General features: G+C 38.9%; 2 protein-coding genes and 1 long non-coding RNA gene across 14 annotated transcripts; 1 reads left to right on the forward strand and 2 right to left on the reverse strand.

The window, feature by feature from the left end:
• Nucleotides 1–32216: 32216 nt before the first annotated feature.
• LOC129146648 (uncharacterized) lies at nucleotides 32217–42033 on the reverse strand. The gene is made up of 3 exons (XR_008553615.1): nucleotides 41978–42033; nucleotides 33049–33252; nucleotides 32217–32400 (listed from the first exon to the last, which is right to left on the reverse strand). It is a non-coding gene; the product is annotated as an uncharacterized LOC129146648 (long non-coding RNA).
• Nucleotides 42034–83861: 41828 nt separating this feature from the next.
• On the forward strand, nucleotides 83862–215959 carry NABP1 (nucleic acid binding protein 1). 12 transcript variants are annotated; one of them, XR_008553616.1, is made up of 15 exons: nucleotides 83862–84196; nucleotides 84497–84635; nucleotides 87006–87077; nucleotides 88690–88765; nucleotides 89172–89238; nucleotides 90059–90190; nucleotides 92425–94934; nucleotides 100147–100220; nucleotides 103443–103640; nucleotides 104472–104575; nucleotides 176142–176237; nucleotides 189285–190409; nucleotides 190514–190616; nucleotides 203311–203423; nucleotides 215880–215959. XR_008553616.1 is itself a non-coding variant. In XM_054699952.1 (7 exons), exons 1-7 carry the CDS (start codon nucleotides 84106–84108, stop codon nucleotides 92514–92516), a joined length of 669 nt encoding a protein of 222 aa, XP_054555927.1. In that variant the 5' UTR covers nucleotides 83862–84105; the 3' UTR covers nucleotides 92517–98684. The 12 variants fall into 12 exon arrangements, 2 of the variants coding, with proteins under 2 accessions (XP_054555927.1, XP_037379629.1); XR_008553623.1 differs by lacking the exon at nucleotides 90059–90190 and adding an exon at nucleotides 179203–179331 and having other exon boundaries at nucleotides 89172–89220; XR_005127615.2 differs by lacking the exons at nucleotides 189285–190409; nucleotides 190514–190616 and adding an exon at nucleotides 179203–179331.
• Nucleotides 215960–233687: 17728 nt separating this feature from the next.
• Nucleotides 233688–247627, reverse strand: CAVIN2 (caveolae associated protein 2). The gene is made up of 2 exons (XM_037523734.2): nucleotides 247030–247627; nucleotides 233688–236713 (listed from the first exon to the last, which is right to left on the reverse strand). The coding sequence occupies exons 1-2, from the start codon at nucleotides 247510–247512 to the stop codon at nucleotides 235934–235936; spliced, it is 1263 nt and encodes a 420-aa protein (XP_037379631.1). The 5' UTR covers nucleotides 247513–247627; the 3' UTR covers nucleotides 233688–235933.
• Nucleotides 247628–288358: the final 40731 nt, after the last annotated feature.

Consider the following 288358-nt stretch of genomic DNA (forward strand, 5'->3'; position numbering starts at 1 on the left):
CACATGGCTGCTCAGGGCCTTTCTTGGGGTGGGAATATTCTAAATCTGGATTGTGGTGATGGTTGCAAAACTCTTTTCATTTACTAAGAAGTCATTAAATTGTATACTTAAAAGAAAAAAAAATGCTAGTAAACACGGAGGAAAATATGTGCTTTAACATGCAGTAAGAATGAAACTTGTAGACATCCAGTAATTTCTATCAAAACCTCAAATGTTTATAATCTCTTATGAGCAAGTGTACTCCTAGGAATTTATTCCAAGACATGATTGGAAACATCCTGCAAGACTGTTTCTCAAGAAGTTGTTTAAGATATTGAGTAATTGAAATAACTTAGTGTCTATCTACGGAGATTGGTCAAATACATAAGAATATAGTCAAAGATTCAAATGGTCTACACATGTGGTTTTACCATGGAAATATTAATGTTTTTTGTGAAAAAAATATACAACAAAGATACAACTAAGTGTAGTGTTTATGGTATGTACCCGTTTATGTTTATAAAAACATGGGGGTAGAAGGGTAGAGGCCAGTTTACCTTTCCAGCAGTGTGTAAATTCTTTTCAGTTACCGTATAGTATCAGGAAAATAGCAACAAAGACATGTGCCTTTTGAAAGTAAACTTCTCTTACAATAAAATGAAAAGCAGATCCTTTGTTTGATGTTTGCATGTGTACATTCACTTGACCAAATGCAGAGATTCCCCATTCCAGCTTGAAAATAGTTAAATTTATATTCATGTTCTAACTCATTTGATGTTAAATGACCCATTTGACATACCTTTCATATTTTAATTCCTTTGACATTGATCAAGTAAATCTTCTAATTCACCTTCATGTATTTTTCCTATGAACTGATTTTAATTAATAAGTAGTATCATAAATAAAATCTGATCTGTATTCTTGAGATTTAACTCTGTGATATGGAGCACAGAATCACAGGATCTTTTAACAAAATGCACTGAAATGGTTAGATGTGGTTTAGTGTGAGGTGGTTCAGCCTTTCAGGCCTTATCCTTCAGGACCACGTAGAGAAAACTGAAAAGGGAATGTTTAGAGTCTGGATTCCTACCAGAGTAAAATAAGAAAGAGTTTGTAAATGTCCTTTATATAAGAAAGTAAATATTTAAGGAAATTTTACATCAAATGCCTGGGAGAAATAAATGCAATTTCACATTATGTTACAAACATATTTGCTTAAGGAATTTATGATATTTGTTGCTAAGTGATAGAATCCAAAATAAAGTATCTTTCTGTATATTTATCAATCAAATCTAGAATAAAAATGAGTAAATATATCAAACCACGTATCAGAGTTTCTGAGTAGATCAGAGCTGCTATTGCGGACAGGAACAGAAAAAAAAAAATCATTCCTTTTAAAGGCAATTAATTAATTTATTAAAGGCAATTATTCAGAGCTCCTCTGACATTAAGCAACAGAGGACAGCTGTGTGTAAGAGAGTAACACTGTCTTGCAGTTTATCTCAAAATGAAACAAACAATATATTGGTTGGCATTCTAAAATTCAGACAATTGATAGAAAACTATGAATTTAAGACAATAAAATCTGAATTGAGAGGTAACTGACAAATGAGCAGTTAGACATTATTTGGAACCAATGAATATTCGCAACAATAAAAATATTGTGTATATATGCAAGGAAGAGAGAAATATTTTGCTTAGCAGAGGACTTTAACTGCCTGAAAAACAGAAAACGTTGCAGCTATTTAAACTGAACTTTAATATAATAAAAATAACTACCATTCCTTTGAGTCTTTCTGTAAAGAGTAAATTAAGAGCTAGTCTTACAATTTAATATAAAACTATTATAAAATTTTAAATAGAGAGGCAGTGTTTGGAATTGTATTATTATTTTCAACAGGTTACCATTCCCCCCTAGCTTAAATATCGACTAGAAATGCCATATCTTTTGTCTGGGCAATATGTTGTGGCCTCATATTCCTTTTGATCAGATGCTGTTTTCAACAGTCTCCAGCAGGAGAAGCATGTGCTCCTCGGAGGAGAAGCATGAGGCCCAGGGGCAGCACCAGTCCGTTGGGCATCCTACGGTCGCTATTACTTTCCGCTTTCCCTAACGTTTACTTATTCCCCTAGTTCACGCTTATTTTAGCTTCCGGTAGTGTTCTGGAGATTGGAATCACCAGTGGAGCTTAAACCTAGTAATGCAGGACCGCCTGGCCCGGAAGCATAAGTTAATCTGCCTGGGGTGTGAGTTTGGCATCAGGACTTGAACAAGTGCCAGGTGATGGCGATGGAGTTGCAAGCCATTGTTTCAGTCAGTGATTTGCAGAGGGTGCTCCCCAGAAGAGCAGCACAGGGAACACATCAGGAATGCCAATTCTTGGGATCGACCGAGCCTCCTGTGTCTGTTTAACCAAGCCCAGTGAGGGAATCATGCTCAGCCATGCCTGAGAACCGCCTCTTCAGGAAGCAAGTAAATAGTGAGTAAGAGGAGGTGCTGATTGTTCTTCTATCTTTTTATCTTGGTCGATAAGGGGATTTTGAAGACTTTCCCCCAGAGTTGTGTTCCTTGGCAGGTTTCACTGAATAGCTGGTGACATCACGTGAAGTATGCCCATTAGGACTGCTTTTCTGGATTCTTCCTCTGAGTTAAGTGTTTTCAGGCTGACCACCTATCTAGTGGTGACCGTGGTGGCATTAGCTGTGCTCAGTAGGTGGCCTTCCACATCATCTGATGATGTTGTGAAGACTGAATCCAAAAGGGAGTATCTTACTGTCAAACAATTGAGCTTCCTCCCCACCTACGTTTCTGTAATTTTTTAACCAGATCATTGTAACTATAGATCTAATTAAGACCTCTATCCAAATAAATTGTTTAATATCAGTCTTACAGAAACACCAAAAATGCCATCTCTTATGTCATAGACTCTCCAAACGAGTTTAAGTTTCTTTAGTAACAGCACAGTTTGCCCTTTGTTATTTTCTTTTCTCTATCTTTCACATATTGCATTAGTGTCATATTGCTATTATAATAAGTGACCACAAATTTGAGTCAGAAACCAAAATGGGTTTATGTTGGGCTGAAACCAAGGTATTCTCAAAACTGCATTCCATCAAGAGTCTGGAGCAGAGGTGTAAGGCCAGGCAATGGCCACTGAGCAGGTTTTCTGATCCAGCAGACCGGGTAAAGGAGGAGTCAGAGTCCTCAGTGGCTTTTGCAGGTCTTTTATTGGGGTTCACCAGGCATATGGCAGGCAGGGGTGCTGGGGGGCCGGAAGGCTGGCAGCCCCCAGCAAATCCGCACTCTCTCTGGGCTCTCTGGCGTTCTCTGCTTCTTTGCTTCTCTTTGGCTTCTTTCTTAGCTTCTGCTGCTGCTGCTGGCGTCCCCATGACGCCGCCCTTAAAAGCCCAGTCTCAGCCCAGGTGAATCCCATCTACCTATCCCCACACCCTATTCCAGGTGCCCGCCATCAGGCATGCATTCAGGACCTCAAGGATCCATCATCTATCCTGATGGCAGGAGGGCAGAAAAGCCTGACATTTTTCCTTACCCTACAAGAGGGAAGGTAGATAATCTATTTCTTGCTTTTTGCAGATACTACTTGTATTCTTTGGCTTGCAGCCCCTTCCTCCATCTTCAAAATCAGCAGTACAGCATCTTTTAAGCTCTCCTTGATTACTGTCTATCCTTTCCATCGTAACATCTCTTTTCTGATCCATGAGCCTCCTTCTTAAAAGGGTTTCTGTAATTACGTGGAGTTCACGCAGATAATCCAGGGTAATCACGCATCTCAGTGTCCTTAACTTAATCATACCTATCATATCTGTAAAATCCTTTTTGCCACATAAAATTTAACAGATTTTGCGGTTAAGATGCGGCCCACACTGTATCAAGAAACCAACACAAGTTAGGGAACACTTTCCAATGGGAGACTGTAGGGGCAGGATGGCCATAGAGCAGGTTTTCTATGATCTGGCAGACAGGTAAAGGAGAATCTTAGAGCCCTCAGTGGCTTTCTCAGGCTTTTATTGAGCTGTTACATGTAGTGTGGCAAACAGGTACATAGCAGGCAGGGGTGCAGGGGTGGGGACAGGAGACCAGGAAGCCTCCGAGCTCCCGGCAAGTCTTCATTCTGGGCTTCTCCAGCTTCTTTCCCCACTTCTCTCTCCTGCTGCTTCTGCTTCTCTCCCTGACTATGTCAGTTATCTCCCCATGGCCCTCAGAAGTAAACAAGACAGTTTACAACAATGTAATAACTGCAGGTGCCCCATCAGGCAGGACAATCCTAATGGTGGGAGGGCATAAAAAAAAAAGCTTGAAAAACCATTTACCCTACAGAGACCCTTGTGAGACTAACTCCTGGTGGAGAGTTGAAAGTAGCACCTTGGGGACATCCACAAGGCAGAACAATCCAAATTGTTGTGTTTAAAAATCACCTGAGGATTTGTAACAAATGCACATCACATACCTTCTCCCCAAAGATCCTGACTGATGGTTCATTGTGGGATCTGTGTTTTTACCTGTGAGCATGTTCACTCGAACTCCTCGCTTGGGGTTTCCCAGCAGTCTCAAGGCAGGTATCCTACAGACTGCGCTGGAGAGCTGACAGGGGAGAGGAGTGAAACACACAGAACCTGAGACGGTTCCAGGTTAACATTAGAATTACTTGTGTATCTTTTTAAAATACAATTTTCCTGAACCCCACTCCAGGAGTTTCTGATTCCAGTTTTGGGGTGTACCAAGTCCTATGGTTTTCAAAATAACCCCAGGTGATTCTGACTGAGCAACCTGATCCTGCTGTGGCAGGAGAGTCTCATTGTCTTTCCTACAACATTCGACTCTACTAGCCAGTGCTCTTTTTTCTTTGTAACTGATTAAACTGTGGGTCACGTTCATACTTTTTGTATTCCCAATGCTGGCTTTATAGCTTTGCACACAATAGGTGCCCAGAAAATGGTTCTGGAATGAATTAGTAGTTCTCAGACTACTCAGCAGTTAGAAGCACTAGGAGGGCTTGTTAAATGCAAATGCCTGGGCCCCACCCCCAGAATTTCCTACTCAGTTAGGCCTGGGTGGGGCCCAAGAATATGCAATTCTAATCAGCTTTCAGATACTGCTGGTCCAGGGACTACACTTTAAGATCACTCGAATAAATAAAGTCTGAATTGTTAAAGCTCTAATTCTTTTACAACAAAATGAAAATTTTTATATGTGGTTGAGGGATTTGAAGCTTTTCCCAGTTGTTGGATTGTCTTTACTTTTTTCATCATTTCTATTTTTTTACCCTTTAAAAACTTTATCCTTTAGAAATTGAAAAAGAAAATCATATTTCTTTAGTAATAGCTGTCCTATAATGCTTTACTGTTGATTTCTTCTCTGTATGTGAATTCTCTAGAGATGATCCAATTGATGATATTTGGGAACTTTCTGTTGATAAAGAATATTTCAAAACTGTATTTTTAGCATTGTGGATGATAACAGTAAATTATCTTTTAACCTAAAGCTTTAGTTTGATTTGCATTTTTGGCTGTTTGGTTAGTTTAATTTTTTTGATTGTAATCCTCAAAGTGGAAGAACGTGTAAAGAAGTAAAGGAAGAGAGTCATGTACATTCAGAGGCCAGTCACCACTAGAAACACAAGCAGGATTACAAAAGATGAGTACTATTGAGCGATTTGTCCAATTTGCCTGAGACTTGGCAATGCACACTTTTTATTATAGAAATAAATATAAAATTCATCCACTCTATATTTTCTGGAAATTTTATTTCTTTGGAAAAATAGCTGACTTTCCTCCTCTGTCTGTGTTGAGCTACAGATTACACACTGGGGATTGATAGCCCTTACTTGTACTTTTCAACCTAAGAAATCCTTCTTAGGATTTATGGATGGCTTTCCTTATTCACACAAAATTATAACAGTATGCCTTCCTCCCAAATTACTCCCTAAAGGTTGATCAGCCTTGCCAACAGTCTTATGCCTTTAAATTGGGGTGTAGTAACAGTTACTGGTGGTGAAGTAATAAAAGGTATTGATTTTATTTATTGTACTCCCATGAAAAGGCTGTATAACTGGATTGATGGGATGGAGGATTACTAAAAATATTTTTATAGGGTTGAGAAATTTTAATCTTGTATACAGTATTGAATTTGACTATATGGCTGGGCTGACAGGACGCATCTTGTAAACAAACTCTTGCAATGGACTCCTGCATGGCTATCAGTCCTCAAGACGTTTTTATGAAGTGTTGTTTTCAGCATTGTGTTAGATCATTTCTAACTTCCTTTTTTTTGGCCTTTTGTATACTTTAAAAGATATAAATAACTAAAGAAATAGGGCCTCCCCGGTGGCGCAGCGGTTGAGCGCTGGGTTGCGAAGCTGCCCGCGGCCTCTGCGGCGCCGGTTCGATCCCCGGCTGCTCCCCGGCCACCGGAGGAGGATCCCACATGGTGCGCAGACCTCTCCTGCCGCCCGCTGCTCCCCTCAGCAGTGTACTTCGGTCCCTCTGCCTGCTCTGCTCCCCGCTCTGGCTCTGGTGAATTCTCTCACCCTCCCGCGCTTCTGACTGTACCCAGTGCATGTATAAACAAAACAAACAAATATAATAAATGAATAAATAAAAAACATGCCTCTATAAAAAAAAAAAAATAAAAAAAATAAAAAAAAAAATAAAGAAATAATAAATTGGTAAAAAAAATTCTATCAGTGTGCAAAATAGGCATATTCAATAAATGCACAATTAGACTTTGATACAATCTTGTCAATCAAGACTCATTTTCATTACCATGAACTCCTTTAAATCCCTTCCCAATTATTCTCTCTCCTACTTGGATGCACATTGATCTAATTTCTATCACAAGAACTCTTTTTGTCAGGCTTCTTTCATTCACTACAGTGCCTTTGAAATTCATCCCTATTGTATGAATCTATTGTTCCTTTCTGTTGCTGAGTAAGTAGTAGTCCACTGGGCTGACCCCCTGCTGAGACTAGAGGTAGCACACAGAATCTGTGTGCTATGTTTTAGCTATTTTTACCCCACCTTGTATCATTAAGCCTTTTTTCCTTCTAGTGCAAATCTTGAACTTTCCTCATTAGTATCACTAGTGCCCCATTGTTAGAGCTGATCTTTTCAGATCAGAATTTAAATAAGGGTGTGGAGGACCTGGAATTTCTAGCAAGCTCTCTATGTGATCCTTATGAACATTAACAACTGACACTATTGCTTTAAGCAAATATTTAGCACGTTAAAGAAACAAAATGGCAAAATTGTCTCCAGTAATTCATGTTGATGAGTTGAACTAAGCAGTTTTCCAGATGATAACAGGTGGCTGACTATGAAAAGATGGGGGATGGGGGCCAAGTTAATTAATTCCACAGAGATCTGGACCTGAGGTAACTTTACACCTCTGGATTTCAAAAGAGGCAGGGAAGAGGGGACAAAATTGAAGAGGAAGAGATGAGAAGGAAAAAAGCAAGACTGTGAGTTTGTGGTGTCTCCAAGGGAAAGAAAACAGATTTTAGTTTACCTAAAGAATCAAAGCTTTCCAGATCTCTCTCCTCCCACCTGCTGCCTCCCCTAGGGCTGCCTACCTCACCTGTTTGTTCCTTATTGCCTTCCAGCGGAAATGTGAGTATAGCTCAAAATTAAAAGAGCAATCATATCAGTGCTCCTGAGTCAGTGGTTGAAAAACACAGCCCAAAGAAAGATCTTTTTCTCTCCCGTATGATGATAAGGTGCTTAAATGTCAACATGATAAGAACAAGATAAAATAATAACAACAAGCAGACTGATGCACCCAAAAATGTCAGGCTGACAAGCGTGCTATCTAGTGAAATGTGTTAGCACATCTAGAGGCTGGGAGGGGCTTATAGAGTTTTCATTATACAATTTATTCTTTTAAAGTGCCAGACAGCCATGAAACATTTATCGCTGGTGGAGAACAGACTGGCTATCTGGAGCTTGCAGTCGCTGCACAGACACTGTGCACAGATAAACACGTCTCATATTTCATCTACCTTTGTTCAGTGCTGCTTGGGGCATATCTTCTCCCCTGCCGCCCTCCTTGACAGCCGTGGAGGGCGGGACTCAGGCTGCTGGGCAGAGTTGTCTCTTCTGACTGATGCATCCCCGCCCACTATTCACCTTGGAAATTGCCCTCCTTTTTCAGGGCTCAGAGTAGACGAGGTAACTGAAGCCATTTGGACCATTTTCCTACCCAGACCTTTCCTCCTCAAAGGAAAAACTTATGCTTAAGTCCATCCGGTATTGTTAATGAAATATAGTCATCTTGACAAAAATGCAAAGAAATGTTCACCTTTGTGCAGTGGGCCTAATTTTACTACTAATAATGACATATTTGATTATACCATGTTAAATGGCAATTATTTTGAAAGTATTCCATATAGTGTACTTATAAATAAGTAATTACATTAATGATACTGTTAAAACCATAGTTTTCCCTGCAAGAGAAAGGAGATACAAATCTAAAATTGTTTTTAAAAATTTGTAGGTTACTTCTAATTCAGTTTGAACTTGAACTATTTGAATTTGATATGTCAAATATTCAGATATATGAGCTATGAATATGAATTCATGTTTTAAAATGCTTAAAAATTTAAACAGGTTTAAAAATTCAAAATGTTAAAGTATCCCAGTTCTAGCCAGTTATGATCCAGTAATACTGAGAATATCAGGACCCAAACTATGACCTCTGAGTGCTATTTTCTGGAGAGGTCATTGGTTCCAGTTACGGTGTGGTAACTGACAAATCAAGGTTATATCATCTTACTATGTTGGAAATCAAGAAAGCTGTCCACTGGCCAAAAGTGGGCAAATTGACCTTCAAAAAGAAAAATGTCAACTGAAAGAAACACATGAGTTACATAAATACCCTTGAATTTCTAATGATACTCAAAAGAAAAAGCTAGAACAGTAAACTCATTTGTCACCATTGGAGTCTGTCTATCAAGGCCTTACCCTGAACATTAGCAACCGAAGGGAAAGAATTAAATCTTGATCTGCCTTTCCTATAAAAGCTTTATTTGCAAGTTATAGAATAGCCCTAGTTGGTGAGAGAAAGCTTTTCTGACAATATTCTTGCTAATAAATGGAGATGCAATGATAATAGCATTAGAAAAATCATCTAATGAATAAAGTATTTAGACAATAAACATTGATAGATGTTAAAACTAAGAAGCAAAATGTAAAGGTCACCCTACAACTTCACAAGGAGGAATCAGATATGTACCAATCGATCTGCATTGTTAATAGCAGGGCAAATAGATATGATGTACTTCCTGGTGTGATGTAATATGAAGTGCATAGGACTACCTGTATGTATGTCAGAATGTTAGCCTTGAATGTAATCAAGGCTTTCCATCTAACTTATAGGTTACAGAAATACAGGGAATGGGAAACAGGTAGGAAGAAATCAGCAAAATTGAATGTTATGGGACAGCTGATCCAGGCCCTTAAAAAAGTCACTACTTGAAAAAAGGGAGATGAAGGAGATGAACATGCCAGACAGAGATGTATCAACCTCAACAACAGCAGCAACAAAATTCCTGTATGTTAGTTAATTCTTTATTTTGAATTTGCATATGTATTTCAGCAAAGGACCGTGGTTGGTTTGTTCACTAATATAGTGCTTCTGCTAACTGTGTGTGAAGAATGTAGCTGGTTGATGATTCCTGCAGCATTTTCCAAATTCTCTGCCCTCCTCTTCCTACATCCACTGAAATCCAGAGGGGACAAGTTCATGAATCTAATGGCAAATAGAGTCATAAACAGACAAAAATAGTTCTTATTCCAAATGGACTGTCTGAGGCAGTCATGGGTTCTTGGCAGTCTCAGAGTTGGATGCTATAATAAAAAAATCAGATAATTTTGTGACCAATAATAACAGTTACATGTGCTGAGATAAAAGTAAGCAAACCCCATGCTCTGTTTCCGAAGGAAATCATTGCTGCATTGTGCAGGACTGTGCTGCGGGGGACTGAAAAGAAATTTCACCCAAACTGTGTGTAGAATATTAATAGTTGATTAGAGCTCCTTCTCCCTAAATATCGAATTTAGATAGCTCTAATGGGAACAGTGGCCCAAAATACAAACACCATTTAATCAGGACCCTCTGTTTAAAATTCAGAACACATTCCTATACATGTACATGAGTGTGTGTATCCAGTTTTGTTTAACTTAGAGTCATACTGTCAACATTTTTCTAGCTTAAAAAAATTTTAATTGGATGGGTTTCTTAATGAATAATAGCTAGATACTGAACAATTCCAAGTTAGTGGCAGAGATTAAATATCCTTAAAAGGGATATTAGAGATAATATAAACATAAGCGTGTAATAGGCTGTAATCTACCTAGATCAGTGCTTATTTCTACTACTATTTGTTTGTTGTTCACAGATTCCTTTGAGAATCTTACAAATATTCAGGATTCTCTTGAGTGAAAGATGTAAGCATGTGAAAAATTAGCCCATAATTTCAGAGGGTCCTGTCAACTTGCCTCCTGGAAAATGCATATTTTATTTTTCAAAGAAATCACAATATAGCTTCCATCCCTCATGGTCTTCTGGAATATGACTTGTTCTCCCATCAAGAGGTGAAGTCTAATTTTCCTCCTCTTGCATCTAGGAAGGCTTGAGTGCCTAATGGAAACAAAGCAATGAAGTAGAAGAAATATTCTGGGCTTTTAAAATTAGATCATAAGAAACCTTGCATTTTCCACCTGGGACTCACTCTTGGGTCAGGAGCCCTCCAAGCATAGCCACTATGTTGGGAGAATAGCAAAGTGCAAGTAGAGACCACATGGGGCCGTTCAGAAGGGCTCTTTGGGCTAAGTGCATAGTCAACAGGTAGCACCAGTTGCCAGCTGTGCAAAGGAGCCCTCTTGTTCACTCTGTGCAATGGAGCTCCAGCTGACTCAGCCCCAGCCAACATCTGGTGGCAGCTGCATGTTAGACTGCACACCTGAGCCCAGCTAACCCACAGAACCAAGAGTGACAATAACAAATTGTTGTTTTAAAACACTAAGTTTGGGGACAATTTGATATGCAGCAATAGATTACTGTAACATCCACTTACCTTTGCTGAAACACTGGTCTTAACCATTAAGAAAAGAAAATGAAGGGCCTCCCCTCTGGCGCAGCAGGTTGAGTGCGGTGCTGTGAAACTGTCTGTAGCCTCTGCAGTGAGGGTTCAATTCCTGTTCAGCCAGGGAGATTCCCACGTAGCGTGGAAGACCTCTCCTGTTTCGCCCACTGCTCCCCTCAGCAGCATATTTTGGTCGTCTACCTATTCTGCTCCCTGCTTTGTCTCTGGTAAATTCTCTCACCCTCCCGTGCTGGCCTGTACCCCAGCTCTTGTATAAAAATAAATAAATCGTTTTTTAAAAAAAAGAAGGATAAGGAAATGAAACTAATGAATTGTATTTAAAAATTCTTAGGCCAAACATCTTACATATATGTGTGTGTGTGTGTGTGTGTGTGTGTGTGTGTGTGTGTGTGTGAGTGTGTGTGTATGTATCTTATATACAGATATCTTCCTTCCCAAGGTTTTTTTTTTTTAATCATTTGGACATGTTTTACATCAGAACATTGAGGGTATTTTGGTTTTTTACTTCCCTTACTAATCATTTTGAGTATAACTGGCTGTCAGAAAGGGTTTGACTGCCACAATCAGGTTTGCATATGTATTTTAGATTTTAAACATTTTTTTTTTATTGAGGTCACATTAGTTTATAACATACATAAGTTTTGGGGTACAACTTGTAATTTGTCATCTGTACACATTACATTATGGTTATCACCAGAAGTCTAGTATCCATTCACTGCCATGCAGCTGGCCCCCTTAACACATTTAACCCTCTCCCTATCTCTGTCCCTTCTGGTAACCACCATTCTGTTTTCAGAACCTAAGAGTCTGTTTTTACATTGTGCAATTCTTGTTTAATGTCGGTTATTCTACAGTGCATTTAGATGATTCTCACACTGAATGTTGCAGAATGCAGCAAGATAGCTCTTCCCCTCATCCTCCTCCCTTCCTCTTTTCCCCTCCTGACCCTGTTCATATACATATAAAACCCACATATATTTCTAACTTGTCATGTTATATGTGGTTGATATCTCAAATTCTAATATCCCCAACTAACTGCCTAACTTTCCCTGACTTGATTTTAATGCAGGTAACATGGAGGGAAAAAAAAAAAAAAAACTTTTGAAAGAAATTGCTTTGATACTTTGACCCAGAAATTTCACCTTTAGGCATTTTTTACTCAAAAATCTACATGAGTGAGGGGCTTAATAAACTATGGTATTCCCATGCTGCAGAATACTATGCAACAGTGAAAATGAAAGAGAACTGCTCATATTAACATGGAAAGGCATTCAGGATATACTGCTAACTAAAAAAAAGCAAATTGGCAAATGAAACATTTCAATAAAAAATTGTAAAACATATATATGTGAGTTTACAAAAAAACTATAGTATTATCTACTATGCTGTTAAGTCAGAAGAAGAAGATTTTGTGACCCATGAAAGTCATGTGAAATTCAAATGTCAGTATCCATACACAAAGTTTCATTGGAACAGGACAGTTCATTTATTTACATATGGTCTATGACTGCTTTCAAGCTACAACAGCAGAGTCGTGACACTGTTTCCCACAAAACACAAAATACTGGTTAGCTAGTTCTTTATTGAAAAAGTTTGCTAGCCCTGGAGTTAACATGTACAAGTATCATCAGAAAAAATTCTTTAAAAAGCCTATGCTATTGTAAAGTGCCTTTATTAGTATCGTAGATTGCTTTATTGTTCTCAATTCTCTGCTGCTTTTGTGATGGGATTATACATCCATATCCTTGTGGGTGTGAAATTGCAGTATCTCTGAATAAAATAGACACATATGTACACTGCTGCCCCTGTGTCCTTAGGCTTGGTCTTTATATGCTTTGGCAAAGGAGTGTTAACAGATGTGATGTGAGTGAGGTTTTTAAATGCACTTGCAGAGTTCTTGAGTGTCTAGAGCCTGTGACGAGGTAGCAGCCATCTGTCTAGGTAACCAGTGGCCCTGAGTGAGAGACATGGCAGAACAGACCTGAATTTGAAGCAGTCAGTGCAGCCAGTGCACAAATCCATGAGTGAGAAATGAATGTTTGCTGTTGAGAGTCACTGAGGTTTATGGGTTGTTTGTTATGCAAAAATATGACTAATACTGTAGGATCCATCATTCTTTAGTTACGGCCATGTTTGCATAGCCTCCTATGCTAATACATAGAAACTGGAAAATTCATTTGATTTAGGAAGAACAGATATGGATTACCCCAGGTTACCAGTCAATGTAATAAATTTATATTACTTTATGAGTACCATTATACATTATAGAAAATTTATCTTTTTTCACAGAATTATTCTAATGCCTTGAGATCACCTCTTCAGTGGACTTATTATCCAATATTAGGAGTGCCTCTTGGTTGCTGTTAAAATGAACGAAGTAAACTCCTATGACTCTCCATCCTGCCACTGCTCTAGTCTGACATGTGGTGTGATGTGCTTGGTGATTGTTTATATGCATTTCTGAAAGTGATTTCCAAGTTTTGAAATGGAAGTATATTTATATGTTACCTAACATTTACATAATCATTTGCTGTACTGAGTATTCTAAACTTATACAAATTTGGTGCTGTTTCCCCTAGATTTTTTGAAAACTGGTTATATTAGGGCCTCCCTGGTGGCACAGCAAGTTGAGCACAGCGCTGTGAAGCTGTCCACAGCCTCTGCAGCACAGTTTCGATTCCCAGCCGGCCAGGGAGATTCCCACATGGCGCGGCAGACCTCTCCTGTTGCGCCCGCTGCTCCTCTTAGCAGTGTATTTCGGTCTGTCTGCCTTTTCTGTTCCCCACTCTGTCTCTGGTGAATCCTCTCACCCTCCTGCGCCTCTGGCCTGTACCCCAGCTCTTGTGCAAAAATAAAAAAAAATCTTTAAAAAAAAAAACCAAACTGCTTATATTAGTGAAGGTGTATAATGCTCTTGAAGCAAGCTTTCTTAACAGTGCCACTATTGACATTTGGAATTAGATAATTCCTTGTCATGACAACTGTCCTCTGCATTTTACTATTTTTAGCTGTATCCCTGATCTCTCTACACACTAGGTGCCAATGGAACAGCCCCAGAGCCCACTGCCCTCAACCTGCAGAGTTATTGACAATCAAAAATGTCTTTACACATTTTCGTATGTCTTCTGGGAGGCAGAATCACCCAGTTGAGATCCACTGCCTTAATATATGAATTCTAAAGCAGTGGGTTTTCATACCTGGTTACATATTCTGATAATCTAAGCATTTTTAACCTCTTATTTTGAAATACTTTCAAGACTAATGAAAAGTTAAATAATAGCACAAAGAACCCTCAGGTATACTATTTGTTAATATTTTCCAGATGTACTTTTTCATTTTTTCCACATATTTGCATAGATACTTTCCCCCCCGAGTCATTTGGGAACAGGTTGCAGAGGGGATCCCCTCACCCCTCAGTACTCACTGTGATGTTCCTGGACACAAGGTCATGCTTTTCACGTAATAACAAAATTAGGAAATTTAAGATTAATACAATACTACTGTTCAGTCCATATTCAAGTTTTGTCAATTATCCCCAAAAAAGACTTTTTTCCCACAGTCCAGGCTTCCATGAAAGACACATACTGTATTTTGATGTCATTTTTCTTTAGTCTCCTTTCATCTAGAGCTGTACTCAGCCTTCTCGATTTGGATGTGTCCCATGTTTCCTAATGGTTACATTAGGTTATGCAATTTGGGCAGGAATATCACAGGAACAATACTGTGAGTTTCCCATCAGGAACCACATCATTTAGGTCAGTCCCTTTCTTGGTGACGTTAACACCAAACATTTGGTTAAGGTCATGTGTGAGTTTTCTAAGTCTACCATAACAAATTATTACACATTGGGTGGCTTAAAACAAAGGAAAATTTTCCTCTCAGGATCTGGAAGCCAGGAGTCTGGCATCAAGGTGCCATCTGCATCGTACTCCTGGGGGGTTCAAGGGAAATTCTTTTTTGTACCCTGTGGCATCTGGTGACTGTCGATATTCCTTGTGTCTCACTCCAGTCTTTATCTTCTGTCTTTCTTCACATGGCTTCTCCTCTTTCTTTGTCTTCTTTCTTTGATCTCTTCTGGGCACTTTTCATTGGAATTAGGGAAGGACTAATGCAGGATGATTTCACTTTGAGGTCCTTAATTTAATTATTTGCAAAGACCCCCTTTGCAAATAAGGTCACATTCACAGATGCCAAGGATTAGACATGTATATATCCTTTGGGAACCACCATCCAAGCCAATACAGGTGACACCTGCCAGACTTTTGCAATGTAAAGTTTCTATTTTCCCTTTGTCTTTAAAAAGAATTTATGGGGGGCCTCCCCTGGTGGCGCAGCAGTTGAGCGCTGGGTTGCGAGGCTCCCCACAGCCTCTGCAGCGCCAGTTCGATCCCTGGCCACCGGCGAGGATCACACCAAAAAAAAAAAAAAAAAAAAAAAAAGGAATTTATGGGGAGGTACATTGAGATTATATAAATATTGATTTTTTTATTAGACTTGCACCCATTGGTCTTAGCATATACTGATGATTCTTTCCCAACTAGTGATTTTCTAATCCCATCATTTGGTCTATATTTATTACTTGGTATTCTATTGTAAGAAATTTCCTGCCTGCCTTTCTCCAATTTTCCCTCCCTCCTAATCAATATAGACTTATTTTTCTTTTTGTTCAACAGGTTATAGTTTATTATGGTTATTATTTTACTTGCATGTTCAAATTTTCCCAGTTGTGGCCAGCAAGAACCCTATGAAACAGGCTTTGTGTTCTTTGCACAATTCCCATCATTTCTGAAAAATTTTCTACTTTCTGGGACAATAAAATAGTCTAATCTCGGGCCTCCCCGTTGGCGCAGCGGTTGAGCGCTGGGTTGCGAAGCTGCCCGCGGCCTCTGCGGCGCCTGTTCGATCCCCGGCTGCTTCCCGGCCACTGGAGGAGGGTCCCACATGGCGCGCAGACCTCTCCTGCCGCCCGCTGCTCCCCTCAGCAGTGTACTTCGGTCTTTCTGCCTGTTCTGCTCCCTGCTCTGGCTCTGGTGAATTCTCTCACCCTCCCGTGCTTCTGACTGTACCCAGTGCATGGATAAACAAAACAAACAAACAAACAAATAAAAGAAAGAAAGAAAACATGCCTCTATTAAAAAATAAATAAATATAAATAAATAAATAAATAAATAAATAAAATAAAATAGTCTAATCTCATTCTTATATTTTCCTTACCCCAGTCCTTAGAATCAGCAATTTCACCAAGGATCCCTCATTTTTTTTTAGTAGGGAATAATATTTAGGAACCAATATCTGAGTGTCTGCAAATTTTTTAAGTAAAAAACTTTGACCCCCATTTTATTTTTCTATTTATGCATATAAGAACTGGGGTACAGGCCAGAGGTGTGGGGGCAGGGGTATGTGAGAGGATTCACTAGAGACAGAGTGAGGAGCAGAACAGGCAGATCCACTAAAATACACTGCTAAGGGGGGCAGTGAGCAAGACAGGAGAGATCTGCTGCACCATGTGGGTCAGCTCCCTGGCCATGAATTGAACTCATGCTGCAGTGGCTGGTGACAGCCTGATAGCACTGAGACTTAACCCCCGCACCACCAGGGAGTTCCTGATCCCCATTTTAATAGAAAACTTTGAAGAAAAACTTTTTAAATAAAAAAAAAGAGCCCCATTTTCAGATATTATAACTATCAAGGCCTGGGGTAGATCCCAGAAACGTGTGTGTGCATGTGTATGTATATAAAATTTCAGGTAGTTCTATTGCAGAGATGTGGGGGAACTACTGCTCCAATGCATTTAAACCATGATTTAGTTTACATTATGTTTTTCAGAGCATATTATTTTTTATCTAAAGGGACTAACAATTGCCTCCTATCTTAATAACTGAATACCACAAAACTAAGCAAGATAAAACATACAATATCTGAAAGAGTATACTAGGTTTTCAGACATCAGTAATAGGTGCCTAAGATAGGAAATGTGCTCCATAAATAAAATAATTTTTGATTATAAGATCAAGTCAGCTTGCATTCAAGTCTAGATATAATTACTCTCAATTTAAAAAGAAAGTGGAATTTTCACTTTTAAATTGCATTCCTCTGAATATAATCTCTCTCATTCTCTCTCTCTCTCTCTCTCTCTCTCTCTCTCTCTCTCTCTCTCTCTCTCTCTCTCTATCATATGCAGACACAAAAAAGAATACACCATTTTATGAGAAGGGGTGCAGGGAACACAGGAGTTTTCATAATGGAATAAAAAAAACCATCTATTTCAATATCCTGCTTGACTATTTTCAATAATAGATAACTTGGAGAAGGAACAAAATTACTTCAGTGAAGCCAATTGTACTATTGGATAACTATATCACATTTTGGCATTGAATGTGAAAAAGCATTTTTCTCGTATGAAATTTTGGGTTCATCTTTTTTTTATTTCTTAAAAAAATAGGACTGTTCTGGGAAACTAACATTTATATCTGCAGAAGAATTTCTTGTTCTCTCTGTAGATCATCATTATATGTGTAGCTACTGATACACACACACACAAACACACACACACAAACACACACATACTGAAATTTCAGGTCTATAACTTTACCTTAGTAAAAAGAAATACAATATATACCTCCTCTCTCAGATGGTAGCACTTTCACTCTCCCTGAAAATCACTAAGATAAATTAGAAGAAAATCTTCCACAAGAGTAAGAACTATAATCCTTGTTACTAACAAATAATAACTGTCATTTTGAGTATGTACTGGTAATTTTGCATATCCTCTCTATTTTATAAATAAAGCAAGTAAATTCAGAGAAATAACATAACTTGTCCAAGGTCAAATAGCTAGTAAATGACTAGGTAGGGATTCAATCCCAGTCAGCATAGGCTAGTGTATGTTTAGTAACAAATGACCTACAAATCTCAGTAGCTTATTGTAGCAAATGTGTGGCCCACACTCCCTGTGCACTGGGGGCTGACTGTGGCTCTACTCAGTTTCCTCTTCCTTTTTGATCCTTTGCTGACAGTGAAGTCTTTAGAATAACGTCATGACTTGTAGTGGAGGGCAAAGCAAGTTTGGTGAACCACACACTGATCCCAAACATTTCTACCCAAGAGGAAGGAAAAAATGGCATCAGTGCAGTCATCTTTCTGTTGAGTAGCTCTACCACATGGTGGTATTAGACATTAGTATTTTGCATTTCAATAGCCAGAGAAAGTTATACACAAGCGCTTCTGTGAGGTGGAGAAACATCATCCACCCTCAGGGAGGGCAGCAAATGTCTGTGAACAGTAACCAACCTACCACAGACTGGCATGCAGATGGCATAATTTAACCTTAGGTCAGTGTATTGGTCCCCTGGTCTCTGTGATGGGTCTACATTGGTTCATCCAGAATGAAGAAAGACTGTCTTCTATGATTGAGGGGAAGACTGACCTTGATCTTTGTTACCGTGCAGGTGCCTCTGCCCTATTTTATCACAAAGGAGAAAGAGTGACTTAAAGGTTGATTCATACAACAAAGTCAAGAGACTCTAGGCTCCTAATATTAGGGACTCTATAATCTCTGTAACAGTGTACTCTGAGGGTGCTCCAACTTCTGAACTTTCTGATGAAATATCCAAATAAATGTCCCCATGTTAAGCCAGTTGAGTAAGACCTTTTATTACTTCAGCTTCTAATTGATCATATTAAAGCACAAGACATAGTGAAGTCCTAAAATGTCTTGAAGAGTTATGCATGTGTGTATATGTGTATCACATGTATTATGCTTCAATTTGAAAAAGAAAGGAGGAAATAACCTATAATCATACTACCCTAAAATATCAACGATTAACTGGGCTTGCATATATCCTTCCAGTATCGCCTCCATGTGCACTTACTGTTACAAAAATTATATCAGGGCCTCCCCAGAAGCGCAGCGGATAGAGCGCAGCGCAGTGAGGCTGTCCGCAGCCTCTGTAGCACAGGTTCAATTCCCCGCCGGCCAGGGAGATTCCCACATGATACAGCAGACCTCTCCTGTCACACCCACTGCTCCCCTCAGCAGCGTATTTCAGTCCGTTTGCCTGTTCTGCTCCCCACTCTGTCTCTGGTGACTCCTCTTACCTTCCTGCACCTCTGGCCTATACCCCAGCTATTGTATAAATTTTTTAAAAAGTTTAAAAAATAAATAAATAAAAGCTTGAAATCCGATGTGGAATTAGTTTTTAAAAAAATGTTTTATCAATAAATTTTGCATCCTGAATTTTCACTTAAATGTATATTTAAATTCTTTCTATACATTGCTAGATACTATTTATAAGGATTATTGGAATAGCTGCAGAATATTCCAGTAAATGGCTGTAGTACAGTGTAGGTGAACATTTCCCTAAGTTTAAACTCCCAGTTTTTTACTTTATAGGTAAGTATAAATATATGTGCATGGAGAAAATGGACAAGGCATACACAAAATCTGATATTAATGGAAGCTTTTGTTTAGGCCTTTGTGCTCCTTTCAACCAGAAAGTGATGAAGCTTATAGGGCGTGGATTCTGCCTACTGTGGGCCACTGTTGTAGATACCCGTGAATATAAATCTGGTATTATTTATTGTTCTAAGTTAAAAACATAGCATAAATATCTTAAAATTTTGGCTAGAGTAAGGAATCAAGATTTACAATAATATTTGGAAAATTGATTAAAATTCAGAAGAGCAACTTCTGTATGGAAGCTAATAAAATAAGAAAACTTATAAGCCCCATAATAAGTCAGAAAGAAATGCTGTTGAAGTATAAATAAAATTTATAACTCAAACTAACTTTTTGTATTGGGGTCCTCTCCTGCTTGTACAAATCTGCCTGGTCACTGTCCTCTGAGGAGGTTATGCTGACAGGAGGCAGCTCTATACTCCACTGTGAGTCTGTTAGTGCTCTGCATGGTCAGAGGGCTCAGCTGACCTGACCTACTCCCTGGACTCTGATGGGTCTCAGGTTCTGGTCCAACATCCTCCAGTAACTCCACAGCTTTAGCACTTTCCATCAAATTTAAAAACATATTTCCCTTGCTAGCTTAAGCTTCATTTAGACTTGTATATCTATTATAAATAATGAAAAGAGGCTGATGTGGTTATTCAAGAGTAGTGTCCAGGCAATTCTCCAAATCTATTTAACTTTCCTAATCTTGTTTAGGAACTGGAAGACTGGTGGACCCTCAATTTGGATGTGAAATTTTGTGGCCCTGCTAAACTTGGTCTTGAGGTATAGGGCTACAGCTGTAGATCTTGACACCTGTTTTTCAGTTCTAGTTCCAAACACAATTTCTTGACAGCTATATTAGGAAAAGCATTTAAGCTGTGTCCACAGGAGCAATAAAGGCAAATCTGATTGTTTAGTGGGTCTGATTACCTAAATCAGGGAATCCGCCTTTAGTGTGGTGCAGGCTGGCTCAGGACAACACTGCTATCTGTTGTGGAATCGCAAGGGTGTGTATCAGTAACTTCTGAGCAGAGACCAGAAAAATGGAATTAGCCTAGATCTGGAAAAAAAAAAAACCAGTAAGTAAGCATCTCCTAAAATTGAAGTTGATCAAACAGAGGCCCGTAGGTGGAGGCTATGGTATCTCCTCAGAGATGATGTGAGTTTAGGCAAGTCTAGAAGTAAGAAGGTCTGTTGCTACCTCAAAGTGAGGGAAAGAATCAAGTATAACCAATCAAAATTAGGCCATGTACTATGGTCAGATTAAGTGCAGTCCTTTGCAGCCCTAAGGAATCACTACATGAGTGAGCAATTGGGACAATAACATTAGCTGAGATGACTAATTGCTTGACATATATACTTGGCTACATTCCATTCAAAGAATATGGAGAAAGACCTGCTTCTCTCTTTATTACGAATTTGTTAATGTTCTAATTTTTCAGCTGGTGGTTTAGTATTATTTCAAACAATGCCTTAGCTTTTCTTATATACTTTTCTTCCCCCAAACTCCAGTTTAATGTCAAGAACATTTATCCCCCATAATTCAAATTTGGGGTTCTGCCAAAGTCTCTTACAAGATTCCACTGTGATACTTGATCCTGAATTTCTAATGTGGACCAATATATCCTATTCTTTTCCAACAAATGCCAGACCTTCAAAACAGCATGACCCAAGTGACTTGTTGATAAAGGTTTTAGAGTTCAGACTCACTCAGGCCTAAAAATGTAAACTTCTTGAGGGCAGGCTCTGCCTGTACTACCCTTTGCTTCTCCTCATGCTTAGTAAGCACTGTGCTGGCCCAATGAATAATAAATGATAATGGGTTTATCTCTGTCCATATAGCTATATGTAATGGAAAAAAGAGAGCTTGAGAGAGTAAGAAAGGTTAAGTGAAAATAGAATAATAAATAAATGTTACAGGGTGAGAGAACTTGAATGAAGTTCCTGCTTAGTGAATATGTGCTTAGGACATAAATGAGGTGTGTAGCTGTTTAAAAAAGAGAAGAAGTAGAACAATCTTCAGCATGCTCTGTCCTCAACATTCCCCAAGTACGGTGTATTTTTTCAGATTTTCTTAAGGGTTTTTCTCTGCTCTCTCCAATTACCCTTTGAGGATCATCACTGAAGGATGGATCTGACACTTCTGCTTTCTGAAATAGCCCTGGTACCTCATGGAGATGCAATTCTCCAGCTTTCAGTTCCCATTTGGTAATAGCCCCATGCACATCAAGTCTGACAGGACATTTACTGCTTTTGGCAGCAGAGTGAGGTCTGTGCATAAGAATGACTGATGAGGAAAATTCCACAGAAGGAGTCAGGAATGAGAGCAGCCTGGCCTGGTGGGGAAGGGCAGCTCTCTGAGCCAGAGCCCAGGATGCTTGCTAAGGAGGATGGCTAAGGAGAGAGCTGTTGTTAAGCCAGGAGGCAGCCCACTGGCAGGTCCCCCTTCCCCATTTTCTGAAGGAACCATTGTCTTCCCTGTGCATACTTTATACTTCAACCCCATTGCTTGTCCAACGAACATTCTGTAAAAATGAAATCTTCAAGAATAACTTGGTACATGGAGAAAAGCAGTCATATTACAGAATAATTATTCAGGTAGCAGAGAGTTTCAGTTTTATTTCTTGAGAGAAAAAATACTTTAAGGTAAACATGCACTTGACTCCTTTACTTTAATCAATTCCTTGTAAAATGGGCATACTTGCATTAGTTTATGCCATACAAATGCTATTCAGGGTTAATTAATACCTTATAAATGTGAACTTCAAATAAAAACAATTTCAGGTAAAACCGACAAGTTTTAAAATAACAGGCACATCTACCTGTATGTGTTAAGCACTAAGAAATTTCCTTTATTTAAATCACTGCTGAACTTAAAAACCCTAAGCAGCAGGATGTTTTCAACCCTAATACGTAACTCGTTATTGGCTGTTGAAACAATGCTCGTATAAAATACTGTACAACTTAGTAATTCTGTGCAGAATCTGATTCATTAGGGAAAAGTTCTCTTGGGTTATTTTAGGCACTTAGGTACATATTCATTGAGCCAGTCTACTGTCATAGCAACTGATTTACCACAAAAAAGCAAGGAAGTGCCCTAAATCAGAAGTGTTCTTCCTTCCTTCCCCTTCATTTGGAATCTTTTTTTGACTGTTAGAATTTTCATGACTCAGGCATTATCATGGAAATTTTCACTTAATAAATTATAATTCTGGGGCTGTTTTAAATTTCTGAAGTGCCAGTTTAAATGGTTGTTCAGATGCTATGGTGTAGCACCTAACGTTGGAGAGCATGCTAGAAGCCTGGAAAATTATATGACATATGAATGGGAAAATGAACTCCATGAATCTGTGTAACTATCCCCAGAAAATTCAGACTGAGAAACACCAGATCAGTCAACAATTTAAGGTGTGTCTGAATTATCTTAATTTTAATCACATTATAGTCAGTCTGATCCCACATGGTATTATAAACTGCTTTACACATTCCAAAAATTTAACCAAATAGCCGAACAATGGCCTGATAGAGCAGTCTCCTGCATACAGATACTCCCAAGGTGGGGATGAAAGTGAATCCTTTGGGAGAATATGTTTTAGTCACTCATAGTCAATGAGCAATGAAACAAATTGCTGGGGGTGAGGAGACTCTGTAATGACTTCTCTGTGAAAATCGCGTTTTAAAAGATCTCACTAACATTTGGGTTTTCTAAAGTCATAAAGTGTTTGTATAACATCACCACAGACATTCACCAAATCAAAGAATAAGGCTTGGAAAGCAAGTATTAATTCTTTTTTTTTTTTTTAAATGAGGGGGGCATCTCAGCACTATGAAGCTGTCGGCAGCCACTGCAGCATGAGTTTGATCCCCAGCCAGAGAGCTAACCCACATGGCGCAACAGACCTCTCCTGTCATACCTGCTGCTCCTCTCAGCAGTGTATTTCAGTCAATCTGCCTGTTATGCTCCTCATTTTGTATCTGGTAAATCCTCTTATCCCCTACACCTCTTGCCTACACCCCAGCTTTTGTATGCATAAATAAATAAATTAAATCTTTTTAAAAATGAGGGGGGTAAAAGAAAGGAAATACATGTCTAGAATCACTTATCTGAAATGCTCAGAGTCCAGAAGTGTTTTGTAATTTAGAACTTTTCCCATCTTGGACAGATAAGGAGATAAATATACCCTATCACACATAAAACCTCCAGTGAGGTCTGGATAATACCCTGTAAAAAACAAATTATGTATGTTTCATTATGGCCTTTTATTTTAAAAAGTAGGTCATGTGAAAATGGAATAAAGTCCTCTATTTTTCAAAAAAAAAAAAAGAGAAAGAAACAAATGGATATTTCTTTGGTGAAATGTATGAACATTCACACTGGTTGTGATCAATGGAGATTAAAAACTGCCTCAAGTCAGGTCAGGGCAAGTTTTGTTGCCAAATGAGTTCAGGTCTGGTCAGGCACTGGTGCCAAATGAGTGATGAAAAGGCTTTCATTCATCAAACCACTTTGGACTTCAAAATTGGTAGAGAAGGGATGGTGAACCTGTACTGCTTTATGCAGTGACTAATTTATGGCCCCCTTTCCACACACATAAAGCTGTTTGTGTTTACTGTTCAAAAAGAAAACAGGCGAATTAAGTAAGATGTGATAGAACTAACATCAATATAGGGCAATAGTACAATTGGGGGACACCTGCCTCCCAGCAGAATATTCTTTATGTTTCTAATAAAAATAGGAAGCTGAGTAAATAGTAGAACTTATGACCTTGTATCACAAGCGGTGTGATGGTGATTCCTGTGTTATGATGGTTCAGATATAGTCAGTTAGGATATACCTTCATACAACAGTGGGGCAAGAGAGTGAATAAAGAATAGTGGGATGCCTGGCAATAATAGGTATGATTATGTGACAGGCATATTTGTGCAGAGGCAAAGAGGCCGTTGTACCTTAACAAAAGCAAGAGGCTATTTTGTAAAAATAACTTGCTCACAATAAGACAAGAGAAAGACATACAAGGAATCCAAATAGGAAAAGAAGAAGTCGAACTATCACTATTTGTAGATGACAGGATCATATACATAGAGAACCCCAAAAACTCCACAGAAAAACTAATTCAACTAATCAATCAGTTCAGTAAAGTGGCAGGATACAAAATCAACATGCAAAAATCAGTAGCCTTCCTATACACAAACAATAAATCTGAAGAAGAAATAAAAAAAAAAAAACCATCCCTTTTATTATCGAAACAAAAATAATCAAATACTTGGGAATAAATCTAACAAAAGAGGTAAAGGACCTATACAAAGAAAACTATAAAACACTGTTAAAAGAAATAGAAGAAGACACAAAGAAATGGAAAGACATCCCCTGCTCATGGATTGGAAGAATAAACATTATTAAAATGGCCATCCTACCAAAAGCAATATAGAGATTCAATGCTATGCCAATAAAAATTTCAATGTCATTCTTCAAAGAAATAGAACAATTATTGATGAAATTCATATGTAATCACCAAAAACCCTGAATAGCCAAAGCTCTCCTGAAAAAAAAAGAAGGGAATGGAGGTATCACACTCCCAGACTTCAAACTATACTACAAAGCCATAATCATCAAAACTGCATGGTATTGGAACAAGAACAGACACACAGACCAATGGAATCGAATAGAAAACCCAGAAATAAACCCACAGATTTATGGTCAACTAATTTTTGACAAAGGAGCAAAGAATATGCATTGGAGCAAAGAAAGTTTGTTCAATAAATGGTGCTGGGAAAACTGTGTCGCTACATGCAAAAGAATGAAGCTTGACTACTACCTTACACCATGCACAAAAACCAACTCAAAATGGATTAAAGAACTAGACAAAAGACCTGAAAGCATAAAATACATAGAAGGAAATATAGGGGAAACACTACATGATATTCACATCAAAGACATCTTTACAGACACATCATCCAAAGCAGTGATAGTGAAGGCAAAGATAAACAGCTGGGACTACATCAAATTAAAGAGCTTCTGCACAGCAAAAGGGACAATAACAAAAACAAAGAGAAACCCCACCAACTGGGAGAACATTTTTGCACACAACACTAATGATAAAGGACTGATGACAAAAATCTACAAAGAGCTGATGAGACTCAACAAAAACAAAGAAAATAATCCTGTCAAAAAATGGGCAGAAGAGCTAAAAAGAAACTTCTCTGAAGAAGAAATAAACAGGCATATGAAAAAATGTTCAACATCACTTGTAATCAGGGAAATGCAAATCAAAACTACCATGAGATACCATCTTATACCAGTGAGAATGGCACATATTAAAAAAACTAGCAACAACAAATGTTGGCGAGGTTGTGGAGAAAAAGGAACTCTCCTGCACTGTTGGTGGGAGTGCAAACTGGTCCAACCACAATGGAGATCTGTGTGGAGATTTCTTGACCTACTAAACATAGAACTTCCATATGATCCAGCAATTCCACTCTTAGGTATTTACCAAGACACAGAAACATCAATTCCAAAGAGCACCTGCACCCCTATGTTTATAGCAGCACTATTTACAATAGCTAAGCTCTGGAAACAACCCAAATGCCCAAAAATAGATGACTGGATCAAGAAGATGTGGTACATATACACCATGGAATATTACTCAGCATTCAAAAAAGATAAACACATGCAATTTGCAGCAACATGGATGGCGCTGGAAAGGATCATGCTCAGTGAAATAAGCCAGAAAGAAAAAGAAAAATACCGGATGGTCTCACTCATAGCAGGAATCTAGAAAACTTAAATAAGGGACCAGGAAAAAGAATAACTGTAAGAAAGGAAAAATCAAAATCAACAAATAACTATGAACCAGAGACACTCTATGGGGGTGGGGGGGTGGGGAAAGGAGGGATTGGGGTCAAAATAAGTGGGTTGCAATTGCATGGAGAATATAAAAATAAAATTAATTAAAATAAAAAATGAAAAAAAAAAAACTTGCTCACTGTGGTCCCCCACACTTCCACTTTGCTTTATATGATAGTAGGTTTTAAAACAACCAATGTACACATTGTACAATGTACAACTTCTGTTACATCTGGGTTCAGAAAACTATTTTCTTCTATAGTTTCCTGAATTAGTCTTATTTCTTGACTGTCATATCTCATAACTCACAACCTTCTATGACTGAATTTTGGCCTTTCTTTTTCCTGTTACCCGTACTTGAAAGATAGCTAGTCCTTTTCCCGTGCTCCCCCCAATTTTCATTGCAACACTAAGCAAAAAGACTTCGTTGAATTATTTTTTATCCAAAATATAGGGATGTGTGTATATATAAAGCAAACAACTGAAAAGGGAAAATCTATTGTGAACATTCATATTTCAATGAATATGAATCTCTTCAATTTCACTCTTCAGAGATATTAGCCATTAGGGCTGTGTCTCAAACAGCTTCGAACACAAACACGTATTTATGTATGTGTGTATATACACATATTGTGCATGTATATATGTTTACATGTGATATCTATACGCATTCATAGTCTATATGTTATGGAGGAATTTGTTGTTGACTTAACAAAAATAACATCATCTGTAAATACTGTTATGTAGCTTGTTTATTTTTGCCTCTTTAAGAATGTACCATGGACATCTTCCCATATTTTTATAGATGTATTGTTTATGATTCTTTTTTGGTAAGTTGCATTCTTTAAGTATAATTGTGTATAGTTATTAATTTATTCCTGCATTCACTCAAGTAATATTTATTGATCATTAAAATGAAGAAAATATGTACAGGTTGCCATGGAAATTGAAATTGCAAGATTGTAAGAGATAATTTTTCTCCTCTGGATGCTTATTATAATGTGGAAATAGAAATAAGACAGGGACACATATAAACACAATATTAAGTAGTACAGAATATGTAAACTTAGATTTTAACACTGCCATAGATCATAAGTAAATTAACTTTTAGAAGGACAGATCGGGAAAGTTTTTTTTAGGAGATTTTGTATTTAAATTGAATCTAGAAAGATTGATGGGATTTCAAATGATATAAAGAAGGGAGAAATAAATACCTTTAGCCAGATCTCTGAAAAAGGATGTTTAGGACATGTTCACAGAAGGTCCATAATTCAAACCATAGATTGTAAAACTGGTCTTGATTTCAGAGGTATTAAAAAGTGGGGGGACATGTACAAATTAAAATATATTATTTGGTTAATTTGACTGAAATGTCAGATTGGCAGATTTCCAGAAGTTAGAATTAATAACTTTCCAGAAGTTAGAACTCAGTCATTCTATTGAATGTTTACATTGTTTACACAATGCCATATCCATACATATGCAGATCATCATAAAGAGAAGTTAGTAGAAGCCAGGTCATGGAAATCTTGAATGCCAAGGAAAACCTGAAATTCACCTATTTTAATTCTTGCAGAGAATTCCATATCTTTCTTCTCTTATCACAAGCTGTTAGAATTTAGAAAGAGACTAGATAAACTAGTTTTGAAAGAATATATTCTGGAGTCCTTCCTCAAATAACATCTTTAAAGTCATTGGTCCATTTTGCCACGCCCTGCCATTAGGAACTAGTTTTTTCCATAAAGAGAGAAACACTTCATGTGAGTTTACTCACTTGCTCAGGACTGTGCTAAACCCCAAGATGTCAGTGGTGAACAAGACACAGTCTCAGTCTCACATGCTCATGACTTGATTAATAGCATTCCTAGTGCCTCTCCCTCCTTCCTAGACATCACCAGTGTCAAATTTTGCTGGCCTATCAACCATTAAAAATATCCATCACCTCAGCATCACCTTCTGCTGCCTTGGCCTTGTTTCTCATTTGTGGTTATGATTTCCTGCTTGTTCTGCTGAACTCTGATTTCTTGAATTCCCCACACCCTTTCTTAACGCTAAGGTGACTTTGCACCACTTTACTTTTACTTAAAGCAGAATGACCTACAAAAAAATTTTAGTTTTTATAATCTCCATAATTATCTCTCCAAATAAAAAATATTGTTTTTTGGATTCCATTGAAGTTGAGGAGAACAACTGTCATGAAGATGAAACAAGTCCTACAGGAGCTTATTTTCAGTTTTGGGAAAACCATTGTTTCATGTGTTTTGGAATTTTCTATAGTTGTTTCAAAGGCAGGAGGTTAAAGTCAGGCCCTGTTACCCCATCTTGGAAAGAACGTATTCATTTTTGTGGTCATGTTTGCCTACATATACTTACTGCTGTGTGTTGGTTTCCACTTCTAACAGAAACTGTTTAGTTGTATTGAATGTTTACATTGTTTACGCAGTGCTGTATCTATACATATGCAGATCATCATAAAGAACGTTAATAAAAGGTGTATGTCACTGGCCACAGACTTACCACATTTCTAGTTGAGGCAAATCTTTTTTTTTTTTTTTTTTAAATTTTTTTTTAATTTTTTTTTTTTTATATAGAGGCATGTTTTCTTTCTTTCTTTCTTTATTTGTTTGTTTTTGTTTATACATGAACGGGGTACAGTCAGAAGCTCGGGAGGGTGAGAGAATTCACCAGAGCCAGAGCGGAGAGCAGAGCAGGCAGAAGGACCGAAGTACACTGCTGAGGGGAGCAGCAGGCGGCAGGAGAGGTCTGCGCGCCGTGTGGGACCCTCCTCCGGAGGCCAGGGAGCAGCCGGGGATCGAACCGGCGCCGCAGAGGCTGCGGGCAGCTTCGCAACCCAGCGCTCAACCGCTGCGCCACCGGGGAGGCCCTAGTTGAGGCAAATCTTAAGTGATCTCTAACCCTTTATAGAATTGCCCTCTTTAATATCCTTAGAAATAAAAATGTACTTTTGAGGGACATACTGTGCTTTTTAAGATATCCTGTTTCATGTTGGAAAACAAATACTTGTCAGAAAATATGCTTTACAATGGTCTAAAATGTCATTCTGTATCCATCGACTTTTTAGTTCTTACTGAATTGTGTCTAATCTAAATCTAGAGAAGCTTTTCTTTCCTACTCCTTTTAACCCTCATTGTGCATTACTGACTCAGTCCACAAATGCATGCTGTGTTAGGCTCCGAGCTTAGCTGGGGGCTGCAGAGGCGAGGAAAAGAAGGTGATGTCTGTGTTTCAGTTTAGTGGTTGGAAGGGGTGTGGCGTTAGAAAGCAATCAAATAAGTAAGCCTACAAATATGAGTCAAATGACAGTACGTGTGCCACAAAGAAGCGAGGATTGATGACGCATGGAGAGGATGATTCGATCTGGTCAGGGAATTTAGGGAGGACATTCTTGAGGGTGTATGGAGTTGAGATCAGAAAGAAGAGTAGAAGATAATCAGATAGAAGGGGTGAGAGCCTCCAGGGAGAGGGAACAGCCCAGGTAAAGGCAGAGCAAAATGAGCAATTGGTGTCAATATCACAGTACTATCAAAAACATATTTCTGACGTGTTGGATGTTTTTGTAAGAAACAAACTTTATTTCAGTGTAAAGAAAGTAATTGAGATTGCCCTTAGGAGAGGTAACATCCCTACCTCAGGATTTTGTGGGGCCTGGAGTATGTACATCCTAGGGGTATTTTTTCAGATGATAGAAAATTAAGACCCTTGTTAGGGTAAGGCCCAGACACGTATACTTTCTTCAACTCAGGGTAAATAAATTTGCCGCCTGCCTTGAGGGTTGAAAGGGTGCATGATGATTTATTGGTCATGTTATCAAAGGAGTTCATATTGTATAGAACTCAGACTTGATTAGCCTCTAAGCTTCCTCTAAATACTAAGATTTAAGTTTACTTGGCTTATGTTTGAGAATTAAATAGGTCAAAGTTTGATTGCCTGTAATCTTTAACCCCAAGCTGATATATGGAATGGATTGCCTGATAGTGGAACAATGATGTTGTGTTAGGGACTGAGTGGGTTGGCAAAGGTGTGTCTGTGTGTCTTTCAGGTTCTAGATTAAAAGAATCAGAAAGCTTAGTTCTAACTTCAACCCCTAACCAATTATTTTGTTCTAGTACTCAAATCTCAAGCCATAGAATCTAAGCTGAAATGTCTTTTGAATCAAAATCTGGATTTGATTTCCATGTGTGTATTTGGAGAACAGGTCAGGGATGACCTAGAGATAACATCTCCCACCTTCCAATCTTACTAGGGTTCCCCGACCAAAGGAAGCAGGAGGAGAAGAGATGGATATTTTAGTGTGTGTTCATCATACCTGCTGTATACAGGGTCTGCGCCACTGTCAGGGGGAAGTAGAGGGCACTTCACAAATAATGAGTACCACTCCCATCCCCTAAAATGCATAGACACAAAAACAGAACCCTCAGAGTCCATTATACTCTGAATCATTGTATAAACCTGAAATAACACTAACAACAACAAAACAATAACAGCAGCACTATGACGGGTGCTTTTGCATTCCCAGAGTAGTTGTCAGGACAGATCATAAAGCTCTTAGCAAACTTTAATTAGAGCTCAGAGGTAGGTGAGTTACGTGGCTAAATTCCTGCCATTCTGGTCACCAGACAAGGAAAATCAAGGGAGGTTAAATGGTCAGCTTGTGGACACCTGGTCATGCTTGTCTGAGATTGCTTTTCCAGTCTGTCAGGTTTTTGGGAATCTGACTGCTGAGCAGCTCTGGCAGGCCCTATGCCCTTGCCTGCAGGTGCTCAGGTTTGGAGCTAAAGTGTTAATGAAGTCAGCCGGTTGCCCCAGGGCTCAGCTACCCCAAGTCTGGACCTGTTCACTTTTTTTTTTTGGACTAAGTCTACAAGACACAGGGATAACAGTCCTGGAGTCAGACAGATTCTATCTGAGCACTTGCCAGGCACGATGTGGAAACGAGGACAGTGCTTTTCAACTGGAGATAATTGCAAATAGTATTTATTTGCAAATCTGCAAATAACTCCAAGTTGATTTAAGTTTTTTCCACTTTAATATCTAGGAATAGTTTTAAAATAAGCATGTTTTTGCTATCTATATATTTTTAGAAAGTGCCACCACTTCTATGTATGCAGGGAAATTTCTGAGTTAATACGGGAATGAAAAATAAAATCCCTCTGAAGATATGTAAAGATGTAGAATTTCCCGGTCCTTTGTGCCCACTACCCCATTCAGACTTCTGGGGTGTATTTGTTTTGTTCCCCAAGAGGACAGAGCAGTTCTATCTTGGGCAAGGACTCTGGCCTCTATTACCCAACCACCCATACGTAGATACAGATCTGCTTGTTATCTGTATACTTGCTGTGTGTGTAAGTATGTGTGTGCGCACCAACAATTGAGAGACAGGCAAATATTGTCTTTTATTTAATAGGCAAAGAGTGATTGCCTTTTATTTATTCTGAAATGACATAATGGCTTTCATTATGTCTGATTCTTTTTGGGTTGAGAGACTAGTCCCTGCCCTCCCAGATTCTTATTCATAATTTCACACACTGTCACTCCATTCCTTCTCACACCTTTTCCCCTGGTTCTATCTGTTCTCATTTCTACATTTCTGCTTTCTCCTAATTTTCGTTCTTTCTCTTTTTTTTCTTTTCATGTCTTTCTTAAATTATTAATACCAGAATTTCGCCTACTCACCTATCTTTACTGTGGTTTTAGTTCAAGGATATATTAATGATTTACTTCTATGCTTTAAAAAAATGTTTTATGTATAAAAATTCCTTGTTTATGATTTTTGTTTGTTTCAATAACAAACTGAACTAACCCAGCTAATTAATGTATTTATTTAGGAAAGAGTTGACAATGCCTCCTGGTACTTTTCTTCCTTTTAACTGACAGGAACTCTCTTCCTGTAGGTGAGACATTCCTCATTATTCTTGCATATAAGGGAGCTCATTTCTCTTTCTGCTTGCAGTAGCCAGCCATCTCTTCCTTCTGCTCAGTGAAGCCACACTGCACTACATGGAAAGTTTCAATGTTAGCAAAGCTTTACCAACCATTTAAACAAAGAGTTTCCTGAGTCATGGACCCCCACTGTTGTCCTGCAGCACCATAGGCTGAGGGGCTAAAATTTATATCCTAACAATTCTGGGAGCTGCAAGTCCAAGGGCAGGGTGTCAGTAAAGTTGCTTTCTTTTGAGGCCTCCCTCCTCTCCCTGGGTCTTCACATGGTCTTCCCTCTGTGGGAGTCTGTGACCTAATCTCTTATTATAAACATGGTAGTCATGTTGCATTGGGGCCCAATCTAATGACTTCTTTTAATTTAATGATTCTTTAAAGACCCTAAGTCTTTAAAGGTACTGGGGGTTAGGACTTCAATATATAAATTCAGGGTGTGTGTGTGAGGTAGGGGTAGGGGTTGAGGACACATTTCAGTCCCTTACAACATGTTAACGATTCCTCATATAGACACCAGATTTCCAGCAACAACATAACTAGAAAACATTAAGTCAAACCTTTGGAGTCTGTGCAAATGGAGGTTATGGAGTCATGTTAGGGTCAGATGTCAAAGGCCCCTCTCTCACTTCACAGCTGTTCATAACCAATGTAAATAAGCTGCTGAACTGTTTTCCCCAACAACAGACCAGTGCAGAGTAACCACCTACCAGAAAAGAGCCATCCTTGAAGGCACAGATGTGCCAACCGCAGAAGGAAGTGACTGAAGCTCTGAGGGCAGCAGAAAAACCTTAAAAGGACAAAACTGTGTTGTCAAGTGCCATGCAGTGCAGTGAGAGCAGATAGCAACACTCCTGCCTTGTTCAGAGTTGGTGACTTAAAGATCTATAAAAACTCTCTGGCTGGGGAAGCATCTGCATTAAAGAGAGAGAGAGTTGTTTAGGCATTTGAAGGAAATGAGCTTCAGGTATTAGAGTCATTCACCTTTGCAAAATTAAAATTCCCCAGTTCTGCTGGGTAAATGCCTCTTTATGGATGACAGTTAAGGAAGTTCCTGCTTGGAATTCATGAAGATTTTGCTTTCATCCCAAACACAAGCATGTAAAAAAAAGAGCTCTGGAGTCAGCACTTTGTGTAAACCATGGGCCCAGGTTTAGACTTAACCTTCAAATGAGTCTTAACAAGCAGTCACTGAGATTCACCAACAGTCTTCAAAGATGTTCATCAGACAATTTTTAATTTCCACTATCTCCCCTGTAGTGTGCAGTGAATTGATTTATTTTTAACTTCTATAATGGTTTTATGAATAGAGCAATTGTATGGCATTGTATTCTGTGTGCACAAATTGTACTTAGAGGAAGCATTTAAATTATACCACTATTTTCACAACCCTATTTTGACATTTCTTCATGTTTTTAGTACATCAGGAACAGCAAAAATGGGAGGGACCCAGGCATGTCCCTGCGCTGGCCCATGCTGTGTGCTCAGCCTCGCCTTCCTTGAATCGTCTCCACCAGCTGTACGTGTCTCTGACCACCTCTGTCTCCTATCGGTTATCTATAAATTTGTTTTATCTGTCTTACAAGATTATGAGCTTAGTTCTCAATGCTGTCCTCCTCCCCCCAGCATGGTAAATGTACCTAGTTTTTGTTTTCTGCTTGTTAAACCTTTTGTTCAAGCCTTTTGTAGTATTTGTTGCAGTAGATGACTTCCAAGGTAACCCTCAGAACTCTGCCTTATGCCCAAAGGAACACCCATAAGAGTGCTTTGCTGGAGAATTTGCACAGCTGACCTCGGTGGTGTGCTGGTAGATGTTTAACAACCAAGTCTGAGGTGGACGGTGAGGAAAAGATCTGGTTCCTTGTATTTGCTGGTTTTGGACATCACTGATTGTTGGGTCTCATGGTACACACACAATTGACTTCTGCTGGCCCAATCTTTAGAAGGTTCTAGCACATTTCTGGCTCACACATGAGGGCTTTGATAAATGCTGTTCTGTAAGGAACAGAGAAGCCCTTCTTCATCTGCATAAGGCAAACCTCTACTACGTATTCACAACCCTGTTTCACTTTCCACATCTGCCTCCTCGAAACTTTCCCCAAATAAATTCAGAAGATCATGACAAATCCTAAAATAGCCTAAAAGTCATGGGCAAGGAGTCCTAAAATGGAACTACTCAGAAGTTCCTGAAAGGGTTACTAATATAGGGCAGTTATAATTCAGCATTAGTGTATGCAGGCTGATTAGCCTCCAAATTATTTTTTTCAAACATTTGCTCAGCTTTCTACCCCTCTACATGGACACACACTCACTACATAGACACTTGGTGTCTTCAACTCAGCAATTTTTACCAAGAGAAACAATAACACTGTCCTCTCCTGTTCTTCCTCCTTCCCCCACTTCCACAGATCAGAGCAAGCAGATCTCTAGGATTTTCTCATCTTGCATGACTGAATTTTTATGTACCATTGAATAGCAGCACCCCATGTCCCCACTGTCAAGACCCTGGCAACCATCATTCTACTTTTGATTTCTCTGGATCTGACTGCTTTAAATAATTCAAATAAGTGGAGTCATGTATTATTTGTCCTTCTGTGACTGACTTATTTCATTACCATTATGTCTTCCGGGTTCATCCATTCTATAGGATATAACAGGATTTCCTTCTTTTTTAAGGCTGAACAATATTGCACTCTGTGTGTGTGTGTATATGTATCATATTTTTTAAAATCCACTCATCTGTTAAAAGACATTGAGGTTGTTTTCATTCTTGGTTACTGGGAATAATACTGCAGTGAACATGGAGTGCAGATATCTCTTTTAGATTCTCATTCCAATTCTTTTGGATATATGCCCAGACATGGGACTGCTGGATCATATAGTTATTCTATTTATAATCTTTTGAGCAACATCTACATTGTTTTCCAAAGCAGCTGCATCACTTTATATCCCACCAACAGGGTTCAAGGGTTCCCTTTTCTCCATATCTCACCAACAGTTTGCCTTTGTTTTCTTGGTAATTGCCATTCTAACAGGTGAGAGGTGATAGCTCATTGTGGTTTTGATTTGCATTTCCCTGAGGATTTGCATTTATCCTTCTATTGCTAGTGCCTGGCAATGGCTAGAACATAGCAGATGTTTAATAAATGTTTGTTGAATGAGTGAATTAAGTTTTAACTCATACCATCCTCTGTACAAGTTCAAATGAAGATTCAATGTGAGCTATGGGAGAAGGGTGTAGGGGGGGAGTGGTGTTTATTACACAAGAGCTAAAGGGGACTGGTGGGATTCCCTCTGGTCTTGTACTAGAAGGGAGTCAAGCATGAATGGAACCTGGGGACTTGGAGAGGCCTATCATGGTGGAAAGAGAGAATTTTTAGAAAGAGCAGAATTTAAGTATTTTATGCAATCTTAAAATAATTATCTTGGACCTCCCCTGGTGGCACAGCTGTTGAGCGCTGGGTTGTGAGGCTGCCCGCAGCCTCAGCAGCACCAGTTCCTGGCCACCGGCGAGGGTCCCACAAAAAAAATATATAGATATTTTAAATATTTGCATTTTCTGAATATTTGTTCTTGGCAGCTAAGCCCAGGAAATTTTTTCTCCAGTCCTTCCCAGTCTTCTTCTTAAGTATCTGCCTCTACAGTATCTACCTCTACAGAGATTTTTCCAAAATCTCTCATTTTTTCTAGCACAATTCTTGTTCAACAAATATTTGTGGTTCCCTTTTCCTTTGAATTCCCAAAGCTCTCTGCACTCTCCAACACAACGCACCCTACTTCACTTTCATCTTTTACATCAGCTCTTCTGCCCTCATCTAATCCTCCCCTCTGGATGGCAAATTCTGTGACAGCAGTCCCTCTTGTGTCCCCAACAGAAATTAACACTTTGGTAGGCACTAAACATCTGTATAATTGGATGGGATAATCAATTCATTTGAGCAGAATCAGATTACTTTCTTAGGCAAAGGAGACAACTATGAAGAAAAGACCTGTAGATCTCAAGTACTATTTTATTTTATTTTTAAACATTTATTTATTTATGCATACAAGAACTAGGGTACAGGCCAGAGGTGTGTGTGGGGAGGTGGTTGTGAGAGAATTCACCAGAGACAGAATGGGGACCAGAATAGGTAGATTGACTGAAATACACTGCTGAGAGGAGCAGGGGGTGAGACAGGAGAAGTCTGCTGTGCCATGTGGGTTGCTTCCTGGCCAGGGATCAAACTCTTGCTGCAGTGGCTGTGGATAGCCTCATAGGTTGCATTTTAACACCCTGAGCCACCAAGGAGTCCCTCAAGTACTATTTTAAAATAGTTCCTCTTCTAGAATCTGATGTCTCTACATAGGGATTGTAATTCAGTTCAAAAATAGACAAATCAGACAATTTTTCCCTTAAAAAACCTTTGTCAACTTGATAAAAAACATTTTCAGTTGACCATGTTTATCCAAATAATGCCTAATTTCAGGAAGGGAGGCAGAATAGTGAAATTCCTTCTCTTTATTGATTGTTGCTGTGAAAATATGTAATCAATATTCCACACTAGCAAATGTTACTGATAAAATGTTCTGTCCTGTGTGGATATGCTCTTAATTGGTATTATTTTCATGGACAAGGCAAGGTTTAAAAAAAAAAGGCATTTGGTCTTTCTTTTGTTAGTTTCATAGTATTTATAAATAGTTTCATTGTAAACAATTCTGGATATTTTCCCTAAACTCCTATTAGAATGGACATTTCTGGAAAGATCTCAGTTTCCTTCCTGTCTCCTTGTGGCATGATGGAAGCAACCACATCACTTGAGTGATAATTATCTGAGCTGAATTCTAGCCTTGATTGTGGCAATAAGCAGATGAGTGATCTGGAGCAAGTCAGTTGGGACCTCAACTTCCTTATTAAATTCTGAATTACGAGGGAAGTGGACATCATGACTTGCCATCAACAACTTATAGGATTTCCTGTCCTTGTTTCACTTGCCAAGAACTGAGGCTCTTTATTTGGTTTTACTTCTTCCCTTTCCTCATCTCCACGACCCTGACTGCAGTAGCACCCAACCACTCTCAAAAGAACCAGGATCAATGGTCTGGAGGCTGAGTGATTGTCATTGTCAGTCCAGGACAGGAAGGTTGTGTTGCCATGCTTAGGTGTGGGCATGAGGCGAGGAGCATGCAGCGAAGTGATTTAAGCATGGGCAGAGCCAAAGACTGGAGAGGAAGTTGCAATAAGAATGGCCCCTGCAGGCACTAGCTGAAGGGAAGACAGGGCTGAAAACAGAGGGCACTAGGTGGGCGCAGATGAGCGGGGCTCCTAAGTGCTAAGGTTGTCACTAGGAAGCTTGGGTCCTTACTCCTTCTTTCCCAATCCCTATAAATTTTACAGTGACCTTGAACAGACTCATTAAGGGCCAATTCTGGTTTAAAACATGTGTCTCACTATAAAGTGAGTAAATAATCCCAAGTGAGGAGTAGATCTCTGGGCAAAGGGACATGAGAACATTTTATTCTAAAGCGGGAACAGCTCCCTCTTCATCCTTTATTCACCAGGGAAGGTCCTTGAATAAAGGAAGCTGTGGGTCTTCCCTCTTTCCCAGTGGGAGTTCATGAAGGCCCTCCTGTTACACTGTATTCTGCTCCCTTGAGGATTTCCTTCTGCTCCAGGGCTCCACACTCCAGGGTTCCCCATTCTTTAGGATTGTATCCTGAAACCTACCTGTCAAGCTGGACCTCAGAAATGCTGGGCTAAACGCTTTCAGTCCTTGGGCCTCCTTGGTGGCGCAAGGGGTTAAACACAGCACTGTGAAGCTATCCACAGCTGTTGTGTTACAGGGCAACCCTGATATAAAACAGGTTAACACAAAAGGTTAACAAAGGTTTATTTACAAGAGAAAGGGAAATGAGGAAATATACAACTCAGGGAGAAAAGAGGGAGATAAATTCTTAAATACGTTGTACCCGTTTCGCAGACCTGGAATCCCAAATGACCCTCCGAGACCAAACCTGCCTGGCCTAGAGCTTGAGCCAAGTGCCCCAGACCCCACTAACATGGATGGTTTTATTTACAGAGAAAATGACTGCTTAACTCCGCCCTCAGGTCCTCACAACTTCCCTTTGGGGATCATGGGATTTGTAGTTCCCAGTGTCTTGATATGGAGTGGGGGTGGAGTCCACAAAGCCTGTATGGAGTTTGCTCAAGACATCGTTTCCCCCTGACAGTTGCAGCACGAGTTCAATCCTGAGGCCAGCTAGGGAGATACACACATGGCACATCAGACCTCTCCTGTCCAGCCCAGTGCTCCCCTCAGCAGTGTATTTCAGTAGATCTGCCTGTTATGTTCCCCATTCTGTCTCTGTTGAATCCTCTCACACCACCCCCTCTGTACCTTTGGTGTACACCCCAGCTCTTATATGCATAAATAAACAAATCTTTAAAATAAATTAATAAATGCTTTTAGTGCTTTCCTTCAGCTCAGTTGCAACATTTTGTCTTAAATTGGGGGAGGAGGAAGTAAATAGAAGGCACAATTTATGCTACTTTCTGATTTTGCTTGGGACAGGTTGGGCCCCCACTCTGCTTTATAACACTAGAGCAGCCAACATACAAACAGGGTGGGCAGCATCAGATGGCAGGGAGAACACCACCTACTTTAAGAGAACACTGCCTGCTTCTCTAGTTCTTAAAACTCATCTGTTTCATCCGTGGTGGATAGCTGCGCAGTGGTGACCTGTGTATCACCTCTGCTTTCTTGTCTGGTATTTAATTCATTTTTAAACCTTCTTGCCAAAGAAGGTGTGCTCATATTTCCTGAAGCTTTCATTACTTCTCCACAACTAGGCTAGTTTTTCTTTAAAGAGAAAATTGTTTAAAGTGTATTTCTAACACTTCAGATGAAAGAAATCTGCTTTTCCCTCCCTGCCTATCAATCCAAACCTGCAGGACAAATGCTGCTACAAGACATTAATTTGTTTAGAATTAGGGTGTTGTTGAGGATGTTAATCCCTACATTACTTTATTCTCACTTAGGAAAAACATACAGAAAAATTTCTTAGGTCTAAGTGCAGGAAACTTTTTGTTTCTCCTTTTTGCTATGTTTTGTACAGATGGTAATGTAATTCTTATAACAATCATGTTTATTTTTGGCACATTAGTTGTATCAAACCATACAACATATCTCCCAAGTACTCATTTTTATATTGGTCTCATTGCTACTGCTGTGTGTGTGTGTGCACGTGTGCGCTTTGATTTCTCTTAATTTGGGAGAAAGATTTCTCTCCAATCTATTTTTATTTCAGGATATTTTAAAAACTCTTAAAAGATAATTTTAGGCTTATGGAAATGTTGGAAACAGAACAGAGAGTTCTTGGTCTCCTTCACCCAGATCCCTTTATTTTTAATTCTCCTCTATTGAATATACTTGTGAAGTCACCAAAAATTCTTTGTGGATCAAGACCCACAGGTGTGTCCCTGATTTGGTCACCCAGAAGTGACAGGCCTCAGAACCAGTGGGTTAGAAATGACCAATGCAGACATCTCTGACAGCTCAACCATGGAAGAATGTGTAGCTTCAAATTGAACTGTCCTGTCTAATAATTTGCTCAAAAGTGATTTGCCCACAAGAAAATTAGAACTAAAGAATATAATCTAAATTAAAATGCCCAATTGGACAACCTAGTTAAAATTCTGAATTTTAAAAATATTAGTAATTAATGGTAGTCATGGGGTGATTCCACAACCCTTTATATGTCTTCAAGCATTTGTATTCACATATCATATTTTCTGTCTATTTGTACTTATTATAATTTCTAGCTTGATTTTGATCAATAGAGTATGAGTAAAATATCTAAATCTCTAATAGTTTGTGACCTGCTAATATGTGCAAGTTATAGTGCAGGTTTTGAAGCATTTTTGTGGCTTGATCTTGTTTGTAGGTGGTATGGGGGGGTGCAACTGTGGGTGCAGGCATGTGTAGGAAAAATAATCTGAAAGAAAGTAACTGAAGGTTTCAAAGTTCCAACTGGAAAAATGAATGCATAAGAGTTTATAATGTCCCCTTTTGCATGTCTATATTTTCTAATTTTTTTATATTGAGTAATACTTTTATACCAGGGTATAATTTACCAAAGATTTTAAATAATAAAATTCAGTATGGCGAAAAGTAAATGAAGATTGTATTTTAGTGAATTACTCTATTAATGAATATTTAGGTTGTTTTAACCAATCTCCTCCTGTTGGTTGCTTAGGTTTATTCCACTGTTGTATTTTTTCAAAATTTTAATGTTGAAAGAAGCAAAGAATAAGTAATCAGGAGAAAAACAGGAACCAAGTAGTAAATTTAAGATGCTGGGAGAGCTAGGAGCCCACTCATTCTGTACATACCAAAAGACCAGCCCTGAGCACAGCTGTGATTGTGCTTAGTCATGTACATGCATTATTGTACCAATTTTCCTATGACTAAATTACTCTTCAACTCAATACCTATAGACACTTTGTATTTGGTTGATTATATTTTGCAACATCTTATTTAACTAAATTATTTTTGGTCCAATTATCTACTGCAGTTTGTGAAATTTGAAACATCCTGGCATTTCTGGTCCTGACCTTATGTACTGTGAGCATAGAGGGTGCTTTCATGAGTTCTGGAGTCAGTTTGGTCTACCTTCTGAATTGTACCCACCATCAAGCAAATGGGTAACTCTAATTTTTCAGGGACAAGCAAGAGTTCAATAGTGCATGAGAAATAAATATTATGGCAGGTTTTGAGGCTGGTAGAATTTTGGCCAAATGGAAACTAGAGCAAGAATAAGCCTCTTTCACTTTCATTAGTTTAGGTCACTGGTTAGTCCATAATGAGACTTAGGACTGCTCTGAGGAAAACTTTCTACCTGGTCTAGCCCAACAACGAACTGTGCTATGATCTTACCAGAGTCTGCGGTAATAATACTAGAACTTTGTAATTAAAAAAAAAATTCAGACTTCTAGATGCTGAATTTCTGGAGAAGTCACAATACTAAAATGAATGATGGAAGCTTCTAGTGGAAATTTTACTTGTGTTCACAGCATCTTGCCTTTTGTACATAATCTGCCTGAGGATGCATGAGGCACATGCTTAGGGTCCAGTCTCCTAAATGGTTGGTAACCAAAGATACTTGGAGAAGAAACTTGAGTCTGTGTTTCTCATATACGTTTTTGAGCCACATTATCAATTTCTAAGGACTTACTCATCTTGATACTGTGATGTCAGGGTATTTTTGCCACCAGTGTCCCTAGGCTCAACCTGTCCTAGTATGGTTTTAGAGTATTTTTTTAAAAAAATCAAAATCCCACATAAAAAGTTCATTTGCATAGACCTAGATTTGTGAACTGGAAAGTAGGCCTGGGTTCTAGGGTTCTAGAGTCTGGGGTTCTATTCTAACTGTGCATTTTACTTTTTGAGAGAGCTGGACTAACTCATTCATTGTTTTGCTCCTTTGCTTCCCCAATATTAAGCATCAGGACCCTGTAGATACAAAACTATGTAGAACCTTGATCCTTTATGAATATTTAGGGGAAAAGACAAACAAAAATCACAAATCATATTCCAGGGTGCTAAGTATGCTGGAAGTGTGTGCAGAGCCTTAAGGGAGCCGTGTGAGGGAATATCAAATTACCTTGGGAGGAGGGAGGAGAGTCAGGGCCACATGAAAGAGAGGTCTTGTCTTCTTGGAAGCTTGAACTATATAGAATGAGAGGCATCCATTAGTTGATCTGGAATAGTCCAACAATATATTCTAATAATAATGGAAAAATTCTCACTTGCCCTTTCCAAATAGGGACTTCTCCAGAACTGCAAGAAAGAAGCAAAACAAATCTGCCTAATTTATCCCTGACTGCTTATACCCTAAAAAGTGGTCTACCTCTGAAATCCTCTTTCTTAAATTTTCCAAGAAAAAAATATTGACCTTTAGATTATTCCTGTCACTTAATGCATTTACCTGTAATCATTTGGTCTTCATGAAAAGCCAAGCAACTTGTACCACTCTTTGCTGTCAACAACTGTTCCAGCATTTCTTGCAGTGACTACATTGTCTTACTCTAGATGGAATCATTCAAGTGCTGTAGTATCTACAGCGAAGTAACCACCAAACTTTGTCTCTATGTTGATATGTCACCCCATAGTAAGCTTTTCACTCACTTTCTCTGGTTACCATTTGATTTTGTTTTAAAACACCTCACTTTTCTAAAAGTGATCTGCTCCGAATGTGAACTAATAATCAATACAGTTGCAAATCTACAAAAATTGTTAAAAATCCATAAGCATATGATTCCAGTTTCTAGCATACACTGTTGATTCCCTTCCCAATGCCTACTTTTTCTCTAGATTTTTACCTATAAGAATTCTAATTTGGTCTAGGGTGGATGCCAGCTATCCAAGTGAATCACACGACTCCTATTCCTTTAGCCAGTAGCTGGTTTAGGGAAAAGCAAGAGTGGGGGAGCCCCTGGAAAAGGATTTCTTCTAAAAGAGACTCAGAAGGGGACATCCTTTCTCTGTCCTTGGCACACTACTGGGTTGGGATGTGCCCCTGGCACCAATGAGGCCGTTTTGCCACCAGCAGGGGAGAGGAAAGCCAAGTGTGGAAGAAGGCATAGCTGGAGCACAATTACTGAGGAGTAAAACTGGGCCTGGATTATCTTGCCTGGACTCCGTCCTCCTTGGTATCTCTTTATTCTATGAGACAATATATTTCCTTGTTGTTTAAGCCATGTTGCATTAAGGTTTTCAATTATTTGCATCTCAAAGCATCTGAAGTATAGTCAAGTATGCCCTGAAATTTATGCACTTCGTTTGTAGAATGTTAGGTCAGGCTCTTCATTCTAAGAAAAAGGCTTATCTGATTTCCCAGTTCTAGGAAACAGGCTTATCTGATTTCCCAATTGATGGCAGATTAGAAATGGCAAATTAGAAGTGGAGCAAGCATGGAGGCAGGGAAGGAAGAGACTGGAAGGCAGAAACAGGAACTCGAGGTCTATGGGTGTGCGATTACTAATTAATGTTGGGACAAATAAGTTCTCCCACCTCTGCAGCCCTTGTGGGTATCAGACTCCATCTCGGTGACTAATCCATAATGACGCCCCTGTGTCATCCAGGGAAGTTTGCTTTCTGTTTAGTGTGTTCTGTTTTAGAAGGGGCATGATACTGATGAATATTTAAAAATATTTATTAACAAACAAGGAAAGGTTAAATGATTAAGGCTTATCTGAAAAGACACACAGAGAACATACTCACTCCCTAGCTGTGTTCAATAACTGAATGTTGTATTTAAATGTAAACAGGATCTGCTAGGAGTTTGCTTCACCGGGAGAAGAGGGAGGGGGGACGTAAGGCAATATTTTGATTGCTAGTGGAGCAGTTCATTTCAGTTTTGGTCCCTGAGAGAAGCCTCGCAAAGGAGAAGCAAAGCTGGCGAATAAGGACGTGATGCTTCTCTTGTGCGAGTTACTTTATTTTGGTTCAATGGCTCAGCCAGCCTAGCTAAGCTGTTTCCTCAGAAGCCTGCCAGTAGGAAGTAAATAAGCTGCTTGACTCTCCTCCTAGAGGGGATTGAGCGCTCGTAATTAAAATGTAAATAATTCTCTTGGCCAACAGCTTGTAGACAAAAAAGACTGGAAAGTTCGTAGACACTAAAACTGCTCCACGCAAAACAGGTTCTAAATCTTTGTCTACACAAATTTGGTTTAGTCACCTTGAGGAGAAGTCACTCAAGCCAAGTCTTTCGCAATCATGCACAGGAAATTAGCTGGTTGCTTTCTTCTGGGATGCCAAGGACTAAAATTAAGGGTTGCTTTATCTTGACTTTACTCTTTTCCTGCCATACTCACCTGGCCCCTTCTGCCCCTTTCCTATGGGTCCTCACCAGAAGTGTCTTAGACTTGTGGCAAAATTTTGGGCTTCAGTTGCCCTGTTTTGGGCCAACCCTGTTTGGCTGGGCATTTGCCCATGAGGGGATGGGTAACTTTGGGTACATGATTTGGAAACTGGGTTCTTTCTTTTTCTCTTCTCTCTATTGCACACTGATTATTGCACGCTAATATTAAAGTTCTTTTAATTGAAGATCTTAAAAAAGTCAATAAAAATAAATAAAATTGAGGGTGTCTTGTGGACCAAGGCCCCGGGGCATGGACAAGTCAGAATACAAGTATCAAAGGGAATTTGGACTTTTGTCAGAATCTGTCAGTGGGTGGATCTGTGTCCCCACGTGCTTCCCAGCCCTTGGATTGGGAGAGCTGCTCCCATCTGCAGATCTGTGGGCTCAGGGCAGTTCCCCAGAAGTCAGCCCGTGTCCCACCCAGGCTCAGAGGCACAAGATGTCTATGGGCATTGGGCTTTGTAACTTTGCTTTTGAAATCACCCATCATTTGAAAACTGCCCTGAAACTTAAGTAATATGCAAACAAATGCTAAATAAAGTGGGGGAATATCTAATACCTTTTTAATTTAATTCCCATCGAATATGCATGTAACTACTCAATTTTTAAAATGAATAATAAATGATCGATTGACTGTGTTACTATATGAAGGAACTATCTAAAGAATTAAAGAATTTTTTTGAGAATGAAACTTATTTAGATCAGTGGCTTTCAAAGGCATTTCCCCTTCCATATGGACATTGTTACTGCTAAGGTATTATCTTTATTATCATTAACCTCTATTTTGGCATTGTGCTGGACACTCTACATTTATTATTTCATTTTATTATCAGAATAATGTGTGTATAATTATTAAACTCATTTTGCAGATGTAAACAATCAGGCTTAGAGATACAATTCAGTGGGGGGCATGCACTTAGGAAGTGGCTGGCTTGCCAGTCAAACACAGGTTCCTTCCCATACCAATGCTTTAGCCATTACATGGTTATGAGCAATAGGAACATTGAAATTTTCCAATATTTTCTAGAATTTTCCAAGATAATTTTTTTTTAGAGGTTACTTACCCATCTCTCATTGGCATTCTAATATATTGTTTTGAGGGAGAGAAGGGAATCATTGCTAATATGCAGGAAATGTAAAGAAATGATGTATGCTAATGAAGTGCCTCATGTTTGTCTTAGCAGAGAAAAGACTGAGACCTGATCTTAGAGTTATTCAGGCAAACTGTGTTTATTGAAACTTACTTAGTCGAACTCTACAGTGCTCTCCAATTTAAGGTTCTAACTTTTAATTTTATTTTTAAGATTTATTTATGTATGCATACAAGAACTAGGTTATAGGATAGAGGTGCGGAATGGGGTGAGAGGATTCACCAGAGACAGAGTGGGGAGCAGAACAGGTGGATTGACTGAAATACACTGCTCAGGGGAGCAGCGGCGAGGCAGGAGAGGTCTACTGTGCCATGTGGGTTAGCTCCCTGGTCAGTGATTGAACTCGTTCTGCAGTGTCTGCAGATAGCTTCATTGTGCTGAGACTTAACCCCTTGCGCCACCAGGGAGGCCCTCTAACTTTTATAATAGTGTCTTGATTTTCCTAATAGGCTTACTTAAGTTTCACTAAAAAACACAGATTTAGGGGTCTCCCTCGTGGTGGAAGGGGTTAAGCACCACAATATGAAGCAATCTGCAGCATGAATTCGATCCCTGGCCGGCCTGGGAGCAACCCACATGGCGAGGCAGACCTCTCCTGTCTCACCTGCTGCTCCCCTCAGCAGTGTATTTCAGTCAGTCTGCCTGTTCTGTTCCCCACTCTGTCTCTGGTGAGTCCTCTCACCCCCCACATCTCTGGACTGTACCTCAGATCTTGTATGCATAAATAAATATATATCTTTAAAAAATAAATAAAAAATAAAAAAATAAAAAAACCCACAGATTTAAAGTCTTTACACACTATTTATTCCTATTTTGGATTCATTCATCATTTTGGTACCTTTTATTACTGTATAATGTCTGAATGATATCAATTCTGCAGCAGAAAGTTATGGCACCTGCAGCTTGTTTTCCTGGGGTTTCATTTTGGTGATCTCCAGGTGGATCCTATCTGTACTGCCTTTGGAATGCATAAGCCAGTTGATATATTCATATTTTATAGCACTGTTTCTTACTATTTGTATGCATTATGGAATATATATAATTATATTAATATAGTTAGATAATAGATATAATTCAAATACATATGTGATGCTTTTGTGACATATTTTTTTTGTAAAGATTTATTTTTATTCACTTATGGATACAAGAACTGGGATGCAGGCCAGAGGCACAGAGAGTCAGAGGATCCTCCAGAGACAGAATGGGGAGCAGACAGCTGAGGGGAGTAGCGGGTGAGACAGGAGAGGTCTAGCTCCCTTGCCCCATGTAGGTTATGAATCTTTACATAGCCCTGGCAGAGGATGGACCTCACGCTGCAGCAGCTGGGAACAGCTTGATAGTGCTGAGACTTCAACCCCTGCGACACCAGGGAGGCCCTGTGACATATTTTCTATATCATTGTTCCAATAATACATGCTCACTGGAAAAAAGTATTAGTAGCAAGAAATATATAAAGTCAAACTGAAAAACTTCAAAAAATTTTACTGTGAAAGATAAGTATTTTTAAAGTTTCGTGTTTTACTCTCCGTATTTTGGGGGTGTCTTTTGTGAGATTTCCCAGTTCTCTTTCTTTCCCCCACTGTGATGGGGCCTTCTCTTTCCTTCATTTTTGATTGACCTTATACTACTCAGTTTCATCCGCTTCCAAGAGTTGCTCCTTTGAATCCCCAGGCTTCCTTTTTTTTTTTTTTTTTTCCCGACCCTGGGAGAGATGTGCGGCTCTCAAATCCAGTATCTTGTGGTTCTTATTTCACATTCTTCAGACACCCAGCCAGTCCTGTCTCCTCTGCACCCATCTGTACATACTCTATCTGTGGTTTGCCATCACCTGCTTTTACATCATGTTCGGTGCACATATTTGGTTGCACCCAATTTGGTCGCCCACATTGTTCACAGATTTTTGTTTCTCTATTTAGTTGTTTTGTCTGTTTTTACATAGAGCTATGTAAAGATTCATCAGTTATATCACTGTTACTTCTGACTTCCAGAAGTCTCCCTCTATCCCCAGGCTTCCTATTTTTTCCTTTGAAAATTTATTTTATTTATTTATGCATACAAAAGCTGGGGTAAAGGGTAGAGGTGCAAGGAGGGGGGTGAGGGTAAGAGGATTCACCAGAGACAGAGTGGGTAGCAGAACAGGTGGACTGACTGAAATATACTGCTCAGGAAAGCATCGGGTGGGACAGGAGAGGTCTGCTGTGTCATATGGGTAGCTCCCTGGCGAGGGATCAAACTCGTGCTGCAATGGCTGCCAATAGCTTCATAATGCTGAGACTTAACCCCCTGTGCCACCAGAGAGGCCCCAAGCTTCCTATTTTGAATAACAACTTAAAGCTAGCTACTAACAAGATCAATGTCATCCTTAATTGGCCTCAGAATAAAAAATCCTGTTTTACATGCAGTATGTTTGTCAACCTTGACTGCACATCTGTAGCTCCAAAAAATGCTGATGCCAAGGTCCATCTCCCAAGAGACTGATTTAATTACTCTGGGGTGGTGTACTCACCAGTTGGTTCCAACATATAGCCAAGGTTGACAATCAGTTTTAACAAGAAAAACCATTTTAAAAAACATTTGAAAGTCCTGTACAATCTGCTGAAACTAAGCCAGTTACCGTTTGTTCTCTCTACACATGAGTATAAGTCCTCCTCTCATTCTTATCCCAGATGTTTCAGATGAGGCCAGCCCATCCCAGCAGCTGGAATAGCCAAGTCACCCAGGAGAGGCCCAATAGGGTGCTCCATTTCTGTTCAGTAACAGACACATGACCCAATCCCAACCAATGAAAAAATTTCCCATGACACTTGCTAGAGTATCATGTGAGAGTTATTCTCTTTTCACAAAAATTATAAACTGCAACAGCAATGTGATCCTTGACTTTACTTTTGCTCCAAAATTTACTTTACTCCAAAATTAGGAAAATCTATCTGAAAATGAAGCACACAGAAGACAGCATTATTAAGGCATAGAAGAGTGAGAAAGTATTCTGGTAACACCAGTGAAGGAGTTTTTAGGGCTCCCTCTGCCTAAATTCAGAAAAAATTGAGAGAGAGAAGCAAAGGTTAGGTAAATGGTGATTAAAATATTTTATTACTGAGAAGATGATTGAGCTCATGGCTTTGGATTGCTGCCTAAAAGGACTTTCTAACACCCTAGTCCTTAGTTAATCTGATTTACAAGTCTGGACGCTTTAGACTTTGCCTTCCATTGTAGACCTCTTAACACAAGGCAGAAGGGAAAACTGGAAGACAGACGATCTTTTCAGACAAAATGAGGAACACCCTGAGCTATGTCCATATGCCAGAGCCTTTACTCAACTCCTGTGCTGCATAACTCTCTCCCAGGCCATAGCTCATGGTTTGGTGGCCTGAGGTTCTCCTAGATTTTAGCTTCCACTCACCCTTGCACGCCATTGGAGAATTGAATGAAGTCTGAGATACCTCAGGTTATTTTCATGCTTGCTCATCCTCAGAGACTTGCAATTGTTTGAGCCTCTGAATCCAGCTACTTACAAAGGGACCCACACTCCTGAATTTCCCAAATGTGATCAAATAAATTATCTTTCTTTGTTTTAGCCAATATGATTTTTGTCATTTACCATGCAGAGTTAGCTAATTTTCTTATAATTATGAAGTTAATTTCAAAAAGCGTAGATTGAGCTGGCTATTGGAAAACACTGTATTTTCTTGTGCTTTAAATGGGCATCCTTTGAGTGCACCTTAAGCTTGTTGAGCCTTTGGTTATGATTGTCCGGTTGGCATCATAACATGGCCTATCTATGGGCTTTTTAAAGTTCCTATCACTGCTCCTTCATCCTCCCCATGGAATCTGGGGTGTTAAAGTTGATTCTTGTTGGACCTAGCATTCTGCACCATCCGCCCACATCTTTTATAAACAGCCCCTTGGTGCACCCCCTTGAGTGAGTTATTCTGTGTGTTCTGCTTAGACTGTCGTAGCACCTTTCCCCATTGGCCTCCTGACTGATAACAGATCAATCATGTTACATTGACACAGGCATACTTTCCTGGACTAAAATATTCTCAAGAGAGCGGACACAGTCATGTTTAAATATATCTACTATCCAAAGGGCAAAATCTTTGAATCTTTTGCCCAAGATGTACATTTTTATCACCACTACTACCATCCTATTCTGTCTATTTCAGAGCAATCAATTTTCAAAAGAAATACCCCCCAGTCCTCCCTTGATTTAATGAACAAGAACAATAAAACATAAAAACATTTATTTAGGAAGAAGTGTTTATTCATCTCAGAATTCTCCAAGTAATGGAGAATTTTTAAAACATTAAATAATGTACTCACTTAAACATTACTTTATTACACTAAACAACATTAAAAATGAGCTGGCAAATAAAGCCTGTGTGGGGGAGAGTTGGGTAATGTGTTGTGGCATTTTATGTACTATTCTTTGACCAGAATAGTCTTTCTTTCTATTTCCCCCCTTTCTTTCAATTTCTTTCTCTTTGACCAAGAGAGAAAAAAATCTGAAATATTATTTCTAATGTCCATCTTTTTTCTCATTAATTATCTGTTAGCTTCATTTGATATTAAAATTGCTTTTTGATATTAAAATTGATATTAAATATTTGATATTAAAATTGCTTTTTGGAGAGGTATTTTAAATGAGGTACTGCTGAGGTTCTTTTAGCCACGTAGCATACACAAGTCAATCGGTTTCATTATATTCTTAAAGAACCAATGAGAAAACATAATGGGAAAAAGAGACATTTGTGCACAATGGTATATGAAAGGACATAAAATATTTATGAGTAGTCTTAACAAGAAATGTGCATGACCTATCTGAAGACAATTATATAACTCTATTGAGAGTGTAAACAAGATGAATAATAATAATAAATGTTAGCATTTCTGTGTCCTTTGCTTTTGATGCTTTGCTCCATGCTTCCCATGTCCCCTCCTTATCTAAGAAGCAGAGAAGTGCAACAGAAGCCAGCACACAGCACTGGAGTCTGACTCAGTTTACTTCATTCTCTGTGTTTTGGTTTCTCCATCTGTGAGGCCAAGAGAGGGATACTAAGGTACACTAAAGTACAGGGTTGATGTAAAATATAAACTAGTCACTACAAATAATGTCCCTAGAACAGTACCTGGCAAATAGCAATTTCTTGCTATATGTTTAGTTATTTCACCACCACCTCCTACAGCAGCCTCATGGTACAAGCACCATTGTTAGAATCATGTTATAGAAGAAACTGATATCAGAGAGGCTAATGGTTTGTCTAATTTCATCCAACTGAAAAGTAACAGGCGTTCCGATGCTGCTGTATCCATCCAAGAGTTAAGACTCTAAGTCTGTCATGTGCTTGGGTTTCTAGATGAGACAGCGATAGCATTTGTTTCAGGATAATTCTAGAGCTCATCTGGACAAACTAACAATTGAAGTATTTTATAAATAGAGGAATGAGAGATAAGTCATATATGATTGCATCAAAAGTTTAAACATTGCCGTGTTAAAATGGAAGGCAATTAGTGTGATGTAATTGTTCTCTCTCTTGATTGTGGTGGTAATTACATGACTATACACTAGCCAAAATTCTTAAAACTTTACACTTAAAAAGGGTGACTTTTATGTGTGAAAATTGTACTGCAATAAAATGTGGGGGGAAAAAGATAACTATAATTAAAAAGGCAAGCCATCCACTAGAGGGAAATTTACTCAAATATGACCAAGAGTTAATTTGTTTGCTCTAGCACCAAATAGAGCTAGTCAATCATATAACCTATTACCCAGCAATTCCAGTCCTGGGTACACACCCAGGAATGAGTGCTTATATTTCCAAAAGACATGCAAAGAACGTTCAGCCTTATTCATAATAAATTTAAAACACAAATAACCTGAATTTTCATTAACAAATGAATGAGTAGGTAAATGAGTGATTATCTATACACTGGAAAGCAGCACAGCAATGAACAAGAACAAATGATACATTCACCACGTATGATCCTCCCAAATAGAATGTTGCATGAAAGAAGACTGACACAAAAGAATGACACAATGGGTGTTTCCATTTATAAGGCAAAACAGGCTAAACTTATATGATCTATGACAGTAGAAACTAGAATTGTGGCTACTTGGGAGTGGTGACCGTTGACTGGGAGATTTGGGAAAACTCTGAGTGCTGGAAATATTTTATGTTGTAAACAAAATGTAAAATTTTCTGGGGACTCTGCCCCTGGTCTGGCAAGTAAAACTAACAAGCTATCTTCCTAGGCTCCATGTTGTATGTAAAAATCTACCAGCTTAAGGTATAACACAGTCTTTTCAGGTAAAAAAAAAAAGATTTAATAATGGACACCAGCCTTTGTACCTCTGAAGGCTATTTATTCTTTTGAGGAGAGGAGATTGGATCCTGCATTGCCTTTGCTAGCATCAGCATGTTTTTAGATTGGGAAAATTTAGAGCTGGAAACCCTTCCAATCAAGTATAACTACAGTCTTAATGTCAGTGACTCATCGTTTCTAGCTATATAAACTAAATTCGAACTTATGTTTACTAGGAACAGTTCTTGCAGAGTAAGTTCTGTTTGGGCTGCTTCTCTGGTTTGAATCCACACTTTGATTATCTAATAAACTCTTCATCTGACTATTCTTGAGACTTTATTTTTCAGTTCACAATGTCTTAATCTAGGTGGTGGTTACATGGGTGTGTACATGTATAAAAATTCATTGAACTGTCTGCCTAAGATTTGTTCATTTTCCTGTATGTAAATTACACATCAAAAAAAGAAAAAAACTAACCTAATCTGACTTAATAAAATGGGCCAAAGACTTGAAATCATAAGAGAAAAAAAAATCAACTAATTTGCTTATATGGACACAGATCCACACTTCATCCCAGTAATCAGACAAGTGCAAAAGATGTTTTTAAGTTATGATACCTATGAGTAGCAAGAATTAGAAGTTATGAGGAAGACCCTGAGTGAAGATTTGTAGGCAAACGATTATCAAGAAAGTTCTTCTGTCTTCCCAATAACCTTCCCGTACTTTTAAAATACTTTTAAATTAAAATTAAAAAAACTTTGTTTTCAAGTTTAGCAGAAAGGAATGCAGGAGATTTATAGACAAAGAGTTGAGGACTTGGTTTGTTCAGAAAACATTTAGATCCTTATATGGGAGAATTTGATGAGTCATGTCTGTGCCACAGAGAAGCACTTGGGTTATGAAGTTGTGTTTGTTATTTCTGGCAGGTCTACTTGGTTGCCTTCCATGCTTGTCTTACCTTTCATAGTCATATACAGCCACTTCTTTAGAGTTTGCAGCTTGCTTACACGTTATTCAGTTTCATCTTAATGATTTCTTGGGAGATGGGAGTCAGTTGTTTTCCAGATGAGAAAAATGAAGACAGGTTGGATTCTCAGCCTTAGTAGCACATGATCTCAACTTGTGTGTGTGTGTGGGGGGAGGAGTTATAAACCACTGTTGGGAGCTCATGTGATAGGGAACAATCCCTGATTTTAATAAGCCCCCAAGTTTATCCTGACATATAGTCAGATTTGGGGAATGCAGTAATTGACCTTCCCAGGTTGCTGAGGAAAATAAGAAAACATATCCAGACTAGTCATTTATTTTTTCTTTCATGCACCCACTTATTTATTGAGCATTTATTGCATGACGAAGATTCTGCTAAATACTGGGAATACAACAAAGAAAAGACAGTCACAATCCCCTTGGCGTCATAAAATATTATGAAATCTTTATAATTTCCTGGGAAAGGATTGGGGTATGAAATGGGAGGAGCAGGATATTGCATTGTGCTTCGTCCCCAGGGCCTCCTTCAAGGTGGTTGGGTTGGGAAAGCCTGCAGTGAAATTGGGAATAAGACAGGCATTGTTCTAATAATTCCAAATGTAACAAACTTTATAAAACTAGAGCTTCTGTGTGTTTGGGAAATGATAATGTCAGTCATCTCCACATATAGGTGAGTTGCCTGTCACTTTGGGTCATTGGCACTACCTGTGAAGACAGTCGAAACTGTTAACTGATTATATATATCAAGTGCTCTCTTTGATTAAAACCTTACAGGGGGCCTCCCTGGTGGCGCAAGGGGTTAAGCACCACAGCACTGCACTGTGAAGCAATGCACAGCCTCTGCAGCACAAGTTTGAACCCCAGCCGGTCATGGAGCAACCCACATGGTGCAGCAGACCTCTCCTGTCTCGCCCGCTGCTCCCCTCAGCAGTGTATTTCAGTCAGTCTGCCTGTTCTGTTCCCTACTCTGTCTCTGGTGAGTCCTCTTACCCCCTGCCCCCGCATCTTTGGCCTGTACCCCAGCTCTTGTATGCATAAATAAATAAAGCTTTAAAAAAATTACTAAAACCTCACAGAAGCCTGTGGATAGGTTACTGCACAGAAGGAGCTCTTGATTTTTTTTTTTTTAAGATTTATTTATCGGACTTCTCCTGGTGGCGCAGTGGTTGAGCGCTGGGCCGCGAAGCTGCCCGCAGCTCTGCAGCGCCGGTTCAATCCCCGGCTGCCGGCGAGGGTCCCACATGGCACGCAGACCTCTCCTGCTGCTCCCTGCTCCCCTCAGCAGTGTACTTCGGTCCTTCTGCCTGTTCTGCTCCCTGCTCTGGCTCTGGTGAATTCTCTCACCCTCCGGCGCTTCTGACTGTACCCAGTGCTTGTATAAATAAATAAATCTTAAAAAAAAAAAATCACCTTTATAAAAAAAAAATCACCTTTATAAAAAAAAAAGATTTATTTATCTCTGCATACAAGAGCTGGGGTACAGGCCAGAGATGCGGTGTGGGGGGTGAGAGGATTAACCAGAGACAGAATGGGTAACAGAACAGGCAGACTGACTGAAGTGCACTGCTGAGGGGAGCAGCGGGCGAGTCAGGAGAGGTCTGCTGTACCATGTGGGTTGCTCCCTGACTGGCTGGGGATTGAACTTGTGATGCAGAGGCCTCGGATTGCTTTATAGTGTAGTGCTTAACCCCCTGCGCCACCAGGGAGGCCCAGCTCTTGATTTTTTTATCACAAATTCCATAAACCACATTAAACTCCCTGAGATGGGAATTAAAATAGTTATTGAAATCAGTGAGAATCCTACAGAGAATTTGCCTAGAGTCAACCCACATATACAATTCATCCTGTATTTTCCATCTTCTAATGATTCAGCAGAAGACTGGGGGAAGTTGTATTTTCATTTTAGATAAGGCAGGCCAACATATGGCATTTGGTGAAGTTAAATATTTATGGTTTTAAAGCCCTTAGACCAGTATTCTCCAAAAGCAGGTGTGATCCAATTGTCTGGGCCCTGCTCTCTGACACATGGTGAGGATAATGGAACTTTCCTCATGTAAGCATTGGGAGTAATGGCTATCCTAGAAAAAGGCAGCACCAGGGAGAGTCTAGGGAAGAGCTGCAGGGACCCCAATTCCTATGTGCTTTCTTCCATACAGCAGCTACCAACAAATATACTTTGTGCTCCATAAAGCTGGGCTCTCTTTGTGTTTAAAAATATAATGGATTCTTCAAAATATCCTTAGTATATTTTTAGCAAGCTTCCAGATAATTCTAAGGAATAATTTTGTCTACTTAACACAATTCTTAAAGACTTGCATTCTAGTTTATTGAGTCATATTGTCTTCTCTTTATATCATATTTATTTAATTTATTTCTTTGAGTTCTTTAAAATCCTCATGACAATCATCAATTTCCTTTAATTCCTCTTCTTTATCTTCCTTTTTAGCATCATTTATGATCTCATACTTTTTTGGGGGATGGATGGCGAGTGGTATTACAGCAGTTGGTTAAGTTTTAGATTTCAAAGTGTTTCCCTGAAGACATGGTAATGTCAACAATGCAAGTAATTAAACTGAGCCGGTGCTGACGGTGGATGAGCTTATGCCAAGTTGTTAACACAGCAAGTCATTAAGCAAAGTAACTACTAAACTCAATAAAGTAAGATTTGCCCTGGATAAGCTACCCTGGGATAATACAAAGTTGACTACATTAGGCAAACTTTCAACCAGAGAAAAGGCTGGAGACAAAAGATAACTCTGCACTAAACAACCTTTCAGAGTTGGAGGGCTGGAGAGGCCCTCAGAAGATCATTGGGACTGAACCCTGCTTTTGGAGATGTGATTAACCAACCCTTCTGGGCTATATGCTTGTTCATTCTACTGTTCAAAGTTAATCAGAACAAACATGCAACTTAATTTTTAAAGCAGTTTATTCTAGTGTTTAAAGCTTCTAAATTGTTTTGTTTGTTTTTTTGGTTCAAATGAAGTTTCTCCCACAATTAATTCCAGTTTTCCTTGGTCAAAGTTCTGACTTTCTTGTAAAGAATTGCTCATCACCTTTTTCATAAAAGGGACAAAACAAACACACAGTTTCTGGAACCAGATTGTCTGAGGTATAGTGATTCAGCCTCTTAGACTCACAGCTTCTTAATCTCTTTCATGACTTTCCTGAGTTTCCTCATTGGTAAAATGGAAACACTACCAGTTGGCTACCAGAGGGAAATATCACCAGAGGGTTAATGTGAGGAGTAAGTGAGAAAATCCATTTAAACTTCTTGCTTACCATTGGTACATGATACGTATTCAATAATGATGGCATAGAATATGCCTCCTATAATTGATGATAGTAATTAAATGAGTCTTTTAGCCCTCTGATAATCATTAAAGAATTCAAATTCTCTTTTGAAAACTTCAAAATGGTCTCACCTTTTTCCAGGACAAAGCTGTCTGAGGCTATTTAGGACAGTGTTTGATAATTCTATATCCTGGAAAAAGTAAGACATTTACTGTGTTATACCGTGTTTTGTTTTGTTTTTAAGAATGATGATCTTCAATTTAAAGGAAAGATTGCATAATTTTTAGTACCCTGAAATACTTCTGAATTTGAGGAAGATACATGTTACGTTTTCTTAAGATTTCTTAAAACAAGATACATGTTACTTTCAGTCATTAAAGGAATAATCAACAATTTGCCAAGTCCTGAGAAAATAGAGATGAAAAGTAAAAGACATGTCTTTTGCCCTCATGGTGCTTACAGTCTTATGGAGAAGGTGGGTAGTAATCAAATAGCCTTTTAAAACGAGGGCCTAATTAGAAAGATAAGTGCTATAAAGAAATGAGGCATGTTTTTGTGTGAGTATGTTAAAAAAGAATCCTGATATCACCAGGTTTCCCTGAGGAAGTGATGCTGGAACCATGACCTGAAGAATAAGTAATGAAGTGAAAAGGGAAGTTAGGCTACTGGCAGCAGCTGTAGAGATCAGCTGCTCTTCCTGAGGGGTGTATGAGGACAAAAATCATCAGGCAAAAGAGGATCAGAAAGTAAGGCAGAATGGCTGGGGAGCTTACAGCTAGGGGAGGAGGGCCACCAGGTGAGGCCAAAGAAGGGGACAAGCCCTTACAGGCCTTTGTAAGGGTTGTTGTCCTTACTCCAAGAGTAGTGGGGATTCATTGGGGATTTTCAGCAGACTGTGTAGAATAAAATCTGACTTGGATTTTGCAAAGATAACAATGAGTGCAGCATAGGAAATGACAAATAGGAGTTAGAATGGTTGCAGGGAGGTAATTAGGAGAGACAATTGTAGAATTCTCAGTAAGATATGTTGGTAACTTGTATGAGGGTGTTGATCATAGAGATGGAAAGACATCGACTTGTGTCACAAATATTTATAGGCAGGACTTGACTGAAGAAGAAGGTGTTGGAATGATGCTGACACAAGTGACTGAAGGGATGAGGTAACATTTACTCAGAGAGTAAACATTGTATGAGAACCTAATTTGGGTGTTTTCACCTCGAACATGTAGAGCTTTACATAATTAGTAGATTTCTGGTGAGCATGGAATCAAAACAAAAAGCGGCAGAGCACCGGGATAGAATGGACGGTTTATCCAACTTTGTTAATCGTGTTTCTTTAGTGACTGTAGCTTTATTTGCTACATTTAGCTTGTCTTTCCTTTTTTTTTTTTTTTTTTAAGATTTATTTATTTATTTATACAAGCACTGGGTACAGTCAGAAGCACAGGAGGGTGAGAGAATTCACCAGAGCCAGAGCAGGGAACAGAACAGGCAGACTGATAAAACACACTGCCGAGGGGAGCAGCGGGCACAGCAGGAGAGGTCCGTGCGCCATGTGTGACCCTTGTCGGCGGCCGGGGATCGAACCGGTGCTGCAGAGGCTGTGGGCAGCTTCGCAACCCAGTGCTCAACCGCTGCACCACCAGGGTGGCCCTAGCTTGTCTTTCTTGAACAGAACAAATATTGCAGACTCCTCTTTAACACTGATAATAGCTTAGATCTGGGTACTCTAGTTAAAGATTGAAAATAAATATTCAACTGCCTTCCCTCCTTCATCTAGCTAAGAGAACAGTATAATGGGTCTAACAAAACTAAAAATACACAAGAGAAGTGGAATGAGATAGGAGACAAAGCAATAAAATTTTAAAAACTAGGAAGCAGATAGGTAAGTACTAACTGAATTAAGCCACTCAAGAAATTGAATCTTAAACTGGAAGATAACCAATCTAACTTATTATATAGAATCCTAAAAGATTGGAGTTATAGTTCTTTAGGAAGTGGGAATAAGATTGGAGATTAAAGAGGGATTTTTTGTGGGAAGTCTTTGTAAGAAGATTTATTTCTCGCTCCTATTTCTTACTCCTATTTCTTTCAGGTGGGAGACTGATGCTCTCTCATTCGGTATGAAACTGAAAGCTTACTCTCATGACAAGAACAGGAAGACTCTGGTTCAGGGCTACTGGGAAAGAATGTGGGCAATGTTATTGAAGACTGGGGATTAAGTTTATAAATGGTGTGTTGAGATCTCGTCAATGTTCTTTCTCCACTTGGCTCCTAGTACACTGTTAATCAGGTCTATGTGTTCTTGGCAGGCAGACAGCTGGAAAAAGTTCTCTGGGTGATATACTCAGCCTAAGAGAAAAGATTCTGACATGGACCCAGTATGTTGGCCTATGTCACATCATACTGTAGCAAACTCAGTAGAGTCCCCTAAAGGCAGATCATATACTTTTCAATACCCTATTCTTAATATAAAATTAGGCAGCTAGCTGCCACAGAGTATTTGAAGAAAGCCTGTTAATTAAGGGTAGAAGCCAAAGCAAATAGAAGAAAGCAACTTGAAGGACACAAACTCTGCTGCTAGAAAACTTAAAAAACAAACTATCTTGTCCTCGGAGAGGTAAAAGAAGATATGAAACAATAACAGGATTATCTATGAAAGGAACATTCAGCAAACTCAAAGGAAACTTAGAGATAAAAGTATGACATTAGAAATGAGAAATTCAATATAAGGGCTAAAAGATAAAGGTAAGGCAATTTCCCAGAAAGTAGAGTAAAAAGACAGCATGCAGAGTGGGAGAGAAAAGATATGAAAATTAGAAGATCAGTCTAGGAGGTCCAACGTGGAATAATAGGATCACTAAAATGAAAGAACAGGGCCTCCCTGGTGGTGCAAGGGATTAAGCTACAACCTATGGGGCCACCCCGGTGGCTCAGGCAGTTGAGCGCAGCGCTGTGAAGCTGTCTGAAGCCTCTGCAGCGCCGGTTCGATCCCGGCCGGCCAGCGAGGGTCCCACATGGTGCGGCAGACCTCTCCTATTGTGCCCACTGTTCCGCTCAGCAGTGTATTTCGTCAGTCTGCCTGTTCTGTTTCCCACTCTGTTGCTGGTGAATCCTCTCCCACTCCTGCGCACCTGGTCTGTACTCCAGTTCTTGTATAAATAAATAAATAAATCTTTAAGGGGGAAAAAAAAAAGATGAAACCTATGAAGCTATCCTCAGACACTGCAGCACAAGTTCGATCCCCAGCCAGGGAGATACCCACAGACCTCTCCTGGCTCATCCGCGGCTCCCCTCAGCAGTGTATTTTGGTTGATCTGCCTTTTCTGTTCCACACTCTGTCTCTGATTAATCCTCTCACCCCTGACACCTCTGTCCTGTACCCCAGTTCTTGTATACATAAATAAATAAATCTTAAAAAAATATAATGAAAGAACAGAGGATAGGAAATTATCAAAGAAAAGAATTAATGAAAATATCCTAATATCTCAGTTTATAGAGTGAAGGACCCACCAACTTCCCAGAGCAATGGGTAAAAATAGAGGCCCACCTGAGAAAATCACAATAAAACTTTCATTGCTATATCACCTATAATAGCACTTGGCATAGAGTATACACTCAATACATTTGTATTAAAGAATAAACAAAAAGTCTAAGCAAGAAAGACAAAAAGATATGGCTCGGGAGAGAAAATGTTTTAATATAACATTCCAAGAATCAGAATATCATCTGTGTTCTTAATAGCAACACCTGAATCTAGAAGATGGGAGAAAGTTCTTTCAAAATTCAAAGGAAAATTAGATCTCTATGCCATCTCAAAGAATTTAGTGTGGAATGAAGATATTTTCAGATATACAAGTTCTCTAAAGGCCCTACCTTCAAATTTCATCATGCTGAATATTAGGTTTTAACATATAAAGGGGGTGGGGGAGAACAAGGGACACAATCATTCAGACCTTAGTAGACTTTATTGAAAGGATGGGCAGAGGGGAATATAGCTCATGATGGGAGTGGGAAGTGAAGAAGACAGGGGGTTAAATCCTCACCTTCTAGAGTGAGATGACAATAGAGAACACCTAAAATAGAAAACCCATAACGTAAAGTTCAAGCACATTATCTAGCAATCTGGAGTTAAATACCTTAAGAATCACCTGGAAATAGAAGCTAAGCTAAGAATCATTATTTTCAAAGCAAACCTTGTAGAACTATTTGATCCTGTATGTGTTGTGTACATTCAGAGAGGGCAAAAAACAAAACAAAACAATAAGACAAAACAAAAAAACTAGGAAAAAATCAGGATCTGGAAATATGTACTGCTTGGGTATAGATCCAATAACTAACACTTATGAATTGTATGATGTGGGTAATTTCTTTGAACTCACTTTCTGCATCTGAAAAATTGTAATGGTGCCTATTGTGCAGTGTAGTTGAGGTGATTAAATTAAATATTACCTGTAATGTCTTAGTACTATGCCTAGTCTACATTCTGGCTGTTTGGGAGGGTTGCTTCTTGCCAACCATGTTCACTTTATTTACTCGTTCTTTCCCCATATTATCAAATCACCATCATTTCACATCAGATCTGTTTCTCAGATCATACTCAAAACATTTGCTTGGAATTCTGAATGCTCTTAAACACATTGAAAGATTGTAGCAATATCTTAAGTGTGAAAAGTAGAGAGGACGCAATCCTATCCACACGTGTGTGGTGAATTCTTCCAGAACATATGTAGAAATACTTTCACCAGGAGCTATGAGTAATCCTCATTTTCCTTACTTTTTGGATTTTTTTAAGATACTAAACATGTAATACTCTATTAAAAAAAAAAGGAAAATAGAATTCTTTTAAAATAACTCTTCAGTAATGAATTTACAGTTTCATGAGTTATCTCTAAAGGCAACTCTCATTAACTATGTGTGAATTTTATTAGTTTGATTCTGTAAGAGCCAATGTATTTCCAAGTTGTGGTACCTCACTCTTCCCACCCAACCAAGCAACCCTCACAGTCTGTTTGGAGCATAAAGAACTACAACTCACCAAAGTAGACAGTGAGACTCACTAACTTGTCTTATAGTTACAACCAGAAAGGGGCAAGGTTAAGGCTCAAGTTAAAGTTTTCTCATTCGAAGTCTAGAGTTCTTTCTACCATCTGAACTAAGTGTTTATTAATAAGTGACCTAATCTCCCTGATCTCATATCCATGATTTGAAGACATGAAGTAGATGATCCTTAAAATATTCCTACGTGTACTAACACGTGTGAATTAGTGAGTTATATGCCAAGAGTCGGCCTGTATTATTAGTAATATTATTTCTTCCATATAGGAACTAACTGCCCCAAAGTCCACATGATTACAAAGTCCAGGTTACCTATACAAGTTTTACTTCCCATCTTATTCTTAATTGTCAAGATACAAAACAGCATTGGGTTTTATTTTCACTTTTGTAATCACTTGGGAATCTTATCAAGGCTGTGCAAGAGGTTTGGAAATTCATACTGTATTTCCCAAGAAGTTGCAGAGGTTGTGAAATTCACTGGGCTCTAACCTTCCTGAGAGAAGGGAGCTGACAGGACAAGACAGCTCATTTCCAGTAATGTTCATGGGTAATTCTCTGGAAATAATGGAGAGGCCATGGTAATTACAGCCCAGTTGCATGCTTCTAGTTAGGGTTTATATCCAGCGGGACAACAACAGGCTTCTCTTCTGCTTCTGCTCCAGACATTCACTCAGGAAGCTGCCATCAGCAGCCAGGAAAGCCATAAATGTTATAGCTCAGCCCCATTCTTTGTGGGAGCTCAGAAGATACAAAACCCAGGTACAGAATTTTAAACTGGATACAGATCAAAGAGATAGCATGAGGTTGCTTTTTTGCTTAATTCTTGGCTAAACTGTGTGTAATTAACTGTATGACCCACTTTTTCAGGCATTCCATTTCACTTGTCAACCCCTCACTACCATTAACAGAGGTCTTCTAGTATGACTGAGTTTAGGCCTGCATATATTTTGCTTCTGTTGAGAGATAACCTTTAGTTTAAGCATAAAGACCCAAGATCATTTATTGAGAAAATTCTTTGAAAAACAAATCAGAATAAAATTTTTCTTAGAACTGATTATATTTCTGAAAAGACAGAATCCCAAAAACCCTCATAAGTACCTATAAGCAACTCCTGTCTAAGGCGTTCATTAGGAATGACTGATCCTTGGGCAGTCTGATACTTTATGAGCCACTAAATAGATTAATTTTATAATATACTCAGAGTCAAAAAATCCATTCTGGATTTATTTTGCCACACATTCATAAGAGGATTTAAAATTGGGAGAGGGGTGATGGAGATGACTGTATTCCAGTGACTTCTCTAAGGTATGAACTAAGCTATTGCTGGGTATCAACCTTGCCTTTCAGTGCCTCCTTCTTGGAGGAACTGTCCTCACTGTGTAACATATCTGCAGAGTTCCTTCTCCCTCTCCCCTTGAAAATGTTACCTCATAAAAAAAAAAAAATCCTAAAATCAGTCAAAATGGTGCATAAAAATTGGTTCTGTTTACAGTGTTCCACTTTGCAGGGACATTTTCATTTCAGTAGCTCTGACTACAAATAAGTGTCTGTGGTCAGGGTTTACTTTGAAGAAGGGAGTAGAAAGCCAAAGGAAGAAGCTTCCTGTAGACCCCAGCTTAAATCTGCAATTGACTGAAATCTAAAACAAGAACACATGTGATGCTCCTAGCATAATTGTTAGCACATAGCGAATGCTCGATAAATACTAGCTAGCATCTAATGCTCGATAAATACTAGCCAGTATCTTTATTGTAATTTTATCATTATGGATTCTATCTCTTAACTCCTGGGGGTATTGACAGAACATTCACTGAAAAGACCCGGGAGGTGGTTTAATTTGATTTTCAGAAACTTGCTCAGAATGTTGGCTTCTGCTCTGCCCTGGTAACTAGAAAACAATACATTTAATTTTCCTGACTCAGTTGAAATAATGTAGGGATACAATTTTAACAACTCTGACAGGAAATGTTTACCAAGCTTTGGACATATACAAACTTCCTCAGAAGAGCCACAAACCTGTTGATTTTGCTGAAATGTCAAGTTGAATTGAAAGGGTTTTAAGGCCAGTGAGTAAATTGCTATGCTAATGAAGAAGGCCAGAAAGCCGCCTGACTTGTGCCTTTCAACTTCCTGGTATTGTTCCATAGACAGTCCACTGTATCAGTGTTTTTGTGTGTGTCTCTGGCAATACAAGTGAAAATCTAAAAAATGACTCATACATGCTTTTTGCCAGGGTACGGACTTTAAGTGTAAACTAGTGGGTTGAGTATATAATTTGGAAGTGACTTAAATCTGACACAAATTTGTTTTATATCAAACAAAAGATTAAAGTGTTTTCGTGAAAGGTGGAGCCAAGTTAGTGGGGGATGAAGGAGCCTAAGGGAATGTGGTGGAGGATTGTTGGGGCACTGGTGATGGGGAGGGTGGGAAAGCAGACACGTGTAGAGGTTTGAACCTGTAACCCCTAGAAAAAGATGTAAAGAAAAAAGATGTAAACCTCAATAAACCTACTTTGAGAAAAAAGTGTTTTTGTGAGTATTCCCACCCAGTGCAAAAATTGTTCATCAAGTGAAAATGAAATCTTGGTGAAAGATGAGAAGGCAGTAATTTATTTTACAGATCTCCTCCCAAAAGTGTGAAATGACATATGTCTTGGTTTATATATTGCAGCATTGTTCGTAATATCAAAAGACTGAAAATAACTCAAATATCCATCAACAGGGAATTAACCATATAAATTACAGTCCATCTATCAATGTAATATTATGACAACCTACAAAAGAATGAACAAGTTCTCTGTGTATCACTATGGAAAGGTTACTAAGATTTATTAAAAAGGGGGAAAAAACAAAGTGCAGAATGTTGTAAAAAGAGGTGAAGAATATATATGCTCAATAAATACTAGCTAGTATTTTTATTGTAATTTTATCATTATGGATCCCATCTCTTAACTGAGGGTATTGACAGAACATGCATTTGCTTACAAAGGTGATGGAGCAAAGGAGATACAAGGTCAAGAACCTAACTCATACAAGGAGGTAAGGGTAGAAGGGATTAGCATAATCCATTAACCCAGTTATAGAAACCAAGACCCTTAGGCATCAACGCCCAGATCAGGAAGCACAACATCCAGAAACTATCAGACTGCTATAGGGAGGGTCAGGGGCACAAACCATCCACCCACAAAGATAAGCCCTTCCCTGAGGATGATAAAACCTAATGCTGCCCCCACAATAGGGCAGCACCCCATCTGCTCACCTGTCACTATGCAGATGCTTCTTTTCACCAGCTCTCTCCTCTGCAGGGCAGCAGCTTCCTGCCTGCCTGTGACCTGTACCTGCCGGGGCTATTCTTCACTGACCTCCCTCAGCGGAGGCAGCTCCCCTCAAGGCTGCCTGCCTGCAACCATGCAGGCCTCTCTCCACAAACCTGTCCCTTTCAGGGCAGCTCTTTCCACCCTCTTGTGTCTATGCAAGTGTCCTTTATTTTTCTGTCCCTTTCCCTAATAAACCTGCCCTTTAAATATAGCTAACATCTGCCTCGTGGAGAAACTCGCCATGTGTTGCTGAGACGGGAGCTCTGGTGAAACCTTTCCCAGAGTAACCCAAGGACCCCGCACTCCAAATCCACTGACTCCAAAAACCCCATCAAAGGCACAGACTGTCTATAGGATAGTACACAATAAAGTGGTAATTTTGGTGGTAGAAGAAAACGGGGAGCTGGTTGACAGGGGAAAAGAGATAGAAAGGGACATCACACTATACACAGTTGGGTAACTTGAATTTTTAATCATGTGAATGTATTTACTTCTTAAAAATAAATTTTTCACTTAGAAAAGGGAAATAAAGAAAAGGCAGTCATTTGAAGGGTGTAAGTTTGTGCACAGGAAATGACATATCTATCAATGGAATGGGGAGAAAACCAGGACTATTATTTTTCTGTTTTTCTCAATTTAAAAAATTTGTAGGGCCTCCCCTGGTGGCACAGCGGTTGAGCGCTGGGCTGCGAAGCTGCCCGCAGCCTCTGCAGTGCCGGTTCGATCCCCGCCCCCGGAGAGGGTCCCACATGGTGCGACAGACATCTCCTGCCACGCCTACGGCTTCCCCTTGGCAGTGTATTTCGTCAGTCTGCCTGTTCTGCTCCCTCCTCTGGCACTGGTGAGTTCTCTCACCCTCCCGTGCTTCTGACTGTACCCAGTGCTTGAATAAATAAATAAATAAATCTTAAAAAAATAAAAAATAAAAATTTGTGAAGTTTTTAGAAATACCCATTGGAAATGCCAATCAATTAATGTGTGATCAACATTTTTGGCCATATGTGATCAGTTGAATCTGTGAGTACCAAATAGGATAATAAGGACAAACTGTATTGTTGAGTTAGGAATGTATATTTTCATGCTATGTCTTAGTAGACCCTTCCTCATCAGAAAATCATGTTCATTGCATGGGATACATCCCATGTGATGGACTTGTCAACATCCATTGAACTTCAGTTTTAAGATTAGTTGTTGTATTATTGGGTTGACCCAGATTAGTGTAAACCAACCCCATTCTCCTTGCCGATGTTTAACTAGTCTTGGGATCGGCAGCCTAAGTCAACCTAGAATAGTTTGACTGTGTATATTAATTTTCTATTTCTAGTCTACTAATTTGTAGTCAGGCTATGTTTTCATAGCAACAAAGTTGTTTATGTTGTTCTTCCTGCATGTTTTCAGTTATTGCTATACTTAAAGAAGGGTATTGAGATTTCTTTTTTTTTTTTTAATAAATTTATTTTTGCATGCATGCAAGAAGAACTGGGGTTTAAGCCAGAGGTGCTGTGGGTGAGAGGATTCACCAGAGAGAGAATGGGGAGCAGCAGTTGAGTCAGGAGAGGTCTGCTGTGCCATGTGGGTAGCTCCCTGGCCAGGTATTGAACTCGTGCTGCGGTGGCTGGCAATAGCTTGATAGCACTGTCTTTAACCCGTGTGCCACCAAGGAGGCCCTGTATTGAGATTTCTTGATGGACAATCAGCCAGGACCAGGGGAACTGACTCATTTTGTAGAATAGTTCTTCCAGGCTGGCAAAATCAGCAGATGCTCCAATGCTGTCACAGCAGTACACCTCTTTAGGGTCCACCAGACATTGAACCTCTTTCCTTGGCACAACACTGGATATTGATCAACAAAGGATATTGATTAACAGAAGTCTGCAGACCTTTTCTGTAAAGGGTTAGATAGTAAATATTTTGAGCTCTTTGTACCATGTGGTCTGTCACAACTACTCAACTCTGCTCTTGTAGTTTAAAAGTAGTCATGGGCAACATGGCAAACATGTGGGTATGGCACTGGGTCTCTCAATTTTACTTACAAAAACCAGATTTGGGATCATAGTTTGTTAACCTCTGTTCTATTTTTTTTTTTTTAATTCATTCTCCAAGCAGATCACTCCATTTGGGGAATGATAACTGGTATAAGTTATATTTAATTGGAGCTATTTATGCCTTTTGATGTGATAACCTGGCCTCTTATTTCAGGTGGTAAAGACATAAATGTTGGTGTCTGAGAAACTTGCTGAGAACTTCAGTTCTGCTCTGCAGTAGCTGTGTACCTGGTAGCCTGCCTCTCCTAGCTTTATTTTCTCCTCTGTGGAATGTGGGTGAGAGTTCTTTAGAACTCTCTTTTAAAAGAGAATGCTAAAAAAATGTTAGTTTCCTTCTCCAAGCTTTCAACAATATCGTCTTCTCTATACACACATTTTAGATGTGCTATTTTTTAAAAAAATCTGTACATATTGTCTGGAAATCCTTTTTGTTTAGTCTTGCAACCTCTTACATGTTAACTCAACCAACCACAACATGTCATAAAGCATTTAACCAAAGGCCTTGATTCTATTAACTGTGGGGAAGTAAAGGAGGCTATGAAATATATTATCAGATTTTAAGGGCCGCTGTGCAGAAGAGGGCTGTGGAGAAAGTAGCAAATTTAGGTTCTATCTGATGTTTGCTATGATCAAGATGTGACTTTTTAGAATTGGTTTTATTATAAAGTTGCTTACAGAATTCACTTTCAGTACATGAGTAACAGATTGTGAAACCAATGCCACTTGAATTGATTCCCTTTTGAAAGTTTAAATAAAAAATATGCACACAAATAAGAGGCACTAGTGATAGGAAGTACTTTCACAGCAGTAGAGTGATATTGTGTGTTTACTTACTTTACTTACTTGTATAAACATACTTAGATGCCATAAATTGAGTATTCCTAGAACATACTTTTTGGTTAAGGAAGATTTAAGGCCTCCTATAATTAAAAAATAAAAATAAAAAAGAATTTGCTTTCCTTGCTAGGAAATTATTAGAATCAGTGCTAACATGGCTAAATAAATTTGTAAAGTAATAGTATCTTCAAGGAAATAATGTAGTATAAAATTAATTCAATTTTGGAAAATTGTAAGATACAGATGAGGGATATTGTCTCGAGAGCTGAGAATTGGATGTCATGGTCATGTGTTCTTAACTCCTTGGACCAGATCTCTTCAGAATATGATTCATTGTGTCTGTTTCTTGTGCCATATGTGGGTTATCTCCCTGGCCAGGGATCGAACTCAGGCCCTCACGGTCATAGTGCTGAGACTACTTAACTTGCAGGCCACCAGGGAGGCCCAAGTCTATGTTTTGAATGTTCAGGTATATTAGTAAGGTAATTTCAAGTACCTCAAAAAATATGGACATGCCTCTAATCTTGGGTGATTGGATTTTTTATAAAGATAGAAGAGGAAACTAGGAGGCAAGCAGAGGAAGCCATTTTAATGGGATAATAAGATTTCATGAAGAACTGGAACATTGGTCATTGGTTGCCAGGATCATGTGGTAGTTCCCATGTCCCCAAAGCATTGCTGGGGTTCTCACATGCAAGGACATTTGTTCTTTCATGTACAAAAAACCCTTCCATTCATTTAAGTTGGCTTCTCTCTTCCCTGATTTCTTTCTTCTGCTGTTTTTATTGTCCTCTGGATACTTTTTGGTTTATTTACTTCACGAATTCCATTTACTCATTTCTTCTAACTCATGGAGTCTGCTTAGTCTCTACAGATTTCTTTCTGTGTGCTTTTGTGTAGAAAAGAGTTAACAACAGATCCAAGACTGCTATTTTTGAAAGGCCTGCTTGTAAAGTTGACCCCTGACTGGCAATTGAGTTTTAGGAGAGTTCTGACTATTTGCTAAATGATAAGTGTTGGTCACTGTGCTAAACTCTACAGTGTAGCTAATGCTGAACACCTGTTTTCCTCTTGCACTCAGGAACTTGGTATGTGTCAGGAAAATGGTACCATTGTGATTAGTCTTCAATAAAAATCTTGGGCTCTGAGTCTGTAGTGACAGCATTTCATAGCTATTGTCACAACTTGTTTCAGGAGGAGTCAAGTGCCTTGGACATCACCCCACTGGGAGAGGACCTTTGGAAGCTTGTACCTGGCTTCCTCCATATTTTGCTTTATACACCTTTTCCTTTGCTGACTTTGTTATGTATCCTGTTGCTGTCAAACCCATAATTATGTTTCTGTGTACAGTCCTGTGAGTCCTCCGAGCAAATCATTGAACTTAGGGGTGATCTTGAGGGTCCCAGAAGAAAGAGTATCTTTATTCATCTGCTATGTGGTCCCTATTACAACCTGACCTCTGACTTTCTCTTCATTCTATCTCCTATCACTCCCCACCCACGGGTTCTAGTTCTGCCAGATTCCTTGCTATTCTTCAAACATTCCAAGCATACTCCTGCTTCAAGGCTTTTGTACTTACTGTCCCCTCTACCTATATCTTTTCTTCCAGATGTCTGCATGACTCTTCCTCACCTCATGTCCCTGCTCACATGTCACTTATCTAAAATAGCTTTATCCCCTCCCTCCCATATGCATTAACTGTCTCCCTTTATCTAGATGAATTATTCACAGCATTTATCAATATTTTACATCATATTTTTATTGCCTGTCTTTCCCAAATTGAGTGTAACTAAATGAAGGCAAGGACTTTGTTTTGTTCACTCTCCTATTTTTGGTAGCTAGAACAGTGCTTGGCACATAGAAGGAATTCACTGTACACCATGTTTGCAGAAGGAATGGATTAGGAAAAAATACACCCCAGTTGGGCCTACTTCTCATACAAGGACATTGTATGTCTATAGGCAGCATAGCGATGTCTGCCGTTAGGTCAAGTACTGTGGCAGAGACTAGTTACTGCCCATCATTATCTACTCTCTCCCTCTCTAATACTAAAGCCTGTCAGTTTTGACTGAGCACAAAACCACCAAAAATAAAGAGTACATCTCCCAAACCCCTGCGCTAATAAGTATATAAAACTAAGTACAGGTCAATGGACTGTAAGTGAGAATTGGCTATGCAACATCTAGGAAATTTCCTTCATATTTGTTCTCCCTGCAAGGTAAATGGCTGTAACTCTTGGAGCTCTGAAAGCCATGTTAGATCATGAGGCAACTTGGGAATGAAAGTCAATAGAGCAACAACATAGAAGGAACCAGATAATGTGGAGGCCTCTACCACCCTGAAGAAAATACTTTTGGACCTTGCTAAGAGTAACCAGAAATAAACTTCTGTTTTGTCTCACTTTATCCTAATCCTAAATATTCCAGCCCTAATCTCCAGTCTGGTTCTTTGAAGCCAGTATAAAGCATGATATCATGGGAACTACTCACTTTTTTTGCAGGAATACGTGGGCTTATTGGGAAGGCTGGCAAGCAGAATGTTATTCTTGGGAAATGTCAACTATGGAAAAAGATTACAGTGATGCCACCCAATAAATCACACCCTCCTGTGTCCTCATGCTTCTTTGTGATGTGCTGTTGTCACTCCTTCCATAAAGAGACAGAAGCTGTCTCTCCATCCTCTTGAATCTGGTGTGGGTAGTCAGACAGACAATATATGTCCATCCTCTTTTTAGAGCTAGATGTGATTATGTGACTCTCAGTTTTGTTTGATTGTATGTAAGCTGAAGTGATGTATTAATTGAAGGTATATGTAATTTAAAAAAATACTTATTTATGCATACAAGAACTGGGGTACAGGCCAGAGGTGGGTGTGTGTGTGAGAGGATTCACCAGAGACAGAGTGGGGAACAGAGCAGGCAAATTGACTGAAATACACTGCTGAGGGGAGCAGCGGGTGAGTCAAGAGAAGTCTGCTGTGCCATGGGATTGAACTCGTGCTGCAGTGGTTGCAGACAGCTTCATAGGTTGCATCTTAACCTCTTGGACCACCAGGGAGGCCCCAAAGGTATATGTAATTTCTGTGTCATCTCTACCTTAAATGTTAAGCCATTTGCCTTGGAGAGTCTCTCTTTCCTCTTTCCACAGCTTGGAACAGTAAATGTGCCCACAACTTAACTCTGACTACAAAGATGAAAATATCACCTTAGGGAATGGTGAAGCTATAAATGGAAGGTGTCTGGGTTCTTAAGGGACTTTGTGAAGTAGAAACGCCCTGCCAACCTGGACTGCTCACTTTGAGATTGTAATATGAGAAAGAAATGAATTTCCATGTCATTTAAGCTCTTGCATATAGACATATACCTTTTGGCATTTCCTTTGGGGGACAGCTCTACCTTAAAGCAATTCCAGCTTTCCCTTGCTTTTACCAGTGATATTTGCCTTCCAAATCCCTTTCGGAATTTCCACGCTACTGCTATGTATCCACAGTATACATGACTATACATATATGAATATTTAAGGTACATACATATTCATCATGTATGTACATACATATGTACTCTTTATTAAGATACATACATGAATATGTATCTTTCTCAGCAGAGAAAGACATTTACATAATATTCTCCTACTTAAGTGTGGAATTTCCCTAATAGAGAAGGCCAATTAACTTTCTTGCTTCTCTGTCATAGTTCCTCCCACGACTTTGCCCTGTTCCCTTTGACCTACTTAGACCACAGTGAAGGGAACCTTTTCCCATAGTGGTTTGGCTGCTCAACCGATGGACAGTTGCCCACAGGACTTTCTACCCCGCCTGTGTCACTTCTCTTTTCCACCTTCTCATCACTGCCCTTTTTACTTCCCAGAGAACATAAATAATGCAAATTCCCTTTTGAACTACACAGACATCTTCAACAAATAATTATTGAATTGCTGCGTTGCTTAAGGCATTAGATAAAGTGATAAAATAGGAAAAGTACCTTACTTTTCAGTATGCTTGGGAAAAAATAAGCAAAAATAGGCATTTATCAATGAAAGTGAAAAGTTCTGTAGTTGGAATAAGTACAGTAAGTTGTGGGAATACTTAGAAGGTGCACCTAACCCAGTATTTGTATAGGAAAGAGTGTGGTCAATAGTGTCAAGTGGAATAAAGTTATGGAGAAAGGTGAAATTAATGTATTCCTTGGCTGGGCCTCCCCCGGTGGCACAGTGGTTGAGCGCTGGGTTGCGAGGCTGCCTGTAGCCTCTGCAGTGCCAGTTCGATTCCCGGCCACCGGCAAAGGTCCCACAAAAAAAAAAGTATTCCTTGGCTGTATAAAAACTGTATACCTACTAATTAGTAATGACATGTTTTTAAAACTTCAAATAACTTAGAGTATATAAACAAAAGTGAAAGTTCGTCCTCCCACACACATTAATCTTAATATCCATGGTTATTTGTTAATATTCTTCCATATAAAAATATATATATACACACATACACTCTCTCTCTCTCTCTATATATATATACATATATATATATATATATGAAAATATGCTGATATAGGGGCCTCCATGGTGGCATAAGGGGTTATGTCTCAGCACCATGAAGCTATAGGCAGCCACTGCAGCACGAGTTCGATCCCCGGCCAGGGAGCTTACCTACACGGCACAGCAGACCTCTCCTGTCTCGCCCACAGCTCCCCTCAGCAGTGAATTTCAGTTAATCCGCCTGTTCTGCTCCCAGCTCTGTCTCTGGTGAATCCTCTTACTATCCCCCCCACAAAACCTCTGGCCTACACCCCAGCTCTTGTATGCATAACTAAATAATTCTTTTTAAAAAGAAAATATAGCAATATGTATCTATGTAGTTTAAAAAAAAAGAAATCAGGGCATACATATTTCACGGCTTCTTCTTTTCACATGGCTTATTTCTTTATCACCGCATGTACATTTATTCCATTTAAAAGTAGTTTATAGACTTCCCTACTAAAGATACACCTACTTATTTAATGAATGTCTTTTTTGACATTTAGATTGTTCCCCCTTCTATTGTAGTAATTCAAGGAACATTCTACCCTTTGGAATTTGCAATATGTGTGAAGAAAAATTATTACAATCTAAAGACCTGACCAAAATATCATATGTATATGAGGGAAAATTTAGAAATTTTGGATATGTGAAGAATCAGAAAGTTACCTTCTGCTTTTATTTCTGGGGAATTTACTTGTGTAATCACGAGCAAAATCGAAAGCAAAAAATATATATATATCTCAGGGGGATTTAAAGCGGATAGAAAATCATGAATGAGTCATAAATTCAGCAATATTTAAAAGACTAGAATAGAGTATCACAGCATGATTCCTAAATGGAGAACTTTAATATTATAAAGAAATTGATGGTTCCTGAAGTAATGTTAGGACTCTTTCAATTCTAAACAAACCCTGAGAAGGGTCTATTTTGGAGTCATGATAAAAATTTCTAGAAAAATAAGTAATCCAGAATGATTAAGGAATATTTATTTTAAAAAAGGACTGGAAGTTGATATTTGCTTTATCAGATGCTGAAGAATTATAAATAAATATAATGAAGTGTGTTAAGTACTGAGAATAGAGCCAAAAGTGATAACATGGGGGGCCTCCCCGGTGGCGCAGCGGTTGAGCGCTGGGTTGCGAAGCTGCCCGCAGCCTCTGCAGTGCTGGTTCGATTCCCGGCTGCTCCCCGGCCACTGGAGGAGGGTCCCACATGGCGTGCAGACCTCTCCTGCCGCCTGCTGCTCCCCTCAGCAGTGTACCTCAGTCTGCCTGTTCTGCTCCCCGCTCTGGCTCTGGTGAGCTCTCTCACCCTCCCGCGCTTCTGACTGTACCCAGTTCTTGTATAAATAAATAAATACATCTAAAAAAATTAAAAAAAAAAATAAAAATAAAAGTGATAACATGGAACTAGAGCTTATAAGATAAAAAATAAAATAATATATTTTAATTAACAAATTTAATGGTAGGGAATTGCTTCTTTAATGATTAATGTAGGGAAAAAGGAATGTATTCATGAATATTTTATTAAAGCTTAGCATCACAGAATACATAAAGGTAGACTAAAAAGTCAAAAAATTCAACCATAAAATATTGGAGAAAGAAGAAAGTTTGTCATCCTGTTACAGGAGAGGGAGAGGGGCACCCCAAAACCCCCAAACCACTTGCCCACTCTAAATTGGTTCTGCCATCCACCACATCAAGACAAAACATTCTAGTGCATGAGACCTTCAATGGAAAGGCACTTTAATACAATTCAGTGTGCAATACACAAAAGGGGAAGAATAGTTTCCAAATCAAGCATCTGAAGTTACCCATCCCCTTGTGGGGAAATGTCCAGCCAAATAGGGTTGGCCCAAAGCAAGGCCTCTGAGGCCCGAGAGCCTGTTATAAGTCTAAAGAACCTTCTGGTGGGTAACCATAGAAAAGGGTCAGAAACAGCCAGACAAGTCTGGGAGGAAAACAGCAAAATCAAATCAACATCAGTGGTGCTGTTGTTAACCTTCCCACGGGTCTCTCACCCACATCTGTTTCACCTAGACCAGGACCAAAAAGCAAGCACATGTCTCTCTGCTCCATGTGCCTCCTCCAGGTCTCCTTCTTGCTCTCCATCCTACTTCCCTCCTTTTTCCAGTCTCCTCTCCAGCTTCTTCTACTCCCAGCTCAGCTCCATCCTCCCTTGGCTTGGGCAGGGAACCTGGGACCTCCCCATTTCCTGGGGACCACCCTGCTACAATTCCTTTATGAGGAAGACCCCCTCATGCAAAAAGGCATGGAAAAAAACATAGAAAAAGACAATAGATTTGGCTATATAAAATTATAAATTTCCCCCCAAAATACAGATAAAACAAAAAAGCAAAAGAAAAATTTCTTCAGCATACATTGCAAAAAACAGGGTTGCTGTTACTAGTCAAAACTCTCATTACTGGTTGTATCTATCTCTCAGTCTAGTCTATGCCTAATACGTCACAGCTGAACATGCCCAAGAAAAATACAAAACCATGTTTGTTCTTCTAACTTTAAATTTACTGTTAATTGTTTTCAAGGGACATTTTAGTCCCATCCTAAAATTGTAATACTTTTCCCTCGTTCACTCACTCTCTCACATTCCCTAACAGCTATTTTATACCCTCTTCTCATACTTCCAAACTTCACTATCTCCTCCCCATCCTCCCTCTAAACTGATGATCTTGCTTACTTCACTCAGAAAATAGTAGCAATCAGAAGAGGATTTCCATATACTCACACCACCATATCATCTGATCCATGATCATCTCCCCTCCTGTTCCAGAAGAACCTTCTATGCGCCCGTTAACACTTTCACAGGAATAACAAGGCAGGAAGTCATTTGTTCCCAGTGAGCCAGTCACTAGGAAAGAGTTACTAGATTTCTCTCTCACCTGAAAGACAAGGATATGTTTCTAGAAATTCCTATTACTCCCTCTCTCTAGTCAACCCATTCCTATTAGCCTATAGCATATTATTTTTTGACATACTAAAAAATCTTGTTTTTCTCAGGGCCTCACTGGTGGTGCAGCAGGTTGAGCACAGCACCGTGAAGCTGTCCGTAGCCTCTGCAGCGCGGATTAGAGTCCCAGCCAGCCAAGGATATTCCCACGTGGCGTGGCAGACCTCTCCTGTCACGCCCGCTGCTCCCCTCAGCAATGTATTTCAGTCGTCTGCCTGTTCTACTCCCTGTTCTGGTAATTCCTCTCACCCTCCCACATCTCTGGCCTGTACCCCAGCTCTTGTATAAAAATAAATAAATCTTTAAAAAAAAATCTTGTTTGTCTCATCTTCCTCTCAAATTATTGCTCTATTTCTCTGTGATTCTTTATTGTAATCCCCCTTGAAGGAGCTCTATATGTGTGTCTTTATGTATGTATGTATGTGTATATGTGTGTGTGTGCGTGTGTATGCTTAGACATTTTCAGTTCCTTGACATCTTTCTTCAACTCAATCTATTCTGGCTTTAACCCCTATCATCTTCATCAACTGCTGCTGTCAAAATAATCAATAACATTCATTTATGCTAAATCCAGTGACCAACTGTTACTTTTACCCCAACAAGAAGTGCTAGAGAGGATGCAGGGAATTATTCTATTACACTGTTGGTGGGAATGTTAACTGGTGGAGCCATTATGGAAAGCAATCTGGATATATCTTTAAAAAACTAAAATTGTAAATACCATATAACCCAGAAATCCTACTCTTGGGCATCTATCCAAAGAATATGAAAACATCAATGCAAAAAAACCTATATGCTCCGCAATGTATATTGTAGCACTATTGATAATAGCTAGGATATGGAAGTGGTCTAAATGCCCATCAATAGACGATTAGATCAGGATGTAATATTTTGGGCCTCCCTGGTGGCACAAGGGCTTAAGACACAACCTATGAAGCTGTCCGCAGCCACTGCAGCACGAGTTTGATCCCTGGCCAGGGAGCTGCCCACATGGTGCAGCAGACCTCTCCTGACTCGCCTGCTGCTCCCCTCGGCAGTGTATTTCAGTCAATCTGCCGTTTCTGTCTCTGGTGTATCCTTTCACCATCACCTCCACTTCTGGCCTGTACCCCAGTTCTTGTGTGCATAAATAAATCTTAAAAAGATGTGGTATAGCTACACTATGAAATACTATCAGCCATAAGGAAAGATGAAATATAACCAATTATAGCAAAATGGAGGGAGCTCAAGGGAATTATGTGTAGTAAAATAAGTCGGAATGACAAAAACAAATACTGGATATTTACATAATGGGTAATTTGACAAAGTAAAATATTAACAAAAACTCGGGTATATTAATACATGCAGTGAGAGCTCTGAGGTTAAGAGAGGGGGAGGGAGAAAGTGACAAGGGAAGACAGAGTGATGGTGGTGGAAAAAAATAACATAACTCTTAGTTTTATCTTGCCTGATCTATCAGCAGCATTTGACAGAATATTCGTCCCCTCTTCCCAGAAACATTAGATTCACCTGATATCCAGCATACCACTCCTCTTCCTCTTAATAGGTTCTTCCTGCTTCACTGTTTTTCACATTTAAAAATGGTTCTCTGGATCTTTTCATACCTCCCCAAACTGTTTCACTGGTAGTCTGTCCCATTTCAGTGAATGACAACTCCGTCTTTTCACTCATCTTATTTTCTCATATTCTACTTCCAAGCAGGGAGCCTATAGACTCTATCTTCATTCAGAATGGATCTGTATGCTGGTCACCTTTTAGCATCATCACTACCCTCCACCCCCACCACACCTCTCCAGGAGATGAATACAATCACCTCCTAAGTGGCTTTACGGCCACCACCCTTGCTGGGTGTTCTCCACCCAGCGGCAATCAGAGTGATCTTGTTAAATCAGATTAGCATGTTGGGTCTTTTTCAAAACATTCCAATGGACTCCTGTCTCAGAATAAAAGCCACAGTCCTTATATCTGATTTTATGCTTTCCTTGTCTTCATCTTCTATACTCTCTCCTTGCTCATTCTGTTTCAGTTCCAGCAACCTTTCCTGGAAAAAGGTACACTGGGCCTCTTCAATGGCTCCCTCCCTTCCTTTGTACCTTTACACAAATATCACCTTCCCAGTCCACTTTTTTAAAAATTTATTTTTATTTATTTATGCATACAAGAACTGGGGAGTAGGCCAGAGGATGCAGGGGATGAGAGGATTCACCAGAGACAGAATGGGGAGCAGAACAGGCGGATCTACTGAAATACACTGCTCAGGGGAGCAGCAGGCAAAACAGGAGAGGTCTGCTGTGCTATGTGGGTTAGGTTCCTGGCCAGGGATCTAAGTCCTGCTGCAGTGGCTGGCAATAGCTTGATAGCGCTAACTTTAACCCCTGCGCCACCAGAGAAGCCCCAGCCCAGCCTAATTTCTGCAGCTAACCATTCCCTTGCTTCATTTTCCTCCTTAGCACTCACCCTCTAATATACTTTATGATTTTACTTATTGTTTTCCCTTTTTTTTCTATCCACTTGATTAAAAAGTAAGCTCCACAGAGTCTGGGATTTTTGTTTGTAAATCCTTTACTGATGCAGTGTCATTACTGACACATAGTAGTTACTCAGTAGACACTGCAAAATTAATAAATCATATTTGATATACAAAGGGCAAAGAAGAGTATAAATCTCCTCAGAATTCCTAAAATGTAATTTCATTATACATATCTGCAGTCTTAATTATATACTCAGTAATTTAACTTCTAGAAATTTGTCTCAATGCAGGATTTCCCAAGTTATAAAGGAAATACTATTCCAGAGTATTAATAGGTATGTGGAAAACAAATTATTTTGAAAAAAAAAATCTCTTCTAACATCTGTGTTTCTTAGTCTTGGTTATACGTTGTAATTACCTGGGAAGATTTAAAATATATTGATGCTTGAGTCTCATCTTCCAAGATTTTGATTTCACTGGATTAGGTTGATTGTCCCTCTTGGAGTGAAATTAGCAGTCTTTGATGACTATTCCTGAGATCCATTAATTTAATAGGGTGTGTAAGTGGTTATCTTGATCACATTTCTGGGCCTGTATTTTTTCATGCACAAAATGAAGGGGTTGGAGTGTATTACCTATAGGCATTCCTTCAACAGGGATACTACATTCATACGGGGAATGCTTCAAGTTAGGGTTTTATGGTAAGTATATGATGCTTCCTCTTAGTGATTTATTGATGTGTGTTGTGTGTGTGTGCATGTGTGTAAAGGGAGATGGTGTGTGAACTTTACAAGGCTTTGAGATAAGAAAAGGTAATTTATTGTGGAGAAACCAAGAAAAAAAAAAAACACACAAAAATTCCATAAAGAGTCATCAAGTCCTTCCATGTGGCAGGCATGTTAGGAAAAACTATAATATTCTTCTCATGAGCAAACAACAGAAAGTTAAGGAATAAAACACTAAAACCTTGAGTTGATTTTAATTGTTAATGTATTTATCATTTATTTTTTACATATGTCTTAGTCCATCTAGGCTGCTATAACAGAATAAATTGGTGGCTTATAAAAATAAGCTCTGGTGGCTAGGAAGGCCAAGGTCAAGTTGCAGGCAAATTTGGTGTCTGGTAAGAAAAACCTTCCTAGTTCATAGACTTCCCTCTTTTTGTTGTGCCTTCACAGGGTGGAAGGGGCAAGGACACTCCCTGTGGTTTCTTTAGAAGGACACTAAACCCTTTTGTAAAAACTCCACCTTCATGACTAATCACCTCTCAAAGGTCCCACTTCCCAATACAGTCACACTGGGGATTAGATTTCAACAAAGAGTTTTGAGGAGGGTTCAGATAGTCTATTCTAACACAGGGCACTGGGAGACATCAGCAAACCAGGAGTAACTCATTTAGAAGCATCTAGACACACTGTATGAAAAGGACTTTAGGATTTTTCAAGGTCTTTTTGTATGTATGATTTGCAACATTTTTTTTTTTTTTACGATATCCCTTTACAGTCTGAGGGTTATGACATAAACTCCAATTACTTAAATCTCCTCTCAATAAAGAAATAATTTCCCCCCAATGTTGAGTTAGTTCAGTTGCCAATATTTTTTTAAGCTGAATATAAACAATCAATTCAGGCAACTATTTACATGTCTGGCCTACCTGATAGAAACCTTTTAGAACACAGATGCTGAAGTTGTTCATGCTATCATTAAAAAGATAAAATAGCTGAGCTGAATTAACCCATTTAGGAATGTATGTCTTCCCAAGGGGAACTACAAAGTTAATGCTCATAAGCCGACCTCTCTGCCCCCATATAATTAGACTGGGGTTCAGATAACATGTTATTGCATTTATCAGTGAACTACATGGCATTAAAAAATCCAATTGCCCACTAGATAGCCAAAGAATGAGCTTTTTAGGGCAAATAACCTGTTTTGTAGTAAAAATTCTTGCACGTAAAAGACAGTGGTTTTAAATCCCAGCTCTATAGTTTACTATAAAATCAAAAATTCATTTCACACACACATACACACAAAATAAGTAATATATTAATAAGTATAAAGTGTTTCTACATATAAAATGCTTGGCACATAGCAAATGTTCCAAGTGTGTTAGCATTTGTCATTATAGGGATGTTTGTGTGACTATTGTTGCAAATGTTTCTTAAACATTACTTATGAGTCTTTTGGTTAAATCTTTTTAAAAAGAATAAGAGACCTTTCTTTGATCTCACCAATTATGCTACAAAGTGGGTCATCACCTCCTGTGAAAACACTGTAGTTTTTGTAAATTTTTTTTTTGTTAGTTTTCTTGGGGAAACAGAAGGTCCTGAATGACTCCTGCCTTGGGGTTACCCTGTAACAGTTCCACCTCACAAGATGTCTAGTATCAAATAGTATTTTTGTCAACTGTTTAATTGATGTTGTAATAGTTTTAAACAGATAGTGCAAGGAAAGTGAAAATGAACTTGGTGATCCCCAAAGGGAGAACTTGGGAGTGAAAGTGGGTGGTGGGTGGCAGGTGGTGGGTGGTTGGTAAAATTTGGGGAAAGTCTGTTATCTATGACAACACAGATAACCAGAAACTTGTGTACAGGATTTTAATGGATGCCCTTTTGTATTGTACTGGATCTCACTAAGCAATGTCATCTTTATATGATGAATCATAGAGATTCATCAATGGTACCAAATGTACCACTCTGGAAGGGGGTAGTGATAACTGGGGAGGCTACGCATATGTTATGGGGTATATGGGAAATCTCTGAACACTTCTTAGTTTTGCTGTGAACTTAAAACTGCTCTAAAAGTCTTTAAAAAAAAAAAAGAAAACAAGCATAAAGAGAGGCAAAATGGAAGAGGTAAGGAAAAATAAGAATTTTGCCAAGGAGTTATCCTTTTGTTTATCTGTATAGTATTATGGAGTGAAAATAGCCAAGGCCAGAACAGGTGACTTGTCAAGTCCTGCCTACTTTCAGCAGACTACTTCACCTTTCTGGATCTCAAATTTACAAAGAATAGTAGTGTTGAGGTTTTGGGCATAAACTTCTCATCATTTCAGAGTAAGTTGAGGTCTGGGATATGAGAATGAAGAAGGCCTGAAGAAAAATAGTCTTAGAAAGAAAAAGATCATGAGGTGATGTTGTGAATACAGCAGAGGATCAACAATATAATCACCCAGGCATAACTGAGTAGTTTAAATAATGGATCGTGTTCATTTATTTTACTGAATGATAATACTGGGGAAGATGATGTGAATGATTTTGATTTGTTCTTTTGACTTGTTCTTGGGGTCCCTCTTCTCCTTCTATTGATATTAACCACCATCCTCCAGGAGTGATTTGGGGGTAGTTGAAACTAACTGGCCTGTGTTGAGGAGTTACTGTACTACTCACATCATCTTGTTGCCCAACACTGTTTTTAATTTTGGTGAATGAGAAAATACTTGGTTGCCATTTCCTTTCTGAGAACTGCTGAGTTAGTAGGGAAGGAAGTAGAAGCTGCTCAGCTGAGTTTAGGCCTGTGGGGGCAGCAGGCCTGTACTGCTCTGAGCACTAGCTTCTGTTTTTGTGGGGATTGGTTTCCTAAGTATCTGGTTCTTCTTTATAAAGATTAAAAAATAGAGCCTCCCTGGTGGTGCAAGGGTTAAGATGGGGCTGTCCACAGTCACTGTAGCACAAGTTCGATCCCTGGCCAGGGAGCTACCCACATTGCACAGCAGACCTCTCCTGACTCTCCCGCTGCTCCCCTCAGCAGTGTATTTCAGTGGATCTGCCTGTTCTGTTTCCCATTCTGTCTCTGGTGAGTCTTCTCACCCTCCACACCTCTGGCCTGTACCCCAGTTCTTGTGTGCATAAATAAATAAATCTTTAAAAACAAAATGAAAACATTCCTTTAGAAAAAAATAAAAAATATTAGTCTGTGCAGCCATTTCTTAGCCCCTTCCTGGGAAAAATGACCAAGGTGGCAGGTAGTGGTTTATTTTGTCTAAATTCTTGGTCACAACTCTGCTAAGTGTTGTTAGTGGATTTCCTGTCCATAGTTCATCTTTTAAAGATCTTGCCAAACCTGGGCCTCCCCGGTGGCACAGTGGTTGAGTGCTGGGTTGCTAAGCTGCCTGCAGCCTCTGCAGTGCCGGTTTGATCCCCGGCCACCGGGTGAGGGTCCCACGTGGTGTGCAGACCTCTCCTGCCGCCTGCTGCTCCCTTCAGCTGTGTACATCCTCAGTCTGCCTGTTCTGTTCTCCACTCTGGCTCTGATGAATTCTCTCACCCTCCCGCGCTTCTGACCGTACCCAGTGCTTGTATAAACAAACAAACAAATAAATAAATCTTAAAAAAAAAAAAAAAGAAAGCAAGCTTGACTCTCTTGCTGGGATCATTTTGAAACTGTTTTCTCGGTTTGTATTATATCTCTGCTGCTTATTTGCAGATGTTGGGAAGTGGTGCTTGATCTAAAAATATTCAGAAAGAATTGAGGAAAAATTAGGGCTTCTGCCATGCAAATTCTCAGACTCTCTTCTCAGCATTTCTATTATCATCACAAAGAGTTAATTACATGATTCTTTAAAGCCCTACCCATATATTTTGCTAATACTTTATTTACATCTTTAGTTTGTTTTTGACTCATAATTCCACCACTGAATTTGAGTCTAAAAATTACCTTTAGGCTGAAGGACTCAGGGGTAAAGATTGCCAAGATTCAAAATCCAGTTTGGTCATTTTTTAGCTATGTGGCCTCTGCTGTTTCTTTATTTGTAAAATGGGTTTAGAATTAACAGTCACACATAAGATGGATTAAAGAAGCAAGTAATCACTGCTTAAGTTGTTATTTGTTATACTTTTCTTTAATAATAGGAAATAGGCAAGGGGAAATATTTATTGAGAATCTACTATTTACGAGGCACAAAATGGACTACCAGCAATCCCATGTAATCTTCTGTGAGGCAGACATCCTCATTTTTCAGATGATTCAGTTTTTTTGTTTTTTTTTTTCAGATGATTCAGTTTTGACTGGAAAGAATAACCAACTGTCCTAAAGGTCACACAGCTGGTAAATAATAGTCCAAGTCCAAGTTTGTTTCTAAAGCACATACCCTTTCACTACACAATGTAAAAAACACTTTTTTCCCCCAGATTATAATGTCTCACGGTTTCCTACTGTTAAACTATTTTTTTTGGGGGGGAGGGGGATGTATAAAAATAAGTGTATGCCTTGATAACTCAGGAAAAGACACGGTGGAAACTTAAATATATATACTTTGATGTGATAGAAGCCAATCTGAAAAGGCTCCATGCCAACCATTTGACATTCTGGAAAGGTCAAAACTATGGGAACAGTTAAAAGAAAGAGCAGTGGTCGGGGCTTAAGGGGGAGGGAATGATGAATAGGTGGAACGTAGATTTTAAGGGCAGCAAAGTACTCTGTATGATACTGTAATGTTGAACATAGTTGTCCAAACCCAGAAAACACACAACACCGAGAGAATCCTAAGGTAAACTAATGTGTTAATATAGATTCATGGACGCTATCACTGCCGCACTACCCTCTGGAAGGGGGTAGTGATAACTGGGGAGCTACGCATATGTAAGGGGTATATGGGAAATGTCTGTACACTCTTCTTAGTTTTGCTGTGAACCTAAACCTGCTCTACAAGTCTTTTAAAAAAAGAAAACAAGCACAGAGAAAAAGCAAAATGGGAGAAAGGTAAGGAAAAATAAAATTTTGCAAAGGAGCCACCCTCTTGTTTCTCTGCATAGTATTATGGAGTGAAAACAGCCAAGGCCAGATCAGGTGACTTGTCAAGTCCTGCCTGCGCACAAGTTGCTGGGTGACCTTCAGCAGACCACCTCACTTTTTTGCACCTCAAATTTAAATATGCTTAAAAAGAGGCGATTGAATTGTTCTTCCAGCTCCTTCTGGTATTAACATTCCAGCCTTGCAGCTAAGACCCCACCCCTGCGTCTCACCCGACCAGTCACCATCACTTGACCCCTCTTCTTACTCAACTCAACACTTTTTAAAGTACCCACCAGAGTCCAAATACAGAATCGCTCCTCGTGATCACGGGACTAGAGTAGGGGTGGACGACTGACCTCTGAGGGCGAAAAAAAAAGGGCAAGATAACCCTGAAGCTCAAAAGTAAGCGGCAGAAGCCAGCCAAAGCAGACCCACGCGGGGCAAAGCGGACGCAGCGAAAAGCTACGAAGGCGGAAGAGGGCGGAGGGCGGAAGAGGGCGGAGGACGGGGCGGGGCCGAGAGCCGATTGGACGGCTGGGGGGCGGGGCCGCGCTGACAGCTGTGGAGATGCGACGGAGGCTGCGCGGGCGTCGCGGTCCGGTTCCGGCTCCTTGGCTTCCCCTCCCCAGCGCCTGGGGGCGGGGCGGCGGGCGTGCCGACGCTACGTGATGTCACAAGGGGCGGGGCGAGCGAGACGTCCAACCGGCGCGCGGGCGCCTTCGGCAGTCGCTGTTTGGGACGCAGGGTGCGTGGTCGCTCGGTCTCCGCTCCCGGTTCGCTGTCACCGCCTGTCTCTTCCCGGAGCCCGGGACGGGCTGGGCGCGCGCCCATGTGTGTGTGAGCGGGGCGGAGGCGTCCCCTCGCTTGCATTTTTTCTTTCTTTTACCCAAAGAAGGGAGCAGTTCGCACGCTTGTCGCCCCGTCGGGAGCGGGGTTGGTGTGCGGAGTGGTTTGTCTTTTTTTTTTTTTTTTTTCCCCTTTTAAACTTGTGGGCGCTGTTTTTTGACCCCCCACCCCCTCTTTTTAGGCTCAGTGCCGTCGGGGCTGGTTTTCTCGGTCCCTGACTAGCCGCGTTCTGCCCCTTCTCTCGCCACCCCCGTCCAAGGTCGCGCCCCCGCCCTCGCCCCTAGCCCGGGGGTGGGAAGCCTTGTCCCGCTCCCTGCCCACCCGCGTCTCCGCGGCCGGAGCCGCACCTGCCTCACAATGAATGGGGTCAACGACCCACCTCTTTTTATAAAAGATATTAAGCCCGGACTGAAAAACTTAAATGTCGTCTTTATTGTCTTGGAGATAGGTAAGTGGGGTCCGCAGCCCACCCCGCCGCGCCCGGGCGTCCGGGGGCCAGGGGAGCAGGGCGCCGCCGCGAGCCGGGGGCCGCCCTCTCCCTCCGCCCCCCTTCCTCTCCCCCTCCCTTCCACGTGGCCGTGGTGGCCCCCGCCAGAGCTCCGGTCCTGGCAGCGGTGAGAATCTGGGGCGACCACTTTCCACCTCGAACTCGATGTAGGATCCCTGAGGAAGAGTTGGCAAACCTTTCTGGAGGGCCTCATTAGCTAATGTACTCCCTTCCCCCTTTTGATTTTTTAAATCCCCACAGGACGCGTGACCAAAACCAAAGACGGCCATGAAGTGAGATCATGCAAAGTAGCAGATAAAACGGGCAGCATCACTATTTCCGTGTGGGATGAAATCGGAGGTCTTATACAGCCAGGGGATATTATTCGGTTGACCAGAGGGTAGGTGTGCATACAAGCGGGGTGGGGTGGGGGGAGAAGGGGGGAGGGAAATGCTTCCTAAGGAGCAGTTTGTTGGTTCGGAATGGGCCCACTTGGGATCTTGGTGACTTGGGAAGTTTCGTGTCTTTTCTGTGGGCCTTTGCAAGGAAGTTTGAGCCCTTAGGTACAGACTTTGGATAGTGGGCCGCCTTGTGATGTAACACCCTTGGCTTTAAAAGTAGTCACTGCCATTCAGGAGTATTAACACCATCCCATTACCTCCACTTTACAAATTTAGTTATGTTTTAAAATAAGGTCCTGGGATTAAAGTGAATGGATAGGATTAATAGAGTCAATCCTTTATCTTTTGAATAAGTCATTTAATTTAATATAGTTGTCACTTAGTTCTTTTCCAGCCCTCCTCTCCTTAATACTGGAAATCCTACCCAGTGTGTTATTTGTATTTATTTTATTTACAGAAGATTTAGTTGGAGAACTTGGCAGTTTCTGTGGTATGTCAAATTTATACTGGGATGTTAAAAGAGGGGAAAGTTAAAATATTTTGGAAGGCACATTCTTGAAAGTGATTTCTTGTGCCTACTGCTCCAAGGTCAGCCTTGTACAAAAACCAGAATGATATGCAGAAAATGTTTGGCAGAAAGACATCTGTGATAGCTCCCTGTGAAGAGTCAGTTGGCAGATTGACTTAAAAATAATTCAGCACAACCTTCTTTTGGTTGTTAATTAGACTGCCTGGAAAAATTGCCAAATCTATATCTTAGGAAGATAAAAGGCCAGAGAAGGGTCTTGAAAATATTTTGGAAGCCTTTTTGTTATCAGAATTGTAAACTTAATGGTCATAACTACAGGAAAAGTGGGTGGAGATTGGTGTTAGCATAGTAAATAGAATTTTAGAGAATTGTTGGATGACCCTGCATATCGGAGCTCAAAGCCCATTGGTAGTATCTTATAGGCCTTACAACATCTTCAGGAAGTGAGGCAGAGAGTATCATCAAAGAAGGAAGTGAGAGTCAGCAGGACTTAGACCTTTTTTTCTCTTAACTGACTCACTGTGACATTGTGTCTTTTAAATATATCTTGAATTTCTACAAAAGAGCATTTCTGCTGGGAAGGTGTGAAGATTAGGGTAAGGTTTTGGGCTGTCAAACGTTTTATTCAGTGAGTAAAAGTATTTTGACATTGTAAGCAGTAGCTCATTTCAGATACTTCTATCTTGTAGTCATAGAAAATTCATATATATGTCCATCAAATTGTGAAAATTCAATTCAAAAACCATGTAATGCCTAGGGGATCTTAAGGAATACAGTTACCAAAGGGGACAATTTAAGGGAATATTTAAAAAAGCAAAAGCTCTTTCCTAATTTCAATGAGTTATTACACTTTAATTCTGTAAAATGGGAATGATTATACATTTTTTACACATCCATTGGCATCCAGCCATTGTAAGCCCCTTAAATTCTGGTTGACTCTAAAAAAAGTAACTTTAGGAGAAAGGCATATAATCTGAATAATGGTAATCTGAATATTGACATGTTTTATCAGAAAAAAACAAATCTCATTTCTGAAACAAGTGAAAGGTACATCTTTTATTGTAATTGTTATATCATTAATAGTTACTGTAGTAAAATGAAATATTCATGCAGTGTCTTCTAAGTCACTTTTTGTATAACAGGAGTTTTTAATAAATAACTCTTACTAAATGAAGAGAAATGCGTAATGTGAAACTGGCAAGTTTTTGTTGACCTACATTAAGTGAACTACAAGTATACTTGTTCTACATTGTTTTTTGTAATGGTGTTATCTGCATTCAAAACTATTCAGAGTAAACAGTTTTTCAACTAACTTGGTGCTTAAAAATTGCAAATTTGAAAAGACAGATAGGTGAAATTTTTTTTTAAATCCGTTAATTGAATTTTACCAAATTTAGCTTGGGAACCCTATGCTTTTTATGGCTATAGAGGAAAAATTAACATCAGTTTCTGACTAGAGTAAGTGAGTCCAAAAGTAAGTAGTAGGGTATTGATTTTATATATCTTATGATTGAAAAATAATTTGTACTTGAATCTCTGTAGTTGAAATTTTTTCCTTTGTTAATTGACAAGCCATAGATTCTTTGGAGTATAGCAATGCTGGCTAGCTTTGTAAAAAGACTTTTTCTGTTTTGTAGGGCTATAATTAAGATAATTGTCAAGATTTGGAAGATTTTGTTTTTCTTGAGTAAAAAGTTAAATTTATTGTATTTGATATACTATGATAGACAGTGGATTTGATTCCCACCTGTGCCCCAATGCAAAAAATGAAAAGATTTACTTGATTGAAGTAGGAAAAAAGGTATATATTTCTATAGGACTCATGTTTCTTTTTTCCTAGGTATGCATCTATGTGGAAAGGATGTCTGACACTTTATACTGGAAGAGGTGGTGAACTTCAGAAAATTGGGGAGTAAGTATTAAAATGTATTTAATATAATTGAATAAGTCACAAGTGCTATCTGAGAATGCAGGTAGGTATAAACTGAATGTCTTGGTTTTATTTTTTTGTGCTGGTAAACTGAAAGTCTTCAACAGCTTAACTGTAAAAATAACTTTGTATGTTTGTGTTATTTACAGCTCTCAAAACTGTTTCCTTTGGTTGAGAATGTTATTTTTTCCCTGGCAAAAAACATTAAGGCTGCTGTTGAGATAAGCCCCAGTGGGACCATTTCTGTAGGCTTTGGGAATGTGGCATCTTTCAGGTGTCACAAGTGCCCTTTGAAGTAGGTTCTGCCTTCCAGTGAATTGCCAAATTAGAAGCTAGGTTCCATTTCAGGTCATATGTGGATATATACTCATGGTAAAAGGACTTAAAGCAGTGAAAATTGAAGTCCTGTACTTACCCACAGTCTAGGTACTAAACTGGCACCTGCAGTGCGCGTTTCCATATACTACCACCCTGGTAATCTCTACCTTGACTTGGAGAAATCATCCTTTAGGGGTGTAAAGGTAACTCAACCTCTATGCTAGCCTAAACACTTGAGATGTATTCATAAAGTGTGGTTTAGGCAATGAACCAAGCAGTTTGTCCATTCTCTTTTGTTAGTGCTTAAACATCTATTTTAATGCCCATCAAACTGGAAGATATTTAAAGAGAGAGGTCTAGGGGTGAGTGTGGTACTGGGTATATTTGTATTTTTCCTTATATAATACTGTGGAAAAAATAAGCACTCTTGCTACCTTTTAAAGATAACTGGTAGCACTTTGCCTTCACTAGGAGAACAGCTGGGATGTTTGTATTTAGAATAGTATCAATGAGCAACATGTGATGAAAGATTCTTAGCATCAATAATCATCAGGTTACGATCCTGATAATTCTAATAATTCTGATACTTAAAAAGAAGTGTTAATAAAAATGGTGGCCAGTTACATGAAGAACCACAGAAGGTTATCTAGTTCTCCATGAGTTAATTTTGTCAGGGTCAGTCTAGGATTTACCAAAATTGGTTCTCATTTCTTACTTGTGAGGTAAGGGCTTTAAGAAAATGTTTAAGTGTAATGTAATATACACCAGTCAACTTAAAGAAGCAGTGGGATGAATTGTATTGATCGCCAGTTGTCTTGCAGAATTACTCAACTTTAAATGATTATCTTTGCAGATTCACAATGATTGGTCAAAAGAGGGACTGGATGAAAATGTGGGAATGGGTCAGTGCAAATCCATCACCACTGCTGGAAAAACCACTGTGGAACCCTAAACATGGTTCAGTGGCATCAACCTATATGGGAAAATAGGACAAAAATGTGTTTCTATGTCCTTGATCTTTGAAATGGTTTCTTTTTGCAGGACACCAGAATTAAAATACAAAGTAGAATATCTTATACATTATAGGCCATCAGATATTTGATTTTTTTTGTGGACTATAATCATTTAGGAAGTTACAGTAAATAAATAGCATGTTACTTTTTAAGTTCATTCGACATCTAAATTCTTCATTTCTGTAAGTTATGAATGTTGTATTTAAAAAGTGGGAGTCGATTGGTTTGTTTCAAAAGTCATTTAACTTGTTCTTTACTTTCAGGTTTTGTATGGTTTATTCAGAAGTGCCAAATTTTAGTGAACCCAATCCAGATTATCGAGGACAACAGAACAAAGGGGTAATTAATCCAAATGTATAGCCTATTTTTATGATTAGTGTAATTTTGACTGTATTATAATTTTATGGCTAAATTGCCAACCCTGTGATACCCAGAAAATATGAAAACAATTTAAAAGTCTTTCAGAAGTCACTGTCACTTTATTTCTTAAGAATCTACATATCTCTTAATATCATATATTACATATATGTACCATTTAGCACTTCCAAGGAATTGGAAATAATATCAAGAAATAGATATAATGAGCCTTGAAAAGCTTGGGAAACATTCCTGAATATTTTAATGTTGAAAGGACTTGGATAAATCTTTATAAAGTTGTATTAAAAATGGCTACAAAATGTTAATATAATATAAATGTGTTTTTTTTTTAAAAAATCTTTGATTACATTAAAAAAATTTTTTTTAGGCACACAGTGAACAGAAGAATAATTCCATGAATAGCAATATGGGTACAGGTACATTTGGACCAGTGGGTAAGATTTTTTTCCCATATTTGTGATCAGGTATAAGATAAGGGAATATATCCTAATGGAAGACTTTGAGGAAAATTTTTGTGTTTAGGTATAAAATTATTACTAAATGGTATTGCATTTCTGTAATGTAGTGTTTATAATAGATGCAGATTTATTACTTATTTAATGCACTAAAGCCGTTTAGTTTTAGATCTTTAGTTTTTTAGATGTTTAGTTCACCTTAATTTCCACATGCTAATAACTGCGTTTTAAAAGGATAGCCTTTACTCCTTAAAAATCCTCAAATAGTATGTTAATGGTCTTTGCCACCATGTTAGTCTTTTGTGATGGAAGTTTATTAGGGTAGCTGAAGCTTTATTTGCCTGAGGCTACATGTTTTGGCTTGATCTGATGATCATTATATTTGGGGATACTTTGCTATCTTTTCCGTAAAGTTAGAATTACATTATCTTGAAACATTCAACATATATGAGCCAAATGTCAGTGCTCATACATTATTTCCACTCCCCACCCTTCTTCCTTTAAAATGTAGACAGTGTGTCACCTATGCTTTGTTTCTACTCTACTACTTTCTAAGTTGTTGCCCAAGTTGTTCCCTTTTACCTACCGAGACAGCATCAAGTTAATACATTCATACTCTCACACATTTGGTAAAACCTAGAACCCACACAGTTTTTCTAGTAGTTTAAAAATAAAGGCAAGGCATTTGTTTTCTCTGACATTACTTGAAAGCATTAGTAGCATTGTTACAACTTTAAGTGGGTGTACTTTCATAGATCAGTGTCTGAAAATAGTGATAAATTTTTATATTCTTTTTTAGGAAATGGGGTGCAGACTGGCCCAGAATCAAGGGGATGCCAATATTCATATGCTGGTAGAAGCAGTGGCCGGGGATCTGTAAATCCACAGTTACCAGGAACAGCTAATAATCAGACAGTCATGACCACAATAAGTAATGGCAGGGACCCTCGGAGAGCCTTTAAAAGATGACCTATGCCAAATACTCACATGTAGTTTTTAAACTACGTGACTTACTTGAACACTTATCGCACTTTTATTTATTGTTAACTGTGAAAACTATGTCCATTATTGATTTTCTTTTATGTTTTTGGTTTGTTAAGAGGAGTGGTTTGTTTTTATAGCAAAATTGTAAAGCTGCTCAAGTCTTCTATTGAAGAATGGGAACACTCTGAAAAGTGGGGGCATTTATTTTTAGAGGAAAGAGCTCTTTGGATATCCTCTAAAATACCTGTACCCGTTTCATGGGTCAGTTACTTAAGACATCAACATTTTAGCCTCTGTGAGTCTATCTTCTGTATAAATTTTGTAATACTTAAAATAAGGCTTAGTGGGAGATGTTCTTTTCTTGAGATATTGCCGACAAAAGCAATAACCACCAAGGGGGGTGGGGGGGAACACCCCAATCTTGCTCAGTGCTAACAGCAATTTTTTTTGAGTGTTTGTGACTCTGGGAATGATTGTCATCTTTGTTGAGTAACTGCCATTAGGAATTTTCAAGGACTGAATAAATCATTCTAAACTTACTACCAAAAAACAAATACCAGAAGAATTATGGAATAGAATGTGATCTTTATTGTAACATAATTTTAGGGGAAAACTACATTTATTTTAAGGTAGTGCTCTTAACATTTGTTGTCAATTTGTGCATTACATTTAAATGAAGCGAAGAAAAATTTGAAACTGAGGCCTTGAATATTTAGTTTTTGAAACTACCATGTCAAAAATAAAGTATCAGTATCTTAAGGGTGGCATAAAGTCTTAATAAAAATGATTTAATTATTTAAAGAAATTATAGTAGATAAACACAGTAAAGAAATTATGTAGTTAATATACAGTCTTAAGTTATAGGGTCTTAGGTACTTATAGATACTCAGCCTGGAGTATGACAATCCTAGGTACTTCATTTTGTAGTGTGTGATGTCAGAGTTTCTGAACACAATTCACGAAGCCTTATCAGCAAAACTTAAGAAATGGCTCTCTCAAAGAAGTGAATACAGCTTTATTCAGATAGGTAAAGGTAGTTTATGTGTTGTAAATAATCCCCAGTTCCGCTTTTTACTGTAAGGTGGATAACTGGTAAATTATTTTCTTTGTTAAAAATTCAATACTTCAATATTATCTCTTGAATAAAACTTGGCATTGTTACAGATCTACCTAATTTTGCGCCTTTTATGGCTTACTCAGGAGAGCCAGTTTATTTTGCTATAGTTATGATGATGACTTCAACCTGGCAACTATCTAGCTCTGTATTTGTCACTTTCTTTATCCCCCACCTTAAATCACAAAGTAATTTAAGTAGACTTTGTTTTCTGAAAATTCAGAGAATTTGTATGTAAAGACTTGTGCTGGATTATTTGTTTGCTCTAAATCAGTGTATCAATAGAACAGTTCAACTATAAATTAGGCACTTGTAGAGAGTGTTAAGGGGTAGATGGAATAATGATTGACTGACATCAGGGAGCTTGCTTACAGTCTACAGTACCTTCATCGCTGGGGTTTGTATATTACAGAACAATATTTTCTTTATTAGTTTATTGAATACAGTTAATTTGACTTTGTAATGAATATTTTCTTAAGGTTTTCACAAGATTACAGCTTTTGGAGTAAAAAAAATTAGTGTGTGTACATATTACACACTTAATTGTATATGTGTGTGTATATATATATACACACTTAAATCTTAAGTTGAGGTCGCAGCTACAACATTAAGTTATTTGGGAGAATATAGTGTTGAAGATTTTCAAGAAAACAATTTTGGAGTTTTGGAAACTTAAAATATTGTCAAGTATGTATTTCTGATCTTTGAATCTTGGCCTCATTATGTCCTCACCTGGAATGTTGGGCAAGTTACTACAGTTGAAACTTTTCTAAGCCTTAGGTTTCACAATTATAAGACAAGTAAGTAATATAACCTCTTTGTAGAGTTACTTAAGATCTTCCATGTAAGTGATCAGATTTCTGGCATGTTATAAACAGACAAATGTTTATTGTCTAATTATACAAGAAAAGAAAATGGCAGTGTTAGTATTGGAAATATTGTTACCCTTTAACAGTGAGAAAGTAGAGAAAGACATTTTACTTATGTAATTGATTACTTGCCTAAATAATTTAACTTTGTTGTTCTGTGTTCTTTGTCATTTATTAACAGATTTCTTTTTTCTTAAGGGAAGTCTCCAAAACCAAAGCAAAATGAGTTACAATCCATAGTGAATATTTGCCTTTCCAGTCTGCTTGGACAGTACTCATCAAGAAGTTAAGAGGAAGAAAGTTTCCTACCTTCCTCCTTCCTGGTGCTTTCAGCTGTCAACTTTGAAATAAGTTTATAAACACCTACAGCAAACAAAAGCCATTTAGTATAGAAATACACATACTACGATCGGGCCCCATTTCATTTCTACAAAGCGGTTTTGAAGTGAATTAAAGTTTAATCAATGAGCTTGCCCTCCTGTATGGGCGGGTTCTTGGGGAGTTGCTGCTGTACCAAAATGGAGAGATGAAATCCATAAGGCCAGATGATGATATGTTACAGTGAAGACTGCAGTATGTTTCCCATAAGCATTTAAACAGGTTTTCCTATAGTATACTGACTCTTTTTTTGCTTTCTTCCTGTAGTTTCAGTAATTAAATTTGAGGGCAGTTTATTTGGAATACCCTGAGTATAATACTGGGTATCTGTCATGTATTTTTATCATTCAACATTTTTTTTTTTTTAAGATTTATGCATACAAGAGCTGGGGTGCAGGCCAAGGCACAGGAGTGAGAGGATTCACCAGAGACAGAGTGGGAAACAGAGCAGGCAGATTGACCAAAGTACACTGCTGAGGGGTGCAGCGGGCAAGTCTGGAGAGGTCTGCGTCATGTGGGTTGCTCCCTAGCTGGCCAGGAATCCAACTCTTGGGTTGCAGTGTCTGCGGACAGCTTCATAGGTTGCATCTTAAACCTTGTGCCACCGGGGAGGCCCCTATCATTTAACATTTTGAAAGAATTTAATTTGCTGGGCTGAATGCTAAGTGAATGATGCTAAAAACGTGAAATTAGTGAAAAATTAGGGTTATAGTTTATGATATGAGAATGTTCAATGTATAGGAAGGTGGTTAACTGGCCCTTTTTTCAGAAGGTATAAATTGTGAGTATTCATGTCAGTCTGATGACACAGTGGCAGTTAATAATTTTTAATAGGTCTGACATTCCAGGTTAGTTACTGAAATAATGTTCTTTTCCAGATTACAGTAAGGTCGGTTTGCTCCAAGCAGTGTTAGGCTGCTTAAGAACATTTTCTCAAGTATTTTTGGAATGGTTCTGGAGGTAAAAAACTTGGCAACTGAGAATAGTACCAGTGTGGAACTATCCCAAGCTAAGTCTCTTCTCTCTAGTTTTATTTCTGGGGTTATCTGTCCTAAGGTGGCTTTTAAAAAAAAAAATCTGTTCTTTTGATTTATTCCCTATCTGATGAGAGAGTCTCAACATTTCTAGTAGAGAAGAAGGTCACAGTTCTCTAATGCGAGTTACATGACGGGTAAAAGGCACATTATCCTTTGCCCTGGTGAAAATAGAGGTTCCAGGCAATGATTCAGGTGATTGGTCCTACATTTCACAAAGTACATGCAATGATTAACAGTTAAGGTATGTGTCTGAAGAAATCTCACTGTGATGTTTGGAAAACAACACTGTCATACGTGGTGTGTTAGACCCTTTGAGGGAGAAGCCAGAAAAACTACTTTTGCAAGTATATTCAGATTTTCTCCACATTTCTTGACAGTTTCTTTAGTAGGCTTGCATCAGTTTGTGTTGAAATACTGTAACCAAATTACAACAGGGTTCTGAGCAAAAGGGTATAATAATGTTTGTTAAAACAAACACAGGTTAAGGTGAGAGGAAAAATCAAGTCCATGAAAAAGCCATTTAGCATTTTCCCTTGTTAAGAACATTGGCCCAAAGATCTTACTAAGCTGTTTGTGCTATGATATTGTAACCTGTGTGCTGTAAGGAAAATGAACATTTTAATTAGTTTGCCTAGTAGACATTTCACTTAAGCCCTTTGAAAGGCATTGATAGGTAAACCCATAATTGTGGTTCCCCAAGTTTTGAGGTTCGGTTAGTAGCTGTTGAATAGCACCAAGGTGATATTCCCATTTCTATATATACACCCTTAATACCACATATGTGCGCTACATATACACACATGCATTTTAACTTATGTGAGGCTAGAATATACTAAGGTTTTAGACTGTAAAACAGGGTAATTGTGTCTGGAAGCATCTGCGACCAGAGGGCAGAACAGATGGGTAGAGTAGACCAGTCCCAAGTAGAAAAAGTTTTGAGTGTGGCCTTTGTATGTGAGCACTGAATTTGATTTGGTTCAAGTAAAATCATGTATATGTTAAGATGAGATATAATGGGATCGGCTGGCTTCACCTCTGCCTATGTAGATTGACGTACAAATAATTCACCATAGTTTTCTGTTAAAAATCTTATATAGGTTTGGTTTTCCTCTTAGCAAGTTTTTATTTGCAGCATCTTATACCTTACTCCTATCCCCAGAATTAATCAGACAAAAATTCCTTAACTGAGAAGAGTAGTGGAAGACTAGATAAATTGCAAACTAATGGGTCCAAGGCATGATGAACATTTCTGAGACTATCTGTAGAACCTACTAGCTACAACAATTTTGACAGGTAACACGCAAAGCATAGTTTGACTTCCTTGTGGGTCTAGTCTTCGGTTTTAAATATTTACAACCCTAGTAGGAGACCAAGACCTCTGAAATGGGTTACTGGTCTATAAATAGATGGGTTGAGAGCACAACTAGTGCCATCTACTGGGAGATTACAGTCCTGTACTTGGGAGTCTGGCTGAATGTGTGGGACAGTGCTCCATTATTGCATTGGAGTATTTTTACCTGATGGGCTTAAGCATGATAGGGAATTTAGCTGTAGGAATAAGCAGCACTGTGACATCAAAAGTAACGACCCCAAAGCTACAGAAAATGGGTAAAAGCCTGCCAATTTTGTATTTAGCAATGGCGGAATGGGTAATCAAACTTTGGTGGTGGCTTTACGGTAATAATAGTTGGAAGAAAAACATGACCGCAGCCCTTACAGCTTTTACTCCCTTATTGGTGGTACTTGGTAAAGTCCTAGCCAAATGCTGTTTTTGTAGTTACGTGAGGTTTGCTGAATGTAACCTAAATGTCAGGGACAGTATGCTCTGGTGAAAAGATTTGAAGCTGAAGTGATCTTGGTTTGAGTTCCAGATCCAGTGTTTATTGGCCTATGACAATGAGCCCTGTTTTAAAATAAGGATAATGTACTCAAAAAACTACGAGGACTAAATGAGCCAATGTATGCAAAGTATGTCCCTACTGCGCTCAACAAATGTTAAATCTCGTGAGGAGCAACGGAAATGCAAGGCAAATACGGTCTTTTTTCCATGCCATTATTAGAAACCAGTCATATCATCTATAATTTTAAAAATGTATTATGCAACATACAAGTTAGGTGTTTTTTTGTTTGTTTGTTTGTTTTTTAAGCCATCATGCTTTTATAGTCTCGGTGCAGAAAAATAGAATGCCCATTTATGGTGACAGCCTGTAGGGTTGAGACCTTATCACAAAAATCTGCCTGGAAGACGAGTATCCTGATATTTTTCCATTCACCTTTGACCAGAGGGTGAGGGAGTAGTTAAGAAAGTGCAGAGAGATAGGGAGAACATGGTGAGCCAGAGTTTGTGCCAGAGAGGTTAGTGGCCAAGGGGAAGGCCTAGGCTACACTGGAGGGAATGCTGCACCCCCAGTGGCAGCCTTTGGGATTGCTGTGTGCCCAGATGCAGAGAAGTTGCTGATAAAGCACTGGGTAACATTTCTCAGTGTTTTAATTAGGAAGGAATTCAAGCATACAACGATGTTGAATTTTAGTGTAAATACCTGTGTACTCAGTACCTGGATTTTTACCTTTAACATCTGACTGTAATTGTTTTATCACATCATTCCATTCATTAATGGAATTAAATCCATTTCAAGTAAACTGCAGCCATAAGCACTAAGTACATAGCTGTTTCAGCATGCCTATTCACATGCAAAATTTACAAAGAAAGGAATATTAATGCTCAGTCTCAAACACCTGTTAAGATATGAAACAATGTCATTACTCCAGAAATACCCCTCAGTCTCCCTCACCATGACCCCAGTGGCAGTAACTCTTCTCATATTTTAAAAACCTTTTTTAGCTTAACTGAAAGGAAAAGTATATACGCCAAGGTCATCTCTATATCTCACTGAGTTATGTCACGCCAAAGCCATGCTAGAGCACGCCCCCAGTGGAGCCTCGTTACACAAATTACAAATGTAATTTTAAGGCCTTGGTTTTTATTCTGACTACTTGTTTTAGTTTATCATCAGCTCTACATTAAATTTTTTCCCCCTCAAGATTTATACCTGGTAGGCTAGCCCCCTAGGGCAGAAACTGCTAGAGTGAAGACCGGCTGAGTAAGAACAATTGCTTTTCTAGGACTGTGGCTGGAGGAGTTGGCAATGGGCTTGTACCACTGCTTCAGCTTCTTTAGGTGAAGAGCGGGGGAGCTTCTGGCAGGAAGTCCTCTGAGCTGGGAGTACAAGAAGTAGAAGGGATACACTGGAACTTGAGAGTTTTCAGGACTGCTGTTCAGCTATTCAAGTTTTGATTCTGAAACTGATTATTTAAAAAGATTTATGCATACAAGAACTGGGGTGTAACCTAGAGATGTGAGGGGTGAGAGGATTCACCAGAGAGATTGGGGAGCAGAACAGGCAGATGTACTGAAATACACTGGTGAGGGGAGTAGCAGGCAAGGCAGGAGAAGTCTGCTGTGCCATGTGGGTTGCTCCCTGGCCACCCTGGATCGAACTTGTGCTGCAGTGGCTGGCAATAGCTTGATAGCGCTGCCTTTAACCCCTGTGCCACCAGGGAGGCCCTAAAACTGATTTTCTTAAGGTACAAACTAACTTTCAGTGTCATTTACTCTTCAGGGTTTTGTCTTTTCCTATAGGTAGGGATTTGGAATTGGCATGCTCAGTGTATAAGTTCCTTCCAGGCAAAGAGACCCTACCACTCATTTTACAGGAAAACGTCCCTAAATGAAACAGACTAAAGAAAATACAATTGTGTGGGGCCTCCCTGGTGGCTCAGCAGGTTGAGCACAGCACTGTGAAGCTGTCCGCAGCTTCTGCAGTGCAGGTTTGATTCACGGCCAGCCAGGGAGATACCCACATGGCGTGGCAGACCTCTCCTGTTTCTCCTGCTGCTCCCCTCAGCAGTGCTTTCTGTCTATCTGCCTGTTCTGCTCCCTGCTCTGTCTCTGGTGAATCTTCTCACCCTACCGTGCCTCTGGGCTGTACCCCAGCTATTGTATAAATAAAATCTTTTTAAAAAAAAAGAAAATACAATTGTGTGTTCTTAGCCAGTGCATGCACACGTATACACAGTCATTGCCAACAAAGCCATTTCTGCATTAAGTTCCACATTAACCTTTTTGATTTTTTCCTCCTTTCCTTCCAATTTGGTGCTTATATGACCTCTGCGCCACTATAATAAGCTACCCATAATTTAATGAGCACTTACTAGGTGCCAATACTATGCTACATTATCTCATTCTAAACCCTGCTAGGGAGATTTTGTCATTTTATAGAATAATATCTAGGATTGAGTAATTTGAGATCACCCAACCAGGAGATGACAACCTTTCTCACACCAAAGCTTGCACTATTGAGGAGTTTGGACACCCAGGTTCCTGCCAACTCATGAGCCAGTGCTAGTTGAGTTACCTTTAAGACAGTAGGTTCAGCTAGGCAGAGAGGAAGATGGAGAACAGAAATAAAGAAATGGACATTCATTTTTTTTTACCTGGGATTAGTTATACTCTAGATGTGATAAAAGCCAATAGTTAAATTTACACTACAATAAAAATGGTATGTTGATGGAGAAAATGGATAATTGGATACCCTCCCCATATGCACATATTAGACATGAGTAAATTCCCCCATCACTTAGAAATGAAAACTTTTCTAACAATGGCTAAAAAACAAGAAACATTAAATGATTGACAAATTTGACCACACTTTTGTGGTTAAATTATAAAAATCTGGAAAAAATATTTGTAATTTATATCACTGTCAGAGGGCTAATATTCCTAATATATTAGCATGGAGCTTGTAAAAATAGAGAAGACCAATCAAAAATGTCAAGATATACAAGCAATTCATAGGAAAAAAAACAACCTCAAATGTCTCTTAAGCATATGAAATAAGCATCCCTCATAATGAGAGATGCAAATTAGAATGCCATCAAAATACCATTAATCATTTTAGATTGACAAAAATAAAGTTTGAAAATGTTCTCTATTGGTGACACTGAAAAGAGAGGAACTTTCATAGTTGGAGGGAATGCAAATTGTCTAATGGAGTGGGAGGGGTAGATTTGACAATTTCACATTTGGATTTTCCCCATGACCCAACAATCCTGCCTCTAGGGATGATCTGTGGCAGTTTGCAAACAGCTGCTAGACTCCCCCTGTCTGTGAACATGTCTTTGGGTAGTCCTGCATCCAGTGACTGGGCTGTTTCTGCTGCCTAAGTGCAAGCAGAAGACTGAAAAGCACTTGCATGGGGGCTAGCACACCCTTGATGTGCTTAGAACCCTCATTGTGCAAGGAGAACACGTTGAGTGATAGCCAGTGCGCTGGAGGGTGAATGGCCACTTGAGGCACCTTGGCTGACAACCTGCCAACCTCCTCACACGTGAGTGAGAGTATCTTGGACTATTCAGCTCCAGCTGAGTTGCTAGATGACTTTAGTCATGTGAGTGAGAACAGCAGAAGGAAGGACAGTGCTGAGCTCTGCCAAAATTGCTGATCTACAGAATCCTGAGCTTATAAATAGTGCTGCTTTATGCCACACAGCTTTGAGACAGTGCGCTATATATACAGAAAGAGCTAACTGATACAATACTAAAGACACCCTGGCAACAATATGAGTAGACATGTTCACTGAGGCATTGCCTATAATAGCAAAAGACTGGAAACAACTCAGATGTCCACCAATTCAGGAATGGTTGAATACACTACAGGGCAACCACTCAGTGGAATACCAAGCAGCTGCAAGGAATCTATAGGTTTATGAAGTGATTTTTAGGATCTATTGTTAAGTGACAAAAGTGAGGTAAAGGATAATATGCATAGTAAACTGCCTTTTATTTAAGAAGGTGGGATAATATATAGTTTATGCTTTATTTTTAAGATAGAATTCAAAAACTGACTTCTAGAAAAAGGAAGGGGATGTGGTAGAAGCTAGACTTCCCTGAATATACCTTTCTTTTGTAGCTATAATTTTAAAATTGTGGAAATGTTTTACATATAAGCATATGCTTATAAAGTTAAGATTAAAATATTTCTTTTTTTTTTTTTAAGATTTATTTATTTATTTACACAAGCACTGGGTACAGTCAGAAGCGCAGGAGGGTGAGAGAATTCACCGGAGTCAGAGTGGAGAGCAGAGTAGGCAGAGTGATGAAGTACACTGCTGAGGGGAGCAGCGAGCAGCAGGAGAGGTCTGCGCGCCATGTGGGATCCTCACCCCGTGGCTGGGGATTGAACTGGTGCTGCAGAGGCTGCGGGCAGCTTTGCAACCCAGCGCCCAACTGCTGTGCCACCGGGGAGGCCCAAAATTAAAATATTTCTATATCCAAAGCAAAAGCAAGATGATATAAATAAAAATTCTGTTGGTGGCTTACCCCACAGAGAATTATTTCAAGTATTTAAAAAACACATTTGTACGTTTAATATACCCTGTGGTAAAGTGAGTTAGGAAGAAATATTAATGTTGTTTTTCGGGATCTATTTTATATATTTGTATTTCAGGGCAAACAAAGTACACCATTTTGTGAAGAGCATTAAGAAGCAAGAGAAGATACACAAATGTAAAATCAAAGATGGTAAGTAAAATTATGAATTATAATTATAATTACAAATTTAAAATAGAAATATGGAAAAACACTATAAGTCACAATGTATTTCCTTTATAAAAAGTGCCATCTTCTAAAATCATTTTATAGGAATTGGTGAGAAACTTCTAAATAGCTCTAGTTAACAATTCAGGAGCCCACTCCCCACCTCATCAGTCACAAAAATATAGGCAACCAGACATTATGCACATCCTGCTAAGAAGATTAAAAAGTACTAAAAGTAGCCTGAGTCCACTAGGGTCTCTAGATGTAACTACTAGTTTATGAGGTGCAGTGTAGAAAGGACCAAGATACATATCACCATGGGAAATGCGAGCCCCATCAACCCCAATTCTTCCACAAATTCTATATAAGGAAAAGGAAAGAGAAGGTGGGTGTGGAAGAGACTTAAGAGAAACATCAATCAAATTCAATCTGTAGACTATATTTAAATTTTGATTGAAAAAGAAACTGTATAAAAGCAATTATTAGACATTTGAGGAAATAAGCACAGTGAGTAGACACTGATGACATGGACTTGTTTTTTTTTTTAGGCGATATGACTTTGTGGTCATGTTAAAGAGTCCTTATTTTTTTATTTTTTTTTTTAAAGATTTTATTTATTTATACAAGCACTGGGTACAGTCAGAAGCGCGGGAAGGTGAGAGAATTCACCAGAGCCAGAGCGGGGAACAGAACAGGCAAACTGACGAAGTACACTGCTGAGAGGAGCAGCAGGCAGCAGGAGAGGTCTGTGCACCATGTGGGACCCTCGCTGGCAGCCAGGGATCAAATGGGCGCTGCAGAGGCTCAAACGCTGTGCCACTGGGGAGGACCGAATCCTTATATTTTTGAGTTACACTCTACTTTAAAGAAAGTCGAATATAAAGAATTGTTAATTAATCATAGGAGATGAACTTCAAAGGGGTAAAGCAAACATTGCAGAACAGAGCCAAGAGCAGATACAAGGAGTAACTACTCCTTCCCAGGCTGAGACAGAACCCCCAAGAAGGAACAGGTCTAAGGTAGCCCTCACCAACCTTTCCTAGTGATGTGACCCAGATCTTAGAGAAGTTGACTGTGTGGCCTGCTGGATGGCAGAGGGTTTCAATGAGGTGGCCCCAATGGGGGATGGTGCTGAGTCCATGGGAACATAATGACTGGGTACCTGGGAGACTTATTGGGAGGCTGACTGAGGTGCCAGCAGAAATCACTGCTTATCACCAACTTGGGTGCTGCCGGGACCTGCTTGAAGGAGAGCACTGTTGGGCCTCATGAGCTGGAGGCTCTCAAATGCAAGAAGCAGCTGGTCACAGTGGGCCTTGGAAAAGATACCCCTTCCTCTTCCAAGTGTCCCTCTGGTGCCCTCTACTGACCGTGTTTAGCATCGTGGGGACTGGCAAAAGAAATATTTATAGGGACCAACTCCAGTATCACACACTAGAGCAAAGAAGGGTAGATTTGCAGCTGAGCATTAAATTGATAACTAGAATAAATATTGAAGTACTTATAGATGATAATAGGATGTCTGTGATTTGTTTCAGAATAATCCTGTGGGCAAGGGTATAGATGAAACAAGGTTATTCGAAAGTTGGTAATAGTTGACTATGGAACTGGTATATAAGGCACTATTCTATTTTTTAATTTACGCTTATATGCATTTATCTCATAGATATTGCTCATACACATAAGATAAACATATAATGCACCTTATGTATGTATAAATGTTGCCTACTCATTGTCATTATAAAAATGCTTTAAAAAATGTGAATTTACACATTATCCCTAGGAAACTGAAACTTTATATTTTAATCTAGGATTCTAGAACTTACCAGAATTTGGGTAAAACCAGGAGTTAACCTTAAACAATTTTTTTATAATAAATTTTATTTTTATATTCCCATACAATTGCAACCCCCTTATTTTGACCCCAATCCCTCCCCTCCCGCCTTCTACCCCCCAAAGAGTGTCTCTGGTTCATAGTTTTTTGTTGATTTTAATTTTCACTTTCTTATAGTTATTCATTTTCCTAGTCCCTTATTTAAGTTTTCTAGATTCCTGCTATGAGTGAGACCATCCGGTATTTTTCTGTTTCTTTCTGGCTTATTTCGCTGAGCAGGATCCCTTCCAGCGCCATCCATGTTGCTGCAAATTGCATGTGTTTATCTTTTTTGAATGCTGAGTAATATTCCATGGTATATATGTACCACATCTTCTTGATCCAGTCATCTATTTTTGGGCATTTGGGCTGTTTCCAAAGCTTAGCTATTGTAAATAGTGCTGCTATAAACATAGGGGTGCGGGTGCTCTTTGGAATTGATGTTTCTGTGTCCTTGGGGTAAATACCTAGGAGTGGAATTGCTGGATCATATGGAAGCTCTATGTTTAGTAGGTGCAGAAATCTCCACACAGCTCTCCATAGCGGTTGGACCAGTTTGCACTCCCACCAACAGTGCAGAAGAGTTCCTTTTTCTCCACACCCTCACCAACATTTTTTGTTGCTAGTTTTTTTTAATATGTGCCATTCTCACTGGTGTGAGATGGTATCTCATGGTAGTTTTGATTTGCATTTCCCTGATTACAAGTGATGTTGAACATTTTTTCATATGCCTGTTGTCCATTTTCATTTCTTCTTCAGAGAAGTTTCTTTTTAGCTCTTCTGCCCATTTTTTGACTGGATTATTTTCTTTGTTGTTGTTGAGTCTCATCAGCTCTTTGCAGATTTTTGTGATCAGTCCTTTATCATTAGTGTTGTGTGCAAAAATGTTCTCCCAGTTTAACCTTAAACAATTTGAATATGCCCTCACCCTGAATTAAAAACTGTCACTCTGATTATGGCAGAGAAAGGGATTTTCCTTCTGTTGAAAAGTTAGGCGCTAGGGGTAGGAGGCTAACATGGATACAAATATGTTCTTAATATTGAAATGGCCAAAAAAATTGCATTAAGTGAGTTAATGCAGGCCAAGCACTTTAAATAGTGCCTAGGATATTCTAAGCTCTGTGTGGGTTTTTTTTGGTTATTATTTTATGTTAATAATTTCCCCATCATCAATCAACATGAAATAGGCCAGACTGCTGACAAGGCCCACTCCTACCCTCTGTAGTAGTCATTGAGACTTCATATTACTCAGGAATTCAGACCTTGGACCCTTGAAGGAGTGAGCTGAATAGTAGCTGAGAATGTCCTCTGTTTCCCTGTTTCTTGTCTTCTAGGGGAGAGACTGTGGAAGATTTAGCTGCCTTAGCAATGCAACAGTAATAGAGACACTGTCAGCAGCACCAGGGCCAGAAAAATGACAACTGCAAAGGTGCTGGCATTAACCAACATGGCCAGAAGAGTCTGCAAGCATCAAGAGTCCGGTCAGTGGGACTCGGAGGAGCTCAGGGCCCACCAGGCACTTTGGCTCCCATGTAAGTGCCTGCAGGGGCACCAGGAAGTAGATGAAAGGTGGGGTTGGGGGGTGGAGATGCCAAGGAGTTTAACAAGTAGTGGAAGGAAGTGGAAGTTCTGAAGGGAAATATTTTGTTTACTGCCCTTCGGTGGTGGCAATGTGTTTGTGTGTGCACACGGCTGTAGGACACGAACATTCATAAGTGATAGAAGTAAAAGAAAGACAAAAATGTTCATTTTAACAGTGCAGCTGGCATGACATCCACAACTGGTGCCCCCTGGGTTGTCTCAGTTCTTGTATAATTCTCAGAGTCGAGCATATTGCAGCTCTGTGGGATTCCTTAAAGACATGTTGTTGTTGTTTTTGTTTCTTAACTAGAACATGCACTCTAAATGCAAACCATTCTCATTCAGAACTCAATGAAGAATACTAACTTATGTGGAATCTAGAGGAAACAAAGGGTTAGGAAAAGAAAGCAAAACTCACAAGCTGACTGCAGACCTGAGGCATGCCGCAGGGCATGGGGTGGGGGCTCAGACAGGGGAGGGAAGAGCACAAGGGACCATGGTGATGGGTCAGGGATGCTGTGGTGGGAGAATCACAGGATGGGCACCTGAGGGTGCTATGCAAAAATTAACAAAGATGTAAGAAAATAAGTACATTAATAATTTAGAAAATTATATTTTTCGTATCCCTGTTATGTTATGTGGAGTCATTTTTAAGATATACATTACTGTATGGAATTGTATGGAATATTACTGTATGGAACAAAACTGCGTTCTAAATTAATTTAGGGGAATTTTAAATAAATTTAGCTGATACATATTTTTATATTATATGATAACTTCAGGCTCCTCTTCTGCATAAAACATGACTCTTCTGCATGATTTTTATTACACATTGAATCGAAACAAGCCTCTTATTTGAATGTGTTGGATCAGTGTTGCACAGAGGGTGAGTCAACATGAATGTTTAGTTTTGCTTCCTACAAAACCAATAATAGCGCTTAGGAGCAGGGTGGGGTGAACATGGAAAAGATGAAGCTCAGATGTAGCATCTGCAGAAGGAAGGGCCAAAGGCTGCTGCAAACCAGTCCCTCTCATTTTTCAAAGGGTCTGGACAGTAACAGCAATGTGATAAAGCTGCTACAAGGACATGAACTTGGCTACATAAATTGCCAAATTGTAAGTCTGGTTCTTAACAATCTCTCAGAAAACAATGTGATTACTATAAATTGCTCATCACTTTTGAGTCATCTGTGCTCACCATCCCCCACCTCCCTGCACCCCTCATTTTAGCCACTGGCAGGTAATTGCGTGAAGTTCACGTTGATCTAAAGCAATGTCGTGTCCATTGCTCATTGCTGAAACTGCTCTTGGATTCTGTTTTTTCTTTTTCTGGAGTCTTGTTGGAATTATCAGTACTTCTAGAGTTGCAATTTGCCTGGGTTTTTTTTGTTTGTTGTCATTGTTGTTGTTGATTGGAAGCAGAAGAGCCTCTTGGGAAGTGAACTCAAGCTGGCCCAAGGCTGGGGCTCGGAAGCAGCGGAGGCTGAGACTGACAGCAGCTTGTGTTTTGAGGAAGGTGGTGGGAAGAGAGTGAGAAAAATCCTGTGAGGAGCCATCTGAGCAAGTGTAACTTGACCAGGAACAAAACCTTAGTCATCAGGGCAGGAGGAAGCTTTGAATATACGATGTAGCATCTGTTGTTCCCAGAATGTGCCCTTGGTCCTCTCTTGCCGGCTGGGGGTGGTGAGGGGTTGGGGGGGGGGCAGGAGGAGAGCTGGCAGGGATGCAGGAATATGCTGATGCCAGGGAACCAGGCACTACTTTAGAACCAGCACACGGCTTGAGACTCCTGCAGCGAAGGGTCAGAGGACAGGGAGACTTATTCACCCACCCGCAGGATTCAACCACAAATCCAGAGGGTTGCAGGGTGTTCACTATGGGACTCGGGGACTGCTGCACAGGCAGCAGGGATGGGGGGTGGCCTCTGGGTGATGGGTAACTCCTGACCTCTTGGGTGAGGGAACATTTCTCAGGGAGCAGGAGCGCCTGCATTGGCTCTCCAGTGTGGATTCACTATTAATTTTTTTTAAATTTTAAGTTCAAATTATCTCCTTACACATAATGTAAAATTATGTGACTTTGTAAGACATGATTTCAAATGTATTCATGTGAAATAAATTTATTATATTCTATTCTAAAACTCCATCTTATGTGTGGATGATTTAAGCCTGTTGTGGGGCAATAGTGTTTCTTGGCTTCTTATAGTATTTTCCGGAATGTTGACAAGGCAACTGATTTTTAAAAATAAGAAAATACATTGGAAGCTTCCCCAACACTTTTAAAGAACACGTTGGGAAGAAAATTAGTTCTAAGTTTGTTTTATATGATTTCCACACAAACCTCCTAAAGCAAAATCAATATGCAATAAAATCCTGAGTGCTGTTGCTGTCAGTTTCTCGCTAATAAGTATATCAGATAGAACCCCCTGTCCTACTCATGTACTTCCCTTACATTTTTGTCCAGGCACAGTCCAAGAAAGCCAAAGTAAAAATGTCTTGCTGGGTGGTAATTTCTACCTGGTGCCCACCTTAGCTCCTGGACTTTTTTTTTCATGTTTCCAGTAGAAGTTTTGCAAAGCTACATGGCGTTGTTTTCCTTTTAAGGTTATGGGAAGGAATAAGAGAACAGCTGACAAGAGTAATTGGCTGTGTTTTCTGATGATAGAAGGCAGAGTAAAAGAAGTCAGTAAACAGGGCTCTCTTCGCCATCATTTGATTCTTGCCTACCCCCTCCCTCTTTCCCTGCCTGGGATCTGGGCTAACCTCAGTTCCAGAAGAGGTTGACCAGGCCATCAGCACACAGCTTAGGGGTCTGGTGCATCTTCACACCAAGTGGACAATTCTGAATCCTGTCCTGCAAACACTGTCCGTTAGTCACTGGCAGGTCATGTCTTCCTGGCTTCCCTTTTTTTAATTCTTCCACAATCATACACAGAGCCTTGCTTCGGCTTCCAGAAATTAATAAAGGAAGAGACAAACATTAGACTACCAAGATTCTAATTAACTTTGATGTGGATTTATGTGTAAAGTTGGATGAGTCACTGATTTTTAATAAACGGGAGAGAAAATCTTAAAGATTAATGTAATAGCTGAGAACACAGGAGCCAGAACTTTGATGCTTGCTTAATTCTCTCTCCCAACCCACATCATTTGGAGAAAAAAATATCAAAGACCTTTACAAAGGGGGGGAAAGGAAGGAGGATTATGTAAATTAAAAGTTCACAGGACTAAATCATTACTCTTGTGCAAATGAGATTCTCCTTCGTGAACTTTTCAGGAGTGTTTTAGGGCTATATTTGCTGGGGACACATTCCTGAGGATAATGAGAAATGGAGGCATGATAAAAAAGATACCGATTACAAACTCATTGATCTTTCTATGTTTTACAAGAAGTTTAAAAAAAAAACAAACAAGATTTGAGGTCCAGAAAACTTGACCCTTTTACATCAATTTCCATATTTTTCAAAAAGTCACAATAATAAATTACGATATATACAGTTTGGGTTCCCCTCCTGTGCAGCCCTGGCAGCCTGTTGCTGTCCTGTCCCTACTACTGACCCTTCTCTACCTTTGCCCTGATTTGGAGATTAGGGTAGAGCAATGGCTTCTGACAGCTAATGGAAACTTCTCAGTCTTGGCCATAGTGGGTTCCTGGGCCACTCACTTGCCCATCTGTGCAATGTTCCAGGGTTGAGTGTCATCAAAGTCAAATCATTTAGCCTATAGTTATCTTTGATCTGCTATTACACAGATACTAGATACAAAGATATCTATAATTTGAGGGTTATACAGATTAAATATTCATTTTTTTCCTGAGCGATGAACTGATAATGCTGATAGATAAGACAAAATGCACAAGGCCTCATGGTGTTTGATTAACCTTGACTGTGAATGTTTTTGTTGCCTAGGCAGCTGATTTCAACAAACTTTTAATTTCACAGCCTTACCAAAAAAGCCATTATAATTTTTTATCGTTTCATTAAGTAGGAACTTAGTACACACTTGCTGATATTGAAGGGACTTCCATACTTTACCAATACTCTGTTTTACACTTGAGTTATGTGGACAAATACTTGTATGTTACATCCTGGCATCTACATCTTTTCTCCCGTCATAATTTTTCTTTTTTTTTAAAGATTTATTTATTTATACAAGAGCTGGGGTACAAGCCAGAGGAACGGGAGGGTGAGAGGATTCACTAGAGAGAGAGTGGGGAGCAGAACAGGTGGATCAACTGAAATTCACTGCTGAGGGGAGCCATGGGTGAGACAGGAGAGGTCTGCTGCGCCATGTGGGAATCTCCCTGGCTGGCTGGGAATCGAACCTGTGTTGCAGAGGCTGTGGGCAGCTTCATAGCACTGCGCTCAACCTGCTGCTCCACTGGGGAGACCCGTCATAATTTTCCTTAGAGTAAACTCATGAGACTATCTGCCAAGAGACTTCAGGGTGAAGTAACTGATCCTGGGTAAAACTTTGAAGGTGGAATCCTGGCTTTGCCTTTTATGAGATGTGCAACCTTGTTGAAATTACTCAGCCTCTCCAAGCTCGATTTCTCAAGTTCAAAAAGGGATATAATATCATGTCATCTCAGAGTCATTCTGCACTAAATACAGTAACAATATATGTAGTGTGCTTAGGACAGTATCAGGCATATAGTGAAGCACTTAAGAGCATAACTATTATTCCTAGAAATAGAATTGCTAGATTTAGGGTCTGTATATTAAAAATATTGACATATATATTGCCAAAGTTCAGCCTAAATTTTGATGACTTATTAATGAGCATATTATAGTAAAAGGTGATAGGCATATATATGAATTAAGAATCTGCCCCTAGTTTTCACCAGTATGTTTGATATCTACTCTCCTTTCATCTGATAACAGCACCTTGATTTTTCTTTGGAGAATAATATCTCCTCTGTTCTCAGTCCATGTCCTTTGAGAGGGGCTGGCCTCATCCTCTGGCTTCAGAAGGGAGCCAGGAGAATATGACATTGCAATCAAGATATTGCACACATCCTCCTGCCACAGGGATTGGCTCAGTAATGGGCCTATGACTTGAGTCAGGCCGATGAGAACCTATCCTGGGGTATTCATTTATATTATTGGCAAAATGATGTCATCCTTCTGTGGGGATTGCTAAACCTGGAGTTGCTGGTCTCCATCTCTGTTCCTGGGTGGAAAGATTCCACCGGGGAATGAAACATGGAGAAATGCAGAGCTGAGATATGGAGATGTGTCATGAGCATATCTGAATGCTTGGATGAGCCATGTCTGGACCTTAGAGTGGCATGAGTCAATATATTCCTCTTATTGTTCAAACCTCTTATTGTTTGTGTTAAGTTCTTATTGAAAGGTAACCAAATATGATAGATGACACTTTCTCAAGGTCATGTCCTGCATGAGGAATAGGTAGATTCTGTCACATTGAATGTCAGAGACATTTATGCTTCAGGATATTTCTGAGTGATGGTAGTTCACTAGTCAATGTGAATGACATGATGTCTGTCTGGTGGTGGTGTCTTTTTTTCATTTATTGAGGTAATACTGGTTTAAAGCACTATATGGTTAGGAGGGATATGTTCACACCTCTCTGATGTATACCACCACCACCCCTGCCCCCAATGTTGTTTTTGGATTAAAACTTATATTGGGTGGGTTTGGATTTCCTTCAAAATCATGATGGAAAGCATGAATACCTGTTGATCACCTAGTTACCAGCCATAGTTATAAATGCATGTGAACTAAACACATGGGATGAAAATGAAAAAGTCGAATGAGATGTTAAAATTAAAATCTGCATATTGTATCTGTTGTTGATTTTTAAGACTGTTTCCCAGTTGGTCTGCACTATTCAACATAAACATTGACTATATTTGACCTTTTCATTTGTCCGTAGAGAATACACAGCATCTGAACTAGAAAGTCCCTGCCGATGGGTCACAGAGAATGAAAAGAAAACAGACCATAAAGGCCAAATTTGGGAGGGTTTTTAGCACTGGTCCAAGGCATGTGCCCTTCATTGTTAATGAGGAGCTCTTAGATGCTTTATATGAGAAAATTTCTAGAGTAAGATGCAAATGATAGTATGAGGGAAGAGACGGCAGGCAAGGAGAGGAGTTATTGGACTATTGCAATAATTCAAGTTGAGATTAAAAAATAGTGGTGCCATGGGAGTGGAAAAAGAATTCTGAGAGAGATGCTGGGAAGAAGGAATAAACAAAATGTGATCACCCCAGGAATAAAGGGTTAGAGGGAGAAAAGAGTCACAGATAAGCATAATATTGATTTTTTTTTTTTTTTAAAAAAAGCTAAGTTAGTTTGGGGAAAGAATTAAGCTTTGTGGAGGAATTAGGTTTTGTGGGGAAGATAATGAGTATGTTTTGTACTTATCTGAACACTTTTCTAGTTGGATTTCAGCTTTCTTAGATGTTGAATATAGTATTTTGAGTGGGAAGTAACCACGAGTGGCCCTAGAACTTGAAAACTGCTCTCCTGGAGCTATACTTACAAAGGAAAGTAAAAAATAAATAAATAAAATAAAATAAACTTAAGAGCAGTAAACATTATCCATAGCTTATGATTGTATTAAATTACCTAAGGCAGGAACAATTCATTATAAAGGGAGTTGTTCGGTAATGAAGTAAATAAAATGGTGAGTCATGGAGGCAGGGTTTGGCAGTGTCCAAAAAACACCACTTGCAGCGACCTGCGGCCTTGGCCAGTCTGTTGTAATTGGCAGATAGGACCCAGCATGCTGATGAGGAGATGTACCCAGCTATTTTAACCTTCCACTACTTCGTAGTTTGTTCTAATTTTATACTTACCAAATCAACCTTCTAATTATAATTTGGCTCCCCATATGGTTTAAGAAAAGCTGTAAGAAAAGTTCTTTATAAGTAGCAGATCCTTTTTCATGGTCTGTCAATAAATTAGTATTCTGGGTAAGAAGCACACAAGTCACTTAAGCATTTCCCTGGGGCTGAGTCATCATGCTCAGGATTTGTCCAACCCTGGGGCACTGGCAGCACTGGACTTCCCCATCCATAAGGCCGAGGGCCTGCTGCTGCCTGGTGGTAACTTAGCAGGTCAAGGCCTTGTGGCTGGTAGTCAGCTGACCTTCCCCCTGGTAGGTTGACTTTTCCTCAGGCATGTACACCTCTGACTCAGAACATACCAGGCATCAAAAACTCAAAAATAAGGCCTTGGATCTGCTAGAAGCGATGTCATAGACTGCAAGAATGAATAATACCCTAGACATTTTTCTACTTGTGGAGTGCTAAGACACGACCTAAATTCTATTTACTTTATTCAGGGATGTGTGTTTGTGTGTGTGTGTGTGCTTGAAAGAAAGAGAGATCATGAAAGTTACTTTTAATCATTATAGACGAAAAAGGAGAAAACAAAAATAAATCAATAAAAACAAGTTAATGCCCCTACCCAGAGACAACTACAGTTTGCGTTTTGATATATTTCCTCCTAGGCAATTTCATTTTTACGTTTAATTTATATGCAATTTAAAAAGCTTCATTATCTGGTTCCTAATTCCACTATACATTAGAAGTAGCAATTTAAAGAAAGGGAAGAGGAAGAAAAGTCATAAAAAGTAGCTGCAATTTGTTATAATGCAGGGCACTCTGGAGTTATTTAATGAGCTATAGTCACATACAGCTCAGTAACTCCTGGGGTCAGTCACTGTGCTGTAATTGGTACAATAATATATTTACATCATGATGACCTCAAATCATCATTAAGTGGTAAATTATGTTCAGTATAGTTCTGTTAAAAGTCAGAGATATAAAGAATACACTTTTGAACTATCTTTCTAAAATGTGAATATATAATAGGAGTGACCACTCAGCTGTCTGGGAAAATTGACTATACAGAATTCTTTCTTTTTTTTCTGGGTTCCAAATAGACAAGATATAGTTAATGTTGGTTGCCTGCCTAGCATCCATTCCATCCTTCTACCGTGTAGCAGCCATGGTGAAATTAACCCCCGTTCTTGCTCCAAGAGAAAGGATCTGCTTGGCTTAAGCTAAGGATGAAAATCACAACCTTTTGCCTGAGTAGCTAATTCAAGAATGAATCTGCAGCCGGAGCCTAAACCTGCAGCTCACTTCATTTCCCTGGCCATGGTGGCCCTAAGAGGTAGGCGCTGCCCCCAATCTATCAATCAGACCTTCACTGTCCAATGGCTGTAGAAGAGAGGCTCTCTTGTATATCTGAACTGTGCACTTGAGTATTGGAACCTCTGTGACCCTTGTGTTATCATGAGAAAGCCCACCTGAGGGATGTTTTTTTAAGATGGCAGAAGACATCATTTATTGTACCTGTGAGTACAGGTACATTTCCACCCAACCGAGAACGCAATTAGTCTAGGTCTACACAAAAGAGCAAAGGGAACTGTTTCAATATGAGCAAGGTGTGTCTCTCAGAGGCGGCTTTAGGTCCACTGAGGCAAACTCTAGACAGAAGCATGCAATCCAACACCTTGTACCAGAAGACCCAATCCAGCATTCCATATTGCTTAGACTTCTGCCTCATCTGTTTTCTTTTCTTTTTTGTTTTCTTACATTGTTGTTCATTTTTGTACAATAACTGATTTCTCCCCTCATTTGTAGTCCCTATAAATCTCCCACCCCAATATCATTCTGCCTCGTCTGTTTCCTTTGGTGCTTCAATCTGCATTCACTTCTTTTTCCAGGTGGCCTTCATAATGAGGAGGTTTCTAAAAACCTGCCTGGCTATTAACACAACCCATGGGAGAGGGCAGAGCTGAAAGAGAGAGGGGAAAGAAGTCAGAATCCCAAAATCCACTTTGTATCTAAGCTTGAGTCAGTATTTTCCAACTATGTTTAGCTTACTTTGATTTGTGATTCCTGTTGCTTGCAATTGAAAGTATACATGTTTTACTCTGCTTTGTTGAAGCCATCAACACATAAATGTCCACAAGTTCTATTATGGGTGTGGATCTAAACTTCAGGATATCAGTCAGTCTTGAGTCATATATGGGGGAAATGGTAGCAGACCAGTTAAGAGCAGCTCAATAAATATTGCTTGAGTGTGGTGAGGGTCAGAACTTGCAAGAGAGCAAAGAGGTCTGAAGATTGAGAAACCAGTTCAAATGAAGATTGGAACTAGTGAAAGAGCCATGGAGAAATAGGAAAAGAAAGGGCATCTTGTCACATCTTTGTGCCTAATGAGAAGATAGTGTTCACAAAGGATTGGTGATCTACAATTTCAAATGTTTTAGAGACACCAAGATAATAAATGAGTAAGATGAACTTTGTAATTCTGAGGTAATTGGTTACTTAATGAGATGTGAACAATCAAATAGTGACTTTGGCTTTTATTATTTGGGATAAATATGGTGTAAACAAGTTTCTCAGAGACATTGACCCAACAAAGTACAGAGTCATAGTGACTGACATACAAAATGGATTTTGTCTGTAGAAAAATCCATCCGGACTGCATGATGCCTGACTAATTCATGAATGGTGTAATAAAAATAATTAGATCTCCAAATTTGGGGACTTTGTTTGTTCACAGTTTGGCAACAGTAGTGGGATCTGAAGTGGACTTCCAATGGCCATTGTAGACAACAAGAAACACAGTTTTGGTGCCTGTGAACCTTGCTAAATTCTGTCTTTCTCACCATTTCTGAATTAAATTTTCCTAAAACTTCAAAATTTTGAATAATGATGAAGCCAAATGTTTTTCAGTTAACATAAATATTGATAAAGGAAAGTTAGTATGTTGGTTTGATAAATGGGCATGTTTTCAAAATTGAAAGACATGCAGCTTTACCTAGGGTTATTAATCAAATGAATTCATGTTATTTATACTATCACAAAATCTGTCAGCAAGAAAAATAGTTGAAGATTTTAATAGATGTAAATGGGACAAAATTGTTTAAGTCAACTCTTTACCAGTAATTATGCTTATTTTCTTGAAAATAGTCTTCAAAAAATTTTTTTTGGTAATTTGTACCATGATATTATAGACCCTCTAAAATATGTGGTTCAAGAGCTCCTCTAGGAGGAATTCACCAGAGAGTTTGGGATGAACCAGGCAAAGCTTTGTTAGAGACTCATCCTTGAGGGAACAATTGTCTGAAAGGAGAATTTTAGCTTGGCTCCTCGAGTTAGTTGTTCTGGGAAATTCTCAGATCTGTTCTCTTCTTACAGAGATTGTGAAATAATTAGGTTCATTTGATATGTTAAATTATGTAGGGAGCATTGTCCAATAAACAATGTTAAGTCTTCTTTATGTTGTGTTTGAACAGGTTTTAATGGATGTGTTCTAGAAATTATATAAAATTCCTTGAAGACTAACATCACCTTGACCATTCTTTCTTTTCAAAATTAATTAACCAGAGACAGTGGGGAGCAGAACAGGCAGATCTACTGAAATACACTGCTGAGGGGAGCAGTGGGCGAGACAGGAGAGGTCTGTTGCACCATGTGGGTAGCTCCCTGGCCAGGGATTGAACTCATGCTGGCAATAGCTTGATAGTGCTGAAACTTTAACCCCTGCACCACCAGCAAGACCCACCTTCATCATTCTTTAACCTTTTGTTTGCAGTTATTGTTTTGAAAATGTGTTCACTTTTAAGGAGATTTATGGAAAGGCCTTTGACAAGTACTCTAGAATACAGGTTTCCGATAAATTTAACATCACAAAACTCATTTAAGAAGACCTTGTCTCTTAACTATGGTATCAATTCGGTAAAGTATACTTGGTTTTAATTTTGTTATGTACCTGTAAACTGGACTGGATTTTGAATTCCTGTAGTTTTCCTCAAATATTTGACTATGTCTCTCCAAATTAATGTTTCTAATTTTCTCCCATGCTCCTGATTGGAATGAGGGATAAGATGCCTTTGACTCTCCTTAAAAGGGATTATAATGTGTCCCCCTCACGAATTTCAGAGAGTCCAAAGTTTGGGTACATATCTCCCAGCTAAAGAAGACTCTTGATGTCTTGACCTCTACAGATACTGAAGATGAGTAAACTAGCAAGGAAGAGAAGTCATTAATATCAGTGTAGATAGCTTCTACCCAAGACACTGGATAAAGACTTTATACCTTTACTCCCTCATCTGCCTCTTTCTTTCCTTTTCTTAGGTATTGTCCTGGCATGATAGTGCCCTCATCTGTGTTCCTCAAACCATTGTTAAGGGGCGGGGGTCAGGGGGGTGAGAGGTGGAATAACTTCTCAGAGTGTTGGATTTTCCACTGTGTTGATTCTGCAATGTTGCCAAGCACAATTCTTCTGATTTTCAATGTCATTTTCTCTGAAAAAACTCAGCTTTCTCTTTTGTGTCACCCCTAAGCCTGGTGTAGGGTAAGGAAAAATGTCAGGCTTTTCTGCCCTCCCGCCATCAGGATAGATGATGGATCCTTGCATTCCTGAATGCATGCCTGATGGCGGGCACCTGGAATAGGGTGTGGGCATAGGTAGATGGTGGATTCACCTGGGCTAAGACTGGGCTTTTAAGGGTGGCGTCACGGCTTCTCTTAAGAAGCCAAAGAGAAGCCAAGAGAGAAGCAAAGAAGTAGAAGTGTTGTAGAGCAACCCTGATACAAAACAAATATTATACTGCTAGTCCTGCAGAACTAGTGCGCTTATGGTGACCAACGCAAGGAATGTTACTTTGGGCTGATCAACCGCGGGTGTAACTTGGAAACCACGCTGGGCACCAAACTGTTGTAGAGCAACCCCGATACAAAACGGGGTGCCTGACTGTGGGTCCTCACCCGCGCGCTTAAAAGGACTTATCCATGCTCTACTGCAGGCACACGTGAAAGGTTAATAAAAGGTTTATTTACAAGGGAAGGGGAAATGAGGAAATGTACAGCTCTAGGAGAAAAGTGGGAGACAAAGTTTTAAATGAGTCCTACCCGATCCGCCGATCAGGAATCCCAAAATGGCGCTCTCAGAGCTGGCCGCCAGCCAGGAGCGGTGAAGCCAGGAGGCGAGCGATCGCGAGCCAGAGAGCCCAAGGTCCACGTGTTTGGTTTTTTATATCCAACCTGGCTGCCCAACTCCACCCTCAGGTCCCAGCCACCCTCCCTTGGTGGTGATGGGATTTGTCTTTCCCAGAGTCTTGATGGCTTTAGTCTGGAGTGGGGGTGGGGTCCACAAAGCCTGTATGGGATTAACTCAGGACATCATTTCCCCCTAACAGAAGCAGAGGTCACCGGAGAGCCCAGAGAGAGTGAGGATTTGCTGGGGGCTGGGAGGACTGCCAGCCTCCTGGGCCCCCAGCACCCCTGCCTGCCATATGCCCGGTGAACCCCAATAAAAGACCTGCAAAAACCACTGAGGACTCTGACTCCTCCTTTACCCGGTCTGCATGGGATCCTAGAAAACCTGCACTGTGTGTCATTCCTGCCACTACACCTGGGGATCCATTTCCCTGGTTTTGATTAATAATCCTAAATCCAGAGAAATGTGCATCCCAGTGCTTTACAAGGAAAGGGGCAAAGGTAAGGGAAAAGGAGTAAAACCACCTGATAAATGACAGGCCCTTAAATTTTGTAGGCCAATGTAACCACGTTCTAACTGGAAGATATTGTAGATTATGTTGCTAAAGCAATAGCTGCCCAAGAAATTCCTTAGACTCTCTGGCCAAATTTGTTAGAGAGCTTGTCTTTTTTTTTTTTTTTGGTGGGACCCTCGCCAGTGGCTGGGGATTGAACTGGTGCCCCAGAAGCTGCGGGCAGCCTCGCAGCCCAGTGCTCAACCACTGCGCCACCAGGGGAGGCCCGAGAGCTTGTCTTTAACCAAGGAAGGAGGTGTCTGTTCTGTACCTGGATTAATATTTTTGTAGAAATTGAACTCTGTTACTCACTGAGTAAGTCATTTGGCTTAAAAGGGTGACCTCCTTAAAAGGAGTATTTCTTTGATTGGTTTGGATCCTGGGGATCCTGATTCTGAAGCTACTCCAAGCATTGGGTGTTGCATTGGGCAACACCACACTGATAAAGAAACGGGAGTCATGGAGCAGGCTACATAATTCAGGATGCTGCTGAAGAGCAAGATCCTGACCATTATTTAATCAATTGAGAGGAAGGAGGACAAAGAGAAAAGGGAGGGGTGAGACTAGAAAAAGTGCTCTGTCATCTATAGTATCAGGGGTTGTGAGTCTGCCCTCCAGGCACTTCTCATCTGTTTGATGACTTGGTATTGTAATTGAGATCAAGCTCTAGTTCCCCAGCTCTGGTTTCAATCTTATCAACAAGGCATTCCTCTGATCAGCTTCTGGGGTCCCTTGTTATACATCGGTCCTCCACCTGGGTGTTCCCGGTCATACCTCATGATGTATAAGTCGGGAGTATGTTTTAAGCATCGTCATCATTCCCCTGGCTTTCCTGGTCATACCTCGTGATGCATAGCCTTCCCAGCATGATCCAGCTTTGTGCTCTTGTTTGATTTGAAAGGCACCTTGCAGGGTTGGGTTCCTGTACCTAACTGAATGGGTCATTTTGACCTTGCTTAGGATTTAGAACTGTAGGTAACAAAATGGTGGCTGAACAGACTGCTTAGGAGTAGCAGACCCACAATTGGGAATTATTCTGTTTATAGTTTTAATACCCTGACTCTCCACCTCTTCCTTCCCCCACCTCCTTCTCTCTTCCACACCCCCATTGTATTCGCTAAACAACTGCAAATGACATTTGCAGTCATTGACCCTCAAAGCAGATCTCAAAGAGACCCAAACCTCCCAGAAGGAGTGAGGACTAACTGAAAGGATGTAAATCAGGAGAAATCGTCATTTAAATAACCTGTGACTATCAGAAGATCAGAGAAAACTGAGAAGCTGTAGGTAGGAGCAGTGCTGACAAATTAAATTTTTGATCAAAATTCTCAGACTGAGATTCTGATCAAGAGAGGGGATTGTTAAAATAGGCCCCAGTTGATGTTCTTCATTTGGGCCCCCACCCAGATGTAATATCTAGTTGTAGTTTCAACCTCTCCCAAAAGTATAATTTAGACTCAATCAATTTGGAGTTTCCTAATCATGCACTAATCTGCTTGATAAGACCCCTCTGCCTTTCCCTGAGCGAGGCTTTGCCTGAAATAATTTCTTCTTTAGTGAATAAACTTGTCCCACTCGCTGTCTATAAATACCCTCCATTTTCTGTGAGACCTTGTAGTCTCTATTAGATGGAGTGCTGCCCACTTCATGAATGATTTGATAAAGCCAATTAGATCTCTAAATTTGTGAACTTTGTTTTTTTTTTTTTTTAACAAACTAAAATGTGCCTTTAGAGTAAGTTCTTTATCAAGAAATTCTTTTTTTTCCCCTCCTGCTGCAAATAACTTCCAGATGTATGAAGACATCCTAAATCTCTCAGTAAGTAAGCTTTGTGGTCAAGTTGATGTATCTGTAACAGATTAATTTAATACTATCACCAAAATACATACATACATATGTATAGAGACTTAATCCAAGATCTGGCAAAGGATCTTGCACAATAAGACAGAAGGACTAGAAAGAGAGAATGAAAAAGGAAGGAATGGAAAAAGGATGAATTTTTATTCAAAATTTGAGATTGAGTGCATAATAAACCCTTAATAATTTAAGATGGGGAAATTAATGGAAGTAAGTGATGATTTACAGCTTGCTAGAGATTCTGACAGCTTTTTTAGAAAGTATATGTTACATAATCTAAATGGATGCCGAGAAGCAAGGTTATGATTGCCAATAGATATATAACATACTATTTAAAGCAAAACCCTCAAATACATTTACAAATTTACTTTATCTTTCCAGGGATAGAAGTGTCATTTCTTCAGAAATTGCAAATGACTAGCGTGTGCCAAATTCATATTAACCATTTGTGAAATTCATGTGAGAAAAAAACAGTATGGAAATTGCTTATCCTGAATGAAACAAGGCTACAGCTTCAGCTGGAGAGTCAGTCTGTGACAGGCTCTTCACATCACTGGGAGGCAGAGCCCATGCTGAGAAAGGCTGAGGCCCCTGCTGGGAAATGCTGTCTGCACATTTGCTGGCTTTCTTGTATTGCTGGGCTCTTTGTGTTTTGTGGTACAAGCCATAAGCCTCTGAAAATGTGAAATGAGGACAGGTATATTAAAGCTATCTTGTAGCTTTTAGTTGCGCATACTTAAACCGTTTAGAAACAGTAGCTGCAGGTTCATACCTTCTGTCCTTTATGTGTTTAATCAGTTACAAAGCACATCTCCACTTTGCAAAGCAATAACTAGGAGGAGGATCTTTTTCAGAAAAAAAGGACATATCAGACTTAGTGTTATCGGGCGTTGTAAGCATATAAAATGTCTAGTGGCTAGAAAGGACCACATCCGGCTCTTTCTTCCTGAGCTGAATTTTTTACTCTAAGTTTAATTAATTACACGCCTCTAACAAAGACCTGTTTGTCCCTCTCTAGAGGCTAAAGCATTTGCAGAGAAAGTGATGTGTGTAGACTGCTCATTTGAGTTCTTTCTAAAGAGAAAAGAGGCTCAGACATCTTCCACTAAGCCCTTCCTCCAAAAGAGTGACCGATTTAATGGCAATGCAACTATATTCTTTGAGGAATTCTAAGCATTACATTAGTCATGTTGCCTCTTTCAGTTGCAAGCAATAAAAATTCAACTTGAACTGTTTTAAAGAGTAATCCTGGGCCTCCCCGGTGGCGCAGCGGTTGAGCGCTGGGTTGTGAAGCTGCCCGCGGCCTTTGCAGCGCCTGTTCGATCCCCGGCTGCTCCCCGGCCACCAGAGGAGGGTCCCACATGGCGCCCAGACCTCTCCTGCCTCCCGCTGCTCCTCTCAGCAGTGTCCTTCAGTCCTTCTGCCTGCTCTGCTCCCCGCTCTGGCTCTGGTGAATTCTGTCACCCTCCCGCGCTTCTGACTGTACCCAGTGCTTGTATAAATAAATAAAAAAAATAAAAATCTTTTAAAAAAAAAGAGTAAACCTGATGACTCCAGGATATGGGATCAGGCAAGACTTGCTCTTCAAGTGCAAGGGTTTTTGTCAGGCACCATGCAAAGCCAGTGGTGTCTGTTTCCGTATGGATCCAAAACCAGTTCTCAAGTAGGTGCTCGTTGGCCCGGATTGGCCGATAAGTCTATTCCTGAACTCAACATTTTCTCTGATTAATAAACTCAGTCATTTTGTTGGGGGGAACGGAGATCCTGAATGAACTCCAAACACAGGTTTTATGGACTCCATCCCCACCCCAGACCAAAGAGATCCAAGTTATCGAGAACTACAAATCCCATAATGCCATCAACACTAAAGGGAGGATTGCTGGGAATTGAGGGCACAGTTAAGTAGCCAGGCTTGGTATATAACCAGACATATGGGCCTTGGGGCTGTTGTTTTCACAGGCCTTCAGCATGCTATTGGGGTTCCAGCTCAGCGGATCTGGTAGGATGCATTCACCAATTTATCTCTCTTTTTCGCTCTTCCTCCCTGGGTTATTCCTGTCTTAATTTACCTTTTTGTAAATAAGCCCTTTATTAACCTTTTGTGTGTGTCTGCAGTTGAGCCTCATCATAAGTCCCTTTTAAGTAGGTGAGTGAAGACCCACATTCAGTCAACCCATTTCACATTGGGATTGCCCTGTAACAAGGTGGCCACACTTCCCCCCTCAATTAGTTAACCTCAACCCCAGCCACACCAATGATCTGAAAATAAGAGAATGGCTTTGTGAATTAGAAGAAAGAAAAAAAAACCCAAAACTTAAATAAGTGAAGACATTCTTTGTTCTTGCATAGAATGCCTTAACGTCATAGAAATGTGAATTTTCTCAAAAAACAATGAATTCTTTCCCCTACAGCTAGACAAATTGAATCCAAAGATAATTTGAAAATTAAATAAGCAAGAACATCCAGGCAAACCTTAAAATGAAAAACAATGAGAAAAACCACATTTTTCCCCTCTATTAAAGCCTCCAATATTACCTACTAAAAACAACAGAGCAGAGAGTATTCTTTACATGTACTCTTGTGTGTGTGTATCTATCAATGCATGATTTTTGCCTATAGTGACTCCTTATAAGTGGAATTATGGGTAAGATGTATGCATCTATTATGCATTTTTTTAAATCTCAAGTTTAAAAAACTAAACTACAGTCTGATTTATAGATATTTCTGTGCATATTTTCCAGTATAATTTATATAGTTATCAAAAATACTGAGAGTAATAGAACCCACTCCACAGGATGAGAGTTAATTGAGACTATAACTTAGCAATGAATGTAGTAATTACGCTGAGAGAAGCTAAAACTAATAGTCATAGTGATGGTGTTAACTAAATCTCAATCTGTTTTCAGCTGGGAAGTCATATAACTCTTAGTTGGCCTATGTCTTCTTTGATCACCTTAAATTCTTTGTGGCCCATGATTTTCATCCTGGTCCTCTTTCCATCTTTTTTTGAATTGATCAGTGCCTTGTATCAATTTCTTTAATACTTAAAAGAGTTTTCAGACTCTTTGAGCTTTCTTAAAATTCACACTTGACTGAGTTTTCTGTTTCAAGAATCTAGCATAGTGCTTGGCAAATAGAAGACCTTCTGTTCAACTCAAGTCTTCGTCAATTATAGTTTATAACTTTAACTATCCCTGACCTTATTTGCATAACTCCATGTAAAGTTCCATACTGGAACTTCCAATGCATGCTTGGAAATAGGATTGCCAGATGGTTCTAACAAAAAATACTAAGATAACTTGAGAAAAAAAAATGACCACATACCAAAATTATACATGCCATGAGGTGCAATTTGTTGCTGAAATCTATATTTCATTTTGTGTTTTACATTAGATAGTTTTTAATAAAGTATTTATTTTTCAAGAACATATTCTGTTATCAAACAAATGGATAATCTATTTCAAGAAAACAAATTGTCTTTTAGCTAATACTTAATCTACTGTGTTAATTGGTCCATATATTAATGATGGGCAGCACTGATTTTGTAACACTTCTTTGAAGCTCATTCCAGAAAATTTTTCTGAGAATTATGCAAACCCAACTAACATTTTATAGCTGAATTTATATTTGTCAGTGAATTTTAGCATTTACATATTTTTATATGTCTATTAGCTATTCATTACTGGGTAACAAATTATCCCCAATCTTACTGGCTTTAAGTAACATTTATTATCTCTCCCAGCATTAATTACCTTGCAGTGTCAGATATTCAGAAGTGTCTTGGCAGGGTGGTTCTGGCTCAGGGTTTCTCACGAGGGTGTGTCAGTTGTTGATGGGGGTAACAGCACTGGGAAGACTCTCCCTCTTCCAAAGTGGCTCCCTCACAAGGTGGCTGATTGTTGGTTTCTTGCCATATGGGCCTCTTCAAGAGATTGTTGGCTAATGGTCTATAGGAGTGTGATCCTGAGACAGGCATACCAGAGTCTCTGGAATTTTCAAATCATCATCCTTGTCATGAGATTCTCATAGTCTATTTTTGTAATGATAAAGATGGTGTGGGGAAAATGTTAAGAGTTGCACTGCATATTATAGGAAGAATTACATCTGTATTACAATTTTCTGAAATCAAACTCAGTGGATTTGTTTGCTATCTTTTGGGTCTTATCTCAATGTCATATTCACAACAGTCTAATAGTTATTTATGTCTCCAATTTACAGATCAGAAAACAGAGAAAAATCTGGCTCAGGTAGTTACTTTCTGGAGCTAAAATTTGAATGTAGGTAGTTGATTTTGAAGTCTGGATTCTTAAAAATAAAGCAAACACTGCCTTTTCTTTGGGCCTTATTTATTTCAAATTAAAAAAATCCATTTTACTATAAGAATTTTAATGTACAGAAAAGAAGACAGAGTTACTCTATGAACTAACATGTACTTAATATCCAGTCCACCACCAACACATGACTATCCCCAACCCATTTATATCTTCTCTCTCTTGTTTATTTTGTAAACTTTTTTTTTAATAGAGGCATGTTTTATTTATTTATTTGTTTGTTTGTTTGTTTTGTTTTGTTTATACATGCCCTGGGTACAGTCAGAAGCGCGGGAGGGTGAGAGAATTCACCAGAGCCAGAGCAGGGAGCAGAGCAGGCAGAAGGACCGAAGTACACTGCTGAGGGGAGCAGCGGGCGGCAGGAGAGGCCTGCGCGCCATGTGGGACCCTCCTCCGGTGGCCGGGGAGCAGCCAGGGATCGAACCGGCGCCACAGAGGCTGCGGTCAGCTTCACAACCCAGCGCTCAACCTCTGCGCCACCGGGGAGGCCCTCTCTCTTGTTTATTTTGAAGGCAATCTCAGCTTATAATTAACTGATGATATTTTAATATGACTCTCTAAAAAAGAAAGTGGGTCTGTTTTGTTTTGGGTAAAAGAAATCTGGAGGTGGCTCCAACAGGTCCCCTATATTTTGCTCCTCCACCCTCATGCTTGGCTTCCATCCTCAAGTTCACCTGACAGTTCACAATGCCATTGAAGTATCTGACATCGCATCCTAACTTAAGGCAGGAGGAAGGAAAAGGAAAAAAAAAATGCAAACAAAACAAACAAAAGATAAAGACTTCAAAAAACATAAACATTATCATGCCAATAATTCCTTGTATGAAATGTTAAATGTTCAAGTTTCTAATTGCTTTGTAAGTATCGTTCCTTTCTAAAAAATTGTTTATTTGAGCTGTGGTTTAGATAATGTATATACATTGGATTGATGGATATATATTTTAATTTCATTCTAATCTATATCTTCTCTTCCTCCCTCTCTCGCTCTTTTTTTTAGGGGGGGTTATTGACCAACATGTACAATATTTTCAAGACTTGATTATTATAAACAAAGTTGCAACAAATCTATTTGTATTTATTTTTATGGGAACCAATCTTTCATCTCCATCCATTTTTTAAAATATTTATTTTTATACAAGAATTGGGGTACAGGCCAGAGATGCGGGGGGTGAGAGGATTCACCGGAGACAGATTGGGGAACAGAATAGGCAGACGGATGGATCGCAGTACACTGCTGAGGGGAGCAGTGGGTGAGACAGGAGAGGTCTGTCCCGCCACGTGGGTTTCTCCTTGGCTGGCCAGGAATCAAACTCGTGCTGCAGTGGCTGAGGATTGCTTCATAGGTTGCGTCTTAACCCCTGTGCCACCAGGGAGGCCCTCCATCCATTTTTTTACTGGAGCATAATTTTTTAAATTGATTTTTAAGAGTTCTTTAAATGTTAAATTACCTAATTTTCTGATAAATATGTCAAAATTTTTCCTAATTTATTGTTTATATTTTGACTTCTTTGTGTTATGTTTTTCTCTACGAAAGTTTAATATTTTTGTGTTGGTAAATTTATCAATATTTTCCATTATGGAGTTTGGGTTTGGCATCTTGCCTAGAAAGGCCCTTTCTATGCCAACACATGAGAAAAAACAAATCACTTATGTATATTTCTAGTACATGCATTTGAAAAATATTTAAATATTTTACTTCCTTGATTCTATTTTAAAATCTAGTTTTGATTTTTCAAATGCCTGCCTTTAATTTTAATGTATGTTGAACGATCCATCTTTTCCATAAAAATTGGATATGCCACATTTGTCACTAAAAATTCTTTCTCCTTCCTTTTTAAAAATTTTTATTTGTTAAAGAAACTGAGTTTTAGAGTTTCCCCAAATTCGAATTTGTTTATTACATGTGATAGTAATGGTGTCCTTCACCATGCCCTACTGTTCTCTCTCTTTCCTCCAAATTGATGATTGGATCTTTAAAGCTCATTGGGTTCACGATCTGATTTTGATTTTCTTGGCAAGATTGCTTCAGCTATAGTGTTGGGTCCCTGTCAGCAGTAAGATAGTCTTTGGATTTCTCCCTCTTTCACTTTTGTGATGGCAGCAGCTGCTGATAATGATGTCTTGATTTTATACTTCATTAGATATTATACAATGCCAGTATTTTATTACTGTCTCATCTCTATTAACTAGCTGATACATTAGTATAAAGAAAATTAGCTCTGGGCCTCCCTGTGGTGTAGGGGTTAAAGTCTTAGTGCTATCAAGCTATTGCCAGCCACTGTGGCATGAGTTTGATCCCTGGCCAGGGAGGTGACCCACATGGCACAGCAGACCTCTCCTGTCTTGCGTGCTGTTCCCCTCAGCTGTGTATTTCAGTGGATCTGCCTGTTCTGCTCCCTGCTCTGTCTCTGGTGAATCCTCTCACCTCCCCCGCCGCCAGAAACCTCTTGCCTGTACCCCAGTTCTTGTATGCATAAATAAAAAAATTAATAAATCTAAAAAAAAAAAAAAAGAAAATTAGCCCTCATCCACCCTTTGCTTATGCAGTGCTCCAGTTCACATGAGAAAGTCCATATGAGAAGGGAAGATAAATACTTGCTTTTTTTTACTTGTCAGTTTTCAAAATAATGACTTCATGTATCTATAAAATGTCCAATTATATTATTCAAGCATCATTATTAACACTTGAATTTAAACTTATGACTGTGTTTCAGACCATTGCAACTATTTTTCTGATCATGTTTAAAGTGTCTCATCTTTGGCCAGTGAGCAGCTTTTTTAATTTAGTTCCAGCATCCTTAGTTTTATTTATTTTTATTTAACTTCTTTCTTTTTCATTTTCTTTTTTTATATATATTTTTAAATTTTTACATCATTGTTCATTTTTAAACAATATTTGCTTCCCCCCACCCCCTCAGGTGTAGTCCCCATAGAGTTTCCTTCACCAATGCACCCGTGCACCATCACCTCAGTCCCCTGTGCTCCTCCCTCCCTTCCTCTGAGCATCCTTAGTTTTAAAGAGCTTTATTCCTCCCCCCTTTGAATTTGGGAAAATGTTCTAGGCTTCTCTTGTGTATCTTTTGTACCTTATGTTATCTATTTATTTTTTTTTAAAGATTTATTTTTGTATACAAGAACTGGGGTACAGGCCAGAGGTGTGGGGGGGTGAGAGGATTCACCAGAGACAGAGTGGGGAACAGAACAGGCAGATTGACCAAAGTTCACTGCTGAGGGGAGCAGCGGGCAAGTCAAGAGAGGTCTGCTATGCCATGTGGGTTGCTCCCTGGCTGGCTGGGGAATTGAACTCGTGCTGCAGTGGCTGCTGACAGCTTCATAGGTTGTGTCTTAACCCCTTGTGCAACCAGGGAGGCCCTGTACCTTATGTTATATGTAGCTTATCATCTTACTATATTCTGCTCTGACTTGGACTCAGACATTTTTCTAGTGATGTTGTGCAGAAATGCAGTGAGATTAATTTTTGAGTGAAAACCAAAATTCAACATCTGTTGAACTGGGCATCAACTACTGACACGAGGTGGTTTCCGTTTTCAACACTAGGTAGCACTGTAATATTTTCAATGATGGCACATAATTGCATGCTAGGTTTTTGGCAATTGCTGGGATAAAAAGCAAGTAACTCTGGAAATCAATGTGAGCAGGAAATAGCATGTTCAATCTGATTCCAAGGTTTAGGAGACTGTAGGCCCAGACAGGTGTCGATATCCTATTAATAAGTGCTATTGTTAAAGAATGAAATAAAAAAATAACTTTTTAGTGTGCACTGTTTTTTTCTTCCCTTTTTAAAAATAATGTTTATATTTTTCAAAGATTTATTTATTTATGCATACAAGAGCTGGGGTGTAGGCCAGAGGTGCAGGGGGTGAGCGGATTCACCAGAGAGAGTGGGGAGCAGAACAGGCAGATCTACTGAAATACACTGCTGAGGGGAGCAGTGGGCGAGACAGGAGAGGTCTGCTGCGCCATGGGGTCACCTCCCTGGCTGGTGCTGCAGTGGCTGCTGATAGCTTCATAGTGCTAAGACTTAACCCTTTGCACCATCAGGGAGGCCCCTGTGCACTATTTTTTTTTCAAATAAGTTGTTAGGAAATAAATGCTTAAGTGCTTTGTACCTAACTACTTAATAAGAAAAACTATTGAATATTAAAAATCATTTTAATTAAAAAAAATACTGAGACATCGAGACTTGTGAACTGAGACACTGGGAACCTCTGTATTAAAACTCTCTTTGCTTTGCTTTTATATATATGCGGCTAAGAGTTGTTTTATAGGAAGAAAACTGATGCCACTTTCTAATTTACTTTTGCTTATTTTATTAGTATCATTTTCCTCCCATGTTTGCTTTATAGCAACTCCTTTAAGTCACTTGCCAAACATTTGAAAGTTAATTTAGCTAAAACAAGACAATAAAATGGAGAGAAAGAGGTCTCAGTGCCGGTGCTGTAAAACATTAGAGTTTATCTATTTATTGAGACTTTAACTTGCTTTCTCTAATGATTGGTATGTGGTGCTACATTAATCCCTGGGTTGACTTCTTTATTGAAAAATCACATCAACAAATTTAATTTTAGGTGAATCTGGCTGCTCTATCAGGCACAGGTTAGCTGTAATATAACATACTGAAGGTGTATGAGCAAGGGTGAGTTCCACCATTGATTCATGAAACTCCCACTCTTCAAGACATTTTAGGAATTTAATGTGCACATACACTCTAGGGCAGGATGCCAGGTCAAATAGTATAAGTTAGCTACTTTGTTATTTTTTCTTTAGGTAAAATAGAAAAATAGTTGTAATTTGTTCTAGGACTTCTGGACCATATGCCTCTTCTTTGGAGATCCTTATGCCAGAGCACTTAGCATGGTTACAGTTTCCTTGCACCATCTCTTTCTGAGCTAAACCAATAAAGCCATTCATTCACCAGCTATCATGACCTTAGGTGAGTCAGCTGTGGCCAGGTTTGCACTATTTCCAGATACAAAGCTTAGTACAAGGAACAAAGCTTGCCTGGCTCTTTTGTTCAGAAGAAAGTTAGGTGGCATACATTTCTGAGTGTTCATTAATATTGGCCTAGAATACTCTAGGTGGCAGAACAAATTTGGAAAGTATTAGGTGGGGTTTGTTCCCTTAGGTTTGCTCCACTTTCCAACTATGCGTTCCCCCACTGGGCCAATACCCTCCATGGTCTCAGGAGGTATTCATTTGCTCCTGATGGCCAGACACAAAAGAGTTAAGAAAGAAGAAGCAGTTATTTGCAATTCTAAATTCATTGAAAAATCCATAGTAGAACCAAGTCTTGAAAGCCTCAGTGCTTTTGATTTGTAAGAGCTTTTTGAAAGAGAAAAGAGGTGTTTTTTTGAATCCCATTAGCTTTACTTTGAATATTGAGAACGAAAGGTCTTAGCAAATCTTCATATGTAAAGTTTATCCATTAGCTATAAATGTGAGAGAATACTGCCACCTGCTTCTACTCTCACCACTCCTCTATATGCAAACACATACAACATAGAAGATATATCTATATAGAGAAATATGGATATATAGATAATTGCTTTTTCCACACTGACAGGAGGAAAAGTATTTTCCTCTAACCTTCAAAATGTGGAGGGTGGTCATAATCCCACATAAAGTTTGGAGGGTTCTCCAGAGAAGATCTTTGACTCATTTTATTGTTCCAGCAGACTATTAGCCTCTCTGAATCCTCCGACTTGTTTGGTGCTGGCATGGTGGATCAGCCATGAAAAAAGTATAAGGAAATGCACTGGCTTGCAAGCAGCTTCACTTGTCTTAGCACAGCATTCTGGATCTGTGAGAAGGTGTCAGGAGTAGAGACTGAAGGTGAGAGGAACTGAAAGGGCATCACAGCAAAGATTAGGAGGATCCAGAGTCCACAGACCAGTCTCTTGGTCATCATAGTGGCCATACAGGTGTATTTTGTTATTTACTTCTGCTTGCCTTTTTGTCATCATCTTTGACAACCATGGGCCTGGTGCCTCACCCTCTGTTGCCATGACTACACATGTCCAAGCTGAACTGAGATACAGTTTCCAGTGAAAAGTGAGGAAGTCTTTCCAGAGTCTTGAAATAACTGAATTAAGAGCCTGAAAGGGAGATACTGAAAAAAGGATCAATAAAAAGATGATTTCATTCAGCTTGCATTTTGAGTTCTACAAACAGCAGAGATGGTTATAGGGGTTGAGGATACAGTATTGAACCCAGGAGAGAAAAACTTTGCTTTTAGGGGCTTACATTCTGAAGGGGAGAACTTGGGCGATAAAAAGATAAAAAAAATACAGTATGCTTGATAATGTAAGGAAAAGATTAAATCAGGGAATGGAATAGTATTAAGTAGGAGGGTGATGGCAAGAAGACCTCACTAAGAATTTAACATTTCAAAGTAAAAATAAAAATAAAACCCTGAAAGAGGGGAAGGAATGAGGCACATTATAGGGAAGAGGGGGAAAATGCATTCTGGGCAGAAAAATAGTAAATGCAAATATCCTAAGTCAGAAGAATACCAGATGGGCTGATAAGTAGCAGAAAAACCTGTGGAGCTGGCACAGAGTGAATGAGGGAGAGGCTGTTAGGAATGTTACAGAATGTTCTCTGTGGAAAGGGCGGGGCATCACAGCTAGTGAATGGGCACCATTTCCCCTGGCCCCAATTATGCATAGCCTCCTTGGATAGCAACTCCTAGTAGGTCATTAATGAGACTTCCTGATGTGGGACAGCTAGGAAGGGGTGAGGTGGATATATATTGGAGGTGGAATGAAGGGGGCAGGAGACACATGGAGGGGAGACATGTGGGGAAGCAGCTCCAGGTCTTTGACAGAGTCAGTGGCAGCTACTATCTTACCCCGTGGTGGATTATGTGGTACATTTTGTATTTTGAGTCATTCCTTCTGTCCCAGCTCCCTGGGACCTGTCTAACCCCTTTTCTGTGATTCCCCACTAGAAGGTACCTTAGCCTTGTGGCAAACTTTCAGATCTTAGATGCCTTTCCTTGTGCAGAACCTATTTTGCTGGTCATTTGCCCATGGGTAATTTCTTTCCCTGTCCCCTCTCCCTCTCTCCTTCCTGCTTCCACACTAATTCTATTAAAGCTCTCCCACACTAAGAGTATGGTTTCTTTTTCTCTGTGAGCACAGACCCTCTTTTTTTTAGAGCATGCACATTAACAGTTTGGGGTCCCTGTGAGCTAACAAAAAGACTCCAAGGTTGTAACACTGTGTGTGTGTGTGTGTGTGTGTGTGTGTGTGTGTGCTCGCGCGCGCACATGTGTATAGGTGGTGGGTGGGGGGCAAAACAGATATATAAGCCACTCTAATCAACTTAAGTTAAAAAATTTAACCAGTACTATGAATGAAATGGGAAACCAGGGCCTCCCCGGTGGCGCAGCGGTTGAGCGCTGGGTTGCGAAGCTGCCCGCGGCCTCTGCGATGCCGGTTCGATCCCCGGCTGCTCCCCGGCCACCTGAGGAGGGTCCCACATGGCGCGCAGACCTCTCCTGCCGCCCGCTGCTCCCTTCAGCAGTGTACTTCGGTCCTTCTGCCTGCTCTGCTCCCCGCTCTGGCTCTGGTGAATTCTCTCACCCTCCCGCGCTTCTGACTGTACCCAGTGCATGTATAAACAAAACAAACAAATAAATAAATAAATAAACATGCCTCTATAAAAAAAAAAAAAAATTAAAAAAAAAAAAAAAGAAATGGGAAACCAACAAAGAGCAAAAGAACAGCATGATCCAACTTGGGTTTTACAGGGTCACCCTGGCAGTATTGTGAGAATGGGCCAGAGAATGACTTGAGTTGGAGAGGTAGGGAGACCAGTGAAGAGGCCCTTCCAGTAACTCAACAGAGAGGGGATTGTGAATGGGAGACGAGTGATAGCAGTGGAGTTGACAAGAAATAGTGAAATTCTGGGTGCATGGGTGAACAGAAGGATACATGAGTATTGTAAAGTATGACCTGAGAAACAAGAAGTATGGAATTGTCATGTATTGAGATGGAAGCACTGAGTGGGGCAGGAGAGGGAGAGCAGAAGTTAATTTGAACTTACTGAAATGAGATGCCTTTTAGATATCCAAGCAGAGATAAGAAAGAAGCAGAAGAACATGAAAGTATAGAGTTCAGTGGTAAAGTCTGAGCTGGAACTATATATTGGGCAGGCAGTTGCATATAGATGTAATTCAAATCCAAGAGTCTAGATGAGCTGCACTAAAGAATAAATAATATAGTAGAAAAAAGGGATAAAAAATCTGGGGAAACAAAGCAAAGGAAAGGGGTCACATCAAAGCAACACAGGAGTTGAACTGAGGAGTTAAACTGGAATCATTTGAGTAACAAAATAAATGATACAGTATTGGATTATAATCAAAGTATAAAATAAACATACATGAGTTCATACTGATAGAAATAAATGATTAAACCAAGAATCAGTCAGATAAATCTTTACAAAAGAATGCCATCTAGGGTATATAGATGCTTCCTCTCCAGGAGTTTGACCTCTCTCTGCTTTGAGGATAGTGTAGTTAGTAACTTAGTTCCAAGTTATGGACTATAGGAATGGGGAAATAGTCACTTTACAGAGGGGAAACCTGACAAATACTGAGAAATTGTCACAGACTAAAGGAGACTAGGGACATAAGAAAAGTACGTGAATCTGAACTGGATCTTGGAACAGAAAGAGGATATAAATGGAAAAACTGATAAAATCCAAATAAATCTACAGATTAGTTGATACGATGTATCAGGGACCTACCTGATGGCCTAGGGCTTAAGTCAGCACTATCACCACTAAGGCCTGAGTTCAATCCCTGGCCAGGGAGCTACCCACATGGTGCAGCAGACCTCTCCTGTTTCACCCACTGCTCCCCTCAGCAGTGTATTTCAGTAGATCTGCCTGTTCTGCTCCCCTGTCTCTGGTGAATCCTCTCACCACAGGCACCTCTGGTCTACACTCTAGTTCTATGTAAAAAAAAAAAAAGATACAAACAAACATCAAACAAACAAATACAACATATCAGGGTTGGTTGCTGTTGTTTTTTTGTTTTTTTTTTTAGCTTTGACAGATATACTATGTTAATGTAATATATTAATGACAGTAAGGGGTATACTGAAACTCTACTTTCTTTTCAACTATACTATAAATGTCAAATTATTCCAAAATAAAAAGGTGGTTTAATTAAAAAAAAAGCAACTGGGGAAATTCAAGTATCTCATTTAGAAAAGGCCCTTCCTAGATCTTCTCTGTTGGGTGGAGCTCTGAAATTATCAAAGATGCTCATTATGGCTGCAAAAATAATTCTGGACCGTGCACTGATATGGAATAGGCAAACAGAACCAATATCAGTTGCCTTGGTTACAGACAGACTTGGTGCATACAAAGAGGAAAAAGTCAAGTAGATTCAAGCTTGACCTTGCTATATGTGAACTATTAAAAGGAAAACACCAGTTCTTCCCAGGGAATAATACAGCATAGCCCAGCTGGACCTCAGAGACTGGGATGGGGAAATGAGACATATAAGACTGGTTAAGGCTACACACCACTGTTCACATGGTTTTGCTTATATGTTTTCCTTGATGTGGGCCTATTTTTTCAAAGCCAGGATTTGGGCAATTTAAACATATTTCAGATGATTTCTTTAATATCTTGAGCATGTGCAACCAAGATTGTTCAGTAGGCTATACTCATTAATTTATCATTTCTTTTATATAAAAATATTTTCATTCATTCATGTAGCAATATATAATTAAAACCATGAATTAAGAACAGAAAGACTGAACATAGCGTGGAAACCAAGAGAGTTCTGGAACTTATTACTAACAGGGCAGAGTATGTTAGTAAATTCAATTTTGAGCATCGACCATCTACATGACTGAATTTATTTCTCCTATTCCTTCAAAGTCTTTATTCTCAGATTATTTTTTGCTTTCATTAAAAATGTAACTCTCGGGCATGTCACATCCCCAGTAAATTTGCTCAGTTTTATCATTAAGCACATTTTTTTTAACCTTGCTTAGGTATACAGTGTACATATCATGTTCTAATCTAAAATTCCTAAGGGCATATATATCTTGGGAAATTGTATTTTCTATTGATAGTCATACTTCATTCTTTTAGAATTACATAAACATACTTCTATATAATTCAATTTGAAAAAATTCAGTGACTGTTGATAGTCAGGTGAAAAATGGTGATGTCACCACTGGCTTTAGACTGTCCCCCTTGGCTTAGATTATCTTTGACATTTCTAGTTGGGTTTTTTTTTCTTTATGTAACACAAACCTTTTTTTTTTTTTGTCTTTCTGTCCCATCGCCTTTGAAGGCAGTGGACAAACAAAACCTTCAAAGGTAGCATTTAGCTGGCATCTTTCATGCCCTGGGCACAAAATGATAGCTAATTTCCATGCCCTTCGCATTTCAGTCTATATGAAGCCTCATTGTTGTGGAGATATGAAGCATGTGAGGGAGAAACACCGCATTGATGCATCCGCATCTATCAATTCAACAGAGTAGGTCAAAGTATGACCTTTGTGACTTTGTGTCTGAGTTCTAGTAAGAGATTTTATTTTCAAAATGATACATATTGCTCAAGATATAAATTTCTAGTGACTTTTAAAAGGTCTAAGGGAAAAAAGGTCAACTAGAGCATAGACATGATTCAGTGGCCAAAGGGCAATTTTGAACCTTTGACTTTCACTTAACAAAGCAAGTTTCTGGATTTTAGGGTCTTGGAGAATTTCCACTCCCTCTTTCACTCAGGGGTACCCCTGAATATAGACTGAATTCAGGTACTGAAAAAAGAAATGGACAGAATCATTGTCCTTTCATCATGTTAAGGAACAATTAGAAACTCTTTTTTTTTTTTTTTGCATGGGGAGTGGAGATGTTGATGTTTCCCAGCCTTTAAGGAACGGGTTTCTCAGTCTTCAAGGATGTCTGCAGTGGACGACGCCAGTTCCTGGTGTCATGGAATGTGGCTGGTGGCACCAACACCCTCACTCTGGTTACTCACTTGTGTCAAACCAGTGATACTCTCCCTTTTTAGTTTACATTTAACCAAAGTTGAAGATTATAAAATGATTTGAATAGGCCAAGAAAATTATTAGGAAATACTGCTTTGGACAGACTGTGCTCTCCAAATTTTATTGAAACATCTGCTCTATATTTAGAGCATTTTACTGGAAAACAAATGTTTCTCTTTTTGAAGCAATGTTCACATCATTGTTTGTATTTGGGGAGTATAGAACCACCCCTCCTCCCTCCATGTTGCCTTCAAGTGTTATTGCCACAGGGCACTCACCACCAAAGGTCCAGTGACCCATGGCGTTAGACTATTTTATCCCTCCCACCTTACTCTCAACTCCATACCTCTCCCCACCTGGATTCGTCAGTTCTATAATCACAAATTTTGAATAGTCTAGGCTAGATAGTAAATAGTAAGTTTTCCTTTATGATTTAAGATAATTACAAGATAACATGGAGTTAGAACTTGAAATATAACTGCAAAGGTATGTTTTTGATATTACCCCTTTTCCTAAACTTTTCAGAATTTTGACATTCCAGTTTGGTGATCCTATCTTTCTGACACATTTCTCTGTCACCATCAATGTAAAAGTGGCATGCACCTATGTTTCAAATTAATGTAGATTTGAATTAACTAAAATTGTGTAAAGTCTATTATTCAGGGAAACTTTAGGGATTACAGAATCAGGGGAGCAATTAGCAACCAATTTTGAGCACTCATTACACTTCATCTTCCAGTGCCAAATCCTTGGTATTAAGTGAATAATTTTCATAAGGCAAGAATCAGTACTCCTCAAATTCATCATAGACATGATCAAGCATAATTGCCATGACTGACATAAATATTTGAAAGAAGGCAACAAACTTCTCTCTCAACACTATCACCCCATCCTGTATTTGAAATTCAATTTGTAGATAAGGAGAATGAAAAAGATGAGAAATGGCATTCATTCTAATCTGCCATCAAGGTTATTACTGGTCAAATTCCCTTGGGTTTTTTTTTTTTTTTTTGCTTTATAATATACTCTATCTTTTCTAAAACCTAGTATTATCTTAACAATCCAACCTTATGTTCTAAAATAAAAGTGTTTATCAAGGAGGCACATTTCTCTTTGGAAAACTACTTGAAAGAAAAAAATTAGAAAAGAAGAAAAAAAGATGAAATAATTTGATTAGCAGTTTACACAGTGTGTGTCTGAGTCTTAATCTTTTTTTCCCCCTGCATTTGGAGTAACTGATTTCTTGTCTTTTTTTTTAAGATTTATTTATGCATACAAGAACTGGGATGTAGACCAAAGGTGTGAAGGGGTGAAAAGATTCACCAGAGACAGAGTAAGGAGCAGAACAGGTGGATCCACTGCAATACACTGCTGAGGGGAGCAGTGGGCGAGACAGGAGAGGTCTGCTGTGGCATGTAGGTCAGTTCGATCCCAGGGATCGAACTCTTGCTGCGGTAGCTGCCTATAGTTTGATAGTGCTGAGACTTAACCCCTTGTACCACCGGGGAGGCCCTGGAGTAACTAACTTCTTTGCTGTTCATCCTTTTGGAGAAAATTACAATGGTTTAAAAGTCCTCCCAGTCCTTAAATATGACCTCCTTGCTATAAAGTCTATTTTCTGGCACAGCAGGGTGGTTGGGGAGATCAGGGATTTTGATAGGGCAGCCACAGGAAGTTGGGATTTCTACACTCTTACAGCTCCATAGAGAATGTTCTTCTCTCAAAAACCACATACCTAATGGAATAGAATTTCTCCAATGGCAACTCTGTATGGCAAAACCCTCCTTCTTCAGTTCTGTTAAAAGCATATTAAGAAATTGGATATGGAGCAAATGGATCACCATTGGGCCTTACAGAGTCATATTGTAACATGGACTAACAGGCCCACCCAAGTGTTACTTCTTTTGGGGAATACTCTTTTGACATCTTATTTTCCACTGATTAGGACCACATTCTGTGAATTTGCTTGTTAATGCATACAGTTTTATATAATAGAGATGCAAAGGACTCCTTCTAGTGGAAAATATAACCCTTAACTTTATGGTTTTATTATTGATTTATATTAAGTTTTGTAACTAACTTAGCAATCTTGTTTCAACATCTTCAGTTTCTCTAACTAACCACTCAGTTCTCTAAATCCTATTTGAACTAGTTTTATGATTTTTGTTGTTTCCTTCATGAATGAGTTATGTGACTTTTATTTATTTATTTATTTATTTTAAAGATTTGTTTATTTATTTATACCAGCACTGGGTATAGTCAGAAGCGCGGGAGGGTGAGAGAATTCACCAGAGCCAGAGCGGGGAGCAGAGCAGGCAGAAGGACCAAAGTACACTGCTGAGGGGAGCAGCGGGCGGCAGGAGAGGTCTACGCGCCATGTGGGACCCTCCTCAGGTGGCCGGGGAGCAGCCGGGGATCGAACCGGTGCTGCAGAGGCTGCGGTCAGCTTCACAACCCAGCGCTCAACCGCTGCGCCACCGGGGAGGCCCTATGTGAATTTTAACACTCTTATAGTTGTAAGAATCATAATTATAATATTTAAAAATTTTTACTTTGGCTGTAATATTTAACTTTTTTGCAGTTAAAATTAAAAATTTTTAAATTTTTTTCATTATTGCTTTTGCTACTTTCTTACTGCCACCACCTGGAGCAGTAAAGTGTTGCCCAAAGCAGAGAAAGTTCGAACTCCAAACACTGAGCTCCTAGTTGTTTAGATTCCCATCATTTTCTTCTTCATCTGTGTCTTGCCTCCTTCTTTATCGGGTGTGTTATAATGATTGAGTCCAATTACAATACATTACCGAGATTTGAGGCTTAAACATTTGTTCTTTTGACTATTTTCAAGCAGCTTAGCATGCAGTGATTTGCAGTTTTGCTGAGGAATGCTTTTTGGTTGCAAGCTTTGTAATACTGATGTGCTGGAATGACTCACAGAACTAGGGAAGGGTCCAGCACAGCCTCTGAATTTCAACTTGGCTATGTTGTTCTATGCTCATTAGCATGCACACATCGCTCCTAAAGTGATAAAAACTTAGTTTCTTGTGTGAAACGGGCTATAAAAGAAAATCATCTGCTAGTGTTGGTAATGGTAGTAAAAGAGAAAGTAAAGGGATATAGAAAAGCCATAATTCTGAGACACAAAGTTAAAGTTTGGAGGTGCAAATGCACCATTAATTCACAGTTGATTTTACAAAGAAACTAGAAAAATGTTTCTGTCTTAATAATCAACTGTTTAATTAAAATAATATATTTATTATTCAGTTGTCAAAATTTGACAAATAAGAATTGATATTTCTAGAATTTTAAAGGGATTGTTTTTGTCTAGTAGAACAATCTATGGAAAGATCACTGAACTTGCATTCATAGTGTCTGAGCTAAACTTTTATCTCTTCCACTAATTAGTTATAGAAACTGTACCTAAAGTCTCCAGGACATTGTTTATTGACTTATTGATATGTTACATGAAGTTCTAGGTTTGGGATAAGACAGTGAATATTACAAAGATCCCTACACTCAAAGAGCTTTTGCTTTAGTATTTTAAGGGGATGGGCTAAGCAAAAGGGGAAGGTAACAAATAAATAATAGAGAAATTAATTACAAATGCCTAAAATTATCAAACATCTTAGAAAATGGTAAATCCCATAGAAAATGGAAGAAATGGAGCAGGGTAAGTGGGTATTGGCAGGCAGCATGCATGTGTATATTTGTGTGTGTGTATGTGTGCGTGTGTGTATGTGCCTTGATGCATTTGTGCTATTAAAATAATAAGTAAGTTGGTCTTTATGATATGATGGCATTTGAGCAAAGACAAAAAATAAAGGGCTTAACCAAATTGGAAATAACATCTACACAGAAGAAACAGCTGAAGTATAAATGCCAAGAGAGCAGTTTGGTCCATATTCTAGAAGGAGGGACTGGTATGGCTGGAGTGGAGACATCAGGGAGAGAGTAGTTGGAGAGGGAAGTGAGACAGTGTTGTCACACCTGTGAGGTCTGCTAAGACACTGCCCTTTACTTTGTGCCAAAGGGGAGATAATCAGGGCTTATGATCAGTAGAGTTTATAACAGTGTTTTAAAAGGGTCATTCTAGCTGCCAAACTGAGAATCTCATAGCAGGGTGAGGGTGGAAGTAGGGGAACTGTGAAGAGTTATTACAGTAGCCAGGTGAGAGCTGATGGCTAAGGTCATGAAAAGTATTCACATTCTAAATATATTTTCAAGTAAGACCAGAAGATTAGTGGTTGAATTGGATGGGAACTGTGAAAAAAAGAAAAACATCAAAGAGGACACCAGCGTTTTTCATCTGCTGAATGGGAAGGTGGAGTTGCTAATAGCTGAGATGGTAGAGAAGGCCAAGGGATGCACAGACTTTTGCACAGTTCAGATTTTGGCATTTGTGTGTAAGATATCCATTTTATATTCAAGGATACACTGACCTGGAGCTTGTGAGAGTGTCTGAGTTGGAAATGTTCCTTGGAGGTCAAAGTACATGGGTGGTATTTGAAGTCCTAATGCTGCTGTAAGTAATCCCAACAGAATCACTACAGAGAAGAGAACTGAAGTGAGCCCTGGGCATGGAAATTTAAAGGGTTGGAGAAAAGCAGAAGAACCAACAAAGGAGACTGAGAAGAAGCAGTCAGTGAGATGGGAGACACTCAAGAGGCGGTGTTGTCCTCGAACCTAGATAAAGAAGTATATCAAGGAGTAGAGCGTGATCGACTATGCTAAATGATGCTGGTAGAGCAAGCTCAGGGAGGACTGAGGTGCTGGGTTGGCAACACTGTAACGGTGAACAGGAGGGCCTCCCTGGTGGTGCAGTGGGTTGAGCGCCACGCTGTGAAGCTGTCCGCGGCCTCTGCAGCGCGGGTTCAATCCCAGCCAGCCAGGGAGATACCCACATGCTGCCTCGTCTGCTACTCCACTCAGCAGTGTTTTAGGTCCCTCTGCCTGTTTTGCTTCCCGCTTTGTCTCTGGTGAATCCTCTTACCTCCAGTGCTTCTGGCCTGTACCCCAGTTCTTGTATAAATAAATAAATCTTTAAAAAAAAGTTGAGTGGTTTCAGGGAAGTAGAGAGGCAAAAAATCTGACTAAGCTGGTTTTAATGGAGAATGACAGGTAAGGAAGTATAGACAGCAGCTACAGATACCTTTCTGGAGGAGTTTTCCAGAGATGTAATTGTTTTATTAAAAAAAAAAAAGTCTTTTAAAGATGGGAGTGGCATCAGTATGTCATTTGTATTTGAATGGGAGTGATCCTGTAGAGAATGTTGGAATTATGTCTTTGAGTTGGCTGTGTGGTATGAGATTTAGCGACTAAATGGAGGAGTGGTCTTTGGTTTAGAATCATGGATAATAACAGGCATGGAGGCAGAGCATGTGGAAATAGAACTGGTAGGTGTGTCAACATGGTGGTGGAAATATGTATAAGTTCTCTTTTGCTTACTTTATTTTTATTTTTTTTTTTTTAAAGATTTATTTTATTTTGTTTTATTTATTTATTTATTTATACAAGCACTGGTTTCAGTCAGAAGTGCGGGAGGGTGAGAGAATTCACCAGAGCCAGAGCCGGGAGCAGAGCAGGCAGAAGGACCGAAGTACACTGCTGAGGGGAGCAGCGGGCGGCAGGAGAGGTCTGCGCGCCATGTGGGACCCTCCTCTGGTGGCCGGGGAGCAGCCTGGGATCGAACTGATGCTGCAGAGGCCGCGGGCAGCTTCGCAACCCAGCGCTCAACCGCTGTGCCACCGGGGAGGCCCCTCTTTTACTTACTTTAACATTCTCAGTGTCAGTATTGTGAAGACAGGGAAGAAGTTTGGGTTATCTGAAAAAAGTGGAAGTGTAAAGTTTGTCCAGGATTGTGGGAAACTGGTCTTGGGAAATCAAATTGTGATATCCTAATAGTATTAAGAGTGTCATTGAGGATCCATTCATAAGCTTAAAATGAAACTATTCAGCATGATTTTATGTTCTCCAGTCACATTCAGTTATAGGGTGAAGGTTTGGCATAGGTAAGAAATTTTAACCAACATTTTAGTTTTTCAAGTAAATACAGTAAATTTAAAGAGAGCTAAAAGGGTAAGGGCATATGCAAGGAAACAATTATAAATTGGTCATGGCATCTAAACTTGGTAAGTACAGGAATAATAACATTAAGGGGTGATAGACGGGGGAATGGTGGTAGATCAACGAAAGTTGTTAACTGTGGTGGTACAGAGTGGGTTTGAAAGATGATTGGACATAGTGAGGAAGTGAGCTGGAAAGATTGGAGGTACTAATCATTAACACTCTGTCTCCTTTGTTGGTGCTTAATCTTCTCTCTGACCCTTTAAAGCTCTAATGCCCCAGGTCTCAGTCCTTGATCTAGTCTTTAAATTAACATTAAGAAACATTGCATTGGGCCTCCCCGCTGGCGCAGCAGTTGAGCGTTGGGCTGCAAAGCTGCCCGCAGCCTCTGCAGTGCCGGTTTGATCCTCAGCTGCTCCCCAGCCACGGGGGGAGGGTCCCACATGGCGCGCAGACCTCTCCTGCCATGACTGCTGCTCCCCTCAGCAGTGTACCTCATCAGTCTGCCTGTCCAGCTCCCCGCTCTGGCTCTGGTGAATTCTCTCACCCTCCCGCGCTTCTGACTGTACCCAGTGCTTGTAGAAATAAATAAATAAATCTTTTAAAAAAAAAAAGCATTGCATTTATTGATAAAGCCAGTGTCTAAGGCAATGATGATGGGATTAGAGGCCATAGTAGGACTGTTGGTATGATCCATAAAGAAATGCAAGGAATTGTGCCAGGGTATGGGCATAATAACTACTAGTGTGTCTGTAGATCCGAGAATTAAGATAGCAGAAGCACTGAAGAGTACAACTATTAGCTAGGAGCCTGAATCTCAAGGGATTAGGGTGATGGCAGAGTGTGTGATAACTGTTTATATGAGATTTAGGCTGGCATTTTGGGGAAGCGGGAAGAAGTATCTGAAAACAATGAGAAGCAAGAATGTCACCTACTTCTCTCAGCTTCACAGATCCAAGGGCTCCCACAGGAAAGGCAGTCTCCAACTGGGAAGTTGACAAGGTTTCCTCAAGGGAAAGTCTGGTTTGGATGAGATCAAAAGGGAGGGTTCAGAGGACAGTTTGTGAAAATAGGGAATGCTGCAGCCAGCCACCAGATTACATCCAAAGATCCTCATTTTATTGCAATTAAGCCTTGTTTTACTCCCCTCCTTTAATGAGTCAGCCTGACCCAGAAGACCAAGAATGCTGCAGAAGTGATGATAGATGATATAGAGTTTCTGTGACAAGGTCATAACTGACGCTGTGGCTTCTGCTATGCTCTTTTAGATCCCTGGATCTTGAATCCAGCCACTGCACCATAAAGATATGCAAACAGCCCCATAGAGAGGTCTTTGTCAGAATAAGAGAGGTCATTTCCTGACAGGTAGTACCAACTTGCGAGCATATGCATGTACTATGTTGAAAGCATCCTTCCTTCTCAGTCAAACCTTCAGATGACAGCACCCGCCGCTAACATCATACTGCCAAACTCATGAGACTGCAAAATCAAACTGTTCAGAAAACTCATTACCTAATTTCCAATCTGCAAAAGCCAAGCTATATAATAAGCCATTGCTTTTTCTTTCGAGCCACTAATTGTTGGCATTATGTACTATGCAGCAAATCCATGATAATTAAATCCAAGCGTGGGGGGAGGGTGGTTTTCAAATAATAGTCATGAATTTCAGAAGGTACAGTGGATGGATTTCAGGACTGGTGGAACAGAAGATGACAGAATAGGGTATGTAGGGTATGTAGCTTGAAGAGGATTAGAACGTGGGAGAAAAGAGAATGTTATCAAGGCAGATAATGGTGGTAAGACCATTTGTTTGGTAGTGAATAAGGGTGATTTCTGGGGATCTGCCTTCACCTTTGAGGATGTAGGTGGAAGGACTAGGGAAGGGTGGTCTTAGTTCTAGGGCCAGTTCACTCTTGAGCTCTGGTCTTACATATATGCTCTGTGGATCCTTGATTGTATTTACAGTTTCTCATTTAAACTTTCAATTTTCATATTACTATCCTCAATTCAAAGATGAGAATACTGGGCCTCCCTGGTGGTGCAAGGGGTTAAGCATCGCACTGTGGAGCAATCCACAGCCTCTGCAGCACGAGTTTGATCCCTGGCCTGCCAGGGAGCAACCCACATGGCACAGCAGACCTCTTCTGTCTTGCCCACTGCTCCCCTCAGCAGAGTGTTTCAGTCAGTCTGCCTGTTCTGTTCCCCACTCTGTCTCTGGTGAATCCTCTCACCCCCGACATCGCTGGCCTGTACCCCAGCTCTTGTATGCACAAATAAATAAATCTTAAAAAAAAAAGATGAGAATACTGAGAACTAAGGAGGATAAACAACTGGTCTGATTTCACACCGTAAAACACAGAATTTGACTCTGGATCCATTAAGATCATGCCCTCACTTTACATTTTGCTGTAGAAAAAAAAAATTGAAAACCAAAGTACTTCATTTTCTACTAGTGGGATGGACGTTAGATAGCTATGTGACATGGGTCTGTGGAGTGTAACTATGAATCTTCTTTTTAAAAAATCCCAGCCAATACATGTGCTTAATGACATAAAAGCATCCAAGGTGAGAGCTGATGACATCTGTATACCAAATGCCTGGAAGATGCCAGCAAACAGAGGAAAAGAGATGACAATGAGAGGTACAAAACAGTCTTGCTCTACCCTTAGAATGCAAAATCTATGGAGGCAGAACATTGCCAAGCGCCTAGTACTTGGAGTGTGCTCGATAAATGAGTGTGTCTTGAAAGGATGAGGCAATGGGGCAGCCAAAGGAAAAGTGTTTTTGATGAAAACATCCTAAGTAAAATATTCTGTCTAAGAGAGGGGTCAGGACAAGTTGAGGACAGAACTATGAAGCTGAAGAAGAAATTTGTCTTCAGGATTTTGTCTTTCTCCACCTTCCAGCTCTCCTGATCCAAACTCCATGGTATGTGCATGTCAGAGCCATTTCCTCATATAAGTCTTGCTACTTTTATGTCCTTTAGGTCCTTTAGAAACATTGAGAAAGTAATAGTTTTTACCTGGCAACATATTAGATGCCCTAGAAATTTAAAAACAAAATAAAAAATAAATGAAAAACCAGTTTCTGGCCTCTCTTTCTCCACATAGTGTAATTTAATTGGTTTGGGGTGGACCTAGATATTGGTAATTTTTTAAAAATCCCATAAGTGGTTTGACTATATAAGGAGGATTGAGAAGCAACTAATAATCTAGAAGTATCACCTTTCTGGGGAAATTTTGAACATTGAGGGATCTAAGCTATGTAAGAATGAGATGTAGTTCTGACTGGTGTAACTATGAATATTTTTTAAAAACAAATCTCAGCCCAGTACATGTGCTTAATGACATAAGAGAATCCAAGGTGAGAGCTGATGACACCTGTATACCAAATGCCTAAAAGATGCCAGCGTGTGTGGATGGGGAAGTCCCCAGAAGTCACACTGAGCTAGAGCTAGCAAGGTGCTCAAGACATGTTTGCTTTAGCATGAATGGCTCCATAGCAGGCAGATGCCCCTGGCTGATGGTTATACCTGGAGAAGTTGAACTATGAAGACTGTTCAGAGAGTGGTGTAGCCTGAGAAGAAAAAATTCTAGATCAATTGTGAGAGGGTGTATGAATGGGAGCATCGTTGTGAATCTATGTGTAGATGAAACACAAGTGTATCTGCTTATATCTAATACTTCTGTCCCAAGTGTATTGATAAAATGACATAGCTCTAAGTAAAACACAGAATTTTCTTTTTAAATACATTATTGAATCCACTGAAGTCTTCTCTCCTGTATTTTCTTGTTCAACAGATAGCAAAATTAAAATTGTGGTCATGTGGAAGTCTTTCTCTCTTTTAATATGGTAAAGAAGTCTTTATATTTAAATGAAATGATTCCTTCTCATGTAGAGTGGAGGAAAGATGTTTTGGAGGAGTGAAGGACTTGCATGAAAGTGAGAGGGATCAGTGAAGCACTGCTCAGGGTACAGCCATTATATTCCATTTTATATTTGTGTTAAAAGAAGCTGGCATTAATTTGAGATCTGAGGGCACATATTAAGTTCAATGTAAAATACAGCATCCTCACTCTGCCCATCTCAGAGGTGGCCCAATATCATTCTTCATTCAGATAAGCATAAAAGGCGACAGTCCCAGGGAACCGTTTGGGCATTCTGGGGTAATTAGTTTATCCACAGTCCTTCCAGATGTAACCATAGCTCTGATTCTTGTAAAAAGTGACAATATCTGCTTCTGTCATGATAATTAGCAGTCAAAAGAGTCATCCATTTCTTTATCAGCTCCAAAGAAGAACGGGTAAATGATAAAGTGGCATCCTTGCCTGAAATGAATGGGTATAATGGCTAAATGTTTATCTTCCTAGTGACACAGTACTTTGAGATGACCTCCAAATTGAGTATACAGAGGCCACTTGTACATCCTCTATCAAATCATTAAGAAGTGAAATGACAATGGCCAGCGACTGTCTCCAATTCAATTATATATCGAAAGCATTTAGGAGGTGTAAAGACCAAGCAGTGGCAGAACAACAATAAAGATATAAGATCCAGAGCATCAGCGGTGACATTCAGTTGCTCGGTCAAGCCAGGAAATGGTTAGTGACCTTTGTTTGAGACTTTAATTCTCATGTAGGCCCAAGACAGGAAAAGGTCACCATCATCTAATGGTGAAATGAGCTTTTGACTTGGAGTCAGATGTCCCGGTTCTGAGTCATTGCTCTGACAGTTAAAACTTGTTGATCCTGAGTAAGTCATGCAATCTTCCATCTGTAAATAGGAAACAACAAGAATTTCTGTTTTAATTGTGTGGTGACATAATGAGTATTGTAAAAGAATTTCATGAACTATAAACCATAATGCAGATATTCATTATTATGATAACATGAATCATCAATGACCTTATTTTGGCCAAAATAGTTCTGCACAGATCATGGTTTACAACCTCTATGCTCTGGGTTTAAAGCATCCCACATCCTCAGCAGCAGTAAATATTTTATATATATATAATATATATTTATATATATTATATATATATAAAATTTACCATCTGTAAGTCTAATAGTAGCCATGTGGTTTTAGGTTAATGCTAATTATAAATACAACTCTATAGCTACCCTTAAATAGTGGAGAGGAAAGTCACCAAAATTTATTTTGGGACAGTTACATCTGCTATGAACTCTAAAATAGGGACTTTTTGTTAAGATTATTAATAAAGCGTTTTTGAAAAGTTGTGGGGAAAAAATGGAGATTTAGAACCTTCAGGAAACATCACTAGGAGTGAAAAATTGCTCAAATAATACGTAAACATGGACCAGCAGGCGCACAATCTGAGAGCTGCTGGGAGCTCCCAGGGGCCGCAAGTTGCCAATTGTGTTGTGTGCAAGGATGTTATCAACTGTGGGCATGGAAGTCCCCTTGCTTTCTGATAGAGCATGGCATAGGTGATCAAAATTCCCAGATAGAGAAAAATTAGTTATCTTAGAACTGAGGCCTTGCCACCTTAGCTTCTTTCCGTGCTTGTTGAAAGCACACACATGAAGTTTCTAGCACCATATATAATCCTCGAGGACTCACATCTCTTCCTTGCTTTGCCCTGATCTATAGCTGAAGTTCCATATTTACTGATATCTTCAGTTTGGTTTTGGTACTCAAGCCAAGACAATAATGCCTTTGCTGGACAACCAAATCAAGAAAGAAACTTAATAGGTTCTATCACCCTCCTCTGGCTTTGGAGCATTGTGTGGATTGTGTGTAACCAAAACTTACTGGACTTGGAACTCTTTTTACCTCTAACCACATCTTCTTGCCCTTAATATACTTTGCATGGGACTGTTTATGTGACTAGGTCCTGTTTTTGCCTTTTCTTATTTCCAATCTAAACTTAAACTTTTTAACCAACACAATTGTTTTCTTGATGAAGGGTCTTAGAAAGTAAGTGGCTAAGTAGGTAAAATTTGGAGGAAACTCAATTTTGTCTTTGCTTTTCAAGGCTAAACAGAGCACATGGAAAGAAAAGAAATAAAACAATCATGCTTTTTCCCCACCTGTGCTAAGTAGAATGAAAATAGGCAGGCCTACTGCATCAGTTTTGTTTTTTTTTTCCTTTCCCAATGAAGAAACATATGGCCTACTGTATTTTTCCATTTCCTAGCATTAGTAGAGGATTCTAAATTATACTGAAAGATTGAAGCTGATGACTGTTGGGAGAATTAAAGCCGGTTGGATAGAAGGAACTTAGGGGGTAGGTGGTGATTATAACAGTAATAATATTGAAACTGCACTGTGTGTATATGTATTCTCTTAGCTCATCTGTTCAGAAATAATGCACCATCATGAAGTTTTTCTAGCAGTTTCTAAAGGAGAGTTGTTCAGCAGGCAACTTCCTAATGATTCAGAAGACCTTCAACTTCAAGAGGAATAAAGCTTTATAGTGAACAGAGGGTTTTAGGCAGACATATCCCATGGAGGAACTACTGGACAGATTGGTGTCCATATGAATTCCTTTGGCAAGAGATATTGAAAGTGCTGGATTAGTGAAGTTAAAATCTGGCAACAAATGAACCTGAAGAATCAGAGAGGCGCATACGTTGAGCTGCCTGTGCAGGGTATACCCTTCCTACTAACCATGATGATTACTTCTGACATATGATGCAGCAAAAGGGCAGCTGAGTCAGACCAGGTCTCTAAAGTCTCTGATCAGGAAAAATTATGGTTAAATTGAACAAAATTCAATGGTGAGTAAGATGAAATGAAAGATTCATAGTACCCAATTAAAAAAATTATTTCTCTGTCTCTGTTGGGCTTATTTGCATTTCCATAATCCTTGATCCCAAATGAACTTATTTTTTTACACTATGAGATTTCTAATATACAAAATAAAGTTTTATAAGTTAGATTTGCAGCCTATTAACAGGCCCCCTGCCCCCAAGAGATGATACACAGTTGGCTAATAAACATCATTATGTAGGAGTTTACTTAGGACAGAATGAATTATTTGCATCAGTGCAACAGAGTTCCTGCTGCCTCTTCAGTCTCAAACCCCACTGAAATAATTTAAAGAATCGTGCTAACATTTATTCAATAATTTAATATTTTATAATGAGTAATGACAGCTTTTAAAGGACTAGGTACAGCAGCACACACATTTCTGTTTCATCAAGGGCTTGGGATTCCTTGTGCAGATTTTTTCACAGTTATCTGATTCACTGGTTTTTAAATAGATTACTGTGACACTGTGGAAGTTTCTAGTTTAGTGGGGTAAAATTGGCAGCAATAAGTTTCTAGCAAATATCGGGGTCTATCTCCCAAATGAAGAGTATTTTTACTTTGGAAGCTGAAGGGCCATGCTGTGTTTATGGGCAAGTAATAGTTGGCTGTCTCTCTCCGTTTCTTCTTCTCACTTATTCCTCTCACTAATCCTGACATCTCACATGTGCTGACACTTGAATAGATCTAGGTCTCTCTGCTTCTGTCAAATCTGAAGGAACCCCAAATAAATGATAAGTTCCAGCATGCTTTAAATTTCCAGTATTTTGAAGAGGCGACAAATAGGAATTACGTTTGGGGGCACGTGGCAAACAGTCCCAATTTCCACATGGCCACAGTGCTTCCCCTGGCCACCTGCCTTTCCCCTTTGCTCCACAGCCAGCCAGAGCCCCATCTCATCCTAGGTTTGCCAGCAACTCCATCCCCACTCCCTTCAGTCTTCAGAGAGGAGAATGCTGGAAGACATCTGCACCTGTCTGTCGTCTTTTTTTTCGCTTTTCACCAAGTCCCCATGTCAGCATAAGGGAAATTCTAGAAATGAGCAGCAACAAACCATCACTTAAATTGGCAGAGGAAAAAAGGCGGTGAATATATTACTTTAGTCTGTCAAAAACACTCAGGCACATTCTTACATATTTAGAACTCAAACCCTCCTAAGAAATATGGACTGCTACCAACCTCGCTTCCATCCCTAAAATGTTTTCCTCAATATCTCTTGTTTTGTGGACTTTGCCATATGTAATTTCCTTGGGGATAGTAATGAGAAGTGCTGGGGACTTCTGAGGAGGCAGAATTCTGACAGACTCATGGGAGGGGAAGGCTGAGCCTGGTCTGGGTAGGGTGTGGGATCAGAGGGAGCTGAGGACCAGGGAGCACAGTTCCAAGCCACTTTGAAAAGGAAGACGATAAGGGGGCAGTGAGTATACACATTCATCTTGAGAAAGGAAAGTCATAAATTTGCTGACATGAAAGAAAGGAGAAAGTAGGAATATAGAGAATGTCCCCACTGAGGTCAGGAGCCAGCAGAGACTGAAGGTACAAAAGAAGAGACTGAAAATATCTGTGGTGATGGATCAAACACAGAAGGAGTTAGTGTAAACGTTTCAAAGTGCTGCGGTTCTGTTCTCTTTAAGGAGCTTATCTTACATTAATTTTGTGGTTGAGATTTGTGAATTTTTTCCTCTCCTGTGCTCCTAAAAGTAGGATCTAGGTTTGGTTTTCCAAGCCGTGGGAAACATGGGGTTGTCCCAGATGTCTCGCATGGGTCAGAAGGCACTGGTTTGTCTTGAATATTTGTGAGTGAGCAGAGGGTCTTGGGTCTTGGAAATTCTGATTAGTCTAACCTCCAGTTTTGTGGTTTATTTGAGAATCTATTTAAATAGAATTAAGGAGAATCTTGACTATCATCTTCTTTATCTCTTATCACAATAAGTTTTTCCTAACCACATACCATTAATAAAATTAAATAACTAAATAAATTTGAACTATAACAGAACATCATTTTAATTGTTGAAGAATTAGAAAATACCGATGAGCAAAAAGGAAAAAAACTGCCAATCAGCTATAATTTCTTTCAGACCTTTTGATGTCTACAGTTACAGGTACATATTTATACATTAAGGGATCATGCTGGGTTTTTTTTTTTTTGACAAATTGTTATTTTATTTAATAACATAACATGGATATCTATCCACATCATTAGATTTCAGTGAGATGTCAGCAAATGTGGTCTGAAAGCAAGTTTTGTTGGAACAAATCCATACTGTGAATCATTTATTCTGTAACTTGGAAATCAGATGTTTGGAACAAATGGCATCATTAGTCAGGAAAAGACCAAATTCTTCCTAGGAACTTGAATAATCGTGACATATACAGCTTTTCACTGTAGAGCTTAGTACAGGAAAAGTCATTTGGAAGACAGGACAAGAGTTTGGCTTCTTCTAATAGCACTTTTGTTATATATATATATATATATATATATATATATATATGTGTGTGTGTGTGTGTGTGTGTGTGTGTGTGTGTATTCTACAAAGGAATTTAGTACATTCATTTTTGGAACTACATACACATTATCTGTAAATATCAGTTTAGGGCATGGTTTTGCTTTTTCTTAAAAGAAAAAAATGTCCTTTAGGCTGCAAAAACATCTGATGTATTTTCCAGTTCTTAGTTTTGAACTCACATGCAACAGAAAAACTGAGATGTTCTAAAGAATGATTTAATGTCAGAATTATAATACCTCATTTATTATTCACAGCATAATTTTTATTAAATACATTTTCAATCCCATTATCATTTTTAAACTACTTAGCTCCAATCAAAATGAAAATGCCCATTTCTTCATCTTTATTCATGCCTTTCATATTCCCATGCCCTAGAAAAGGGTTTTCCTTGCTCATAGATGAAAAATTTTGGGTTGCTCATTATATCTGAAAGATAGAAAGATGTAGTGGAAATGAACGATATAACAGCTCTGCAATAGCAACCATTTGCTTCATTGTGTTTGCAGCCCTACAATAATATCTGTTATTTTTGTCTTCACCAAAACCATTTGGTTCCCTTGTTACTGTCATTTATTCTTTTTCCTGGGCCTAGGTGTGTTAGTCACCTGAAACTTGAGGACATATTTTTCCCCCTTATGCATCATAATTGGCAAGTTTTTCTCTAAAAGTAGCACTGAGATAAAAATAAAGTTCTTTAAAAGGTTATAGTAAGAAAGCAAAAAGGAAAAGATGTTTTCTTTCTAATGGATGTAAATGGAAATGTAGTGTATATAATGGACTCTGAAAGGACTTAACTGATTTTTACTATGAAAATATATTTCCTCCCCAAACCATGGGTCCATGAAACGTCTGCTATTATTTATAAAGCTTATGTCATTAAAATACATAAATGCATCTGCAGATAAAAATGTGCAAATTTCAGAAGGACTATCTCCTGACACAGTTTTTGTTTTATATTATTTTTTTTTTTACTTGGCATAACAGAGAATTCAACACTGTTTCATAGATGAATTTTCTCTGGTTTACCTTGATTTCCTTCAAATATTTTGTTATGACTAATTTCATATAACAAGAAATATTTAGGTTAGCTTATGAATGAGTAATCAGATGTTCTGAATCCAAATATATTTTAACAAACTGATTTGTTTGTTAAATGCCAGGGCCATTTTACATTTGGTTCTTTAAAAATCAACATCATAAAGGGCCATTGAAAAAAATTCCATTCCTTCTTATTTCTCATAATACAATAGGATGATGTTTATCATAAAGGCAAATTCTGGCTTGTTAATAATGAACTACTAAATTAATTTTTTTAACCTAAAATCAGAGTTTATGATAGATTGATTCACATTTCAACTAAAGACTTTTATTTTACTTTTGACAAAAGCCAGTATTTACCAAATTGGTCTAGTTATAAACATTACTGGTTAAAAAATATAGATTTTTGGGGCCTCTCTTGTGGTGCAAGGGGTTAAAACACAACCTATGGAGCCATCTGCAGCCACTTCAGCATGTGTTCAATCCCTGGCTGGGGAGCTACCCACATGGTGCAGCAGACCTCTCCTGACTCACCCACTGCTCCCCTCAGCAGCATATTTCACAATCTGCCTATTCTGTTCCCCACTCTGTCTCTAGTGAATCTTCTTACCTCCCACACCTCTGGCCTTTACCCTGGTTCTTGTATGCATAAATAAATAAATCTTTAAAAAATATATAGATTCTTATTCTTTTTCTTCTGATATAGTGGACTGAAGACCAGGTTTATTTATATCCCTCAAGTGTTTTTTAGGATCCTTCAGGGGCAGGGAATACTGGCACAGATTTGGTTCTCAATGCCTGTGACATATTCAGTTATCTGGCAGTTTTCAAGCAAGGTCATTGTGCAGGCCTCCCTCCAGACCCATTTAAAAAAAATCTTTGGGAATATTAAAGTGAAAATTCATCTTTGTCAGATATATAGTTTTATCCTGTGCACTGATGGGAAATGGATTAAACAATTATGTGAGTGACTCAGTAAACAATAGCTAGACTTCTGAGAGAGCTAGCATGTCAGCTCCACAAAAGCAGGAAACAACTTATAATATCTATTCCTTTAGCCCCAAGCTCGGTATCTCCCACAGATATTATGGATGCAGGATAATATTTCTGTTGGCTAAAACTCTCATCTTCAAATGTTGAAGTCTTCCTACAAATGAACTTTAACAACTGGACATGACACCATGATTTGGTGGTTAAAATTAATAGGTATTATGGCAGAGATGAAAGGCAGCTGGTGAAGCCAGAGGATGACTGATTTCAAGGTATCTCAGGTGAGCCAGAGGGGACTTACCCAAGAAGCACAGAGAGGGCACCCAACCCAGCAGCCAGAGGATGACTGATTCCAAGGTATCTCAGGTGAGCCAGAGGGGACTTTCCCCAAGAAGCACAGAGAGGGCACCCAACCCAGCAGCCATTACAGTCTGTTGATTGGCAGCACATGAGGTAAACACATTTATGAGCATCTATCTCCACTCCTAGGAATGGTACAGGGTAGGAGCCAGACTTTGGGGACTAATAGAGAAGAATCCCCCACCTCTGCCTCCCACCCATCTATTCTGCACCTGGTCCTGTCAAAGCACACACTTATTTGAGTTAATTTGGGCCCAGCAACTCCTGCCTACATCTACTTCCCTCCTGTTTATCAGCCGTTGCCAGTGTAAGTCTGGCAATCTGAGGCTGTCATTTTGTTGTGTGACCATAGTAGTACCTCATCTGGTGCCAACCACACAGTTGTGGCCAATTCTAATACTTAGAGATGATGAATATAATAGACAAAAGAAGATGACCAGGGAAATACTACCCCTTGATAGATAGGAAAGGAACAGGTAATGATAGAGGACTGTGAAATAGCAGACACTTTTAATCTAGTCTTCATTTCTGCCTTTTATATGAATGGTCAGATGTGAATATTTGGCTAGAATGAGTCTCAGCTGTGAAGGGAAATTGGAAGGCCAATGAGGACTGAGAAAGAAGTAATTAAAGAGTACCTGGAGTACTGGGTACAGTGAAACTAGCAAGGCCAAATGATTGGCAGTGCGATGCAATGGAAAGAGAATTGGATGAACATTCAGAAACCCAGCTTCTATTTTCAACTTAATTCACTTGCTAATTCAGTGACCTTGGGAAAAGATGTTCTCTGAACCTTGTTCTTGATACCTGCAACATGGAGACAGGTATTTACTGTATAAGATTTTTATTCAGAGTGATACACTCTTGGGACCTAGATATCTATAAGATAACAAATAGTGTATCAGTTTGCTTTTATGCCTGGGAAGCAAGTGGAAAGCATCTTCAAGCAATAAATTAACAACAATTAAAAAGAACCATTTAATTAAAAAAACAACAATTAAACCAACAATTAAAAAGCTTGGGATACAACACATATGGCATCGCAGAGATCAGCTCCCAAAGATAAGGAATGACAACAGAATCATGCATAATTGTCAAGATACTAATGTAAGTTGATCTGTTTAAAATTTTTAAATGTTAAGCCAATTTTGGGCCATATGTGTGATTATCATTTATTTACTAGTAATATAGTATATTGTATATATATTTTTTAAAGATTTATTTTATTTAATTAATTAATTAATTTATACAAGCACTGGGTACAGTCAGAAGCGCGGGAGGGTGAGAGAATTCACCAGAGTCAGAGTGGGGAGCAGAACAGGCAGAAGGACCGAAGTACACTATTGAGGGGAGCAGCGGGTGGCAGGAGAGGTCTGCGCGCCATGTGGGGCCCTCCTCTGGTGGCTGGGGAGCAGCCGGGGATCGAACCGGCGCTACAGAGGCTGCGGGCAGCTTCGTAACCCGGCGCTCAACCGCTGCACCACCGGGGAGGCCCTATTGTATATCCTTTATTAGAGAATGATAAGAGAGTAAGCAGCCAGCTGAAAAATTTTACCTAAGGTTGAATCAGTTCACCAACATTTCTAAGAGTTGGTTTGAGTACATCATAAGATCTGAAACAGGTGGTATTCCTAAGATTAAGAGCAAAGGAAATCAAGTTATTTGCAATCTAGTTCCAATGACTGCAAAAACTGAATGACTGTTGTTTTACAAAATGCCACAGTGTGTTAGAAAAAGAAGTAATCTTCCATGTCTAGTGATGATCCATAGACCTGGGCTTCTAAGAGCAGTATTACTTTTTCTTTTCTTTTTTATTATTTTTTAAAAATTTTATATATTTTTTACATCATTTTTCATTTTTGCACAATGTACGCATTTTCATCTTGGTTATAGTCCTCATACAATTCCCTCCACCCCCACCATTTCGATCCTACTCCCTCCTCGCCCCTTCCCCCCCGTAGTGTGTCTCTGGTTTATAGTTGCTTCTTGATTTTGATTTTTACTTTATTATAATTAGTCTTTTTCTAGCAGCACTATTTACAATAGCTAAGTATGGAAACAACCCACATGCCCAAAGATAGATGACTGGATCAGGAAGATGTGGTACATATACACCATGGAATATTACTCAGCATTCAAAAAAGATAAACACATGCAATTTACAGCAGTATGGAAGGAACTGGAAGGGATCATGCTCAGCGAAATAAGCCAGAAAGAAAAAGAAAAATACCAGATGGTCTCACTCATAGCAGGAATTTAGAAAACCTAAATAAGAGCAGCATTTCTTCGAACAGTTGCCTGTTAGTCACCAGTAGCAGAATTACCTTAAGAGCTTATTAAGAAATGCAAACTCGAATGCCCTTTTACAGACTTGCAGAATGGGAACTGAGGGGTGGAGCTTAGAATGTGAATTTCAGTAAATATCCTGGAGATTGTTCTGCTCACTGAAGTTTGAGATCTGCAATAAGAATCAATATCTCATAAACATTCTTACTATGATATGGCTCAAATAATTGAGAAGACCATTAAACACTCAGATGAGTCTAAATATGAGGTAACAGTTACTTTCTGGAAAATTGAAATACGAATCATGATTTTGAAATATTTGGAAGCGAGTCTTTCAAATAGAGTAAGTTTCAATGATGAAAGCAAGGACATCTATTTGGAAATCAGAAGTCTATGGTGTAATAATAGCCAGCCACCCTGGTTAGGACTTTTCAAATCCCCTCCTCAATGTCTCTTTATTCCTTGTTAGATTTTTGTTTGTTTTTTCCTAAGTAGAAAATACTGTTATCAGGTTAATGAACTAAATAGCTATACTTTCTTGGGGCTCAGTAGTTCTCAACTGATTACTCATTAGAATATCCTGGAACAATTTGAAAATGCAGATAAATCACAGTTTTTACAGGTAGAACCCAGGAACTGTATTTTAAAATGCCTCCAAGGGATCCTATATTTGAGAAATAAGACTGGGAACCATTGTGTTGGTAAATGGAGGTCTGGTATAGGAGGTGGGAGAAGAGAAAGATTAACATGCTTTTGTGCTCAATTATTTCTGTGTACAAAAATGGAATTTTTAAATGCTTAAGTTTGAAGTAACACAGTTACTACCTGCAGTCAGTGAACCAAATCAGTTTTCCCTTTGAAATATTCTTACATCTGACTCCTTTCTTTGCTTTGTTTTTCTTGCCAAATTTCAGGTTTTCATTTCACCTGGTTGCACTTTAAGACATCCTGAAGCTGACCTTCCCATTTCTGTTTTGATTATCTGGTCTTTCTGAGGCCTAAAATATGAACATGTTTCCTTGGGGTTAATCCATTCTCTGTTAGCAGTTTTATGGATCTGTTGGGAGAGTTCTAAGCATTTGCACAATAGATTAATTACCAATTTTGTTTTTTTCACCCTTGAGGTTGGGATCAGGTGCCTGAATAAATAGTTGGCAGGTCATATTGGAAAGCTTTGTGATCCCTAGTTTGATCATACATGCATATATACATAAGCAGACACAGCACAGTTAGCCTAATTTCCTCATTATTGATTCATTGATCATTTGTCCATTTAACAAATTTACATTAAATACCTGAAATAATCCAGGCATTTTACTGGACACTGATACAATATATCAGGTAGTAAGCAGCTCACCTTTAATACTTTCATTTCTTTCCCATTGTTCTTCCTACCTCTTTCTCCCAGTTATGTAAACCTGCCTCTACACTTGTGGGGCCTGGGCTAAGAGTACAAATGATGATCTTGTTACTAAATAAATAAGAATTTGAAAATTGGGGCCTCCCTGGTGGTGCAAGGGGTTAAGGCACAACCTATGAAGCTGTCCACAGCCTCAGCAGCGTAAGTTCGATCCCAGGCCTGCTAGGGAGCTACCCACATGACACAGCAGATCTCTCCTGGCTTGCCTGCTGCTCCCCTCTGCAGTGTACTTCTGTCAGTCTGCTTATTCTGCCCCACACTCTGTCTCTGGTGGATCCTCTCACCCCCCACACCTCTGGCCTGTACCCCAGCTCTTGTATACATAAATAAATAAATCTTAAAGAATTTGAAAATTATAAAACAATCTTACAAACTGTTGGAGCATTTTCCAACATCCTGTGTTGACAACTGTACTCTTGAAACATGTGAAATGAGTTCATACTTAGAATTCTCAGACTCTTTAGATTTTTGAACTAGAATATGGTGATTCTGGAAAGATTCTGAGAGGTGCTCTTGGTATCTGCACCCTCCCCCCACCCCCAGCTCCTCTAACTCTCAGGGGAAAGAGGTCTCACATATATGCGTGTTGTAGAGCTTGCAGGTCTCAGCCTTGCCCAGGGCCACTGCCCCAATCCTGCCAATCAGCTGCCCCTGCCTCCCGGGGAGTGTGTACTCCACCTTGGCTTGCCCTCTGTTGGGCAGGCCCTAGGAGGAGCCCTAGTCAGGGACTGGGGTCACTCAAAGTTATTTGGGCAGGGAATTTTAATTTCTTCCACTCCCAGAGCATGATTAGGGTAAGAATGGGTACAGTCTTCTGGAAGGCATGCCCCCTTGGCCTCAAGGGGAGGGGTGCAGTTAGAGAAGCACCAGAGTGAGACCCTCTAAAGTTGTGGTCCTTCTTACCAGTATCCAAGAGTGGTTGTGATTTACTTGTTTGCTTATTTTGCTAATTTGACATTTATCAAGTACCTTCATTTAGTGCAAGAGGTATAGTCAGTACTATATGCTGGAAAGGTGGAAGACGGAAAGATGAAGACAATTTCTCTTTTCTCTTTCTAGGCTCACTTGGTTTCTCCTTTGGCATACTTGGCCACTGTGCACATCTCTTGGACCACACCCCCTTGAAGGTGTCCATGACTAAACTTTATCATGAATGCAATAGAAGAAAGAGGGGGACAATGACATTTTCTTTTGAGGACATTCATGGAGCTTAGTGTCAGTCTGGGGCTAGAACCAGTTGAGTGAGATTTAAATCATGGGCACATGGTACATATTACATGTAAATGGGAGTTAGGTTTTTACTTCAGATATAATAATTTCTAATTTGGAGAATCTTTTGCATCCATTTCAGATTATGTTTTAATAAATACAAATAAATTCATCTGTGTCAAAATCTAATTTTATTTTACTTTTTCCTTCATGATGAGTAAAGGGAGTTCAGAAGCTGTTATAGCAGTTGACTTCTGGGTCCAATAATAAATATGCAAATGCATGCTAAAATAGAAATCCAATTTGAAATAATTCAAGTGAAATTACATAGAGAAGGTTCGCTTAAATGAGTGCTTTCTACCTGTCTCTTTTTATTTGGAGCTGTATGGAGAATGGAGAAGCAAAGGCAAAGGTTGTAACTCAAATTACATTGAACAACACAGAGGCACTTTCCAACACCTTGGGCTTTTGCTAGGTTCTTGGGACAGCTGTTAGGAATAGGTTGTGCTTGTCTAAGAAGAAGGATACCTGGTGGTAAGCCCCTCTAGGTAAGCCTGAAATAGGGAAAGATAATGAAGCAAAAATGCTAGTAACTACTTCAGGAAGAAGTGTAGTTTAAGAATAAAGAAAGGCAGTTGGCAGTGAAAATCCTTGAAAAATATGCTGTGGGATTTTGAGAGAGAAAAAGCAAGAAAAGAAGCAGCCTTTCCAAAACCACATCTTAGTGTAAATTGGATAGGAGATCTCTGGGACTGTGTGCCTTGATGGCTTGACAGGGGTATTGTATAGAGAGAAAACTTTCTGAGTATTTGTTGTTGAATAATTTAGTTGATCCTGCTGATTGAAAAATATCTAAGGCAACACCAAATTGACTTTAAATTGTTTCCATATTAAGACCAATGAGAACAATTTTTAAGTTTATTGTGGATTTCTTTAAATACATTTCAACTCTTTCCAATAAAAATGGCTCATTTGGAAATGAATAAGGTAATTTGATTAAAATGACTAACATTCAAATAATCAAGATAGTAAAAAAAAAAAACAACTTCATAAGTTTCATAAAAAGCCTACTTGTACAGTCCAATCCTTGGAAATCATTAGCTAATGTTCTGATGATCAAATAATAAATACATAAGTGGATTAAAGAAACATAAATGCAACCTCATCTAAATTTAATTTGGATAAAATCCACATATATGTTTGGGTATTGAATTTTAATGATGTAAATATTTTAGGGAGAAAGCAAGGGTTTGAGAGTAAACATAGTAAATTAATTATAAGTTTCTAAGAACTTATTCCTGGGTATCTTTTATTCTTATTCTTGGCTTTTGGTGGAGCATTGCATAAAGGATAACATCGTAAACTCTTTTGTTGTTTTCCTCTTTGTTTTCTTTCCTCTTTTTTTCTTTTTTTTTTCCAGAGGCCAGAACACGCTTTAGGATGTGCACTTCTACCTGAAAAATCCTCTTCTCATAGTAGCAGAGGAAGGGAGTGTTTTAAAGGTAGCCGGGGATGGAGGGATAAGCACAAATTTGTGAAGGAAAAAACTGTCCAAGTTTCTTTTTGTTCTCTACCTCAAAACTCAATTTTTCTCTTTGTATTTGAATTTATCATTACATAGCTATTGCTAAGTATAATTCAAGATTATAATAGAGGACACATATGCTGTAAGAGTATGAATACACAGAAGTAGAAAATAAATGTAAGAAGGAGAGGAATTTCCTACTAAAAATTTGGGTAACATATTGCAGCGTTCATTGTGGAGCATGAAATCTAGTCATTCTTTTCCAATTCAGTGAACTTGTGACTGTAGGCCTGGATCTACAGTGGGTCAACAAAATGAACATTTTAGTTAAAGCTTTTGGGGGACTCCAAGTAAATGAAAAGGACATTTTTTTAAAAGGGCAGCTGAATTGTTTCGTATTTATTTGATTTGTGCTATCTGCACTATAATGTCAACATTATAATGATTAAACAATTTATTTGAGTACCTGCTGTTCTTGCTTTGGGAGTAAGAAAGTTATCATCATAAGGCACTTTCTTCTGACGAGATCCACTTAGCAGTGCAACTGACTTAAGCAATTTGATATTTAATGAAATCAACAAAGAACAGGTAATGATAATTCAGTACTTCTCAAATTCACCTATTGAAGGGGTAGAATAGTTAAGGAAAGTGAATACCACCTCCTGCATCCCAACACCAATTCCAGCATCATGCACTGGGGTCTAGGAACAGATACTAAGTTACCCAAACATATGTTTAGAGCTTCATATGAATCATTAAAATTCACTCAACCTTTACATTTTATCACATAATAAATCTGCAATTCTTTTGATGTTAACAACATGCTTTGATTTCGCATGTGGTTATATTTTAGAAATGCACCGTGTTTATCCTTGGGCTCCTTATATCTTCAAAATCATCTTCAGGTTCCCTGAGGATACTTATACCAGGATTGGAGAATCATTGTCCTAAAGGATAGTTCCATCAAGCTGTGATGATTTTGTAAAATGCCCTCTTAACCCCAGGGATTGTTCTATCCTGGGAAATAATTTTCTAGAAGTACTTGGTGATGTTGGAGACACAAGGAGCCATTTATCTCCAGGATCATCTTTTTCAACACTTGTCACTGCAGTTCTTCTGATTACATCATTTTTCTGCTCTAGTCTCAAAACTTTACAATTACTCAACTACAAGTTTATGACTGCTTCAGGGAGCGAGAACTCCAGAAATTGACCTTGCTTTACTGTCTTAATCATTTTTATCCCTTCAACAGCAATAACAAAAAAATTATTGAGTTTCTTCTCTTTCTAGGGCACACTCCTAGGGAAACAAAGAAGTCTAGGCATGATTCCTGCTCTTAACCTATAAATTGTACTAGAGAAGATAGATCATATTCATGGAAAGGTAAATGATTATTAAGGGTAGCAAAATATGAACAATATATTATTCAATTTTGTCCAAAAATGCATATTGAGTGCTCACTCTTGATCAGCTATTTGGCAAAGCTGTGGGAAAGATCAAAAGAATGAAATATTCTTACACATAAACATAATCTAGAGTGACATAATTCATATTGCAATTGACATGCTGTCACATGCTTAAGGACTTTCAGTCAACAACAGACATGCGCATAAATGATGGTGGTCCCTTTTATACAGCCGAGGGGTGTAGTAGGCTGTTTCATTTAGGTTTGTGTAATTACTCTGTGATATTCAACAATCACAGACTCTCCTAGTAACACAGTTCTCAGAATGTACAACCATTGTTAAAACATACTTGACTGTTTGAGTAGCATGAGAGGGAAGGATAGCTCTTTGGAAGAGTTTGTGGAAGTGAGAAAGTTTTCTGTGTAGTATTGAGTGTATTTACTCTATTTTTGGCTTCACTTTCTTTATTTTCAAACTTCACAGTCCATCACAAGAATCGTTTTTTTTAACCAGTTTCGTGGGACTTTGTCTTTTTTTTGGATCAGTTCACAATTTTGCCTTCTTAGCTTTAGGACCAAATTAAGACATAAGGATGTTGTCAGTGAAACTGACTTCAGCCTCTGCTCTCCAGTCTTGAATGCTGCCAGAAGTGCTTTTCTACAACACACGTACACGTTTCTTCTACTCTCAATAACAGCTAATACAGAAGATCGCTAGTGTCTTAAACCCAGCCCCACCTCCTCTGTCAGGAGATAATTTTTTGTGTCACAAATAAAATTTAGAAACCTTTAAGCATACAATGTCAACATCAGGTCTTTCTCTATGCTGGGTTTGCTTCCACCTCATAGTCTTTAAACCACCTTTCCTCTTTACCTGGATCACTCTTCTCCCAGACACCTGTGTAGCTCTTTTCCTTTTTATGTCCCTGCGAGATTGCCACCTTCTTAAATATTCTATTTAAAATCCCATCCCAAAAATAGATGACTGGATCAAGAAGATGTGGTACATATACACCATGGAATATTACTCAGCATTCAAAAAAGATAAACACATGCAATTTGCAGCAACATGGATGGCGCTGGAAGGGATCATGCTCAGCGAAATAAGCCAGAAAGAAAAAGAAAAATACCGGATGGTCTCACTCATAGCAGGAACCTAGAAAACTTAAATAAGGGACCAGGAAAATGAATAACTATAAGAAAGTGAAAATCAAAATCAACAAAAAACTATGAACCAGAGACACTTTTGGGGGGTGGGGGGTGGGAGGGGAGGGATTGGGGTCAAAATGGGGGGTTGCAATTGTATGGGGAATATAAAAATAAAATCTATTATTTAAAAAAAAAAAGAAAAAAATAAAATAAAATCCCATCCCACATACATATATACACATTCTATTCTTCTCACCCTGATTTCCCTTCTCTCTTTTCCTACTTTCTAAAACATTTCTAATATAGTCCATATAATATATATATATTTCTTATATATTCCATATGATCTGCTTATATATTATGTCTGTTCTTTGCTGACATACAAGTGTTATAAGGGTAAAGATCTTTGTCTTCCTTATTTATCAGTGTAACCTCAGACTCTAGAAAAGAATTAGTTTCCTGCTTCATAAATATTTGTTGAAGAATTGTTGCATTCTTACACAATAAAAAACAGGTCCCTCTTCCTGTTAAGGAATGTTCCCTCATCTCTCTTCCACTTACAGATCTTCTACGGACCTAGCACTGCCAATTATCCAATCTCTTCATTTCCTTAACCCTTCTCCCTCAGTACCTAACAGTCTCTCATGAGAAAATCATTTTTCCCTTTATCTACCAAATAGCTAAACTTGGAAGAAGAGTCTTCACTTACTGTGTCCACGGCTTCATTTCCTGTTCATGCCCTGATTTCAATCTGACCTCACTGTCTGATAGTCAGTAGTAATTGTTGCCATGACAAAGATCAATGGCTGCCTATTAGATCAGGTCTTCTTCAGGGGTCCTGTATTATACAAAGCTCCCTCCATCATGTAGTCTGTTGCATGATAAAGAGCTTCATTGTCTTACCCACCAGACCTTCCCCCCATATATTCATATTGTCATTTAGTCTGTAAACATTTAGTGAAATCTGACATGTACAGATACTCGTATAGGTCTTGAGGATTTACTGGCAAACTGACACAGGTTTAAGTTAAATGCAGCTTAGAGCTTTATGGGAGAAACAGACATTTAGCAAAGAAGCAAACAAACAATTGTAAAATTGTTTTGAAGAAGACTTATATGGTGCTGTATGAGTACTTACTAAGAGAATTGGACCTTTCAAATGACTTGACAATATTCCTGAGAAAGAAATCTGGGGTCTGAGAAGTAAGGCAGAGAAGTGGGCTCATCTAAGATGAAAACTCTTACCAGACAGAACTGGGATGGTACATTCCTGGCATGGCACAGTCCTGAGGTGGAGGCAGCATGGAGAGTTGGAGAACTTGAGGGAGAGCTGACATGGTCCAGTCTAAAGAAATAAAGGAGTAGTGACAGATAGTGAGATTCGTGAGCTAATCAGAGACCACACCACAGTTGCTTGTAAAAGAAACTAAGGCTTTGAATCTTTAATATTGTAAAACTACGTGGGTATCTTAGGCTGGAGGTTGTGTCTTCTTCCTATCTCTACCCTTTGCTGCTAACTAGGGCAAGAAGTCACTTGATGTTTATTAAATAAAGATAGAAGTGGGCAGCTCTTCCTGCTGACTTGTGTCTATGCGTCTTTTACTCTTCCATCCCCTTTTTTAATAAAACTGTTCTTTAAGAATATAAAAAAAAGATAGAAGTGGACATTTGGACTAGGGTTGTTAGAGTGAATATGACTGACCAGGAACAAAGGGTAGAGGACATTTCTTTGCCAAGGATTCCCTGTTTAAAGAAATGTGGAGGTAAGAAAAAAATTTTTTGTTTTAGATAAAGCAAATCTTGGAAGGTTGAGTGGGAAAAGAAAGAGGTTAGAGATGATGAGGGGATGGAGGGGTAGGAGAGAGATGGGGGAGATGCTGAAAGAATTGTTTTTTATGGGTACCAGATTGCTTGAAGGAATGGTGTGAAAGAAAGATTTGATAGATGTTTTGGTACAACCTATAGAAGAAGTAACAGTAACTCAAAAATGCATGCACAATCTTGGTGACCAGAAAAGTCACCCCCTGGCTATGGGGAAGCAGCCTAAGACTTAGCTTAGCTCTCATCACTTTCTCCCCGGGGTCCCAATATTGTGCAAGTTGGTTACATGGTCACCCAGTTGTTTGATGGATTTCACCTGCTCATTCAGGTAATGAGTCTCCAGGAAGTCACACAAATGGAGGTCATTATTGTCTCTGGCCAGTTGTGCAGCTCCAGTAGTGACGGATTCACCCTTTTTCCAAGAAGAAATGTTAAAAGACTTTAAAGGAAGGTGAGATCACAGAGGGTCAGAGCAGTCAGGAAAATGACACAGCGTTGTAGCATTTAGAAGGTTAGATGAGGATCTATATTTTGTTTGAAAGGACAGTTAGATCTTAGACAAGTAGAGCAATATGGGAAAGCATACTTGACACAGGAAATGAATTGAATTATGGCTCGGAGGCCAGAATATACTGGAATTCTCTCTTTTCTAGTAAAGGCTGTGTCCCTCTTTAACCCCTGTACATGTTTCATCATCATGTTTTTCCTCCCCTGGTCCATTTCCTATAATGAATTGTGTGGGGGGAAAAAAGTCTTTACCAAAAATTTGCCTATGTCTTAAAATAACAATCCTAAGGAGATTATTTTAGTTTACCTAGGTATTTGAAAGCAACTTAGAAAATAATGGTGCAATAGCCATTTTTGTTCATAAATGTAGACTACCTAATACATTTTGGGTTGCATGATATTTTGTTTATTAAGCTCACTATCAGCTTCTTTGTTGCCAGCTGAAGTACAGTAATGAGATTTTGTTCCAAATTTTATACTTTGCCAAAGGTCTGTTTCTCAGCTGCATTTTGGGAACAGCTGTCAGCCCCGAGCAATCTGATTGCTTTTCATGAATGATAAATCACTTCCCTGTGCACTGATTTGTTTAGGTACAATAGGAAGAGACATCTTTGCGCCTAGTATGTTAGAGGAAGAATTGGTGGGATGAGGTTGGTGGGGGAGAAGTGTGAAGGTTCCAGTGGGTGTTTCTTTTAGTACTTTATGTTCAATTAATGTTAATTTCATTTTGAGTGAATCCTGGAAAGAAACCGTCTTTATTAGTGATTCTGAAGGCTGCAGGAAAAAGCAGTGATCCTTTCTATACCAGGAGCCATTATCAACTTAGTACTGGATCATCTGTTTGGAAATAAAATGAAAAGATTCTCTAGAACCACATTTTTTGGTTTAAAAAATTGCCCATACAAGTTGTATGGGTTAAAGGGGTGATAGAAGTTACAAAGAGAAAGCTCAAGTTTCATTAAAGTATCCAATTAGTGAGATTCAGCCATGCATGAAAATATTTATCATATTCCCAATTCAGCTAAGAACCTTATCTGCTCCAATTTTCTTTGTACAGAATCACAGAAATCTACATTTGTTGCTTCCCATTGCACAAGTACTGGGGAAAGACTGGATGGGACTGGGGGCTTCTCACCCTTCATATGTTAAGTTTGCTGCTTGAAGTTTAGTTTTGGAAAGATTTTAAGGTGAGAAGCAAGGGAATTCAAGTCTTTCTTTTTGCCTTGAGTTTTTTCCGTGATGTTGTTGTACCTGTGTCTGCCTCTGGTGGGCTGTTGTCAACATCTTTCTGTGTGAGAGACCCTGACAATTTATCTGCCTAGTTTTTTTGACTATAAAACTGTTAATCGGTAAGTTACAGATTTGCACTAAAGCAGTGAGCGGCCTACAATGGCATAATAGTTTGTTTTGGCCCCCAATTTGTGAAAGTGTCTCCCTCAGCTGGCCTTGCATGCACCCTCACCCTCGTTTTGTGTACCCCTTTTCTTTGTGCCCCCAGTTTCTGTAGGGCATGCTTACAGGGTGGTGGGTCCAGTCACACTGACTCAGACATTCAGACAAAGCTGAAAACCTATTGGCATCATTCCTCAGCTGGATGTCAGCAGGCCAGGCACTTACTGCAGGGATGCTCTTTTATTTTAATAAGTAATTTATTTAATGAGCCGACAATGGCAAAATGTCAAATACAGAGACTTCAAGGATGAACAACACAATTACAAGGAGCAGGAAGTCTGTTGGGCTGCCATCATATTCAGCATCCTCAGAAATGATGTTTCTTGAGCCTATTTGAAAATCACTTGGCAACTGACTTGGAAAAGAATCTGTCATTAGTCTTGAGAAAAGTAATGTCACTCATATTAAGTTTTAGAGTTAGTAATATGAAAATGGAGATGCTCTGTGTAGACTGTGTAGAGTGATGGAGTGGGTGGTCAGATTTTGTGAGAAGAGAGAAGTAGTAGCCATATACCCGTCCCATGGAACGGGCCTCCACCTGCATCTGCCCTGTTGACATCTGACACTTGCATCTAGTATGAGGGAGGGGGAGGAAAGGGCCCTTTCCTATGAATTTGTATACTCAGTCACCTTAGTCTTGGAGATATTAGTTCTCTCTTGTTAAATGGAAGAGCCTGCATTCGAAGAGATTAAGCTTCTATTTGTGAAATATGACTTCCCTTAAAGAAATATCCCGTACAGTGTATAAGATGTGTTTATTAATTCTGCAATACTGGCTCTGGTTAGACATGAGTTCAAATCTTATAAAAGTGATAAGCCATTTAACCTAAAGGTCTATAGTAATTCTACTGATGCAGTCTTAACAATTGTTTACTGAGTCTCTGTGGGAAGCCAGGTGTTATTTTCAGGTACCAGACATAAAGCAATGAACAAAACATCCTTGCTAACTTTCTATTAGTTTATGGACAAAGATAGCATCAGGTAGGCCTAAATCACATCTTGAGATGAGTAGTCCTTGTAGATGCCAAGTGGAAAAAAGTTGCATTGTGACCTGTGTTGTGTCTGATGTGTTTGTCTGGCGCATTGTTCAACCATTCCAATTAGTTTCTTCTTCATATGTAAAATTTAATTAAAACTCATATTGCTTAATTCTTCCCTTTTGACTCAGGAGGGCTCTGCAATATGCCCATAATCCTTTCTAGGCCCAAATGCAGAGATGAAAACCTGTTTCTACTTGGAGTCTGGGGTGTTGCGCTTGAACTTGTTCTGCGTTGCTCCTCTCCTGGCAACAGTGCATAGCTGTGAGATGCTCATCTGCACATGGTGCTGGCTGGCTGTGCCTCTGAACAGCATAATGTGCATGGCTGGTGACTGCTGGTGGGAGCTGCCATTGGTGGGTGTACAGCCCTCTTTTTCCCATTCTAAGACTCAGTGGCCAACATCTGTCATCTCTTACTTTGGAATTTTTAAATTACTTTTTCAATGATTATGGCAGTAATGATAATTTATTATTAAAAAATAAGAAAATATAAAAGTGTAATAGAGAAAATAAAAATAACCTATAATCCCATGACTCTGAGTTAATTATTAGCAGCCTCCTCTTTGCACATATTTTATAATATAAGCAGGTTGTGTTCTATTTATTTTGTATCCTCAGCAGTACAATAGTATAGTATCTATGATATTATTAAAAATCTTTGAAGATCTAATTTTAATAGCTGTGTAATATTCAATTAGAAAGCTTTATTACAATCTATTTAATGAATGCCCATGCTCAAGGCATAGTTTTTAACTTAATTACTCTCAGAAAAATACTATGGGTAATAGCCTGGCTGTATATTTCAAAAACCTAAATAATTCCTTTTACTATATTTTAAGAAATAAAATTATTGGATTAAATGACATGAATGTTCTAAGACTCCTGCCACATATCACCTACTTATTGTCTAAAATGTTTTGGGCATTATTCTTGCTAGAATCAGGTATTCATATTTTAGAAAAATCTATGTTAACTTTTTAGGCAGAAGAATTATCTCATTATTGTTTTATTTTCCAGTTATTAGACTCCTAGTGAGATGGAATATGTATTTCACTGTTTATTGGCCATTTATTTTTTTATTCTGTACACCGTCTCTGCTTCTGTCTCTATTTTTCTATTGATGTGGAATACATCAACACTGGCATCAATTGGGTGGTACACCAAACACTGGCATCCCATCACTGTCCATAACCCAACCTCCAGAATGTGCTCATAGTCACCTTACATGGCCAAAGGGATTCTGCAGATGTGATGAAACTAAGGATCTTGAGATGGAGTTTATTTTGGATCTCTAAGGTGGGGACATTATAGGAGGAAGATAGGAATCTGGAGTCAGAGCAAATATTTTTATGGAAGCAGAAGTAAAAGAAGAGAGATACTTGGAGATACTGCACTGAGGGCTCTGCAAGTGGAACAAGGGGTCATGGGCGGGCAATGCACGTGGCACCTGTGAGCTAGAAAAGGCAGGGAAAGAGTTTCTCTTTTAGCATCTCTAGAAATTATAGAACCAGCCCTACGAATGTCTTGATTTTAGCTCAGTGAGATTGATTTTGGACTACTAACCTTCAGGAAGGTAAGAAAATACTTATCAGTTGCTTTAAGTCACTAAGTTTGTAGCTAACTGCTCCAGCAGCAGGGAATGAATACAAAGTATTCTCTTATTTTTCTTATTGGTATGTAAATACTCTTTTAGACAATTAAGTTATTAGCTTGCATATTTTACAAATATTTTTCTCCATTTGCTTTTCAAAATTTTTATAGTATTCTCTGATAACAGTTTTTTCCTTAACAGTTAAACTATTATTGATGTTACATTAGATAAGCTTTTTTTTAATGGTATACAAAAATTTTAAATTATACAGTCAAATCTATGTATCTTCTTTGGTGAAATAGCCTAGTGCCTTTAAATCAGTTTTATATTCACCCATGTTACTTCTAGCATTTTTATGATACGCAATTTTTCATTTATCATTCTTCATTAAGTTTTTATATATTTTTACTTCTATTTCAGGGTTATCTAGTCTGTCCCATTAATCTGTCACCATCTAAATTATTGTAGCTTCATAAAAGTTTTTATATCTGTTAAACCAAGTCCCATTCATTACTTTTTCCATTAACATTTTCTAAAGCAGTCTCAATATTTTATTTTTCCAGATGAATCTTAGAATCATTGAGACGAGTTAAAAAATTTCATGGTATTTGAATTTGAAATTTTCAATAAATCTGTAAATTAATTTGGAAAGAACGAAATGTTTTAATATCAACTTTTATGAGAAAAACATGTTAAGTTTTTCCATTTATAAATAATATAAAAATATATTTCTATAAAGTTTACAGATTTATTGATGTAATCTCAGATATCATTCAGTAAAATTAGCTTTAAGTATTTTGTATATATTGTCACTATAGGAATTAGAATGTTTTTCTATGGTATTTATGAACTATTTTTTGCTGATGTATTGGATAGCTCTCTATGTTTGTGTATGTATCTTCCACTTCACGGCACTTCACTAGTATGAGTTTTTCAACTGATTCTGATTTTAAGGTATATAATTATATACCTTTATATAATTATATCACATGCAAATGCTATTAATTTTATCTTCTACATCCTAAATGTTTACCTTGAAAAACATAGAAAAAATACATCAAGACTTTTCTGACAACCCAATATTTTGCTTACAGGACATTCTTTGCAGTATCCTATGGAATTTATTTGGCTAGATTGCTTATTTATTTGGATTATTGAATTTCTACAAATGAGAAGACCTTCAGTTTTAACATTTTCCTTTCTCAGTCAGATTTTAGTATTAGCATGGCATTTAGTTTACCAAAATATTTTTGGTGCTTTACATTTTTTTTCCTATTTCCTCAAGTATATTTTCCATGGGGATTTGAAAGAACTCACCCATAAAACTAACTGCTTTGGATAGTTTTGGAGGTCATTTTAAAAAGTTACTCAATTTCCCTTATGAGTTCTTTTAATCAGGTTTCTTCTACTAAAGTCATTTTCAGTAATTTATATATTTTTTTTCACAAAATAGTCCTTTCATCGAGAACTCAATGAATTAGGCTTCCAAAGAACTATTTGGGTGGTTATATTTTCAATTCTCCCAAGATGGTACATAACTACTACTACTTTAGACACACAAGAGAGGAGTTAATTCATTACATGCAATGGATGCTTTAGGGCTTAATTCTCTACTGCAACTGATTGAAAAGGGCTGGAATAGCTTTAAAATAATAAAAATTTCCTTATCTGTTTTCATATCCTTTATCTCCATCTTATATTCATTTACATAGAGTCTTAAATTTTTTCAGGCTTTTTATAATTTTTCCCCAATTAATTGGGAAACTAGCTCTTGGAATTAATATGCAACTTTAATATGACTCTGTTGATTAACTTGGTTATCTTTGCTTTGTTTTTATTATTTTCTTACTTTGGATTTTATTAGGTTTCTTTTGCTGAACTCTTAATGGTTTGACTTGAGTAGCTGAAAGAACAAAAGGGATGATAGGAAGACCCTGAACAGAGAGTTGAATATTTAAGGTAAAACAAGAGAGGCTGATATAGATAGGGCTAGCCAGGACCATGAATACAAAAACAGATTTTTGTTTTGAAGAACAATTATTGGGAATTAGCATTTGTAGAATGAAGGGAAAATGACTTTTTATCATTAACATTTTATTTTTTATTTTTTAATTTTATTTATTTTTTTTAAAAGTGTGGTACAGACCAGAGTCACGGGGTTTGGGGGGGTGAGAAGATTCACCAGAGACAGAGTGGGGAACAGAACTGCCAGATGTACTGAAATACACTGCTGAGGGGAGCAGCAGATGAGACAGGAGAGGTCTGCAGCACCGTGTGGGTTGCTCCTGGCTGCTGGGGATGGAACTTGCTGCGCTCAACACCCTGTGCCACCAGGGAGGCCCTATGATTAACATTTTAATTTTCTTATATCATTGTTCATTTTTGTATAGTATTTGATTTCTCCTCTTAGGTATAGTTGCTGTAAATCTCCCACAACCACATCACCTGTCACCATGGTTGAGGGGAAAATTACTTATTGTTGGACAGTTTTACTCTAGAGGCTGATCAGAGTCCACTCTCTTGTAAGGGCAGTTTGTGTTGATTAACCCACTCCTTGGTGGTTGGAAGGTGTGCACGGAGAGTCTGCCATAGTGCTTTGTAGGGAGCACTAGCCTAGGAACAACTCAGAACGTGCAAAACAAGTTGTGACATTTTTGAGCTTTTAGTTGCAAAAGCCAACTTAAGGTTTCTTGTAGCCATTCAAAAAGGAAAGATGGAAGTCAGATTTGGAGAAATAGCAAAGATATTCTCAAAAAGCAGAATGTAAGCTGGGTTTGAAAGAAGGAAAATATAGGGCCTCCCCGGTGGCACAACAGGTTGAGCGCAGCACTGTGAAGCTGACTGCAGCCTCTGCAGCACAGGTTCAATTCCCCCAGCGGGCCAGGGAGATACCTTCATGGCGCGGCAGACCTCTCCTGTCTTGCCCGCTGCTCCCCTCAGCAGTGTTTTCCATTCATCTGCCTGTTCTGCTCCCCACTCTGTCTCTGGTAAATTCTCTCACCCTGCCACACTTCTGGCCTATACCCCAGTTCTTGTATAAATGAATATAAAAAATACATATTTTAAAAAAAAGCAAAAGAAGGGAAATAAAAAGGGGTCAGCAGTAAAACTGACTGGTTTGGAGACCCTTGTAGGAGAGGCTAAAGGAGATGGAAAGTGTAGATTGAAGGTGAATAGAGAATTAGGTGATTATGTCCAGAGCATACAAGTTTACTGAGAATTTTTACAAGTCAGTAGAGTTGCTGCTTTAGTGCAGTAAGGAACATTTGAAGGTTCTTGAGTAGGGGACAACCCAATGAAAGTCTCTCTCTCTATCTCTCTCTTTTTTTTTTTTCATGATTAGCCTGGCAATATTATTCAGGGTGGATTGGAGGGGAAAGATTTGACCACCCATCAGGGAGGAATATATAGTAGTTGATTTAAGTGGTATTAAAGGAATGAACTTAGTAACTGCTGGGATACAAATGAAAGGGTGATTCTGAAAGATAATAGATGGAAAGTCAAAGAAAGACAAAAAAGACATCTCTCAGTTTCGATTCTTAAATACTTGAAATTGCATTGTGAAATGATGCTATTTTGAGAAGAAATATGATGTATTAAAATTTGGGCTTCTTGAATTTGAATTTATGACAAGATATTCACTTAGAGGTTTCTCTAGGTGGATGGAAATGTGAAACTAGTGGTGGAGGAGTAGGGGATATAGAGGGAGGTTGGATCAGAACCAAAGACTTGGAGGAGTTCATCACTAGAGAAAAGCAGAAGAATGAGTTCTGTGGAGCTAAAACACAGCGTTGGAGAGTAAATTCAAGCTATATAAGCTACAGGGGTGGGAGGTGTTATGTGGGCTCTGAATCCAGTAGGTATAAAATAATATGTTTTGTTGGGGATGCAAAAGGAGAAGCATGTATGCTGGAATAAAGGGAAGTAGGGCCAAGTGAAAAATATTGTGGTAATAATAATGCCACTAAAATTTTTATGTGAAATAAACATCAGTTTATCCTTAAAGTTAGGAAGGGAAAGGCATAAAGGAATTGAACAGAAGTTTAAATATAGGAGCAAATTTTGTTTTTTTCTCTAAAATATATTAGCTATACTAACCCAAATGCATGCATAAAATTGAACAAAATATAGTTACCCTGGTAGAAGTTTGGGGAAATATAATGAGCTATAGTCTCATCTCAGAATGATATATTCAAATCAATGAGAAAAATTGGTCTATTCCATTAGTTAGCATATAATATCCAAGAGCAAAGGAACTGATGACAAATATGAACTAATAAATTCATGCTAAGACATTGTAGGGTAGTTAAAATCCAGGGTTAATCTGTTCTAAAGAATAACTGGATGGTTTTATCAATATTACAGACTGTTTGGCCCTTCAATAAATGGAATCTGTGTGTCTTTGAAGTTTATAAATCAAAGTGACTTTGATATGCACTTCTTTGGAATAATTGAAAAAATACTGGCTTTTCTCATTTTTCTTTTCTCTTGAGTTGTTACTTGGAATTTTCATATTCTCTTGGAGTAATAAAATTTAATCTAAAAAATTTAGCTATTTATATTTTATTAAATTCTTAAGCTGAAGAAAATATTTCTTGGTGATTTACATACAGCTGAAAACTTTACTGGGGAGGAGTCGGCTCCATAGACGTTTTTACTCTTACTTTTTTAAAGAAAGGAGTGGTTGAAAGGCCTGACAGAAACAGCAAAACCCGTTTTTGTTTTTGATCAGAGAAAAGAAGATAAAACGCGTGTCAAAGTGTGTTTTAAAGGACCTTGCCCTTGCTTATGCTGAGGAGGAGAGCAGGGAAAATGAGGAGCTGGAGGATTGAAGTCAGAAACAAGAAGAGGGTGCAGGGAAATGAGGTCACCAGTGGGCCAGAGCAAAGATCAGAGTGTGTGGGGAGGCTTAATAAAAATGGAGAAGGGCTGGCAAGGAAGAAAGGGCCGGACAGAGGGGGAGTCTGCAGGAGCCCTTGAACTGGCCCGATAGTGTTCTTTTGTGCAAAACTGCCTCTGAAAGGCCAAGACCTTGTCTTTGCAGCTACCCCACTACACTGAAATGAAAGACCCACCGTACTGAAGCCAGCAGCTCTCTCATTGCCAAAGAAACAGTCTTCCAGTAGAAATGCAGTTTCTTTTAAATACAACATGTTTTTTCTTCTGAAAATCTTTTTTAGTAGGCTTAATTTTACTTTTTATTCTGGATAATGGAAGACGAATGATTTTACTGAGCTCTGTACATACTCAGACAAGTTCTTCCTAAACTGCTGGGAAGTTGGTCAGAGTAAGATTATGGGGAGACCTGGGTATATGTGCCATCCTCTGGTTTTAGAATGTTCTCAAGTGATTCAGGTTCTGAGGTTCCCTGTTGAGTGCAGTTCCAATGAGGTCATGAGTTGGGAGAGAAAGACATTTTCTACCATCTATGGAAATCTAAGATTTTCTTTCATGTGTTAAGCAAATCCACTATCCTGATTGTAAAAGAGTTTAATATTGCTTTGTATGAGTGAGATATTTTAGAAAAATTAAAGAACAGACTGGAAAGGAAGGGCAGTGGAATCTAGGGTTGTGAATTCTGGACCTGGACTGACTGGCTTCACACCTCTGAACTACCATCTACCAGCTGGGTGACCTGGGGCAAGACCCGAAACCTTTCTGTACATTTCCTTACTCATTAAACATGGATGGTGGTACTATGTTAATATTTATTTTTAATATAATATATGTTGACAAGCCTAAAATAATAATGCTATAATAATAGCAATATACGTATAAGGTTGTTATACTGTTTGAGTGAGTTGGTGCATATCTATCATAGATCTAAGGACTTAGATCTGTGCTTGACATATGCTAAGCACTTTGTGATTTAGTGGTTGCTACTATTAAATAAAGAATTAAGTACCTGAGACTAATCTATGTTTTATGTTTTCTATAATATGTGACATGTAGGTTATGGTTTGAGGTCAAAGTTATATAAACTATTCCCTCTCCCCATTATTTCTCTTATTTTTGTTGAAACCAAATCATATTTTTTCCCACTTGAAAATGATAGTAATATTGTCCACTTGCCATCTGGATATTGTGCTCCATGTATTTTTTTCTAGTGCCAAGATAAAATGAAGATCTTTGACTAACTACTTCAATATACCTCAGCTGATTTAGTTCAGTGACTTGCTGTAGTCCCTCCATTGAGGCAGCTCTGTGACTTTTTGTTTTAATGACATTTCAATGAGTCACTTGCTAATTTTTCTAGCTCCAAAAAAACAATTTCTTTATTGGACCTGGATCACAGAACTCATTGGCTTCCAAAGCATGCAAAATTAAAAATAAGGGGAGTAAAGTCAATGGTAGGAAAATCTGAAGGGAATTATTCATATCTCCAGTCTTCTTAGAAACAGTTGGGGAGTGTCCATTTGCTTGAAAAAGATCCTGAGGTTGCGGTTATTATTTTTTATTTCTTATATGATAACATTTCTAGCAGTAGAAATTCATAGCTACATTATTTATTCAATTTTTTAAAAGATTTTATTTATTTTTGTGTAGAAGAACTAGGGTACAGGCCAGAGATAGGGGGGTAATAGGATTCACAAGAGACAGAGTGGGCAGCAAAACAGGCAGATTTACTGAAATACACTGCTGAGGGCAGCAGTGGGTGAGACAGGAGAGGTCTTCTGCATCATGTGTGGAATAGTTCCCTGGCCGGGGATCAAACTCAAGCCATAGTGTTGACAGTGCTGAGACTTAATCCCTAGCCTACCAGGGAGGCCCTTATTTATATAACTTGTGTTGAGTGGATACTCAATGTAAGATGAACCACTGTCCTAGGTGTTAAAGGTACAAAGATGAACGAGACACATTTCTAGTCATTAAGGAAATAATGATAAGGGGTAAGATGATAGTGGATAATGAAAAAAAAATTTCCTAAATGGCATATCAAAAAAGATAGGATGAGTTCCAGAATGATTTGGAGGAGGGTGGTGGCAAAGTTAGTTTGAAAGTTTAGCAAGTTTTCATGAATTAAAAGATTTTCAAGTTGGATATTGAATGGCAGCTAGAATTTAGGTATTGGCAAAGGGAAGTTTTAACTAAAAACATAGCATACGTAAATGTGAGGAGATGGGACAGGGTAAGGGACATTATCTAGTTTGATGAACAAGGTGTCAGGGCAAACTTTACACAGTGAGCACCTGTTATGTGCCTTGGGATCCTCTAGGCCCTGGAGATATAAAGCTGAACAAACCCACTAAGCACCTAACCTCAATGGAGTATGCACATTAGTGGGTGAAGACAGATATACACAAGCAAATAAGATAAAACAATGAACAATGCTATAAAATAAAAATAAAATAATGTAGTGACAAGCGACAGGACTGGGAGGAGAAGTTATTTTAGGATGGCTAAGACTTCTCTGAAGAGGTGAAATTTTGTGTGAAACCAAAATAATAGAAGAATCCAGTTTTTTGAAGACCTGGGGAGAGGGAACTGTAAACACACTAATAAGACAGGATTGTTTGATCAAAAAGACCACTGTGGCTTAAGAGTCATGATCAGTGCTGAGAATGACACCAGCTGAGGTTAGAGGGACGAACAGAATCAAGATCCCATAGGGATTTAAGGATTACAGCAGTTTTCTTGGGGTTTATTCCAAATGCAACATCATGCTATTGGGGAGATTTATGCAGAGTGTGATGTGTGAACGGCATTTTAAAAAGACACTAACTCAACTGTGTGCAGAATGGACTGAGGAATAGGGAGGGATACAACAGAAATTAGGGAAATCTCTTGGAGTTTCTTGCAGCAAACAGGCAACAGATGGTGCTTCCTTAAACTAGGGTGGTAGCAGTGGAGATAGGAGCTAATTCTGGAAAGACAGGAAGTCATAAAATGAAGGCTTTTGTACCCTCCTAGCTTGAAGATTTGAAAAGTTTATTCTGGAGGCAGAAAGAAGAGTAAAAGTATTTATAGATTTAAATTTTTTTAGTGTCTATACTTTATTTTTTCCTGTGAAAGATAATTTTTTCAACATACAGTAATTGATTCATACATTATATAACTACTTCTGTGATAATCTAGTAATTCGACAAATAAATGTGTCTTTAAAAATTGTCTCCTTCATAATTGTCATAGAATGAAATTTCCTCTCCTCAGGAAGGTCTTCAGGAAGACATGGTAGAGACACAGGTATTTTTTTCAAAAGCACAATCAGCACATAATGTACTATGAGAGGTTGTTAATAGTAATAAAACAAAGTTTCGTTTGTCTCATAAGTGATCTCGTCTGAGGAGTCTGGGAGTCTTAATATTGGAGAGACAGAGTGGGGAGCAGAACAGGTAGATCTACTGAAATACACTGCTGAGGGGAACAGAGGGTGAGACAGGAGAGGTCTGCTGTGCCATGTGGGTCAGCTCCCTGCCTGGGTATTGACTTAACCTCTGAGCCACCAGGGAGACCCATGGAAATTCTAGTTTTTAAAGGATGAATTTGGAAACTCCCTAATTTGTGAAAGATGACAATAAACTGAAAGAAATGAATGTATTACACCGGCCAGAGTACACAGGTTTGTTTCAGTTTGGGGACTCCCACTTTGCAGCTTTGGGAATGAAGTTTTCTTCAGCAACCCCTAGAAAGCTCTGCTTCCATAATCTATAGTGGAGCCAGAAAGCTAACCCAATGCTTTGAAACCTGGGACCCAATGGAGAGGGAATAAGGACAGAAAAGACTGTGAAAATTGGGGGAAAGAAAGAACAGGGAGAAGAAAGAAGGATATTTGGTGAGGTGGGTTGTGTTTCTGCTGGTCACTGGATGAAAAAAGTTAAGAAATTTTTTGCCTCCCATCATCGGGATTCTGGGTATTTGTGATGCTCTTATGCTGCAGCTGTGTTCTTTCTGGTAATAGACCATGCGTTCCTGTCTTTCCAGACATTATAGGGGTTATATAATTGTAAAGTGATATAGGTCTTTAGAAATCTGTGACTTCATTTTGAGGGATTATAGGTACAAGCTTATTTTCAACTCTTCTTTATTAGTTTCCCAATTAAAATTCTTCTTCAAGCTGGGTTTCCCACTCGCCCTTTGCCCGAGCTGCTGGATCATTGCTATCTTCATGATCTTCATATCAGATGAATAGACAGCTGCTATTAAGGACACTATTTAGAAATGAATGAGCCAGATACTCTTTTCTGGCCTCTTTCTATTATTATAATATTTGACTAACATGAATTAACCATTTTTCATATATTTATTTTTCCTTACCAAAGACTGAATAAATGAAAAAATGAAGAACTTAGCCTGAATTCCTTAAGATTTCTTGTATCCACCAGAGAATTTATCATGGTGACTTTACACCATGTAGGTACCTGCCCGCCCCCCCCCAAAAAAAAAGTTTCCTCTCTAGAAGACAACAAAATACTGAGTTGAAGAGCAGAAAATAAAGTTAGTCAACTACATTGTCTATGTGAGATTAAAAACACGCTGATTGATTTTTCTCTCCAATGGATTTGAGAATTGATTAAAAAACCTTAATTGATGGCTATTTGTCATTGCACAGGCATAGTATCTGTATTATGAAGCCCAGAATACTTCTATACAAAGCAGAAGTTGGTAACAGTTCAGAAACCTGGAATTTACCCAAGCCATTTAATTAGTAAGTATTTAATGAGAGCTTTTCTTCTTCTTTTTTTTTTCCAACCAATCCTTGGAATTGTGACTTCTTTGTTGTTCAGCATCTACCATGGCTCCAGCATCACCATTTGGATGAGACTCATCTGAGAAAGTCATAGCTAAGGAAGTTGGCAGTTTCTGGAGAAGTTGGGGAAAAGGGACATAGCCTTTCTTTCCCTACATTATATTGTTGGCTAAAAGAAAACTGCCTTACAACTTGGTTAGAGATTCTATAAAAAACTTTAGTCGGAATTGAATCCAAATCTTAATATGACATTGAGAACAATGACGTAGCATTTCCATTTAATATGTCAAGCACAGCTGTGTCATGATCCTATTCTAAAACATTTACTATTTTAAAGCATTCCTATTCTGAAGCATTCTAAAGCAGATTATCAAATATTTCTTGGGGATTATTTATATGTAAGGCCCTGGGAAGCTTGGGAGATATACAGGGGAGAAAAAAAGATATAATTCCTGTCTTTAAGTCTTCCAAATTTAGTAAGAAGACTGCCTAGATAAGCAGCAGTAAAATATATGTATTGAATGAAAGTAAATACACAATGAGGAAAGGAGAATTAGACTACCTGGGTAACTCTGAAAGAGCTGTCTAGAGTAGGTTGGATTGATAACAGCTGGAAGGACATGAACCCACAGAAAGGGTGTGGACAGCAAAGGTTACAGGATGAAGAGAACTAGGTGAACAAAAGTGTAGAGGTAGCAAGTTGTTTACTTTTTTAAAATAATTTTTAAAAAGATTTTATTTTTATTTATGCATACAAGATCTGGGGTACAGGCCAGAGGTGTGAGGGGTGAGCGGATCACCAGAGACAGAGTGGGGAACAGAACAGGCAGACTGACTGAAGTACACTGCTGAGGGGAGCAGTGGGTGAGACAGGAGAGATCTGCTGCACCATGTGGGTAGCTCCCTGGCTGTGGATCAAACTCATGCTGCAGTGGCTGCCGATAGCTTCATAGGTTGTGTCTTAACCCCTTGTGCCACCAGGGAGGCCTGCAAGTTGTTTACCTCTGAGGTGTGTTGATGACAAACCAGTCACCTGCGTGTGGGCGTTAGGTATAGAATTGAATTAGTCTCTCCATTAGGATTTGTTTACGTACTTGTCTCTCAGGTAGATGACAATGTTCTTGGAGAGAAACACATTTTATTATTTTCTCCCTCTTAATTCCAATAAATGCTCCATATTTTTTGTTAGTTTTGATAACCTCGGTATTTACATAAATGCTTAGGAAATGAGGCACTTTATACATGTTGAAGCTGACAAGTTGGGGACGTGGCATTTGAGTCACTTGAGAGCCAGCTGAGGAAGTTTTGTTTGGTTCTGTGTGGAATCAGGAGCTTTTAAAAGTTATTGAGAAAGGAAATGATAAAATCAGAGCTATGCTTTCTGAGATAATACAGGCAAGTTGTAAGGAGGAGAACAAATTAGAGATAAAAACCCAAGGCAAGGAGACCTGTCAACAATTGTCACAAAGACCTAGTGAGTGCTTGTGAGGGAGGCATCATAAGGGGGGCATCTAAAGCATGGGTGAGGGGCTACACCTCAAGGGGCTGGGGCTATGAGAGCAGAGAAATAAGCTCAATTAGGTTTGGGGACATTTTAATGTAGAGAATTCAGAAAGTGAAAGTCAATGAATCTGTCACTTCTACATGATTAAATAGTTTGCCCAGATTTCTAATTTATTTCATGGTAAAGCCCAGCAAGAAATGCGAACCTTTGGAGACAAAAGCTGGACAGGGTCAATAGCTTGATATTATTCCCAAATTATTGTAGCTGCTGAAAAGTTTTGAGGAGCCTTGAACGTAGCAGTCATTCATGTGAAAAGTGAAGGGCCCCAAAGAATGGACTTTGGGGTCAATCAATGCAGTGACTCCTGTCAGTTAGTCAGAGAAAGGATAAACATGTCACTTGTGCCTCAGAGATTTTGCTTAATGATTTGGGGGCACCTTCAATAGGACAAGTTCATGCAGCTAGATCCAATGGTTTCATTAAAGCATTTGCCTAGCTGAAGGTTGTGATGATGAGAAGGAATATGCTCTCTGCTTTCAGGGATCCCTATTTTTTCTTGACTTGAAAAATGTTGCATGAAATCAATAAAATATATTTCACTATAAATTGTTTTCCTCTAGTGAGGGAATATTTTGCCTGCTGTCTACAGCATTGTGCTTATATGAACTGAAAGAAAACATTCAGAGAAAATGTATACCATAGCTTGTCAAATTGGGAATGGCTTCTAAAACAATAAACATAAAGAAACCTGTGACTGTACCAAGGATTTCATGATTGTTCATGAAATGATAAAATTTCAAGAAAGCAGCTTCTGACAGCCTTTGAAGGTTGTGTAGAATTATTCAGTACCCACAGGTGAACTACTATTTAAAGGAATCGCCACAAATGTCAACAGCCAAGGCATCCAAACAACAATATCAATTACCTATGGAGTGTCAGAACCCAGTGATGTCAGAGGAAAGCAAGTATGCACGTAATTTACTACTTACAAGGCAGATTTAAAAAAAAAACAGGGTGGATGAAACTGTATGTATGAGAAGCATCATGGAGGACTTCAAAAATGAAATATTCTCTAGCAAAGTAGGAGGCATTCTCTGTCAAATAGAAGGCAGTATCTACGCCCGCGTCCTTGGAGAAAGAACCGGCGCAAAACCGAGAAGAATTATTATGCATGAAAGATGTTTCATTATCAGATAAGCAACAAGAATGAATTCGTTCAATGACATTTATTGAATATTTACTTTGGAAAATATTGCAATAATACAAAAAATAAAAGGACAAATACATTTGTGAAGAGTCACCAGTAACAACTCCATTGTTATTGTTAAGAGGTGGGGCTGTCCTCTAGCACAATCGAATTGTGATGACTTTTAATGGCCTTTGTTTCCTGCTTTTTACCTCTTATTTCTCATCTTTCAGCTCTCAGCTTCTCTGTCTTGCTGTCTTGAATCTGGGCCTGTCTGCTTTCCCAGAGTGCTTCTGTTCTAAAGGACAGAATGTGAGAGGAAAAGTGAGTGGAGCTTGTGGTGGTTCCGGGTGCTGGCTCATGTGAGTAGCCTGAGGGTGGGCAGCAGGGGAGGGTGTTCCCAGAGATTCTGAAGTCCCTTTCTTGGGTGGGTGGATCTCTCTATGTTCTTGATTCTGGCAGAGTTGACTTCAAGTGGTCTTCAACCTTTTCCTCACATACTCTCAAACATAATGTTGAATTCTGTTTCACTTTGGACATTTTTAGGTCAACCTCTGGTATGTTTCATTATAACTTTAAATAGCTTCAAATACTGTAATTTTCTATGTATTGCAAATATTGACATTTTAAAATAAAGCTAATCAATTATTGCATGAGCCCTGTGAAACCAGACTGGGATTTGATACCTACTTACCATTATCCACTTAAGAAATAGATGAACAAGTCCTCTTTTAGCAGTTAGATATTCTACATTATTTGATTTTCTTCTTGAACACCTGTTTCTACTCTATTTCTCTCATAGAACTATAGGCTTATGGGTCATTTCTCTGCAACAGAAGTATGTTTACCAATAGAAACTTAACATTAAAAAAAATTCCCATCACGCTCTCCGAGTTAAAAATTACCCCCTAGGGCCTCCCCGGTGGCGCAGCGGTTGAGCGCTGGGTTGCGAAGCTGCCCGCGGCCCTCTGGCGCCGGTTCGATCCCCGGCTGCTCCCGGCCACCAGAGGAGGGTCCCACATGGCGCAGACCTCTCCTGCCGCCCTCAGCAGTGTACTTCGGTCCTTCTGCCTGCTCTGCTCCCTGCTCTGGCTCTGGTGAATTCTCTCACCCTCCCGCGCTTCTGACTGTACCCAGTGCATGTACAAACAAACAAACAAATAAATAAATAAATAAAAATACATGCCCCTTTAAAAAAAAAAAATTAAAAAAAAAAAAATTACCCCCTTCCCAGCTATATCACCATAAAAAATATGATTAGCAGGGATGTGAAATAAATATATTACAAATTTTGGTAACTGTTATACTTAAAAAGTATAATTTTGTTATACTCACTTTCTCAATGAGATGTATAGGGCTTTAAAAAAATCAGATAACTTAGTATCCTTTAATGTATAATACCTATCAATAAAATGAAACAGGATTCAGCTTCAATGGCATCCCATTTTTCATTTTTATAGATGTAAATGCTTACAAACCTTGTTCACATAAATAAAGAGATCAGCCCTGAGAAGAATGTTGTTATGACAATGTCACTCATTTTTTTGAGCTTCTAAACTGTATGCAAAAAATTACCTAGTGATTTCTTTTTTTTCCTTAGTGATTTCTTTTTAAAAGCTTTTAAAAATAGATTATCAGTGGGAAACTGGATCTGACTGTTCCTATAATTTTGTTGGAAAAAACAAATTCTACCTGAATAACTTGCAAAAGAATTTCTTATCCATTCATAAAACCACTCACAACGTAAACACCAATTCGATCCACTCTTAAAAGATAGCCCCCTACTGCCATCCCCAGGAACATTCCATCGTGATATTTCTAAAGGGTGAGAGGTATGACTTTTTATTTATTTATTTAATTTTATTTTTAAATTATTTTCCTTTAGAATTATTTTATTAACTTATAAATGTACAACAGCTTCTTAACTCTACACACACACTAAAATTTTTTAAAGGAAAAAAATGTTATGTCTTATTACACCATGATCCTGGCTAATGGCTTTTCAAAACTTTTGAAAAAAATCTTAAAAAAGGTTTCACATGTCACCTGAAACTTACAAATTTAACATTATCAAAGAAGGAATGCTTCTACACTCTTACAAAGACCACTAGAAAGAAACAACAATTAAAAAGCTAAGAAACTATCTCAAAGGCATTTTTTTACAATCCTTCCTCCACAATAAGATTATGTTATTAAATAATCCAGTCCATTCACACAATGGCTCTCTGCATCTGCTTTGGTGTCTTCTACCATATCACTGCATATTTATGCATGGCTGAGATAAGAGTTTCCTTAACATTGTTATTTCGATAACAATGTTATTTATTTATTTCAATGTGGTTGGAGAGTTATTAGAAAAGGAGAAGTGAAATGTGGACCTGGGTCAGCATCTTTGTCTTGAGCAGATGAAATTTTTTTAGGGAAGAGAAGAAATGGAAATTAAAGATCTTGGAAAATCTTTTTCCATCCCCTGGTTAGGTGTATTTAATATCTTAGTTCTCTCCTGAGTCCATTGACATATTAAGTGAAGGTTCTTAAAGAAAATGTGGTTAATTTGAAGATATTAACTCTTGGCAGTAATAAAGAACTTGTGGTTAGGAATGTTTTCAGACCAGAAACTCTTAGTTCTTCTGTCACAGATAGCTACCGATTCCACTTATATCTTTTTGACTTGTCTGATGAGTATTTGAAAAAGTTTCTTGAGTTCCACTGAAGTAGATTTACTACTACATTAAAGATATAAAATACCTGTGTTATTTAATAGAAATATAAAGCAAGCCACAAATGTAATTTTCAATGTTTTAGTTGTTGCACAGGAAAAGGAAAAAGAAAAAAGGTGAAATTAATTTTAACAGTATACCTTAGTTAACCCAATATATCACAATATTATTATTTCAACATGTTATTGATAAAAATTATTTATGATCTATCTCACAGCTGAGATAGCAATAACAGCTGATTCAGGTGTCCAGTAGCCATGTGTTCCTAGTGCCAACTATATGGGCGCAGTGAATATAGATGGTTAGAAACTAAACTTTGCACATTATTTACTGATACTGTTTTGCAGATGTAAAGTCAGTTCTTCAAAAGTGGAAGCGATGCAAACCCGCTAATTTGCATTTTTGCTAAACGACGTTCTTTACCCCATCTCACACTCCCTATGAAATCTGGCACTTTACTGGAGTTCTAATTAACTACTGATTTTTGCAATGTGTATAATTTCTTGGCAAACATGCATGGTATAGTACTTATCACTCTCCTAAATTACATTTGAAGTAGAATAATCAAGTCTAGTTTTCATTAGAAAACTGATTTCCTCCAGTTTTTTTATTAGTTGTATTGGCTCCCTCTAAACTGCAAAAATCAATAATTTTAGATGCTTCTCAAGTAATATTCTCTAAGGGACCTACTACTCATTTCCATTAAAATTGGGATCTCCTTGCTCCTATTTCATCTCCTCTTTTTTCCCCATTTCCACTCCTCACCCCTGCTCTCTTTTCTTCCTTTCTGCCTTCAGAATCCCAATTTTAATTCTACCTGCATGTGCCCAGTAGCAGCGGGTGAATAATGATGGGTAAATGATCTGCTTTTCCTGTGATTGGGGCCGTGTCTCTCAAACCTTAGCATGAAACAAAATCATGGGGCGAAATTGTTACAAACCAGTGTCCTGAACCCTAACTCTGGAGTTTCATTTAATAAGTCTGGGATGGGACTTGAGAATTTATATTTTTAACCAAGTTCCCAGGTGATACTGATGCTTACGACCCAAGGCCCATACTTTGAGAAGCACTGCTATAGGATAGAGGTGTGTGATCATTTTGATCAATAAACTGTGAAGATATCTGGGAAGGTATGCACTTTCTGATAAGAAGCCATCTAGGCAGGAAAAAGAAGACTTTATTTTTCTTCTCTTCCACCTCTATTTTCTTGCTACCTTTTCTGGTTGCTGTCAAGCCAGGTTAGCTCTGTTGGAGCTGCTGCAACTATCCTCTGATGATGAGAAGGAAACAAAAGAAGAGACACTTTCCCTCATTGGGTACCAATGGGGTATCCTGAAACACTGACCTTCACGTCTTGATTTGCAAAATAACTTAGTCTTTATTGTCTAGCCTCTCTGATTTGCTTTCTATTGTTTGCTGCTGAAAGTGTTCATTCACAATGATTACTTCTCCCCCACCACTGTGTCACCACTTGCATGACAGAAATGGTGACACAGAACTAAAACAATGTCATCACAGACTTAGAGCCCTGAGACCAATAATGTCTTTCCATAAAATGACACCAAATCTTTTTCTAATAATCACATACATCTGAGTATGGTATCTCAGAGCTAAGGAGTATGTACGGGAAGCTGTGTGGACAAAGTGCCTCCATGTGTAAGTTGAATCTTAACAAGATGAAATACTGCCCACAGACTGCTGTTTCTCAGATTCAAGTTAAAGTATGGGAGACATACTAATCAGATGTGTTGATGACATGCAGTGGGGAAGACTAGAAAATGCGTGGGATGTTCAGGACATTCTGGTGGGAGGGGAAAAGACTTGTTCTCTGTACTTCAGAGAAAAGAAATGGTAGGAATGGGTCAGATTTATAAAAATGCACATTTTTGACTCTGTAGGAGCAGACAGATTTTACAGCAACTGGAACACATGTGTAAAGAAACTTTCACAAATAAGTACTCAGTTTTGTATGACTTGAGAAGTTGAAACTCCATTGCCATCCTTTGATTTATCTCTTAGTAAATTATCACAACAAACTAAAACTTTCACATTACAGAATTAGTTTTAGCCATATGAAACTTCTGGGATTCAATCATTTTTGTCTTACAAAAAATGGCAATTTCATGATTCTACCTCATGAAAATAGAATAATATCCTGGGGTTGAACATGAAGTCTATTTTAGGTCACTGATTGGACAGGCAGCATTTAAGCCATCATCACTCATTTACAGATTTCATGAATGAGGAAGTTCTGTTCAGTTCCTGGAACTAGCTACAGCTTGATAAAGAGTTATGAACTAAATATAAACCCCTATTCACACTACACAGAGGACTTTTGTTTGTTTGCTTCATCTTGTCTTGATTTGCTTTGTGAGGCTTCAGGAGGGGGTACCTGCTTTAGAATTAGGGAAGTTGCTCCAGAAGATTCAAGATTTTCCCAAAAAGATGCTGCTTGCTTTATAATTTGTGTCACCTCATTGGGAGTTTAGTTTCATAAACTTAAATATGGAAGTAAAACACTTTCTTTTGTTGGCTTGATATTTACTCTATCAGGTAGCTAAGGAGTTTTCTGAATTTTAGCATTTTGGAATATCCTGCCTAATCTGGAATGTTTATAACTTTATACATAATTTTTACTTATATGTCCTCTTGACCTCTGGATTTCTGGTTTTAAAGACCAAACTTTTAGAAGTTAGCCCTTAACTGCTACCCTCTTATTTTCAGTTGTCTTTAATGGACATTTTAGGTGTCATTTACTCACTCTGATCTCTTTGCTTTCATCCATCTGTGGCTACTATACTCCTACTGCAGATCTCACTTCTTCTAAGAAGCCTTCCATGATTCCTCCTAGACTAGTTTTGGTACACCTGCAGTGAGCTCTTAGACCAATATATACTTTCTTCATCATAGTGCTTTCCTATAATCTGTTATTTATTTTTAATTTTATAAATGCTCCTGTAGTGCCTTTGAAATGCTTTGTGACATTGACTTATTTGATCTTCACAACAAACCATTGAGGTAGAACTGTTACAACCTTCAACTTATGACAAGACAAATGAGGCACAGTGAGGTTAAGTAGCTTCCCCAAGGTCATAGCTAATAAATGACAGAGCAGGATTTGAACCAGACCTCTTGGCTCTTGTGAGCATTCTCTTTACCACCATGCTATGCTGCCTCTAACTTCATCATGATTTCTTGTTTCTGGTTGATATCATAGCCCTTCCCCCCTAGCAATCACGTCTACTCTCGGGCTGTTGTATGCCTGCACCAGGTCATAAACTCCTCTGGAGGACAGTGACAACATCTGCTTTGTTTCCTGTTGAAAGCTAGTATCTTCTAAGGTAGCACTTAATACATAATGGTCACTTAACACATATTTGTTGAATAACTGGACCATGTATGTTCACTGTTAACATTTAATGAAGAAAATATCTCTAAGAGAAATGAAATAATGACAACATCTCTTAAATACAGTCCAAATTCCATCCAGTTCTACTGGAGGAAAAAAAGAACTTATACGGAAGCTGGTATTTTGAAAATTTCAAATGTCTAAAAAAGATTAAAGCTAAAGGGGATTTCAAGAGTGGCATCAAGCAGTTCAATTTGAAGTAAAGCTGCTGCTTTTCAAAACTTTACCACTTCCAGCCACAGGAAAAGGCAGACAGTTATGAAAGCTTGCAGGCTGGAAGGAAATCTAATTCCTTGGAATGCCCTGAAGAAGGAAGTAGAGCTGTAGTCTCTGTCTACTTTACTGTGAGTCTTGATAACCCTGAAAAAATATAAAAAACACACAAAAGAGGGCACAAGCCAGATTAGAGGGCCAAGTTGGAGCTGTGTTATCACAGGTCCTCAAGAAATCAGCAGGGCCAGAAATAAGGCAGGCTGCAGGCAATTACAGATTGTCATTTAAGTTAAAAATGTGACCCACAGCACTGTTGCTGTATTGCTTTAGGCTACTAAAGCGCCATGCTGTCATTTGTGACACAAAGCATGGGAAAGGACAGTCAAAATTGTGTGCTATTCCTGAATTTTATTACAAAAATAAAAATCTGTAATTTTTTATAGAATTAAGCAAGCATAGGCTGGTTTTCATGACATCAAGAACGCAAAGAGAGATATTAAGTCTACTTGAAGAATAGCTTTCAAATGTCTATTTCATAATTGCTTGGGTTTATAGGTAATATGATCAATAACAAGGATTACTCTGTTCAGCTGGCCCTTTTCAACATTTTCAAAGTAAAGAATTGCAGACAATAGACAACATAGAGGTATTGTATTTGATAAATTTTAAAAAATGAGTGAAGATTATGGCCAAGTAAATGATATTTGTGTCGCTTATATGTGGGATATAGAGAAACCAAACAAACGGTTGGGCAAAGATAAACATCAAAACAAAACCCTGAAAGCTAAGCATAGAACTGAAGCCTCCAGGAGGTGAGAATAAGGGGGGATACTATCGTTGAGGACTGTGGTACTTCAGCAGTTGCTGTGCTATACCTGAGAGAGTTTATCCTATACTTCCAAAACACTAGCAAGGATGTAAATCAAGGGTACTTGAATTAAAAAAAAAAAAATATTTCAAGTGGGTGTTTAATGTGCTGAAAAAAAATCACAATGAAAAGATAAAAGAAGATTCAATTCTGAGTGAGGGCAAAAGGATTAAGTGAATGTCAAGAAGAACATCCCGGTATGGATCCATTTCTTGTATAACAATTGAACCCCTTACTTCACAGCATGGCAGAGTATAATTTAACGTAAGAGGGGTAAATGTGCTAAATAGAAATGATTTGATAAAGAGGGAAGGATTTTTTAATGTCAAGGACAAAGCAATTTGCAATTTGATTTTTAATCTGCAGACAGTAGGTAGTATCAAGTCATCAAACAGTCCAAAGAATAGACCTCTAATTGAAACAGAACGTGGAAACATTAATGAAATTGATTAGAAGTGACAAAGCAGCTGGATTTGTCAGCATTTTAGCAGATGGAACAGTTCTGATCGATGGAATGACAAGGCCCTGAAACAAAACTGAAAATTGAATGTACAGCCAGATAGTGCTGGCACCAGAAAGGTACAATTGCATAAAACTTGAGGAACAGGCTAGGAAAGGATGTTGAGAAATGTTCCAGAATGGTGTTACAGAATACGATTATTTGTTACTTGCCTCAAACCTACCACTTCTGACTGCTAGAAGTTTGGCTGTTGCCATAGTAAAATATTTGTTGCCACTGCTTGGGTTTAGATGGTGATTCTACAGGTAACAGGGCTAAAGACATTTAGATTTAGGATTGTCTCTCAATCTTTTATTTTTGATTTTGAAAGATTATTTTCTCAAACTCCATTGTTATGCCAATTGTTTACATAGCTGTATAATTTTGGGAGCACAACTTCATAGGTAGCCTGTGTCCGTGTCCCTCCCCCTCCACCAAAGCTCCACCCTCTCTGCCTTGTTCCCCATCTCCTCTTCCCTCCCTACCCCCTCTGGGAACCAGTACATTTTACACAGAGTATAAGAATTATTTTTGTTGTGTTTTGCAAATTTGTTTTCTTTGATTATTTATATTCAACAAATGAGTGAAACCATCCAGTCATTGTGGAATATAAATAACCAAAGATCACATATTGGCAAAGCACAGCAGAAACAATTAGACACTATGAAAATATACAGTTACCAGACTGAGGAAGGGGGGCTGGGGGAGGAAGAGGACGCTTCTCTGGCTCAGTGGTGGAGGGTGAGTGGAGCCTGTGCACATATGAGGTGTGAAAAGTACCCCCAAAGTTATGTAGATATGGATACGATTGTCAAATTAAAATTAAATTAAAAAATAAATAGATATGACTGACCAAAAAAAAAAGAAAAGATGAAATATTGCCTTTTGGGACAAAATGACTGGACCATCAGGTGTTATGTTAAGTGAAATGTCTTTGCTGTTATGTTATAACTACTCCGCCATGGTTTGTCAGATATACAAATGCAGTATTTTCCAAACTTAAAGCTCTAGAAAACCCATGGGATGCTAATAGGTATTCTATGAAGTGGTTTCTTGGTCAAATAAATGTGGTGAAGGCTGGATAATATGATTTATTCCTAGAGTCCCCACACACATTAACATGGCAAAGGTAGAGCCCTATAGTAAAGAGACTTTCCTGGCATTCTATGGCCACTGAAAGGAAATTTTAACATCTGTATTATTTCAATAGGACTATTGTTCTTTGGAGCAAAGCTTGGAAAATGTTACCCTGGTCACCCAAATGCATTCATACACCCGAGCCCTTCTAAGTACCTACTAACTGCACTCTGAGTAAATTTACGACTCAGCTCATCATGAAGTATTTGCTCAATAATTGACATTTCAAGTGTACTTGGTTGCATTTGGAGAGATGTTGCTTTATCTTCCTGCTTATATCTGTGTGGGTTCTAGAATCAATTTCCATAGAAGATCATAGACAGGGCTGTACTATTATGTGCAGAGTATTTGTCTGGTGCACAGTCTTGATTTAAGGTAGAAATTCTGAGTCAGGAAGAAATTCTACTTGCCAGTGACATCAAATTTGGTGGTACACAGGAACATTTCTTAAGTTTTACTTAAAAAAGCAAGACATTTGATTAGTTCAACCATTTCTTCTTTCATTTCCTTTTTTTTTCTTAAATTAAGGTGCTGTGAATATTTCCCTAAATCCATAGAATAAGCCTTATTTCAAACTTCAATGTACCTTAACTTAAAAAGTAACAATGTATGTGCTACATGATATGACATTTTTAACATAAAAATATCAATAACTACATTATAATGTAGTGTATAAGTGTATGCCACATTGAGTTCACCACTAATACTCCAATTCAACTTAGATGATATTATCATGCAGTGTTGCTTCAATAAAAATATCAATTAATGTAACACACCATATTATTAGACTAAAGGACAAAAACCACATGGATGGGGAATGGTCAGGAACTGAGAAAGAAGACCAGTAATTTTCACCAGTCCCCTGTGCCCTCAAGGGGGCAAAACCCCATACAAATGGAATATAACATTTCTCACCAAAATTGAACAAAATGAATCAGCCACGCAAGGAATAATTTGAAGTTATTTATATCTCCTTCTATTTATATGACCCATTTGCACAGGCCAATGTGAGAGTCATGCTTCTGTAGAATATTCAGTTTAGGTTATATCTTCTCCACTCTTGGGCACTTTAACTATGACTGTTACAGCCTTGTGGATATGGCCCCACAGAAGCTTGCACAACGTGAGTCCCGAGAGATTTTTGCATTCTGCCTGCTTCAGCCTGATTGCAGTATCTCTTCTTCTATTTCTAAGCAAACTCACTCTCTGCCCTAGTTTCAGACATTTCATCTACAAGTGAACATTTTTGTTTTTGAAATGGTTATTTCTGCTGTCCTGATTTTCCCCAAGGCTTTAATCTCAACAATTAAAATGAAGATTGAGATAAAAGCAATCACAAGTATACTCTCAAGGAAGAATGTCTCCTGAATGGGATTCAATTAATGAAATATTTTCTTTGGTTTTAATTTTCTTATAAGAAGGAGAGAGTTCTTCTAATTCCTATAATGAGTGTGGATTCTATTTTTCAGACATCACTGGATATAGTATTCAGAGTGTTAGCAGATTCTTCGCTGGTGGTTTATCTCTTGAGGATGTTCAGTTGGCAAAACGAAGAAGAACACTCATCTCAGGCTGGGGTGAACTATGTCCTGGAGAGCCGCTGAGAAAGGATGAGTCCTGAAATTTTGGCTATGCTGCTAGATGCTTGTTTTTGTGCTCACTAAACTCTCTTTTGGGCCTGAGAGGGACACGTACAATTTGGTCCATTTCTTAGTCCACTTCATATTTCTTCTTCCTAGAAAAGAGCAAGAAGGAAAGGGGGTGAGAGTGGAGAAAGGCAGGCATTTTATTATTAAAACACTTATTTGCATGCATTTCCAACAGCTAACTTTATAAAGCTCTGATTTACTTGTAAATCAAAGTTTAAAACATTGCTTGGCTTCAAGATCTGCAAATGACCATGTCAAGAAAAGTGGGCTTAAGTTAGGTTATAATTTGAGGTATGCTGGCAGGCAAGTCCTCTCCAGACTTTCCCTTGGGCCTCGGAGTCAGAAGTGGCCTAGACATTAGCTGCAGTGATTCTGACTAGAATTGATTCTTGGGGGATGATCAGCCTTGTTTTCATTCCTCTTAAGAAACTGCATGTACCGAATGACTTCCATAAGTAACAAAATAGTAAAAGGATCACAATAGAATATGTATCTTCACAGATACAGTTTTCCAAAACCCAGAACCCAGTAACTTCAGAGTTGGAGGGCATGTCAGGACAGACTCGGTATCTGGTGTCCTGAGAGAGCTAAGCAGGGGACATTTCTCTTGGAAAGTGACAAGCTGTCACTAGAAACTGAACTGTTCTCCTTTATTGGTTTCTAAGAGTTTGGCTTTTTAGAGAGTTTCTATGTCTAAGTGAGCTTTTGGTGACATATTTTATTCTCCCACCATCTTTCACAGGGTGAAATATTATCTTAACTAGGTCAGCTGCCCTTTCCATGAACTAACTCCTGCCTGCTGGATACTTTTAGCCTAGGGAACCTAGGAGCCTGATTCCACACTGCTATACAACGATGGAGAATCCCCAAGTGTGCCATAGTCACAACCGAACGTGGGGCTCAGGGGACAGCATAGTTGTGTGCCAAGTAGGAGCTTGAAGCAAGGTAAAATGCCACAGCATTTTTGGAATACTTTTGGGAGAACTGTTTTATCTCACTTTTCTATCAGTCCTCACTTTTTTTCACTATGAAACTACATTTATTTTTAGATTTGAATGATTCTTCCATCAGGATATCTGATGAAGACACACTGCCTGTTGGAAAACCCCTTCCTTCTTGCCTGATGGTTAAATCAAGCCCTGCTAATGAGGGGTATGCTAAGTGTACCTTTCCCTCTTCTCTTCTCTTTGTCTTTCATTCTTCATTATTCCCTTTTTGTATGCAAATCACTTGAATTTTTTATTAGAATTTAATTATTTAAAGAATTACAATTCTGTTTAGGATTATAACAAGGGGAGTAGAAGCAGGGCTAGTTGGTAGACTTTTATCTAGAGTTGTTGACAAGAGGGGAGACAGACTGGAGGGAGGGAGAAGGAAGTGGGAGAATCACAGGCATCAAGTTTCAGCCTAGAGGCCTCCCTGGTGGTGCAGCGGGTTGAGCACAGCACTGTGAAGCTGTCTGCAGCCTCTGCAGTGTAGGTTCGATTCCCAGCCAGCCAGGGAGATACCCACATGGCATGGCAGACCTCGCCTGTCATGCCTGCTGCTCCCCTCAGCAGTGCTTACAGTCCGTCTGCCTGTTCTGCTCCCCACTCTGTCTCTGGTGAATCCTCTCACCCTCTGTGCTTCTGGCCTGTACCCCAACTATTGTATAAATAAAAAATAAATCTTAAAAAAAAAAGATATAAGAACCTCCTTTAAAAAAAAAAAGTTTCAGCCTAGAAGAAATGCAGGCTAATAGACCATGTAGGACAGTCTGGGAGGTCATTCACAGTAGGGGAGAAGATGAAACTTTTAGGTTTACACATGTAGCTTTGAGAGTGTTAGGGACGCGCTGAAATGAAGACGCAAACAGCTTGTGGTCAGAAGCTCGACTTCATGAAGCATATTTGGGAGGTTTATTCGCTTCCTAGAACAGCTGTAAAAATATTATCCCAAACTTAGTGGCCTGAAACAACACAAATTTCTTCTCTTATAGCTCTCTTACAGATTGAAGTGGGTCTAAGTAGACTAGAGCACATTCTTTCTAGAGCCTCTAGAAGAATGTTTCCTAGCCTTACCAGTTTCTAGATGCCACCCACGTTCCTTTGTTTTGGGTTCCTCCCTTCATATTAAGAGCAAGAAATGTAGCATTTTCAAATATTTCTGATTGCTACTCTCCTTGCTCTTCTTTCACTTACAGGGAACCTTCCAAGTACTTTGGGCCCGCCTAGAACATCCACACATCTGAACAATTCCTTTGGTCATTCAAGATAATCTATTCTCAGAGTCCAGTGATGAGGACATGGGCATCTTTGGGAGAGTGGTGATTTATTTTTGCCTATTGCTGGAGGCATTAGTCTAGAGGAAATAATTGAATTTACCCTTTTATATGCCTAAGGGAATGTGGGTAGAGAGAGAAGCCCAGAGGACTGAAGAGTAAGACTTTCTCCTCCTACTTTCCTGGCAGTTTTCCCCTATCCTCTCCTTCCCCTTTTCTTTCAATATCAGGGGTAATTCTCTAGAACTATTATGTTTTCCTCTCGCTCTTTAGCTTCTCTCCGGTGTTTTCTCAACCAAGGTTTTAACTGTGGTGGCATTTCTCATGGGAAATAAAAGCGATTTTATTTCCTGTTTATTCTCACTGGTAGCCTTGCAAAGCACTGTCATTTGTAGAAAAGCAAAAGGAACCCCCTTTTCATTCCGCTAATGTTCGTAGTCTTCAGTCATATCTACTTAGATTGAATTTTATAAAGTGGATTGCACTTGGACTACTGCTAAGCAAGCCACACAGAGTTCGTCCTTTTCCTCCATTTAAATAACGAGGAAATAATTGTGTTTTCAATGTGAGAACTAAACTGCTGTGCTATTGACAAAATCTTAATTGATTTGAAATATGAGAAAGCTCATGTTTTTCTTTGATATAATTGACTTAGACCCTTGGGTACTCTACCTGGACTTAACTATTGAGAGTGCTTACTGAATGCTGACTTCCCGTTGGGCGCTGTGCTGAGAGCTAACACACACTTGATCTGAGAGGCAGTGTGCTGTAGGCTGAGAAGCCACTTAACCTGTGGCAGAGGGTATGTGGGCTTCAGAGTCTAGATCCAGTCGTTTAACCATTGATTTTTTATTCTGCAGTAAACACTCAATACCTCTGATGTTCTATGCACTGTGAGAGACCCTGGGGATAGAATACTGAATAAACCATAGTCCCTGGCAATTAAGAAACTCACAGTCAGTGTTTGGGGGTGGAGGGAGAAGTCTCACAAGAAAACAGGCCACTCTGTTAGACCACGAAAAGGGCTGTGCAGGGGCGTGGGCTGCCCAGTGTACTAAGGGTACACATATGAGGTACTCAAACCCAGACATGGGTTTCCAGGGAAGGCTTCCTATAGAAACTAACATCTATGTTAGATCCTGAAGGGCCAGTAAGAATTACCCAGGTAGATGCAGAGATGGGGAAAGGACATTATAATCTTAACTGGGAGAACTGCTACAGGAGGCAGAAGATGAGGCAAAAGAGGGCACCATTGAAATTCTTACTTGATTCCTTCTGTCTGGGTATTTTTGGGAAATAAGTTGTCCAAGGTAGACCCTTCATCTCTACAATAATAATGGCTCAAGGAATTGTCAAAGAAATGGGGCTTAAAGTATTATCTAGGGATAATGTTTCTTTTTTGCCTCTTGCTTTTATTTAGTTATATAAGATCAGTGATCCTCTTTATGCCACAAGAGAACTAAAAAACAAAATAACAAAAATAAAATCTCGGCCTGAATATGTCCTAGATATCCTAGCCAGAATCAGGATTACCTGTTCTGACAGCATCAGGATAATTTAGATCACTAATGATTAAGAATGATTTTAATTTGAAGTAGTTGAAGTAGTACTCTTACTTCTAACTCATCTATCTATCTATCTATCTATCTATCTATCTATCTATCTATCTATCTATCTATCTATCTATATCTCTATATATATATTTGCTAAAGCATTATCCTTTATTTTTAAAGATACTTAAAGTCAAATGGACCCATTCTTAAAGTAGATCAGTCATGAACCCAGAAATTAGCATTTTTTTTTCTGTAATCTATGTTCCTACAAGTTTTCTTCTAGAAAAATTCTGAGCTTATTAAGCTGGAGGTTCTCTTTCTGGTGTCGGTAACAGTTGGGGACAGTGGGCATGACTAAGAGGGAGTGAAAAGCATTATTTTAACTGAGGACAGTTTAATCACACTGACTGATGAACGCATCCTGCAATTTAGAACAATTTATCCTTTCAAGACAAGCCTGCATTATCATCATTTGTCACTGCTTTTGTTATAAATATATAAGCTCATAGGGATGCTGGACAATATTTATTTTTTTCAGGGCAGGGATTATAACATTTATTTATTATTCAGGAGTTAAACAGGTATCCCAAATTCATAGAAAACTGAGAGGAGACATGGGGAAGTGAGTCACTGAATGTCAGTTAATGCCAGAGAGACCTTACTTTAAATTCAGGTCCCACTGGCATTAAAAAACTGTCACCATCTCTATACCTCAGTTTTCTCAACTGTGAATTGGAGATATGAACAGCACTCTACACTCAGGGTGCTTAAAAGCATCAAGTAATTCATTAAAAATAATTATACTTGACACAGTGCTCCGTGAGAAACATTATTAAGCATCATTACCAAAGCTTTTTTTTTGCTATAAATTTACTGTATTTTTCAATTTCTAAGTTGAAGGTAGCATCAAGAGTTGGAATCAATAACCCTGGGAACCATTTCCAGGGAGACAGTTAAGGGAAAGCAGGTGGATGAGGGCCAGAGTGGCAAAGGACAGGAAAGCCAGGACCTCCAGTGCGAGGCTTTGCAGGCAGGTGTGGCATCAAGCATGCAGGCACCGCATAAATTGTTTGGATAATTATAAAAGTAATGGGATGTCAGCAAATCGAATCAAGGAAGGTCCAAGTTGGAGTGAGATGATTGTGAAAGTTGGCCCCCAAAGATTTTTTTAAGCTGTTGCCTTTTGAATATGATTTTATCCTAATAAGCTAATTAAATCTAAAAGTGTGAAAGTGAGTCTGAACATGGACTTATCTTTGACTCTTGTCTTATTATTTTTTTTTTAATAAGCACAGTACTTTCTATTTGACTCTCTGGAGATATATTTTCCTAGCTAGAGCACTTCAGAATAGATTGCTCAGGCTACCTCCATTAACACTGCAACTCTTCCACTGCAGGTGTAGGTCTGATCTCTACACGCCTGAATTAATGGAGACTCACTCCTAGTCACACAGGCAACTTGCTAAGTGGCCTTCATCTCTCCCTCTGCTCTGCAGAGAGCACTGCTCCATGCTTGTGAGTAGGCATGCTTAATTAAGTAGAGGTCCTTACTTTTAATAACATTCTATTTTTAATTCTGAGATGTTCTTAATTCTAATGACAATTCCACTCTTAAAAGGACGTGGACAGCAAGCTGGAAATACATTTGGTGAATTTATTAGACATTATTTAGGCTGATAACAATCTGTTTTGTAAATCAGAAGAAACTGAACAATTACCCATAGGGTCCCCCGAGTAAGTGTCACATTGGGCCTAAACAGATTGCTGCTTCTCCCCCTTCAGTGTTCCATATTACCTTTCTGCCTTTAAGACTTTGCTTGGCTTTAAAAGAGGGAAGATAAACATGAATCTATGTGACAATATGGTACATGACCCATATCTAATGCACTCTGACTTTCCTTGAAGAGAGGCTTCATGACAGGCCATCGCAGGAAATACTTTAGGGCTTCATAAGCCTAATTAGAATTTCATTAACTTAATCATAAATTACCCCTGGCTCAGATCTGCTTGTTACCTTTTTCTTCTCAGTTTGGATTTTGACCCCTGGGTTTCCTATTTAATGTAGCAGCTGCTTAGATCTATGTGAAAGACTAGGCTTGAAATGCATGCAGTCAAGGGGCTATCTTTCTCAGTCTGTTTGAAGTGCACCTAGAAATTGTAGGCTTAGTAGGAAGAGAAAAAGCTCAAATGCCAGCCGACACTACAGCTCGAAGTATTAAATGGGCGGCACTCCAAGGGAACAAGGCGACTTACTGCCTCTGCACCAAGGGTGCTTTAGTCTTAAAAAAAAAATCAGATCTCATTTAAAAAGACTGCATGTGGTTTCCCCTCCCTGATCAAAGTTTCAGGATGCACTTAGAATTAAAATCAGGCAAGGGTATACAATCAAAAGTTTGAAATGTCACTCATAAACTCATCAGTTTATGGAAATGTAAGAACACGGAGGAAGGTACATCTGGAATGTAGTCCAATAGCTCTGAGAGTTATGTGCTGCTCAAAGGCATGAATCCTGTATCACTTAAGACAATCTGCTGGCTGCTGTACGTCTGACAGTTCACAACACATTGTAAATTCACCTGAATCTGATTTATGTGCATGCAAACACTGTAATGAGAAGAATTACTATGACTGTTAGTGGTGGAGTGGTGGATGCTGTCTGAATGGGTGCCAAGATGCTGGCTGATTGTTGGAGCAATACCAAGCTTTTTCTCCCCTATTATGTATATATTCTTTCAAATCGTAAACTTCCTTTGATTGAGGGGAAATTATAAACAGCTCTGGAGATTTTTTTTTTTAAATAGATGATTCAACACTTTAAATTGTTCAGCATTTTAATCATCAGGATGGGTGGCATCATATCTTATTTGGCTGGATCTGGTTTTCTGTGCCTCCAAGAATACTGCAGTTGACTCCCTGATACTAGTTAAAAGAGTGCCTTGATATCTCTCTATCTATAAATCCTTTGTAAAAACAATACAATGACTTTTCAAAATGATGTAGGTGTGACTAACTGGAATCTTTCCTAGATTTTAAAAATTTCCATTTAGTTCATATTCCTTCAGTTGGAATTCTAATTATACTTAATTCTATTACTGTACCCATTTGGAAAATATCATGACCTTAGACCAGAGTTCATAAGCTATTTAATTTCTCCAGTTCCCAAAGGAAAAGTCCATCTACTTTTATGATTCTCTGCTGAGGTATAGGAATGGATTCTTTCATAATGAAGATTTTTCAAGAAAATCTTTAAACTTTTTGAGAAACATACAGTTCATTTTACCTTTTGAAGACTTCAGGGAAATCTTGCTGAAATACAGATGCATAACACAGGCCAGGATGCTGACAGCCACCTGGCCTTCCTGGGAGTGTTTTCATTTTTAGGATGGTATAAGTTGCTGAAGATGAGGGTAAGAGTCTATCACTTATAGTCTTGGGAGACCTGAGATCACATCTTGCTGTAATTATACCAACTAGCATTATAATTCAGTAGCAGGTACATACTCTTCTTCTGCGATATCACCCTAATAAGTCCAGCTAAAGCTGGAGGTCAGAAACATCCTTCTCATAACTTAAACATGCGTAGCTAGGAAAGCAAAGCAAAGCACTAGGGTCCTCTGACAAAGGAAAAGAAGAGTAGAGTTTGACTGGCATTCCAAATACAATTTGTGCAATAAGGCCAGAATTGATCTTCCAAATTTTCGAACCCCGAATTTATACTGAGTACCTACTACATACAAGGCACTATGTAAGGTTGTATATTGTCAGGAAACGTTGTGAAATGCTGAAATAGGTTAAAAAAAAAAAGGAAAAGAGAATCTCGTGTCCTATCTAATATGACCTCTGGCTATCTCTGATTCTCAATTGTCTTTTAGATAGTTTATAACTCTCTAAATTATAGAAATCTGATAATAGTGCAAATGATTCTTATCCATGGAAATGTAAGTTAATTGTGTCTGGTAGGATGAAATTGATTGTAGCCTTGTGAATAGAGCAGTTTGGCATCTAGTTGTAAATTTATTTCAGAATTTTTTTATCTGATTATTTATGTGTGATACTTTAAATTCTCCTCTGAATAGGTAGTAACACCTGACTGGTCCCCCTCATTAATTACTGAGTTAAATACAATTTTGACATGTTTATTTTATAGTTGTACAAGAGCCATGTCATATTATATTCTCTTTCAAACACTAACAATCTGACAATAAAAAGTATGACTTGCACTTTTAAATTGTTTGCTTTTTAATTGGGTAGATAAGATATATAACTAAGTTGATATGCGATTCTGAGCTTTCAGTTAATGATCTTTGGTGTTACTATGCATTTTCAAGGTGAATTGTACTAATCAATAACTATTTACACTTATTATTCTTTCAGTCTCTTTAATTGATTATTGGCAAATGAGAAAATGCATGAAAAAAGATAAAAGAGTAAAATTCTAGGATTAAATTTTTTTAAATGAGACTTAATTTTCCCCATTATTAAAATAAGAATTTCATCACTATTTACACAATAATAAGTCAGGGAAAATAATAAATTTGGAAACCATGGGAAAGAAAAGATGATAAAAATAACCCATGGCTCTACTAAACCTTGTGAACATTTTAACATGTTTTTATTTAAGGTTTCTTTTTCCTTTTAAAATATTTTTTATGGTGTATAATTGATATATATTAGCTTCAGGTATATACCACAATGATTTGTAATTGTATATATTGTGAAATGATCTCTGCAATAAATCCAGTTAACATCCATCATCATGGACGTACAAAATTTTTCCCTGTGATAAAAACTTTTCAGACTTACTATCCTACAAAGTTTGAAATATGCAACACAGTATAATCAATTATAATTTCCATGTAGCCCATAATATCCCCAGGACTTATTTACTTTATTACTGAAAGTTTGTACACTTTGACCCCCTCTGGCCATATTGCCCACCTCCCTACTTTTTGACCCTGGCAACCACCAATCTGTTGTCTGTATCTGAGTATTTTTTATGTCTGGCTTATTTCACTTAACATACCTTTATTTTATTTATGTTGTTACACATGGGGAGACTACATTCTTTTTTTATGACTGAATAACATTCCCTTGCCTATACTTACCCATTTTTTTTTACCCACTCATCCATTGATGGACACTTAGGCTGTTTCCATGGCTTGGCTAATGTGAACAACACTGCAACGACCATGAGTATGCATATATCTTTTTGAGTTAGTGTTTTGTTTCCTTCAGGTAAATGCCCAAAAGTGTAGTTGCTGGATCATAGGATTGTTCTAGTTTTAATTTTTTTAGTACTCTCTATGCAGTTTTAGATTTTATTATGCTTTATTTGGTTGTTGTTTATTCTTTGACTTGTATCTCTAGCACTTTGTGTCTAGGTTAAATAATGGTCCCCACAAATATTCACACCCTAGAACATAGAAGCCATAATAAGTGAGATTACATGGCATTGGAGAATTAAAGCTACAGATGGACTTAAAGTTGCTAGTGAGGTGGTCTTGAAATAGGTAGATTACCTGGGATTGTTTTAGTAGACCCAGTATAATGATGAAGTCTTTAAAAATGGTAGAGGATGGCAAAAGGGGGAAAGCTAGAAAGATGGCACCTTGCTGGAGAAGAGGGTCACATTCAGGGCAATGATGGTGACTCTAGAAACTAGAGAAAGCAAGGAAATGGATTCTCCCCTAGACTTTCCAAGAGGAGAGCAGTCTTGCCAACACTTAGATTCTAGGCCCCTGACATGCATTTCAGAGTTTTGACCTCTACTATGAAATAATACATTTATTTTGTTTAAGTCACTTAGCTTGCGAGGGTTTTTTTTTTTTTACAGTAACTGAAAACTAATACAGTATACATACATAAATTAACAAAATCTATACTATTGTATCATATACAACTTTTTGCAAACATAATGAATAGTTCATAGCTACTTAATCATTCTTTTTATTATTGCCTATTTAGAATATTTCTCTTTTTTAAAGATTTGTTTATTTATACAAGCACTGGGGTACAAGCCAGTGGCATGGGAGGGTGAGAGAATTCACCAGAGACAGAGCAGGGAGCAGAACAAGCAGAAGGACCAAAATACACTGCTGAGAGTGTAACAGGGTGGTCCCCAGGAAAGGGGGAGGTTCCCTGCCCCACCCAAGGGAGGGTGGAGCTGAGCAGGAATAGGAGAAGCTGAAGAAGAGACTGAGGAAGGAAGAAGGATGGAGCCAGGAGACCTGGAGGAGGCGCGTGGAGCCTAGAGACACGTGAAGAAACTGTGCTTGTCTTTTGGTCGTGGACTGGGTGACACAGATATGGGTGAGACCCGTGGGGAGGTGACCATGGCAGCTTTTATCTTGATGTTGATTTTGCTCTTTTCCTTCCGGGCTTGTCCGGTTGTTTGTGACCCTTTGCTGTGGGTCCCCACTGGAAGATGCTTTAGACTTTTAGCAGGCTTTGGGGCCTTGTTCTGGGCCGATCCCATATGGATGGAGTTTTACCCACGAGGGGATGGGTAACTTTGGGTGCTTCATCTAGAAACTAGACTCTTTGCCTCACCTGTATTGTTTCCTAGTTTTTATTAAAGATCCTTCCCATTAAAGTGTCATATGTTTTGTGTTGATGCGGCGGATGGCAGAACCCATTTAGAATAGGCAGGTTTGCGGGGTTTGGGCTGCCCCTCTCCCTGTCCTATAACAGATTTGGCGTCCAACGTGATTTAGGACAGAGCCATCCGTGGTTAGTCAGCCCCATGGGGAAATTGGGCTTCCCTATGGCACTGGCCACCATAAGCGCAAATGTGATTTTTGGTTTCTCCGGTGTGTTTGTTTCATATGTCGATTTGCTGTTGAAAAACTGGCTTGGGCTTTGTGAAGATCTGTGTGTCTGTATGTAATTTGTTTGTAGTGACTTTCTAAGACATTTGATTTTGTGGAAATTGTTCTGTGCCAGTTTTACTCAAAAGATTAGGCAGTACATTGGACCATGTGGCCAGATCAAAGATGGCGTCTGAGGCCACTTGGAACTTTTTTTCTTTCTTTTTGTAATCTCTGCTGTCTCATTAGCATTTCTAAAGGCAATAATGGTTCTTCAGTGGTATGTTGCTTTGTCTTGGCTACTTCCTGCTCTCTGCCTGATGGATTTTGCAAGCCAATTGTGGAGCAGAGGTGTTTTAATTAGCAAATGTATGCCTGGGTGTTAAGGAAAGAGTAGCCTTAAGCAGTAACTGGTAATCGCTGGTATCCTTGATGGATTCTTGGAGATAACTTGAATTTTTGCAAAGTCTGGATCAGAAAAATTAACAAGATTTTGTCTGAGTCTGATAGGATTTGCTGCTGTGAATTTTGTCTACACAATTTGTTTTGGGCATGTTTGCCATTTTGAATCCTGAATTTGTTCAATTGCTGGTGTAAGACAAGATTCTAAGTTTCTGCTTCCTACTGAGGAAGGTCTGTTATGGAAAGCACTCTTTAGGGTGCATCATGTAACTATACCAGGTTTTCATACCTGTGTTGTTGTTGTCCCTCCCTAGTGTGGGGGAGGTGTAATCTGTGCTTAGATGTTTAATCTGCTCTTTCAGCTTCTGTCCCAGAGTGGCTAACAGAAGTAAGGAGATGACTCCTTTTAATTGAAAGTTAATTACTGATATTTTGCTTTTGCTTTTTCAGGTTCTATTCCAGGAAACCCAAGGATTGCCTGCTTGGTGGCTAACAAGAGATGACTCCTTTTGCTTGAAAGTTAACTGTTACTTTTATTCTTTCAGTTGCTGTACAGAATACCCCAGGATTGACTTCTAATAAAAAGTCTTCAACACTGAAAACCCTAAGGTGATAAACAAGGTCATGTAACTCTTGTGATTAATAAAACTTTTCCTTCCTATTTCCAAAGTCTTAGGTTTGCAGGATGACAACTGGAAATTTTTCTGCCAGCAACACTCCACATTTTTTTTGGACTTTGATATTTTTTTTCTGAGCCTATGGAGTAAAACTGGAACTGTTGAGAGGAAAAAACTTTCCTACAAAGGACTGAATAGACCTGGAAATACACCTAACATTTACTAAGGTTTCTTTGACATAATACTGGAAATTTTTTTATGCATTCTGTCCTGAATCCACTAAGTTTTTGTTTTGTTTTGTTTTGTTTGAGTAACCAGGATCTGCAGAAAGGTTGTAATTTTTTTTCCAGCAAAACTAACTTGTCACATTTTCTCTCCCCTTGATACCAACACAGCATACAAATAGTGGTAGTAATTTTTGCTACTTATCTTAGAGTCTGTTTTTGCGTAACTTCCATAGGGATTTTGTCTGTTTTAAAAAAAAAAATTGGACGTGAGTTTGATTGTGTGGCTTTGTGTGGAGTTCTTCCAAAAAGTTGAAAAAGAGCTGAACCAAGAAGAAGAGAACCTGTTTGCCTTGTTTGTAGGGTTCCAGAGACCTCCAAAGAAGGTGAGGAAGCTTGCCTCCATTGGCAGGAGTGGACAACCCGGCCAACGAAAAAGCCCTGGTACCCTCAAGAAGAGGAAAGCCCAGGTGGAGTCTGATGAGACTAACTTTATACCTGAAGCCTACATCCACTGGATGCCACCGGTTCGCTCTGATCCTGTGTGGAGTATTTCAACAAAGCCAGCTAAAAATTGCTGTTAGTTATTTTCTGCCCTGTGATTTTATGCAAAAATAGGAAAAATGGTTTAAAAGTAGATTTAGTTTGCAAACTTTTGCTTTGCTGTTAAAAGTTTGGGATCGAGGTTGAGAAAATTTGTGGTTTTTTACATCAGTTGAACCATTTTAACATTTTTTTTCCCTGTGATTTTGATATATTTGCTATCTTGTTTTAGCCAATTCTCCAGATTTTTTTTTTCTTTTGGCTGGTATAATGGACTATTTTTCAGAATGGAAAACTGTCATACTGGATATTCATAGACAATGCTGCTGACTAATTGTTGCTTCTCTTACACACATTGTAACCCTAAAAAAAAGACTGTCTCCTAAGACTACACCCTGAGATTTGTGCCACCATAGATATGGTGGAATAAAAATTAAAAGGGGGGATTGTAACAGGGTGGTCCCCAGGAAAGGGGGAGGTTCCCTGCCCCACCCAAGGGAGGGTGGAGCTGAGCAGGAATAGGAGAAGCTGAAGAAGAGACTGAGGAAGGAAGAAGGATGGAGCCAGGAGACCTGGAGGAGGCGCGTGGAGCCTAGAGACACGTGAAGAAACTGTGCTTGTCTTTTGGTCGTGGACTGGGTGACACAGATATGGGTGAGACCCGTGGGGAGGTGACCATGGCAGCTTTTATCTTGATGTTGATTTTGCTCTTTTCCTTCCGGGCTTGTCCGGTTGTTTGTGACCCTTTGCTGTGGGTCCCCACTGGAAGATGCTTTAGACTTTTAGCAGGCTTTGGGGCCTTGTTCTGGGCCGATCCCATATGGATGGAGTTTTACCCACGAGGGGATGGGTAACTTTGGGTGCTTCATCTAGAAACTAGACTCTTTGCCTCACCTGTATTGTTTCCTAGTTTTTATTAAAGATCCTTCCCATTAAAGTGTCATATGTTTTGTGTTGATGCGGCGGATGGCAGAACCCATTTAGAATAGGCAGGTTTGCGGGGTTTGGGCTGCCCCTCTCCCTGTCCTATAACAAGAGGAACAGTGGGAGAGACAGGAGAGGTCTGCCTTGCCATGTGGGAATCTCCCTGGCTGGCCAGGAATCGAACTGGCACTGCAGAGGCTGTAAACGGCTTCACAGCGCTGTGCTCAACCCGCTGCGCCAGCAGGGAGGCCCTAGAATATTTCTATGAAAATGATTGCTCCTATTGGTTCTTTGGGTATAAAGCTTTTTGTATTTTTATATTCTTTCCCTAGGATAGAGTCACAAAAATTAAATTACTGTTCCAAAGTTCAAAGCATTTATGGGCAAAAGGTGTGTCAGGAAGGGCTGAGTAAGATCAGAGAGTTCACATTTCTGGTCAATGCAGCTTTTCAGTTTTTACCATACCCATTCAAAAGAACCAAGTAAAGTGTCCTCCCTGTCTCCTTTTCCATCTCAGTTGCCTAAGTGACATAACCCAAAATGAAGAATGAAGCAAATCCCAAGGATCCGGGTGATAGTCTTACAGACCCAGGGACAGAAAACTGCAGACTGATGTCATTAACCCAGCAAGTAAGTAACTGATAACAAGTACAGAATGTAGGAGAGCTTGTTGAAAAAAACAATCTTCTTCAAATACATTTAGAGTGACTTTTTGAAAAAATGAAATTAGGGCTCGTATAAGACACCATTCTGAGATGGGACCTCTGGGGGAAATCAGCACAGTTTTCAGAATACAATGAGATATTTTTGAGGATGAATAAAAGAAGCTTTATTTGGTATCTTGAGCCAAGTTTTTCTTATTCTTAGAAAGGGAGAATTAAAAAAATGTTAGAACCAGCTATATAATTTTTATGTTTTTGTAATCAAGTGCATGGTAACTCACAATTCTCACTCACTGGAGCAGGCTCAGTAATTCCCAATAAGTTCTTTCTTTCTTTCTATCTTTCTTTCTTTCTTTTTAAATATCCCTGAAGTGTTCTAATAATGAATCTCTCCAGGTATTTTTTGTAGGTGGATATCTTGGCAAGTTAACATAGTATTCAGATTCCTGTATCTGGAGTGTGTAGACCAGATAAAAAATGCTTTGCTGCTCTTCCTTCCTCTCAGTCCATATTGAAGATTGCCTTTGTGTGTGTGCTCCACACTGCTGTCACCTCTGGGCTTTGTACTGGCAGAGGCTAGTCCTCAAGCAGGGATAAAATGATGCAACCAATTGGGAATAAGAAAGAATGCAGTCTTTCAATTAGCTACTCCCAGGATTCCCTAGCAAACTAGCAGAAGGGAGGTTTAAACCTTTAAGCCTATCTTAGTGAAATAAAGAAGCTTTGATTCTCAGATATGCAAGAAAAAGAGAAACGGGGGAAAAGAAATGAACTCAAAGATCCAAGCATAATGTTAATTATTACATTTTAATTTTTCTATGTTGTAAAAGTTTCTCAACCACCACTTCATTTTCTTTTAAGTTATTTTACAGATAATTTCACTTAACATACTCTAAGAAGATAGATCGGGATATGCTGGGATATTTAATAAGGGTATTCATGGACTGGAAGGTAACCTCATGGGAGATAGCCCTCCAGAAATGATGCTCAGCATTAAACAGCAGCAAGATAGCCCAGTGGAAAATATGCCAGGTAGAGTTGAACCTTAACTCTGCTATGAACTGGTATAAAATTAGTAAAGAAGAGCATTAAGTGTTGACCTAAAAAGACTGAACAAAGTTATAATTTCCTTAATTATGTTTCTTCAAATGATGTAAGTTTTATATGGGACCACAAGGAAGATGAACTCTACTATAGATATTTATTTAAACTACTGGGAGTAATAAGGAAGAACACTCAATAAAATGGTCTCAATTGCTGAGGAGCTAGCCAGTAGTTGCTGTTTTATTTTCCCAGGGTAGAGACATTTGCTTAGAATGAAATGGATTTAGAAATAATCACTTTCATCCTAAATGAGTCTACCCAGGAAGAAAAAGCTATTAAGCCATCAATGTACCCTCCTCCCTGTTCCTCACCTTGGTATTAAAACAAAATGTTTGCAAACCATGAACCTCATTTTCAAGGGAGGCCTGTAAGTTAACAACCTTGCTGATGGCACCTCAATTTGCAAACTATTCCAAATATTTACCTAGAAACTTAAATTCTTAAAATATCAATTGTTTGGAGGTAAAATATTGAGGACCAGGATGCTATGTAAAGAAGTATAATAGAAGGCCACTTTGGAGATGTGAATTTGCAAAAAATGGTATCTGAATTGGTAGTTGCTTCAACATTCAATTGTGTGAATAAATTAAGCATTTGAATTCTTCATTCTTGCTTTGCATATGTAAATATGGTATTTTGTACTTGTGAATTGTTTAGATAATTAGAGTTGGAGTCTGAGCTCAAAAATCAAATCTTTCAAAGGCACATTTGGCAGAGAAAAGAGTAGGGCTTTTTTTTTTAATTTTTGCTTTTGTGGGTTATGAGAAAAAGAAAGTTCTTTTGGTCAACTTAAATTGTGTTGCTGCCAATTTCTCATAGTGAATCAGCAATTTGTGTGTGAAATTAATGAGTCAGGAGAAAAAAATAAAGGGAGATTAAAAAAGAGAGTGACTAATGTGGAAAGAGGCCAAATGGTGGATAAGGGGCCACACACTTAATGCTATGAGCAATTTCAGGGGGCTTTGTAGTCAAGGGGAGGCTTATGTCAAAGGTTGATTGAGTCACTTATTTCTTCAATGACTATCTACTGAGCACCTGATAGGAGACAGGTAGTCTGCTAATGATACACAAGTTCACATGAGGAGATACATGTAAAGAGTCCTTGAATTGTCTTCTGCCACAGGAGCACAGCTGTGTTGACCACTAGGGAAGCTCATTTCTCTGTTTCTATCTCCTTGACTCCCCATTATCCAGGCAAGTGTCTTCTGGACACTTCACACCATGCACGGGTTCACTGGGTCTTGCAAAGGACAGGTTGGGCTAGAAGCCATACTCAGTGAATTATCTTTCTGAGTAAATGTTGATGATCCAAGTCTGGGGTTTCTCAAGCAGGGTCAGACCATTCAGATAAATAGTTAAATAGTTATTTAACTTTTCCCAGGTTCCAGGCACCATAAAGATACAATGATGACAAAATATTTACAGACTCTTCTCATATAGTTTTGCCCTCAGGTAGTTTTAAGGCTAGTGGGAGATGTTAATCAAATAGTAGAAGAAACAAATGAAAAAATATGATTACAACAGATCATAAGTTCAAGGCTCTGCAGGAGCACAGAATGGGGGCCCCTTAACTCTGCTGGGATCTGAAGGGTGAGCAGAGTTTAGTATGGGAGTGAGAGGGAGAGGCACATTCCAGAAAGAGGCCAGGGTATGAGAATTCCTGGGGTTGGGGAGGAAGAAGACCTTTATGTTATGGCTGAACCATGGAGAGTGTTGTAAGAGTGATAAGATTATGGGCAGGATAGGCAAGGGGAGATAGAGAGAGAGAGAGAGAGAGAGAGAGAGAGAGAGAGAGAGAGAAATTCTTTGATGCTAGCTGGGCTGACGGTAGTTTCCAGCAAGTCGAGAGAGAAACTTTCAGATTTTAACCTAGAAAGGAGGGAACCATTAGATACTTTTATTTTATTTCAAAATTAGGCTAGCATTAAGCAGATTTACTGAATGGTAGTAGTTTGTTATAACATTATAAGTTCAACAGGAGAAAGGCACTATCATGCAAAACCACATCTAGTTTATCCACATCTAGTCACTTACTTTATTGTATGGACATTAAAGAGTAAGTTTGTTATAGGGCAGCCCCATTTGGGCTCGTCGACCACGGGTGAAGCTTGGAAACCATGTTGGGTGCCAGCTGTTATAGGGCAGCCCCGATATTGAACGGGTTACCTGGCTGTGGGTCCTCACCCGCGTACTTAAAAGGGACTTATTAATACTCCAATACAGGCATACACAAAAGGTTAATACAAAAGGTTTATTTACAAGGGAAAAGGAAATAAGGAAAATGTACAACTCAGGGAGAAAATAGGGAAATAAAGTCTTTAATGCGTCCTACCCGATCTGCCGACCTGGAAGCCCAAAGGCACTCTCAGCGCTGGCTGGACACTGCGAGCTGGCGGAGAGCCAAAATGGGGGAACCCCTCCAAAGCCCACGTGTCTGGCTTTATACCAACCTGGCTGCTTAACCCCACCCTCAGGTCCCAGCCACCTTCCCTTTGGTGGTGATGGGATTTGGAGTTCCCAGTGTCTTTGGCTTTGGCCTGGGGTGGGGGTGGAGTCCACAAAGCCTGTATGGAATTAGCTTTAGGACATCCTTTTCCCCCTAACAAGTTCATAACACATTTCTTATAATCTAGCACAATACCTGCCTAGAGTATGCACTAAAATTTTTGTTCGTAAATTAAGTAATTTTATTACAATAATTACTGTCCTAGAGACTAATGAACGTTCTAATGAACTTCTTATGTATATGACTAAAATCCAAGGGTAGGAATAGGGGACAACAAAAGGGGATCACACTTAAATAATTTACATATGCAACCCAAAATCTGAATCACCCAAATCCTGAAGAAGGGAATTTTTAAATAATCAGTGGTATTTGGGGATAATTCAGAGGTATTTTCTTAAGATCAAAGAAGAGATTTTGTGATTGTAAGAATTTTGTCTACACGATCTACCTACTAAAGGTTCTGCATAACTGAGAAAAATTTCATGGCAATTTAAAGAGGTGAATTCATGTGTTCTCATGAGTATTTTGTGCTATAAGATATAGGATCAAGGTTACTGTTCTGTCTTATTAAACCCATTTCTAGTTTTAATTGGAGAGAAGGTTTTCATTTCTCTTGTTGGGGTTTAAAAATACCAATTTTCAGACAAGGGTGCATATAAACCTGGAAATACACATGACCAGGCCCAGGACCTCATGGACATCATTGAGGGAATCAATTTCCAGAGCCTCAGCCATCTATAGGAACTCTTTCCTAAAAGTAAGCTCCCAGAGAGAACGGCGATGGTGGGCCTACTATCCTTCCCCACATGCAGCCTTATCACAATATAGCCTGTTCTTCATTTTACATAAGGAAATCATGCCTCCAGCCTATTTCTCATCTTAACTGTAATATCACAGGATATTTGAGACTATATAGCTCCTGAGGGATGCTCCTGTAAGAACGAAGCAGAGAAAACTTTGATAAGAATTACTGAGGCATTCTACACCTGATTTCCATATTATTCCCGCAACAATCTCATGTCTTTCTCAGTCTACCTCAAAATGAGGAAGTAGTACCTTTATAAGTGAGGAAGTACCTTTAAGTACCTTTAAGTACCTTTAAGTACCTTTATAAGTGAGGAAGTAGAAGATGTGATTTAACATTTATTAAAATAAACAAGGAAATGAGACATTTTCTGTTAGAAAGTAAGTTTGATTTGGTTGATTGCTTTGACAGTGAAGATGAGCTTTGCCAATTAGTTCTAGGAGAGACATTTTTTCTGTAAATATGATGAATTAAATATTCAGCTCCAAAGTTTTGACAAATATCTGTCTGAAGCATGTATCAATATAAAATATGTTGGTAAATACATCCTCTTCAATAATTTTAACTTACAGTAAAAGTTTTAGAAGTCCATTTGAAAATAAAAGAGAAGGTACATAGTTTTTCAAAACATGTTTTTTTATTGAGCCATCAATGCAGTTTTATTTTTTAAATTGTATTGTTTTTATTGAAGAAATATTGGTTTACAACACTGTATATGATTTCAGGTTATAAGATCCTATTTCTTCAAATTATGTTACCACACCACACCCATTACCAAATCACCCATAATCCTCTACTGTATCCATTTGATGCCCTTCCCACTTTGCTTCCTACCTCTCAACTGGTAGCTCATTCTGCAGTTAGGTTTCTTTCAATTTAGTTTTGCCTGTTCCTTTGTTTTGTTTCTTTGTAGTTCACGTAAGTGAAATCATTTGGCATTTGTTTTTCTCCATCTGAATTATTTTGTTTAGCACAATCCCTCCAGTTATATCCATATTATTATTGTAAATGGTTGTATTCATAGATGAGTAGTATTCCATTGTGTATATATTTCACATCTTCTTAATTCACTCTTCTGTCTGTCCTTGGATACTTAGATTGTTTCCATAACTTGGCTATTGTAAATAGTGCTGGAATGAACATAGGAGTGCAGATATCCTTTTGAAGCAGTGTTTTTGCATCCTCAGGTAGACACTGAGGAGTAGGTTTCCAGTATCATAGGGTAGATCTATTTTTAATATTTTGAGAAATCTCCAACTGTTTTCCATAAGGGCTGGACCAGTCATTTTTCTTCACACCTTGGTCAATACTTGTAGTTTCTAGTCTTTTTAATATTTGCCATTCTCAGGTTCTAAGGTAGTAAGTACTGCATCATGGATTTAAAAATACTAGTTGATGGAAATAGAGGGAGTGTGGCAGCCCAGTGAATGAAAATTGTTCACCCAAACCTCTTACTAAGAAAATTATTTATCATCAATTATATTAGACTTTAAGTAAACAGATTTCCTGGAAAAATATTTATATACACACACACACACACACACACACACACACACACTGTGTATTTCTTACAATTCTTTGGGGCATAATAGATGGGTTTGAGATTTTTTTTTCATTGACACTCTGCTCTTCCAGAAGACCATAGGTTATCCTGTTCAGCAAAGTTGTCTTCAAGGGGTTAAGAAACAAATCTCTCACTTCAGTTTTAAACACTCTGGAGTCAGGTCCAAGAGAATAGCATTTTAACTTCAGATTTATTCCTCAAAAATCTATTTTCTTAATATAATGTTTATTGTAGACATTTTTGGAAATACCAGAAGCATAAGGGAAATAAAACAAGCAACACATCACCAATTAGTTGCATATCCTTCTATTCATTTTTTCAATGTATAAAAAGTATTTTCTTAACACTGAAGCCTTGCTGTAACCATTTGTAACTGTTTTTAATTTTATCTATATATCCTGTTCATCTCCCTATTTCATTAATGTCATTTTACAGCATAATTTCTAATGATTAATATTCCATCAAAAGGAGGTACAATAATTAACTCTGCATTTCTCAGACTTGAACAAATATATGAATCCTTTTCAAAGGAAAAGCAAATTCTCATGCTCTCTCCAGGATTTACTTATATTATTTATACGATATTTTTATTCTTCTATTTTGAGGTATTGAATTAGGGTTAGTCCTTCATAATTCTAAATTGTTTATAACTATAAAGCAAAAACAAGTTTACATTTAAATTTAGAAATAAAATCAATATAATTAAAATGCTAATATTCATTTAAGGTGATAGTTGGTATTTAATGGTAGGATGATGTTTTATTTTTTTTTTTTAGAGGCATGTTTTATTTATTTATTTATTTACTTGTTCATTTGTTTTTTGTTTATACATGCACTGGGTACAGTCAGAAGCGCAGGAGGGTGAGAGAATTCACCAGAGCCAGAGCGGGGAGCAGAGCAGGCAGAAGGACCGAAGTACACTGCTGAGGGGAGCAGCGGGCGGCAGGAGAGGTCTGCGCGCCATGTGGGACCCTCCTCCAGTGGCCGGGGAGCAGCCGGGGATTGAACCGGCGCCGCAGAGTTCGCGGGCAGCTTCGCAACCCAGCGCTCAACCGCTGCGCCACCAGGGAGGCCCCTAGGATGATGTTTTATATTTTCTTTTTTAGTATGGTTCATTGAACTTTAAACCTGATAAACCATCATCTGAATCATCTTGAATATCATCATCATTATTTTTCCTTCTAATAATAAACTTACTTTAAACTAGTGATCTGTTATTTTCATGGGTCAGTCAATTTAATGGTGCACCTCAAAATACAATACCAACAGAAGTTTCGACAAAAATTTCCTATTCTTGCTGGAGACAAAGGTAGCCACTCACATGTGCATGAGACATTGGCAACTACTTGCCAAGTAATAACTTAGTCCTCTTACAATTTTTCTCTGAACTGTCATGTCATCTTTGTTCCTAGAGTACTCTGTGAAGTTAGCCTTCCCTTGGCACTAATAATATAATTATAAACACAAACATTGCTTCGGCATTGAAATCATAGCATAACTGTTAGTTATATGTTGGTCTACCAGATGGTACAGAATATATTTACATTGACTTTTTTAGATTATCATCACAATAAAAATACTAGATTAAAGAAAAACTTCTTTCATAACTCAGGCCCTTAAGTTGAAAGCCTTTGGAGCCCTAAATTGACCAAGCCTTTTTCTTGATACCTGATATATTGGTTTTCTATTGCTAATATAACAAATCATCACAAACTAATTTAGTTAATTAATTAGTAACAAACTTAAAAACAATGTTCATTTTTTTACCTTAAGGTTCTGGAGGTCAAAAATCTTGAAATTATGGTGTCTGCATGGCCACATTCCTTTTGGAGACTCTGTGGGGAGTCTTACCTTTTCCAGCTCTGGGGAACACAAGATTCTTTGGTTCAAATTCTGTCCATCTTCAGAGACAACTAGCTCTAACTCCTCTGTTCATTACTGCATGGTCTTCTGTCGTTGACCCATTTGTGTCCTTTTTGTAAGAAATTTGGGGCCTCCCTGGTGGCGCAAGGGGTTTAAGATGCAACCTTCAGCCACTGTAGCATGAGTTCGATCCCTGGCCACAGAGCTACACACATGATTCAGCAGACCTCTCCTGACTTGCCCACTGCTCCCCTCAGCAATGTATTTCAGTCAATCTGCCTGTTCTGCTCCCCACTCTGTCTCTGGTGAATCCTCTTACCCCCCCACCCCCCACCTCTGGCCAGTACCCCAGTTCTCGTATGCATAAATAAATAAATCTTAAAAAAAAAAAGGAATTTTGTGATGAAATTGGACCCATTGTCAAATCTCAAGACATTGATTTTTTTTTTTTTTTTTTTGTATGGAAGAACTAGAGTGTAGGCCAGAGGTGTGGGGGGATTCACAGAGACAGAGTGAGGAGCAGACCTCTCCTGTCAAGATCCTTGATTTAATCACATTTGCAAAATTCCTTTTACCACATAAGGTAACTTATTGGAAAATTTGGGGCATAAAGATGTAAGCATCTTTGGGGAGAGTATAATTTAATCTACCATATCTGAATTCTAAAAATTCATCACAAGTAAAGACATTGATTGCGTTGTATGTAAATTGTAAAACTGTGAGGTGGTATGTCATATTCATCAGTCATGATTATGGTTTTAGGATACCCTTTTCATGCTGACATGTATGTATATTTTTGAAAGAGGATTTTTTGATAAGCAATGCCAAATTACCCTCTGGAAGTTTGCACCAAATTATACTTTTGACAGTAATATATAATATGCTCTCTTGGGGGCCTCCCCGGTGGCGCAGCGGTTGAGCACTGGATTGCAAAGCTGCCCGCAGCCTCTGCAGTGCCGGTTCGATCCCCGGCTGCTCCCTGGCCACCGGAGGAGGGTCCCACATGGCATGCAGACCTCTCCTGCCGCCCGCTGCTCCCCTCAGCAGTGTACTTTGGTCCTTCTGCCTGCTCTGCTCCCCGCTCTGGCTCTGGTGAATTCTCTTACCCTCTTGCGCTTCTGACTGTGCCCAGTGCTTGTATAAATAAATAAAAATAAATTAAAAATAAATAAAAATAATAAAAAAATTAAAAAAAAATTGCTCTCTTGTTCCTTGACCTCAATGAATATTATTATTTGTTAAAAATTCTTTGCTATTTAATAGGAAAATAGAACATTATTACTTTATTTTAGAGTAATTTGATATTAATTGACTCTGAACATTTTAAAATAATATTCATTGATCATTTGTACAAAAGGAAATCATTTAATGAAAATTTTAATCAGCCTATGTTGCTTAGATTGTTTTGTTAGAAATCACCTAACCTGTAAGTGATATACTCCTGAAGCTGTAGCTCCAGGAAGAAAATATAGAATGCTTCTGAACTCAGGTTAACATCTCAGAATATTTAGGCAATTGAGCTGAGAGTTTTAGATAGATGCAAGGTTGACACCGTTCAGGAGGAAATCCATTCGGTTCAGCCTGTTTTGTGTATAAAATCTTTATGCCCTTTTGCTGGGGTAGTTGGTCTTCCTGGATGCATGTCCGAGCTAGAATATTTGTTCCTGCTCTACTTGGCAGTGATCGTCTCTCCAGGGAAAACACCGTGTGATATAGTTACAACATTACTCAATAAGTACTACCTATTTTATCAGAGCAATTATTACCTCACAAGCTTAAAAATATGAGTGGCGAAACTTAATAGATAAAAATGAAAGGATTTTTAGAATGTATTTCATTACACAACTATTGCATGTTCATTGAATAAATTTTTTAAATTCAAGTAGACCTTTTTTTTAGGATAATAGTAGTGTGCAGTATAGAATAGTAAGACTGTACAGTTTACGGTATGATTATATAGGTAGCAAGATTTTACGAAGACTTTCTCTTTTCTCCAAAGAATTGGTAACTAGTTGCCAAATTAGGAAAAACAGGCAGGACACAAAGCATTTAACCCTGAGGAAATCATGCAAAAACAGAGCTCTCAGAGTTTTGGGAGCCCTTGGTATCCTTTCTTTCCTTGCTGAATCCTGCTGGAGCTTTGCTTTTCTTGAAGAAAACAAGTATCGGTGGTTTTCTTCCTCTAATGTTTCCAGGAAGAGGCTGTTTTTAGCTGAGAGCTGCTGCTTTGCCTATCACCGCAGTGCTGTGTAGGATGCCTGGTAGGGAAGGCAGCTGGAGAGGAGGAAGTAGGAAAGTGAATGGTGTAAGGAGCCCCAGAATAAAAAGAATGTGCAGTGACTGCCCCCAGCAAGTTGAGCTTTTAGGCACAGCCCACCAGGGTGCCTCCTGGGCTCTTTCATTTGTGGGGGAAGATCTGATTATTTGTACCATTTCAATGATATTGTGAGGTTAAAAATATGTCTCCTTGTGCATGGTAATTAACAGCAGGCTCTGCAGAATGGAATATTCCAGGACTTAGAGAGCTCCTGAGCATTTTGTCAGCTGCAGCCAGCAGATGGTGTTAGTGCTCCATAAAAAGAGAATGGGCTTGGCGAAGCTGGGAGGTTCAGCTTTGTTTTGCTTTGTTATTTAAGCTTGACAATACCCATCTATATATTCTGTGGGCACAGAGTGTTTGAGCCCAGTCTGATCTTAAACTTGTTTTATGATGATGTCATTATTTTTTACTGCTACAAATTAACTGTCGGTTTCAATCTACCCCATGTTTCAGCTGCCTTCGGGGATCATCTTGTCAGTTATGCAGCTTTCCAATTTTATGGCTGAGATCAAGAATGATTCCTTAAAGGCACATGGGAAACACAATATGTCTTCAGAATGAAATGTGGGAGAGTAGGTGTAAGCTTTGCTACGTGGCTGATACTGTAGGGTGCAGGAAAGAGAGCTAAGGGCAAACCACTAAGGCCCCAATTCAGTTTGAAATTTGAGTGTTTTGACATTTACTCAGGCACAATCATTCATGTAAGTATTGACAGTGACCTTCTATCGATGGAGTGAAATGGAGCTAGATGAGTTCCAACATCATCTTATAAAACTATGTTCAAACACGTGAAGATGTAAAGAGAAACTTGAGGACACATCAGCACTTCCAGATCTGCTGAAAATTCTGACACTAAGGCATAAATTATCACAAAGTCATTCATTATTCTTTCTTACATTTAATTCTTATTGAGTGCCTACTAGGTGCCTGCTTTTCTTCTGGGTTCTAGAAAATCCTTGCAAACTTATCGGGCAGAAACTCCTGATTGCTGCCTAATCTTTTTTTGAAGTGTAAGGGCACAAAGAGATTAAGATCCTCTTTATAAAGTTGCCAGAGCACCATTGATTGATGAGAAACTTGAAGGAGAAAGGGGTCACATTACAGCTTGCCCCAGTCAAAGATTTCCATCAGCAACATTGTCATAAATCTATCACTGAATCCTGTTACCAGCTAGCACTCTCTCCAAGGATGTACTGTGAGATACAGGGAGAAATCCCCAAAGCCAGTACAAAAGGCCAGACTGTTCTTCAAATGTTGATTGGACAGAGTAAGCATGGGTTCTGGTTTCCTGCCAAATTATCTGGAATCTACATAAAATTTATTACTGTAGCTGCTGGAGTAATATGATAACTGCTCCTAGAACTTGCAGGTTTTTATCAGAATTGAATTAACAATGGCTATTCTACAGCACGCTCAATGCCCTTTCTGGGTATTATTTCAATCCTTACAACCTTTGTTCAAGTTAGGCATCATTATGCTTTTTTACATATAAGATAACTGAGGCTTAAAGAGCTTCATTAACCTACCTGGTTAGCAGTTAAGCCTGGGAATTGGACCAAGTCTGTCCACATTCTTCCCACTAGGACATCCTCTTTCTCTGTTGAAGGTCTGGTTGCTATAACACTGTTCCTCTGGGAGAATAGGTATGAAGTGGGAGAAAGGCAGCAATCTCCAGATTGGAACTGAAAGCATGACAGATGTAAAGTTATCAGGCAGAAGATTTCATACCCAGGGCCCTGAGGTGTCCCATCACATGGGCTGCAGAGCTTTGGAATATCGGGAAACACTATCAGCACACATGGCCTGGAGATTTAGCTAGCAGAGGTGGGGTGGTTTGTTCTGAGCAAAGATTTCAGAGCATCAGTCAGACTGTGGAGTTAAAAGCAGAGAAACAAAGCACAGTCAGAACTGCCACACCAGGAAAATCTTTGCTTGAGTTCAGGAAATAGAGGATGGGTAGCAATGCATTGGCCTCTTCAGCTCCACTCTCATGCCAGGATAACAACACGACTGGCAGAAGCATTTTGAAACTCAGACAGCCACGGATATTTATTTATAGAGAGAAAGTGCTCAAGGTGGGATATATGCAAGAAACACTTTAAACATGAAGGGTAGTGCAAATGGGTCCACTATTGATTGTTAGCGGAAATGTTCATGTCTGCCTCATGAACAAATATTACTCCTGAGACCACCTTTAACAAAATATTTAGTCTGACCTCTCCAGACTGCATTTACAAGCTCATTTCTCTCTTTATGTTTTAGGGCCTTTTTGCTGAGATGTAAGCAGACTCTGTCCAGCAGTCCCAGAAGACTTGCATGAGAAGAGCTTCAGACAATAGAAAGTAATCCTAAGTGATTGTGCAGAGGGTTTCCATTGAAAGGGATCGTAGAAATGTTGCAGAAGAAGAAAGAGAAATTATAGGAAGTTAGCATAAAGGAACGTAAAAGCGCACTGGGGTGTAACTTCAGCTGCTATGGCAGATGTTGGAATGCCAGGAAGCAAAATTGTCAGACATTGCCTGTTGGGTTTTACCCACTGCTTGCCTTCTTTCCCATATGCTTGTGATTGAATCTGTTGTGACTGTGGACATAGCCAAGTGTGGAGAGCTACTTAGGGCAGTTTAAGAATCCATTAGAATCATTAGATCTCTACTGAGCTAGCCAGAATAATCAAATCTACGTCCAAGTGGAAACTAGTTTAACTGTCAATCTTACTTACCTTTCAAAAATTGAAAGGAAGTTCTTATGCAAGATTCACTCACAAAGGCCATCTAATGGTTCTTTAAAGACATTCTACTCATCTCCAATCAAAAATGGCTTCATATTTATATTACTGAAGGCCGTTTTAAAAAATGTATTATGACTTCATTTTAATCATCCGCATAAGCATGGTCTGGAATTGAGCAGTCTGTGACTCTAACTTAAGTGATGTCAAAAAAAAAGATCTAAAAAAAATCAAGCTGCATATTTATTTGATTGCTCAAAGTTCTCAGTGCATTATCTGGATAGCCTGTCCATTTTTGTCTGGGTTAGTGTCAAAAGTTTTCAATTGCAAGTCCCTCCAGGCCAGGACTGGTGTCAGCTCCATCACTCTGAGAGCCCCGGTGTCCTCATCCAATAAGCATTTCTTGAGTGCCCATTAGGAGACAGGCCTTCCTGGCTGGCACACATGCTCCTCCATCTAGATACAGCAAGACATTTTCCTTCCTGCATAAATAACTATATGTGGCCATCAAAGCTTTTTTCCCCCTATTTTTTTTCTCCCCGCATACTTGTCTTTCTCTTCTCCTGATCTGTAGAGGGAAGGAAGGGGGAAAACGGGCATCCTGTTTTTGAATTTTGAGGATTCCATTTATTTATTTTTATTTTATGTATTTTTTTACATCATTTTTCATTTTTTGCACAATGTATGCATTTTCATCTTGGTTATAGTCCCCGTACAATTCCCACCCACCCCCACCCACTCCCGAGGGTTCCATTTAAAACTAATACTGATGTAAATGTAAAGCTGGTTGAGTGCTAAGGTGCTTGCTTGCTGTTGTCTGTTCCGTGGCAGCCATTGGTTGTGTTTGATTTTTCTTTCTTTTCTTTATTTATTTTTGCTTTTACCTGAATCTCCTCCCCACAGTCAGGAAACAAGCACAATGCATTGTCTCAATTACCACCCCTGACAACCACTGCCGCTCTTTTATGCCCTGTTGACTCCCACCAACACATTAGAGGCACTTTTGGTCATTGAGCTGTCTTGAATCTATAAGCCACATGATATTTTTGGTCTATTGAGGAAAACAGGAACCCAAGAATATCAATCAATATCTTCAGAAAGATACCAAAGATCTATCAATCTTGGAAGGCTCAGATGTTCAAAACTGTCTCTGTGCAAATGTTTTTGGTGTGGCTGTATAGATATCCAGAGTATTTATTTGACTTTTGATATAAATCATTTACACTTCTGGGAACTGTTGTATTTTACATCCTTCAATTACCCATCTTGGAGGGAATGGAGTATAGTGAGAAACCTGGGGACTAGATCTATGATAGCACCTAAAAAACCTTCTGATTGGAGCAAGTTGTTCTTTACAAATGTCATTATTTCCTTCAGAGTATGAATAATATCTTCCCACACTTTTCTTAATATAAGAGAAGTACAAGTCTTTTAAAATTCCAAAATGCTTTACAAGTGTGTGGTTAAAAGGGGAAAAAAAACCCCAAAAAACCACTTACTAAATCTCTTCTCTGTGAAACAGCCATGCTAAGGTTATACTGTTATATAAGGAGATACCCTCATGCACAACATTCCTTACTTGCAGTCCCTGTACATAAACAGTGCATCACACATCTGCACTAAGGTAGTAGCTGCTTTATGTTAAATCACTGGATTTTGAAGCCAGGCAAACTTAGATTCAAATTCTAGCTCTGCCATTTTTTGATTTGTCATTTAAACTATTTTGTCATCCATAAAATAAAGCTAATGATTTCTACTTAATAGAGTTTTGACAGGGGCCTCCCTGGTGGCACAAGGGGTTAAGTCTCAGCACTATGAAGCTACCCGCAGCCACTACAGCATGAGTTAGAACCTCTCCTGTCTTGCCTGCTGCTCCCCTCAGCAGTGTATTTCAGTCAATCCACTTGTTCTGCTCCCCACTCTGTCTCTGATAGATCCTCTCACCACTCCCCACCCCCACACCTCTGGCTTGTACCCCAGCTCTTGTATGCATAAATAAATAAAATTTAAAAAACAAAAAACAGAAAAAATAAGAGCTTTAGCAGAGATTAAGTGAGATACCATGTGATAAAGGATTTCATATATTGTGAGTATAAAATGCGTTTATTATTAGGAACTTGTGTACCCTTCTACTTCACTAGGTAGTTTCTATTTGCTTTAGGTGAACTATTTTGCCCTCAGTAAAGCTATAATTTATGAGTTATTCTTTTATTTCATAAGCAGGTTTGAATTTCACATGAGAGAAATCTAGTTTCAGCCAACAACATTTCCTGCATGGAGCCCTCCTGTTGAGTAACCAATGCTGTCTCCATAGTTGTTATCAGTCTTTGGATTGCCTAATAATCATGGTGGTCAGAAGACCCCATTGTAATCTAATTGCTGTGCTGCTCCTGTCATGTCCGGAAGGCTGAGTTCAAGTCCCTCTGGGTCCTGGGGAATGTACTTGACAGAAAGCACCTGAATTCAAATCCTAGTTTTGTCCATTATTCATGGTATGACCTTAAGAGAGTTATTTAACCTTTTAAACTTTTACTTCTTCATCTTCAGTAAGTGGATGTTAGTAATAGCCAACATTTTTTAAGCTCCTTTCATGGGCTAGATCATATGCTCAATATTTTGTATACCCTAACTCATTGAAACTTATAACAACCTGTGAGGTGAGGATTAATTCTAACACTTGTTTTATACATGGAAAAAATTTTCAGAAAAATAGAAGAAAAAACCAGAAGTATATTTCCAGTCCAGCTAGTAAATGTTCCGATTGAACCTCAATCCCACAGAGTAGCTTATGTTCCAGAAGCGATAACATTTCATACTAACATTGAACTCTTAGCAGCATCTGGCACCTGTAAACACCAAGTAAATGTTAGTTAATTCTACTAGCAAGGAGGCTGTTCCTCTGAATTTAATGCTTTTGTCCACCTAGTTTGTACTTTCCTCAGTTGAATTTCTGACCAGGTAAAATTCTCTGTTAGGAGACTGAGATCAGATTCATGGAGAGGTAAATTTACATTAATTGTTAGTGCTGATTCAGAAAACAAGTCTAATCTTAGACTCTTGTAAACTTCACCAAATTTTAGTAAGTTTTGACCCTTTCTTTTCTTTTCCAAGTTCTCTCATAATTTGCTTTCTGAATACATCCTAAGTACAAACCTTCAGAATAAAGTATACTCTCTCACACAAATAATAAACCCCAAAACTCACCATTTATTCTCACAAATCAGAATTTCAGTTACCAGAAGGGATGTATCAACTCGATCTGAATATGAACAAAATTCTACTGAGCTTCAATTTTCCCTCAGGAGAAGCTCAGAACACGGTTGTGGCCTCAAGAATGGTCGCTGAGGCCTGCTATAAATAGCAGTGACAGACAGCTTTTGTCGCCCAGGTTAAAAGATGTTTGGAGAAGGGCCAATGAAGGCTAATTATAACTCGAGGGTCTATCCTTTATAGTAGGAGGCCAGGGTTAGAAGCCCTTGCAAAGCTGGGATTTTCCTCTGCTTTTGGGAGACTATTCCTTTAAGGATATGGATGGAGCTGAGGAATAAGGGAGGATGCCAGAGAGTCTTGTAATAGCTTAACAGCTGTCCTTTAACTGGAGTCAATCTGCCATTTTCCTCTTATCCGCTGGTTTTTGGTTTGTGATATTTTTTTTCACTGCAGCAAGTATTCTGCTTCTTCTCTGTCACAGAAAATGTGGCTTTTCTTATCTGTAAGGTGTCTTAATTTAGTGGAAAATAGAATTGAGTCCACTGCCCACTCCCTGTTCCAGGAATGTTTTTCTCAAAATAGGAAATATATAATGTGTAGGCTGGGTGGCTAGAATTAGGTTGGATCAGTATGAAACAGGGAGATTTGTTTGCTTCAGAAAAAAGTCTCCCACTGCCCTGGCTGGCTTCAGAATCCAGGACGAATATCTGGACTCTGAGGTGTAGAAATCAACTATCCTGGGTGAGTTATTATAAAGATGACCCTCCTCCTGGATTCCCATATGCCCTTTTAACAAAGCCTTTTGTGACCAAGCTGGCCTTTCTAGTTAAGATTTGAAACCATTGTATTTAATGCCTCCTCTCATTGATTCGATTAAAGAGGAAGGATAGGGACTTTCCTATGGATATAGGCAAATCTTTTCTTTCCTTCTCTGTTTGTATAATGAAATCAAATATAAAGCTGTCTGTTCGCTGCATGTCCAGGTGAAGTGATTCTCCTCAAAATGGAGAGGCGGAAAGTTGGAAGTACAAAATGATTTTTGAGGTGGTTTTTTTTTTTTTTTTATGGCTTCAAAACACTCATCAGGGTAGACACTACCAGATTTATTGCTATCCAGACTTGGGATTCTTATTTCCTATATACCTGTTGGATGATGAAAGCTTAGATTTGTTTTGACTGTTTCAGCACACCACAGAGCAACAATGAAAATGTGAGTCACTCCATCTCTAACACAGAGTCTGAAAAGAAAGAAAGAAAGGAAAAATCACTCACAGCATGTGTGGAATTTCTAGTGCCCATAATTGAGAGATAGGGTGGGTCACAGAACACAGCAGAAGTGTACATTTCTTACTGGGTGAAGGATTTCCATGTAACAGGACTCATGGAATGCAAATAAAACTTGAATGTTAGGGAAGGAACTTCTTTCCACTTGCCCAGATCTCAATCGAAAACTTCATTCTTCCATTAGAAAAGAATTGTGCCTTGTGACTTATAAAGTCTATTGCTTTTTCTTCGAGTTGAATGTTAACGTTCTGCCTTGTGCCCTTAACTTAATGGATATTCTCAAAACTGGCAGCTTTTCTGTCATGCGGGAAGAAGGAATAATTCTGAATTAAGAGCACCAAAATAGGTTAAGGATACATTATGTCAGAGGCTGTAGATTGCTAAAAAGCAAAGGAAGCACAAGTCTTAGGGTAAATAGAATTAAGTGCAACTGGGTAAGATTGCCAGCCATTTCATCCCAATGACTTCCCCTGTTGATGCCAGAGGTGACCCTTTCCAGTCTGTCTAAAATTTGACAGGGTGCAATGTGTTTTTTTTTTTTTTCCTAAGTTCTGAATGAACCACAATTGGTGAGTAGATACTGTAGTTCCCTTTCCCAGGTCCTGCCCCCTTCTCCAGACACTGTGAGCTTTACCTACTAATGATCCACAGTTGTTCCCAACCCTCTCCAGAGAATTGCTGGTGACTGGTCCATCTCCCAAAAGATTATGATTTTCCAACTATAGACAGTCCATGATTGGTGGATGTGGAGCTACAAATGGATGTCCCCCCTTGCATCAAAGACAGGGTAATTAATAATTGATTTTGTGGCGTGAGCCCATGGGTTAGGTCAAGATTTGCCTGTGTAAGGGACTATAACCTTGCTTGGCCCTTTCTTCTTCCTTCTCCAGGTTATTCTCCTCATGATCATATCCTTTCTGAAGAGCTTTCCATAAAGAGCATCCCTCTAGTAAACTTCATGCACAAAACCTACTCTTAGATTTTATTCTAGGTGCCCAGACCTACGACTTTGAGTTTGCTCATGTATTTATTTTGTCCTGATGGATTAAACAACACTGCATCACTGTTAACCAGAATTCCACTGGAAAACAGTTGTTTTCTCCAGATTTTGAAGTCTCTTCTATTGATCCTTTTAAGCTTTTGTAACAGAAGGAGTGCTCCTGCAATTCAGTAGTGTCCTCTGTGCAGCCTTTATTCATCAGCTTACACAGAAGAAGCCTGATTGGCAAAGGATCAAAGCCACAAAGGTTGGAAATTTGAACTCAATGACTGATTCCTACTCGCTTCCTTCCAATTTTGGTAGTTTGTCTAGTATTAACTCTATTTATAGCACTCCTTCTAAAAGGCTTGGCTTTTCAAATTAGAATAATGTCCTGCCACAATAGGAATAATTATTATGGCTTTAGTATATGGTAGTCATCTGGGTGACACAATAAAAGATTTTCACTTGCCATCAAGCAGTCCATCTACATCTGAAATGATATGTATTTCCAGGGTCCTCTGTAATTAGAAATGTGATTGTGTAAATGTCTGAAAATCTGTACTGGGTTTAAAAGAAATTGGCTGAGAGCCCATTCTAATTTCAGATACAAAATTTGCAAAATTTGAAGGTCTCCTTGTATTGCTACTAGCTAGTGGTACGAGGGTAGGCTGATTCAGCAACTGGAAGAATGGTGATTCTAGCTGACAGGCGCAGTCCTCGAGGAAATGTCAGGTTGATCCTGCTGCTTAGAAAAACAGCATACATAGAGGTGATGAAAAAGGACACAGGGAACAGAAATATTTCAAAGGCATTATTTCTTTAGGGTGGGGCGAAAGTACATGGTTATACAATGAAAGTTTGAACCTGCCACAGACATCAAAACTATCCTTTGAACCAAACATAATTTTCAAACATCTGACTGATGTACCAAATTGAATATTAGTTAGTCACAATATAATATTTTGGTCTAAAGAAATTAGCTCTTTGTTTCCACCCTGTTATTGCTTATTTGTAATCAATAACTTCTAATTAATTCTAAAACATTCTTTTTAAAGCTAGCAGGTGCTAGCTATTTTCTATTTTGCCTTCTGATGTTCATTTTGATTCAATCCCTTTGGGTTCACAAGTGATTTTTGCTGGATTTGGAAGATGTAAAGTTGTTAGTATTTAATCTTTGAGTGGGATACAACCATTTGAAGGTCAATACTGAAAAGTCAGGGAATTGCTTTTAACATTAAATAATTTATGGTTTATTTGGGAAAGTAACAGAATTTCACATTCTATTTCCCTAAGATTCCATTTCAAAACAGTCACCACCTTTAAGAAATTGTAAACCTTTTGTTGTTGAATTTCTAAACAAAAAAGCTTGGAACTTGCTGTTCATTACCTAAAAACTAAGGATAAATATAATAGCCACTAACATCCTTATTTCAAAATCCTTTTTTTCCCACACACCATATGATTCTCATGCTACCTGAAAATGTTAGTAATGGAAGGTATCTCTGGAAGCTAGGTAGCTCATATCCATTTGGACAGGAGGGAAGCAAAATTAAAGTCTAAAGAAAAACTATTACCTCAGAAAATGTGAATTCTTTCCTACTCTTTTTCCCTGTGGTCTTCATGCATTTTCTAACCATCTCTATCTAGGTGAAAAATTTGCTACATTTTTGCAGACCAGAATGGTAGCACTGACAAGATGTTTGTCCTAGGTTTTATTATCAGACAAAAATTAGGCATAAAAAAATTAACCTCAAATTTTATATTTTAAAGTACTATGTTATTTAAAAGTTTTATTGTCTAATTTTTGTTTATACCATTTACTGAAAGGACATTCGATGCTATTTGAAATTTTAAAGTCTTTTGAGAATAAAATGTTGACTTTGGCTAGCTCAAGCATCTCTAATAGTATTTTGCTAAGTCAGAACCTGACAGGATAGGAAAATAGTGGCAAGTAGAAGGGCACATGATTATAGAATGGTTAATCATCTCTAAGTTGGTTTTTACATACTGGTTTAAAATTTAACTTTTTTGTCTCTTTCCCCCTCATTCTATCTTGTCCATTTATGGAAATTAACCATGGTTTCTGGAACTTCACTGTCAGTCCTAACCTCTTTTAATAGTTTGACCAAGTCATGACTTGACTGGACTAGTAGTATAAGTCATTAATGCAGATGAACCACCTGCAAATAGTAATTATTTTTGTAACTGTAAATATGGGTGATGTGTGGTATTACAGACCATTGATATAATGGAAGGCTTAAAGTGCTTAATCTCCATTATATATGTTTATTAAGAAGGTAAAGATAATCCAAGAGATAGATACTACAGAAATAGCTGTATATGTTAACATGTATTTGTTTGATTTTTAGAACAGATTTTCTTCCATAATTATAATAATTACAGCAAATGTCAAATTTAAGTTGCATTATCTGAGTTTCTGCTAACTAATGACATAGTGAGGCTTTTTAGAAATACTCAGTGTTGGAGGTCAATCTGGAAATAAAATATTTACTTTATGCAGTTAATTTACAAGTGACTAAGTCATATCTGGATAACTGAGAATTATCTTCAAGAAGGAAAAAAAACCACAAAAGCATGATGGTTACCCCTAAAGATATTTCAGAGTCCCCAAATTTTTGTTACACATAATGGTGACTATTCTATTGTATATATAAAGTATTATTAAATTAAATCATACAGATTCTAAAACTAAATAATTTGAAATCTATTATAGCTGTTCTGAGAAAGCATGACACTGTCTAGTAGCAAGTAGCAAGTTACCTGCCACCCTTGCTCAGTTGTTTATTTCAGGGCCATTTCTAGGATATACAAGGCCCCAGGAAAATCTTTTTTGTAGGGTCTCTGTTGACATGGAAAATTTGATTTAAAAAAGAATCAGAAAATTCATGGGCTTATATAAGATATGGTAATTTTCAATAAAGCTTCAGAATAAGGGATAAAAAATAGCTATTACACATTTGTTTATTGTTCAATAATTGCATGTAAAGGTTCTTCATAACAGCTAGTAGCCAGGTGCTCTATCTTTGTCCTTTATTGTCAAGTGTATGGTTACAGACTAATTTTATATCTCCTCCAGGTGAGAAAAAGGTAGCAATGTGGTTATTATTCACAATGGCATGCCTTTTCAGATCCTGTCTGAATTGAAACAATATAGATCTTCTTGTGTCTGGAGTTTCTAATGCCATTTATTTAATACTGGTTACATCATTTCTTCCAAAGCTGCATCATCCATCATGAGATGAACACAGGTTTCCCTTGACTGTCTCAATGGTTGTTACTGTGCTTTGTTCATGGTGACCACAAATGCAAGACTTATCCAGTAGATGTAGGAAAATGCGAATGATAACTTGTTTTCCTGTCATGCCAAATTTAGTATTTAGAATTTTATTACATAAACAGAAATGATACATCTTCCAATCATGTCTTCTCTTGAATTCTTTAAACAGTGATAATGGCATTTCTAGAACATGGTCTCTTTTAATGTCAGCTATACCCTTCCACCACTTCCAGCAATAGAGGAGATAGGGGAGAGCTGTGGGGCATAAGAAGAGTGGTTCCATTTCTACAAGAAATGTCCATCCTTTGTGCAGCATGGCTTAACATCAACCTGGCAAGGAACAACATCAACACATGGAGTGAGGCAAGAGAAGACATAGCTCAAAAGAGTCACTGGACACAGGGAAACAAAGGTCTCAGAAGTTCTTGGAGAAAATACATGAAGCCCTGGGAAAACAGCTGGAAACAAGGAACCAGAAGAAGTGGAGTGGCAGTCCTATGGAGTGGTAGCACCTGCAGCCACCTTGTTCTCTTGGTGCTGTAATGGGAGGTAACAATTCTGTCTGGAGAACTCTTGTACCAGTCCACATGTGTGAGTCAAACTCTGGGGTTGGCAGTGTACTATCAGTATCCCAGCACTCTAGACTTGCCCAGGGCACCTCAGAAATGTGAGTTACCCCATATCAGTATGTCAGCACCATTCTAGAGGCACAATTTCACTTCCATAAAAAAAGTTTCTTCAATAAAAGAACAACTCTGGGGCCTCCCTGTGGTGGCACAGGTGGTTGAGTGCAGCCCTGTGAAGCTTTCCACAGCCTCTGTCTGCAGTGCCAGTTCAATTCCCGCCGGCCATGGAGCAACCCACATGGCAGGGCAGACCTCTCCTGGCTCACCCGTGCTCCCTTCAGCAGTGTATTTCAGTCAGTCTGCCTGTTCTGCTCCCCACTCTGTCTCTGGTGAATCCTCTCACCCTCCCACACATATGGCCTGTACCCTGGTTCTTGTATAAATAAATCTTTAAAAAAAATATATAAAAGAACAACTTTGGTAGTTAGTATTCTTGGAGGCTCTTTGGGGGCACTGGTCTACCTCATGTAAAGGGTAGTGTTCTGAAAAGGGCTTAGTGTTCTGAAATGGCAGTTGGGACCCACAGGGGCCCTAATCTGATCTGTATTCCTGTTTAATGACACTGCCAACCCCAGTTGAGTCTAGGCAGCAGAGAGGAATTTAGAAATTTTCTTGGAAGGCATTTTAAACATTGGGATCCCTAAGGAGGAGGTCCAGGAAGGGTCCCTGCTTGCCTAGGTCTAAAACCAGTACGGGATTTCCTCATTGCTTCTCTGTTATACTTCATATCACTAACAATCACCTCATAAAGACTTAGAGTTTGATCTTAGATTGCTGCAGTTACTACTAAAGCATCTTCCATGTCCCATTAGGTAAACGTCACAGATGTTTATAAGCTGGCTCTCTGAAGTAGAGCCACGGAAGGCTAAGATTTTAAGAGCAAATCACTATGTTCTTTAAGTATTAACATAATTTCATAATCATTCACATGTTTAATAGTTCATATCCATTGCAGAGTGTTGGACTACGCTCTGAAGAGAAACTTTCAGCTCACGGACTCCTCACACAGAGAAAACGTTCATGGAAATTGGGGACATTATTATTGCTTACTGTGTTTTTGTTTAAATTGGTGAAAGCAGAGCAACTTGTCACTTCAGTAGAAAAAAACTGAATATGTGAGTTTTGTAAGAACTTCAGGAGTTGGAAGTTATGACTAATAATATAAATTTTTTTTTCAATGTCTAGTTCCATTCAAAGAACAATGAAATGTAGTGGACGTCCCTTTGTCTTTTTGTACTTAGAAGAAACAGATATGAAAATTGGTATTCCAGAGGCATAGATCAAACATTATAGTTTAAGAACTTTAGAGTGATAATAATTAGAAAGAAATGCATCATTTGTGAAGAGAAGAAGTAAAATACTTTTCATTTCTTTGTTGTTATGGAGAAAAGATATGGTAATAGACAGAGGGTAGAACTTACTGTTTTGAAGCATAGATGAATTCCTGACTTCCATGATTTTAACTGATTTATTTGGGTGTTCCTCCTTTCTTTCCTCCTCTTTGTTCTCCTTCCTCACCCCTGCCCCTCTCCTCCTCAACCTCTCACATGTGAGATTTTGTTAAAATCCTTTTATGTATAAATGGACCACTTTGTATGGAAGTTATTATTTAAATTTACTTTGCAGAAAAATTATGTTACTCTATTCCAAAACAGGGTCTCTTGGAGAACCTATCTACTCCAAGAGAAGTAGGTGCTTCAGGTAGAATAATGGGTCTGATGCAAATTCTGTACACAGCTTAAAAGTCCTTGGGATAATAAATCTGTCTTGGTATTATGGATGATTCATTGCTAATCTCTTTGTTTACTCTTACATAACTGTTAAATAAAAAGCTACTCCTAAGTTGTGATAAAGAATAATGTAGATCCATATTTGCCACTAAGAAAAGGAGATTCAAGAGAGATTAAATGAGAAAAGCTATGCATAGCAATATCCTGGGTGGTTTAAATATAAAAAGGACATATATAGATGCATATATATCTTAATTTTTTTTTCCTGAAGGCTACATAAGAAAACTGTTGACCATGGTTTCCACTGGGCTATGGTTGAGAGAGGTCGGATAAGGTGAGCATCCTTAATATCCATTTAATATCTTCTTGCATTATTTGAATTTCCTTACCATGTTCCTTGATGTAGCAGGCAAAATTCCAAAGAGGTTTACAAGATTTTCTGTCTTCCTGGAGTTTTCATGCCCTGCATAAAACCAAGATCCATGAATATGGTGGATTTTACTCTGGTGATTTGATTGTTACATGATGTAACTGATTTTAAGAGAGCTTATCCAGGTGGTCCTGATCTAATCACAGGAGTCCTTTTTAAAGGCAGAGAGTTTTCTTTGGCTGCTCAAAGAAGGAGAAGTCAGAGATTCAAAACATAAGAAAGATTGGATGTGCTGGACTGAAGATGGTGGGGACTAAATGGTGAGGGATATAAGCAGCCCCTTGGGCTGAGAGCAGTGTGAGGTTGACAACCAGCAGAGAAATGGGGATCTTAGTCCTACAAGTGCCTACAAGTGCAGGGAACTGAATTCTGCTAACAAGAATGAGCTCAGAAGTAAGCAGATTTTCCCCAGAGCCGTTGTACAAGAATTGAGTTCAGCTGATACCTTGATTTCAGTTTTGCAATAGATACACTGAGCAGAGAAGCCAACCACGCATGCTGGGTTTCTGGACTACAGAACTGTGAGTTTATAAATGAGCCCTGTTTAATGCTAAGTTTATGGCCATTTGTTACACAGCAATAAAAGACTACTATTAGTTCCCTGTATTATTTTTAAAGAAATGAACAGTTTATAGCAGGGATTATCTCCCTCTAAGATTTTGGACCATTTTTCCCTACTTAGTAATTTCTTACTTAAATAAAAACATCTTAATTAAAAACCCATCTCTTATTGTAAGGAGAATATGTTTTCTTTTGAGGTTGGATGTAAAGTTGCTGCACCTAAAGAAAGTAAAATTTTCTCATTGATTTACATTGTTTATTTATTGGCTCATTCATTCATTCATTCTTGTTTCATCCTAGCTGAAATATTTGGTACCATAAATTAGCAGGATGTTTTCATGAGGGAAAATTCCCTAAAATTAAACAAATGAAACCAAAACCAGTTTGAAAACTTTTGGCACTAGAGTGACTGACAATTACTGCCTTCAGGGTGCCCTGAGGCTGCACGAAGAGCAGTTCTGTTTGGTTTACTCCTGTCTACCAGGAACCCAGCCCCGCCCTCTACAGGTCTTGGCATCTAGCATGTGCCCAAACGTACTTGTTGATTAAGACAAATCAATGTGCATGCTGTTGTTGTATGTTAAATACTTTATAGGTTTTCTTCCACTCTGAGTCTCCTTTCCACCATTTTGTTTGGTTCTGTAGAGGAAAGCGATTTTCTATTGTTGCACTTCCACAGAGGAGCCTCCTTCCTCCTCTGTCCTGGGCATTTTTATGTCACACAGTCAAACTCTCTTTGTGGGGTGAGAGGGAATGTGCTGAGAACTCTGTGCATAAGAATTTGAACTTAGAGCAGCAAAGCAAGGGGGAACAACGAAGGATTTTGTTAAGGAAGGCTGGAGATTTATTTAACGCTCAGATTATTTATTCCCTCTTTTCTTCCTTCAAGTTCTTTATGTAGGGGTGTAGGGTAAGGGAAAAGTATCAGGCTTTTCTGCCCTCCTGCCACTAGGATAGATGACGGAACCCTGCGGTCCTGAATGCATGCCTGATGGCGGGCACCTGGAATAGGGTGTGGACATATGTAGATGGGATTCACCCGGGCTAAGACTGGGCTTTTAAGGGTGGCATCATGGGGATGCCAGCAGAAGCCAAGAAGAGAAGCAGGAGAGCAGAGAAACAGAGAGAAGAAATGGCCACCAGAGAAGGCCAGAGAGCCCAGATAGAGTGGAGACTTGCTGGGGGCTGGGAGGCCTGCCAGCCTCCCGGCCCCCTCAGCACCCCTACCTGCCACATACCTGGTAAATCCCAATAAAAGCCTACAAAAGCCACCAAGGGCTCCAGGACTCTCTCATCCTTTACCTCAGTCTGCTGGATCAGAAAACCTACACACTGTCCATTCCTGCCTTTACAAGGGGATTCTCAGAGTTTTCCCCTGCCTCACCAGATAGTTTCTAAAGGACAATTTCTTCTCTCATTCCTCTATTTAATGGGTCCAACACAGAACCCGGCACACAGAGAGAGCCAATAAATGTAATAATTATTAGTAAACAGGTCACTGGGGAAATGTTTCTTGAAGATCAAAATCTCCGTGGTTATTGGGTAATTCAGGCAGGCCTTACTTCTTTTATTTAATCTCTGAAAAGGCTACCTATAAGGTAATTGGAAGGGTCTTTTTGGTCTCTGAAAATAAAGAGAGATGGCAGAAAGAAAAAGAGAGAAAACTAAAGATTATAATGAAATTACACCCAATATACATCAGTCTTCCTTTCTTTTGTAATTTCAGGAGCAATCCCATAAACTAAGACATTGCTGTTCTCCATTCATCCTGGGAGGTAACGGGGCTTCTTTTTTTTGTTATATAAGGATTTAAAATTGTTGATTTAAAGTCCTTATATAATCTGATTTTTCAGAAAGGAGCACATTTACCAGAATACACTGCCTTTTTCTGCCTGTCAGTATGGTTCGGAAGACAATTAACATACAATGAACCTTGGAGAAGTTTCTTTTTAGCAAAGGACATCTTGCCCCATTGTGCTAAATCTATATCAATTTCCCCCCCAACTCTGAGCTCTGAAGGCTCAATTTAGCATCCAAAGAATTGTGCTATGTTCTTTCCTTTTAGTACCTCATTACTAACAATAAAATGTTGAAAAATTGGAGTGTTGGCTGGCAATTTTGCTGTGATATATGGCACAGCAGAATGCAGAACTTGCTTTTTGTCATCTGCAGGACCTCCAGGTTATTGAGAGTAGATATTTTTCAACTGGAACATAGAAATGGAATAGTCACATCATATGCTCGGTTTATCAAAAATACCTATGACTTCCAGGGGCTCTGCAGGTAACCCACAGGAACTAACAATACTTACAACAAGAATTGGTGTTTTCCTGTTAGAGAACATATAGCCACCTTTCAATGTGATTGACAACTGTCCCCTTGGTGCATTTATGATACAGCATTAACAGAAATCATTGCACAAATTCAATAAGGGACAAGAGAAATTTTCTTACAAATTTTAGCAAGGCTATTTTTGCATTCCATATTTCTCTAAGGGTTTAGTGCTTTTTCTCAAGACATATCCAATCTTGTTCTTAGCATTCTATTCTAGTATCTATGCCTCAGGGAGGGGAAGGAGAACCCAAGAGCCATCATCTCTACAGACCAGAGTCAGAAACTCCTGGTCTGTGCTGAGCCTGCCTCCAGATTGAAGGGTTATGAGTGGCTTGCACAGTATTTAAAATGATTTGAGCTAGTTGCCAAAAGTTAAAAGCCACAAGATTTTCATGTAAAGAGAAATCTTAATTTTGGCCCTTTTTAAAAGAAGTTGAAGTTTTGGCAATATTGGGGACTGATTTTCAACATGGCTACTGGAGCGGCCTGTTTACCACAATCCAAGTTGGCATCTAGAATGTACCATCCCTTTTAGAATTTAGAAAGAGGCACTGCCACCGGGTGCGTGAATTATAAGGGTGCCCCATCAGAAAGGAACTGGTCAACATTTGACAACTTGCCACAGTTGCTGCCACCTCCTGGGACCATTTTCCTCATATGTGACCCTTTTAGGGATTTGAGTTTGTGATCACAGCCAAAGCCGTTGGAAGACACTGCCTGCAGCGTTCATCCTGATGAATGAGGCTGGCCTACAGGGGTTTTTTACTTTGATTGTTTGCCCACAGAAATGGAGACACTACCATTTGCTTGACCTAGCGCTGTTTCTCCCTGAGCACACATCGGGATGATTTTAAGAGGAATTAAGTTCAAAGCCTAGTCTCCTCTCCATATTCTTAAGGTTCATCCTACTTCCTGAAACGCCACACTCTGTCCGCCCCTCCCTCATGGTAATTTGCCCTTTGTTTTTTTTTTTCTTTCCAGGCAGGATATAGTGATTTCTCTAGTGTGACACTGGGAAATGACTCCTTAAAGAATTTCAGACAGACTTCTTGTGCCATCTTTGAATTAGCTGAATCCAGTATCTATCTCTGTTGACAGCTTGCCCTTATTAAATCGTGCCCCAAAGTGAACCCTGCAGCTACTGACAATGGACGATGCCAAGGAGCTTAGGAGCCCCTCTGTGGCCTCAGCAGATCTAAATAATAGTCTCTCTGTGGCTCCCCAAGAACTGTGAGCTGTTTTTCCTTAGCATTGGTGTGAAAATCATCAAAATCATTTACAAAGTGCAGCTGTATGCAATGCTGTATAAGGGGCGATAAATGGAGTTAATACTATACCATCTGAGAGCTGAAAAGAGATTCATAATTAAGCACAGTTGGTGTAATAATTAGGAGTCTGGCAATAGCATGGATTTCAGACTGGGCTTGAACACTGACTGATATTAGTTTTGTGTCCTTGGGTAAGTCTCTTATCTCTGAGGCTTTCAAAGGAGAAATTATAAGAAGAGTGAGAACTTACAGTGGAGAAAAACCCTGCCTCCCCCCATCTTACTAGTTGTAGTAAACTAACTTCAAAAGTCTCAAAAATGGAGATTAAAAACATTTGCTTCCTAGTCATATTTATTTGATTAAATGAGATTTGATTAAAGAAGATCAAGCAAGTGGCAGATACATAGTATCCCAGCTGTTCACATGTCCAGCTGGCATAAAGTGAACTATCAGAAATGTTGGTTCCCTCTCTCCCTTGCTTGTATCTTACTTTGGGCACGAGGGGGTTTAGCCAACGGGAGGGACAAATGGTTGCATACCTCAATAAATACATAATGAACTGCTTTACAGGGCCGAGTCTTTAAACGTATGACCATCACCCTGGTGGCATCTGAATTGGGACAGTATGTGTAGAAAGTTAAAAATAATTTGAGAGTTTCAAATGCTACAGGATAACGCAATGGTTAAAATCAAAAATAAGAATTATGTGTCTTTCATAATGTGAGTTACTGAGCGTTCCCTTTAGGAATGAATCCCAGCTTAAGTCTTTATCTCAACACCCAAATCTAGCAGAATGCAAAGGTCACCATGCCAGTTTAATCTGAAGCTTGTTTTGCAGTGTCTGAGTCTCGGTTTTTAGGAAACAACTTGTGGTTGCTATGGAACTGTTAATAATGATTGCTGCCTGTTACCTCAATTCCTCACAGTCCCCATCTCTAATATAAAATCACTTAGACTTGGGCTGTAGGGCAGTAAACAAACTTTCAAGCAAGAATTAACTGGGGCTGGGCATTCGTGTCTTAATGCAGGAAATGACTTTCATTTTAACCTTTACTTACACTGGCAGCTTGGCGCTGTCAAAGGAGCTTCTGGTTTCCTAATATTGGATTGAAACACACTGAAACTCGCTCTTCTGCATGAGCATTGGTAAAAGGAGGGAGAGTTTGGGCTTTCATCATTCAATCAATGTGAAAAATCTTTGTTTTATGTGGGACTGGTCTAAGCATGAGCCTTTTATTTTCATGTATAAAAAAGAAATTCAAACATATGCTAGATCCCTAAGTGGAAAGAGGAAAATAGTTCTGTTGAAATATGTATGTCTATATATTTAAAAAATAAAATCTTGTGGAGAAAAATGACATTCTGGCTATATTTCTGCAAGATTTGTGATCCATATAATAGACACTTCTTACTCTTGAATTATGTTTCTAAGATATGGATCTTAGTGCTGATTAATGTATAACCAGTCCTTGGGGGAAAACTAATCCAGTTCTTGAGCTCTAGGCACATAAAGTTAGGAATGGGTTATTGGATGGGGTGGTGGTGGGGGTGCTGGGGAGGAGAAGACATATCTAAGTTGTGTACTTTGCACTTTCACCAATATGCAAATAATTCAACAATACAGAATAAATTTCTTCCATTTCCACCACTGTTGCTCTCTCTAATCCTTCAGTCTGTATCTCCCAACAACTATCTGGCCTGATTCTGTTTTATTATTTGGGATTTTAATGCTTCAAATGTGAAACACAGAATAAATGTGATTGTCAGTAAAATCTAAAAGAGATGCTTGAGTGTAGTTTTACAAAGACATGCAGATAGTTTATAGGAAGAAATGAAAGAAAATACTTTTGAAAAGGAAATGTAAACATTACATTAGCCCTGGGTCCCCCAACTCTTTGCATTGGATCCTCCAATTCCTTAGCTGCACGCAGAGACAGCAACTTCATAAACAGACACGATTAGGGCCTGGAGTGAAATTAAGTCTTCTACCAAGTATGTGGCACTCCAGAAGACAAAAGTTTATCTCTGTGAATAAACTGAACATACAGTTCAATACATTCATGTTTGCAGGGCTATTTAAGGCATTATAAGGTCTGGTATAAAACAATAAAAATGCAGATGGAACGATCAAATTCATCAAACTGCTGCAATAAATTCAGATGATCTCCAAGTTGGCAAGGTGATGTCAAGAAAGTTAAACTTGGAGAATGAGACTTGGATTTCTAAATGAGATCAGGGAAAAAAGAAAGCAGAGTTAACAGGGGAAATCAAGAGTGAAACAATCACCATTATGGTTACATTTGAAGGAGAGTTTAAAAATCAATTCTTTCTGCTTCTAAAATTGTTCTGCCAAAAAACTGACATGGTTATATTCTTTTTATTTTTGGTTTATTTAGTCTTTAACATAGCCAGTGTTAGTTCAACAACCCAATATTTGGTACATTATTGCAAAAGAAGGGCATAGGTAATGTCATCAGTACATTTGTGAATTCTATCACTTTTATAAGAGAAAGCATAATTCGTTAATATTGTCTTAGGTTACCTGTATTTGTAACATTACTCATAGTGGTACTTAGTATAGGTAGGGAATTTGCTCCCTGGTACAACTATCTTTTAACTATAATTTAATATCCAAAGATTAGCATTCTGCAATTAAAAACACATAAAGCAATATTTTAATAATATTGGGCAGTAGTAAAAATTACCCTGTCTGAATAAATGTGCACATATAAACACTAGCATGCTTTAAGAGGAAACATATTAATAATTTGTGAAATTAATATGTAAATACAATATATGGCTGGAATGAAATTACCATTATGTACAAAAAGGAAGACCAGAATCCTCTTCCCAAACCCATTGATTTTAACATCATCATAAACCTACATTACATCATTTGGAATGTGAGCATTACCTCAAATTTAGAAAATACTACCTTAAAGAACAGTATGATCCAACTTCTTACAAAATGTGGTGCATATTAATTTTGAAAATTTATGTTCATTCCAAGGTTAACAAGATAACATTCTTTTGAATTGTCTCAAATATTTGTAGCATATCTTACTTATTAAGGAAAAAAAAACTGTTAACACACTATGGTGTTTTTGGTATTGTTTGAAAACATTAAAAAATAAAAATACGAAGATATAACATTAAGGAGTGAAATGGTTGAGCTAATATGGTAAATATTTTTAAGCACATACTGTTTTCTTTCTTTGTCTTTATTCTCTTTGACATTCTTTATTTCCTATGTCTCTTATTTTCCTAATATTAGTTTTCTTTTTCTAATATTCCCGACTTTATACAATCTACTTCATTAGCTCATTTTCAGTCTTTCAATATTAAGTCAATAACCAACTGAGCTTCTCTTCTACCTTTCAAAAAATGTTTCCTTAAAGTACTTCAGTCTCTAGCTTAAATATGCATGTATATTATCTATCATACACTTGAAGAATACTTTAGACTCCGAGTTCTGTGGAAATTCAACATATTACTGGTACACTATTCAGCAAGCTTATGGAATGACAAAAAAATGCATCACATTTCATGACTAGCATCTTAGGGAGCCTCTGGTTTTCTAAGCCAAATGGATCACGTTCTCATAACTGCTCCATGTCTTCTGCGCAATCATGGAGCAATTAATTCTACAGACAGAAAACCTGAGGGCAAATTGGAAGCGGAGCCCCTGACAAGTTGCCTTCATGATACATCTTGGTCACACGTACGCTGCTGCTATGCAGTAAGTAACTACTGCCTGGACTGCCTGGACACTCACACAGGAAGGAGCAGGTAGCAGATGCGCAGGAGCTGGCTTCCCGGCTCCGGTTCCCACTTCACGGAGCGCACAGGCGGGCGCAGGGCGCGGGGTTCAGGCGGTCTGGTCCACCTGGAGCACAGCGGGCTGCACCGGCTCCTGGTCCGACCGCTCCGCCTCCTCGGAGGTCAGCGTGTAGCCGCCCTCATAGCTCACCTTCTGTGCCTGGTCCAAGACCATCGACTCCTCTTCTTCATCTTCCACAATAGTCAAGTTGATGTTGCTGTCCATGGCAGAGTTACTCCCTCTGGAGGGCCCCCACCCCGCATCCCCCTCTGCACGCTTGTCTTCCCCGGCGGCCTCGGACAACCCCTCCGCAAAGGCGCGCTCCTCCTGGTCGTTGGGTGTCTGCTCGCCGCCGGCCATGTCTTCTGACTTGGTCTCATTTTCTGCAGGGCTTTCTCCTTCTCGGACTTTCTTTCGGCCGAAAGAGAGAGGAGAAACTTTGAAAGGGGAGCTTTTCCCTGAAATTATTTTCTGGTGATTGGAAGTGAGTGATTTCTTAATCTTCTCTCTTCTCTCTACAGATACGATCTTTGTTCCCAGTTTGTTCATCTTTTTCTCGATATTCTGGCGAGAAAATGCTTTCTTGAGGCTATCCACTTTTCGGAGGCTGGATCTTTTTATTTTCTCTGCCCTACTTTCTTCCATCTTTTCCTCTGCGCTGTCTTCCAGGGCCTCCTCATCAGGGGGCAATTCATCATCAGAGGAGAGGTCCACTGTTTGCAAGCCTTCCTCCAGGGACTTGTTTTCATCCGCAGTCTCCTCTTTCCCTTCAGCTAGGCTGGAAACTGGCTCTTTCACAAACACGCTGGCAGGGATCTCATTTTCTTCCTAAAAAGATGGACAATGTAGATTTCATGTTAATAACACATTTCACAAACAGTGCTAAAGTGCTGTAATTTGCCTGTGTGTGCTGTAGACATAAGGGGAGGGTAGAAACCAAATGTTTGTGGCTGCAGTTTTCTAGAGTGTTTAGAGTTAATTCTAATCTTGTCAAGCCATTCCTCCTAGGCTGGAGATGGCCAAGGGCTGCCTATTGGGAAGATTCTGAAGGCAGCAGCAAAAGCTCTATCAGTGACAGGCAGGGGGGAAGTGGACTGTGACTCAGATAGACCGGAAAATGCTCCAGATAAAGGAGTTAAAGTAAGTTACTGTGAACCCAGAGGCACCCTCTTTGTGACCCTCCGAGGTCAGAGAGCTCTGTTCCTACCAAAACCCCACTGCAAAAACCCTGGAGGTCAAGTTAGAAAAAAGATGGGGCAGGGGAGAAACTGGGGTTTCTTCACTTGTCAGGCCCGTGTAAAGCTTTAATCAGGTTCCCTGCTCAAAGAGAAGTCAGACATAAAAGTGTGGTCAACCTTGGTTGAAAGGTGCACATGAATTTATCTGATGACATAATTTTAGAGTAAGAGAGAAGCAAGGGTCAGCCTTACTGGGTACCCACTCAGGAAGCCTTGTAGCTTAGGATATCCTTTGTGGGCATTCATAAGGAAGGAGGATACTGCAGCCAGTTTAGAGTAATGAGGAGTCAGGCTGCCAGGCATAATTTTTTATCAAGCCTCAGGGCTTCCTTGAACGAGAGTACTTCACCCACACGTAGAGCTAGGCGTGAGGACGGAAGCTTGAGAGTCTGCCCAACCCCCCTCACTATTTCCTGCACATCTCTTCCTCCAGTTTCTAGGTACACGGGTAAGAGTGCCCTTGCAGTGTGCTGGAACATCGCCTGAGACTTGCCTAGAGTGCAAGGGAGATGGCTCTCTAAGGTCGTAGGGAGCTAGCTGGCTGGCAAGGGCTGGCTGCAAGCTGGCTGGCAAGGGCTGGTTGTAAGACAGCAGACAGGCAGGGTGCTTCAGGGAGCAGAAAGCTGACAGGCAGAGGCTGGTAACCAGAAGAGGTATATAGAGGCACACAGTAGCTTGTTGTGGCTTCATACCTCTGGGTGACAAAAGGGGGCGAGGAGACTAAGTAGGGCAGTGGAGAGGTAGTGGGCAATGAAAAAGTACTCCCCAAAAGGTAAAAGCTCTCAGGAGCTTTTGAGAGGGGTGGGGGGGTCCCCAGAAGCCTTATAAAATGGAACCCAGCACCCTAACTCTGGGCTCCTCCTCTCGACCCCCTTCTGCTGTCAGGAGTCTCTCTTGCAGTAAACCTGAGATTGCTAATTCAGTCCTGTGTGTGGGTTTCCTCAATCGCTTGGACACAAGAACCCACCCGTTTGGCAACATCTCCAGTATTACTAAGTAAGCCAACTTGAATTCAGAGACTCAGGTCACACAGCATCTGCATACCTTTTATTTTTATATTTCTTTGAATATTGAAAAATGAGAGCCAGTTTGCAAAGTGCCTTCATGTTTTCATTGGAAGAAATGGCATCGTAGGAAGAGCCAGTGACAGGAGGCCTGCGTCTATCCTTGCTGTACTGCTAAATGTCTGTGTGGCTGTCAGCAAATAAGTTAATCTCCTTGGGTCTCAGTTTCTTCCAAATATGAACAAGAGGCTTTGACCTAGATTAGCAGCTTTCAAACTGTACTCCCAGCGTCACTAGAGGTTCTGTGAGAATGCTGAGATGGAGCAGGCTCCATGGTCTATTTCACCCCAGCTTCACCCACAGTCTCTTTGTTACCTGATCACGGGCTGCCCAGCAAATTTTCAGTTTGCGTCTGCACTTAGGGATTTTGAAAAAGAATTAGATGTGGTGAGCTTAAAAGTCTATGTGGAATCTAAACTTCATGCAAAGTTCATGCTAATGAGAATAACTTCACTTCCTGTTTTGCAAATATGAATGACCAAGAAGTCAGTAAAAGTGAAGTCATGACTGAAAACATGATCCAAGAATGTGTCTTTTCCAACTTCCTGATACAAAGACACAATGGACAAAGTTTTGATATAAAAGAAATTAAACATCCCTCTCCTTATTAACCACTGAGTGGTATAACTGTGGTACACACTTACTCCTACCAGAGTACTTTCCATACATTGCTAAGAAACAAAGGATAAAGTCTAGGGTAGAGGTAAAAAGCAAGTGAAGAAATCACAGATTCTGTTTCCCAAAGCTCTCTCTACACCCTACCAATTTGAATGTCACAGGAGGTGTAAGACTCAGTATAAAAGAAAAAGTAAAGACTTGAAAGGAGTCTGGGGGTCCCACTGTCAATTATGACATGGCCTCTTACAGAGAACACTTTCCCATGCTTTAGGTTGAGGGTGCCTCTATCTCACCGCATGTGCTCCCCAGGAGGAAGAGGATTTTTTTCTCTTGCTCACTGCTATGTCTCAGAGACTAGAATAGTTCCTAGTAGCTCAATAGCATCTTGATGAATGAGTGCATCTTGGGTAAGGTGGCTTTCTAAGAAATCCTGGAGGGTGGCTGCAGTGGAGACGGCCCCTCTGTTGGGTAGGTGTGAAGACTACAAAAGAATGGGCTTAGCTCTATGTGTACAAGGATCTCTGCTGACTGCCACTGCCACTGGGAAATGTGGAGAATCTAAGGCCTACGGGGCATGTGGCTTCCATTTTCAAAAGGATTTTATTCTCAAGTGGTGAGTGTTACTAAAAGAGGAGCAGACTGCAGGAAGACCTAGGGCTGTGATGCTTAGCCCAGAAGGAAAATTACTTCTGGGGTTTGACAAGAGGGTTGGGAAGGTTTGTTGGGTGTGGCTTGAAGGAAAGGAAGAAACCAAGAGCCTCGCGAAATGTTATGAAAATCCCTCAGTGAAGTAGGCAGAAATTTAGATGAAAAACTGTGAAAATAAGCTGTGGTTATCAGAGAAGAGGTACATTTTGTATAGTAGAGTCTCTTGGGTTAATCAAAAGATTACCCTGACAATTTTGCTTTCTTCAACATCAACAAAAGGCAAACACTTCAACTATACTTCTAAGAGAATTAAACAAACAAAAAAATTAAAGCAATAACATAATTTTTTAATTGTGGATTTTATTATTAAAAAAGCATCATTACTGTGAGTCTCAGACCCTTCCGCCTCTCTCATTTTGTGTCCTCAAAAGACAGATTTGAGAAAAGTACATTCTTGGGTGAATCAAGTCTTAGGTAGATACCTAATGCATACATGGGGGTGACTGAGGGAAGCTGGGAACCCCAATAGAACTCTTGTGTCCAATGTCAGGGAAATTTATACCAGAGCTCTTTGATGCCTACTATGAAAATAAACCCGGCAGGAACAGAGATAATCTCCAATAAGTTGGATGTGTCTTTATACAACTGGAAACAAGTGAGATACATTTTCTTGGCTAACTGCTATATTTCAGCTGCCCTTTTAATTACTCCTGTGTCATTTTGTGTTGTTTGTACTGGATAGTGTTCATTTTTTGGCTTCTTATAGCATCCATTCTAAAGGTAAACCTCTTCTTTTCACATAGGATATTTGTGACTGTCCAAGCACGTGTAAATCTACTTTTCCAAAATGTTTGTTTAAAAGCAGAAAGATACTGACATTCTTTAAAAATTTCTATTCTTTAGTAAAATTTGCTTTATCACTATGAAGTCGCTCTAATGGTGATGGACATTCAATTTCAACTTCACTGGCCCCCAGTATCCAGTCACGCGTGTACACATATTCTTGTTCAGTTCTCTCACACACACCTGATGGACACAACTGATGTTTCATCTGCCTACAGGGGAGGCGACACTCCTACCTTCACCTTCCTATTTAATGCTTTTGATCTACTTTCTCTTCCAGATTCCTGATGGCTCTTTCAAGGGACATCCTCAGTTCTGTTATTAATGCTAGTTCCCCAAATGTCAATTTAGGATTTGTGACTCCTTGCCATGGCATTAAGATTCTCCTGTGGGCCTGTTTCCTCGGGCAGTGGTCCCCAATTGAGGCACCCAGAAGCAGTTGACTATATGTCTTGCAAATTTATTTTCAAAAAGGTATTGAACCTCCACTGATACAGCTGCTCCTGATTCTGACCTTTCACAAGGACCCTGAGGAGTTTTTCAAAGGAAGGGAGAATTAAACAGCGCACACTTCAAGCATATAACATGTATGAGTAATATGCTTGCAGCGTAAAAGAAGAAAGGAATGAGAAGTGGCACTTCAGCTTGTTTGCTGTTTACTTTGATTCCTGTGAACTGATAGTCCCCGTTGTGCATGTAGATATCAATACACAGAAACTTGCCCAAGCGTTGGGTGTTTCTTGGGTTGGAAAGCATTGGAAGCAAATCTTTTCACATACATAAATATGCACACTTTAAAGGAGAGAGAGGAGACTGACTAGCATTAGAAAAGGAAGCCTACAGTAAGTCATTTAAAAGTTTGAATAAGGAGAAGCCGGTGGTTTGCTCTGGGGTCACTACATTATCATCGCCATTGTTAGAAAAAAATAACAAAGGCTGTCATGCTCACAGGGATGTGGTGGCATCCGGAGGGATATGAGGATCGTAAATTTGTGTCCATGAAATGTTTTATCCAAGAATCTCTAAATACTAGTTATTAAAATGGAACTAGGCCCACCTGACATTCTGATTTATAGGTCTCTTTTACACATTGATGGTTTTCTCCGATTTGTGTTTCTGAGGTATAGATTGCCAAGTGGATAAAGTCATTGATTAGAACTGCACCCCTAAGGCAGCTGTCGGTGGAATCAGCAAGTCATAAGAATAAAATGCATTAGTTATAATCCCTGAGCAGTCTTTCACATTCTGGAGGATTTAAAAGTTTCATTATTTTTCAGTGTTATCAAGGGTTCAATTCTTTTTTAAGATCGCACTGGTTAGGTGTTCTTTGTTAACACATAGGAAAAAACCCCACACAACAAAATAAACAAACAAAAAAACCAAATCACAATGAATTATTTAAAAGCTGATGGAGAAAACCCAGTAAACATGAACTTTGCCATAGTAGGATTATATTGTTTGTTTTTACTCATTTCACAATCCAATTCTATAATTTCTAGTATTAAAATGAAACCTTTGCTAGTCACTCTTTCTCAGGGCCTCTGCTTCCTTGATATAAAATAAGAATAAACTAAGTGATTAGTAAAGTACTTCCTAGTTCTGAAATATTTGCTTCTGTAATGTTAACCTAAATTCCATAAAAATTAATGAACACATTGCAGAAGTGAATTCATAGTGAACTAATGCTAAACTTGTTTTTGTTTCATGCAGGGATCAAACTATAGAACCTGAGCTGCTTTGGAAAACATTTTTCATTCATTCATTTCAAACAGATATAGAATACAAAACAACAGAAGGGGCAATAGTTTTTAAGAATATGAGAGAAAGTAATGATTCTTTGAAGAAAAATACCAACAAAAATTAGTTCTTCGATTAAAATGCCTGAGGCAGTGGTGACATTCAGTAAGTGTAAATAGAAACAAAACAAACTAGTATTTGTTTATCTCATGAACTAAAAGGGCACTGAAAAAATAACACATCAAAACCAACACCCCATTATGGGAGCATTAATCAATGTAAAATAAACATCACAAGTTGTCACATAAGGTTGTCTTTGATTATCTATATCGCCATTTCTCCCAAGTCTGTACCAATTTGCAGTTTTCAGAGCAGTGGCTTTAGATAAAGCAGTATTTAAAAAAATCAATTATAAAACAGTTGCACTTTTCTTTTTAGTTGCATGATTTTAAAAAAGATTTTGCACTTTTAGCACCTTTCTAAAATTTTGGTCTTATCCAAGGAACCCAAATGATGAATATTTGAACACGTTTATAGGGTCGATTTTCCACAAATGTACCCACAGCAAATAGCTAACCTCCACTCTTTTCACCCAATTTCACAATTTTATGTGGATGAAAGTGTAAGCTCTCGATGAGTTTTCTCATCCTGTTCCCTGGCTTTGAATCATTCCCAAGCTGCTTTTTCAAATAATCATTACGAGGACCTTAAAAGGACATAAGTGGGTACCACATCTCTTCATCCAACAAAGAAACTTTCCTCTTAACTGTAAACTTACTGATTTTCTGTACAAATTCTTTTTTTTAAAGATTTTTTTATTTATACATACAAGAACTGGGGTGTAAGCCAGAAGTGCGGGGGATAGGGGGTTAGAGGATTCACCAGAGAGAGTGGGGAGCAGAACAGGCAGATCTACTGAAATATACTGCTGAGGGGAGCAGTGGGGGAGACAGGACCCATGTGGGTTGCACCCTGGCCAGCAGGGGAGCTTACTCATGCTGCAGTGGCTGGCCATAGCTTGATAGTCTCCCTGCGCCACCAGGGAGACCTGATTTTCTGTACACATTCTATTTTTAGTAAAGGATAGTCATACTTACAGGCAAAAAATTAGTCTAATTAATTAGCCTTTAGTATTTTCTTTTTGATCAGTAACCCCTGAGTTTTATTTCATTTATACTGGGTTCTATCACAGTATTTTGACTTCAAAAATTAATATTAGGGTCCTCCCTGGTGGCACAAGGGGCTAAGGTGCAGCACTATGAAGCTATCCGCAGCCACTGCAGCACGAGTTTGATCCCCAGTCGGCCAGGGAGCTACCCACATGGTGCAGCAGACCTCTCCTGTCTCATCTGCTGCTCCCCTAAGCAGTGTATTTTAGTCAATCTGCCTGTTCTGTTCCCCACTCTGTCTCTGGTGAATCCTCTCACCCCCACACCTTTGGCCTCTCCCTCTGTTCTTGTTTGCATAAATAAATAAACCTTTAAAATAATTGATATTAAGCTATTACCCAAAAATTTTTTTAAAGGAAAGCTGCGAAGAATAGAAAGGATTTAGATACTACTGGTTATAATTTGGAGTAGTTGCTAAGTCAAGAGAGGCTTAACAGGTACAACAATGTGGTCAGTTTAATACAAACTTAAATAAACCAATGACATGTTTTAAGTAGGACAAAGTTTGGAATTAAAAAAAATCCTAATGTGTAAATATCCAGTAAACCAACTGACAAACAGCACTGCAGACTTTGGAAGATTCAATAGGACTTTATGTACTGGAAGCACAGTGTTCATGAGCACTATATCAATACACTACAGCACCTTATCAGATGATAGACTTTCTATTCTCACTCCTTAATTTTATTTTCATGTTGATTTTTTTTTTTTGTCTTAAACTAGAAAATCCCTGCCATTAGTAAGACAAAATCCAGCATAGGATTCAAATGGACTCAAAGTGACAAATTACCTAAAGTCATAAAGTGGTACATGGTACTTCATCTGCCCTTCTCATTCTCCAAAGATCCAGGAAACACCTCCCCCCCACCCCCACCTTGCCTCACTGTGAAGACTGTGCTGCTACTAGAAGGGAACACTTAGGGAAGATCCTTTGGGCAGAGTCCATGGGAGGGTGGAGACATTGTGCTCATTTCAACATGGTAGCTGTCAGACAATGAAAGGCAAGGAATGTGTGACAGTGTGTGGTTTTGTGTGTGTGTTCTGTGAGAATGTATGCATATTTTAAAAAGTACTAACTAAAAAAGCATAAGCATAATAGTGGGTGAGACAGGGGCAATTCTTCTCCCAGAGCTGGATTTCTAACCAATCAAAAGCATTTCTGCACAAATTCGTTTCAGATCCACCGAGGAAGAGTTCCTATTCCTTGAGTACTTATACCATGCCAATCACTAACCATCTTACATATGTTAACACATTTATTCCTCACCTTTTGGGAAAGATGCAAGGGAAGAAGCATTTCTGTTCAAGGGCACACACTTTGGAATCAATCAAATGAGTTCAATCTCCAGTATCACCACTTGCTTATTAAAAAAGCATCCCCTATAAACTAGGGGTCAAATGAAAGAATGTACAGAAAGATGCTTAGCGGCATATGTAGGACTTATTAAGTACTCAAGTATCTTTTGCTTTTATATCTTCAGTTTACAGATGAAGAAACAGAAACTACTGAATCTGTCAAAGATGACACAGTTGGCAAATGGTGTAAGTCAGATTTGAACTAGTGTCCGCAGGACAAAATTTATCTTCTTAACTCCTATTCTGAACCACTCTCTAACACAAGTTATTATTTTATCTGTTGGCATACCTGCTATCCTTGAAACCCTATCCTAAGAATAATCAAGAGAAAAAGCAACCTTTTAAATACAATAAACTTGTATATATTTTTTTTAAATAATCACCTTGCATGTGAAAGTTGAGGTTTCAAATATCCTTTAGGCTAATAAAAGCTCTTATATTTCTTAAGAAAGGTCTGGTTCCTTGTCTCCGAAAGTGCTCTTTAAAAAAGTGTCCTTGGGGCTTGCTTGCTAAGGGACTTAGAATGAACCCTGAACATGTTGCTTTGCATTCTCTTAGCTTCCACACTGGTCCTGAACACCCCTGTTTCACCTATTACTTGATATATATGGAGAATTCCTGGTATTTGTGGCTGAAATTTCATACCTGTCAATCCAATTTGACAAAACAGGAGACCATGGCAGGCCCTCAACAATGCACTCGTCTTTAAGTTCCCTAGCAGTTGTTTCTTTAAATGTCAGATTTATAATTCTCTTGAATTTTTAGTTAAACATCTTCTCCATGCCTCTCCCCACCTCCACCGAATGTCTACAGAACATCTGTGGCAAAACAAAATAAAAACCTGATCCTGACAAATTGTCAGTTTTTCCTATTAGATAAACACTCCCTTGCTGTAACTGAGGGGTAGGACAGGAGATAATCTTCCTGATTCCTACTGGAAGGGGGGAAATTTCCTTTGATGATTCAGATTTAAACAGGTTTGTACATGTTTGGTTTTGTTTGGAGATCAGTATTTAATTTAGAAATGCCTTGAGAACTGAGATTTCTAATATCTTTTAGGCTAATAAAGTAAGGATCTTATAGGGCTTAAGAAAAGCGCAGTTACCGTATCTCTTTTCAGTTCATCTGGTGCATGAAAAGCTATTCCATTTGCATTAAAAGCTGAAAAATTTCCGGGCTACAAAAGCCTGCAAGGTACAGGAGGACATCAGCTGCCTGAAGCTTTACAACATCAAGTGCAATTTGGGGAGGACAAAAAAGCAGCGAGATGAGTCTTTCCTTTTATGGGGGAAAGAAGGCTTAGGTTCTAACTTGGCAGAGCAGATTCATTTAGAAAAAGAAGGCTCCCTCGGTTTAAATTCCAATTTCTAAATCTCTCTTGGGAGATGAAGGCTCTTCTTGTGCGCCTTTCACAATCAAACAGTTGGTTAGAGCCTCTCCCCTCCATGGCTTTGAAATCCTCTCCTATTCACATGGTCACAAGGAGACAGCCCTGGGGCTGGGATGGCAATTGCTTCCTGGGCTCTGTGCTGGCTGGGTTCCACTGGGCGGAAGGGCTTCCAGCATCAGGCAGGACTGCCCTTGGATTCACAAATGCCCACCACTTGGCGGAACAACAGCCCCACGCAATCTCCCTGTCCCCAAATAGCCTCTTGCTACATTAATTGCATCATTGATACATTAAAAAAATTAAGTGGCCTTTTATTCCAGGGCAACCATTTGAAGGAGAAAATATTCACAAAACACCAGCCATTGTGACTAAAACTGATAACACTGTTTTTATTTTACTTCACAGTTGTGGTCTCTGCACAGTGAGAAGCCTATCGAGTGTGTTTATAAAGAGTTATGCTCTATATTTTTATTGCATCGTTTGCTAGAAAAGAACTCAACGATATGGCTTTGGCTGCAAGAGTCTTAAAAGGAAGAGTCTAGCTCAACTCTAATGGAATCAGTTTTTAATACTTGGTTAATTCCTAAAACATGGTAGCGTTTGGACAAAAAACGACACTTTAAACAGTTATGAGTCTTGCTTCTTGATTAAAAAAAAAAACCACATGATTACCTTGCTTATACAAAGAGTTAATAAACAGTCATTACTGAATTAATTTGCTCTGTCCAGCTAACAGCTGCAGCCAGAGCCCCAAGTTCATAATGCAGAGACAAATGAATTTGACTACGGTGCATGCACCTGCTCACCTTCCCAACCTGTGGGGAGTACATCCAGGTGCTCCCTCACAAACAACCGGACTTACTGACACCTCAGGAGCAGGCCTGGGTATAACCTGCAGTGACCCGGGAGTTTCCCACGCCTGTGTACAGATTTCACTTTCATCGGCCGAAGGTGGGGACAATGCCTTGTGGAGTGATCCCTGCTAGCAGGACAGATATACACGGCTGTGAGAGCCAAGCCCATCGAGATGGTGCATGTGGAAGAGTCCCGGGTGGACAGGAGGAGTGTAGGGGTCACTCACCTGGAAGATGAGCACTTTGAAGTGGTTGCGTCTGAGGAGCTGCGCATGGTTGTTCTCCAGCCGCTTCACCTGCGCGCACTGCCTCTCCATGCGCTCCCTGACCACGCGCGTGTGCGCGCTGACCTTGCGGGACTTCTCCAGCAGCTTGCTCACGGTGTTGCTGGTGGAGGCCTGGTACTTGGACAGCTTAGTGAGGTCGTTCTGAATGCCTTTCACGGAGCCCTCCAGGCTGATCTGCCGCTGCTCCATCTTATGCTGGTTTTCTTGCACAGTGTCCAACATGTTTACCAGCTTGTCCAGGAGCGTGAGAACCGTGACGGCATTCACCTGCGAGTTATCCCGGATGGCCTCCTCCGTGCTCCCCAGGTTCAAGCTCGGGCTCGGCGTGGAGGAGGGCACTGGGCTGGCGCTGGCTGGCTTCTCCTGCAGCATGTCAGAACCCGGGTGCTGGAACTTCTCAGCTTGGGCACCGTCCTCCCCCATGGCTGGGTAGGTAGGAAGGTTCTTCTTGCTTGGGCAAGCTGAGTGGTGGTGGGGTGGGGGTGCAGAGCAAGGCCTCCTGGTTCAAGCTCAGAGCAGCGCTCTCCAGGACTGGCGGAGGTTCAGACAGGCAACAACTGGCTACACTGATCCGGGGAACTGCATTCCAGCTGCTCTTAAAGGCCCTACTCCACCCAGTGGGAGGCGAAGGTTACAGAACTGAGAACCACTCAGGGTTCAGAAGCAGGGATACACTTCCTAACCGCGTTGTCGGTGTTGGGCAATTTGCTGCAGGTTAGCTTTGCTTTTCTACTCCTCTTCCCTTTTTAAAATCAGTTCCATGTCATATTTCAATCATGACTTCATTAGAGGCGGAGAAAAACATGCTAACTTGGCCCAGCTCCACAGTCTCCAATTGGTTAAAGCTAGTAAACTTTTCTCTGGCTGCTACGCTACAGATGCAACAGAGCGCCTGTTTTTTTTCCTGGATACAAGTTATTCTAACGGAAAGTATTGTTTGCATTTGCCCTAGAACTGACTGATGGGCTGCCCGATGTCCTACTGGGAGGGGCCAAGTTTAAAGGGTACTTGCAGCCAAATTTGTATTGTTAGTGTTTAATTTCTGAAGAAATGGAAGTGATCCTGATAATGACAAAGGAAGCAGTCCGGTTCTTATTTCTTTTGCAGTTGGGATGCAAGATAAATGGAAAGAGACTAAACTTTAACAAGTAAAGGTGGTGTTCTGAACTGTCATGTTTTAAATATGGAGTTTCTTTGAGGCAGTAAAACTGAAAGAGGAAAAAAAAATAAAGTGAACCTGCCATGCCGATTGGTTTAAACTGACTTTGAATTGGTGCTGAGAATTTTTCTCAAATGCCCATCTCAGCCAGGCATTTGTTGACAAGAGCCCAGAGCTGTGGCTGTTGGGTGGGTGGAGCTTCAGTTTCTGGAGTGCTTCTAGGTTTGACATTTCCAAATTCCTGTTCAGTGGAGTGGCACACCTGTTCTAAAACGTGGCCCTCCTCAGAGCTGCTGGTGGGATGTGGAGCTTATTTCCTAAAACGACTTTACATGCTTGAATTGGTTTTAAATGTATCCAGCCTCTGAAAGTGCTTTCAGCAGGAAGTTTGTAATAGGCATTCTAGGAACAGTTTTGAGAAGAGCAAAGACAGGCTCGTTTTTGGTCAGGGATTGATAATGGAAAAGCGTCTTCAGTGGCAAAATCTACACTTAAGGTATTTAATCAGCAGGTCATTTGTGGTCATATTTATTGAATGTGGTCATCTCCACTCTCTACTCAGTTTTGTGCCTGATGGACTGTCTAGAGGATGCCAATAAAGTGGGAACTAAGAACTTTGCCTCATTTGGCACACCTGCTAGCTAGGGAGATGGAAGATATTTACAGTGGCTCACAATTTCTTCAGATATTCAGCACCCTCCCAAGTCCACGGAAAGTGAATATTTTAAAAATAGTCACAAAAAAGTGAAAGTGTATAAAAATTTATCTTTTAAAAATATAAGGAAATGATTAAAATGAATTTACCTTACGTTGAACAAAATTTAGTTGGTTAACCATGTGTTAAAGATTAAAACAAAGGATGAATCAAGTGTTGATTTTGAGAAGGATAATTTTCTAACAAAATTAGACAGTATCATGATACAGTACCCTTTTACATTTGACTTCTGTGAGCAAATCATAAAGAGGGTCATTTTTGCAAAAATATTTGAAGGCTTCATCATTTTTCCAAGAGCCTCTCTTAAATTTTGACATTCAAATCATTCCGTTTTGAAGCACTTATTGTGCCATCATCTGTATGGATTTTTTCTTCTTAAATGTTAACTATTCCAGCTGCAGATTCTCATTTGTCAGAGGAATTGCCCCTGATTCAAGGGCTTCTCTAACATTACCTTCATCAACTTCATGATTTTTTTTTTTACGTATTTTGAAAGATTTGCCATTTCACATTATAATCACTTTGCCCTGATTTTGCATTGATTTGCAATGATTTTGCATTGCATTGTTGGATATTGTATAATCAGCTAGATGAATGCAGACATTAAAGAGATGAAGGTGAGATGGGAAAGGAGAGAGGCTATTTGTTAAACAGGAATAAAGGTTTGCATGTGGGCTTATTTATTTTTAAAAATTAATTTTGAGCAACACTGGCACCATATCAGTTATCTATTGCTGTGTAACAAACCAGTCTGAAATTCAGTGGCTGAAAACAGCAATAATCATGAGATTTATTTATTCATGATCCTGTGATTGGCTAGGTAGGGCTCAGCAGAACAGTCTTTCTGCTAGATACACTCGTTCAGCTGTAATTTGTACTGAGACATTTTGAGATGGTCTCAGTCACATGCCTGGCTCCTTAGCTGAGACAACTAGAATGCTGGGACTTCTCCCTCTTTGATCTTTCAGCCTCCACAGATTCTCCATTTGATATCTCTGGTGGGGAAGCTAAACTCCTTTAAAGGGTGCCTCAGCGTTCCAAGGTTGTGGTAACAAAAATTATAGGATGTCAGAGGGATAGACAGTGGAACTTTCCCCTTGTCACTTTCACCACATCTTTCTGGTCCAAGTAGGTCACAGGAGAAGCTGAGAGTCAAGGGGGCAGGAAGTAGCCTCCGCCTCTTTATGGTGGGAGCAGCAACATTCCATGACAAAGGATAAGCAGCGTGTGAGAGATTGTAGTAGCCATCTTTGGAAATCATCTACCTCAAATAAACTCATTCTTCTTTCAAAAAACTATTGTCGATAAAGTAGAAGGTCCTTTCACCATTTTCATTCCTTTGCCTTTTACCTTTTGTCAAATGTAATCATTTGATGCATTTGGAGTCTATCCTTTGGAAATTACAAGTGATCAGTTCATTAAAGAATAGTTTGGTGTTGGGCCTCCCCAGTGGCGCAGCGGCTGAGCGCTGGGTTGCGAAGCTGCCGCAGCCTCTGCAGCGCCCGTTCGATCCGGGGCTGCTCCCCGGCCACCGGAGGAGGGTCCCACATGGCGCGCAGACCTCTCCTGCCGCCCACTGCTCCCCTCAGCAGTGTACTTCGGTCCTTCTGCCTGCTCTGCTCCCCGCTCTGGCTCTGGTGAATTCTCTCACCCTCCCGCGCTTCTGACTGTACCCAGTGCTTGTATAAATCAATCAATCAATAAATCTTTTAAAAAAAGAAAGAAAAAAAAAAGAATAGTTTGGTGGTGTGCTGCAGTTTGTTTTGTTGCTCACATGATAATCATGGGGACTATGAGGAGCTATACAATGGGAGTCCGTCCTGCACCAGGTGGCATGTGGCAAAGTAATATTGTAACACAAACTCTGAAAGAGTAGGTTAGGAAGAGTTTATATAAGGGGGGAGGAAACGCAATAAAAAAGAATGTTATTGATGAGTTAAAATTTGAGTTAGCTCTCGAGCCTCCCCGGTGGCACAGCTGGTTGAGCACAGTGCTGTGAAGCTCTCTGCAGCCTCTGCAGTGTGTGTGGGTTTGATTCCTGGCTGGCCAGGGAGAGACCCACATGGTGCTGCAGACCTCTCTTGTCTCACCTGCTGCTCCCCTCAGCAGTGTATTTCAGTCAGTCTGCCTGTTCTGTTCCCTGCTCTGTCTCTGGTGAGTCCTCTCACCCTCCCGCACATCTGGCCTGTACCCTGGTCCTTGTATAAATAAATAAATCTTAAAAAAAAAAAGAAGCTACTGTAGGTTTTTGAACTTGTAAAAGTGATGTGCTTAATTAGGAAGGATCAGTGCAGCAATAAAATACAGCCAGGCATCACTTGGTGGGTAAAGTCTGTTGAATGGGAAATAAATGTTAGATGAGGATACAAAGGTGAGTCACATATATTTGCTGCCCATTAAAAGGTTCCACTTTACTGGGGGAACTAGGCAGAGACAAATAGTAGGTAGAGATATACAGGTGTGGTGTTAGAGATGGGTAACATGATGGCTTAATATTAAGAATAATTAGTAATGAATAAGAATGAAAATAATTAATAATGACAGCTTCCTTCTGTTAGCTCAGGTCTTTAAGTCATATAAGCTCAAAACTCACTCCAGGAAAATGCCTCCTATTTTACTCATTTGGGCATGGGCTCCAATCTCTATGTGGTCTCCTGTCCTGGTCTATTAATAAGTCCCAGTGCTTGGTTAACCCTTTAGAAGCATTTCTAGAGCAGAGACAACTCGAAGTCCTGCTTCATTGGCCTTTCCTGTTTAAACCCATATGGTTATCCTGATATTCTTGGTCTTGCTACTGTGGCAGTGATAGACTTGGAATTATGAACTCACAGAAAAGAAAGCCATTCCCTTCAGTGACTACAGAGGAGGGGAAACTGCCTAATCCTCTCCTTGTATCTCTTTTTGAGCCCCATATTGAAGTTCAAAGGCTTTCAAAGGTTGGGTTGCCTTTTGAGCAGGTGTTCATATCATTATTCTAATAATGGGAAATTAAAGAGGAACAACATAATGACACAATTTTTTAGTCTTTTTTTTTTTTAAAGATTTATTTATTTATACAAGAACCAAGATACAGGCCAGATGTGCGGGAGGGTGAGAGGATTCACCAGAGACAGAGCAGGGAACAGAACAGGAAGACTGACTGAAACACACTGCAGAGGGGAGCAGCACGCGAGACAGGAGAGGTCTGCCTCGCCATGTGGGTATCTCCCCAGATGGCCGGGATCGAACCCTTACTGTAGAGGAAGTGGAAAGCTTACAGTGCTCCGCTCAACCACCTGCACCACCACGGAGGCCCAACATAAATTTTTTTAAAGAAAGAGGAAGTAGGAGAAAAAACAAAAGGAATGTGTCTTCCAAGATGAAGAGGAAGCTTTCCATCTTACTATTCCTTTTATTGAAAGCTCTTTCTACCCTCTATCGTCTACTTATTTGGTCTCCTTTATGTTCCTAACTTCTGGCTACTGAGAGCATTTCTCCACAGCTTTCTTGTATTTCTTCATATTTTTATAGCAGAGCCATGGGCAGCCTTTTGTTCTGCACTATCTTTTCAAGAATGTTTGTGGAGTGGACAGCTTTGGAAAATAAAGGTAGTAGCAGGGGATAAAGAGAGAGCATGTGGTAGAATCATTTGATGTTCATTAAATAAAGAAACTGTTTCTCTTTAGGATAAAGGTTGTACCCTCCTAGAAAAGATTGAGGTTTCCTAAACGTGGGGCTCTTCCAATGTGATGCAAATCCACTCCACGTGCAGGATCCATCTAAAGCTACCCTGTGTGACTTGAGGGGCGGGGGAGGTACAGAGAACTATTGTGAACAGGAAGCCAATTTGACTGCTGTGCTGTGAGTAATAAAGTCTTTGTCTTTGAGTCAGGACACTTGCATTTTTTTGCTATGAACCTGTGTACGCTAATTTGTTTGTTTGCAAGTAGGGTAAAGTGTGAGAACATTCAAAGTTCTTGACACTACCAATTTTTCATCTAGCCATAATATCTTACATGAATGAAGATGAGAATGAGGCTGAGGATATAGAAATATTTTTTAAGACTTTGGAACAGAGGGTTAGCTAACTTACGAAGCTTATATGCAATTTGCACTTGCATTTTTAAAAAAAGATTTATTTATTTATGCATACTAGAGCTGGGGTGTAGGCCAGAGGTGCCTGGGGCAGTGGGGCGGGGTGAGAGGATTCACCAGAGACAGAGAGGGGAGCAGAACAGGCGGATCTACTGAAATACACTGCTGAGGGGAGCAGCAGGCAAGACAGGAGAGGTCTGCTGCGCCATGTAGGTCACCTTCTGGCCGGCCAGGGAATCAAACTCATGCTGCATTGGTTGGTGATAGCTTGATAGCTCTGTCTTTAACACTTGCACCACCACGGAGGCCCCTGCACTTGCATTTTTTTGTGGACTGAATTTTATATGGAGATATATTTTTAGGGTGATTTAGGTGTAGAAGGTGATTTTTAGGGTAATCATGTCTTGGTACTATAGGTAACTCTTACACCAGGGCGTGCCCACAGCTCAGTGCTTGAGGGCAAATTTTCACATCAGGAGAGAATGGCCTCTATGTATGCGGAAGCTCTCTAGTGGGTAAAGTGGGTTTTATTCACTTAACCATTTGTGGTTATAGGTTTTTTATTACTGGCAGAAAAGATTCATATCAAAAAAAGCTGCATTTCCAAGTACATATTCTTGCTTGGTAGTTTTGGGTTTGGTGATGGTGTGGATATTTGCTACTCAAATTTATCATACTTCTAAGAATGAATTCGTTGACTGAATATTTATTGATCACCAAATATTTATAAGGAGCCATGCCATTTCTGAATGTATGTAGTTGAATGAAATACATATGTACTTGTTTTCACAGAATATAAGTAACGAAGGTAGCTATAGAGTTGGTGTTTTACATTGAAAGTGTGTTCCAAGCTGTGTGGAGATTCCTCAACCTGCTAAAAAATGGAGCTACCATAAGACCTTGCAATTCCACTCTAGGGATCTACCCAAAGGACACAAAAACATTGATTCAAATGAACACCTGTACACCTGTGTTTATTGCAGCACTAATTTACAATAGGTAAAGAAAGCCTGGAAACAACCCAAATGCCCCCAAATAGATGACTGGATCAAGAAGATGTGGCACATATACATAATGGAATATTATTCAGCAATCAAAAGAGATAAGCTCATGCCATTCGCAGCAACGTGGATGGAACTAGAAGGAATTATGCTCAGTAAAATAAGCCAGAAGGAAAAAGAAAAATATCGGATGGTTTCACTTATAGCAGGAATATAGGGGGATCCAATAAGACATCAATGTAAAAAAATAATAACAGTACAAAACACAACAAAGAAAAAACGAACAATTATAAATCAGAGACAAACTGCAGGGGAGGAGGCAGGAGAGGGATCAGAGGGAGGGAGGGAGGGGCACAGGGGACTGAGGTGATGGTGCACAGGTGCACTGGTGAAGGAAACTCTGTGGGGACTACACCTGAGGGGGTGGGGAAGCAAATATTGTTTAAAAATGAACAATGATGTAAAAAATAAAAAAAATTAATATTAAAAACATCTAAATTAAAAAAAAGAAAGTGTGTTCCAGGAAAATGCAATGTGGCAGGTTAAAAATGGCTTCAAGTTATTTACTACTCTTCCCACTGGAAGGTGAAGTCTAATTCCCATTGCATTATATCTAGAATAGCCTTAGTGACTTTCTTGACCTCTAGAGTATGCCAGAAGTAGTAGGCTGAGACTTATGAAGCTCAGACATGTGAAAATTTTTAGTTTCTTCCTTGGACACTATTTGGTGAATCCAGTGTCATTAATAATTCTATGTTTTGGCCGCCATACTGTGAGGAAGTCTAGATTTGTCCCATAGAGAGGCTACAGGGAGAGAAAAATACCTGACTACCTCCAATTTTCTCAGGTATCTCTATGCATTTGGGAAATACCTTCCCCCCATCTTTACCCAGATGACGGCCAGGTCATTTGTGGAGCAGTGATGAGTCAACCTTGCCGTACTTCTGTCCAAAGTTCTGTCCCACAAAGTTATATGCATAGTAAAGTAATTCTTGTTTTATTTCAGTAAGTTTTGGGGTGATTTGTTATGCAATAATAGAAAACTGCAACATGTAGCTTGCAATTAAAATGCATTTAAGAATTATTGTTAATAGTCTAAGATTGTTTCCAGAACCCCTTTATCCAATACATCTCAGATATACTACTGTTCTCAAATCTTAACTGCTTAAATAGTATTATAAAACAAAATGAAACACTTTTTATAATATACTTCCTTAAAGAAAAATGGAACTCTGAGCTTTGATATGAAAGGTGGAATAAAATCTTAGAATTAAAATAAAATAAATTAGACAGGAAAGGAGGAGTTGAGGGATCACCTGACAACATCTGGCTTCCCTCAACACTGCTGCCTATAGTGATGCAATTGAAGGTGGGGGTGCACTTTGTAAAAGACCCGAAGGTTCCTCCTATTCCTTATCTTTTGCTGAGGCAATGGAAAGGAATTAAATGTCCACTTTCACCAGAAATATTAATGATGAAAACCACATTATTTCATGACTCTAGTCTCTTCAGAGTCCCCATGTAACCTATCAATGATGTGAAATATAGCAACAACTAAGGGAATCCTATATAAATGAGTGACAAAACGTAAGTAGTATAGAGTATTGACATAAATGGTAGATTTTTGCTCCACTCCCTGTGTGCTGTCATGTAGGGAAATCCACAATATTTTTATTTTCTGGGGTGGAGGGCTTGCATCTCAAATTTTCTTCTGCCTCTTGAACACTGTTTTTCTATGTACCCATTTCTCTTTACTTCTCCAAACCGGTCGAGTTGTGGCCCCTGATTTAAGCATCACAGAATCCACTCCCATGAAGTGTTCATGAGGGAAATTTTGCTCAAAACTTTACTCAAATACTGGCCCTTGGGTGCTTTATCCTCTATCCCAAGGATATGTACTATTGTTTTCATGAAAGTTTTCTGTCTTTCTAAGAAGAATTCTATTGGTAGTTAAGATAAGGAAACTTCCACTTTGTCTTCTTGTCAAGATCAGAAGTGGAGAGACAAATTAGATATTGTCCTTTTGTCATTCATTCATCCATCAAATATTACCTAGTGCCTAGTAAGTGCCGGTAATAGAACAGTGAATAAGAGGAAAAGTCCCTGCTCTTATGGAACTGATGCTGTTGCGGTGTGGGTGGGGGAATGGAGACAGTGTAAGATCAGACACTGGTAAGTACTATATAGAAAAATTAAACAGGATAAGGGACCAGAGACAGACAAAGTGCTATGTTAGGGTAGATGAGAAAGTCCTTTGTAAAAAAGGGACATTTAAGAGACATGTTCCAGGAATTCAGGTGTGAGGACAGGGCCTTCTTCAGTAGCAATGTAGTGTTTTTAACACAATGATAGTGTTTTACATGGGTACGTGAACACTCAACTGAAAACCATGTTTCCCAGCCTCTCTGAGCGACATGTGGACATAGCACCAAATTCTGTGCATTGGATGTAAGAGATATGGGTCATTTCCAAAAGCTAGCCACTGATCACTATTGCACTTTCCCAAATGTTTTTCCTAGGAGATAGCAAAAGCTGACTTTGTACACAGAAATGGAAACCTCTGAATTAAAGATTAAAGATGGTGGCAGACCCTTGTCTCACTTCTGTTTTCTTTCTTAATCTACCTCTTTCTCCTATTCCTCCCTTCTCTCTTTCTCTCTCATTGCCCCTGCCCAGGTGATTTAGGCTTAAAATAGAATAATAGTTAGGATATACTCTCAAGCCAGATTTCCCAGGTTTGAATTCTAAGATGGTTTTGTGACTGAACAAATTGCTTTTCCTTTCTAGGCTCAGGTTTTATTATAGAATAGGGATAATAATTCTTGGTATGAGTTGTTATGAAAATTAAATAGGCCAGTGGGCCTCCCCGGTGGCGCAGCGGTTGAGCGCCGGGTTGCGAAGCTGCCAGCAGCCTCTGCAGCACCGGTTCGATCCCCGGCTGCTCCCAGCCACCAGAGGAGGGTCCCACATGGTGCGCAGACCTCTCCTGCCGCCCACTGCTCCCCTCAGCAGTGTACTTCGGTCCTTCTGCCTGCTCTGCTCCCCGCTCTGGCTCTGGTGAATTCTCTCACCCTCCCGTGCTTCTGACTGTACCCAGTGCATGTATAAACAAAAAACAAACAAATGAATAAATAAATAAATAAAAAAAATGCCTCTATTAAAAAAAAAAAATTAAAAAAAAAAATTAAATAGGCCAGTGACTGTAACATGATAAGCAGCATATTATAGTACATATATAAATTATAGAAATTAAAAAATTCAATGTAATTGTCTAGTGTAGCTCTTTAACTTTGAAAATGTGATTTGATCTTTTTTCAAAAATAAATTCTTTTCCTGTGTTACTTATGCCATATTCAAACTTATACTTCTTCTGCTGTCCCTTTCTGACATGCCATTCACAGAATACCTTGGTGCATATCCAGAGGAAATATATGGGGTGCTTCAGCCCTCCTTATGGATAAATTAATCATTCACTTGGAGTGAGCTCCTACATGCTCAAGATAGACTTAGATTCTTAGGCAACACACACAAAATTATTAATCAATTTCTTCATGCTAGAGACGAGCATTCTTTTGGGAGGAGCAAGATTTACGCACAAGAAGCAATTAGAAGACAATACAAGGCGATAACTAATGAAGCATTGAAATTGTCCCTTTTTGGTCGCAGGAAACCCCTTAACCTCACAATAACCTAGCTTTTGCTTTTCTCATTACAGAGCCCTCAAGCAAACAGGAACTGAGGCATAGAGCTTTAAATTTGAAGAGTAACTCAGAAGTAATACTTTTCTTATAATACACTGCTTTTCATGTATGTTGTCTCAAGATACTGTAAGACATTGAAAACAATAGTTGAGGGAAGTGGGCGGGGATTCCACTGTTTTTTTCATGACAATCTGATGCTTGGGGAGGTGTGTGGGATGCACAGTTTGCTTTGGCTTTTCTTCCTTCCTCAGCCAGATAGCACTCCTCAGTTTCCCTCTCTTCCTTCCCAAGTACTCTACTGCTGTTTATTGAATTTTAGTCTCCCCAATGAAGAAGATTCTAGAGATTCCATTGGTCACTGCCTTCAGACTTCATTAAGTCTTATTTTTAAATTGTTAATGTTGAGGTCTATTTTGTGAATTTCTTCCTTGAAAGATCAATTGAATGAACATTAAGAAGTCATACAATTTTATCCTCAAAAATACAATGATCAAGGAAACAACAAGAACTTCTTATCCTGTATTAAAAGGAAGCTATATTAATTTGAAAGCTTTAAAGAAGGAAATTCCAAAACCATTTTGGTAACCAAGTCTGGTGTTTGTCAGGAAGTCCCTCTTCATAGATAATTTAAATACTTATTGTAGCAATATAAAACATTTCCTTCCATTCTGTTCTGTTTTTGAGTTAATGAGCAGTCACATAATGGATTTCTATAAATTTCCAGTTTATCATCTTTTGGTAATTTCTACATATTCATGTTAAAATTTAGGATCCTTGCTTAAAATGAGGCTACATCTATATAAAAACCATTGATACAAATGCTTTTTATCAAAAATATTTGGGCAATGCAAAATGTCTTAGCAATAAAATATTTTTGTAGGTGAATAATGGTGATAGTAAGACATACTTGCCTGGTGATTTACACTTAGAAAGCACTTGAACTCTCTTGAATTATCTCTGAATGCTAAAAATGTGTGATTCTAAATTCCTCTCCCTCTGGGCTCACATTTGTTGGCCTTAAAGAGCTGTTGTGTTACTTGAAGCTATGGCTCTGTTCCAGTTGAAAAATAAACACCTATCAAGCCAAAAACCCAGGTAAAAAGCATAGGTGATAAGAGCAGAGGGAGTGAGGGTTGGGCTGGCTGGCCTCATGCCTAAAACTGCTTTATTAGAATATATTTTCAGTATCTCTCAAAACAATTTCAGGCTATTACATAGACACTGTCATAGTATCAGCCCTAATTAATGACAAATATGATGGAATGTATTATAATGTAAAAGAAACTGAGTGTCTTTAGGCTTAACTTTTTTTCATTTGTATGACTGGTCTAGTTGATTTCTATTGCCTTTTCTAGTGGCAAAATTTTGTAATTGAATGGAAACAAATACATTTTTGCTGAGTAATTTGCTAGTATTGTCAAATATTCCAACTTTAAAACAATGCTGGCAAACAAACTCTTGAATCTGGGAAGATGTGTGTGAGGGAATCTATCACTCTACACCAGATCCTGCCACTCCAGTGCATCGAAACTGTGACCTTCCTCCTCCTGTGGTAAGAAGGGGCCTGGGCTGAGCCTGGGGCCCCACCTTGTCACCTGGAGCAAATGTCCTGTCCCCATTAACTCTCAGTCCTTAAAATAAACTGCAGTTGGTTGGAGTCCAGGAGACTCCTTTCTGCCCACTTTGTCTTCCTGCAAGGGGTGGATGGGTCACAGGTACTGATCTCTGACAGCTCTCAGCTGCCTTCCTCACTTAACTTGCACCTCAAACACACCACCCAATGTACATTCAAAAGAGGCAGGAGAGGACCCAGATCTGCCTCTAAGAATCTAAGAGACCACAGACCCCCTCTTCATTTTCTCTTTTAATTTAATAAAAACTAAAAACAAAAACAAGGAAATAAAATAAGAAAAGCAACCTCAAGACTAACAAATAACAGCATCCCTTGATCACTGGATTTCACCTCTGCTCATAGTCAAAGTGGTTTGACAAAGTGCTGTGTTGAGTCGATTGGGAAGTCAGAAGAACTGAATTTGATTTTTCAGCTCTGACACTAGCCAGATGACATGGAGTACTCAACCTTGAAGGACCGGATTTCCTCATATGCAACAGGAAGAGTTTGACTGGATGATCTAATTCAATTTAGTAAACATTTATTTACAGTTTCCTACTTTAAGAACTCAATAGGTCATGAGGAAGGTGTTGGGCAAAAATGCAAAAATAAAAACATGGAGAAGCTCTCAGAAAATACAGATCCAATGGGAAAAATGCCAGGATTAAACCTCATAGAAAAATATCAAAGTTCTAGAAGCACAAAGGAAGCATGATGAGTTTTTGAGCTTTCCAGTATTATATTATGAAAGCTGAGCTTCATCTCCAGCTGAAGAGGATTTCTCAGAAAGGAATATTTGGTCTGCATTTTAGACACTGTAACTGGAGTACACAGTTCACTGCAACAGCTACTTAGGACCACAATCTACTATGGTGATTAGGCATGTCCATCTCTCACTGCTAATTGCACTGCTCTGCAGGGTGTAAGAGAAACAAAAATGTGGGAAGATGGAGTTTTTCCAGTTCAGGGATTGACCTTTAAAAGAATCAGGGCAGAGAGAGGGTAATGAAGCCAGTAGAGGAAACATGTGTAAATATCCCTGACATAAAATTGAACTAATTTGTTTAAATGGGAGGAAACCTAATCTAAATTAAAGAAAAATATTATCTGAATTTTAGGATTTTTTTAATAAAGAAATGCAATTATATTATTTCAAAGTGTGTATGGTAATTTAAACAGATTGCTAGAAAAGCATTTCCCAGTTAAAATGCTATTGGAATCTTCTCTTAATAGTTAAGTCCTCATTCTTTAGGACAATCTTTTGAATACATATAATTTATTTGTTAATGTGTTTAAAGCAAAATGACTAATCAAGCTCTTTAAATTTTGTTCATGCTTCTCATGAGTTTGGTGAACTCTTTTTTAATATAAGCAATACACAGATAAATTTGAGTCCAATACATTTCTAGTTTTAAAAACTTTACAAACTAGACGCTGGGCAAAGGCTATTGACTCTTTTTAAAAAAAAAAATATTTATTTATTTATTTATTTATACAAGCACTGGGTACAGTCAGAAGGGTGGGAGAGTGAGAGAATTCACCAGAGCCAGAGCAGGGAGCAGAACAGACAGACTGACGAAACACACTGCTGAGGGGAGCAGTGTGCGCCAGGAGAGGTCTGTGCGCCATGTGGGACCGCTGCAGGCAGCTTTGCAAGCCAGCGCTTAACTGCTGCGCCACCGGGGAGGCCTGGCTATTGACTCTTGTCTGCTAGAAACAGTGTGATTTTATTACAACCAGGGCTGAAAGTTATCTCTAAGAACTTATAACTAAAAGATATCAAAGAGGTGGTCAGCTGCCTGCCTCTGACTGTACTATGACAAGATGTAGTGAGGGGCTTGACTGACAGAGCTTCTGGAATCTCTTCTTGGCCGAAACAACATTGACAGCCCTTCAGAAGACCAAAAAGAAAGAAAGGAGATGGGGCCTCCCAGTGGCGCAGCGGTTGAGCGCTGGTTGCGAAGCTGCCCGCGGCCTCTGCGGCGCCGGTTCGATCCCCGGCTGCTCCCCGGCCACCAGAGGAGGGTCCACATGGCGCGCAGACCTCTCCTGCCACCCGCTGCTCTCCTCAGCAGTGTACCTCGGTCCTTCTGCCTGCTCTGCTCCCCGCTCTGGCTCTGGTGAATTCTCTCACCCTCCCGCGCTTCTGACTGTACCCGGTGCTTGTATAAATAAATAAATAAATCTTTAAAAAAAAAAAAAAAAAAGAAAGAAAGGAGAGGTTCTCACAGAATCTGCTCAAGCTTGGCTATGGGTCACAAAGAAAGAATTCAGATTCAGGTGAAGAACTGAGGAGAAGGTGAGATGAGGAAGTTTAAAAAGCATTCTGAAAGAGGAAGCAGTCTGGATGCAGAAGCAGCAAGGACTAAAAACTATTGTATTAGGAGGTTTTCTTGAAAAATATTTGAGAATGTGGGAAACATGGTATTTACTTCTGAGATCAGTTTTGGGAGCTTATCATATTGCTATTCAAATAGTGGAAACTGCAAATACTGTATGATCTCATTTACGTGTGGAATCTAAAACAAAATAAACACCAAAGTCACTGATACAGAGAACAAATTGGTAGTAGACAGAGGCGGGGGTGGGTGAAGAAGTGCAAGAGGCACAAACATCTACTTATAAGTTACATAAGCCTTGGGGACATAATGCACAACATGCATCTATTGCTAATACTGAGGTATATTTGAAAGTTAGTAAGGGAAGAGATCTTAGAAGTTCTTATCACATTAAAAAAAATTGTGGAACCAAACAAAACAAAATGGCAGGAATTGTCTAGAGCTGAACTTTCACTCTTGAGTCTCAGAATCAAGTGGTCTAAAAAATCTAGTTCTCCAGTTTGTAGGTCCAGCAACTTAATCTTATCTTAGATGATAACATTTAGGGGAAATTGACTCATGCTATTCAAACTTACCAGAGAGTGATTTATAAAGCATGCGTATTAATTAATGAAGAAGACAGCTACTTGGCGTAAGGAACCACAGTGGTCAGCTCCTCTCTCCTGTCTTTGTGTGTGTGTGTGTGTGTGTGTGTGGCGGGGTGAGGGGGGTGGAGGGGAGGTGGTGGTGGTGGTGTATGTCTCTTCAGGTGCAAAATGATTTATCAAAAGTCAGTTCTGTAAGTGCTAAAATTAAGCCAAGAAAATATCCCTAAAAAAAATTATATTGAGAGGAATTATATCAATGTGTTCTGCTTTTTTCACATTTGGGGCATATTTCTCTCTGTTCTCCAATGATTGGTCTCATGTTTTCATGAATCCATAGTTAAATGAAAAAGAAAAGGCAAAAATGGACTTACTGTAAAACTAAATATGTTCAAAAGAATGTGTTTTTTTCTGTATAGATTCTTTATGTCAAAAATATTGATTTTAAAGGAATTATATTACCATCTTTGTTAATTTTTTTTAACAGCAGAATAAAAATATTGTTATCCCTATGACAGTTCCCAGTTTTTTCTTTTTTGGAGGGTGATTTATATTTCCATAAACCCATCTGTAAATGCCTCAAAATTTGAGAAATACTGGTTTAGAAAACTGAACTAAGATCTGTATACCAATGGCTTTTGAACTTTTGAACAAGATCTACAAGAGAGAATGTTGTCACACCAGAAAATATGGACACACACATGCAGATGTAAATATGTATGTAAATATTTACAATAGAAATAAAGGTTTCACAAATTAATACTTAATTTTACTTCAAGCAATACACCCCCACCTGTTCTATTTTACTTATTTAAAATGTCAGTTGCTATCCAACAATTCGATTTCATGATGCATGGTTGGGTCACAATGCACACTTAGAAAAACACCGCTTGAGTCTCAAAACTTTGTCACCTGGGACTTAACTGGACAAACACTAACAGGTGTTTCCTTTTTGGATCTTGTTTTCTAGATTCCATTCAGATCACTTCCCTCCTGTAACTTATGTGCTGCCCTGAAAAGGTTATAATACAATTGATTAAGTAGGAACTTTATGTTAGCCATATCCCTGTTTTTAGTGTATTCTCTTGCTACCTTGCTGAGTTTGAGAAACATTCTCTATTTCCTTTGGATTTAGAGGCTATGCTGGTCTTTTTACAATACAAGGAAATCTCCTGCTCTCGTTAGCCCCACCTTTACAAAATACATGTTCCAGGAGGTTATTCTGCAGACTAGCAATTCATCCTGTTGTAACTGATTCCTTTCACCGCAATTGCAGAGAATTTTTGTCACTACTCAAATTTAAGATCTGGGGAGAGACAGGGGAAAAAACACCTTATTTCAGCCTTCAAACACTGACCAAGCCATGTAAGATAGAGAACACTAAGGAAAAGAGAAAACACTATTCATACTAAAGAAATAAATTAATAAGAATGAGTTAAAATTTCCAAATATAGTTAGGCTATGTAAATCTGTCCTCAGAGTAATAAAGAACAGAAAATATGCCAGGTATCCTTTGTAGTCTTTGTAATTTTATTTTGGATCAGTGTTGGTGTCCCTAATAAAGCAGTGTTGTGTGATGGTTCAGAGTGTGACTGTGGTGCCAGACTGTCTGGAATCAAACCCACCGTCTGCCTTTCACCACATAGCTAGGTACTACTGATGCCCCATTTTAGGATGAGGGAACTGAGCCCCGAGAGGTTCAGTGACCTTGGATAAGTTTTTTCAAAATATTTTCTATTGAGTTAATAATGGTTTATGGCACTGTTTGTATTAGAGGTGTGACGGATACCCATCTTCAGGTGGGTGCCAGAGAACCATAATCTACCTCTGTAAACCCTGTGCTGCCTTCCTCCTTTTTTGTTCACCCCTCCACTGTAGGTTCCCCCTTCCCGTCTGGTAGTTCCCATTTGACTTAGCCTCTTGAGATCACCTATATAGTGAATAACACTAAGAGTACCTACTTCGTAGGGTTGCTATGAGAACTAAATGAGTTAATATAAGTAACTTGCTTTAGCTAGACGCATGGTAAACCCTTGATAAATTTTAAGCTTTAATTGTAGTTACAGATAGTAGTTATAGATAGTAGTTTACAGACTGAGTTGTAGTCACCAGGCTTCAATTCCAGTCTTCTGGATTCAAGAACCAACTGCTGTTCTTCCTAATTATATAATAATGTGAAAATTACTTGATCTTTATAGGGCACACTTTCTTCATAAGATGTTGTGCTAACTGGTGGTGGGCATGGTGTAGTGTATACATGTATGCAAGTGTGAAGCTGTAATCCTGAAACTTATACAATATTGTACGCCAATGTTAACTCAATAAAAAAATAAATAAAAATTTATAAAAATAGCACTTACAGGGGAAAAATTGTGCCATTACAGCTACTATTTACTACAGTGCTATTAATGTTTTACAGATTTAAAGATACCACACTGTGTCCATTACATAGAACTCAATAAATACTAGTCAGAAAGCCAAAATTACCAATGCTACCCCATTTTGTATTTATTCATTTAATAGTTTTTCTAGTGCATTAATAATTGAGATCTTTACTTATACATTAGAGGTCTTGGTTAAAGCACAATTTAACCATACTTTATCCTTACATTTTCCTAAAAGGGAACAACATTCTCCTCTAAAAGAATCAGATAAACATCAAACTTTAAATAAAGTTGAAGAATTTACTCCAATAACTGTCTTTTTGAATTTCCATTACGTGTTAAGCACTGTGTCCTAAAAGGAAAATTTCCGCCTGGAAAAGGTTGAAGAAAAGCCAAATTTAAAAGGCTACTATAATTAGAACTTTTGCTAATGGCACTTAAACTGATTAATGTCCAATAGCACCCACTCAACTGAAGCATATTTTTAAGCAGTTATACATTTATATTAAATTAAACATTCGCTGAATGAATGAGCTTGTGTAACAGTGTCTCCATGTGGATCTTGGAGTTAATTTTGTAATAATATGGCCAGTGTAGCTGAAGACCCTTTGCTGTTTTCTCTTCCTGGAATGTTCTTCCCGTTCATTCTCACATGGCTGGTTTTATCATCATTCAGAGTATTCTGAATGGTCTTTCTATCAAATAGGGGACCCATCTTCAGTCTCTCTCCCCTACCTCATGTGTTTTCATTGAAAAAATCAGTAGTTGAAACAATACTATTTATTTGTGAACTTTTTATTGCCTATATCCCCCACAGATCTAAAGCATATAAAAGCAGAGATTATCTATACTATTCACCATCTATATTGTTTATTTCAATTTGACATTGAAATAACTATGTATTTAAAATCACATATATTTGCCATATGTTGTATTCACAGTTTCCATGGGTCTAGAGTTCATGCATGGACTAGGTTTGTCCTCTGTTCTGAGTTTCATCAGGCAGAAATGAAGGTGTTGACCACGCTCCTATCTCATTTGAGACTCAAGCCCTCTTCTGAGCCCATTCAGTTTCTTGGCAGAATTTAATTTCTTGTGGTTGTTAAAACTTGGTTCCTTTTTCCCTTGTTGGTTGTCTTCTGGAAGAAGGTTCTGTTTCTAGAGGTTGTCCAGGATTCTGGCCATGAGACTTTCTCAGAAATGGCAGTTTATTTCTTTATGGTCAGCAAGAGATTTTCTTGTACGATGTCATCTGTTTGAACTAGGCTCTCTGAAATAATTTCCTTTGAATAATCCAGAGGCAACAGACTAGGGAATTTAGTTACATCTGTAAGATCTCTCCACTTTTGCTTGATAATGTAAGTTAGTGAGATAAGTGACATTTCATCACACCCACAGGGGTTGCCAAGAGTCCAGGGTAGGTATACCAAGAGTGGGGATCCTGGAGGCTGTCAGATATTCTGCCTATCACACTATTATAACCTTAAGTCCTAGGAGAGCATCTGACAGTAGGTATTTAACAATGAATGAATGAATGAATGAATGAATGAACACTAATGAGCAAACGAGTCAGGAAAAGTGAAAATAAACTATCGATTATGTGTAGAGTATCCTATATTGAATTCAAAACAGTCGTATGATTTTATTGTCTATTTAATTTTACTCATTGAGTGTCTTGTGACTATTACACCATGTAAGGGGAAATCAACTGGTATTTACTGTATTGTTTTAGCAGTCTTTGTAGTATACTTTTGATTATTTGCCCACAGTCTTATGCAGGTGAAATCATTAAACTAAGGATGCTTAATGTGGAAGCCTGGCATATCATTTGCAAATCAGGAATCATTGAGATTAGAACTTGGACTTTTGCTGTCTGTTATTGAACATTCCACTTCTCCAAAAATCAGAGAGGAAGAAGCATTTCTATTTCTAAGAGAAATGATTTAAAAACAGGTTCACACAGATGTTGCCCATATCTAAGATACTGTATTATGGAATGAACTTTTTTTTAAAAAAGATTTATTTTATTTATGCGTACAGGAACTTGGGTGTAGGCCAGAGGTACAGGGGTGAGAGGATTCACCAGACACAGAGAGGGGAGCAGAACAGGCAGATCTACTGAAATATGCTGCTTAGGGGAGCAGTGGGTGAGACAGGAGAGGTCTGCTGAGCCATACGGGTCAGCTCTCTGGCGGGGGATCAAACTAGTACTGCAGTGGTTTCTGATAGCCTCCTAGTGCTGAGACTTAACCCCTTGCGCCACCAGGGAGGCCCTGGAATGACCCTTTTAAAGGAATGTTGGCAGTCCTATTATATGAGGAGTAAACTGAAGGAATGAAGCAGACATAGGTTTCTGCTTCTGCTCAGGCTGCCACAACAAAACTCCACAGACCTAATGTATTAAACAACAGATGTTTATTCTCACTGTTCTGGAGGCTAAAAGTCCACGGTCAAGGTGCCAACAAATTCCACTACTGGTGAGTATTCTCTTCCTGGTTTACAGACCACCACCTTCTTGCTCTATATTCACAAGGTCCTTCATTTGTGCAAGCAAGCAGTGGAGAGAACAAACTCTGCTCTCTCTTCCTCTTCTTAAAAGGACACCAAACCTGTCTGATTAATGCCCTTCCCTTAGGACCTGTTTAGCCTAATTATTACCTGAAAGGCCCTCTCCAAATATAATCACATTGGGGGTTAGGATTTCAGCTTAAATTTTGGTAGTGCTAGGAGTGGGATAATTCAACCAGTGACTAACAGCCTAGCAAGTTATGGGGAACAAAGGAAGCCAGTTGAGCATAGTGAGAAAGGACTCAGGTCTGGAATTGAATTCCAACTCTACTTCTAACTTGCATCAGGGTTAAATAAAATTTTTGTGGTGCCTGGAACTTATGTGTGTACATACGTATGTGTATATGTAATTTTGGGAACTATCGTGAAGATAGAAAATACATAACAGGTACAAAGTCTTAGAAGAGTCCCCTGAAGTTTAAGCTTCATTAATTTTGCACAAAGTCCGCCTCCACTTGTCACACAGCTGAGCAAGTTACTAAACCTCTCTGAACCTCGGTTTCCTTGACTGTAAAATTGAGATAATAATTATCTTTAACATATAGATGTGTTAAGGAGATTTAATTAAATAGCAACTAATCAGCTCTCCTTGTCAGCTGTTATTATTGTCATCTTTATTATTATTATGACCATCATCATTCTTCACCCCCTTTATTTTTTAAATGAAATAGATAAAAAATTGTTAATGACTCACTCTATATCACACAGCCAGTTCGCTGGAGATGGATCAGAGTTATCCCTCCCGAGGGACCACTGGTCTCCGCTCTTCCAGGGCTCTCTAGAGACAACCTTTGTACTTCTCCTTCCTGTGTTCACATCTGAAATTAGCATAATAGCATGATCTTCACCCTCCCACCCCATGTTTACTTCAGAGCTCTAAAAGAATGAAAGGTCTAAACAGCAGATCTTAATTTGATTGAATTCAAGCTTTATTTTCATTTTTCCTTACAGTGAATGGGGTTAACATCTATGAAATAAAAAATTACATTTATTAAGTCCAAATTTTTATCTTTTCTAATTGTGATGACATGATAACTTGGAAACAAACAAGTTTCTGTCTAATCTATTTGGGAGCAGTTTCCCAGTTCCCACATATGCAGATTCTGTCAGGGACATTAGAAGAGTTCCCTGGGAAAGGTCTTAGGAGTCAGCCCCAAGAGTTCCCCGGCCTTTTTGGAAATGCGCAATGGACAACAGAACTTGGCTCTTCTGCATTCCTCTCACAGCACCACATACGTGAGAATCTTTCCATGTTATCTTGACTCTGGCAGAACTCTGTGCCTCAGAGCTGTTTGTAACACTTTTAAAGTGCAGATAAGATTGATTCCAATGTACTGAACTTTTTTTTTTCTTTCTTCAGTGACCTACCACATATATTCCTGCTTGCTCATCAGGGCTGGGCAGTCTAAGTATGATTGGCACTGAATTCAAAGATGCTAGTCCTTAAAATTACTGCAGTGTGTAGGATAAGGGACATTTGACTCAGGACTCTAAATGTTTGGCTTCTATGTCTGAATAAAAGAAAATACAACTCTGTGTAGATATTTTTCTCATTTCACTCATTTTCAGATGTGGCACGATGGTAAAATTTTTGTGAAACCATCAAAATGAACTATGTAGCAGTTTAATAGAATCTGCAAATGAATAGGACATGGAGCTGCATGGATTTTCCTGGTTCTGCTATTGGTTATATAAGCACAGGTAAGTTATTTAACTTGTAGTTCTTATTTATGTACAAATAATAAAATGAGGCTTTTAAGCCTCCGAGGAAAAATTTTACTTATCTATAATGAGGTATAAACACCTTATGGTTTTTATTAGTATCTTTATTAATGTATCTATCAGAAATTTATTGCTAATGTTGTATGACAATGCTAGCTTTTGCTTGTAAGATCTTCACTCCTGGCCCATCGTTCAGATCTGCTGTTTGTTAAACAGTGCTGAACATGCAGTAAGTCTGAACAATTAGGAGAACTGTAGTGGCCGCCAAGCGCACTTATCAAATGTCTTTTTCCCTGAGCTTCTCACCTTTCATGGTGGGTGGTGGAAAGCCTGATGGACTCCTCGTTGGGACTCTGGGCTTTGCCTAGCCTCTTCCTACTGATGTTTGCTCGGCTGGTTCCTGACAACACCTTTATCCTTCAGCTTCCGTCTTACATCACTCTTTGCCCTTGGTCCTCAGCATCCCAGTTTTTGCTCTGTGACCTCATCTCACTTAGGAGAGATTCCTGTTGGTATCAGGGCTCAACTTCTCTATCTCATTATTTGTTTTTAACATCTTGTAATATTAAGGTGTAATATTCTTCTAGATATAATATTCTTCTAGATTGATTAGAAGAAAACAACTGATAGAAATACCCATCTTTATAAATTCTTTTTGCATAATATAAAAAGATATGAAAATGATTTCTTGTTCAGTAAAAACATCGTCACAGTTTAAAGAAGTATCTGCATAGATCCAGATTTTATCTATTACTAAGGTTCTTGATTTGAAGCTCCTGACCACATTAGCCTATACAGTGATGTTTGCCAGCTTTGGACAATTCACTTCTTAATATTTATGAACCAGGTACTGGGTCCAGGGACAACACCTTCTCAGACTGAACTTTGAGCCATCATAATTAACCATATCATTTATTTAACAAGTATGTGTTTTAGTTTCTTGGCATAAATCAATGAAGAAGACAGGACCCTGGCCCCTAGTCCCTATCCTCATGGGGATAATTTTCCATTTAAAATGTTTATATAAAAATCAAGTGGATTTGTGTACTTGCTTGCACCTTGCAGATATCCCTATGTTTTACCTTTTTGGGATGCAGCTGCTTTTATTTTATCAGAAGTGAAACTTTCAACTAAGTGGAAGTTATGTCACAGGCTGACTTTTCAAACAAGATGGGCTCTGGCAGGCTTCTCTTGAAATATGTGTGTGAGATACCTTTCTATGCTTCTACAGAATACCAGTGTGACACGCCTTTCATCTTGAGCAGGACTGTGCCACTGATTGTGAAATGCTACAATCCTTACTCAGGTGTGCCTGAGCAATGTGTAGTCAGTGTTAGCCAGAGCTACCATGCAGAGTTTTCATTTATTTTTCTTCTGTCAAGGCAGAGTTCAAAAACAGCTAAGTAAACAAAGATCACTGGTACAGTTCCAAAAGCACTAACTATTATTTTACCATTTTCAGTGGCAAGAATAAGAAGTTTAGGAGATGGTTTTAGATGAAGATGGAGAATTTATTGTCATTGTTTAGATTTGGAAAGCTAATAATTATGCATGGATTAAAAGAGAACAATACACATGATATGGATCTGCATGGCTTTTATGTGTGTGCATTATATTAGGAAATAGAAGAAATGTGAAATAGAAGAAATGATACTGGAACACAACCCAGGACTCCCTCTTAACTCCCTGCTTCACAAATGCATAAGATGCTCCGTTGGGAGGAATTTCAAATCTCTGAATTAGCTGAAATAGTTGTAAAATCAAATGGAGTCAGAGAGTTTACAATCAACTTCAAATCAAAGGAGGCTCCTATATGATGTTTGTTCTAGCAGGCACAGGGAATGTATTGAACTTGTGAAACGTGCTGCGGATAACCCATTAACAAAATCTGTCAGTGATTACAACCTCCTGCCTTCCAAGCCCTCATTCACTCTTCTTATCCCCATATTAGATATAGTTAAAGTCTTCAGCGCCAGGAGCCGGGAGGAGGCACTTTTCAATGCAGGCTGTGATGGCTCATTGAGCACACCTGGGCTATGCGCCTAGTTAGATCCTCCACCTACCTAGTGCTGGCATCAGAACTGGTTTCTGTCAGCTCTAATGTGCCTAAAAAATTTCTTTCAAGGCAATACCTCTTCTAACACATCCCAGGGGAATTTCCCCTAGGGGGTGTGAAGCAACATTAGATTGTGACTGTGATAAGATATTCCCATGTTGGAAGAGTTTTGTATGACAAGCAGAACATTGCATCTGTTGTTTTCCTTATATAGGGTGTATTTCACACTGAATGATACTGGAACACAACCCAGGACTCTATCTTAACTCCCCTGCAGTCTTATACTTCCTCCTCCTCAATGACGGCAGATCCCGAAACACTTAGTGACATATGGTAGCCTATCTGTGAAGTGTGCTGCACACAGTACATTTGCTTTCTGACTCTGGAGTATTGTGTTTCATTTTGGGCATCGTATTTTTTAAAGGAGTACTGACAAACTGGATCACAGTCATCAGCAGTAATTCTTAGAACAAGGTAGAAGAAAAAAATGATTGCATCTCTGTATGCATAATTAGCACCCGCCTTGAAGAGACCTCCAAGAATGGGGAGAGTCAGCAAAGTACTTTGAGAAGACCTGGAGGTGTTCATTCCAGAAGAATCAGTTATTATTATTACAATTATTATTATAATAACTTTTTTTTTTTTGGAGACAGATAGTGGCCATGATCCATATATTTCAAAGGCTGTCATGTGAAGTGCATTTTTTTTCTTTTTCTATGTAGTTCTAGTCAGCAGAACTGGAACCGACATATGGGCTTCATGGGTAAACATCTTTATTCTATATAAAGAAGCTCATTCTGCTTATTAGAGTTATGCAATGATGGAATATATATATACAAGCAAAATTTATAAGACTTGTAAAGATTCCTGTGCTGAATAAGAAGTTCGGTTAGATCTGTGATGATTACTTCCAATTTGAATATTCTATAATTTTCCAAGTTAGGATTTTCTTGTTCAATTTTCATTTTGACAGAGCCCTGGGAAAAACTTGAAATTCTTCCTTTTTTTTTCTCCCTATAGTCCTAAGCAGGATAAAATAATTGAGCCAACTAAACTGTTCTGCAGCTTTAATAAGCTTGATCCTACATCCATTTTTATGGCTTATTTTCTCTTTCAGAGTACATAAACGTGTGTTGAAGAAAATTTATAATATCAGTTAAGTATATGGATCCTTATTTATCACCTGAACAACCTCCTAAGATCTGAACTAAATTTTGGTATCTTGTTACTTTCCTGCCTGTAAAGTTAACCTGTGGATTTGCTGCACTTGGCAGTCAAGTTTCTCTGATTTTTCATGTGTGCATGCAGTTGTGGTGGATCATCATAGATCCTTGCCTTTTCCAGGCTAAGGGGTGGTGACTGACCCACACTTGGCCAATAGGACTCTCTCTTAGGAATTTGAGCATTGAGTGTTAAGAATCAAGGACTGAGAAAGATTGGAACTGGTAATTTCTTTACAGTGTGTCGTGAAGAGAGTGTTTAAGCGCTTGTTTCCTAGATCCACATGCAGATGGCAAATTGATCTCGTAAGTTGTGTGTGGTTGCTATGTAGCCATATTGCTTGATTATTAAGTGAGGAATTTATATTAAGATTTGGACTGTGACTGTTTCAGTGAGAATGGAAGATAACATATACACATTGTGTATAATTGAGAATCCTTTGGGAGAGATTTCCAAGGACTTACTTAACTAGAGGCTTTAGGGTGTGAGAATTCCTGCTTCCTGAAGTGCTGGAAAGTTAAGGTCAAATGCTGGATATGTTTCAAGTTCTGAGACAATACCAGCCCATTTCAAAGCTGGTGTTTGTGTGTGCGTGCATATGTGTGTGTACAGAACTGGGGAGGAAAGGCAGCCTCTAAAACTTTGCTTTGAAAGATGCCAAAACACTGAGCCACATATTTTTATGGAAAAGATCTGTGTGTTTGGATGAAACCTGTCTCTTTCGTAAACACAAGGCGCAGAGAGTCCTGACTCCCCTTGCCCTGTTTTTGAACTTTTGTTCACATTAGCAATTTCCCTCACCTTGGCTGTTGAACTTCCCTTTGTAGTGAAATTCACACAGTACAGTGAACTGGCAAGAAAATGATGGAAAGAAAGGGTGTGTTGGACAAGATTGCATTTTTCCTGAACACTCTGAAATATCAGGATGTATGGAACGTGAGTCATCATTTTCTGTTGGAAACTTTTATGACCTTTAGAGAGTAGGTCAAATTCCTCCCAAGCTGTGCTTCTTCACACCCCAGTGCATGACAGTAAAAGGGCAAATCCGAGGGAGGCAGAAGCATATTCATATTTTTTTCTTGCAATCTGCTATACATTATTGTTTTCTGACACACTTTGCTTCACATGACAGTACTAATGGTAGAAACTAAGGTCAGGCAGATGAGAGACTTTCCAGGTCTGCCTTGCTTGGCTGTTCAAACTCAGGTGGGATAAACCTGAAGCCCTGATAGAAGCAGGACGATAGAGAAGGGCAGGAAGGTCTTGCTGAGAAGTTGGGAAGATAGCTCAGTTACAGGGGATGTCCCTGAAGGAAGAAGACCATAATCTAAATTGTGAATTTCAGCCATCTGGCAAACTTGAACTTGAATTGATGAGCCAGAATAAAATAGGCAAAAGGACTGCAACAAAGTTCTGTTCAAGCTCCATTTTGTAAAGGGTCACATGATTCTACAACTCTTAGTCCTGAAGGCATTGCAATTTGAAGGTTGAGTCAGTGGAGAAGAATCAGAACTATTAAGAAAAGTTTATGCTACATACACTTTACTTGTTAAGACTCTGGAGTTGGCATAGGTATTTACCCAAAGGACACAGAAACATCAATTCCAAAGAGCACCTGAACCCTATGTTATAGCAGCACTATTTACAATAGCTAAGCTTTGGAAACAACCCAAATGCCCAAAAATAGATGACTGGATCAAGAAGATGTGGTACATATACACCATGGAATATTACTCAGCATTCAAAAAAGATAAACACATGCAATTTGCAGCAACATGGATGGTGCTGGAAGGGATCATGCTCAGCGAAATAAGCCAGAAAGAAAAAGAAAAATACCGGATGGTCTCACGTATAGCAGGAATCTAGAAAACTTAAATAAGGGACCAGGAAAATGAATAACTGTAAGAAAGTGAAAATTAAAATCAACAAACAACTATGAACCAGAGACACTCTATGGGGGGAGGGGAAGGGGGGATGGGGTCAAAATATGCAATTGTATGGGGAATATAAAAATAAAATTTATATAAAAAAAAGACTCTGCAGTTGGGTGTGGGTGTAAGGGAGCTGACTGGGAGAGTTCAATGCAGAATCAAGTTGGAAGAAAAACCAAGATAGAAGAATTTGACCATGGAAGAACTCAACTGTGTCAGCCTCCTTTTTTTATTCCACAGGAATACTTCATCTTTTTAAAATCATTTAGAAACATAAAAATCTACATGATGAATTTTTTTAAATCTAAAACTTACGCCTTTTAGACTTCTGATCATTTTTTTACTTTAACAAATTTTAATGCTAATCTTCCTAAAATGAATTACACACTGCTTTCTTTAAAGATTTAGTTAAGATAATATAACATTTTCACTTTTCTGTTTACTGTCAGATGCTCGGCTGTCACTTCTTGTGACTGCTTTTCCTGCCTCTAATAGAATTTCTCCTCATGTTTAATTTGCTGATTTTAAATGGCAATGGCTAAAAATTCAGCCTGGATAAGCTTAGAGATTTTGATGACATAAGCCTCTGTATGGGACAGGGGAAACTCTTAAGTCAAGTGCATGAGCTTTAGTGAAATGAGTTTGGTGACATGCATTATCAGTTTCTTTGGAGACCTTTAAAAACATTCCTCAAGGACATTTTTTGGTCCATCTTTGGTTCTCAGTGGTGTCTTAGACATTTGAAGTTAGCAGATAAGTGACCCTACCAAGTAAGAAGTCTCTGGGCTGACTGCTCTTCAAAGGTCAGAAAAAGAATCAAATATATATCACCCAATTGGGAGTTGGGGTTGGTTATAGAGTAAGTGGCAAAGTCATTTAAATTCAACAGCTTAATCCCTATTTCCATCCTGAATTTCTCTCAGTGAATGCAAGCAGTCTTCCACAGTGGAGGTGCTTCCAGTGTGAGGAGGATCAGAAAACAGCTCTTACTGACTTCAAATTGGGGATAGACTGGAAGTGCAATGTTTGGATATAACAGACAAGATGGGGTGGAGCTAAATGCTAAATTTTGGAGTTAAATGCTCTACCACTGAGCTATGCCATGGGGAAAGAGCCTTTTGGAAAGCAACTGAAGAACTCTGTGATTGTGACTGAGAGATAGCACACTGGATTTTTTTAAATTGAGTCATCTGTTAAACCAGGAGTGACCTTGTCTTTGGAGCTGCACTAATCAAGAACTCAAATGCCCTGTAAGATTTAGAGCCTCTTGGAGCTCAGAAGTGCCCACACTCCAAAAGTTTTATTTTACTAAAATTAGGAATCTAAGCATAATTAGAATAAATTCTGTCTCTTGGAGATTTGGCATAGGAACCCAGACTTTGTGACTCTGAAGCCAATAATATTATTTCGTATACCACATTGCCTTGAAATGTAAAATGTGAATGCAACTTAACATTTTCCACCAGAAACAAATGTGTTGCTAGTTTCTGGATATGGAACTCTTGAAGTTGAAATCAGGTGATTTTTCTCATTTAAACAAAAATTGGCAATTCAGCATGCATGATATAATGTCCAAATGATTCAGAAAAGTTTTATTTTTATATTTTTTGTCCATCAGTAGATGGCAGGAGATACTATCAAATCAAGATTTTAAAAAAGGAAACAAATGATAGAGTTCAGTCATTGTTCCCGGTATTATCTGGAAAAATTGGTATCCAGGGTAGTCAGTGTGCTGTTATGTTGGTACCTGGGGAGAAAGTACTTTTGAATATGGATTTGAGTTCAATTATTAGTTTTATGATTAATCTGGCAAGATTACAGTTGGTTTAAAACAATAGTCAAATGTTGGAACTAAATTTACTTTCTTTTGAAGAGACACCTGGAGAAATGATTCATCACTCATGTTGCTAAGATTAATTGGGCATTATAATTGTGTTAAGTGGATTCACACACCATGTAAGTCTCTAGGAGCTTTTCCTATTTTCTTTCTTTTTTTTTCCTTCAAGTAGAGAAGAGATAAAATAGTGCTAGCTAGCTTTGGCGAGGATTAGGAAAATCCAGCTTCGGAACTGGCTTTCTCCAAAATTATGAAGATAGAACACTGCAATTAAAATTACACTAACAAAACAAAATACAAAGATGTTTTCCACATGCCTAATGGTGTCTGGGCCCAAGAGATGATTAATTTTCTTCTCTAAATAGAGGTCATTTTCATCAAGATTAAGTTTGATATTCCTTCTGTAATTCAGAATTCTCTTAAAAGCAGTTGACCCCCTGTTTCCCTTATTTGAAATTCCTGTGGAATTTTCAATTTCAGTCTTGAATATTCAAGGTTGAATATTTTGGCCTTGAAGTCTATTGTCCCCTTTTCCCACTGGTCACCACTTAATGATATGATTCCTTCACCATCATACAAACATTTGAATCTGCTTTTTTTTTTTTTTTTCCAAAACTCTTAGGTCATTTGAATTTTACTTCATGAGGGTTTTTTTTTAATTTTTAAAAAAGATTTATTTATTTATTTATTTATTTATTTATTTATTTATTTATTTATACAAGAACCAGGGTACAGGCCAGATGCGCGGGAGGGTAAAAGGATCCACCAGAGACAGAGCAGGAAACAGAACAGGCAGACTGATGAAATTCACTACTGAGGGGAGCAGCAGGCGAGACAGGAGAGGTCTGCCGCGCCATGTGGGACCCTCCCCAGCCGACAGGGATCGACCCAGCACTGCAGAGGCTGAGGACAGCTTCACAGAGCGTCGCTCAACCGCCTGCGCCACCAGGGGAGGCCCTTCATGAAGAGTTTTTAAGGGAAAAAAACTCAATCCATTTATTGATTTTTTTTTTCTTTCTTAGACAACAACTTAACTGAAAACATTCTTAGGTTAGGAAGACAAACTGTGAGACCATTTATGCAGGGATCAAATCTAATATCAATCTTGGCTAAGGTGGAGCTGAAAATCACCTTGGGCAAGCCCATGTGGCTCTCCAGGTGGGAACTGTGAGCTGAAAGGAGCACTTAGTCCGGGACTCGACTTGCATTCAGTGGACCCAGCTAATTTCCCTTGTAAATTCCTCCAAGGGGAAAAATCTTTTACTCAAAAACACAATATGTCCTCCTTTAAAAAAGAATCCAAACTGTGACCAGTACCAAAATATCCTGTCAAAGACTATAAAAAATCAACCTTGGCAGACTCTGGCGTGTCTCCTGAAATTCCTACATTTGTCAGCTTCGGTGGGACTGAGCTTACATCCTTCTATTGTACCAATGGAGATGATCTTGGGTCTGGGTACAGTTGCTCTGTGGAAAACAGGTGTAGTGCATAGTTTGAATGACATAGTGATTTTATTATTTATCATGTAGTGTAAATCTAATATTTTATTCTATTGTTCAGTAACACCCCCTTCCTTCTTTCCCATCTGCAATAGTCATTATCTTCATGTTGCCATTCCTAATAGAGTTGGATAATTCTTGAAATGCTTTTTCATTTTTTTTAACATCTTATTTTTCCCACTTCTTCCACCTGAGTTTATTTTGTTCATTTCTCTCAATTTCTTGACCTCATTTATTCATCTTTATTTCCTGAATCTCTTATTCATTTAAAATTGCTTATTTATTAAATCTCTTCTTATGTAAAGCTTCAGTTCTGTCTTCTGGTTCTTAATTTAGTCAAGCTCATTCATTTGTATTTCTGAATTTTATTTTGTCACTTTGATTAGCTTTTTGATTAGTTCATGTTACTTTGACTTTTTGAGTTTCCTTCTACCTCTTAGAAGAAAGTTTTTTTATTATAGTAATTTTGAATTCTGATAAGGAGATAAAATCTACCGTGACTTGGAGATTGGATTGCTCGCTCCTTGTGATGTCATATTCCTTTGAAGCTGGAGTTGCCATGATTTATACTGTATTTCTGCCCTTTTTGCTACTTTAAACTTTCCTTTAAAAATATCTTTAACAGTAACTTAGGGAACTGAACAATTTTTACTTTACCCACAGATTGTGCAGTGATTTAAATTGATTTGGTTTAGTTTTTTTGACCTGTGCTGACTTCCATAGGTACTGAGATCTGATTTTGCAGTTGCTGTGTCAGCAAAGTAGGGGCAAGCCCTAAAGGGTCTAGTTGCTGCTTTGAATATGCTTGGTGGTATCTGACCCTTGTTTGTGCTATTGTCAACATTCTTCTCTCTGGAGTTCCAGTTCTGAGACTCAGCAGTCTATGTGCTGTCACTGTATTTCATGAGGTCAGTTCATGTACCAAGGAGTACAGGAGTGAGTGCTCCCTAGAACAACTTCTCTGTTCTTTTCTTTAATGGAGATATGCCCTTGTGGTGGATCCCAGCTTCTCTGTTCATCTCTTTCAAGGGTGTGTGCCTTCACTTTCTTTTCATTCTCCCCTTCCCTGACTGAGTTTTCAACACTGTCATCTGTGTTCCTTGCATTGATTCACAACCTCCAAGGACTGCTCTCTCCCCATATCCCATTCAAGGAAGCACAAATATCTTTCATGTATTTTCTGTGCAACCTGGTCTCTCACGTCCCCAGGGTATTAAGTTTCACCCTATGCCACTGCACTTACTTGGTATTGTGTTCCTCTGATTAACTGGTGGATATATTCTTTGCATGAGCAATGCAAAAACTCTCTCCTATTATCTTGTAGGTTACTGAAAGTATCAGGAAACAAACTTTTAAAGACCTCCAAATAAATCTCTAATAAATAATTGTGAAACACTCTGAAGAGTCTGTATGCTAACAGTTAGTCTGTCAGAGTTTCAGGGATGCTGGCAGAAGATATGAAAGTCCTGGGTCAGAGAAAAAGAATATTTTATTCCTTACAGCAGTATTAGAAGCCAGATATTGACTCTAATTCTTTTTTTTAAGATCTATCTATTTTTATACAAGAACCGGGGTACAGGCCAAATGTGCGGGAGGGTAAGAGGATTCACCAGAGACAGAGAGGGGAATAGAACAGGCAGATTGGCAAAATACACTACTGAGGCGAGCAGCGGGCGAGACAGGAGAGGTCTGCCGTGCCATGTGGCATTCTCACTGGCCGGCCGGGATGGAACCCGGTCTGCAGAGGCTGCGGACAGTGCAGCACTCAACTGCCTGCACCACGAGGGAGGCCCTGACTCTAATTCTTAAGGGGTAGTGAAAAGAGAGCCAGGTGACTTTTGTAGATGCAGTGGGTTTTGTTATAGAAGGGGAATCCAGAATTTAGTGAACATAAAAGTTTTGTAATTTGCAGTGAGCAGTCCTGTCTTTGCTCTGGAGGGAGATGCCATAGGCATTGGTTAAACAAGCACACAAAAGAAGATAGTCAAGAATAAAGAATGGGAGAAAATATTTGTACACCGTATATCTGATAAGGGACTAATGCTGATGCTATATAAAGAGCTTATAAAACTCAACAAAAACAAAACAAACAATCCAATAAGAAAATGAGCAGAAGAGCTAAACAAGCATTTCTCCAAATAAGACATGCAAATGGCTAACAGATATATGAAAGTGTTCATCATCGCTTATTATCAGGGAAATGCAGATCAAAACCACAATGACATACCACCTCACACTTATCAGAGTAGCCCTTATTAAAAAACAAAACAAACAAACAAAAATTAACAAGTGCTGGTGAGGGTATCAAGAAAAAGGAACAATTTTACACTGTTGGTGGGAATGTAGACTGGTCTAGTCCCTATGGAAAGCTGTGTGGCAATTCCTCGAAACACTAAAAATAGATCTGCCTTATGATCTAGCAAATCATAAGGTATCTACCCAAAGAACACAAAAACACTAATTGGAAGGGAAACCTGCACTCCTATCTTTATTGCAATACTATTTCCACTAGCCAAGATAAGGAAGCAAGCTTAATGCTCCCAAACAGATGAATGGATCAAGAAGTGATACATATACACAGTGGAATTCTACATAGTGATCAAAAGATATACTCATGCCATTTGTGGTAGCATGGATAGAGCTGGAAGGAGCTATGCTAAGCAAAATAAGTCAAAAGGGGAAAGATAAATACCACATGGTTTTACTTATATGTGGAATATAGAAAACTCAACAAAAGTTCAGACAAAGCAAACCTTAGCTGACCATAGATCTGAGGCATTTAGGAGGGGAGGGAGACAGAGGTCAGGGGTGGAAACAGAAGGGGGATGAGCACATTGAACTATGATTAAGACTACCAGAAGCGGGGGTGTGATGGGGTGGGAGCAAAGGGGAGGGAGGTGTCCAATGGTGGATTACTGGGGCTTTGGTGGTGGCTGTATTGTTATATAAATCAACATTACCTCAATAAATATAACTATATATAACTATATAACTATATAACTATATATATATATATATATATATATATAAAGACATATATTGTGGAAACATGAAAGACCCATGGAGATTTGTGTCCCAATAATAATTGAATTTTCACATGCTAATGTTGTCTTTAGACACCTGGAAGTTAAAAATGATTTCATAAAATAACCATTATCCTTGAGTTCTTCTATTGTCTAGAAATTCTTGCCCACCCAGAGGGTAAATATTGCTATATTTTTTCAGTTATTTTATACTCTTTTTACATCTAATTAAAAAATATTCTGTACTTCCAAATATATTTTGATATGTGATACAGGCAAGGACAAATCCCTTCTAAATACTTTCCCCAGCAGTGAATGAGCTACTCCTTTTCCAGTTATTTATGATGTTTTCTTGCTCATGTACTAGTGTTATAGATTTTAAGTTACCTATAAAATTTAGTATTTCAAGTATTTAGTATTTCCTAACCTTACAAGTGTATTATTAAATGACAATCTTGCCTTGGATACAGGCAACATCTTTTTGATGTTAATCTCCTAAGAATAGCATATACATATTAGAAATATTTCAATTTATGTATTGCTAAGAACAGATAAAATGATACTAGAGTTATAATTCCAATATCACACTAAAAATTCAACAAAAGGTAGTTTAAAAAATTTAGGAAAATTGTTTAAATGGTGAAGATCATGATTATTTTCACCAGTCTTGAATTTTTGTGAAGTGAAAACTTTAACTATAGCCTTCTCGTGTGAAACAATCTACTTTAATAATCAGTTGCAATACACTTATAGAAGAAAATTGCTCAAGTAGCATGAGGCATTATTTTGTGATAGTGGTGGAGGGAGGAAAGATTTCCTTGAAAATCAGTTGATACTCTTCGCAGTGGTGTTGTGAGGAGAAATAGAGGAGGGAAGGATTGAACACTTTTACTTTTTTTCCTTTCAGACTCAAATAATAAAAGGCAAAACCTAGTTTCATGCAAAATCAATGGGGGTGAGTTATTCTGACAGAAATTTGCCATCCTTCACCGATCATGTGGTGCTCCAGATAATAAATATTTTAAGCCAGCACATTGCTAGTAATTTATGAGGCAGGATGAAAAAATAAAAACAATACAAAAGTCTACAGATGAAAATACTTAGACCGATGACATGGAAGGTCTATATAATTGTTAAGTACTTTCTAGAGTTTTACTACTATTGGTCAGTGGAATAGAAAATCTTAGTAAGCAGAGCTGGGCATTTTCATTCCTTTTAAATTTGTCTCCGCTCACTCCCAGTCTTTCCTACAAAGGCTGTGCCTTTCTGAAAAAACTCAGAAATACCTTCTTTGTTACAGCCTGGGATGTAGTTTTATTTTTATTTCATTTCTACTTCCTCTAAATCTAAACAATGTATTCGCCTTTCTAAGTCTGGATGTTGTTCCATGGATCAATGCAAGTATTACATTCTATGCAGAGTACAGAAATACGAGGGTCCATGAAACTCATTTTCAGTGAATTCAAGTTATTTGTTTCATGCTAGTGGGTCAACAGCTACTGAAGCCAGTGTTGAAGAAACACAACCATTTCACAAATGCTTGAGCTCTTGCTCAGCACAAGCTATAATATTAGATTTTATTAGCTATGATATTAGCGTTATTATACTAATAATGTGCTGTGACCTTGCACAGTATAAGGGCCAACAGGCAGGTCTATATGCATCACCTAAAGGGGAGAGTCAGATGCAGACTCTAGACTAGTTGGTATGTAGAACAAGTGAATTTGGGAATTTCGGGGTAGCACTGATGTTTACTCACCAACTAAAGCTGGAGAAGGTAATATACACATAAATGAGTTATTGGGTTCAAAGAAAATGTATATGTGTGAAGATTTTGAAAACGTGAAATGTAATTTATTTTTAATTTAAATAGAGATACCTTCAAAATATTAGATAGTGCCTCAGAATGTTAGATAGTATTGTGTTGGCTTGAACAGAGAGAAGAGGAGAGAACACAAAGAAGTATTTTAATGTCGTGGTGACTTTGCCCTTGCAGCCCATCTGGAGTTGTTGTAGTGTTACTCTCTGGCTCTGAAAAGGAAACATTGATGGAGTTTTCAATGATAACTCTTGGAGGAGTGAAAGTATGGTTTGAAATTAAATTTGGAAATTTCCTCAAAACTGCTTCTTCAAAGACAAATGACCCTCTCACTATATGTCTAGTTAAATAAAATAATGGATGTGAAAGTCTTTGCAAAACATTAACGTGCTGTATCAATGTAAGGTGTTATCACCGTGTTCTGTGTGTTAGAAAACATGCAGTAAAAACAGATTATTTTTGTGGACTAAATAGTTAAATATGGGCCGCATGACAGCACTGTGAAGTAGACTCATAATTGATGAATGACTATGCCCAGAGAGGGTTGATTAATGCAGGGAAGCTAACCTGGGAGAATATACTGCTAATGTTACACTACGGGGCTCCCTGCTTTGTTTTCTTTCTTTGACCCTTTCTTGTTTAAACTATTTTTCTGTAAGCTAAAGACATGCTTATAAAATTTGATGATAAAACCTTAGAAAGTATACTGCTATAGGAATAAACCAAGCCTCACATAGGGTAGTAACTTGCCCAAGATCACTCATATAATGATAGAAAAATGATAACATGTAATTTTCACCCAGACTAATACCTTTTCCAGTAGAGTGGCAGAATCAAAGTTAGAGGCTAGGTGATAAGAATCCAGAGACTACGTGCCTAAACTTTGCTTCTATTATTCATTCATTTAACACCCACACAGTGTTTACATTTACACCGAGAACTAGATCTGAGCATTACACAAATGTTCCTTACTCACTTAATCCTCAAACAAGTTTACTTGGTAGATATTATTGTTATTATTTTCATTTATAGCTTAGATACTGAGGCACAAGGAAGATCAGTAACCTGCTCAAGGTCACACAGCTAGTAGATGGATTCAAAGTCTGGCAGTCTGGCAGGGGAGTTCATGCCCCTGACCACACGTTAGGCTACTTTTGCTCTATGCTATTCTCCTTTCAGTGCTATTCCCGACATTACACAGCCAGATCCGAGTGATCCTGCCCTTTCCATACATCTAGGAACCAGAAAGTCTCTGAGGTTATAAAGGACCCAGTGAGCATCTATGATTCTGTTGATGCTCCTTTGACCTACCTTGGAGCAGCCATGCCTGAAGGCATCTTTTGTGATGCCACCAATTCAATTCTAGACTCTTAAATCCTTGTCTGGTTCCCCGTGCCAGACAGCATTTCCTCTTGCATAAAATACATCCTTATTCTCATTACATCTCCCCATAAAACTTTCATCAATTTGAAAATTGTAAAATGCATTCCTTTTTATGCAGACATTTAATCTATGGTTAAATGACAATTGAGCAATATATCCTCTTGCATACTCAAATACCATCCCAACTCTGCAATTTGAAAATAAATTGACAATCTTAAAATTGGCATGGATTTTAAGGGAATGAAATATTCTCAACTATAGACTTTAGAGAATGTTTATCTGTAGAACGAACTACAGGGCACATTTTGGCTTGATCACCAGACTCTACTTAAGAGAGCTTTCAGATAGAACTACCAGCTTAGCAAATCTGACTTCAACTTATCTGTGGGCCAAATTCTGAATTCCTTCTTATGTGCACGGATGAAGCCAGAATTTTCAACCTCTCAGCCTCTCAACCTCTCACTTTTAGAAACAGTGAAGTTTAAAATATAAAGGTGTTGTTTTTGTTTCACACCCAAATGTCAAAGTAAGATATTCTGATTTCTCTTGATTGGCTCCAGGTGATGTTAAGTGGAATGCAGGAAATTATCAAAATCAATCTATCTTCAAAGGCTTTTTTTTAAATTACAGGATCTGAATCAACATGTAAAATAGAATTATATTTATTCTAAGTCTCATAACATGGTTTTCATAGTTCTTGCTTTAAGGAGGAACAAGTAAAACAGTATTTTTTCCCTGCCCTCTAGAAAGGTGATTGTTGTATTTTTAATATTTTCCAGAAAATACATTATTTCTTAAAGAATCTGACTCTTGCTTACTGGATTTGTAAAGGATTTAATTAACTAACTTTTTGAAGGATTAAGAAGGAAAATGTTCCAACCTCAACTCATCAGTGACTTAACATGTTAACGATAAAATGCAGAACATGAATGACAAAGAATCCGGTTCAAGCTGGGAATGCTGATGCCATGCCCAACCGTAATTGTTAAAACTTGAGATCTACAAATGCTGTCATCAGAGAACTTCCAAGCAGTGAGAGAGCAAAAGTCCTGATCAAAATGCAATCTACTAGAAATTGCCATATTCTAGAGAGCAAAACAAAATACAGAGTCATCAAAATATAATTCTGAAAATACTATTTATTTCCTTGTTATTCAAAATGTGATCGAGTGTCTGACAGTTCTGACTTTTCCCTAGAAAAGGCACATCCCCAAAGCACTGAACCAGAATCTAAATTTTTAGAAAGATCTTCAGGTGACTCATATAACCATTAAATTTTTCTAAATCATTGCTTTAAAATGTTTTCGAGAATGGAATTATGTGAATAATTATTGTTTTTTAAAAATGACATCACATTCTAAGAGATAACAGTGATCCTTATTTTACAGTGGGCCATCATTTCATAATGGGAAAAAACCTCAGAGTCTATTGCTTGGAAGGATATAATGACTGATACACAACTGTTTTTCCTAGAGGAGCAAAAACATTTCTAGGGGAAGGAATATCGCTCATCACCGTTCAGTAACAACAAATGCCAGCTTGACCTGCATTGTTATTTTTTGACACATCCTCTGGCATTTCTCGTCATACTGTGCTTGGTGGATTCCTTTCCTGCCTTTTTAATTTTTGTGTCAGAGACGGAAACTGACCTAGAGGTTGCTGCAGGCATTTGGATATATGGTCTTCCTTGTCTGTTCTGTGGGATTGGAGGCGTCCGCTGCAGCGGTACTTGGGTGATTTTAAGATCTTATCAATCATGTGACTGTTGAGATACGTGAGCCATCAAGCAAGCACTTCTCCTGTGACACGATAACCTGTGTTAATAATAAAATGAAGCTCTGATAGGACATGTGGGAGACATCAAAATCAGAGTGGTGCCCTGAAGGGAGCAAAGGGTGAGGGAGCCAGACCAAGTGAGGAGAGCTGTATCCCCAAGTCACGTGGGAGGATGTGGAGCGACAGATCTCTCAGCAGCACCAGTTATGGGGAGTAAGTGGCCATCAGTCATCCCCTGCTCCTTTCTCAGCTGCCTGACAGCTCGAGCCGCATCCGCTACCAACATATTTCTTGATCTATCATCTTGGAGAGGGCTTAGGCTGAATTTACTAGGAATGAAGATATGGCTGAGGATGTGACATAGCGACCATATCATTACTCTTAATAGTTTCTTTAGCTGGAGCAATAGAGGAGTGTAGTTGCCTTTTTAACCTGGGAAGCATTTTAGCTGTGATTAGGGAGAGCTGGCATCCCAAAGCTTGAGGTGAGAAATCCACGCAACAGTGTCATTAACGCTATCCGTCAAATTAGTTGGAACACACTGCAATTCATGCTTCGTTCTGCGTGCAGAGGCTGATGCTATATCTAGGACTTGAGTATTTCCAGCTAACTTGGCTATTTGTATGTTTTAAATGACATGAGCTAAATTTTGAAACTGAAGAGGGAAATTTGGGCCAATTTAAACTGAGAATAAGCATCTTATGGATGCTGTTTCAGCCTTTTCTTACCCTGACATTATTCACATTCACAAGATACCCTATGTCCATGCCCCACCACCATCATCCTGTTTGTCATGGTCTTCTAACTGGTCTCTTAGATTCCATCCTTACTGTCTCTGACCATCCTCCACATGCATCATAATACCCCTTCCAAAATATAAGGTCAAGTCACTTTCCATATCTTCTCATCCCATCTGGAGAAAAATCCAAAGTCCTACTCTGGCAGACAAGCCTGGAGAAGCATGACTGGTCCCCAGCTACACACCATGCCATCATCTCCGCCTCCTAATTGCCCAGACCCCCTGGCTTTCTTCATCTTCAACTACACACCACATGTCTTGCTTCAAAGTCTATGCCTGCATATAATTCTCCAAGACAGTGACTTAACTTAACCTTCATGTCAGGCTTCTGCTCAAAAGTTACTTTTTCAGAGAAATTCCCCTGAATACATTCTATAATCCCTGGTCTCTAATACGTCTATAATTTTAAAACCTTTGATGCATTATATATTTGCTTTTTTTCAGCCTGCACCTTTCCAAACTAGGATATAATTCTGTGCAAGTAGAGATGTGCTTGTTTTGTTGATTACTGTCACTGAGAGTCCTGAAGAGTGCCAGAAATAAAATACTAGAAATGTTCAGTTAATGTCTGTGAATGAGTGATTTTCAACACTTGCTTGCATGCCTGGTACTTTGCTTTTTCCCTCTCATGCTACTTGATTCAAAAACATTTTTTTTAACCTTCCTGCTTTTGTTATTTCTCGTTTCTTCTTCTGTCTGGGGTACTCATCTCCTCCCTCATGCCAGCATGTTCAGTCTTACCTTCCCCATCTCCTTTGGGAAATGTTCCCTGTTCTTTTCTCAGAACTGACTGCTCCTCTCCTCTGACACCCCAGTGCAGTCTCTGGCCCTCACGTGGAATGTAGGTCTCTCTACCCTGTATTAGGATGATTCATCCTTAGGTACTGGAAACTTGAAAGAATGGGCCACATCTGATATACCTTCACCTTCTTAACACTCCACAACTGTACCTCTTGCTTTGTAGGCTGAAGATGAACATTTGTCCAGTAAATATTGAGATTAGATTTACTTTCCTGTAACAATGTTCTTTTGGTGGTGTGGTTCTTGGGTAAGAAATAGTAGCAAAGTGTTCTTTGTTTCTCAACTCTGCCCTTCACAAATATATGGTTCGGTATTTTGTATGTGAGGAGGATAAGAAGAATTTTGCTCTTGGGTATGGCCATTTTGCTTTATTTTAATGTGCTAAAAGATAAACATGCACTTAGAACATTCTCCTAACAATCAGAAAATCAGTTGTCTTGCTCAGTAGTCTCCCAGATCAGATTAATAACTGGGGAGAAGGTCACTATTATAGGGAGCTCTGTTAGCATCATCCCCTGTCTTAAAATTCCTTTTCTTCACCTTTCTCTTGAAACCTATATCCTAGTACTGAGCCAAGAAGGAAGAATCAAATGCAGGAAGCAACTATGCTTAGAGAGACACCTGTTTAAAAATCTGATTTTTTGTAGCATGGATTTTTTTTCCAATTCCAAACTGTCAAGATTTTGTGTTAGAAGATCACAGTGTCGTGTGTGTGTGTGTGTGTGTGTGTGTGTGTGTGTGTGTGTGTGTAACAGCTGATCTAATTGGGCAAGTTTTGCTGTGGTAACATTAGGGCTCATTAGATTTTCTCTTATCAGTGGTGTAAGCTGTGAGATTTCACCCAAGTAGAGGATTTAGATTCTAAATGAGAAATATAGATTAGCATTACACATAATGAAATAATGGACTTTAGCCTTACCTTTCTAGTGACAAAAGCAGGAACTTCAATCTATTGTAGGGTTCCTGTTTAATCAATAAATAAACGAGAGACAGAGAAGATTTATTTCTTCTGTGGCAACGAACACCATCATTTTTCTTAATTATCCTTAGGTTTGCCTCTCCTGCTTTCAGATTCTTTGCAAGTTAGAAGATTCTCTACATTAAAAAGGGATATGGGCTCTCTTGTGTTTTCTCTCTCACACAGAGTTTTGCCTTTTACATGGTTACAACTACATTTCTTAATTAAAACCTAGTAAAATCAAAGGTTTTGCAAGGTTATTCAGGCTATCTTAAAAAACAGAGGTTCCAGCTGAGGTAGGCAAAG

Source organism: Talpa occidentalis, unplaced genomic scaffold (assembly GCF_014898055.3).
Source record: "Talpa occidentalis isolate TD23 unplaced genomic scaffold, MPIMG_talOcc4v2.1 talOcc4.3, whole genome shotgun sequence".
Classification (NCBI taxonomy): Eukaryota; Metazoa; Chordata; class Mammalia; order Eulipotyphla; family Talpidae; genus Talpa; species Talpa occidentalis.

Coding starts and splice junctions, on each gene's coding strand:
- NABP1 (XM_054699952.1), top strand. CDS start 84,106: ATGAATGGGGTCAACGACCCACCTCTTTTTATAAAAGATATTAAGCCC. Junction 89,239..90,058: donor AGGTACATTTGGACCAGTGG/GTAAGATTTTTT, acceptor ATTCTTTTTTAG/GAAATGGGGTGCAGACTGGC. Junction 90,191..92,424: donor GACAGTCATGACCACAATAA/GTAATGGCAGGG, acceptor TTTTTTCTTAAG/GGAAGTCTCCAAAACCAAAG.
- CAVIN2 (XM_037523734.2), bottom strand. CDS start 247,512: ATGGGGGAGGACGGTGCCCAAGCTGAGAAGTTCCAGCACCCGGGTTCT. Junction 236,714..247,029: donor TCAAAGTGCTCATCTTCCAG/GTGAGTGACCCC, acceptor CCATCTTTTTAG/GAAGAAAATGAGATCCCTGC.